This window comes from Colias croceus, chromosome 5 (assembly GCF_905220415.1).
Source record: "Colias croceus chromosome 5, ilColCroc2.1".
NCBI lineage: Eukaryota > Metazoa > Arthropoda > Insecta > Lepidoptera > Pieridae > Colias > Colias croceus.
In genome coordinates, this window is record NC_059541.1 from 2,780,466 (window position 1) to 2,995,966 (window position 215,501).

General features: G+C 33.5%; 11 protein-coding genes and 1 long non-coding RNA gene across 16 annotated transcripts; 6 read left to right on the top strand and 6 right to left on the bottom strand.

Annotated features, from left to right (window-relative positions):
- Nucleotides 1–90,340: 90,340 nt before the first annotated feature.
- LOC123691810 (low-density lipoprotein receptor-related protein 6) lies at nt 90,341–102,015 on the bottom strand. Its single transcript, XM_045636378.1, has 24 exons — nt 101,742–102,015; nt 101,443–101,669; nt 101,078–101,268; nt 100,537–100,827; nt 99,156–99,340; nt 98,735–98,964; nt 98,375–98,545; nt 97,867–98,100; nt 97,542–97,683; nt 96,968–97,132; nt 96,593–96,737; nt 96,054–96,181; nt 95,791–95,944; nt 95,348–95,622; nt 94,863–95,096; nt 94,529–94,667; nt 94,064–94,339; nt 93,664–93,846; nt 93,134–93,305; nt 92,755–92,957; nt 92,178–92,336; nt 91,532–91,643; nt 90,884–91,119; nt 90,341–90,584 (listed from the first exon to the last, which is right to left on the bottom strand). Exons 1-24 carry the CDS (start codon nt 101,830–101,832, stop codon nt 90,344–90,346), a joined length of 4,584 nt encoding a protein of 1,527 aa, XP_045492334.1. The 5' UTR covers nt 101,833–102,015; the 3' UTR covers nt 90,341–90,343.
- Nucleotides 102,016–102,248: 233 nt separating this feature from the next.
- On the top strand, nt 102,249–104,638 carry LOC123691988 (dolichyl-phosphate beta-glucosyltransferase). Its single transcript, XM_045636587.1, has 6 exons — nt 102,249–102,563; nt 102,709–102,883; nt 103,161–103,369; nt 103,560–103,774; nt 103,991–104,128; nt 104,384–104,638. The coding sequence occupies exons 1-6, from the start codon at nt 102,495–102,497 to the stop codon at nt 104,571–104,573; spliced, it is 996 nt and encodes a 331-aa protein (XP_045492543.1). The 5' UTR covers nt 102,249–102,494; the 3' UTR covers nt 104,574–104,638.
- Nucleotides 104,639–105,250: 612 nt separating this feature from the next.
- Nucleotides 105,251–107,802, bottom strand: LOC123691916 (programmed cell death protein 6). 3 transcript variants are annotated; one of them, XM_045636503.1, is made up of 6 exons: nt 107,637–107,802; nt 107,310–107,371; nt 107,110–107,216; nt 106,535–106,803; nt 106,328–106,423; nt 105,251–105,983 (listed from the first exon to the last, which is right to left on the bottom strand). In XM_045636503.1, exons 2-6 carry the CDS (start codon nt 107,363–107,365, stop codon nt 105,972–105,974), a joined length of 540 nt encoding a protein of 179 aa, XP_045492459.1. In that variant the 5' UTR covers nt 107,366–107,371; nt 107,637–107,802; the 3' UTR covers nt 105,251–105,971. The 3 variants fall into 3 exon arrangements, with proteins under 3 accessions (XP_045492459.1, XP_045492458.1, XP_045492460.1); XM_045636502.1 differs by having other exon boundaries at nt 107,629–107,801; XM_045636504.1 differs by having other exon boundaries at nt 105,251–106,423; nt 107,629–107,801.
- Nucleotides 107,803–112,520: 4,718 nt separating this feature from the next.
- LOC123691982 lies at nt 112,521–114,680 on the top strand. Its single transcript, XM_045636582.1, has 2 exons — nt 112,521–112,661; nt 112,969–114,680. The coding sequence occupies exons 1-2, from the start codon at nt 112,577–112,579 to the stop codon at nt 114,273–114,275; spliced, it is 1,392 nt and encodes a 463-aa protein (XP_045492538.1). The 5' UTR covers nt 112,521–112,576; the 3' UTR covers nt 114,276–114,680.
- Nucleotides 114,681–115,137: 457 nt separating this feature from the next.
- LOC123691684 (60S ribosomal protein L27a) lies at nt 115,138–116,877 on the bottom strand. Its single transcript, XM_045636206.1, has 5 exons — nt 116,764–116,877; nt 116,527–116,590; nt 116,324–116,421; nt 116,069–116,221; nt 115,138–115,296 (listed from the first exon to the last, which is right to left on the bottom strand). Exons 1-5 carry the CDS (start codon nt 116,764–116,766, stop codon nt 115,168–115,170), a joined length of 447 nt encoding a protein of 148 aa, XP_045492162.1. The 5' UTR covers nt 116,767–116,877; the 3' UTR covers nt 115,138–115,167.
- Nucleotides 116,878–117,397: 520 nt separating this feature from the next.
- Nucleotides 117,398–123,581, top strand: LOC123691804 (protein SPT2 homolog). 2 transcript variants are annotated; one of them, XM_045636365.1, is made up of 10 exons: nt 117,411–117,472; nt 117,551–117,610; nt 117,869–118,042; nt 118,198–118,420; nt 119,507–119,617; nt 119,844–120,131; nt 120,614–121,516; nt 121,903–122,020; nt 122,445–122,533; nt 123,023–123,581. In XM_045636365.1, the coding sequence occupies exons 2-10, from the start codon at nt 117,551–117,553 to the stop codon at nt 123,103–123,105; spliced, it is 2,049 nt and encodes a 682-aa protein (XP_045492321.1). In that variant the 5' UTR covers nt 117,411–117,472; the 3' UTR covers nt 123,106–123,581. The 2 variants fall into 2 exon arrangements, with proteins under 2 accessions (XP_045492320.1, XP_045492321.1); XM_045636364.1 differs by having other exon boundaries at nt 117,398–117,610.
- A 5,589-nt stretch (nt 123,582–129,170) lies between these two features.
- Nucleotides 129,171–132,767, top strand: LOC123691973 (7-methylguanosine phosphate-specific 5'-nucleotidase). Its single transcript, XM_045636572.1, has 6 exons — nt 129,171–129,344; nt 129,482–129,682; nt 129,919–130,078; nt 131,077–131,139; nt 131,235–131,364; nt 131,813–132,767. The coding sequence occupies exons 2-6, from the start codon at nt 129,484–129,486 to the stop codon at nt 132,146–132,148; spliced, it is 888 nt and encodes a 295-aa protein (XP_045492528.1). The 5' UTR covers nt 129,171–129,344; nt 129,482–129,483; the 3' UTR covers nt 132,149–132,767.
- Nucleotides 132,753–206,783, bottom strand: LOC123691976 (phospholipid-transporting ATPase VA). The gene is made up of 16 exons (XM_045636575.1): nt 205,570–206,783; nt 153,235–153,439; nt 151,906–152,727; nt 151,207–151,355; nt 150,206–150,350; nt 148,554–148,760; nt 147,707–147,929; nt 144,720–144,964; nt 144,224–144,427; nt 143,455–143,545; nt 142,999–143,150; nt 142,510–142,633; nt 140,743–141,005; nt 139,592–139,779; nt 136,944–137,081; nt 132,753–134,697 (listed from the first exon to the last, which is right to left on the bottom strand). Exons 1-16 carry the CDS (start codon nt 206,382–206,384, stop codon nt 134,640–134,642), a joined length of 4,029 nt encoding a protein of 1,342 aa, XP_045492531.1. The 5' UTR covers nt 206,385–206,783; the 3' UTR covers nt 132,753–134,639.
- On the top strand, nt 138,015–138,818 carry LOC123691977. The gene is made up of 2 exons (XR_006751465.1): nt 138,015–138,116; nt 138,668–138,818. It is a non-coding gene; the product is annotated as an uncharacterized LOC123691977 (long non-coding RNA).
- On the bottom strand, nt 176,150–178,193 carry LOC123691974. Of its 2 annotated transcripts, XM_045636573.1 has the most exons (4): nt 178,063–178,193; nt 177,650–177,715; nt 177,476–177,559; nt 176,150–177,139 (listed from the first exon to the last, which is right to left on the bottom strand). In XM_045636573.1, exons 1-4 carry the CDS (start codon nt 178,133–178,135, stop codon nt 176,934–176,936), a joined length of 429 nt encoding a protein of 142 aa, XP_045492529.1. In that variant the 5' UTR covers nt 178,136–178,193; the 3' UTR covers nt 176,150–176,933. The 2 variants fall into 2 exon arrangements, with proteins under 2 accessions (XP_045492529.1, XP_045492530.1); XM_045636574.1 differs by lacking the exon at nt 177,476–177,559 and having other exon boundaries at nt 178,063–178,177.
- A 730-nt stretch (nt 206,784–207,513) lies between the features above and the next one.
- Nucleotides 207,514–209,360, top strand: LOC123691663 (rab GDP dissociation inhibitor alpha). Its single transcript, XM_045636174.1, has one exon. The coding sequence runs from the start codon at nt 207,608–207,610 to the stop codon at nt 208,937–208,939; it is 1,332 nt and encodes a 443-aa protein (XP_045492130.1). The 5' UTR covers nt 207,514–207,607; the 3' UTR covers nt 208,940–209,360.
- An 88-nt stretch (nt 209,361–209,448) lies between these two features.
- On the bottom strand, nt 209,449–214,517 carry LOC123691662 (beta-alanine-activating enzyme). Its single transcript, XM_045636172.1, has 7 exons — nt 214,123–214,517; nt 213,207–214,039; nt 212,354–213,068; nt 212,019–212,177; nt 211,285–211,600; nt 210,273–210,536; nt 209,449–209,948 (listed from the first exon to the last, which is right to left on the bottom strand). The coding sequence occupies exons 1-7, from the start codon at nt 214,350–214,352 to the stop codon at nt 209,562–209,564; spliced, it is 2,904 nt and encodes a 967-aa protein (XP_045492128.1). The 5' UTR covers nt 214,353–214,517; the 3' UTR covers nt 209,449–209,561.
- Nucleotides 214,518–215,501: the final 984 nt, after the last annotated feature.

The window sequence follows — 215,501 nt, forward strand, 5'->3', positions numbered from 1 at the left end:
TTTTGTTCCAAATATTATAGTCATTTATTTATCTTAAAAGATTCCACAAGCGAATATTTTTCATAAAATATTTCTATGAAAAATGACAAAATACAGTTTTTAAAATCGGAGCAGCAACATCTACTCCATGCGTTTTTATCCTTAATGATTGTTAAAGCTTTGCTGTATCGTTAAAACGGCAATCGTAAATATTCACCTACACTACGTTAGTCAAAGCAAAATGATTCATAGTTTTCAACTTGTATCGGCTCTGTGAGACTGAAAACGTAATGGAGTTACCGTGCTACGAATATTTCAAAGGGTTTTCAATTTATTTTGAATAAAAAAACTGCATTTATCTTGAATTCAATGTACTTTGAAAAGAAAATATCTGTGAATCAGTGTGAATCGTTATGTACGTAGCTAAAAATATCTCTTAACATTTTACTTTTATGTTGACTTTTGTAAACATACCTTTCCAGTTAAAAGTTGGCACTATACAAAAAATCTCAAAATACGTACGAAATACAAAACACATTTCACATGGTCACAGTGTATAATTCAAAAATTTTAATATGTTAAACATCTTTTCGTATGAGTATAGTCAAACTAAACGAAATGATATTTCACAGTAATATTATTATGACCTCGCAATTTCAATATTTAAAAACATTCAATACATTTTAGAATTAACCAAGGTTACGCATCCAAGAAAACTCATACACATGTGCTATTTTTAACCATGTTAGAGGACAACCTTTAAATAGGGTTCAGCATAAAATAAGGATAAAAAGCTCATTTAAAGTTTAAACGATGTTTCTAACTCATAACATTCATCTAAATTTTTATTCATGAAATAAATAAGTAGCTATGAACATAACCGCCTTAAATCATTAAAATTACGAACATTCAGGCACATTTGAATGGGTTTCACTTATAGCGTACAGACCCAGTTATTGAAATCTCACTGAAAGAGTGCTTTGATCGCTACGAAAGGTTCCGCTGCTGTACAAACTGCAATTTGTATTATGTTCATTTTACTGGTCTGAGATCTAAACGATTATGCTTGCCTGGTACTTTGGCTCCCCTTGCGTTTGGCAACATTTCAGGTTTCAAATTAATTTTGATAGAAACACGCTGATATCTAATATCCTACAGTTAAGTTATATAACATTCTAAACGTATTTACTTATATTTATTTCTCAGTATAAGAAATATTATATGTAGATACTTCTTTTAAATAATAGATATACCTATGTTTTAATAAATATTCCTCTTTGAAAAATTCATAAAAGGAAATAATTTTGACATAATCATATTTAACTGAAATACATGCACCATACACATGAATTTAAACGACTCTCCACTCAATCCAGTAAAATCGGCATTGAACAGCGAATACATAAAGCATCATTTAAAAGTCAGATATTCGTATACGGGGCACGTAGCGCAAACCGAGGACCTTTTTTCCAAAATTATGATCTCCAGTTATGTCCGTATGGGTGAATTTTATCCCAGTTAGCTCGTGCTTCGAACGGCGATTCGTTTGCGGTTTAAATATTCAAGTCTGGTCGATGCTTAATGTACACCTCATTTGCATAATGTAATATTTTGCACGTAACTTCGATGAAATGTGGCCTGGCGTTTTTTTGATGACAGGGAATGCAAACAGGGAGAGAATTTTCGAACGTTGTCACGGCTTTCGGTGATATGGAAACAAAATATTTTAAGTCGTAATTATAACGATCTTTTATCACTTTTATTTCACTTGCTTCGTTAGTATATGTCTGCCATTGTAGTTGGTAATCTATTTTACTCGTACCCTGTTGTTGAAATTTTGCATACAAACGTAAATTCGTAAATATCAAGTGGCTAGGCAACTAAAACATTTGTACGTTTACAGTAGCTTATAGCGATAGTACCTTTATAAAGATTTTTCTATACATTTCTTATATTATATTGTGGCTCTACTAAATATAATATATATCTTATTCGATATGAAAGGAAATTATTTTAAGTTAAGTTAGAAAAAAAAGGCCTCAAAAGAAGCATTGAATAGTTATCTGATTTTCGCTAAATAGTTGTTTTCATAAAAAATATTTACATTTACTCTGGTTACTGAGGATTATTTTTTCGTGGTTGTCTGAAACAGTATGTTGAGGTAATGCTGATTCAAGAAAAATCTCTTTAGTTGTAAACAGGTAAAATAATATCAAATGAAAACTACCAAAAGACCTTAGCAAAACGATCTTTTCAGAGTGGTTCTTCATCACTAAAATATACTTATATTAGTCTTCTTCAAATCAACTTTTTATATTATTCCAAGATATAATATACGATTTATAGTGAATAAAGTACCTATTTGTTTAACAGTGGAGACACGGAAAATGTCCGTAAATTTTGAAGTGAAAATTCTTTAGGTGCGTTGGGAAAATTTCAAAGTCGTGTCATGGCAATACCGTCACGTCATGACGTAAGGCGACGATATTGGTGTCTTTGAATCTTGCCAATGAAGTTTCACTTCTGACACGGATGCTCGGCACATGCGCTTTTTTAAATTTATATTGTTGATCATGTTATTTTTTCATCACAATATTTTCATGTAAAATTCTGCACACTTATCTAGCCTTCAGCCCTCGAACACTTAAATAATTTTTCTTCACTATTCTCTGTTAAAAATATCATGTTGATAAAGAGAAACATTTTTTTAATATTCACACCTTTTATCGAGACGGTTCTACCATGATCACGACATAGTACATATAAAACAAAGTCGCTTTCTCTGTCCTATATCCCGTACATATACACGTATACATGTACCTATGCCTAAATCTTTAAACTACGTAACGGATTTTGATTCGGTTTTTTTTTGAATAGATAGAATAATTCTCGAGGAAGTGTCTAAAATAATCGAGATTTTTCTATCATGAAAATCTAATATAATTCAGTACGACAACGACGTCATGTACAACAGTAAACATACAACTAAATACCGTCAAATGGGTTTCATAGTTAATTGAGTTGAACATTGCAGTGGAATTTAAGTTATTTTCATTTGTAATGATCTTTATTAGCACGTTATCTAGGTAACAATAGTGTTAGCTTTACGCAATAATAATAATTAGTGTTTAAGTGTTAGGGATGCGAGAAATTTATATCGTTTTGGAAAGGAGATTGATGATAAAGTTACAATTATATTGCATTATTTATAATACATGCTTACTTTTGTGGTAAAGAGCAGTACATACTTTTACCACATACTAATATTTACATTTAAAGCGATGTAACGAGGAATGTTATCGACTGATTGTATTATTGACATAATCAAAATAAAAATCATTTGATTACTTAATATTACTGATTTATTAAAATTCTGTATCGTACAGATTACTGTAATATCTAAAAATATTTATAGAGATTGAAAAATAAATTTGAAGCTTTTGTTCAATCTAATTGGCAAATAAGATAAATAGATACGTAAAAAGATTGGTTTATATAGTTTCTAGATTAAAATTAGATCTGTTTGCAACCCTAAGATAATTAGTTCCACTAATAATAATTAATCGTTAATGCACCTTGTCGATAATAATGCTAACAGTTCTGTTAATTTGAGCACCATGACTAGTATACTGATGTGTTCATACAATAGCGTAAACATATATCAAAATAACAACATACACATTACATTTCATATTACATATTACTCCAACTTTTCATTAAAAAGCGCTCATCAGTAGAAGAATTATGGTTTAATAGGTTTCCGCCCGCGCGGTCAAAGAAAAACCCGCATAGTACCCGTACCCGTGGGATTTAAGGGATTGCGTCGTTTTCCCGGGATAGAAAGTAGCCTATGTCCTTTCTCGGGTATCAAAATATCTCCATACCAAATTTCATGAAAATTGGTTCAGTAGTTTAGGCGTGATTCAGTAACAGACAGACAGACAGGCAGACAGAGTTACTTTCGCATTTATAATATTAGTATGGATTATATTTCGGTATCTACAATATATAAGCCATCATCTTTAGGACTTTCTTCTGCACTCTTTTCTCATAATGAAACAAAAACATTAACTACACACACATGACACATACATGATACACACATGCACGTTACGTTCTAACGTGAAGTTGAAAGCAGAGCGGCCAAAATTCATTAAAAACGTAGCCAGGATTTTAGACGTCAGCATCCTGATTGGTTTTTAAGAGATTGACAACGTTGAAATCAAATACTTTTCCTAATCCTATTTTGTATTTAAAATTTTGCTATATTGCTTGATAAATTACACCGCTCCGCTATAAAAATATTCGCCAAATTATGCATTGCAACTAAGTTTGTTCTGAAAATTCTGACGCGCAGATTTTTATTATTATTCAGGACTCGTGAATTTTTGCTGAGGGCGTAAATATGAGGGGTGTCTTAAAAAGTGCATTTTATGCTAAATACTCTTTACATAGACCTTGCTGTTGCCAGCTCTTAAAATGCGGAGAGGTTTTTAACAGTATACATTATCTTGCGATACGTTACTATGAATTATTATTATGGGTCCCGGTACTTAGCTATACGTTAGGAAATATCCATTTTATTCTGTTATTTTTGTATTAAAGCAGCCGTAACTTTAAGTTACAAGAAAGCGCTGACTGCTACATGCACTCCATTTTTATTATTTACTAGCTTTTACTCGCAATTTACTCGCCATATTGGATTTATTATAACATCAAATGGATGAACGGTGGATAAAGAACTGTTTTCTTATTTTACCGTACTTACAGAAAACACCGTAAAACATGTTCTTTTTCTTTAAAAAACTAATCATGTTATACGCATACTTTTTACGGTGCAATCAATTTTTAATAATTGTATCTATTTACAATAATTATATTATTTTATTCAAAGCAGACTTTAAAAAGTTAACAATGATATAAAGATATTTAAAAGAATCACAGTGATCTATACCTAAGCAGAATGAAGTGTATTTTTAATGCGAGGCATTTTCAATAGGAGTCATAATAAAATCAATTTTCCGAGAAAATACATTCAGAATAACCTTCCATACATTTTAAGAATTTAGATAATGTAAAACGTTTCTTTCAATAAAAAGTACATTTGTGAGTAGTAACTACAGATTATTATTGCAACGGAAGATTTTTGTAAAATGTTACATTTTATTTCCAACTTTAGTCACAAATCCGAACGCGTAGCGGCTTACCGGTTTAATGCACACGTCACACAAGCGGCGAGTCCACCGCGATATAATACGATTTTCTATGGCAATAATCTTAATATATATAAATCTCGTGTCACAATGTTTGTCCTCAATGGACTCCTAAACCAATAACCGTTATACGTTAATTACCACTCCTAAAACAATTAACCGTTTATAATAAAATTCGCACACCATGTGCAGTCCGATCCAACTTGAGAGATAGGATAGTTTTTATGAAATAAAAACATAAACATGTAGGTACCACGGGCGAAGTCGGGGCGAACCGCTAGTTGTTTGATAGGTCATAAATTATAAAATATATCACACAAAATTAGAATCAAATTGATTTTTTTGACCTCAAGTTACCAACAAATTTAGCGAGGATAAATAGTGAATAAAATGAAGAGATACAAAATTAATATAGAGACGCTACATTTACTTGGGTGTATTTAAGTGGTATAAAAATATATATTTGTATGTGCATATAATATTATTATTTATTTTTTATGTGTAATACATTCAACATTTAAAATTATATTTCCGCGAACAAATCAAACTACGTTTATCTAAAATCCAAATGATATTATAGCATTAGCTCTGCCTTCTATTTGACGAAGATAATTTAACGTAACTGCGGAATACCGTAGCTAACGTGATATTACCAAAGGAATGTGGATAAAACAGAAGTATACTATCAAGAAATTATATTATATTGTGTAATTTCGTACTGAGATTGAAGATTATCTCTATATCCTAAGAGTATTACATCCTAAGTACTCTAATACGTACGTAATATATATTTTTTATTCAATAGCATTATTAGGTATATATTTTATCTGAGAATATATTTTTATTACATCTTTAATATGTAAACACATTTCAGATTAGGCTTCTTTTTAAGATAAGTATTATATTTTAATATAGGTATTATATTTTTGGAAATGGTTATGATAAGTTGGCTGTTGATAAATTTACTCCCAACCAATTTTGCCTAAATTGGTAAGCACATACAATTTAGTATAAAGTCTACTTGATTTAAATTATTAAATTAAATTCGGATCTCTACCATTACACACAGCTCAGGTATGAAATAGCCACACAATCCCAAAGAGATTACTGTTCAAATATTTGCCGTCCACCGACACTTGGCTAGTTCCGATACATAAAACATTCAGCCACAGCATATACCGATCCTGCACACCAAACAAGCCTCAAACTCATACATTTTAAATAAGAATTACCAACAAGTGAAGGAGACAGAGGAAGTTATCCAATGGCGTCTAACTATTACTCCGAGAAATGCCAATTTAAACTTGTAACGAGGTTTGCCGCAAGTGGCTGCGGAATAAAATTAAAAACTCCGGAGCAACGGATAGCAACTGGGTGCCTGTAACGGGCCTAACTTTCAGCTTGACTTTGTTAGGCCCGACGGCAATTTTCACCGCTTTTTTTGTAATTTGATCCCAGATATTTCACCGATACAACACCTCTGTATAATGCATTTTTGCCGTGTAATCATTTTCGCGCTGGAGGCGAACAAAGCTCATTACATGCGTTTTACATTTATTATTAAAGAGAATAAATTATTACGTAATGAAATGGTAATTTATTTCCTTTTTCCCGACAGAACTACGGACAAAAATATCCACATAATACCGAAAGCTATTGAAAAGCTATTCAAAAAATACGCCGTAATTAATGTTTAAGTGATATTAAAAGTTCCATTAATAATCTTCCTGGAAAACGTTCAAGTCGCTGTATAACATAATAACATACTGCGAAACACGACAAAAGCTTTCAAGAAAGATAAAATCAACCTGTCCAAAGCAGGATCCAGTTAACAATATTACTTTAACAACTGACATGATACTGAAAATTTTATAGCAACAATGAAGTTATATCAAATATCATTTAGCACGAGAGTCACGTAGGAGGGAATAAGAGTTAAAACTAGTGCAGTTGGAAACAAACAGAGATACGGCGTGTTACAGAACAGTCCAGATGCTAAGACAGCGGCTACGTGACGGGAATCTTATCGGCGATATGCTATTCAATATCGAAATATTAAATACGATACGTATATACGAGTCCGAGGGTCACTGACCTGGGCCATGCTGAACATACTACATACAATGTGTTCGATAATGTCTAGATTCTTGGCTCTAGAATGAATACGTGAAGATTATTTAGGTATATTTGTGGAGACTCCTACAAAAGTTTAAAGCAATTTTTATCGAAATTCAAATAAAGTTAGTTATGTTTAAAATTTACACAGTTGATTTTTTTTACGATGTCACAACTAAAGTTTATTCACAAAATTCATATCAGTTAATAATTATTACTGGCGCTACTATTCTGTCTAAAGCCAAATAGGCAACACACTTTATATAAACGAAGCTAGTGAAAGAAATAATTTCAACTACGGGTAAGTTTAAAAATATCAACCGTATACGAAATAACGAATGTAAACTTTCACACTATCACGCGACATCATACTAAGTCATAGCTGATGCTCCTTTTTTGTGTCCACTTCCATCCTTATTAGTAGGCAAAACTATATTTTTGCTTTTAAATAGCTTTTCTAGCTGCTTATCTAAGCTTGAAACAGGTGGATATTTTTAAAGTACGTATCATACTAAGAAAAGGTGACAAAGCAATCAATATCATTAAAATTAGATTAGCTGTTCTTGTTTTATAAATGGTGACACTAACACGGCATAACAAAATGGTTTAATACTTTTTTTTAACTATTTTTTTAACTTTGTCTTATTAATTTCACCGATAATGTAATAGTTTGAATTCTTTACGGCGCATTGTATTTCAAGACGCCGACTGTTCAACCAAGAGCATGTGCGAACCTAGATGCCTTCCGTACGTGTTCCGAATAAATACACTGACCCATAGTGTATGCGAACGGTTATTGATAGAATATATGTAATGGTTATAGATTGCCTGTAGCATTTATGGGATGATTTCTATTTAGGATTGCTATGTTCTATTTAGGCGCATACAAATTGGAAAAAATAGCTTAAGATTAGGGTAGATGGTAGAGGAATAAACGTGAGGTGGAAAAAAGAAATACAATATTTGATGACATGATCTACGAATCATGTCAATGCTGAGATCATAATTGACATGATTCGAAGATCTAGAAATATTAATGAATGCCATAGCAATGTGTAACTTTTATTGTGTAATATATATAGTATCCCATTTTAGATTATTGACCATGAACTCTATATCTATCGGTACCCTTTATTGTGTGCCTTCCTTCATTAGGCTTTATACACACCATGTAGGTTCGGGTAAATGTATGCAATTAAATCAAACGTTTTGAATAGATAGAAGTGTGTGTACAACCCTGTTAAATTTCACTTTACATTCAAGAAGTGTTTGCAGTTTGTTTAACCTAGAGGTGGCCTAACGGGGTGGCAAGAACCCGCCCTAGGCTTTGTAGGAGCCTCATATAACATTTTTTTTGGATGAAAACATAACATTGATCGTAAATTAAAGTTAAGACAATTCATAATACATTTGATGTGTATACTATGATGTGCTTAAATTTAATATAAAATAAGTTATGATTGTGTTCATGTTTCTTTTTTTTAATTAAATATTTTTAAGTACCCTAATATTCAAAACTAGCTGTGATTTTCGATTTCACTGTTCCGCTCCAGTTGGTCTTAGCGCGATGATATATAGCCTATAGCCTTTCTCGATAAATGGGCTATCTAATACCGAAAGAATTTTTCAAATCGGATCAGTAGTTCCTGAGATTAGCACGTTCAAACAAACATACTCTTCAGTTTTATAATATTAGTATAGATGTACTTTGTAAAACATCACAAAAAGGTCATCAACCGCCTCGTAATACGCTAACCACCTAGGGCCACTTTAATACCGCCGCTGCTTAAGATAAACAACTCAAGATACTCCGACTAATAAATGTCGATATCAAACAGTCCATTATCCGTCTCCATTATTCCTTACAATAATCTCCAAGGAAATTAACCGTTGCCGTGCCATATTTGAGCCATCACTGTTTAATTTACGTTCCACGGGAGGCATTTATTTTTAAGGACACTTGCCGGAATTAAAAGCTTTGCAAACAGCCGCTCTCTTAATCGTAGGATAAGGTAAAGGACAGTATAAGAAGCAAGCATGGTACTTCTATCTCCTATTTTACCTTGTTTTGCAATCACTAATGGATTCTTCTTTAAGGAAATAGAAATAGTATATAGACTTGACGGGTAAAAAGTAGTCAAAATCATAACATTTAAATGATATTTTTCCTGAGCGTTATGTGTTATGACTACACAAAATAGTACGTAATATGATATTACTAAACAAATTTTCAAGGAAAATACCCTTTACCTACCTACTATATATATTCGTATGTATACCATAAACTATTGTGCAACTAAACAGTTGATTGTGAGAATTCGTTGGCTTAGCGAAGACTGAAATATTTAAGAGCTAGAAACTGGCGGAGCCAAGTCACGCGCCGTTGGTCTAGTGATTTAAGAACGTCTAGACCAAGACATATTTCCTGCCTGACGACGTAGGCCAGGCTGTAACGATTCCTTTCTCGAATCATTTATTTTGTAAGATACACGACTTGCTAGTTCACTTTAAAGATTTTCACTTTAAATGTGTTAAAGGAAAACATGTTTGTGTTAATTACGAGGATAAAATAATTGCAGTTTTTCAAATTGAAGCGAAACGTTCTTCAAGAATGTTACCTTTTGTTATTTTATTTTTCAGTCTCATTGCGGCGGGCGTTGGGAGTATGAATTGCACATTTTTCTATTATCATTAGTTTACTTCTAGGAATTCATATATTAAAAAGCATAATAATTTGAAATTACTATAACTGAATATTGATTCTATCATATCAATTTGTTTATTTGGATCCTAAGGGCAATTGGTATGGCATGCTAAATAGTAATGCAATAGCCTTTACTGAAAAATACTTTCATTTTCATTCATGCCATTATATACTAAGCTACAAAAAACTTTTTTATACACCCCCACCCATAAGCATCCACTTTAGAGAATGTATTGCGGAGGATTTGAATAGGATTAAAGGATATGAACAAGAAAAAGTAGGTATATCTTCACCCCTCTTTGTAAGTTGCATAATAACATAATATTGTTATTTATTTATTTATTTAACCATTTATTGTACCACACCATTTAACATTACAGTATATAATATATAGTTGTACAGATTCGAGGTAAAGTACAAAAGGTGACCTTATCCCTCAAAAGCGATTTCTTCCAGGCCACCTAACGTAAAGGATAGATATATAATGCGCGGGTGGCTGAATATGTAAAAGAAAGAAAAAAAAATATTGTATGTAATATGTATAAAATATTGTTATTGTATTTCTTTAACGCTGACCTGGAATAAAGAGGTACCCCTTAACTCAAGTATGGCTCAATTGATGCCAAAATAATGCCGTTTAAAACCTTTCAATTTCAAACCAAAAAAATGAACACCACAAGACGACAATCGTTAAAAAAAATAGATAATTTCGATCCATTAAAATCTTCCCACGAAACTCAAACTCGAGTAAATAATGATTCTTATTCCTTAGCATTAAGGTCTATCGAATGTCAGCTTATCTAACGTTTCAGATCCATTAAGAGTAAAAGCATTATGAAGTGGACATTAAGTGAAAGAACACTGGTAAATGATTATTCAGTGCTTTATATTACATAAATATTGATCGCGCTCAGTAACGTTTTGGGAAGAAACAAGCGAGTGCGGTTTATATTTTATAATTGTATAAATAAGCATTTTTTATGTTCATACACGCACACCTATCCATACTAATATTATAAATGCGAAAGTAACTCTGTCTGTCTGTCTGTCTGTTACTCAATCACGCCTAAACTACTGAACCAATTTCCATGAAATTTGGTATGGAGATATTTTGATACCCGAGAAAGGACATAGGCTACTTTTTACCCCGGGAAAATGACGAATTCCCATTTTACCAAATTTTACCAAGATAGATAAGGCTTTTTCAGCGCGGATTTTTTCCGCAATTCTGTAACACATGGAAGCGGTGCGAATTATTTTCGCGCAACCTTTTCTGTAGTATGAAATTAGTATGAATATTATGTCCGCTCTGCAAAAAAAAACCGCGCGTTTTGATCAATCGTGCAACGACGCTATTGAGAAGATCCATTCATTTTAATACGCTTTTATTAGCTTCAGCTGTATGTTAGCATGTAACCGACTACTATAGACTCGATTTTGACCCATTTTAAATTTTTACACTTACTTATCAAGATTTCAACTGACAAAAATCGCAATTTAAATCGCAAGAATAAAATCCGCGCGGTGAAATATGCGGACACAGCCTAAGAAAGAAAACAATATTTTGACGGCTGTGATGGCATAGATTCTGTCAAAACCGTCAAAACACATTATAATCTTATAGTAGAGCCATTTTAATAGGCAACATTTGACAGTTCAACAAAATTCAACAACGTAACCTAGTAACGACGACATAGAATAACATGATATTTCGTTTTGTTAGAACTGCACATTTGCTTAACTTTTTTCAATTACGATTACATATTTATAATAATAATGACCGATACAAGTAATTTTAAGATTTCATTTTACTGATAAACCATTCTAAACATAATAAACAATTTCTGAATTGAAGAACTGACGTCGCTACAATTTTGTGTCAATAAACCTTTTTTCTTTTTAAATACCAGAGATGTTACTCTAAAAATCGAAATCTGACATCTAGAATCGAATGCATTGATTACTTGTGAATAAAAATCTTCATAAATTAATAAATTATTCGATTGACAAATGTTTCAAGTCCGTATCGATTAATTCACTTTAATCGATGTTTTTAAGCAAGTTACCTCTCTTCGAAGATAAAATTGATAGACGTCAAATGTTGCCTATTAAATTGGCTCGACTATAATGTGATTATAATTTTGATGTATAAACCTACCAAATAGAATAGTATCCAGTTCACATCACTTTATATGAGAAGCAGATACTTCAATTTAGGAGGTTTTACACAATTGTTTATTTCAATCAAACGTAAACAAAGTTTTGGCATGTATTAATCACAGAACATAATATATATTCTGGGTATTAATTTCTATGACATTTATTGTGAAAATAATATTTATTCTTGAAAGCATTTTTGGTGTAATCAGGTTAAGACCTGTAAAAAGAAGTATACGCTAATATGCCTGGAAAACGTAGATCTAATCTAGCGCGTAGTTCTAGCAGAGCTCGAGCTGCGAAAATAGCTAGAAGCCAAGAGTCCGAAGAACAGACCCAAACCCGTTTGGCTTTAGATACTGAGAGCCATAGGGCTCACAGAGCTTTTGAGACTGAAGAGCAGAGTCAAATACGACGTATTTTAGATGCTGAGCGCCATAGGGCTCATAGAGCTTTTGAGACTGAAGAGCAGATTCAAATACGACGTATTTTAGATGCTGAGCGCCATAGGGCTCATAGAGCTTCTCAGACTGAACTTCAGAGTGAAACGCGTAGATATTTAGATGCTGAGCGGCACACAACTCAAAGAGCCGCTGAAACTGAAGATGAAAGACAGGCACGAAGACTTTTAGACGCTGAGCGACATGCATCACTAATTGTGTCAGAGTCCCATGATGAATCACAAAGACGGCGTACTTTGAACGCTGAACGTCAGGCACAAAGAAGAACTGCTTTTACACGTAATACATGGGATGCATTTCAAGACGCAGCTTTTGATTATGACCCTATGATTGATTACATTAATCATCGATTAGTTCTCATTGGTCGGATAGATAAAAAGTGCACACATTGTGAAGCACTAAAATGGAAAGACGAAACTCCCGGCATGTGTTGTTCTGGTGGTAAAGTATCACTCCCATTACTTGGCGAGCCAGAAGAACCTCTAAAATCTTTTATTTTATGACAACAATGAATCACGGCGATTTTTGAGCCGTATATGAAAATATAATTCGTGTTTCCAAATGACATCTTTCGGAGTAGACAATGAAGTTGTTATGCCTGGATTTTCACCTACTTTTACAATTCAAGGACAGATTTATCACAGGATTGGCTCTCTATTGCCTACAAATGATCAATGTCTTATTATTATTATTGGATTTATTATTTAAAAAATAATCCACACGATTTTCTGATATTCCAATTAAACATATTTTTTTAAAGTACTTAAAATTATTAATACAAGAAATATTCATACGGAAGACATACAACTTTATTCACTTCACAAATAAATTTAAAAATTACATTACATAGTCTAGGAAATTATCATATTGAACATAAAATTTATTTAGAAAACATATTTATTTACATTACTTAAGCAATTTGTGCAATACGCTCGCTCTATGACTTACTTGACTTAATGTCCTGTGGCCCCTATGTGGGGCAGAGGGCGTCTACAGTGCGCCGCCATCGCGTTCTGTCTTGGGCTACGCTCTTCACCTCCTGCCACGTCAACCCGATCGCCTTAGCCTCCGCCGCCACCGAGCGTCGCCAGGATTGTCTCGGACGGCCACGCTTCCTTTTTCCTTGCGGAGTCCATTCCAGGGCTTGCCTAGGTACATGTGAAGTATTCCTTCTGAGGGTGTGGCCGATCCAAGTCCATTTTCGACGTAAGATTTGACGGGATATGGGAGTTTCATGGCAACGTTCCAACAGATTGTCGTTGGATATCTTGTCTGGCCAGTGGATTCGCAGTATTTGACGGAGGCATCGGTTGACGAAGACCTGGATTCTATGCGTGATATCTTTGGTCACCCTCCACGTTTCACTCCCATATAAAAGGACACTCTTAACGTTGGAGCGAAATATTCTAAATTTCACTCCACGCGTTAGTTTCTCAGATTGCCAAATGGGTCGCAGCTGCGCGAAGGTTGCCCTAGCTTTGGCGATTCTCGAAGTGATGTCCTCTTCGGTACCACCGGAATTAGACACAATACTGCCGAGGTATGTAAATTGCTGGACACGCTTTATTTGTTGTGGGCCTAAAGTCAGTGGTTGAGGATTTCTCCCCTCAGTGCGCATTTCCTGGGTCTTTAGGGTGTTAATTTTTAGTCCGCAAACGGCAGCTTCACGTTGAAGGTCATCAAGCTTGGACTGCATGTCAACGTGTTTGTGACTGAGCAGACACAGGTCATCAGCGTAGTCTAGGTCGTCCAATTGGTCGGTCAACCCCCACTCTATACCGCGTCGCTTACCTTCGTTGACTTTATGCATTATGCCATCTAGTACCACCAGGAAAAGCAAGGGGGATAGTAAACAACCCTGTCTCACACCTGCACTCACACCAATGTCATCCGAGATAAGTCCGTCATGTGTGACCTTACATACGTAACGCTTGTAGATAGCTCTCAGCAAGTTTATTATTTTATCTGGAACGCCTATTTCGGTGAGTCGGCACCAGATGCTGGACCATTTCACTGTGTCGAAAGCTTTTTCGAAGTCAACGAATGTGAGATAAATCTCACGTTGCCATTCTGATGCTTCCTCCAGTATGATTTCTTAAAGTGTTGATCTGGTCCGTACATGAGCGATGAGGGCGAAATCCAGCCTGTTCTCTTCGCAGGATAGGTTCTACAGCTTTTATCAATCTATTTAGTAATATCCTGGTAAGAACCTTAGATGGTGTAGAGAGCAAAGTGATACCCCTCCAATTGTTACATAGACTGAGGTCCCCTTTCTTCGGGACAGTAATCAGAAGACCCTTATTCCAATCCTCAGGCAGTTCTTCAGAAGCCCAAATTCTCTCCAGAAGAGGCATAAGCGCCTTGACAGAGACTTCAATGTCAGCCTTTAACATTTCCGCGCTTAGGAGATCGATTCCCGGGGCTTTGTTGTCCTTTAAGGAGAGAATAGCCTTTTTTACTTCTTCTTTCGACGGACTAGCCGTGTCAATATCCAGGAGCTGGGATGCCATAGTTGTACGTGGCGGGTCTTGACAACAATCGGTTGATGGGGAGTGGAATACATCCATGAAATGTTCTCGCCAGCGGGCAAGTTGGCCTTCAGAGGTTGTAATAAGTCGACCATCCTTATCACGCAGTGCCCTTTTTCTCGTGCCGTGTTTGCCAGAAAGAGTTTTCGTGGCACAGTATAGATCCCTCAGGTTTCCAGTGTCAGCGGCTAGTTGTGCTTGTTCGGCTATTCCATTCGCCCAGTTCCTTCTATCCCTTCGGGTACTGCGGTAGATGCTTCTCCGAAGTTGACGGTAATTGTCTCTGAGGGGGGCCCGTTCATTGTCATCGCATGATGCTAGGATTTTCAGGTGCAGTTCTCGCCGGGCGTCAATTAGGTCCCAGGTATCGCGAGAAATCCATTCATCACGCTTTCTTGTTCGATGACCTAAGATAGATGAGCTTGTTGCTTGGTATGCCGTCTTGATGTGGTTCCACGAATCGTCAATATTGTTTGCATCTATTGTAAGTCCAGAAAAGCGGTTGCGTAGTTCTAGTGCAAACTTGCGACGGACCTCAGGTTCCTTCAATTTGCTCACATCGTACCTCCGTCCGAGCTTACTAGCATTAGATGAACGTTTCACTGTGGCTACCTTTAGTCTAACTTTAGCTATCATCAGTAGGTGATCGCTGTCGATATCAGCACCACGTCTATTTCGGACGTCTAAGAGAGAGGAGCGCCATGTGCGGCTTATCGCGAGATGGTCGATTTGGTTTCGGGTCGTGCCGTCAGGGGATACCCAAGAGTATTTGTGGACATCTTTATGCGGAAAGAGGGTGCCACCTATAACAAGGTTATGGTTTTGGCAGAATTCGACAAATCTTTCCCCGTTGTCGTTTCGCGTACCAAGACCGTGTTTGCCCATGTGTTTTTCACAATTTAAGTTGTAGCTGCCCACTTTAGCATTCAGGTCACCCATTACGATTACTATGTCCTGCTTTCGTATATTTCTTAAGGTCTGCTGCTGTACGCTCGCTCTATACTACTGTAATATGTTATAGATACTCTAAGCAGTAACTTATCTTCTACTTATGATATTGTATTAACCTAATCTAACCTAACCTATGACTATCACACTTAATATGGCCCCATAACATCTCGGCACAATTCAAATATACGTACATAAAAGTACAGCTCAGGTTTTTTCATACTACTGTTAAAAAAAACTATCTAATGCTGACTAAGTCGCGGGTAAAAGCTAGTAATAAATAAGAAACGTTTTTATTTACATTTAAAATAGACATTATATTATCTGTTAAGATAAAATAAATATTCACCCAATATTATACACAACTTTAGTGTCAGAAAGAACATGTATTTTTTATATTCATATCTGCGTGCTATAAGTTGAGCCAATTTAATAGGCAACATTTGACGTCTATCAATTTTATCTTCGAAGAGAGGTAACCTGCTTAAAAACATCGATTAAAATGTATTAATCGATACGGATTTGAAACATTTGTCAATCGAATTTATTAATTTATGATGATTTTTATTCACAAGTAATCAATGCATTCGATTCTAGATGTCAGATTTCGATTTTTAGAGTAACGTCTCTAGTATTTAAAAAGAAAAAAGGTTTATTGACACAAAATTGTAGCGACGTCAGTTTTTCAATTCAGAAATTGTTTATTATGTTTAGGATGGTTTATCAGTCAAATGAAATCTTAAAATTACTTGTATCGGTCATTATTATTATAAATATGTAATCGTAATTGAAAAAAAGTTAAGCAAATGTGCAGTTCTAACAAAACGAAATATCATGTTATTCTATGTCGTCGTTACTAGGTTACGTTGTTGAATTGTGTTGAACTGTCAAATGTTGCCTATTAAAATGGCTCTACTATAGGCTATTTATTTTGCTGTCAACAGGTACAATAAATCATAGATTCAATCACAACTATTTACCAAATATTAAGATATTTTTTCGTATTTTTAATACATTTAACTTTTCATATACATGCCTAGAATAGCTAACTCTTCTTAGAAGATATCGACATCAAGCGCTTTCTGCGCTTCGCAGTTCTTCATCAACATCTGTAATTGATTGCGGATGCTTAAGCACAGCGCTTTTTGCTAACTATCTCACAGCTGTTTTCTTGCAAAAAATAACTAACCAAAATGAAAGATTTCTGATTATTTTCCACATAAAGATTTTCAACTGCGATTAGATATGAAACATTATAAATCCGACTCGTGCTTTATATTATACAGAACTTTTGTTGTAAAACTTATGAAATATCAAAGATATCTTTCAAAATTAGGTACTACTATAATAATTGAGTTAATATCACAAATAAATATACGTATGATACTTTAACAAGCTGAGGATATTGGCTGATAAAAAGCAAAAACACATTGTACTGTAAATGGATTGTCGTTTTTCGGACAAGCTCATTATTTTTATGTCACACGCGACAACCATATGTTTTTATGAATAAAATCAGTTCTCTATTTTATACCAAATGTATTTTCTGATTGTATCTTTTATTCTATTTATATCACACTTGTTTTTGCTGAACCAAATCTAGATTATACACAACATTATTTTTACTGGACACTAATTTGACATAAATTAATTATTATAAGTAAGAGAATTAATGTTATTAATTTAAAAGCTTCATTATAAGATACCTTTTACTACATTATAAGATACCTACCTACCTACATTATAAGATACCTTTGCAAACTTGTCAAGGTCTTTAAAATAATTAAATTGGACTTGGAAGCGTAAAGACTTCACGCAAACCGTCTTGAATGACAACTATTTGAAACTAGATGAAAATATCCATTTTATAAATAACGTCGCCACCCAACACCCGTTTCACCTGAATCTTCAGAAAGGCTCAATCCGACCGCTTCGCAGCCACAAACTATGCTTTCGTCCTAAAAAGACTTGCCTACTTTTCAAATATCCGGGTCGGCTATTGTTCCTTTGTCTCAAAAACGGACAACGCGCCGGACAAACTTAACTTTGCTGTCCAAGCTATCTCCATTGCTCATTTGACGAACTAAACCCTCTTATTGTGACTGTATTTTTAATTTGTCAACCTTCACAAAAGATCTGACTCTGGCTTCGTTGCCACTACCCTGTTGTTTGACCATCGCTTGTATTTTTAAGTAATTCTCTTAATGGCTCGGCTCTTTAATTATTTAGTGACAATATCCTTTCTTATTCTTTTACTTTTCAACTCGGCGCTTTTATAAATTGCCTTTTTGTTGCTTATCATATTAACTAAGTATCCAAAAATAAAAATGCACGACACGAGTTAGAAAAATAGCTCTCTTGGTAAAACGTTTTTAAATAAAATCGGATAAAATGCGTCGACATACTTCGTACAGTGGAAAGAGCAATTGACTCACTCGAGTTATCTTCACGTGAAAATCCGTGTGAAAAAGTGGAATATTTAAAGTATTGTATCGAGTTCCACATTATGTCTGGAGATCTTACGTCTGTTTTTTGTGCATTTTTATTTTTTAAGCTTAAGTTTTAGTTTGAAAATCTAATATTTTTTTATACTTAGTTAGAAATGAATAAATATTTCTTTCATTCCATGAAACCGAGCTATACAAAAGTACAGTATGTTTTTACATATTACCACAATGTATAAGACACTTTACTGTAATAATACTCATATATTGGACAAAATAAAAGAGAAATAACTATTAAGCTTATCGAAATATATCATTCCTGTAAAGACGTCACATTTTCATCGTCCATTGAAGGACATTTGAAAAGCGCACATAATACAGCATTTAGCAGAGACGAATAGGAACATTATCTAGGATTCCATTTCTCCAAGGACGTTTAAGTTGTGGGACACGTAAAGTGTCGCCATTTGTTCCCTTGTAAGTTGTGTTTATTCTTTTTTCCGGGCTCCTTTTCGGTTGGTTATGAAAAATGGAAGGATGGAGAGCGCTTGACATGGACCAGGCTTTTATGAAATATGTTTATAATAGTTTAGGAGTGTTTGCAGCGTATTGTGATTTTCCGCCCGTCCCATTGTGCTCCTCGAGGATTTTTTCTTCTATTATACGGCATAATGCAATAATATTTCTTGTGTGAAATTACCATTCTTTAATATTTTGAGTTAAACTTTGCAACGGCTCTCCTTTGAAGCGATTCTTTGTGAGGAATATTACTTTTATTATGAGCTCTTGCGTAAAAAATGGGGCGTCCTCTGTGACCATAGACCATCTTCAGAATGTGCGAACTGCTTTTAGATTTTCTTAGAGAAATATAGAACCATCAAATAGTAAAAATAGGAACGATTATGAATATCATAATTTGGAATGGTTTATAATTTTATTTTAATTAATCTCGAATGAATTTTATACATAATATAACTAATATTAATGAGAACGTACAAAATTTAAATAATAATACATTTTCCATTAAATATACTAGCACTATTTCTGATTGTAATTTTATCGTATTGATAGTAATGAAAAATATCTCGCATAACATATTATAATATCATTAATCATTATATTACATACCAATAAGCAATATGTAACATGATTATATACGTATGTGTATAAAAAAAGCTAGAGCAATATGAAAATATACTGCTTTCTTTTTTATTTTTAAATCCTGTGTTTAAAAAAGGTGTAGAGCCTTCTAATAACTAAATGAAACAAACAATCCATAAAAATTCTATATTTAAAATTACACTTGAATTGCCTTGAGGAGCTGAGGAGCAGATCCGATACTAAAACGATACGTAACCAGGCTCGAAATATAAAAGATTTAGTAATTGAATTCCTCACAATGGCGAGGAAAGAGAAATATATGTAGATTGCAGTACTTGAAGGAGATAACAGAGAGTAGTATACTAAGATTTTACACTTCGCCGATGGCTGCCAATCCCTCTAATATTATTATGGTAATGCGGCCAATTTCAATAAAAGCGTTCGTTCGGCGCCAAAGACATTTTCTTTTAGATAGGTATAAATCTGGTAGACATGTGACGGTTAAAAAGACATGGGTCTGAATTTGTAGCTCATATCTTTTCACGGCTTTTTCTTCATTTCAAATTTGGAAGAAATCGAATAACGATGTGCGAGACGGATTTCTTTTTCGCGAATATTTCGGCTTTGTTCCAAATCTGTTCATAAATTTGATGGAGTTCTTTATTCGGCGACGGTCAAAGCTCAATTTTGTTTTAATAAAACCTCGGGCCGGGATAAATCATCGTTTTCTTTAAACGTTTTATGTTTGCGTGTGACTTTATTGCCACGATTTATTCTTATTTACGTACCTATGCTTATGTGGAAACCCCAAAATATTGGAGAAACTGGTTTTGAGTTTATTTATTTCGATAAATGCTTAGTCTATTGCCTCGCTGTTTACAAATTGAAGCATAGTCATCAACAACTCTGTTGCTAATTTTAACTTCATTATACAGGACGAAATTTCGATCATGACGAACAATGAAAACGTATTTTCCGCCAACGATACCTATCTACATTGATGCATGATACGCCAAATAGTCCCGTGTACCAAATAAGTATCATTAAACTGTCACGAGTATAACGCAGGATTTTCACTATAACAAGTTTATTAACAACCTACTTAATAAAATATCATCATTTTAAATATTCGAAAGAAAATTTGGGCTTCCTGATTTTGTTGTTTGAAAATCAGGTTAATTTTTTAAGCTATTGCATAGCTTCTATCGCGGGCCTTGAGCGCGAGAAATTCCGTAACGAAAAAACCTCACGCTCCCCACTCCGACGGGAGGAGGTGTGTCTTGAAGGCATAGCATGCAATAGCTTTACCGCGGCAGTCCCCGAGTGCCACATGTTTTTTTTTTTTCCTTTTTTTACGCCTACTCACTCTATACCAAAATACAACACTGGACACCTATCATTCATCGTCCTTTAACATAAGTAAATAGCACAAAGCATCACATCTAAGGAATCACCACATAGGCAAACCTTTCGCATGAGTACTTCAATATTTGCATTTTACAATATCACAGTACGGCAAGTCTTGGCAATTCCTTATTGTTGTGTATCTTTTGTGCCCTGCATTACTCTTTGTACTGTGTCGCTGTATTTCATTGCTGCCATACAAAGGATAATAGAGTACTTTATGCCATTTTGTTACAACACTTGAAGCAAAAATGGCTCGAACTGTTTTTTATTTTCATTTTAATGTATTGTGTTTAATTAATATTCAAAGGAAGCTCTTTGGTTACACATATAGACAAATATTTTTATTTAAGAAATAATAATCCCAGTATCATTTCATCCAAATATAAAAAAGACTTGTGACTTGTAAACATTTAATATTATTTGATACTTTTATTATAAGCCTTAATAGTATTGATGGCACAATAACAGTCATTATAGTAAAATGTTTCCATACGACATGTCAACTTTGGCCTAGCGCAGTTGATTAATTACCATGTTTTAGTCGATGTCCCCACGGATATACTAAATTAATTGGTTTTCAGGTTTTAATATACACGCTAGTGGGACGCGTTTATTTTTATTTTATTTCATCGGAATACAATTTTATTTATAGATATCTATGGTGAAATACGTTGAAACATACATAAATCTATGTGAGTTTATTTAGGTATTCCATAACACTTACAATACTCATAATAATTGTTGTGAAAATGTACATTATAAATATGAACTTAAAACAACGTAATTGAAACTTATTTTACTTACAACTTAAAGGCCTTTGATTCGAACAAATTACACCTAACGTGTATTGACAAACAGACGATACATTAACAACATATAAATTAGATTCCGATCTACATTATGCATTCTAAGTATCAATATAATAAACAAGCGCCCACGAAAACTCTCAAAACTGAAACGCCTACTATATTAGCATAGCAATATTGCTCTAACGAGGCTGGGTGATATTAAAGTCGATTCCGTCGTTTATCACGGTAGCCGCATGTGGCAATAGACACGAGGAGTTGCCAACGTAGCCACCGACTAAATTAATGTATTAACGCTCATAGCCCGCACTACATTGACTGGACTATGTATTAAGACAGATATTATACACTTAACAATTAATCGGACCTGTGGTCGCGTAATTGTAAACGGGCAGGTTATTTTATGACTTGGGATAAAATATGCTAAGCTATATTGACTGGACTATGTATTTAGATAGATATTATATACACACTTAATGTGGTGTTATTTCATGATTTCGACATGAGAGACAATTTGTTAAACTGCATTGACTGGACTATTTAGGGTAAACTTGCATAATTCGTACCTGCGCTTAAATCGTACCTCGTCTATATCTCGGCTTGGGTAATAGTTACCAGCGCCTCTGGTGGCATAAAATGTCAATAATAGTCGGCCATATTGCCATGTGACAAATAAATACCTGTTACGTTGCTCCCGACTAAAATATTTATCAAGTAAGTTTTTTCTTACTTTTTGAGTAATTTTTTCGCACACTTCACAAGAACTGTCTTCCAAGTATACCGTTCATAAGTTGTTTAACTGTTTATTTTATATTTATGCGTATATTTGTGAATATATTTCACATAGTAAAGCCGGCTTGTTCGTTGACAGTTTTTTTTGCGGCAAATTTGAAATTCTTTTGATACTTGTGCCTATTTCGTACTCGCAGCAACTTCTTAAAACGTACCTGTACGAACGAACGAAAACACCTCAAAAAGGAAACAAGAAAAAGAAACAAGAACAAGATGAAAATGACAGTTGGTATTGCAAAATATGTCAAGAAGACGTTAAAGAAAACATGATTAAATGCGGTAATTGTGAAGTATGGGTACCTACCCATACTTCACAATTACCTACATGAGCTATGTGCAGGGACAACTAAAAAAACAAAATGTTATTACTGCGATGACTGTCAGGATTTGGCAAAGACCATCCGCTGTATTAATAAGAATTAATCTAGGTACATTAAAATTAAGAAAAAGAGGAGAAGATTATTAAGATTGTGATTTTTAAGACTGTAAACCAATGATAGGATCTCAAAGTACGATTTAAGAATATACTAGTACGATTTAAGATGAATGGTCTTAAATCGTACTTTTTTTAAGTTTTTGAAAATTGTTTATTTCTCAGAAGTTTATAAGATATATGTTATTTTTTGTTGAAATACTAATAGAACATTAGTGAAATTATAATTACTTAATATAAATAACTGTGTATCATTGTTCATTTCCAAAATTTTTGAGGTTCTCCTTAAGTGGTACGTATTAGGCAAGTTTCCCCTATACACACTACATGTGAGGTGTTATTTCTAGAAGATTTGATACCGTTTGATGACGACACGAGTGAAAATTTGTTGTAAAATTGGTATGAGTACTATTTTCACAAATAAAAATACATGTTTAAAATCTCCACTTCCATACTTCAGGTTATAACAAAATGATATTTATATTTTCCTCTAAACGAAACAGTTACTTTAATTTAACTCGCCTTACTTCGATTACATTCGTAGCCTAATAACCGTAGCGGATTTGCTTTCATAATAGCCTTCGTATAAACTATGCTGCTTATTTGAAATTCAGTTTATAATACTATTTGTATTTCGTATGGAGTTGGAATTATTAACTGCCTACGAGAAATGTACTAGTTAAGAAAGTATGAAAATTTTCGAGAATAAAACAGCATACGTACTTAGAGATTTATTGACTCTTAATACAGTACAATTTCAACAAAGAAGTTCAATTTAACAAATCCGTTATTTAATAGGATTTTGTTATTCGACCTTATATTTAGAATCAATTAAACTACTCAGTTTGATAGACAAGTTACTGAACAAATCACTTTAATTAACAAAAATTAGCACAATTTCAAATGTTCATCCGAACAAAACATTACTCTCCTTCCATTCACAATACAAGCCAAGATTTCCAGTGCATTACACAGCGGCCCCAATTCCCGATGCAGGCCAATCCGTCGTCGAAAATTCTAGATTGTTTTTTTGCGATTTGATCAATGTGAGTGTACCCGGTCTCCCCACCTGCCACCGACCCAGTTTCAGCCGCTATTGAAAACGAGAACAAAATTTATGATCCTTAATACGTATACATTTGACTCTTCTTTTTTAAATAGACTTGCATTCGGCACTACGCAAACGTATTGCTGGCCAGCGCTTTTCAAACTGTTATAAATCTCTTTAATGTAAGGAGTCGTGTTGTTGGAGTAGATTTTGTTTTTCAATTTTCTGTAACAACATGTCACATTTATTTGTTTATACAAACATTTATTTTAAAGAAATGTAACAATATAATATTTTTATGACATATATTATACTGCTGATTTCATAATTTTGTAATTTTAAACTTTGCATTATAACTTTTTTAAGTTATAAGTTTTGTCTGTAATTAAATGTACCTACTGTATCATTTTTGGGAATAAATGTTTCTATTCAATGCGGGTCTTTTACTCAGGTTTTTTTTTGATGATAACGACTATAATTATCATGTATTTGTATATATATCGTGACACAAAAGTAGTAGGGTGGGTATCTCTAATAATTTATGCGATTAATTTTAAAATTTATAGATACATCTGCGTCGTTTGTAGTATGTAATGAATTTATATTATAAATATAGGTACATAAAAGTGCGACGATAAAATATTACTAACAAAAATACAGCACTCATGGAATATGAAAAATGTATGTAATACTGGCAGTTTATAAATAATATGTCACAGAACATAACGCATACAAAAGTCCCATCTAGGTGTATTCCAGTCAATTCATCTTCCCCGCTATGCGAGGCCACCCGCAGCGCAAAAATCACAATTTGAAAAACACTGCACTACACTAATGGAAGCGTACATGTGTAATAGGCTTTTGAGTTTGCATTTTGCACTAGCTTAATAAGAGCTATTGGAAATTGTGCCTTACATTTAGATAAATAAGACTGAAGGTCACAAATTTTCATAAAACACTATATTTGAATGAAAAGTAGTGTTATAAAATAGTTATCAGGATTAAAAATGCTCTATGTCTTTATCAGTTTTCCCAAAGCAACTCAGGGCATTAACGAAGATTAATAATACATTAAATTAAAATTATTTTGTCTTATAGTATTTCTAAGGTATACAAAATATTGATGTAATTAAATTGAGTACAATTTTTTTGTACCTATTTATCAGCATACTTCAATGTTTTAAGATCTTATGAATAATTGAAAATGACTAGAGCGCAGTCTTTTCCAGTTACAAACAACAACTCTTTTATGTTAAAATTAAATACAAGAATATCATTATTACTATTTATTTATTTATTTGGAGATCTTACAGAAACAATTAAACCCGTGTAATATATAAATTAATGACATATATAATGGTAACATTAACAATTGTTTTCTCTACGTCTCACAGTGAACATAATAGTCTACTAAAATATCGTACTATAATATATTCATACAGCTCATGCTAAAAAAAAACATAATTGTTTATATTTTCATTTCATATAGCTTTTCAACTAAATAATTAATAATAATTAGCGAAAATATGTAAAACTAGCTGCTCCGCGCGGTTTCACCCCCGTGGATCCTTTCCTGTTGGTCGTAGCGTGATGATATATAGCCTATACCCTTCCTCGATAAATAGGCTATCAAACGCCGAAAGAATTTTTCAAATCGGACCAGTAGTTCCCGAGATTAGCGCGTTCAAACAAACAAACGAACTCTTCAGCTTTATAATATTAGTATAGATAAACGTTCAAAACATGTACATCTATAAACGAGCGTAATTATTGTCCTACGTGTGTAAGTATGATCGTATCTAAAAATTTGAAATATTGAAACTTTCCAGAAAAGAGGCTTCTCTTTGTTAAAGTTTGAAACTCTATGTCCCATATTTTGGTTTGATTGGTGGCGATGATTGCGAGGCTGATTGTTTCCTGAAAATATCGTTAAAATAATTTTTAATCTGTAGTTCTTTTCAATTTACGAAAAGATTTTAAATTAATGGATATTGTATTCAGGTACTAAAATAAATTACTATACGATACTTTTCTACCCAACGTACCTTCCATCCAGTTACCAAACTTGATATTACGTTAAAGCTATTTAAGCAACTTTTAATCATAAACTGAAAATAACTTTACTAAAAAATAGACTATCCCAGCGAAGTCTATCAAAAACTAATCAAGTGCGCCGAGGTGTGGTCGCGCGGTCTGCCTGCTCTTATAAAGTTCACTTACTGTATACGACATGGTCACGACACGATATCGCCACACGATACGACACGATCGTTTTATTAAAGGAATCATATATTTGCAATAGCTAGCGGAACTACAGCGCAACTGTTGTGGCTTTGTATTATACCATGGCATGGATATCAATTAATTTCGTAGGTACATTAAAATTTCATAGATTCAAATTTATGCACTTCATTATATTCAATGTTTTCCTAACTATTGTTTTTCAAATATTTTTTTGTTTTAATTATTATTACTAATAAGCGAGTACTTGGAATAAGCGACAATAAACAATTAAAGTTCACAACACAATCGGTGCACTTCTCTGAAATTTGCTAAACAACATTTAGTTTCAACCACCAAAATTTAAACATAAGATATTCTATATCTGTTGTTGTACGAGCCTTTTGCTAAACATTGTATGCTCGTAAATAATTTAATGAATATCGGAAGTAGTGAATAAAAACTTACTAGGCGAAGTTTTTAATGACCTCCCCTGGGCACGGCACGGTCACGACTCAAATTATTAATGTACGATCCTTCATCAAAATACCAAAACTGTAATGCATTGTAAAATGTAGAACGTTTAACATTACAAGACCTCCAATATGTGGCACGAATCATGTAATTTCTCAAATAATATTATATTTTAATTGTGGTTTTTATAACTTATCTGCGATATTTTGGTTGCAAGATTTATTTATTTGTGCTTTATTGCTCAGAATAAATTACAAATTGAGACTTAACCTAGGATACATTGTGATGAAGATGTTTTTTTAAGTACTTTTTCGATGAATTATTTCTTAGTAGGTATACGTAGGATATGTATACTAAGAAATTATACATCATTTGACTCCTGTAAATAAATATTACTTGTTAGTTGTTATTAAGTTATATAGTAATTACTTTGATGGGTATTAATCTAACCAATACAACCGTAGCTCGTTTCCTATATTAGACGGTAGGTCTCTACCGATCTCGAGTTCCAGCAAAATAGCATTCGGAAGTTCATTATTTGTATCGAATATAAATAACAGCTTTTAAACAAATTTAACGTCATATTTAATTCAATTGTGTACAACAAATGTCTCCATATTCCAACATCGAATTAAGATTACTCCAACCTTTTTGAAGCACACAAACTAAATAAAGAAACTAAACGCATCAAAGTTATAAGTCACGATGTTACTCCAGGCATTAAAGTTTCAAGCGAAGTTAATCTTATGAGGTGTACGTAAAATGCAACTAAACCTTAACACATGAACACTAATATTAGTAAAATATGTGATGTATGAGTTTAGTGCATAATTATGAAACATAACCGGTACCTCTTTATATTATGTTCTGTGACCGGTACGTTTTATTAGTGTCACAGATGCCCATGTAAATATACAGGGTGTCCCAAAAAGTAGTGATGAACGGAAGCTGGGAGGTAGAGGACCTAGAGGGCTATCCGAATCACCCCCATGTATGTTATGCGATTTTTCGTATTTTCGGAGTTATGACGTTTTTTTTTTCAATTTTTCACCTATCGCCGAGTACGATGATATTTTCACTCATGGTGACGTGAATTATTGCGCTAGATGCTTGATTTTTTTTGTGTGCTAAGCTGAAAGATAGGCTAATTCAGTATGGTAACATTTACTATCGTTAGATCTTCGAATGGAATAAAAAAAAGAATTAAATGCCAAGAAAGATAAAATTACCCAGTATGTTCACAGCTTCAAGGGCCCATAAAAAATAAAATCACATAAATAAAGGTTTCCGTTTGGCTTTTAAAAACTTGCTCTATCTATCAGGTAGCTACCCTAAAAATTTTCTTTCATTATTCAGAAGGCTTCAATCGAAAAATTGAAATCTTAATGTGGTAAGTACAAAAATTTTATCAACATGATGATCATTATAACCAAATTAAAACCAATAAATAGGTGTTTAATTACCAGAAATTTTTAAAATAACCCCGCTGTTGCTCAATGTAAGTTCGACATCACCGTAAAAAGTTGTCTTTTAAATGTCTGAATGCCCTTTTATCATTTTTAATGGTTTCTTCTGCTACTATGAATTTCCGGGTTATTTCGTCCAAAGCTTAGCACACAAAAAAAATCAAGCATCTAGCGCAATAATTCACGTCACCATGAGTGAAAATATCATCGTACTCGGCGATTGGTGAAAAATTGAAAAAAAACGTCATAACTCCGAAAATACGAAAAATCGCATAACATACATGGGGGTGATTCGGATAGCCCTCTAGGTCCTCTACCTCCCAGCTTCCGTTCATCACTACTTTTTGGGGCACCTGTTTAGATTTACGGCTCATTTGCTAGTACTAGTAGTGTCAGTAGGCTAACACCGGGCCTGCCTAACCGACACCATTTCAGCAGATCACAGGCAGAAAACCTAACTATAGTAATTAGTAATACATATTATATGAAATAAATCACATTTCAAATCCGTCTTACACAAGAAAGCAATATTACTAATTGTTTGCCTTAAACTTTATTCATGCCGTACTCCGTAAAATGCCATACGTTCTAACTCCTACTCCGTAATTAAAAATACGTATGGCACAAATACATGTGACTATTACTTTCGCATAATTTAAATAAAACTGCTTTAACTACTGCTAATTGCAACCCGCGTCTAATGTCGTACATTTTCTGCGAAGCCAGAACTAAAGTTCACGGAATCTTCAACATTTAATTAATGTAGACACTCATATACATAGGCTAAAAAACTACTAAACCGAAAATGCGACCGAAACTGACTCTTAAATTTCAAGACGTTGAGTTTATTTTTGCTCAGCAATGTTAAAAGGGGTAAGAAAAGTGAAGCAATTCATCAAATGGTAGTCACAATCACGGTTGGGTGACGAGACGGTTGTTGTGTTTTAGGGTTGCTTCCACTGTAGTTTTTATAAATCAATGCTATCATCTATTTCTTTTTGAAATTTGTAGCATATATTTTATTACTTAATACTATTTCTTCTACGAACCTCTATAATTAAGTTTGCTAATTGTTGCGAAGTAGGTTTATATAAATAGTGGATATATTTTTTTTTCTCATAGAGCTGTTCCTATTCCTCTCAAACACGTAATAACTCAGGCCCCGGAATCACAGACACAATAGAAAATCTATTGTGTCGTGGACCGATCGGGCCGCTGGGGGCTCAATGGGCTAAATTAAATCGCAGTTTTATGATTCTATGTTAACATTATTTAATTTATCCACCTAATTCGCTTGTTTACGAAGCTATTTCTCTGAAACTCTTGCGTTACGTAACTGGACGTCGGCCCTTACATTTCACGCTTTGTAAGATTCAGTAGGATTTCTACAATTTATTGAAAGCGGTCTCGTTAAGTGCAATGGATTGTGAATGCAAATGTCTGTCTAGTTGGACGCTGAGTGCATGGTCCAGGAACGTGAGACCGCATTTATCTGCGACTGGGGCTTGTTGTTTTTTAGAAAATACCCCTCGGAAATAATCTCTCCGTGATCCTACGCATTCTACTTCATATATAATATAAAAGAAAGTCGTGTTAGTTGCACCACTAACTAAAGATCGACGATACATATTTTAATGATTTAGGTACGGTTAGTTGGATTCGTTAATGGGATTAGAATAATAACTGAACAAACAAAAAATAACGAAATTTGTAAGAATCCTACTAATATTATAAATGCGAAAGTTTGTATGGATGTATGGATGTTTGTTACTCTTTCACGTAAAAACTACTGAACCGATTACAATGAAATTTAGCACACATATAGAGGGTAACTTGGATTAACACATAGGATAGTTTTTATCCCGGAAATCTCACGGAAACGGGAACTATGCGGGTTTTCCTTTGTAAACGCGGGCGAAGCCGCGGGCGGAAACTAGTATTTACGCTAGTAATTACGTTAAAATATAGGTATTATGTATATCTTTATAAATTTATATGTGTACCATGCTATCTTTTGTCCTTCATTTAACCACAGCTATAGAATAAATACTGTTCAATTACTCATTATCTCAACATCATCATTAATTGAACCAAAATAATGTTAAGGCTATTTGTTTCGCAATAATAGAATAGTTTTCATGGTTTTACTAATAGGTATATTTTAATTTCAACATTACCCATAAATTCGAATATTAATCTATCTCTATCTTCTTCACGCCCAAACTGCAAAACTGGTTTGGATGAAATTTGCTACACAGATAGTCTAAAACCTAAGAAATGACATGGGATAGGTTTTATCCGAGAAGTCCTACGGGGACGGGGACTAAGCGGGTTTTCCTTTGACTTCGTAGGCGGAGCCGTCGTCGTAAGCTAGTTACCATTAAACACGTTTTCACAAATAATAACACAAATAGTAAAAAGACACCCGAAATGTTCGTATAATTTCAATTTAAATTCGTAGAAGGCTTATTTTGCTTGAGATGCTGGTATAAAAGCAAGTGTTTACTGAACCAATTGAAGCAAATCGAAATACATTTACCAGAGCGCGTCTCGGAGATTTATTGCACTATCGAATAAAATATGTAGATTTTATAAACACTTATTCGAATTGCCTTGTTTAATAGCATTTAGCGGGGAATAAAATAAGGGATGTTACCGTACTGTTTAATCGAGTAATTACCTTTATGCAACCGTTTAATTCATTACTTTAAATGATGCATTATAATTAATAGTCATTGGGATATTATTAAGTATTGTAGTAATATCCTGCATGATTGCTCCATTGATATTAAAATTATTTAATGGCACTCTTGTAAATTTACTAGCTTACCAATAAACACGTTTTCACAAATAATAACACAAGAGCTAGCTTGACGTATACATACTTAACTACATATTTTATAATGCTCATGTACCTACTGATAATAATCAACTCAAAATTGCTGTCATGCTGCTCATCGGAATCCTTTGCCAAAATAAGCTTTCATACTCAATTATTGCCACATTATTTAACAAACAATAAACCTTATTTAAATAGAATTGCCATCATCATCGATAAAAGCTATTCGAAGCGAGACAATCGACCCAGCTCGTTACCACAATTATCACTAAGCAAGTTTGCGCTGTTTTCACTTTTTCCCGCGCAAAACAAATAAACGGACCGTTCTTTGAAGGAAACTTGTTTTTCTTTTAGCTCGGCTTTGTTCTGAATAATTTGCAAATAGGAAAGGGAGAATAATTTATGCGAAACCCCCGATCTATGAATAGAATAACTATTTTATGTTCCTGCGATTAAAAATAATTGGCTCGTTGTTTACTTTGCTTTGAATCAACGTTAAAAGTTTATCTTCATATTATTTAGTATCATAATATTATTGAAATGGAATAAGCCAGTTCACACAAATTATTTTTACTTACTATGTTTTAAACTTAAACGTAAAGTTTAAAATCTACTTTTGTCCTGAAAGTTTTATCTACACCCAATGACAATCCATTGAGATAGATATATTAATATCTTATATATGAATTTAAATACTATTCGACTCTTCTTATATTAATAAGAAGATTCGAATAGTATTTAAATTCAACCTGACTCCAAAAATATCTTCAGACCTATTCCTGCAACGTAATACATTTTTATTCCACACATTTCATACAAAAAGTTTGTTGCACGGAACTGGGTACCCGCAAATAGTCACAACACGGGATGAGATAACGTAATGAGGGTTGACAAATTAGAGCAAACTCCGTGACAAACAGTCAGAGTGCGGTCTTATTCTATTAAATTATTACGTTTGTACGCCTCGGCGGTTTTTTAATAAAAACTCGAGGAAACCTAATCATAAATTTCTTTGTTTTAACATAGTATAAAATTTAACAATTTAGAACATTTTAGGCTAGGTATTGTGCAAATATTTTGTTTTAAGTCCTAATTCTTCACTTTTTTTGTTTATTTTTATGTTTTCATTTGATTACTCCATCATTGATATTATCAATTTAGAAACTAAATTAATATTTTTAAACAAAATTATTATTTGGGTTTAATAAAATCGTTTAATGTGTACTTTACATAGATATAAAAGGCAACATTCTACATTTTATGTTTTACATCAGGCGCGTCATAAAGTTTTCTTTTCATCAGCTTATTACGGATATTATGGTATTATAGATTAATTTATTTAATTTTTATCTGTTACTTATTCGATTGGCATCAGAATAAGTACGTGAATCTTAATTTTCGTCTGGCTAATATTTAATTAAGAAAACAAGGCCTAGTCAACTATAATTGGATAATCTGTTTATATAAAAAATATTAGTTTTTAGTAAAATCCATGCCAAGGCTTTTTCTAATTAATAAAAAATTGATAAGGAAAAAACAAATATTAAATAATAATATCAACGTGAAATTATCATTTATTTTCTCACGTCACGTTCACATAAATCGTATGTTTAAAACTCCAAAATAACTAATAGACAGTGGATAGTATTATATTTTTCTTTTATTGTTCTTTTTAGCCCTTAATTACACTAAATGAATTCTTTGTCCAAAACTATAACACACATTTTTTAACGCAGCCTACTTTGACGCAGATGCGTTTTAAAATTTTGACTATATTTAAAAATGTTGCACGAATTGAAATTTCAAATTCCGAACGTGTACCGGAAGCAGGCTTCAAATCCAACAACAAAGCGCGTCTGAGGTTTCTCCATACGTATAGTTTCAACTTCCGCCGCGGGATGCGAAATAAAATAAAGCTAAGTTAGAAAACCTGTTTAATTTATCTGTGTACTTGAACAAAAATTACAAAAATACACTATTATTTCAATAATGTAATGTAAAACCATAAAGCATATTACAAATAACCTAGGCTTCAGTATAGATAGATAGATTTAATTAAACGTCACAACACGGGATCAGATAACGTAACGAGTATATTGACAAGTGTATCCAGACATAATAATATACGACCGGTTTCAGAATTGAGAAAAGATTTGATTAAAGTTTTAGAAAACTTTAATCAAATCACTCAACTTCAATCACTTTTGTCAGATACAAGAAAATATTTAAGGAGGTTTTATGTATGGTTTGTAACATTCTGTATTGTTTGTAACTTTCTGTGGTACCTATATTGAATCTTTATGAACTTGTTGTTAGTTCCACAATACTAAATTTGCACAATAAACTTTGATTGAAATAAAACAAAGAACAAATTAATCCATAATTATGAATGAAATGAATTAAACATCTTGAATCTTGAATACGATCAATGACTTATAATTTGTAAAACAACATTACTCCAATTAGTTCCTCCTCTACATAAATAAAACTCATTTTATAATAACGAGCATTACTTCATTGCTGGCTACTCTGAAAAATGTAAAACATTTATTTACCGTTCCTACAATCCTGGAGCGTGGAGCTCATTGCATTTCTAATCCCATGATTAAAAGATGTTCACGAGAAAATGTTAAAAATAACCTTTCTCTACACGTTCCTCGGTTACTCCATACATCTTGGATTACGGTTTAAGTCTACTCAGAGATTCGTAATTGTTACTTAATGCAATGAATTAAATGCTGAAATTTTTAAGTATGAAAATTTTTATGTATTCAGTAGAAAGTGTATAACGGATTTCAAATGAAAGAGAATTTTTTAGTTCAAAGCTTTATTCTTTCTTTATTTGAATTTTCTGTTTTTTTTTTCCTTGTGTATGTGTGTTAAATAAAGGAACTTGTATTGTATTGACATCGTTATATACTGCAATTTTATGTATCTACCACTATACTAATGGTACATAACATAATTTATTTTTTAAGCATTGTATTAAAATGTTAAACGAATAGCCTATTCTTACATTTCAAAATACTAAAAGCTAGGCTTCTTATTCAAATTGAAGTACATATCTGAAAAATACGCAGAGATGTTGATCGAAGAAAAACATAGTGTTCATACTTAACCTAATTTTTTATTTGGCTTCAACTTGTACAATATACAATATGCACTGTAAAGAACCAATATAAAAAGTAATAAGCTAAAAAGCGTGTGTGTTTTGTGTGAAACATACACACATCAACAAAGTCGAGGTATATTTTGCATTGAACAAATATCTGAAAATCTATGAAGATGTGAAGACTATAGTGATATTGTAAATGGAAGAATTATAGCTCATTTAAAGGTATTTAATAAAGAATTCAAACATGTTTCTTTTTTGTTTTCATTAAAATGTTAATTTTTCTCACCAATGTGGAAACTCCGATGATAAAGATCTTGATTTATTGATAGAAAACTTAAAATGTTATCTAAAACAGGCATTTTTTTTTTATATGGATTATTTAGCCTTTTAAACAATGTACATCTGACTTATTTAAAATACTTATTAGAAGTGGATTGATAACAAAAGTAGGTACTTCTATGAACCCTCACTGAAACGGATACAGCTTTACTGAAACGGAAATTCACTTCACTTAAGAACAGATAACTTGACTCATAATTGAGTACAATCAAGAGGTCCCTTGAGGGTTACGAGATTTTTGTAAAAGCTTAAATTTTACCCAAAAACAGTAAGTAAAAGAAAGACACACCAATCGCCTCAGAATTTTCAAGGTGCACTTTAGCTATTTTTTTACTGACGAATATTAATATTTAATACACATAATAAATCTGTAGTAGGATCAATTCTGTATATTGAAAATATTGAAAAAGTTACTGAATCGATACCAAACCTCTGATTAAAAAAATTTTTGTCTGTCTGTCTGTATGTTCAGGTATCACGTGAAAAGTAATGGTTCGGTTTCGATGAAACTTGGTATAATTATACCTAATTATCCTGGGCATAAAATGGAATACTTTTTATTCTGGAAAAATACGTAGAACAAAAATCTTAATTTTTCAGTTTTATAGACCGACATCCGCGCGGACGGAGTCGCGGGCGGAAGCTAGTATTTAATAATTTAAAAATATACAAAAACTATTTATTTAAATGGAACAGAATAATATTTAAAACAAATCTTCACTCTTTTTAATTGTATGATCGAATCAGCAGTCACTTTCTTTGTTTCTTGATTGTTCATTGTTAATGTTAAAAGTAAGACACAGCCGTCTTAATTAACAGGAACAAAGGTAATATATTTTAGATAAAAGATTCAACTTTCATAGAGATAAGGATTCTTTCATTAAAGAAAACTCAGCTTCTTTGATATCTCAAATACAAAATGAACTAATATTAAAAAGGTAAAGATAAAGTTTGCAGGCATCTCAGTAATTACTGAAATAAATTCCAAAATTCTTTCACCAGTACAAGACCGCTTTATTCCTGAGTAAAAAGCAATATATCTGTAAAATGTATATACATATCTGTTAAATGTATATACATTTAAAATCGATTATTATTATTGGAAATTACAATATTTTTTGTCACCGAGCAAAGTGAGCTCACGTGAGTAAGTATAGAATGAAAGTTATTGGCTTTTCATATTTTATCTGCCACCTTCTTACCGACTAAAACTATGTTCTATGAGGAAACAAATGGGTATACTATAACCCTGTAAATAACCCTGACGACTACCTAATTAGACTGAGGCAAATATTGTTTATTGTATATTGCAGGGAGCCGCTGGATGCAGGCCGCCGGTGACCGGTCGTACTGGAAATCCTTGAGGGAGGCCTTTGTCCAGCAGTGGACGTCCCACGGCTGAAACGACGACGACGACGACGAAATATTGTTTAAAATAAGTGCAGGAAATGAAATTTATATGATTTATGAGGTAGAGATTCTTAAACTACATCACTTCATTTTTTACTTTCCTATACTTCAAGTTTAACCCAAACAATTTAGCATAAGGGCGGTGAACGCATTAAACAGGCCCATTCAGATGGTAATTTGATTGTATCCAGTTTGCGCTTTCAAAAGAGTAAAATATTCTTTTAAAGGATCTGGGCCACGAGAGAATTATTAATGGCCAAAAAACTTTTTGTAAGTTTTACATCAAGTTAGGGAAAAATGCAAGGTAGCCTTGAGCGATTCGCGATAAAACACCAGCTGTAAATTACATATTGAAATTTTTATGTTTCAACGGTTCATTTAGTTATTTCCAGTTGCTTTATAATTGAATATTAAGGTATAATTAGTGATACGGGGTTGATGAATTAAAAGAAACATTATAATAATATGAATAAAAATCCATGTTTAAGTAATTCACGTTTTGTTCTCTTTTATTTCATTTTTGGTAGGTACATTTAGAAACAGGAACTTGTTTACGGATACAAAACTCGATTCATTCATTTGATATTCATACTTTGTTGATCTATACGTAGAATTAATTAGAAATATATCAATAGAGAGCTTGGAGTAAAAGATAATGGCAAATTTTCAAAACGTTCTCGATTGCATTCTAATAAATAAATCTTGTATTTGTATTTTCCACGTACTGAAACATACAGTAAAAATGTAAAAACATTTTGTAACAGAAAATATTTTGCAAGTCGTTCTTGATTCAGTCCGAAATTTATATTTTCAGTGCAGATAAAATAAAGCAAAGCAACCTCGTCTTCATAACCCGGTCAGCTGTAATAGGAGTTCATAAAATTACAGGAGCGTTTATGAAACTTGTTACGGCGTCCAATATTTGCATGAAAAATTCTCGCCTACAACGTTGTATGCGAATAAATAATAAAAGAGGGCCAAAGTTCCCCTTTTATTATGACCATCGATCATAATCGGGAGAAAGGCCTTTATAACACATATTGACGCGATTTTCGCAATTTCTTTGAAAAGAAAAAGGTTTTTGAAGATTTCTTAGCAACAAAATGTTGATGTCTTATAATAATTTGATGTGCAAAATACAGTATAATAAATGTAGGTGGGAAGTGGCAGGCAAATAAAGGGAACACTTTTGCAATATTTTCAACAACAGATTACCTATGTTCAACTTTCAAATTGATGTGGGCCTTTCAAAGTGTGGATAATGGATATCTTTTACGTATATTACTTTAATATTAACGAGAAGACAGGCAAATATACTTAGTATAGTAAGTTTTTTAATTAAGTTTTAAAAATATCATCATACAATACAATTTATTAAGTCGCGTTAGAGTAGGTGTGTAAAATTCTATGCTATTAAGTAGTCTGTGGTATTATGACTTAGTGTAAAACCACGTTCCACGCAATGAAAGCCACGAGCAAGGAAAAATGTGTTCGCTTTCTTATTTCCAAACAACATTAGTCATTGTTTTATTTTAATTAATGCAGATATATTAACAAATAACATTAATTTGAACATTTAAATGAACAAGTAGGATATACAGTACAGTTTGACAACGATCGTTCATTTAATTACACTCTCCAATAGTGTTATGATAACAAAAATAATTACTTGCTCAATTAACGCCTATTACAATGATATGCGTCGTTATTGAATTAATTACTGGTTTATTATTAACGTATATATTGAGCTTAATTTTCGCCATCGTTTATTAACCCGGTAGCGTGTTTTATAGCACACCCTATACGGTATGACTATAGTCTATACCCTTATAATATTATGTATCATAAAAACGTATCAAAACGTACTTAGTAAAAAATAATAAAAAATGTAAGCAAAAGAGCTAATTTTACTAACTTAACACGCTGTACAATATTAAGACAACACTTATTAATAAATCCTTTATCTATAACCAAGCATATTCAGAGTCTGCAGCCAAATAATTCAGTATTTCTTCAGTTGACATAATCTCCACACCTGAAGTTCAATCAATGGAAGTACACATCTCTCAGGGAATAATAAAATATGAATATTTTATATAGTAATCTCGATGGGGCGTCAGTCGCGGCGATGACACATATCCGCTGCAGTTCCCCGCATATGTCTTTTAAAGCAGTTATTACGGGACACAAGGCGTGAAAGAACAGCGGTTTGTATAGATCATTACCCAAAATATTAGGTATACATGATAGCTTTGGAAGCTTTAGAAGTCAGAGTTAGAATTACTCTTTGTTAATACAAAGAGTAATTCTAACTGTTATATTTATATCATATACTAGCTTACCGCCCGCGGCTTCGCCCGCTTTCTCTAAAACGATTTGAGATTTAAACTATCCTATCTCTCAAGTTGGATCGAACTGCACATGGTGTGCGAATTTTATTACAATCAATTTAGTGGTTTAGGAGTCCATTGAGGACAAACATTGTGACACGAGATTTATATATATTAAAGATTAGAATTTTAGCTTTATTGTAATGTTGCTTCAACAACTTAAACATATTTGTTATGATCGGAGTACCTTCGGAAAAAGAAAAAAGAAATACAACAATTTTAAGAAATAAATACATACTACATAAACACGTAGTCAACATGTACGATGTAAGAATGCCAAATCGTATAATTTTCATTGCATTTTCATATAAAGAATAATTCTATAGATGTGAAAGCTTAAGCGGAATATTGTACATTCTTGGTATATTCATATAATTTCAAATCTTTTATTCTGAAAATATGCTTAATTTGAGAAAGAATTCATATACGAATGCCTTTTAGTATTCCGAGTATTAGACGGATAAGTACAATCAGAATAAAGGGCACATTCTGGTATTTGCATATCTCATAAAATACATCAAGCAACGTTTTCAAATAGATAAGTAATATTTGCACAATATATTCCAGAGGAGCGCTAATATAAAATTCCATATTATCATATAAGTTGCGAAGACAAAATGTAATCAAATATATTCCCTCATATCTCATGAGTTGTGGATAAAAAGATTTGTATTCATGAAATATTGCTTCTAACTTGCGGCAAACGCGACGCTACTTCACTCTAATTTTGTATGCTCCGACCTTTCACCGCATTTATTTTTCTTGCCAGTCTAATTTTCTGTGTTGTCTCCTTCGTTTTGTAACCAAATTTAGCGAAATGAGGTCCGTGGTTCAAATTTTATTGGTATTCGGGATGGGTGCGTCGAGTTAGGCGTCTTTTAACTGGATGTCGCGGTTCTTTGATTCCGTCGTTGGCTGCTGAATACTAAGTTATATTGCTAATTCTTGTGTTGAACTTGAAATTTACTTTCAGTTTGTTTATCTACAAGATGTAGCAAAATGTAAAAATATTTAAAATTTTAAATTGATATTAGAATTGTGAAAAAAGTATGTTATCTTTCAATAACAAAACGGCTGTATGATTTTGATAAATTTAGGCATACACATAGATTAGCCAAGGTGCCTTTTGATACGCAATAGTACTTCAAGATTAAATAGTTCTTGATCATAGTACAAAGATCTAGCAACACGTTCTCAAAGCTGAGTATCGAAAACTAGTGTAAAATAACCTGTGAAAATGTTTAATATAATCCCAAAACGTTAACAAAATACCTGTAACGTGCACGTGAGACACGGTGGGGTGACGTTAATAAGGGTCAGCTTTTTTGCTGGGTTAACAATTTTCATTTTACTTACATATACAATGTCACGGGAAGGGATGTTGAATTTTAACGTCAACTCACCGTGTGACAAACTCTTTAGATATAATCTGTGAGAAAGTTTGTATGCGGTATATTTCGTATGTCATTTGATGATGGAAATATTGTTATAAAAATATTTAAAACAGGAATTGTATGTTGATTATGATCAAAATTTTGATAATGATGGCTGGGCAACTCTGTATGGATGGATAGATAGGCAACTATTTTTATAATATTTATTAAAATACTGTACGTAACAAAATTTTACCAAATTCTGTTTTATTATAGGTAATTCTAAAAGGTAATTTTAATAATTAGGCCTCGGGCTCGTAATATAATTGTTTAATTAAACTACCTTATTTCACATGATTAAGCCATTTTTAACCGGCTTCAAAAAAAAAGGAGGAGGTTATCAATTCGACTGTATATATATATTTTTTTTTGTATATTTGTTACGCGATTACTCCGGCAATTATAAACCGATTTGAATAATTCTTTTTATATTTGGTAGGTCATACGTCAGAGGTGGTCCCATTGTTACCAGGTCAGGATCTGATGATGGGATCCTGGGGAAATCGAGGGAATCCCTCAAATTTTGTAGGCATATACACTTTTTATCAGAAATTATGTTAATTTATGTAGATTTTTGCATCTAATGGTCACCATCTGATGTTGCTGAGCTGATGATGAATGGTAGGGGTATGGGATCTCTGTAACAAAATTGTGTAATACCATCGGATTTGAATGTGATTCTACTTTTTAGTTTAAATTTGTACATAATATAGGTATAGTCTTGTAGTTCAGGATACATCGCCCATTTTTGCAAGTGACTACTATTAAGCTGATTTTCCGTTTGTAGCTTTATTTTGATGAGACACCGAATAATTTCGTGTACGAAACTCTCGATTGTGGTAGCTAACAGAGATAACAAGGATAAAAATTTTTGATTTGATGGTTCTCAAATATTTATTACGCAATTTGTAGGACAATATGTCTGTTGAATTATATAAACATTAACTAAGTGAAAACAAAAAAATCAGCTTGTTAGTAATCATTTATGATGACCTCGTTATCGATACACTTTGGAAAGGGGGACTCTTTGAACCAACCATAGATTTTGTAGGACAAACATTTTTTCGAATAATTTAGGTAATTATCTTGAGATTGAACAAAAAAAAATTCAGTTAGTAATAAATATTTGAGAACCATCAAATCAAAAATTTTTATCCTTGTTATCTCTGTTAGCTACCACAATCGAGACTTTCGTACACGAATTTATTCGGTGTCTCATCAAAATAAAGCTACAAACGGAAAATTAGCTTGATAGTAGTCACTTGCAAAAATGGGCGATGTATCCTGAACTATTGAAGTCGGTTTTTGTTTTTTTTTCAAAAAATTTACTTCATATTATTATAAAAACGATAGAGTCGATGACGACTCAAAACAGTTGGGTTTATGCCCTAAATTCATATGGTTCGCCGTACATAGTTTTTCCCATAAAAAATCCACAAGCACTCACGCTGAAATGAGCATAACAATGGTCATAAGTCACGGCGAGGTGAGGCACAAAGAAAGGCAAACCATATTACATCATCATTACACTTGTCAGAGGCATTACATCATTATTATAGGACATCAGGAAGACAGATAGCGTGACTACCGCATGAATATTTCAGAAGGCGCATTAGGGCAGAAAAATAAATATAGTCAGCTTGACTGGACGCATTTGTATATAAATCGTGGTGCGCGCGTGTCCGGGGTACTAACGGGAAACCAGGGTTATTCATCAGTTAACCGTGTATCCATCTCTGCCGGAACTAACTGAATTTTTATTGGAATTCGTAGTCGAGTGACCATTGCGATGTTCCGCGGGATCCGCCTTTGATCTCTAGAGTGTGGGAAGTCTTCCTTAAACTGTGGGCTATTAATAATATAATTGATTATTATATGTAAACAGACTTAACAACTTTAAAATTCACAACGAAATTGCGCGGTAAATTGTGTGGCATGAACTAGGCGACTTAATTTGTTGTTTATATACGATGTTTATATACGAAATAGTTTTTGCTCTGTCCGTAAACAATGAGTTCTTTGAAATTATTTTACGTAGATATTAATATGGAAAACCAAAAGCAAAATCATATAGAGCTTAGAGTATCCATTTCTGTGAAACATGGAATTCTTTTTTCTGGATTCATTGTTGAAACTATTTCTATAATTTTAACAATAATTAAAAATGAAAACTCACATTCTTTTAAATATAATAATATGTTATAATTACGGATAAAATTTCCCTAGTAATTCGAAAAGTATAAATGTTAAAGACACATTAACATTTATACTTTTCGAATAATATAATTATTTTTGTACACACGGCACCTCTCAATTTATGTTTATAATATAACTGTGTATAATTTAAATTAATTACACAAAAGCCAGGAAGACGGGCGCCGTTTACAGCGAGGAATTGGCTTAGCAATTCAATGAGGCAATGTTTCCCAGTAACGGCGGATACCTTCGAGTGCACGCTACTATACCGAAACAATTTTACTGCAGATGTATTAAAAGATGCATAATATTGGGTCAAGATTGTTTTGCAAATTATACGGGTTATTTCAATGCAAGACTAAGGAACCGAAGTCAGAAGAGAGTAAATTATTATTGTTTCTGTAATATTATGATGATTCAAAAGCGCTTCTAAACGAAGTCTAGTTGAATAAATAAATGTTTGAGTTTGAGTTAAGAATATGTTTGGTAATTAGCACTATTCGCACTATTCACTATTTAGTAATCTGTGCTATTAGCTATAACCTTTACTAAACTAATTACAATTTTATTGCAAAATTTTCTCCTATCTCTACCATGATCCCTTTTATAATACCAACTGAATCTAGCAGCTGATACCTTAGTATAATTTAAGGTGATTGCCTATATACAGAGGGACAATTGCACAGTGATGTTAGATAAAACAAGAACAAAACAAATGATCAAACTAATATCTAGAAAATTTCAAGAATTCTTTATTAGATTAACTCGACTATATAAGAACGTAAGAAGTTATGTTAACTCGATAATCTGTTGTTCAATATGTCTATTAAATCCATTATAGATTCAGGGAAATAATATCAATAAATTTCGGATTTCATATCAATATTTATTCAGGTGAAATTGTACAATATTTTACGATTTCCATTAAAAATTTAAACTTGTCATCATTTATATTTACAACTGGGGAACACAGAAATATTTTCTCAATGTTTTATAACTTTATCATATGAAACTAACATGTTTTTTTTAAGTTTTAATTAAATTCGCAGAACCAAAACCTATCAAGTCCATAATTATTTAAATTGAAACCTACATATTATTGTATGCGTATTTTTTTCAACATATTATTTAAATTAAGATAATAGAAATGGTTACGTCATTTGTGAGTGAATTTTGTTAACTCTATACGAAGGAATACATAACACTGTTTTATCATTTCAGGCGGCATTTAATAGGAAACCTCCACATGTAGACAAGCATATCCACTTTAGGTTACTAACAAAAAGTTACAAGTGAAAATAAGTAACGCAATATCTTCCTAGTATAATTGAAGTTTATAAATAACCAGTTCAATCAATTCTCAGACGATATCACGGAAACCACATCACGTGTAAACGGTCGCAATTAATTAGTAACAGAACAAGAAATGCAGTGTCCCACCGTGAGAAGATCGTAGGTGTGCGCAATAAATTGGCCCCAACGATACGGGACGACCTAAATTTCCTTAAGTACGGTTAACGAGTTACCAACTAATAAGTCCGTTAGTGTCGTACCGACATATTGTGAAACTACGATATTTGCATTTATTTGTTCCAACTTGTTCGGGATTCCGTTTGTTATTAAAGTTTTAGCTTTGGGATTACGCTTGTTTTAGGCGTGTTTACCGGTTAATCTCGACTACTATTTATTATGATGTCGAAATTATTCCATTTTGATTTATTCGTTTTATAGTGTGTAGTAGAGTACTACATCATTATTATCATTTTTATTTTTAAATCAATTTTTATAAATTAACCTAAATATTATTATGATAGTTAATGATTTTAATATAACATACACATCTAAAGATAACACTGGTCAACAATGATTTTGTTGCCCTGGATGTGAAAGTGGTTTTGAATAATTTAATGCATATTATACATAAAACTATTAATGGTTTTGGTAGATTGGCTCTAGTTTTTTTTTAATCCTAATTTTCTTATAAGACTCTAAAACGCAGCATGAAATAGAAGGTATCTTTGTTTAACATCATTTATTTATTACAAAGTTTTACTTATTGTTTTGTTTTAGTATTTATTTAATTCTAATGGATATAAAAATAGAGAAAAATCATTAAGACTTGTGAAATAGTACAAGGAAATAGATTTTATAAGCTTTTCTTCTTAGTTAATTATAGGACAATAGTTTTGTTATGGACCATCAGTAATCTGCCATCATGTGACGATCCCATATACCCTGATACCTTTATTTCATAATTTTTACTTCTTTTTCGATGCGTTCTTCCTGTTTCTCACAGAAATTTCGCAGATTACCTGGATATCTATCCAGGAGACTGAAGGCAAAGTGTAGCTTTATGTTCGTATTTGCTCATAAAATAATGAAGTTTTTTAACAAGTGTTGTGCAATTTCTTTATAATTTGGTGTTTTAAATTTACCATAAATTAACCAATACTATATCTCTCCATAATTTACATTCAGCATCAGTTATAAAATTTTGTTGAATTCTCATCTTTTATCAATTTTCGACACGCCCGTCCTGTAGGGCCGTCGGGTATTCTTCTTATACTTCTAGATTCCCTCAAAGGCCTAAATTCTCATATTTATTAATTATTCCTAATGAATTTGCTTTGTATAATTGTATTAATAAAAACATCAAGGGAATTTCCTATACCTATCCACTTTGCTGACCAAGTGCTACTGGGTTTCTTCAACTCAATACAAACCGAACAATGTTGTTCATAAAAATGTATTTTCTACAGAAACCATTTATTATTCTCATATTCTTTCAGTCAGTTTTATAGAATAGGGTTATGTCTGAGCAAATAAATGTGCAGAAAACGTAATTCACCAAAAAATAAACACTTGTTAGTAACCCGTATTCTGAAGGGCCATAAGAAAATTTAATATATGAAAATCCAATTTAAAAAAAAACTAGAGCCAATTAAATAATTTTAATGATTACATTCGCAAACTGGATACTTGAAATATATAAATCTGTAGAAATATCCAGGGCAACAAAAAAAATTGTTTTTTTGTTGAGCTGTGTAATATAAGTACCCATCTTCCCTCTATATTTATAAACCAGTCCACGTCTGTAAACAAAAACAACTTTATCCATTACTTACAATTCAATTCACTTCCCAATCACATTTCCTTAAGGACAGAACACACTCCGTTCACCTTTCTTTGATCTTTTATTGACAATACAATAGCTATCGATATTAATAAAGAATATAACGTACTTCAGCAGATGGAAGTTCCATGTTCCATTACTGTAGTAGTCGATTTATTTATCGACAGCCAATAACGATTGAAGGCATTTCGAGTGTCAAATAAACTGCAATCATTTTACCAATCAGCGGGCGAAATTCCATGCGTCCGTCAAAGATTTATTCGCTTGATTGGACCGGCTATTTTCGATCCATTAATATAGTTCAAAAATTTATATATAAAATGTTGAATTGATTTCAAAGAAGCCGAGCGAATAATGAAAGAACAAATAATAATAATACAGTTTCTATACATGAGAAAGTAGAACTTGGTGTTAAGAATTTCAGATGAGAATATGTTATAGCGTTTTAATTTGTTGTTAATAATATGCACGATTTCTTTTACTGCTTCTAGTTTAGCAATTAATAAAACGATAAATTTATAAAAAACAAGTTTTAACAAGGTAGAGATTTTAAATTTTTTTTTTTTAATATTTTACTCGTAACTTATATCAAGATATCAAGACACTAGATTTATATAGGTATAGCAAAGAATAACGTAGATTATAATGTTTAAATTTATAAAGCAGGTAACGGATTAATATTAACAAATCCAAAGGGCAGCCAGAAGCTCAACAATTGTTGGCAGGGTCGAGATGAGCGGAGATTATATGCTAAACCCTGGATTTATCATAAATTAATAACGACTTTGTTGTGTAACATAAAACGCGGGCACGAGTAACATATTTAGTATATAAACAAATTAAAGATAAAGCAAATTTAACTAAATTATTTTAATAGTTATTATTTTATATGGTAAAGCTCATGTTATTTTAAAACTCCCTTTAGCACACTTAAGTTAGTAGATACATGATTTGATTCATTCAAGGAATAAAATTATATGAAATGGATTCCAGTCATAAAAGGGAGAATTTTTATTCCCTCTTCATAGAATAGTGTAGACATTATTCTTCTTATGTTACAAGCAGATATTGTTTGTCTTTGTCCGTATTCATTAGTTAATGAAATTGTTAAAGCTTTGGTAAGATGGTAATTTTGTTGTCTGAAGTTTAATATCGATGTATCAAATTCACCCGAGCCAAAATTAATCACATAGTGTAAATCTATCTATACTTATGTTGTACATTTGTAATGATCAACACTTTTTCAATGTGTTATAAAACACAAAATAATATTTATATTTGACCTATAGAGTAATTTATTAACACTTTGCTTAAAATCTACGGTATTAAATATTTAGAATTTCAGCTCGTACGCTTTCATTTTGATTAAAATTCATCATCAAACTAACATGAAACATGCCTGTAGTCATTAAATGTGATTAATAGTTAAATACTACGATGAAACATGTTAAGAAATTATTATATTACAAAATACAATAGGTATTAATTTATGAAATGAATGAATTTAAACTAATATGTTATAAAAAAACATGTGTTCACTGACACTCGTAAAATTTTTATTTCAAATTTCTACTAGACAAACGAGAACCTTTACAATGCTTATTTGCAGCAAGGAAATATTCATATATCCCTTTACCTATCAAATTAAAGTGTACGTATTAAATGTATTTTTCTGACTGAGCGATCTACAACAATTAAATGAAAATAGTATATCACAGGAACAAAAAGATAATCCAAATGAAAAGTTCGTAACAAGTATAGAGACGGTCACCCAGAGTCCGGCCACAATAAAACTTAAATTAAACAAACTCTTCTCTGCGGGATGCGGGCGCCCTTTGATCTCTACTCCTTTAATTTTACCCGCCACGTCACTCGATAAAAATCACAAAAGGGCACAATATGACGTGAAAGTTTACTATAAAAATCAACTTTTTTTTTGGACCAAAATATTAAAATAGCTTGAATAAAAAACTGTATTTTTGTAACACCTATGATTTATTATTAGTGCCTCAATTAATGGTAACAATACACACAATTGTATTATGTATATTACTAACTAGACTCATTTATGAATGTCATACTAATAATTAGAAATAACACTTACCACATATATAATCCTACAAGGTACTCTTGTAGTTTGAAACTGACTATCTGGACTGATTAAGAATCTATGCAGCATAATCACCTTAAAAAACTAACCCTCGAGATTTAATGAATAATATATTTCACACAATGAATAGGGAAGACCTTCCCAACTATAACATTTTTACAATCGGTGTTAACATTTTTCAATTCAAATCATTTTGATATAACGTAGAGTCGATACCTACTTATATCATCAATCACAAACATACATATGTTTGTATATTAAAAGTAAATAAACTAAATAAACATTAACCGATATCCAAATCTAAATTTAGTAAATCGCTTCAGCTGGCATATTTGCGTAAATATTTAAAATAGTATCACATTAATATGTGGGAGTCTAATCTTAAATTAGACATAAAATTGCTTTCGGGTCTAATTTCGCTAAGCTTAAGAATATATAAATCATATTTAGAATCTTAATCTTATTTAGAATCTTATTTTTTATTCTTTAAGACTTTAGATTAGATTACGAAAAAGAATTGAGCCCACGCCTTGATTAAAAATATACCTAAAAATTAATTTTGAATCTGGTTAAATGCTGAAACAATACAAAAAACAAATCCTCCCAATTTCATTAATACTTATTTCAATCTAAAGATCTATCCCGAAACATCTCTCTAAATATTCCCATCCGTTCCATGATGCACAAAAAGACGGAATAACTTTACAGCTACATTTTAAAGTAATGTAACAATATACGAGTACACTAAAAGTTCATATCATAAAAATGCACTAGATATAAAGTTGTGAATATTATCCTTTTTAATATGGCGGCGAGGAATCTTGACCTCCTTCTTAATATGTCGCCGTCATCTGGTTAAATCTGCTATTTGATTGAATGACTAGCGCGTTCATTAAATGACGTCATTCAATAGAATAACTAGGCTGAACGTTAATTTAACAAGCATCACTCAACGTTCAACTAGTTAGCAGATATGCCAAATGACGATCAGTCAAGACGTTCAACGTTACATTCAATAACTTGACGAGTTGTCCTTTAGTCATTCAATTAAATGTCACCATTCAATGAAGGCGCTAGTCATTCAATCAAATAGCAAATTCAACCAAATGACTGCGACATGTACAAGTTCACTTTGCTAGCCTAGTTTTTGCCCTTGTTAATTATTACTCCTTCATATTTACGACTTGATCCTAGCCCCACGAGTTCTTGCCACTTTCTTAGCGTATAAATATTAAATATTCATTTAAGCTCAATAGCAATGCCTTTGCTCTATTTCAGCTTATTTGAGCTGAATACTTTAAACATTTCCACATAAATATAATATATATGTAACGCAACGCAACTACGGACATTCGTTACTACATAAAGTGTCTAGTTCATATCCTAAACGTTCTTTAAGAAAACTTTCTCCAACAAAAGTCTAATCTAGTTGATAAAATATAAAAATTTGTACTCCCATGTCTTATTAACGCTCACGCCTCATATACACCCTCATTCAATTCAACTCTAAAACTCATCAGCTTTTCAGAAGCAAGGATATCACTTCATAAAGATCATTCGACACGCTGTACGCAAGAGATACCTTATAATACGAGACCCAGTGAAATCAACGTCGCGCAAAAAATAATAACCGACCTCCGGGCCACATGTCGACGTAATATCGACCGCTCGTAAAAAATAGGCAAAAAGGAACCGCAAAATAGTCACTATTACATTCGCCGGCAAATATTGGAAATATCCTAGTGTCTGAGAAGACGTGACGTTTTGATAGACGAAGTGCCGTCTGAGTGCAGTGACATTTGTTCCTGATGGCCTTCTTGTATCGCATGAGGAAAATATTTTAACATGGTGTTTTATTACTCGATGTATTGTTTAGCAATTTTGAAGTTTTGTGCTACAAGAGAGTGTTTTATATAAGTGATCGAGTAGCTGGCTTTTTATTAAGTAACTTAGTTGTTGTATTATTCCACACTCTCTATTATAAAAATCTGCATACTAGGATATTCATGTCAGGTAGAGCTTGGAAAAGGTGCATGAAAAAGACCAAGCCAAACATAAAATGTTCAAGACGCAAGAATAATTTTATAAACTTTCCTTAAAAAGTTGTAGATATTCAAATATCTCAGCGTCTACATAAAGACACAATATAAGGCGGAAACTTACCACTAGAAGAACGAGAGAGATTTTAAAAGTCTATAATCACAGTAGGACATTAAAAAGTAAAACGATTCTGACTTTAATGACTGTCAAAGTGTGAAACTAGCGGTAATGTGAACTGGGAAACCTCGAAATTCACTCGTAATTCACTACATTAGAATTTAAATGAATAAACGTTGCACAAGCTAAATAAAGATGGTTGTCGCACATAAAAGCCGATGTGTTACGCCGCATATAATAGAATGAGGATTCCTTAAATGTAAAACGTTCGCTGCCGCTCCGAGAGTCGTTCAAAACCCCTATAAAAATGTTAGTTCGCTTTTCATTACATTTTGAAACACGCCGCCATTTCCTATCCAAAGAAAAAGAGACTTCATACTTTGCGGATAGAGATGATTTTAGTTTGAAATGGCGTTGTATTTATTTCGCCAAATGTCCGATCTATCCGTTTTGAACAGCTCGTTCTCCATGTTTTACAGGATTTTGTTTCTCTAACCTATATTTCGACGATTATCTAAATAGCATTGGCTGGATATTTATTACGGATACAGTGGTTTTCATTGGGGGACAACCCATCATTTCAATTTACCAAAAGCTGGTCTAAATGTAAATAATGTTTGGGGTATAAGTTGCTTTGGTTATGTGCAGATGATAGAGTAATAAAAAAATTTTATGAACGTATGGTGATCGGTGTAATAAATTTGAATGCTATTATAGTCAATCTTTACTTATTTAATATTATCCTAATATATCGACATACACGATTCATTATAATTGAACGATTCTGATATGCAGAATTACCAAACATTCATAATTACCATAACATACATTTGCACACTTTCGTTCAATATACTTTTCTATTTACTTAATTTTAAGAATTGCAGAGGAAAGTAATACCGTAGATAATATAATACTATGTACCTAACCTAATACATCTTACTGGAATATCTAAATATAAAAAATTCAAAGAAAGCAGTCTAGACAAAAGCTGTGGTCGGGGAATGAAATGTGCATGCAATAAAAAGAGTATCGGTAACCAATAAATTGAATTCCTCCCACTCTTCATACACTATTTTTGTAACAAATAAATTTTTCCTCGACGGATTTATGGGACATATATCAAGGCTTAAGTCCATATAGCCTGGACACTGTGGCCTCGCCAAATCCAACCTTATCCGGTTTCCTAAATCAATTACAATCCTCAAATATGTTACATAAATACATATCTGTGATACGAAGCGGTTCACAGCACTATAAGTTTACCGCGCGACACTCTGTTATTTCCCCTGGTGGCCATATCACTGCAAGTTACCGCCAACTTAATATGAACTCTCCTGCCCGATGAAACACATCAAACTCAAAACAATTTCGCGACGGAAAGGTCGTTTCATGGGTCACGGCAAATTGGGCACAATATATATGATACAGGGGTCTTTTTGCCCTGAGGGTTGTAATTTGCACCTGTAGTCTGATATTATGTGAGAAATTTTGTCCTTAAAACTGAGATAATGAAAGATGCGGTGATTCGAAATTGTTTGTTTACTTTACCTCCCGTGCTTAAATCCGTTGTGACCTCTTTAGGGTTCCGTAGCTTTAACTAAAAACATCATTATATCTGCATTTAACGCAATTATCATACCAATTCGGTGAGATTTATCTATTTACCCAGTAGATGCATCATTATTTTTGTTTTATTGCATTTAATAACACTTAATTTTATTTTTATTGACACTATTGAAACAAACCATCCTTATTTACAAGTTAATACGTGACTGAAACAAATCTTTCAAATATTAATTTCACATGGTATAAAGTTCATATTCTTTCACCAATACGCTGGAATTGTAATAGCCTACGGTCTGTGGTTAAGCCCATTCAAGCTAATAATACTTTATTGAAATCTTCAAATCCCTTAGGACCAGACTGGTAACAAAACAGAAAAGAATTTAAACAAGAATGTAAGGCGTTGAATATAAGGTATTTTAGCAATAATTCCACGTATAAAATAAATTTAATAATAATACTTCTTATAACATAGCTTGTAAATATAAATGAATACAATTAACTAACGACTCAATAGTGAATAGACATACTCCCACAAATATTTTATAATAAAGCCATAGGTAAACAAAATTTTCCACACTGCGTACGTTCTACAATATAAAAGCCGTTTGAATTTTATTTATTTTATGAACGTTATAGTTGTAATTGTTAAGTATACGTATTGTAACTGAACCTTAGTGCTTTGAAGTGAATTACCTACAAGCTAAGCTGGGAAATAGGCTAGCGACAAGGCTCCATATCTGAAATTTACAAGAACGAATCCCATTTTCGTGTTTCAATTGAAACAACCCTTTGACGTATGACTACGTAAATATTGTATGTAAACACACTCGTTTTAACTGTATCAAAACTGCCTATGACATCATTTCATTGTACGGAAGTAAAAAGCCACGTGCGCACTTTGTTGGGATAGCAGCAAAGTGTCATCCCACCCACGCTCTGACTCAGTGTAAACACGGTGTGATCTCATCTCAACTTATATGGTGTATCGTTATAACTGTGCACAACACCGGAATTATGATGTACCTACTGTGTTGATATCTTATAGCGTCTTGCAGAACATTCTACATAAAACAAGTAATTAAAAATGTGAGAAGTCCGTATCAATAAGATAAGAATATGAAGAATTGTTAACTAAATTTTAATTGAAAGAATTGAATTGATAATTTCGCATAAAAAAAGAAGTTATCAAACGAAAAGCGCACCTTTATAAAACTAACTAATAACATATATCTTGAAAATTAAATTACTAAAAACGAATTTAATTAAAATCCACTTTTCGCTTTCAATTAAAAACTATCGTTGTTTTCATCCATATCGTTTGCGTGTTTTCAAGAAATAGTTGAAGTGATTTCTAAGAACGAAATTGCTTTGTAAATTGTAGCTTGATAGATGTAATTCCGGTTTTTATTTACTTAAATGAGTGTTTTAAAGCGGAACGGTTTACACGAAAATTTGAGAAATAATTTAACATTATTATAACACAAATGATTTTGCATAAAAATAAACATTGAATTCTAAAAGTGTGACGTTTAAAGCACTTTTACTGTTTATTTTACGTCATTTAGATTTTCGATTCATCAGTCAATTTGGCTCATATTGAATAATATTTTTTTCGTCTATTTAAATAAAACAACTAATCGAAAGTAATAATCTCGACACGTCCTGTTCCCACAGTTAGGAAGGAGGAAAAACCAGCGTTACAAGAATGCGTACATTATAAAAAATAATCTATACTAATATTATAAAGCTGAAGAGTTTGTTTGTTTGTTTGTTTGAACGCGCTAATCTCGGGAACTACTTCGGTCCGATTTGAAAAATTCTTTCGGTGTTAGATAGCCCATTCATCGAGGAAGGCTGTAGGCTATATATCATTACGCTACGACCAATAGGAGCGGAGCCACAGGGGTGAAACTGCGCGGAGCAGCTAGTAATTAATAAAAGCTCCTAATACAAATGACTACTGATATGTGAGAGCAAACTCGAATCTATGATTAGGTTTGATTTTTTTTTTTTTTAATTTAAAATACTGACTCCTTGCATTTAAACTGCATGACAAACTTGAATACTTGAATCCGTTAAAATTATAATATTAATATTTCGTTTACATATCTCTTTGACGAAACTTTTCGTAGCTCACACGGAACAATTAGAAAACCCTTGAAATTTTAGTAACTTCATCTGCATATTCTACAAATTGACTGCTTCGCCTCTCTCAGTAGCTTCCAAACTATCGCCGAACTAATTTACAGTTTGAAAAGTTCTCTATTGATCGTACTGTAGTGTGTAATGTGTGCTTAGGTGTAGAAGGGAATATAAAGCTGTTAGGAAGTCGATGCACGCAGCTGCATAATGAGTCGTGATCCTCTGAACCACGCAAGATGTTTAATAGTGTATTGGAACAAGTTTCATTCGTTCCATCATGAAATTCATGGGTAATTATCGGGTATTGAAACAATTTTCATTCGTTCGATTGCGTGATATCATGAAATTCAAGGGTAATTATCGGTTTCTGTATATCTTTCAATAACTCTGTCGAAATAAAAAATATTTAGGACTCTACCACTAAAATATGAAGAATTGAAAAAAGAGTCGAATTAATTAACTACGTTAAAACTAGAAATCTCAAAAAATATCATCTGTAACGATATCATCTGTTTTTCTTATTTCTTGCAAAGCTGCACTTAAATTCGTACGTAACCTTCACTCAATAACGCAGCAATGCCAAGCTTCCGCAGTCAACACTTGCTAGCAATGCAACTCCAAATACCAAGACCCTTCTCACCTCAACTCGAAATGCAGCTCGATTTTATTAGGCACATGCTTGGCATTATTTACGGAACCGTGATCTCAGCCAGCACCCAAAACGTATTTACCAAAACCGTATTCATATTAGATTTTCGATCTCGCAATGCCAGCCGGCCGTATCGAGAATGTCACCGATACATTCGATTCTTTATTCGAGTCTATTCGAGTACGCCGCACGCCGCGACACGGAAGGGTGTCAAATAAATACAGGTTGAAATATAACCTCCTGTCGTGTTCTGTGATCCTAGTATATACGTGCCATTCGAAGGATGAATTTTTATTTGTTTTTCGTGTTATTTGGTAATTTTTTTGCATGGAGCTTAGCGATGTTGTACAGACGCGACCCCGATAATGTTTTAAAACCGGGTGAGATATTTTAATTAAAAACGATCATAATACGCCTAACATCTGATAAACTCCGTGATTATTTGTATGAATAAAATTGAATTTAGGTATTAATATGGCAATTATAATTAAATGAACTATGCCCCCGGGTTTGTTTAATTAGAGCCGGAGCCGGAGTATTTGTTTTATTAATAACATTCATTGCCGCATTGCATGTTTAGATAAGGTTTGCATGTAAAGTATACCGAGGTTGAAATTACTTTGTAATAAAGTGTATGAAAAATTATTTTACTGACATTTTTTCACCTTTATAAAATAAACAAACCATTAGGATCTTCAGATACTAAGTATTGAATAAACACACCACAGAATAAATATGCAATTAGGGAGAGAAATTACTGATACAAATGGAATTGCAGAGGAATTGAAATATCGAAATTTATTTAAATTAACCACAGGAAAGCAGGAATGCGGGTTGCACATTTCGAACATTTATAAATAAAATAATATTTAATATAATTAATCATTTTACTTTCTAAGCTAATTTTAAATAATCACGCAAAGCCTTCTTTAGTTTTATAAGAACAGACTTTTTTTTAAGACATTCTTTATATGAGGTTAACAATTTGTTTACATAATATATTTTAGTTCTTCGTCTATATTTGATAATTCTTAAACCTTCTTTATGATTATATGCATAAAAGTGAATATTGAAGACGACAATCGGTTAAAATGATAACTGGTCATATTGATAAAAGAAAATTTTCATTAAATAAATATAAATATTCATTTTTGTAAATATTTCTACAAACCATAATTATTAAGCAATTAATATCCTCAATTCTATATATTTACAAGGCACTTGCGCGTGAGCATCACAGATGACCAATCAAAGCCAATCGATGATTCTCCATTTTGTCCTTACAAAATTGAATAACAAACATGAAAACATACTTATCAGTTTATTCGCAATACCAAGATTTATAAATAATTAAATAGCGTAATATTATCTCGCGATGTGGTTATCGAATACACATTGTACACATCTGTACTAATATATATATCTATACTAATATTATAAAGCTGAAGAGTTTGTTTGTTTGAACGTGCTAATCTCGGGAACTAATTTTCCGATTTGAAAAATTATTTCGGTGTTAGATAGCCCATTGATCGAGGAAGGCTATAGGCTATATATCATCTCACTAAGACCAACAGAAGCGGAGCACTGCGGGTAAAACCGCGGAGCACAGCTAGTATAATATAACTAAGTTTAGATATACTATATAATATATATACTAATTATCAGATAGTAGATATTTCATTATCAGGTATCACCGGCAGTGGCACATGCCCTTATTACGTTGGCTCTCGAGTAAAAGGGAATCAAGGCACAGTAACCTTGCTATCGAACTTTATACCCGTTCACACGACACTACGCTAAAGTAGGTCGGATTATTTATATGGACTTATTTTTAAAACTTTCGTTTACATAATAAAGTTCTACACGTATGAAATCGGCAATTAATTGTAGGCTATCCTAACTATAATGTATGTACCAAATTTCATACAGATCCGATCAGCTGTTTTGCCTGTAAGAATAACAAACATCCATACATTCTAATAAACTCTCGCACTTATTAATACTATAATATATATCAACTTAATAATAATAAAAAAGCGATGATAAGGATAGTATGTAAAATTATAGATTTTTTAATTAAATAAAATTAATATCAGAAGAGTTAAAATAAACTTTATGTTTATTTCTTTTCCCCAAACATAAATAAAAAAATACTCTAATAAACATAATGTATCCATAATAATATAAGCAAATTACGTTTTAAAATCGCAAATGTGACGCTTACCTTGAAACATGAAATTGCACTCGCGACATATTTGGTCATCTCGCACTTTCAAAATATATATTTGAGTATATTTTTGCACAAGATTCACAATTTTTACGCATATCATTTATTTACTTACAAAATATTTACTTTTACTTTTGATAAAAAAAAATATTTGTAGGAATAATTATTATAAATCACACATTTTTTATAATAATAATTTTCTATTTATACACGATAAGGCCGCATTTTATACAAAAAATTGGGAACTAATAACTTTAATAAGGTTTACTCTTTATTTTTGGGCAAAGAAGCAGTATAAAAATTAAAGTTGCTTTATTTTTTTAGATTTATAGAAAATTTTTATCAAATACCAACCAATTCCATATAGATACTATAAATAATAAGTATATCATATTATAACCTTGCGCGTTCGGGCCACGGTCAAATTCTCAATAAGGCCTTAATACATTTCGTGTATCTCTTGGATTAATCACGTATATTTTTAGACAAGTTTGATCCTTTTTTAATTTTAATGATGTTTCCTACATCACTTTATATAGAAGGTAGTTATCTACATAAGATTAATTCGCTTATTTTATTAAAATTTAATTCAAAATAAAATCCCATGAGAGTAAAAACTATTTAAACTTCATACAATATTCACTGAAATAACGTCTATATTTGGCTACCGTTCTAAAGTAAAATGCAAGTCTTGCATTCTTTGTTTAAAATATGCTCAGCAACTCCCGAATTGCGCCACTTAACTCTTGAATATATTACGTCTACATCATAAAATATAAATTGTTATCTTAAAATTCAACCAAGAAATCCACTTATAAAGTATAACAAACAAACAGTGCAGTTTACAGGTAATGATGTGCGCCAAGTTGCGCAATAAAAGCTTAGCAAGCGAGCGAAACTTCAAAAATAACAATATTCTATTAACTTGGGGTAACCCGTTTTTATAGTGTTTTGATTCAATTTAAACTTGCGAACACACTTTGCTATCATTTCCATAATATTTGGACATCTATATAAAACGTTTTGTGTAAGAACATTTTCTATGTACAATACATAATTCACATAGCATTATCCTGTTTATACGTGAACCTACGAACAAAGGACAACAATGGATTTATTCTCGTCTCAATATAATACAATCAATTTATTTTGCTAAATAAAATTAATAACTCCAATTTTATTAACATTATTTCCATAACAAAATAAGAAATCATATCAAAATTACCTCAACGTCGAGTCTAACAAGATAAATTTCTTTATGTTCCAGACCTCCTGCCTGTCTCGTCAACCGTGATGCCGTTGCCTTTCTACTCCGTTTATAATTACGAAAAGAAACTGCTAAGGGATAAACAAAAGAAACGACCCCAAGGGAAAATCTCGCTAGTCACTAAACAGCCGAAATAATAAGATATCTAATAGCCAACAATTACGCAGTTTGCTTTTTTCTCCTACGGGTAAATTAGAATGGAATTATCCGTGTTAATTGTCCGGGTAACGTGCTTGCACGACCGCACTGCCGTACACATTGCAAATTATCCCCTATTTTAAGTGCAATCAATGAACATTGTATTTAAATTTGTATTAAGGCTTAATCACAGATTTGAGGTTACTCTGTGCAAATTGCGCTGCTTGGATTGTTTCAAAATTGAGTCAGAATAGCAACTGTAAACAGTACTCCTGAAAATGTTTTATCAATTAACTACAACTGTAAACACATACACATAAACACTCTTATCATACATTCGTATCACATTCATGGTATTTTAATAATCAGAAAATGTATACGTTACTACGTTGTTACAATACTACGTTACATACACACTTGTGTAACTACGAACTAAAGGACATATTTTTTCTTTGAGACTTTCAATAATTGTTTAATTTATAAAATCTATTTTCTACTTAGAAAATTAATGTCCAGCTTGCTACTTTCTTTTGTTTTACATAAAATTAGGTGCCATTTATAATCCATATCGATATAATATACGTATATAGAGCCATAGCTCTTTTTTTGTATAGAGCAATTGTATTTTGATTATTTTTTATTTTTTTGTAAAGTTGTAACAGTTTCTGTATTAAATATTTTTATTTGTTAATTATAATAGTTTTATATTTTTTTATAGCTCGAAATAAATAAATCAAAATAAGGATGAAGTGTTATTATGTGTTTTATTTTCATCAAAACCTGCTTTAACTGGGAATACTTTCATGTATCTTCTATCTAGTATATAATTATTATTATTCTTACAAGAAACCCATCAGCATTCATCAGCGACCTACGCAATGAATTATAAATTATAATATTGACTCAATCATTATAATAACACTAGATGAATCATTTACATTATACTTATGACGCGTCCTCGCGACCCAATGTTGAGCTTTCGTTGCACTCTCGTTTCTTATTATTGTTACTTATCAGCAATTAAACAAAATCTATTTACTGGAGCAACATTATAACTCGAACAGTTGGCAAGTCCTAATGTTCATACACCGTCAAAACGCTGACTTTGCAAATAACGTATGGAGCAGGTCGATTTTAATTAAAACTGCTCGAAACTACGACTCGTACAAAATGCCACGTTTATACAGTATTTTAATATACGTTTGTGAATATTCAACTGTTGTATTTTCTTAGTTGAAAAAGATATTGCATAAAGCCCGCGGGTTTCGCAAGAAAAGATAATTGAAGTTTTTACAGTTACCGTTGCAGTTCACTCAATGGTGTTACTATATGTTAATATTTAACATTGAAAAAAATTTATAGAAATGAATTGTATGTGTATAATTTCTATTTTTTATGCAAATTGTATTACGGTCATGTATGCCATTGATAATCCGACCGCAGCAAAATTTAACTTTAAGTACTCGACTTCATTACAAATTATATTTTTTTTATTTAACTTTGTCAAAATGAAAATCCACATAACTGAATGAGTACAGAAAAGGGCTCGGTTACTTAGCAAATTGCACAGTACTCTTGATCTCTTGATTGCTTACTGAAATTTGCCTGAAGCTCCGCGACTTAAAACATAATTTGAGGATGGAGTTGTGGGAGTTGAGAAAATTTAATTATAATTTTATTATTTCTTTGTGCTAAGGAAGTTTTCAAAATAGACTACGTGCTACGACTACGTATTTTGCGCACCAATCAAAGTCGTGAAATTATTTTCGTATTTTGTACCTAAACTTGTTATAGTAACTGCTTACCTAATGCATAACAATATTCAGTCTACAATGCGACAAGTTGGGTCAAGCCCACAAAATATAATATTTGCAACATATATAAAATGTAAATGTACCTTACATAAGTCGAAATATCTTCCAATACAACATGTAAACCAAACAAAATCACATTATTTATAGCGTCCATTCACTGACATATTAATGATAGAGTCGCATCATTTTAAAATTAACATTCTTAATTAAAATAACTAATACGTTGGTTAAAGCGATATCTTAAATATAATATATTTGTAACACATTTTAAATATGAATGGTAATCGAATAAGTCAATATGTTAGTTAATTTGCAGCTGCGAGGGCGCCGTGAAAGCCCTTAAGCCATATTGAATGTGGAGTGAAATCCTCCCGACGTAGGTAATCTAAGAGGCACTTTACCTCGCATCTAAGCTGTATGTGCCTTAATGAACATATCCTATAATGCACGCAATATTAGCTTTTAAATCGTAATCATATTATTACGGCTAAACGACGCTTCGATAATGTAATGCCTTGGCTTTGCGTAGTCAAATTAGTTGCTCTCGTTAATTCAATTCGCATTAATATGACAGTAATTTCGAGACGTACCTATAAATTAATGTAATTGTGTTGAGTTTGTCATGTATATTATAAATACTATTTGGCTTTTTCTACTCAAATTTTCGCTGAAAATATATTCAGTTTTATATGTGCAAGTATTCAATTACCACGGATTCTTAAAAGCTTACAGCTAAACTTATACAGCAATTTTAATACTTCAACGAGATAGCTAAAATATTATATTCCTTAGTAACTTCACCAAAGAAGCCAGACCCCTTAAATTTTCATTCATCTCATCGCGGTCGTAAAAACTTAAAACATTATAGTGTTTTTCTTTTATTACCAAAACATCTGCACACTCGCGGATATAAAAATAACATCTGGCACTCAAAATTCCGTTAAATAAAAAAGTGCTTTAAGAAATTTCACGTAAAACGTTCACACGGGATCATCTAATGGCCGTGTCATGATGGAGTGTTATAAAAATAATGTATTAGTCGGATTAAGTTAAGCCAAAGATAGATCGGGCGGGACGTCGTCGGAAGGCGGGTAAGGAGTATATTTGTTGAATAAACGCGCCGTCAAAGGAGCGGTACGAACACACGGTGAATTAATAAAAGCGGTGTTTAGTGAAGAAATTGTAGGACATTGTTCATAAGCGTTTGCGGCTTGACGCTTGTTTATTTTGCCCGGGCTTTGTGTTACACCCGGCTTTATTGAGTTTTTATGCGTGGACAGCGTGAATTCTCAGTATTGGAAACATTTACGCATGAAGGCATTTGTCGACTGAAAAAATACGTATGTAGCAAGACAAAAATGCCCAATTGATTTTTTTTAGAAACAACATTGATTGTCATGAAATGGCATGAAACTCTGTACATAGAGGAGCAACGAGAGGAACTTTAAGAAAATAGTAGTTATCGGTTAGTCCAGCTTCGAATATGTGTATTATTGATCGAAAAATTAGCTGACGTTCCGCAAAGTAAATGAAAATTGACTGCTGATGAGTTCATTATCGCAAGGAACAACTGCAAGTAGTAGAAAAATTAGATTTGAATACTCAACACCTCAGCATATTTCAGGCACAAACAAGACGAAAATGATTAAAAAGAAAACAGCAACATCATTTTCCCGCGATAAAGTTTAAACAATGTTTTCACAAAATGAAGTGGTCTGAGTTTATCGGGAGCCGATTGCTCGAGACGCGATAATCAATCAAGTATTTGGTCAAGTCATGAATAAATCTAGGCGCGAAGAGTTTGTAAATCTCGCGAAGTATACAGCGGTGTTTGTGAAGGCTCCCGATACATATTTCACGCTGACAGCCTTTGTAATTTCACCCAACGTATAATAAGATATCATCTCATAGGAAGTGTAGTTTACATAGTTGAGCGTATGACGTAAAGAGCTTTAAACCTGGTGAAGGTATAAGAAATTTCATATATTTTGCAAATTACGATGAATATCAAAAGTTGAGATATGACGTGGATAATTTGATTCAAACAATTATCCTTCTTAAGACAATTTAGATAAGAAAAACTAAACAAGTGTTTTTAATTTATAGCCTAAGCCTAGCAGACAAAATATAATTAAGTAGTGTTAAACCAGTTTACCTACTAAATAAATATCAAGATTAAATATCCTATTAAAAAAAATAAAGAACCTGAATAATTAATTCTTAATTACAATATTAATTATTACCACAACAAAGTTAACAGTTAATTTATCAGTGTAATTAATATAGAATATTATTAATAATAAATGAGCTACGGGTATTTTAAAAGTTGTATATGTATTGGTAATTTAAACCAAGGCAATCTGGTTTATATTTGCAAATTGCAATGCACTTGTGTCGCTAACGATAAATACGTTATAAGTGATTTTCTGTTTACTTATGTATATAAACAAGCGATTGGATGCATTGTGTTGAACTAACCTTTCATTAAAGGTCAAAATGCTTTGATGTCTTTTACACCTGACATTCTAATTGGTAGAGGCAGCACACATTATGCAGGAAAAAATCTATTCCGAATAGAAGCTACATTGAGTCACACCCACTTCGAGTTATGATACAACTTTCAATAATAATGTCGCTCCTAACTGGATATTAAACAACTATAGCCACTAACAGATAGGTTTTTTTTACTTAGCGAATTTTGTGTAAATCTTGTTGCTGTTAGAATACATTAATATATTTTAACGTATAATAACATTCTATTAACGTTCACTTTTATACAAAAAGCCAACGATAAACAAAAGTAAACGTCCGGAATATTTTACTCGTGCGGGCTTCAAATGCATTTACTTGTAGGAACAATTCATTCTTATGTCTACGTTTCACCCAATTCGTTTGCTTAGCTTTTGCTTAGCATATCACGGAACAACCGCATTCCGACTGGGAGAATGTGAACATTGAACCTTCTTTCTTACTCTTAGAGTAGAGGATGGAAAACCACCTCTATGCTCACAGTCTATGGCTTATTATAGCTTATCTAGTTTACACGGTTAAGACGTTAGAAAGGCATTCAGCTCGGTTTACTTCCTGCTCATGTTTGCACCCCTGGTACTTGGCAAGCGAGCTCTCTTTGCGCACCGCGACTTTATCACATGGTTATTGTCTTTCGCACCTATGTGATATTTTGAGACCTGTATATTTCAATGTTCACTTTTCAAAGTGAGTTTATTGCTATTTGAAGCTTAATATTGTTCACTATCAGTTTAAGTTACCCTATGCAAAAAAAATTGAGTTCGTTATATACGACTCATCCAGTATGATGTTTTTTTTATAAAAATGTTACCATTTCTATGCTATATTCTAAGATGTTATTATATGATAAACATTTCTATTCTAAATGATAAATATTTTGAATTTCCTTCCCAAATAATACTACAATAATATGAAAACATCCAAAATGAACATTTAATTTAAAGTAACACCTCAATTGTGATCATTAACAGCCCACGCGACAAAACTTAAGCTCGCGTATAATGCAACAAATGTTTAAAACTTGTCATTCTCAGTAACACAATATAATTAAAACTTTGCATAAGCACCCCAAGAAACGCACAAGTAGGTAGGTATCTTATATCTACTCAATGTTCTGAAGACGCCCCGATATAGGTGTATCGAATATCGGAACTTCGCTAATTTATCATCTTAGATGTCTACGGATGTCTTTGAGTAAATTTTGTGGAGACTGCAAAGTTTTATCAGCGCCGAGCGCCCGTCGTTTGAAACTGTGACGAGTTATCGATACTTCTTGAAACTATGAAAAATTATAGCCCGGATTAGTTTAGCTAATACAGATTTATTTATGTCACAAGACGCCAGAGCAGAAATCTGATAAAGGCGAATCACGCGTATCGAATTAAAGTGATGTTTTGTGGTCTAGACAGGATCGGACATCACAGTAAAGTTTAACGATATGGGCCTGTCGTAATGGTCAGATGAAAGCGATTGTCATTTAATAATTTTAACTATAGCTTCTGATGTTATGATTGCTGTCGTATTATTGGCACCATCATCCGTGCCTTGCTAAAATAATTGAAACGCATTAAGATTTTTTTTCATCTCATGAAGTTTCAGTAGTAAAATACCGTTCAGTAGTAAATAATATAAAATTTTTAAATATTAAATTCAGTCATCGTTACCATCGACTATTATCTCCATAGATAACTCTTATTATCTCGTTACACTTTGGTGATCCATGAAACGGCGTGTAATTTTAGATGAATATTTTAGCAATTTCTTTAATATCAAATTAGGGAGCAGATGGTATATAAACAATATCTCGAGCAGATGGCTTGCGGCCCTATATTCAGATATCCAATAAAGAGGAGCTACATTTTTATGGCCCATTCAGAGGGTCGCCAACTTTGAATACCTCAACTTTAGCTTAATCTTTCACCGAGTATTGTAACGATAGCAAAACTTTTCTGATCTTTTATATTCGGGACGTTCGCGGACTTTGCAGTTTTTCTCAAAGTTTTTTACCTTTAAAATTATCAGCATAAATATCAGTCTAGATTGGCGAGACTGTTGATACTACTTTAAATATTTTATTTTATGTGATAGGTTTAATAAATAATTATATAGAATACTTAGGTTCTTAAATTGTTATATGCATAATATACTTGACTTGACAGAACTGCAAAGCGAGTATTGTTATGCAAATATTTCATTCCAATTTAATAACGCAATAATTGGTGGTTTCAAGATTCTTCCTTTTATTATACAAATTGTAAACTCCCGCTTACTTCCTTATACAATATAAATAGTCGTCTATTTAAATACGTCTTTTATTGAAATAGCCGTATAAAACATTTTGCGCGATTCCGCATTGTTCTCAATACATAAATCAGGGGATGGAGGGAATCGTCGGAATATAATGTGACTTAGTACTGCTTGATATTGATACTTTAGATTTACAAGTTAGATATGAATTTAACAGTATTTATTCTGTTTTATTGATTTGAATGTAGCTTCTCTTAAAGAAAAATATCCCAAGATTCATCCTCCTAGACTGATTCTGAAAACTTGTGTAAAAGTGAACACTGAAATCACGCTTCAGTTTTACTTTATACATAAGAGTTACATAGCCAATTTACACTCCATGCGAAAGGTAAGGTAAAATTGGATACCTCAGCGTAACTCTTCAAAAACATATAAGTACGACACTGATATATGTATCACGGTTCAGCATAATTTACACTAGACACTTTAAAACTCCCCAATTATTATTTTTTTTTACTTACTGTTTGTCTTATAATCTATATCTAATTTACTGTGAATGTGAACCTGCACAGGATATCTTTCAATCGTTTCAGAGAAACCTAGTTATATATTTGAATTGTTTCTTCTTTCACTATTTAAAATTATCTATCACGAGCGCTGTTTGTTATATCTTTCGAACAACTGACAAATTAAAAATCCTTAATATTTACGAAGAAAGGGCTCATTCTAATTGTATGTTTTGAATTATCCTCGTCTGTAATAATGCATCGCAGTATTGCTAAAACGTCCAATACGTAGTTAAATAACTCAGCAGTGAACGAAATATTAAACGCTTAAAACAAACATGATACACTTTATTAAGATATTTTTGCTGAGCAATATCGTAAAGTCCCTTGCAACCCGGCCACTAAAGGGTAAATTCACGCTCGAATGAACTGTACACTACACTACAAATGCCAGTGAAATGAATGTTTTCAGAGTATAACCTTAGTGAGGCCATTCTGTCTGGTGATTAAACATGTTACTAGGAGTTGAATGTGTGTACAAGTGCTGTATAATACGATGCGAAATAATTAGAACAGAAATTACTCATGTAATACCATTACGCAGATATTCTACATTTACTCCTTTTAATTATGTCGTTGAATTGTATGGGAGCATAATCATTAAGCGAAATTAAGTACAAGAAAGAAATACAAATTCTCGGCTCGCATTTAAGTCCCCGAGGAAAACGCTTTGAGGCTTAGTCATATTATATATTTACAGAAAATCTTTTAGCTACGATATAGTTATTAGTATTTACGAAATAATCTAAGTGAAATTAGGTATCCGAGTATAATTTTGCAACATTGTAAATTGTACATTATAAAAAGAAATATATAGGTATATCTTCGTATATAACATAGGGATTCGTCTATCAAGAATAGGGAAAAAATGAAAAACTACTGCATTACCCTATACCTACTTACTTATCAACAATTTTAACATGTTTTATACTTACAGCCCAAACGTTCAATAAATTTAAAGTCAAATTCTAACACGTGCGCGAAGCAGGAAAACAGTTATAACGACAGCTAGACGCACTTGTAAGCTCTTATGTATAAAGTAAAATTACAAAGGTTCTTAGGAGGGATGCCATTCAACACTAGATGGATTGTTCTTCAAGTCGCACCCTCTTCGTGATAAAAAAGAACAAGGGTCTTTGCGACGACACTGATTTTTTGTGCCGCGTTACATCGCTCGTGTAAACTGGTACGATTATGGGGACAAAAACTTATGTAATTCATGTACAATATACGGGGAATCTTCTTTTATATTGTTTTTTTATCAATATGTAATAATAAAGTAAAATAAATAAGGTGTTCTTGCCTTCATTTCTTAATGAATAAATGATTGTAAGTTGTATGTTCAATCGAATGAATTATTACATTCACTAGTTAACTTTTTTCATACTCTTTTTCAAAATGCCAATATGTCTATTTAAATTTGAGTAACTCAACCAAACATATCTCAAAATCGAATACAAACTAAATTTTCCACAAACAGAACTACAAAATCACATGATACACATGCCATGGCAACAGTTTTGCAATACAAGTAAAGTTCGGAACAGTTGTGATGCGAAACATTACACTCAAATCTCAGTAACCGGTTGTTTCCAATAAGTTAAGTTGTACGGTAAAGTTGAAAAACAATAACACAACCGATATATCACGGAGTGCGCTTATTGCGTCGCGTGTATTTGAAACTATCTGATGATACAAAATTTAAGATATGTTTGTGACCGCAAGTGCTGGTCGGAATCATTTTAGGACGTCAAATTTATTAAATTAAAGAAAAAGCTTATAGAAAAATAACTTCTAGATTCTCGCTAGAAAATCTATTAGAAGTGCTCTTCGTACATGAGTATAAAGTAATTTCCTTAGTCAAGATTTAATCTCTTTGTTAACTAAATGTCAGTTACATCTTATTTGTTCATAGTACATCAAATAATTAACATCAATCTCAAATTTTCATAAAGGATACGGTATACTTACACAAATATTGTACTGGTTATTATTAATGAATTCGTTGTTTATCCAATTCTTATCACGAGACTTTAGCCTTTCTGTCAACCCATTTTACAATCCATTGTAATTATTCAACTGACATACAGAATCGTAAGATGGTTTAATTTAATGTCTTCAATTACTTTAAAAGCTTATGATGAGTGGTAAATAAAATATATCCATCAACTTCTCAAAAACACCGCTCGTTAATCCTTTGGTAGATTGAAATTGATTAACATTGCGTCGGGTTCGAATATTTATTATTCTGAAAATATCCCTGTTAATAGATTGATCACCAAAGGAGATAGATTATTGTTGTTTTAATAAGCTTTGACGTTGGTACAACGTCTCGGGAGTGCCAGGAGGTTAAGGATGAAAAGGTACTCTATCAATGTCTGTATTTAACATCTACTTCATTTATCCATCGAACCTGAACGACCTTTGTGTTGATTGTTTGTAATATTAAAACAGTTGCTTATTGTTCATTAATTTATGAATGAATCTGAATATATAGAAGAAATCTCGTTTATTTCTAAAGCGTTTATATCAATGTAGTTATAATAATATTTTTTTACTATAATTCGTATTAACTTAAGCAAAGTCTCCATGTCATTACAAATACTATTAGATCCTTATTTTATATATTATAGCCCTCCTAAAATACCAAAGGCCATAACTTTACACATAATCCACAAAAAAGGACACCGACCTCAAAATAAACTCAATATTTGCATTACGTAGATTTCCATCCGATGCCATTACCTGATCCTGAAAGTGCTTCAAAAACCCGCTGAGAACACGAAGCTAAGCCAAATGCTTACCGACCTTCGATATTTCCAGTCCCACAGGACAGGCATATTCCCGATATTCAATAAAGCGAACTAACACGTTTAGCTTTCGGGATCGGACCTTTCACAGCAAAATCCCAAGCGCATTACTATATAGAACCTATAACTTGAATAACCATCCTGTTTCCAATGTTATGAAGCCAAAGGTCAACCACAATATTTAAATCAGAATCTCTGATATTTTTTATACAAAATATATTATGTAGAATGGCTGTAAAACAACAAAGTTATATTACCTATTGTATATTAGCTATATTATGTAGTAGTTTTATTTAGTCATAAAACATAAGTTCATGAAATATATTCCTTCCATAGAAGTAATTCCTTCTCACATTACGTTTAACTATCTTTGAAAAAATTGACGACCAAAAGCTAAAATACGTATGCTGTTAAAAGAGGAAGGAAAAGTAAAAAAAACATTTAGTGCCGGCTCGTCAACGATGTAGGTAAAATAATTGCTATTTCACTGCACCACTTCTCCTTGCTAGTGGGACTTACCCGGTCAAGATAACTCATACGACTATGCACGTTTTTGTTATTCATAACAGAAATATTGGTAAGAAATATCAACGCATTCCAACGCTAACAAAGGATTATGCATAAGAGAACAATTATATAACTTTAGCAGAGCTAATGAGAACTTTTCTTCTACTAGCTTTAATTGTTTCTGAACGTTCTTTTGAAGCGCATTTCTTCATAACAAAAGAAATTGCAAATGAAGGTACATTTTGTTTTCATTTACCTCATTTTATAACTCGTGCAAAGCAAAAATTTTACTAACAATAAAAGTATGAAACGCAGATTTTTACATTCCTTCTTACATATTTAGGATGTTGTTGCGGTGTTGAAAATGTTATAAATAAACTTTTCTGAACAAGGACGGTTCTCGCCTCTTCGTTATGCTCTGCAAAGATAAAAGAAATGTTACGAATAGCACTTGAAATTATTTTAATTAACGCTCTGTGAATTGTCGTGTTTCTATTTTTGTTTTGTGAAACAATTAATTTTAATAAAAATGCGACTGAAAATTTAATAAATCTATTAAAAAAATATTATTGAGTTACTTTGTTACAAGGTTAAATGAAAAAAAATCTGATACAAAAATAACGTTGTGGTATATGTAGACCTAGAAATATGGTCATGGTCAAATATCTAGAAACATTAAGAGTTATCACCTATCACTTGATTTTGTAGTTACGATAGAAAATTAAAAAAGAATTTTTTGGTGAGTGACAAGAGCAATATAAGCACAAAATTTTGTTCAAGAATTATATTACTATGCAAATGTCTAATTCATTCTACTAATCCATCTAGTTCAGGATCCATCACCCATTTTTGCAAGTGACTACTATCAAGCTGATTTTCCGTGAGTAGCTTTATTTTGATGAGACGCCCCATAATTTCGTGTACGAAACTCTCGATTGTGGTAGCTAACAGAGATAACAACTAATCGAACATTTTGATAGATTCTGAGTATAATCAATCTTAAATAGGTATACAAAATATAACTCTTAATATTACACAGAGCGCCACCATTTTTAGAAAACAAAAATTGTGCAAAAAAATCTTCAAAAGCACCTGATTTCTTCGTCTCTTTATCACAGCTGAATCAAAAGGGTCTTTGTGATTGCGAATTTAATTAAACATCCACGTGAAGTTCTATGAAAAGATATACAATTTATTATTTTTTCAGCCGTTAATTAACCTCCATTGCTGTTTTACTTACGAGATAGGCTAATTAATTATTCCTTAATTGGAATCCGCGGTACTAATATCTTTTAAATTCTCATCCACGAGCTGAAATAGGTTATTGAAACAGGCAATAGCTATACAGATAATTCATGCTCTCTTGCGTTTTTATAATATCTTGAAATTTTATTAACGGATAACGAAGAACTCAGATTCTCATTTTTTTTAAGTCGGTTAAAAATGAAATAAATATAGGTATTTTAGCAAACATTAAATTGAAATAATAATAATGCAATGTAACGAGTAGAAAGATAGCTCTTTAATTTATTCATATCTACATTAAAATATAATGTAACCATTAAAATCGTGGGCGATGAAATATATATTTCTGTAAGTTACTTTCATTAAAGTTATATTACCAAAATTTTATTATTAAATATAGATAGATAGATGGATAGATAGATGATACGTTTATTCATAGAACACAAACATACAATAAAAAGCAATTAAACAATACAATAAAAATAAAAAACGTACACAGAGTAAAAGAGTGCCATTAATGTGCACAGTGCTCTACGAACAGGCCTTGGCTCAGCATAATGTCAGAGTTAAAAACCCTGACGCTGATATACTAATATTACAGTATGTAACGTCATACGTTAAAAATAAACACAAACATTAAAATAACAATGTTGTATATCAAATTAAGGATTAGGAAGTAATAATTCAAAGCATTAGCCGACATTATTTCCCGACCTGTAATTACGATGCATTGCGCAGTACATAACTCCGCTTGGTGCAACAGGGCCTATGGGTCTAATGGTATTCCAATTACGAATAATTTACCAACAGATAACTATGTTGCCAGCCATGTTGCATTTTATCGATATGGTACATCACTAGAGCTTATATGACGAGATGCTGGCTTGCAAACATTCGTGATATCAAAATGTCAAGAAGCATAAACACAAAAAACGTGTGGCACTCGGGGACTGCTGCGGTAAAGCTATTGCATAGCATGCCTTCAAGCCACACCTCCGTGCCCGTCGGAGTGAGGAGCGTGAGGTATTTTTCGTTACGGAATTCCTGGATTCGGTCCCCGCGCTCAAGGCCCGCGATAGAAGCTATGCAATGCAATAGCTTAAAATTTCTTTATTTGAAATTGTGTTTGTTTAATTAATATCCTACCATATTATAATTTAGATAGGTATTATAATATTTGCAGCATTTGATCACATTATTTAGACAAAGATAATTATAATAATGTTTTAGTTTAAACAACATAACAGTATTTCTCTTGTTCAAACGTTCGTAAGCTCTATTAAATCTATTGAAATAATTATTTCATAATTCACAATGGCTCCTGTTTAAAGGTGCTAATTTGAATACTGTTAAGTCTATTCTCTATTGTTTGGGCTGGCTGTATACAATTATACCATTGCCAACATTTGATAAACTTCTACAATCTATTACCATTGAGCGTCATGGTTCTTTATTTAAATGACGCCATAAAGATATATCGGCCCGTAATATCGGAACATCTGTCGCTTAAGAAACTTTCGACACGACACTTTATGGGACGCGCTTTCCGATATTTAGTAGGAAAATTTGGATGTTGATCTCAACTTTTAATGTTTTGTTATAGCCATACTACAAAGTTCGTCAGAACCAAAAAATATATCTACAACTGCTTTTCGAAATTGCCATCGTTCATTTGTTTTGAATTTTGTGCTTTTGGTACATAATTATTCATTTCTTTACAACGAAAAAAATCATAATTCTTATAATACTAAAGTGCAAGTTTAACTTCGTAATACTGAAAAGCTTAATTCTCTTGAATTGAATAACGTATTATAAAAATTATGTTGGCAATTCTTGACGGAATTGAACAGCTTTTATCAGTACAATCAATTAATATTTTTCAATGATTTTAAGAGCCAGCGCGCACGAGCAACTTTGTCTCCGCAACTATTTTGTCTCTCCCATCAATTTGTATGGGGAGTTGCGTCGCTACGTGCGCGCACTTTCATACTAGCCCATGGGTGGGAGAGACAAAATAGTTGCGGAGACAAAATAGTTGCGGAGACAAAGTTGCTCGTGCGCGCTGGCTCTAAGCGTCATTAAAACTTCGAGCTTTAGTTAGCCACCTATATATTATCTACATTCAATTTGACTCCTCATTATAATTTCAGTGGTCTAGTGAATTCTTGTCATTCTGTACAAAATAATTTGCATTGGTTATACGCTTATTGTAATTGATCATTCAACCGAGATTTTCACGTTCTACTTACTTTATATTTCGCATTTTCGGATATATGTATTTATTATATTGCAAACTAAATATAAATTACATAACTGTTATTACGATGATTATCCACGTGAATTTTTTTAAAAGCGTGTTTGTTTTCATTTGTATTTAACATGAAAATGTCTTTTCAAAATCCAGGATTAGTGTTTAGAAAAATTATGAATTGGGAAAATCTGACACTTAAAAATAATATGAATCATTCATCTCATCTTGTATTAATTAAAAAACGTAACAAATTAAAACTCGAAAAATTTATACTAATTCCCAATCCTCCGCTATTGTATCTAAAAACAGATTTTGGATACTTAAAAATATATTCAAGTTTATATCGACATACATCAACACAATATTAGATATGAGCTTGAAATAAATTAGTAAACATGTAACGTTTCTCCATAACGCTACGGAACCCCAAAGCAATAAATAGAGGATAGCGGATAAGTCGTAATCCTCCGCGATTTAATAACATCGCGATAAATAAAAATAAAAGTCGGGATGAAATTAATAACACGGCTTAACTAGTGGCCAAGTTAGAAATGAGTTTTATCTTTTATTAGCGTGAGCCGGCGTATTGGCCGGCAAACTTTATGTATTAATGTAGGAGATTCGCGATGTCTTAGACACGGAGAAATGAGCTTTTTCTAAATATATATGCGCAGAGAGTATTAAGGCTAAAGAGTTTGCCTTTACTCGTTCAGTTTTTAAAAATTGGTTATTATGTTCTTATTAACCGACTTCAAAAAAGGAGGAGGTTATTTTAAATTCTGGTTTCAATTCTAATTTTAAATAAGGTTTTTTACTTCCAATATAATATCCACCTCCGGTGATTGTATTCAAGTATAAAGAGAGGTATGATAAGAAAAGCCACGTTACCGTTTTTACAGCGATTTTCTTAATGATACTAATATGTAAATAAAAAATAATAAAATCATTCTATGTAAAATGAATATTTCACCACGTTGTCACTAGAAAATAGTGATACGATCTATAATAAACCATGATATATAGCCTTATCAGAACTCCTGCCTTTAATAGGTAACCTTTATTCCTATTGAATTTAGAATAGGTAATTTTTCCCATCAAATATTCCGTTATAGGCCCTGTACTTCCGTATGAAAACATGTTATCAAAATCCAATCGGGTACAGCAGCATACATGAATAAAAGAGTTAAATAAATATCTAAACGTATCACAATATTGTATTGCGTCGCACAAGATTTCACGAAACAAATGATATTTATTTATTGAGCTTCCGACTATTATAAATCGTTACCTAATAATATATTGCCTCTTGATTAATAATACTGGCTGGCTATAAAAAAAAAAAACGAGGACACATTCTATTTTTAAATTTTGTGAAGTAGGTACGTTTCTACCCCTTAAACCGCCTTTGTATTCTTTTTTTAAACACCAAAGTTGTTATTGCATTTAATATTTTATTAAAAATATAATAAGGACCTTCCTCGTTATCAGTTAGGGTACTATGATGATGACTCTTAAGCGGTTATTGAATGGCGACCTTTCTGGACGAAGGACTGGATCGTTTCAGAATAAACGGTGCAGACTATTATATGTTCAAGATTTGGATTATTTTGGGTCAATCTCTGAATTTTATATGTAATGTTCTGTTTTATATAAAACACTAGATATGATTATAGTCATATACTACTAAATTTAACGCAGGATAAATCGGAAAAATAAAATTAATCTTTTTTTCAGAGCATTACGAAAAAATTACTATACCTACTTGATGTAATTTACATCATACAAACAATACAAACATACAAACAAATACCTATACCACATCCAAATGCACAACTAATCGAGTTTCTAACAATAATGCGACATGCTCTTATAGAAGAGATGTGAGTTTGTCAACACGACTTTCTTATAAAAGCAACGTTGATCAAATAAATGCTATTTTCAATTTCAAGCCACATTTAATTAATCCTTTTAATAATTTGATACAGATTTAGATTATTAATCCATGTGTCTGCTTTTGAAGCGTCAGTGATATGTATAAATATTTTGAAATGCTCTCATTTATATGTAATACTGTATTATTTTGTTTTGTTTATGTTATAATATATTATCACAGTAGTAGTGTAATAAGTCTGTTGGCTTTATAGATGTTTACGCTTACTTTGCTAGCTTTCTCATAAAATCTAAAGAATAGCTCAACCGACGTGAATAATTTATTTCAATGCTAGAATGGTAGGATTGAAAAATGAAGAATGAAGAAGATAGGTAGGTACGAACGTATATATTAAAAATACTTTTAAGAGTATACGAAATGATGATAATACATATGCACATTTTATTGAGGTTTCGTATACAGTATGCAGAATCTTGAGAATATAATGAGTTAGTTTTCATTAAGAGTCCTTTGAAGATATATAATTAAAACATTCATAATACAATAAGCCTAATAAAGTACACCTTAGCAATATGTCATAAAAAACGATGAAAACAAAGTAAACAGGAGCTCCAACCGCAAGCATCTTTCATCAATTTTCAGTAAATCCTTTGAAAATTTCATCTTAACATGCCCAATTTCGGAGCATCCTGTGTACATCCGACTAGAGGAGATATTAATTTGTCGTCATCCAAGTTCCATAAGCCTTGTATCGAGTGCGACATAATACTCCTAACCAGCGTGTCTCGTGGGACGTGAAAATAATACGTGCTACGGACTACCGTGATTAATGTATGTTACAACGTAAATGTGTACACGGGGACAATGTTTTCATGCTATAGAGCGTTGGGTTTGCATTTCTTCTTAAGTTGTCCGTGATTGTTTTAGTTAGATTGTTAGGTTTAATTCGTATAAAATTGAAATGGATCGTCGTTTAGATTTATATCAAAATTATGTTGGTATGTTGTGTCTTACTGACAACGTGGTACATAATAAGTTGCTGATTAAGCTGTTATAAGAAATGTCGGTTGTGATCTCTATAATTTTGTTGTGAAGTGCATTATATGCATATTACATATGCATAGATATTATATAGAAGTGCATACTCAAGAATATTGTAAAGACGTATAGGAATTTTGCATGCACAGAAATTTGTTACAAATAAAGCAGCTAAGATTAAAAATTAACGTCACGATGAGTATTATATAATATGAGATATTTTTTACTCTATAATATTATAGTAGAGATCACTACTTAGTGATAAGGCCGCTCAGTTAGTTGTTCTCTGTTTTTAGCTGTAAGTTATGCTAAGGATTTCCTGTTTGTACAACTAATAATAAATAAAGTGTTAAATAAATAAATAAATATAATATTTAAAAAAAAATCACAAGTAATTTAACCCAAAAGACATAAGAAATATTATTAATGCGTGAACAATTACAATTCCCAAAAAGTCGCCGAGCACGCAGTACGTATTTCAAGATCAAAGGACAAAATTATTACTGCTAATCCCATTACATTCTTAAACTCGGCAAATATCATCATCCAAATCACCGCTTGATCTCGTTAAGTTCGATTTGTGGGCTCGATTTATTTGGAATCCGGTTTAGGAATATCTTTGTAACAGATTTCACGATATTCGGTTAATGAATACCATTTAGATGGGCGTAGTGATTGCGAGGGACAATTCTGTTTATTTAACCTGAAACGGTTGTGTAACTGGAATTAAAACGGTCCAATGTGAACACGCTCGTCGAAAGTACTAGGAACTGTTATAGTGGAATTCATTTGCTTTAAGTTTCAACGAGTTCAACAAAGCGTTTGTTTCATATAATAGTTCGCTAACAGACAATCATTTTGTATTTGTTTTTATTTTTTGTATCAGCACATAGCTTCGATATAACATGATATTTATCTTATTTAAATGAATCTTAATCTACACTAATATTATCTACACAAATATTATAAAGAGGAAAAATTTGTTTGTTTGTTTGATTGTAATGAATAGGCTCATAAACTAGTGGACCGATTTTGATGAAATTTGGCACAGACAATCTTTGGACCCTGAGAAAGAACATAGGCTACTTTTTATTGCGAAATATGTACCACGGGCGAAGCCGGGGCGGACGGCTAGTTAATTATCTACGTTTTTCGTTTCACTTAAAATTTTAATAAACAAATTAGTAAATTATACTCAAACTAATAAAATAGAAAACTATGCAACTCTAATCCTTTTACAATGTACCGGTTAATATGGAACAATAAGATTTCGTGTGTGAAATATATTTACCTAAAATAAATTAAGGTTTCAACAATTTGCTACACAATCTCTACGCTTATTTCTTATTTATTTAAATCTAGCCATTATTTAAATCCCCACTGCGCGATCCCGGCATAAGGATCGTAATCATAGTCACAAGTTTCATCCAATAATGACATAAACTATAGGATATACGAAAATCGACACGCATTACGCGCGAGGAGAAATGGTTTATAGCGACATAAAACAACAACATATAGTTTTTCAGGTCTATCGCGCTTTTATATCTGTGGCTTGAACCCTCATTTATCATTGGATCAACTTGATCCCCGTGTATATTATTTTTATTCGTCCTCCGAGGGAAATAATGGCATACATTTAGCGTTGCGACCAAACACATTGCTCATGATCAGCGCGTATTATCCTTAATGATTAAAATTTATCTTTTAATCTTTTGTGTCAAAAGTAGAAGTGGAAAGAAGCTTTTTGACAAATGAAACATTTCCCTGTTGACGCATATAGATTATTTACTGAAGGTAGCCTAATAATATAAAGCATTTTAACAGCTCCATACCGGCCTTCGTTACCTTCACGAAACTCTATCTAAACTACGAGTGCCGTCGTAAAATAACTACAAAATATTAAATTAGTCGTAAACATGTAATAAAACCGACCTATACGGACGGCGCGGCGTACGTTCAACTAAATTGTCTTGAAATACATATTTTAAAGTTAAAATACGACCGAAATAATTTAATAATGTTCATCGCGAGAGTTTGCCATTATTTTGTTATTACTATTCATGTTAATTATATTTCAACAGGATGTATGCCAAACTTATTAAATATTTAATAATGATACCTTATCTTGTTCTATACGCGCATAATTTAACGTCTGTTAATTCTACATACAATAAGAAATCAATATTCTAAACAGTATTTACTGACTGAAATAAAATAAAGTATGTGTTTAGATCGCCTCCTACAAATATTTCCACATCCGACAAATCTTGTGTTTGTTAAAAATTTAATATTAGTTGTTGCGAACTAAAATCTCTAGAACTTCTGAAGCGTAAACGTACGAGTAAATTCCGTTCAAAGCTCGACATTTTGTCGTGCTCCAGGATTACCTTAGAGGAAAGCTTTGAGGATTATGGGCCTCAAATATACTCTGAGATTACACGCGACTCACCTGAGCTGAGATACGAGGGTCTTCGACCCCAAGAAATTGACTTAGCAGAAACAAACAATGCGCATCTGTAAGTCATCTAAAATGTCAGACAACAGGAGATCTTAATTATTTATGAAAACTCGTAAAGGACCCTTGGATCAAGTAATAAAGATGAAAGATTGTGTTCGCACGAAACAGTCGTAAAGAACGGTGTATATGATGGAATTATGATTACGATTTTTCGCTACATGTATTTATGGATTATATGATACACGTGCGCTTATAATTTTATTTGTTCAATAATAAAATAAACTGTCATCTGTTACATATAATAAGGACGCAAACTGCAAACCTCTATAATAAAAAGCTGGCAATAACATCGAAGAAAAAGTTCAATATATGAAGGGCTAAATCACTAGTCGGTATAGTTGGACGTAAATATAGCAAGAGGATGTCGGTAAATTGACAAGGGACCTGAATTAGTGGCCGGTATCTTATGGAAAGTGGACCCCAATAATTCTCGCCTTGAATTCACGAGTTCTCCAAGCGACGATTTGACAGATCATCAAAGATTATTGCGAAGATATGTCCACTGTCCAGTTGGACATTTTTGGATACATATTTTAATTGTATAGAGCTACGAGATACGAGCATACGAGTTTAATTTGTAATTGAGCTTTTATATAATATTATTTTATATGAAAAAAGACATACACGTTTTGAAGTTGGCTATTAATTAATACCAATCAAAAATGTACCAATTCGATAGCGATTGTAATTTAACGAATATAATCTCAAAAGCTTTCTACTTCTCCCCTTTATTTCGAATTTCATTCTTAATTATATTGTTACAAAAAATATACAACATCAAATATAAACGAAATTAAATCTAATAATTTCGATAAGTATAAAAGATCTAAGAAAGCACATCAAAAGTGAATCCGACAATTATTCTTATTCAAAATCACAACATAAAGACATACGATATAAGCGATGAAATATCTAGAGGAAAGTCTTTGAACGTATAAATTCGGAAGAGACCGACCGAACATAATATTTGTGCGATGAATAATATCGCAAGTATAAAGGCTCGTCAAATTATGTATCAACAACCATTTCTTTTACGATCAACCTCATTACCATTTGTTTGAAAAACTCGCTCGGCGATTCCTTCAGCTTAAATAATAAAGATTTAGAAATGATTGCACTTTTTGCGATTTATTTGTCTGGCTGATGTAAATGAATATTTTTATTGTGGTCTTAAATTTTCTCATTTACTGATGCACTATTTTATTACGATGTTTTAAGAACGTCTCTGCATACCATTTGTTTTAGTGATATTAGAAATACAAAAATGAAAAAAATATTTAATAACTGTTTTATATATTACCAATATAGTGAACGTTAAATCTGTTAGTTAATTTGGAAAATATATTTTTTCTTTTGGTGTAAACCTTTATAAATTGTGAAACCAAAGTCTAAGCTCTGCTCTTTAACGCTTTACTAAACTAATTCAAATTCAATAAAAAAAAACTAAAACAATAACATTAGAATCCGAAATAATGCGTCATTTTAGCGAGTTCATGAATATAATATAATAAACAGAATAAGGAGTGGATCAAATACCAGTTTTTTTAATTGATAAGCTTAGTTTCATTCATAAGGAAAACTGACACGCGGATAAATCCTGAAACATTGCAACCACATAACCCTGAAGAAGCCACAGCGTACACTACCAACATTTCAGAAAAACAATAACAGACGCACCGCAACTAATAAAATAAAACAAATGTATATTGAAAGCGCGTTATCAGCGCGCATTGCAACAAAAAACACATTTCGCACTCAATAAAAACCGCAAGACCATTATCATACTTATACATATTACCGTACAATGAATTTGGAAACATAAAGCTATAAAATGTGCGTCGTTACCATACCGTTTATGACTTTGAAACCCGACAACGCATCACTACGCCCAACTTTACTGTTCAACGGTAAACTTTTATACTCGGTAATTTATAACGGCTATTATTGCTATGCCTATGGTTATAACTTATATAATACGCTACGTGATAGCGTATTTGCTGAATAAACTGCGAATTAGCGGGTCTTAAATAACAATGACTTAGGTTTAATGCGTTCGAGCGTATGTTTTGGGAAATGTATTCCATAATTTTTATTTGTTGTAGCACTCAGCTTGTGGGGAGCGCGTAGCTTCGTAGAACTTAGTGTAGCGGCGACATCGATAAATTTCGAGGCTTAGAGCCAACGAATGACTCTAACTACCATGTTGGTTTGATGTTTGTCATTTTTTGCACTTTTTATATTAGTTTTGTATCCCAATCAATTTTTTTCTAACTATTCGCATTAAAAGAAATCCAACATAACTTTTCAACTCCATATCGAAAGTTCAGTTTTTTGTAAATGCAAATACTAATATGATCTATTTGCACCGTCCCTTACGTTCAAGTTATACTAAAAATAATTAAAGATTACTTTGTACGGGCCATTATTGTTTAATTATAGTCTTAAATACAAAAAAAAATACTAGTAATATCTTTCAAAACCTCGTTATACTATACTGCCATAGATATTTATAATATCAGATACAAATATATATTAACACAGTTAAATATATAGAGAATCCATACAACATAACCAAGAGAAATCTAGTAAAACAGAGCCCGCATCCCGACAAGTTTATCGAGCACATGAAGAAACCCCTATCTATTTCAACTAACTTGATATTATCACGTTATTTCAAATCAATTATTGTAAACCTAAATTGCCTATCTACTTCATTGATCGCTAGATTTTAGATAAAAGCGTATAATATTTAGAACTGGCTAAATTAAATTTCAACACACCATTATAGTGCTTAGAAGAAAAGAAAGTACAAAATTCCATCTTCTCATTAAAATTAATCACACCTCTGCCTGTATTTCTACTATGAAATAAAAGTATATATAGTATATTCTAACCATATTCTAACGTACCAAATTTAACGTCAATTTCGTTTATTTGTAATCTTTACGCATTTCTCACGTCTAGTCGATTACCAATTTATTATTTACTCACTGTTTCTATATGTTTAGGTCTTAGGTTAATATAACCTTCTCATATTTCCTACCAATGCGGTATTACTTTACTACTCATTTGTACCACGAAACAAAACTTTTTGGCTTATCTCTATTTCAATTCAACATACCTAATACAAACAATCCCCATTTAATCTTCAGTTCTACGGTTTACCACTAAGGATAAAATAGGTTAAGTAAGATTAGGAGTTATCTCTCCATCTACAAGATGAAAGATTAAACGAACCATATAATTCGGATATTTGATAAATAGAAGATTTGGCACAACTAATAATATGTAATTTTTCTTTAACCTACTTTTAACACTACAAAATTATTCTTCCGGTTTTTATTTTTGCAAAAAATTTATATTACAGATATCGAGTGCAAACATTTTTATCCCAAACATAAACACAATTTGAAACTGAAGCCTCAATCAAAACAATTGTGGATCTACCCTCTTTGTTTTGTTAAAAATGACCTATATACCTCTAGTAAAAATTCGATACTGCACAAAAGTAGGCAAGAATTAATTGCCTGTCAAGTAACATCTCCGATAAAAAGGAGACACAAAAATCTTGTAGAACATTCTATTACTCAATTACACGTTACGTCCTCCTTGTATTTTTACGATATTGTCAAATAGTCCCTTTGATTGTCCCGCCCGTGTCGCTATGTGATTACTTAATTCCACTCCAAGTGGGTCCGGACCCTCATAAAGATAACAGAATGAGTGGGCCTCCCTAATTTATAACTAGGAGCTCAACTCATGTGCCAAAAAGTATCCACCAGACGTAATAACGCGCGCTTGTTTTCATAATGACAACAATTTGGCCGTGATAACAATGAAATGGGTTAAGTAGAACGAACTTTGTTTAAACAATCATTTGAAAGCTTATATATTTCAGTTTTTCAGTTAGTCGTATTGAATTTATGTACACTGGACCGGTGCAACGCGCTATTTATAGAGGCTACATTTGTGTGTAAATGCAAACCTAGATGGCTTAATGTTTGAAGTTATTTAAGGATCCTAAGCATTAATTGAATCCAACTCGGAGACTACTACTCCTGAGAGTTCCCGAAATTACTTGTTATTTCTATTCAGAGGTGAAATCTAGCGTCCTCATTTTGCACTGTGTCTAACAAACATTGTAATATTAGGTTTCGACAAAACATTGTCTGCATCCTATAGATAAGACTATTTATTAATAGCGTCTGGACGGGTCTTAGGCTATAATAAATATCCTTACAATGTTTATTCATCTATCCGATGTAAAATTACCATGTAGCGATTGCATATAACCATCGCCGTACCAACCATCCTGTAAATACACTTTCACAATACGTATTACGTACCCATATCTTTTTAGTACTTTTATCCCAAGATGTTGTGTACCCGGGTTAACGGTGCGGAATTTTCAGAATTCTCATTCGTAGTCAATATAACCGTCGCCAGTTTGTAAGTTAAATCGAGCGATACCGATGAGTCGTCTCGTCACGTCCCTTATAAACTTTATCAACTTCATCTTGTCAATGTTTTATTTGCTGAATATTTTATTGCGACAAACTTTCTCCGTTTTTCACAATGGCCGTGTACCTACGCGGGCGAATGTGAGAGCTCGTATGTACGGTAATCCCAATTCCCATGTTCGTTTAATACATTGCTTTGAAAAAAACATTTAAACGTGGTTGAAATAAAAATTTTCGAGTAAATCATGTTGGGATTTTAATTCAGGGTTTTACTAGTATTTTATTTCTGAGGTAAAGTAAATCCATTTCAGAACAACATGGTTTGTAATTATTTATGTTTTTCGTTTTCTTGTTTGGATTTCTTTATTTATTTTTTAATAATTTGAGTCAACTGTTTAATATTTTGATATCAAGTAGCGCTACACTAATATACTTATACCTAAATAAAGGAAAAATCTCTAGTGCTGTCGCAATTTACAATAAGTTATAAACCTGACTATGATTAAAGGTGAAATTGTGTATATATATCTATATATATAAAAGAAAGTCGTGTTAGTTACTCCACTTATAACTCAAGAACGGCTGAACCGATTTAGCTGAAAATTGGCAGGGAGGTAGTTTAGAGCCAGGAGAAGGATATAAGATACTAAATACGTACCACGGGCGAAGCCGGGGCGGACCACTAGTTATGTCATATAAAATATACTTAATTAATCTATGGAAGTAGGTAATACAATTTGCTTTCATTTGTATCTAAATGACGCCATATATTTTGACGTCATATAGATTCTTCCACATCGCACCCTCTTAATTTCACTCTCCAATTAGCGAGTAGATGTCATCTTTCACGGCTCATTTGCGCGGATTAGTCTTGTCGCACCGGCGCCAGTTGTAACCGGTTATAGCCGGTTCCATCCGGTTATCTCTTCTGCTAGTTAGGGCTACCACTGCAAACTTCTATAAAAATATAAAAAAAAACAAGGATCCCCGTCCCTTCCCTCCCAAAAACAAGGATATTAACCAATATTAACAGAACATATCTAATAATAAGTGATTATTTAAAAATATCAACTATTTTCTCTGAACACCAAATTTCATCTTAACCTAATTGGGTTTATAACTGATGACCCTAACTGAATCGCGTCTTAGCTAACAGAGATACTCTTAATTAGGGAGTTCAGCACTTCATTCCGTTCTATGTGATAATACTTCAGATAATTTAGTTCTGAATTTAACTGTGCCGTTCAGCAAACGTCTCTTAAGTGTTTCAAAGTGTGAAGTTATGACGATGCTTAAAGCTTATGAGATATTAGTGTCACAGTACAGCGTATTTTTAATCTCAATATTCTTTTAGTTAAGTAATAATTTTCACGTGTGTATTTCAGTCAGCTCTAATTTTAATATGACGTTTTGCATTTCAGGTTGCCTTAATAGCCTAGTATATACATCGTAGTCAATTCAAAAGCACCTATCATAAAAGTTATTTTAAATTTAAGCTTACCTCGGAACCAAAGGTAAAAACCATACGTAGGTAGACACTGAATACAGACGCACAAAGCATTTACAATCTCTCTATTTAAATACGCATCAAGTAACAAACGAAATATGGTATAAAATGTATTCACATAGTTCCTCTCGTCTGTGTAACAAATGACAAACATAAAAACCCTCTATTTATGAGTACAATGTAATGTACGAGCAAATGCAAATACAACGTACAAAAATTGTTATTTTTATTCGCATAAAATCTGAAATCTAACGGCAACAACGCGACACATATTTCAAAATTTAATTTACATAATCATAAGAGAAAGAACGTTAAACCATGAATATGTTTGAACAATATCATACATAGATAATAATTTATAAAGCATTCGAAATAATATATTCCGAACGGTACACGTTATTCAATACGTGGATTCCCAGCAAAGTGTTTTATAATGGGGACATGATCAAATTAATCCTTGCCGCTATCCCGCACTCGGCTGAAACAATTTTTAATAGCCGCGCAGATATTTTGGTATAAATTAATGGGCCGCACTTTATATTAAATTACAGTGGCAGTAATTTGAAGTACGGAATCGCGTTTATGCAAATAGGGCAACTATTGTGCGGCTGATTTATTCGCGTTTGTAGACATCGCTTAAAACCCTCATAAAAACTGCAGACTACGGCGTGGGCAACATTTATGTCATAAAGGCCAGTAACAGATGCTTGCAGCTCCAAATATTGTGGCCATTTGCGCGATTCGGATAATATGTGTCGTCTATTATATGCCTTAATTAACACTAGCGCTATTCTGTTGTTCTATTTTATATAATACAAGCTAAAATACCCGAGATATTTTGAATAACCTGAAAAAATGTGTTTAGTGAGTGAATTTAAAATTCGCTTTTAATTAAATTTTAAACCGTTATTTTCTATCGACTTAGATGAGTTTATTTAGATAGTTTATTTATTTCTTATACATTACCATACAGTACCTTATGATTATGAGTAGTGCTTAGTGAATAAAAATGCAAGAGTGTAGAGTGAGAAAAAGGAGATCCTTTTCTTGAGTATTATAATTGAATACTTAAATATTCAACTTTTAAATGCATAAATGATAACCAAAATACTCATGACGTGTATGAAATAGTATACCGTATCGGACGGATTACCGTTTACGAGGCTTTGATTGCGTTTGTTTCTATTTTCGTAGCTTAGCTCGTAGCTTCGTAGCATCTTCTACGTTCAATGAAGATAGCGCCGATATGCTTTTCAATTATACCGATATAAATAGAATATATCTAGCAAGCGATATCGTTTTAATATTATTATGACTCCTTATTTCTTTGAATATTGAATAATAAGGTAAGAAATTACAAAAATCAAAAACCGGTTACCATCGTACTTTCCAAGTAATTTACTATTTAAAACTAACATATATCATACGACATATAAAATCCGAAAATTCCAATTTGAATTTCGCAACGAAAAATACTTAGTGAGAACAAAAAGTAAAAGGCCCGCGCAAAACATTTGAATGGTCATTGAGGTAACTCATTTGCGTAACAACAAACACTCGAGTCGGAAATAGCGTATTCAGGGTAAGAACTATTGAAAACTAGACCATTATTCTCGGTCCTATTTCATCACTTTATATGAGTTGAGCTTGTGTGTGGGTGCTCTAAGCTGCTGAATGGGTACATTGGAATAAATTAAATTAGTGAACCTGCAATCTACCTACATAATATTATACTATTAGATTCACAATAAAATCTAAAATCACACTATGGTCCAATAGAAGTCATGGATATAGGAGTAATTTTAAATTTCACTCAATATTATGTACTTCATGTATAAATTAATATTATAATATTTTAATGCAAAATGATTTCTAAAATATGTCAAGAAAATCCCAAAGAATTTTTAAACTAAAGTAATGTAATTTGTAACGCATTTCTACAGTCCTTGGATAAAATGACTTCACAATTCATTCAACGAATAATATCATTATTCTGGCGCAAAATTTAATTTATATTAGCTTGGCACTGGATTAGTTTCAATTTGAGCGTCCCACATAAATACTTTGATCTCGTTAGCGGCATCGCGTCTCTTTATTAAACCAGTACAATGGGAAAGATTGCAGTCCCTTTATTTTAAGCCAGTCTCTTTACCTGCTTTGTTGCTCTGACGGGAACATAACTAATAAAAATTAATGAAGTTTTTTTTCGACGGGTACATTAGCTTGATTGTTCGTGGGGTCACGTAGGAATTACTAATAATCCGAGGTACACTACGCTCTTGTTTCTCTAATTTGCTCTAATTTGCACAATTTTTAAAGAGTTCCTAAGCAGAGTCGTAGAGTAAATAACATATTTTTAATAGCAATAATTATAAATGGATAAATATTTCATTATCATCACTGCAATGAATAAATAATCAAAATCTGATATAATCTATTATAAGAATATTATGTTCTCAATAAAACTATTACATTTATCACCACCATATAGGCCAGATTATCAACGGAGAATAATCAGTTTAGAAATGTAAACAGCAAGCAACTCAAAACTCACAAATCAGAAACGCAAATCCGATGTATTCTGTGAGTGTTCTTAGGTTAATACGATTGCTCTCAGTCGCCTGGCTCCGAATGGCCGTTGCAAATTCGAAACAGGCCAGAATTGCGCGACAAGCCACCCGGAAAATTGTATCGCACAGGTTCACTGCTAATCTATGCATATTATGCTATACTCTTTGAATGTCAAATGATAAACTGTACAATACCATCTGGAGTAAGGCATAAGTTCTTTATGCAAATACGGGTTTTGCAATTCCATTTTCTATTTAGGTCATACGTGAAGGCTAATTTTTCATGATTTTTTTCGTCTATATGTAACGACAATTTTGTTATGCCTATATTATGTAATTTATTATGCAAAAGGATGATCAAAAAAAAATTTAATGCAATAAATTAGGTATAAAGTAATGATTCATCGCCTATCCAATCGACAATTTCATAAAATTATTTTTCAATCAACTGAAAATCATTTCATTAAGAATGTATGCAGAATAAAATTGTTCGCTCAATAACTTAATTGAATATTTGTGCAGCCAATAAATTTTTATGACATTATTCTTGAATACAATTTAGTAATACTGATCGAAATATGAAAATTTTATACAATCATAATAAATACCTGTTGTTTATATGCATATGTATTTAACTATGTACCTACCTGTACCTACCTACTTCGGCATTGAACATATTCATTATATATCATAATATTATTTAGGTTTTATCAGATTTTTTGAAAATTGATTGATTTGTTATGCTAAGTTTTCGCATATTCTAAAAAAAAGATTATTTAATAATTTTGATAACTTTCCCACTTTAAACAAATGAATGTTGATCGCAGACAGTACGTACCTATTTAAAAATATGTATAATTAAAGACATTATTAAGTAAATAAATTTTAAGACCGATCTATCGACCTTGCAAGATGCTCTACTAAAAGCAAACACGTTAACGGCCTGAAAGTAATTATGCAGCAAACAAATTGCACTCTAACTACACCATTGAATTACAGTTAATTGTTATTTATGGTAAGTGCACTATGGAATCGAAACAACACGATATTTGGAACTTGCCTCACATTAACATACGGCGTGGTTTCAATATCAATATTTACTATCAACTAATATTCATTCACATCATACTTGCGTAAATGCGTAACGTATATTGAAAGCGTATATTATGTAGGTATGTTAATGTTCGTTAATAACACGAGTAATCGATTCTTTCGAACCACATCACGTGTCTACGCTTTATTAAGATTCTCTCTTTTACGAAAAATTGTTTATTACTACAAAAACAGATGGATAGATTTCATGGTTTTCATTTACATATTTCCCGGTACGAGTTCGTGATAAATAATTATATACGAACTGCAGTATCAAAAAAAAGTTCGCTCATGAGGCAGTATCGAACCCGCCATTTTTTAAACTGCTTGGCCAGCTTTGATAACACCAATTTCTTTTTACTATGATTTTTTTTTAACTTTAATTACAAAATAAAATTAACTGCGTTAAAAACAACCGACTTCAAAAACGGAAAAGTAAAAAATAAAAAAGATTTGATATTATTAATTACTACATATTATTTAGATGTGCTATTTATTAAATAGGTTTGATGTCGGTGCACGGGCTTAATACTAAGTGCTTAGTGTTTGGCACCGACTTCAAACCTATTTAATAAATAGCACATCTAAATAATATGTAGTAATTAATAATATCAAATCTTTTTTATTTTTTACTTTTCCGTTTTTGAAGTCGGTTGTTTTTAACGCAGTTAATTTTATTTAATACTTTTTAGTGTAATTTTCAACACGAATCAAACGAGCCCAAACTCGATAAAGTTGAGTCAATATATTACTGAGTTCTTATGGCCACCTTCCGATTCCATCATCAAATCAGCTCTATGTCATGATAATGTTTCATCGCTATCCAATTTACACACTTATACAAAATTTCAGCTCAATCGGTTACCGGGAAGTGAATCAAAGTTACTTGCTACATTCCAATTAAGTCATCGAGTACAGACAAAAATGCTCATAAAATAAAAACTACTGGGCCTAGCCGAATAAAATTTTTATGGGACCAATTCGACACCATCCTGCATCGAACAAAAAAAGAATCACGTAAATCGGTTCAGAAACCTCGGAGTAATCGGTGTACATACATAAAAAAAAAAAAAAAAAAAAAATATACCGGCCGAATTGATAACCTCCTCCTTTTTTTTGAAGTCGGTTAATTATTATGATGCAAATATTGCATTTATATTCAAAATGGTATTTAGAATGAAAGTTTAGTATGGCAGCCATAGCAAACACAATGGATAGCTCCTTATAAACGAACTCGAAAAAAATTGAGATTTTTAATAGCAGAGGTATCTATAAGAAAGTCTTTACATAATATTTGATCACTGTTAGGATGATAATAGCATATCGGAAAATGAAACACAGAATAACAGGTACAAATTTTTATTAGAAAATTTTAAGTCAGTCAATTGTAAATACATATTAAAACACAATGGAAGAAAATATAGATATCGTACTTTTCCACAGTGTATAAAAATAAATGCAAGTAATGGCAAATGTTAATTTATCACGACTATCTAATATAATCTGCACTGGCAGGTAACTGTACAACTAAATCGATAAGAAACAAAAAATATTACAAAATGTTTTGGTGCATTTATTGTTGTTATAATTAACGTCTAAGTATTATGAAAGTTGTTCGTAGCATACCTAAAGGGTCGGTTAGTTAAATTGGTAGTGATTATCGTTTATATGCAATAACTATGATATGTGTATAATGTACTTTATAAAGGGACAATGTTCGATAGGGTGCTTTTATATTTTAACTACCTAAATAAAATTAAAGTTTTGTGCGACTTTAAATTTGTTTTCTATAGGGAGTGAATTAATCTATTAACTTCTTAATCCACTAGAAGTAACATTAAATCAATTCTCAATGCAATTTAGTTAAACATTTAAAATAATCAAATTACAACATGACAATATTTAGTGTTAAATTTTAATATTATAGTAAAGAACTCAATTTAGTAGTAATTTAAATAAACCTTATAGACAGTCAGGCCAGACATGTCAGTCATGACAAGCGCGACTGACGTACGCACTGATGGTCGGTGAAGCTCTGCAACCGGCCTAAAACAAACCTTATTGGAAAAGTATTTAATAAAAATATTTAGAGTGCAAAAAGTTGTACGTGCTTTTTATATTACAAATATTTTATATTCTGACTAGGAACAAAATTACAATCATTATCAGGGCTTAATATTCCTTTAACTTTAATTAAATTATTTTACATAAATTTTGATAATATTCAACCTCACGTAGATATGTATTGCTTTCGTTGTTGTACATATCTATAATCTATGATTTAAAATTTCAATTCGAATCACAACAATTATTATTATTTGAAGAACTTAGTAACAAAGCCGATTGTAGGAGATCTATTTATCTAGCACGCAAACAATAAAACAGTATTCTTAAACCAAACTAATATAAAACTATATCAAGGATTAATAGCTTATCAGTTTTGCCGCGTATTAACTCAATCTACATTCAACTGAAGGTAAAATATGAAATATTTAGACCAATTTTAGATTTCTAGTTTTATTTCAAAAAGTTACCTATTACAATTCACATTCGTTTATCAATAAATGAAACTGCTGTCATTGAAATGATTATTTCTCAAATGTAAGGAAAAAAGGAAATGATAATAACTAAATTAACCTAGTAATAAATCTTTTCAAATGAACAAAATAGGCTACCTTGGACCACTTTTATTTGGGTAAATCACGCATTATAGATGGTATTAGGCTTAGAGGATTAACAATTTTTACATAGAAATTTAGTTCAGTTTGTTTTGTTCTGAAAGTAGATTATTTAGAGCTGCCAAGAAAAAACAATTAATATCCCTTCCATATTTAGAGCTACCAATAAAAAAAAAACAATTACGATCTCTTCCTTTTCACCTTACTTCCTTGGTCCTTTCAAAATAATACCTTGCACTATAAATTTCAATACATTTTGATATTGCTACACTAAGAGCCAGTTTCACGACTTGCTGATATAGTTAGATAGACTCAAGAAGCTTATATCTAATACACTGGAGATTGCACTATGAACGTTGACTTGTCACGGGAAGGTATGACCTTGAATGACGCCTGGTTGTTCCTTCATCCCTTTCACACCAACTTGCCAAGTTAGGTGTGAAAGGGACAAAAACAACCAGGCGTCATTCAAGGTCATACCTGCCCGTGACAAGTCAACGTTCATAGTGCAATCTCCAGTGTATTAGATATAAGCTTCTTGGATAGACTACTCAACGCACGACGAATACATTATCTTACATTATTACTGACAGATAAGCTAAACAGAACATATCTAGAAGTCGTGAAACTGACCTTAAATCTCATGCTGCCAGGCCTAAATAATTTAGCACATCAAAATAATACTTTCCAAGAATACAAAAACATCACAAACCGTAAACATTCAAACAATATAATATTCATAATATAACATTTACTTGAAATAGGAAGCTCTTAATTGCTCATTAAATCTTATCTAATATTTACATACATATTTACAATATTTTACTAATGAGGCACGAACAGTTTAATAGCACCGTAGAATTAAGCTATTTTGTTAAAAATTTGTGCGCCCGTCATCCATGTTGGCAGATAATATTTTAAGTATTAATAATAGCTTTGAACACGACTTTGTTTATCGTAATTTTGTTTTATCTTTAAGTATGTAGCACGAATAACTCAAAATTGTTAAAACAATTACAAAAAAATCGAGTGAGGTCGATAATTCTGATGGCTTTTTTAATCACTGGTTTAAGATCTTATCTTTGCGTCAAGATTGTAGTAAAGAAGGTAAATAAAAGATGTAAGTTTCCTAAATTCTACTAGCTGCACAAATAAGAGAATGGTACGTGAATGGAATTCGTATAACTTGGTTATTAGGTCTACTATTGGGTCAGTACAGCAGCGGCGCGGGCGAGGGCGGGGGTGCTCGCGCGGCATGCTCGGGCTCGGACTCGCACGCGTCGGTGGAAGCGGGTGTGGGCGGCGGCGGGCGGTTGCTGGCGCGGTAGTGGCGGTAGGGGCGGCGCCGCGCACTGCTGGCCGTGGCCGGGCTCGGCGGCGGGTTGGCCGTGGGCCGCGGGTAGCGCCCGCACAGGCTGTCCGACGCGGAGAGAGAATTTGTGTTCGTCGCTCTGGAACGGGAGAAATTGTTTCAAGCTATGCATTTTATTTGTATAAAATAAACATGTATCATAAATAGAAATAAATTTCATCACAAAATTACATGATAGTGTAAACGTATACGCAAGCCTACCAATAAATGACTTTGTATGTAGACAAGTGTAAACCACGGTAGATAGTACAATAGTTTTTGCTGCATGTGCGCAAACATTCGTACACTGTAAGAATGTTAATTGTAACAAAATTTATTTCATTAATCAATTTGACTATAATACATATTATTATATCTAGCTTATTGGCTAGTACTCACTGTGACGGCGGCGGGGAAGGCGGTGCTAACGGCGTCAACGGGTCCAACGGATCTATCCTCGGCATATTATAATCGGGTGGTGGTTTCATCACTAGCGGGCGAGCTGGCGGGCGGCGGGCCGGTTGCGCTCTGCAGCGACGTAGTGCTGCACAAGCGCCTACTAGCGCTGCGCATGCGCCCGCCGCTGCACACCACACTGCTACGGCTGGCCAGGAACGGGAGCCGCCTGTTACCATCTGTGAAACATAGTATTATCATTAAGAATTCTTCACAATTTAAAATAGTCTTACATTCCAGTCAAATAAAGTCAAATAAAGGGAGAGCAAGAAGAAACAAATGCTTTATTGTATCTTTATTATATCGATACACGTCAATTATAAACATCAGCAATACATTTTTATTAAAATTAACCCATTGAGCTCCAAGCGGCCCGATCGGTCCAAGACACAATAGATTTTCTATTATGTCTGTGGTTCCGGGGCCTGAGTTATTAAAAACAAAAACAGAAGATGTGGAATTGGGTTATATGTATTTAATAATTGTACACAGCGTTATGCTACAAACAAATTTTTAAATTTTATTTAATCAGTATTTGTATTATAATAGTATGAGCAAAAACTGCAATAATAACGATCCAAGAATACTTACGGAATCTTTCTGTACGTATCCACAGGCGGAGGGCGTTTCATCAGATCCATCTTCACAATGCTGATGTCCGTCGCACAGCAAACGGGGAGCGAGGCATAGCCGATCGTCACATCTATAACAATTGTATCAATTAGTGTTTAATTAAAAATATCCAGTATGTCACTAATTTGTACGGTTGTGTGCGGTTGTGCATTGTACACTAAAGGGTTTTTTTATATTTTAATATTTAATAAAAGATATTTTACTAAATAGTTATTTCACATTGCAACTCTACGTGCATACAATTTTTAACACATCTCAACCGCAATATTATACCTTACTAGCTCCGCTCCGCGGTTTCACCCGCGTGGCTCCGCTCCTGTTTTTCTTAGCGTGATGATATATAGCCTTCCTCGATGAATGGTCTATCTAACACCGAAATAATTTTTCAAATCGGACTTTTCGACAATCGATTTTTTTTCCTGAGATTAGCGCGTTCAAACAAAAAAACTCTTCAGCTTTATAATATTAGTATAGATTCTAGACATGTAAGTCAAAATCGCAACTCACTCTACCACTATCGACATACCACTATATGACCATATTGGGCCATAGTCTATCAAAAACACCGTAATGCCTCATACATACGTAACGATTTATAACTCACCGGAAAGCATCGGGCAGCGGCTTGGCATGGCAGAACGCGCCAGTGTTGCAGGCGCCGAGCGCGGGCGCGCACGCCCCGTCCGCGCAGCGCAGCCCGCCGCCGCACGCGTCGCACGACCGCTCGTCCGACCCGTCCGGGCAGTCCGTCTGGCCGTCGCATCTGGGGACACAACGAGTTATTAAATATTTGCCAAACTTAACTTTTAAGAAAAGAAACAAAGCTATATGTAAATCGCGAAATAAGGACACAAATTAAACTTTTTTTTAAATAAATTATGACGTGAATTGAAAGGTACTGATAAATGGAATAAATAAGTAAATGGAAATTTAGTTTATGGAGGAGTTAACAGTGATGTAGGTTGAGGGAAGTAAATGTTCTGATTCAACAGTATTGTTTATCTTGTGTTCATAAATTTAATACATAACTCAGTGAATGTATTTCATTTTAAATAATTTATGTTTTTCAAGTTGTGAACCAAATAAATAAATAAAAACCATTCGCACAAACAATTATCATGTGTAGTATTAAATTATAAATATTGTAAACTTAGACTAGTCAATATCGATATTTAACTAACTTCCAATGCATCGGTATGCAGTGCGCGTGCGCGTCCTGCGGCGCGTCGCTGTCCGCGGCGCACAGCAGGTGTCCGGGCGCGCACGGCAGCGCGGCGGGTGTGCGCGCGCACCGCAGCCCGCACCCGCACGCGCCGCCCGCACCGCACGCGCCTGGTGCCGTGCCGCACGTGCCGCCGCCGAAGCACGGGTGCTCGCGGGACACCTAAACACAAAAAAAACATAATCACTAAAATAAATAGCATAAAAAGACACAGGCTACTTGGCGTATATCTTGTCACCATAAAAATCGTAATATATCGAGGAATGACAATACGTATGTGGAACAGGTGTGATGTTAACGTGCAATGCACGCGAGACTACACTTCATAAGGCGCTCACCCGCAGCACGGCGAGCGCGGCCAGCAGGCGCGCGAGGTGCTGCACGGGCGCGGCGGGCGCGTCGCGGCGGTGCAGCGGCAGCCGCATCGGGGCCCGCTCGCCGCCGCCCAGGTACAGCGCGCCGCTATATGCTGCCAGCGAGCCCACCCAGCCGCCTTGCCATACTATGCGCCTGGCAATATGCATTTCACAATATAACAAATTTGCCTTTTCATTAAAACTTTCACTTATAAAAATAATTTCACAAAAACCAGAAAAATAAATCCGCAAATATTCTAATCCGAAAAAGAGCGTGTGCACACGTGTCAGAAATATAACTTTTTTGTGACGGTATTGCCATGACGCGACCTTGAAATTTTACTCTCAATGCGCCTTAAGAAATTTCACTTCAAAAATTGCCTGATGATTCATACTTTCACGTATCATAATTAGCGAAAAACCAAAACCAGGAGATAAATCCGCAAAATTTTCTAATCCTACAAACTATATCACTTCACACTAACAAACTAGTCTCCTCTCCAAACACGAACCTGTTACTCGTATCGAGATCCACCGCATGTATCTGTCGAGCCACCGCCCAGTACACGGTGCCCGTGGTCTGGTCGAGCGTGAGCGCCGTCACGTTGGTGACGCGCGCCAGCTCTATTTGCGCGGTGCCGTCCACGCTCGACCGCATTATTGCGCCTAGTCCTGCGTCGCTCCATACTAGTAACCTGCGAAATAGTATTGAGATTTTTAATGAGAAAAATCTAAAATTTCAAAGCTTTTTAGACCAATAAAATAATCTATTAAATAAAATAATTGTGAAAGTAAAATAAAATAATACTTAATATAAGGGGGTAAATGTGCACTTTTTGTCTCTTAATTTCTAAAGATTATGTCCCTGTATTATAATAGCATAAAAATATTTTTTAATAAAATCCAACAAACCTTTTAGTCTGATGAAACGCCAAGTGCCTCGGCATCATTTTCTCTCCCCTCACTATGGTACCCGTAGTAGCATTATTCTCTATGGAAGTTGCATTTATCGAATCCGTGTCTAAACAGGTCCAATACAGTGCTCTTCCTAGAACATCTAAGACCATGTGGAATGGTCTAGAAAGGCCGGAAATTACGACAGAAGAGTCAGTGACAGCGGATGTGGTCGAATACGAGATGGGCACGCGGCGTATTGAGTGGCTTTCATCGTCCATCCAGTATAAATACCTAAAAATTTATAAATCATTATATTTTTTTTCGTACTTGCACACATTACAAATACATTGAACAATAATGTTACTAAACTTAAATGTTTTCATTACTATAATGGCAATGGATATATAGGTGAACAAGAACAAACTATTATAGAACGAATAATTTTTGTGAAATTCTTAACATCTGTGAAATATATATTACCTATCTACAGGATCATACTCAATCGCTTTGACACTCTTAAGGCCAGTAAGAGGTATAAAGGCATCGTTACACTCGCCGTTCGCGACTAAAATTCGACCAACTGCATTCTTCTGAGCGAATAGAAGAAACTCTTCTGGTTCTGCAAAATAATCGGTTTTTATTAACACAATACATAATAGATAGAAAACTTTTAAACCATTTTTCCCAAAACGACGAAAGGTCATCAATTATTCATAATGTTTTTTTGTTTGTTTTTAGGCATTTTATCCAGGTCCAATACGAAAAATGTATGATGCAAATAATTAAAAAACTTAATTTATGAAAAACAACTAACCAGAACACGAAATATTATCCCGATTGAGTCGATAATGCGCAGGGCAGGCACATCTATAGTCATTGTTGGGTAGCGGCAAGCACAAATGCGAACAACCCCCATTATCCACCCCACACTGGTTTGGGAGAGAATCCCGAGCTCTATGGTACACTTTGAGGTCTGATATATAGTCCAGTTGCGTGTGTATCGTTTTGCGATTTGAACCATCTGCTTTCTTCGCGACTTCTATGAGACCTAAACAAGAAATTATTTATTTGTTAATATAACACTGACAGTTGTATGTTTATATGAAATTATAACGAAGTATTAAAATTTTATGAAATGCACAAATGTATAAGAAGAAGTGAAGAAGAAGAAGTATTACAATTAGAAAAAAAAAGTTACACATGCAAATATAACCTTCTTATTTAAAATTAAGAAATATGTAATTGTAGCATGCTGTTAGAATCTTTAATAATATTTAAGTGAATTATCAATGAACTTACCAGTATTCCAATCACCCCAGAACACTCTGTCACAATACAATGCAAGTGCATAGGGCATAGATATATTATCAGCCAGCACTTTTCTCCCAGTACCATTCAAGAACGCATACTCTATGGTCGGTGGATCTAGCGCCGCCCAGTAGATGGCGCGCTTTTCAATGTCTATGGCTAGAGCGTGCACGCGGCCTACTTGCTCTATGAGCACGGTAGGGGAAGAACCGTCCATAGACGCTCGTTTTATTGTTTTCGAACCGAGCTCTGACCAGTACATATAACTGAAATTAAATTTAATCCATATTAATTTTAACAATTTGTCAAGATATAGTTGCAACATTATAACGTATAGACATTCCAGTCCACACTAAAATCTGTCCATAAAAATATGTTAGAGAAATCTGGTGAAAATGACACAGAAAAATAACTATTATACAATATGCACTCACCCTTTTCTTGGATCCAACACAATACTTTTGGGTTTCTTTAGACCTTGCCAAATGAGAGTACGCCTGCTGGAACCATCGAGTCTCGAAACTTCTATCCTCTGACCGGCCGTGTCCGTCCAGTATATATTTTGTCCTGACCAATCAATAGCTAGGCCTGAACAGAAAATAATAAATTTTAACTGTTAATAAGCTTTATTATATTTTTACTTAAAAATATTTAATAGTTTTACACACAAATAATAAAACAACATTATAAAACTGACCTTCAACTAAGCCCATCCATTCTAAAATCTTCTCCATATTAGATCCATTTATTGAACAGCGATTGATCGTCTTCGTCTTACTGTCAGACCAGTACAGCTTAGATCCAGAGACATGGACTGCTAATGCGCTATAAAATAATATTACGAAGTTTTTTACATCACAAATAAACTTTGTCTTGGGACATTGTAAGTAAAGTGACAATTTCTTTAAGCGTGTAAGTATGTATCGTGATGATGATCGCGAGTAATAATTTAGTACCCATAAAAGTAGACGACGAATTTCAGCCACATATCCTAGGTTATCATAAAAAAATACAGAATAAGATATTCATAAAGATTTTATTATTCGTTTTTTGTAGATATAAAATATTAATATAATAGGGACCGGCTAAGAAAGAGCACGAGTTAGAAGTTATAAAGAAACGGAACGGTCGGTAATCTCCCCCGCCTCGCCGCACATACCGCGCCCTAGGTATAATTACGGTTAGGTAGGTTACGGTCAAGCTATAATAAATAATGGCTCTGAAAAGAATACAAACCTGACTTCCTTCAGCTCTTTAATGGGTAACACTGCATCATTATTCTCATTCTCAACACTTATCAGCCCGATAATATTTTTCCGACTGTATACAAGGAAGGCTTCAGGTTCTATACAATTTTTTCTATCACTGCCTAGTTCAAGACCTGAAATATGTTTCGTGTTTAGTAAACGGAATAAGAACTAATAAGAATTAATATTAATTTCGATAAAAAGAGCGTAAACAACATAATTTTGAAAGTGTTATGACTTAATCACAAATAAAAATATACTTTTTTTTATTTATTTACTCATTTTTTGAACGGAGAAAATGTATTTAAATTTAAATTAATTTCACCAATTGAGTTATTAACAATTAATTAATTAAAAAACTCACCCAAAGGACAGCTACACACATAATCCTGTGGCCTGTTAAAGCAGAAATGTGAGCATCCGCCATTATTGTCCGCACATTTATTCCACCCCAGTGGGTCACCCAGTCGGAAAGCTTTCACGCCCATCATGTTAGCCATTTGCTCTACCACAGGTTGACGTTCGGATCCTGTGAAAAAATATAAACAAAAAAAATATTCAATGTTATTTTGTCAGGCTTTTGCATGTCTTACATTTTTTTTTTTTAATTAGTAATTAGTAAAAGTGAAGTCCCGTGTCCCCGTAGTGGGGTAAGGGGCAGATGCATTATGTATACATCTGTTTCACTGATCGATTTTCTTTAGGGACAAGTTGGTGTCCTTCTGTGTCCTACCAGACCGAGACATTTTTTTTTTCTTCGTCTCCACCGGGAATCAAACCCAGGACCCCTCGGTTCTACGCTCACGCGTCAACCACTGTACCAAGGAGGCGGTCACTAGTAGTAAGGACTACTAATACTTGTACTGACTGTAGTAATTAGTAAGGACTATTTAAGTGTTTGCAGATTTAATTTTATAACTGATTTTTATTTACTTTACCTGTGTCCTTATTAATCCGGTCCATTGTACGTCTTTGCATATCAGTCCAATATAGATGTTGTCCAAGCAGCGTCAGTCCAAAAATGTGTAAAATATCACTATTATGCAGTTCCCGCCTGTCAGTGCCGTCCATGTTACACACCTAAGAATCGTCAAAAGTGAACAACAATTATTATATTTCCATCAGAAAGTTTTTTCTGGCTTTTTTTTTCATGTTCCTCTTACATATCGTTTAAATAGAGTTATAAATAGCCTCTGTTGCACTCAACAAATTCGATCGGCCTACTATACATTTTATAACACATCAAATTCTAACAAAACTCACCTCAATCTTGTGTGTCCTTGCATCACCCCAGTATAGTTTATTGTTCTTTGTGTCGAGTGCTATCCCGTTGGGCCAGGTTAATTTCTCCGATATAAGAAGCACTCTGCCTGTGCCGTCTAAATTCGCCCGTTCAATTTTAGGTTTCTTTTCGTTCCAGTCAGACCAAAACATCCAGCCGGCGGTCGGATGTAATGCAATAGCCCGCGGATTGTAAAGTTCTTCATGAATTATCACCTAAGTAGAAAAGAAATAAAATCATGTGTAGTTCAATGTACTAGACAAAATACAATTCAATAAGATACATATGAAGATGTTATCCAATTAAAAATACACATATCTTTATAAACATTTGTATTTAATTCACATTTTTAACAAACAATGCAATATAACACGACAAAAAACTATTTTTATGAATATGATTATTTTATACCTATTTTATCGCACTTTTTCAATGAATATATATTATAAATATCAATATAAAAAGTTTCCAAAAAAGACATTAATATACCTTTTTTGCACTACCATCAAGTCTCGCTACAGTAATAGTATCAGAAACAGGATCAGTCCAATAAATGTTTCTTGCTAAAGGGTCGATTGCAATGCTATCTGGCACTCCACTGCTGTGTATCACTACAGATTGCTCACTACCATCTAAACGGGCTCTTGATATTGTTTTTGACTAGAAAATTGAAAAAAATGAATACAAAAATTATCTCTACATTGTTTTACAATTAAACAAGATATTCACAAATTTAAGTAAAGTTCTTATACCGAATAAGAAAAAGAAAAGTCTTTAATATTCAAATGTATGAAAAGTAACATTTGAAATTATCATCAATAATTAATTGTATATACGAAACTTCCTTACCAAACTGTCAGTCCAATAAATATATTCTGTTTTCGGATCAAAATCAACAGTGATTGCTCTTTTGAGATCTTTCAAAGGCATCGTGTATGGAGTAAAATCTGGAGAGTCTAGTGATATTTTGGAAATAATGGATCTTTGTGCAACAATTAACATGGATTGAGGTCCATTATAGCATGTTGTATTACTCCCATCTTTGAGTTTTACACCAGTAGGACATGCACATACATAACCTGAAAGTGCACAATTTATATTACACTAAATTCAACAATATTTCTTAATAATTTTCATAATTAAACTACAAAATCTACAATTATCTTAAACTTAAGCCATAATTCACCATGCTCGTCATATGCATGTTGGAAAATGTGTAAATTATAATTGAATATTTAATTCTTTGAAATGCTGAATAAAGTTTTAATACCTGGTGGATTAGGTGCTAAGAGGCACAAATGTGAACATCCCTGGTTATTGACTTTGCAGGGATAGTCATCACTGGGCACAATTTGCCTGCCCTCATCATATACTTTAATATCAACGGGTACTGAATCTGTTTTGACCAATTCCTTTATAGGTCCACTTGTATTTATATCCCATGTGTATATGGCCCTGTATTAAAAAGTATTTTTCATATTGTACAGGGTGTCCGCCGGCAGATTTTACACTTTAAATTGTGTTTACGGCGACTAATAATGCGGAAGGGTGGGGAGAGGGGTATCATTCGACGCACCAGAGTTGCGGATTATTTAGTAGCCATGAGTCAGTGGACAGGAGCACACCGCGCTTTTGCGGTTGAGGCGTATTTCGCGAACAATAATTCGACCAATGTGGCGAGGCGTCGTTTTTGTTCACGCTATGAAATCCGACGACTAAACGATGGGCCATCAATACAATTAATATGGTCATGGGTACAGAAGTTTAGAGGTTCTGGCTCACTTAAAAATGAGCCTCGGCCTGGACCTTCAACGTCTGTTACTACGCCTGAAAACGTAGAACACGTGAGAAGGGAAATTTTACGTAATCCGCGTAAGTCTATTCGGAAGATTGCCGAACGTTACTGCGCAATGCTAGACAACTTTTCTATACCGGAGCTGCATCGTCATGTTAGTTACAATAATAGGACCAATTTTCAGCAGGATGGGGCCACGGCACACACTGCTAGGGACTCAATAGCAAAAGTGAGAGAGCTTTTTCCCGGAAAATTAATAAGTCGCTTTGGCGACATAGCCTGGCCCCCTAGATCACCAGATCTGACACCTTGCGACTTTTTCCTATGGGGATATTTAAAGTCTCGCGTATACAGCAATTCACCATCAACAATACCGGCCCTCCAAAAAAATATACGACGCGAGGTTGCGGCGATCAATCCGGAACTTTGTAAGCGAGTTTTCGCCAACATGAAGGAAAGGTTACAAGAATGTTTGCAGCTAGAAGGACGCCATTTGAGTGGAGTGCTTTTAAAAAAATAAAATCCGCATTATTCTTCTGTAAGATAATTAATAAATGACTTTGATAGTATTCATGGTTCATTTTATTTTATTTTTTAAAGTGTAAAATCTGCCGGCGGACACCCTTTATTTGTACAAATGAACAGTTTTTCACATTGTGTCAGAACTCTGAATACAGTATAAAGTGAATGACTCATTATTTCATTACTTTAGAAATGTTTACTAGGTAACAGGAATTATTTTTAAACATTTTAAATTTAAATCATTAATGTTTTGAAATACTAAATTTCTGATTACATATAACATTTATTAATACAGTTCAATGATATAATATATATAGTCATACTAAAAACATACCATGTTTTCCAGTCAGTCCAATAAAGTTTTTCATTAAATAAAGTCAATGCATATGGGTAATTTAGACCGGTTTTCACTATCCTCTTCCTTTTACTTCCTTCAAAGTCAATGACATCAACAAATTGCAGTTTAGAGTCCACCCAGTATATTAAATTATTGTTATAGTCTATGGTTATACCATTTGGCCAGAATATATTGTCTTTAACAATAACTTTACGAGAGGCAGGATCACCGTTCATCCCTGCCCTTTCTATTTTGGGTATCTCACCCCAATCTGTCCAGAACATTAATCTGAAATATTAAACATAAAATAGACTTTACCTTATTTAAATCATACATATAATAATTATTGGAGAGGTCAAGAATTATAATACTTTAGGTCTCTTAGGATGAATGGACAACAATGTAATGGAAAAATTGTGAAATTGCCACAGATAATAAATTAAAAGACTAATACTGTAAATATATTAAGGAATTAAACTGAAAATAAAATTCGCTATCAATTATAATGATTATTAATGATATATGTATTTAAACTTACCCAGCTTTAGGAACAACAGCAATAGCTACTGCCAAGTCCACCTCTGACCAAAACAATACCTTTCTATACTTGTCATCAATACTTATTACTTCTATTCTATTAGTTTCTCCGTCAGTCCAATATAACTTATTTGTATACCAATCTATTGCAATACCTGTGGGGGTGATTAAACCCTCTGACACTATACGCATCTGCAAATATATTTAGAAATAGATAGATAAAGAAACATAGTTTTTCAAGAAGTAACATAAAAACAAACACTACAACCTTAATAAAATGTATCAACTAATAAAGGTACATAAAGAACATACAATAACTAATGCTACAGTTATTTAGTCATTAAAATTGATGTAAAAAATCGTTACCTTTTCTCCAGCGTAATAAGTCTCGTTGTATTGCATACATTGTATCAATTCCGCAGTCTGATCTGACCAACATATGAGGTCTTTTCTGTGCAAGAAATCAACAGCTGATCCCTGCTCTAAACCTTTTATGATAGGATTGGCTTTGCTCAATCTAGACACATTTCCCACTCTTATGTCAGCAGCGGTTGAATATAATAATACAGGATTAGTTGCAGAAGAGTAGTATCCTAGTAAAAAGAAATGATCATAAATGTCACATAAGTGAAGGCAATTTCTGACGAAAATAACGATGCACATACCTTTTAACTGCAAAAACATCAATAAAGTGAACACATGTATAAAATTTTGTATTATTTTGTCAGCCTGTACAATTCTTCGGCGTTTTGTCATAATGAAAACCAAACACGTCGCGTTACAGTATTCTTCATGAGCTTAATCTATCATAGAAACTAAGGCACTAACGGAAAGTGATAAATTGTTAAAACGATCATTTGTATGGTAAGTTATTTTAATTTATTAGTTTTTAGTAAACAAACAATTTTATTAAAAATTTCAATGCACTCGAATGAATTGAAAGATCAACAAAGAGAAACTATGAACTACAGAGGAAAGCCACAGCATATAACACTTGGTACAGATAATAAAATAGGACGAACCAAGAGAGTGAAACCACAGAGCAAGTGAAGTGAAACCACAAACAATAATTTATTATTGTGGTGTATTGTGTACCTATGCTACACGTCATCGTTAATTTTTTCAAATGTCAATTTTGACAAATCTTTTTTACACTCATCACTCATCAGCTTGTAACTTGTCAACAGAGAACAATTTTGCGGTTGCATCCTTTTTATTTATTTTAAAATAAACATACGACAATAAATGTATTTAATAGTTCATAATAATAGTATTCATAATCTTGTAGGTTTGCCATAAGATAAAAAATATAAAATTATAAAAAATAAGTTGATGTACGTCGGCAAAAATCATGTATTCATTTCGTAGGTAATAATCGAAATAACATAAATATTCTACTTTATTGTTAATGTAAAGCCATGGAGATTCCTGCGTTGTATGATTTCTGCATGTATGGGGCCATAATTGTGGTCGCCGGATTTGTCGGAGTAAGTTAGATTTATATTTACAGTTTTGTGTTTACGGATTCCTATTTTAATAATGACACGTCAGTTACTTAATTCCATATCAAATAATAATAATGATTTTATTGACGACATCCTTCAAATTAAATATAATTTTTCAAATTTACAGCTAGTTACACTACTACTAAATTTCACAGAACCATATCCTATTGTTGAGCGATTCAAGGAAGAGGAGACTTACAAAGATCCCAGAACTAAATCCAAAGATAAGTTTCCGACACTGGAAGATCCATCTGAAGTACATTTAAGTGTAATTGTTCCTGCTTACAACGAAGAAGAAAGATGTAAGATGCTTTGTATTGAATAACAATACTAACTATATTATGCATAGTTATAAATTTAGAAATAGTAGAAATACCTGAAATTTTATTTTGTTGTTCTGCCTTACTATTATCATTAAGGGGTATGAAAAATAGATGTTGGCTAATTCTCAGACCTACCTCATATGCACAGAAAATTTCATGAGAATCGGCCTAGCCGTTTTGAAGGAGTATGGTAACTAACATTGTGACATGGAAATTTTATATATTAGATTAATTTATATATTCTACGTTATTACAGTACCACCCATGCTTGAAGAGGCCTTTGAGTTCTTAGAAACCAGAAGACAAAATCAACCTGGGTATAAATATGAAATAATAGTTGTGAGTGATGGGAGTAAAGACAAGACAGTTAGTGTGACTCAAGAATATGTTGAGAAATATGGCTGTGACAAGATAAGATGCTTGGAACTGGTCAAAAATAGAGGAAAAGGTGGTGCAGTGAAATTGGTAAGTATAATATTATACCTATGACAATATTATAATATGAAGAAAAAATTATGTAATAACTATAAAACATAGGAGCATTACAGAAAACTAATGCTTTGTGCCTAAACTGAAACAATGGGTATTAATTTTTAATACATAAGTGTTACAACAAATTAAAAGGTAAAAGACATAAAAAGTGTTACAATTTTAGGGAATATTTAGCTGTAGAGGTGCAACAATATTATTTGCGGATGCAGATGGCGCATCTAAATTTGAAGATTTAACAAAACTTGAGAGTGCACTTAAAGAGATAAGTAAGTGTGATCCGCTCACACAACCAGAGTATGTCAGTATTGGCAAAGCTATTGTCATTGGCTCCAGGGCGCATTTAGAAAAAGAGTCATTAGCTAAAAGAAATATATTTAGGTAAGTAACAATTTTTGTAATGTATATTTCATTTAAAACAGTAAACTAATAAGTGTAGGTTAATAAAGCATTTTTTACATGATTTATGTTCAATAAATATTTAACTAAGGCCAAGAGTAAAATAAAAAATCCTTATTTTTCCTTCATACACTTCAAAAAAAGTCATAATGAGCCAAAATGAACACATGACCCAAAGTTGATTTTTCTTATTTGCAGGAATATCCTCATGTATGGCTTCCATTTCTTAGTGTGGTTGTTCACAGTGAAAGGTGTTAGAGACACTCAGTGTGGATTCAAACTATTTACAAGGAAAGCAGCTAGAACTTGCTTTGAAAGTCTTCATGTGAATAGATGGTAAAAATTTTTGAATTGAAAATGAATATGAATCTTCTTTATTCAACATGTGCTTTTGGATTTAAATTTACATACAAATTTTAGATAAAACACAGTATTTCTAATCTAATGTTATCTTATCTGAATATTAAATAGATAATCAAAAATTATGTACCCCACCTACATAGGTAAAGAATTTTAACTCTTTTACTAGGCTGGACTAGCTTAGATAATATAATAGACTAGCTAGATTAATAAATTGTCAATTTTTTACAGGGCATTTGATGTAGAATTACTCTACATAGCACAAAAATTGAACATTCCAATTGTAGAAATTCCAGTAAGATGGACTGAAATTGAAGGCTCCAAGGTTACACCAGTATTGTCATGGATACAAATGGGTGTTGACTTGGCTCTCATTTGGCTCAAGTACACAATTGGAGCTTGGAAAATTAAAAACGTATAATTTAAGCACAATATATCTTAACCATGTAAGCTGTATACTATATTTTAATAAATTGTATTGCTTAATTTTGTTTCTGATTGGGCATTCATTTGTCACATCTTTCATCTTTGGCTAATATTATACTACCCGCGGCTTCGTGAATACAGAATGAAACCCGTTATAGGAGTTTTTGAGTTTATTGCGAAAAAGCAGTTGTGGCGGAAAAGCATGTTTTATAAAATCACATAATGATGTTCATAGCTTTTATCATAATTTTCTACTATCCAAAATTTGGCCAGATGGTGTCTTTCTTTGAAGTACATAAATATGAAAATCGCAACACGAAGAGAGCCTATACACATAATTAACATACGGAATTACCGATTGTGCAAATTTTTTTTTTTTGTCATTAGGCTTTGAAATTTTCTAAGTGATGATTCTACACGTATCTGTAACCTAAATACAAAATATACATTCTATAGCATACTACCAAGTCACGCTCAGACCTCAGTTTCCACTTCCAGCCACACAAGATTTATAGAAATATTAATTGAGCTTACTGTGGGACTAGGTCGATTTGTGTAATATTGTCCTATAATATTTATTTATTTATTTAATAAAGAGTTCTGTGATAATAAGAGATCTTCAAAAGATTAATAAATAATAAGGTTATAGTTACAGGTAAATAAAAAACGAAATTTTATCATAGACATTTATTTTATCTATAATATAACATACATAAAAATATATTTCAAGTTACAAATAGAAATGTATAAAAATTTATGCTGAAAGACACAGATAATGAAACGAGGCAATAATGTTTACTACTTTACAATAACATTAAATGCAAAATATTATTTAAAAATTTGAACTCACAAGGTACTTTGAGCACAACAATTATATTTGGCCAATAGATAGATTTAGGGATATCACTTTATGTTTACAAAAGTAATCTAAAGACTTACAATTTAAATTGTGAATTTGAGATTAGTTTTACTTAAAACTAAATTAATTGTAAAGCTACAAGAAACAGACAAAGATCAAATTTTAAATAAAATTGCATCTTCAACCGATTACAGGCACTTGGAGTTGGGTGGGTTGGTAGGAACTAATGATTATTGAAATTTTATATTGGAATATTGGATGGAATGGATATAATAAAATAGCATGCACTTTAATAATAGATGTAAGATGATACTGTGTCTACATTTATAGAAAAAGCAATTAGAATTTCTATTTTTTGAAGATACAATTTTCTGTTACAAAATGCATGCACATATTGTATGCTAATTCAATAAGTGAATCAAGTTTTAGATGTAAAAAATATGACGTTGCCAAGATCCAACATAATTTATTTGTTCAAAAATAAAATTTGACTCACACCTCACTGGTGATTATTGAGCTTGACAACCCGAAGTTTTACGGCCAACACTGGACGGAAGAGACATGTACAAATTAATTTAGGTGATTAATTATACAAAACTTATTATTTTCTTTCCACAGCATATAATAAATAATACCCTTCTAACTTGCAAACATTAAAAAAGTACCAATGAATAACACCATATTATATACACATAAGCATCTCTAAATTCCTTGAGATTTTACTTTTATTTGTTTAGATTACATAAAAATTCTTAATTCTTAATAATATTTTTTGTGTACATACTTCTATAAAGTATTGTTTACATTGAATAGTATAAATTTGTTTTTGTTTCATAGTATAATAACTCAGTTCTAACAATTAAGTTTTCATTATGAATTTTTCTTTATACCTTCAAGCCAAACACCATTTTAAGAAATTGCTCATAATGTATTGTTATAACTCCATCTTGGTCAGTATCAAATTGCTGGAATGCTGAGGTTAATGTCTGAAATTGTAAATAATTTTGTGATTAAGGGTTCCAAAATCATACAAGGATTCAATAAATATCCAGTCTCAAAAAAATACAAGTCTTAAAATATATGAGGCATATACTTACATAAAGGGTAACACAGCACTGAATGAAATCATCAAAGAGAATAGTACCACGGCCAAATCTATCAAACTTCTGCACCATTATGTTCACAACATCATCTGAGAGTCTGTATCCAAATGCAGTCAGAGCATTCTTTAACTCTTGCCTATCAATATTGCCAGAATTGTCCCTGTCGAAGGATCTGAAACAATTCTGCCAGTCGCTAACATACTTCCACAGAGCTCCAAAATCTTCAAATGATATAACGCCTCTGTTTTGTTTATCAAACATTCCTAAAAAATAAAAAAGTTCACAAAAAAAATATAAAATAAAATTTCAATAGTAATCATTTATTAATTTTTTTTTTTTTTTTGTTTAATTTTATGCCAGTATTATTTTGGAAATTAAAGACTGATAGATTTTAATAGCGATGTATCCATTATACTAGACATCAGAATAGTATGTAATATAAATGAATCACATTTAAAATCCGTTAAAGTCTTGATTTCTAAAAGTTATCATTAAATTATCACAATTAAGTAAAAAAATAAACACATAAATTATGACATCATCTAGGTCAATGAATCATAATTACAAACCTATCATTAAACGGACAGTTTCTGGATTGAATGGATTCCAAGTACCATTAGAGAGAGCTTGTTGTAATTCATCAGCAGAAATGTATCCACTTCTGTCTTTATCCACCCTGAAAATAAAATTACATCATTATTAGTGTATTGCTGTTTAAGAAAACTGTTTTTTTTTTTTTATGAAACTTTTAATTTTTTTATAGTATTACCTTCTAAAAATGTCCCATAAGAATTCTCTACTTGGCATTGGAGATTGGAATGACATTGTTACCTGCAAGTTAAAGATAATTCAATTGTAAACAACATGAAAGAAACACAATTTTCCGTAACACCGTTTTTCGACACATAATAAAGAGTAAATTAATTTTTAACCAATATATTACGAACATATTAGAATATATTAGAACGAAGATTAAAACAAATATTTGATTATAACAATTGTTTATGAAGAAAAGTAGATTATTACATTAATTTATATTGTACAAGTAAAAGGAAAATTACTATCGAAAATCATATCGACAATAGTACCTTCTTACGTCTTTTTCTCGTAAAACTGTGGAATTTGCAACAAATGAAGTTTCAACTTCCAGTATTAACTTGTTGACTAGTTCTTGTTGTTTCAATTCAAGGGTTATTCCACAAACTTGAAATATGCTTGAAATTGTGATTTGTGAAATTTACACATTTATTGACACAATGTCGATGATGATTGATGACAATTGACATTACATTTGACATATAGAACGACAGGCACAGATAATTTGGCATATAGTGGCATATGGATGAGGCACTGGCGCGCACTGCCCACTGGAGACTGGAGTATGCGTGAAACAAGGCTTTCGAAAAATCTCACACAAAGAGTGTGTATGTATATATAATAAATCTCCCATTCATTAAACGGGATTAATGAATTTAGGAACGGCCCGTTATGCTGATGTTTTAATCTTGTTTTAATGGTATTGTGGAATTAAAAATAATGCTATTTACCATTTACCAATAATAATTTTAAAGATCGTCTAGACAAGTGTAGTTTCAAGTTTGTTTAACTATTATACCGCAGCCACACTATGTTCCTCGTCCTGCTCATCGCGCTGGCTGCCGTTATTCGCTGCAACATTGCCCTCTGGCCACACACTGCTCTACTCGTGCGATTAATCGCGTCGCTCTTCAGTTCGCACTCGTATTGCCGGTCCTTTGACTCGTGCGCAAAAGCCGACAAAATAGGGAGCAATGAGCAGGACGATGAGCTGCTCATCGTCCTCATGAGCACGACGAGTGGCATGACGAGTAACGTGGCCACACTATGTCTCTACCTACTTTCCTCGTTACTTCCCAAGTTACTTCCCATACCACTCGTCGAGTGTGTGTGGCCGCGGCATTAGGAATAATGAACAAAAATAAATTACTAGGTATTCAGTTAAGAAAACAAAATATAAGTTACCAGTGCAAACTTAGCACCCCATCTATGGAATTTTGGGTCGAAAATGACCTTGATCGTTAGGTCCCCGTTAGGTCCTTTAAGGTCCCACAATTTTTTCGTTAGGTCCCCTTTAGTTTTTTTAAAATAATTTTTTAAATTTTAGGTATAAAAAAATGCAACTTTAGCACCCCATCCATAGAATTTTGGGTCAAAAATGACCTTAATCGATAGGTCTCCGTTAGGTCCTATAAGGTCCCACAATTTTTTCGTTAGGTCCCCTTTAGTTTTTTTTTAATATTTTTTTTTTTAATTTTAGGTATAAAAAAGTTACACTTTAGCACCCCATCCATAGCAAAATTGGCAAATTTTATCAAAATCGTATTCTTTACCGTTAGGTCCGTATAGGCTCATCATTGAAATTGTTGAATTATTTATTTTATTACAATTATAAAATAATAAAAACCTGCGCATGCGCCTTAGAGCATTAAGGCATGCGCACATCATACATAAACAGTGCGAAATTTAAAATGGTATCGTTTCATTAATTAAATAAATCTATTGTTCTGAGAGTGCTTATTTATTAATATATACACCATAGATTGACAATACTTAATACACTAATAGTTATTTTAATTCTAGGTTTAAAAGTAGGTTTTACATAATACTTAGTACATTATTTTGATAAAACTCGTAGGGTTCAGCCTGCGTTTGCAATGTAAGCGGAAAACATGTATTTTTTTACGACATCACATTAGAAACCTCAAAAATAACAGTACTTCGCCACTATTTAATGGATGTTATTATACATATAAACCTTCCTCTTGAATCACTCTATCTATTAAAAAAACCGCATCAAAATCCGTTGCGTAGTTTCAAAGATTTAAGCGTACAAAGGTCAAAGTGACATAGGGACAGAGAAAGCGACTTTGTTTTATACTATGTAGTGATAGTGATAGAGTCCGGCTAACGAATGAAAAGGCGGCAAATTCAAAAAATCATCATATGGTAACTTAGGTTATAGTTGGAAATAAAGTTTTGATACTTTAATTTATTATTACGAGCTTTGTTTTTTTGAGAGATTAACAACATCTTCATCTATATAATATTATATATATGTAATCTGGTACAGTTATCTGATACAGATAAAAAAAGAACAGCTAGTGAAAGTAAGAAAAAACATAATAAAATACAATTAAATTTTGTTTAATCAATATAATCATATTAAATCTAAAAGCCGCGTTCAGCCGCGAATAAAGAATAAGAATCACTATCATTATCTCTGACATCATTAACTCTTCCATGTCTGCAGTTATTCCATCTTGTTTTTTTTTGTACTGCTCTTCAACATGAATAACCGTTTGGTCCTAGAATAAATCTCGTCGAGATACTGATTTTGTGTCTTTAAACATTTTGAACGGACAGATCGTTCAATTTTATATTGTTGCTTGAATAGTTTTTAACTGGATTACTGGTATCATCCATGCAAAATAATAATAATAATATTAAACAAATCATACCTACTTATAATAATGTGCAATGTAATCAAGATGAAAAGCATCAAAATATCAAGTCACACTTAACAATGCATTGAGATATTTCTCGTAAACACTCTTGTTTTTCCTTGAAAACTACATCTCTTTCAAATTGTTTCATTTTAAATTTATTAATCATAGTCTTAGTCTTAGATTACAAAATAAAAGACAGATGGAGCGTTGCCGAACTAAACCACAGAACACTATTACTCCTAGCGGAACTAAACCGAATGATTTATCGTCATTTTCAATAAAGCTATGTGTGCTGTCATTTCGCCGCTGCACTGTACGTAAACGGTGCGTAACGGTGTGCGTGTAATGTTACCGGATATTGAAAAATTTCCCAAATTTTTCCCCGACTACGGAAAAAAGAGGGTTATGTTTTTCGAATTTATATATGTATGTATAATATTTCTTTGACACGCCCTGCAGTATAAACCGTTGGACCGATTTTGAGATGTGAGGTTTCATTGCAATCATCTGAATTATTATGTTAGTGGCGGTAGTGACGTAGGCTATATAGATAAATTAGCAGTCAAGTTTTAATTTTTATTTTAATATAATTTCGGGTTTATGATATTTTTTTTTATAATAATGTAAAAATTCTTTTATTATATAAAGTAACTGCCTACTAAAGTTATATATGGACAAAATAATTATATTCAATTTTTAATTAAATAAATCACATAAAAAAAAGTTTCTATTATAATTACTTATATTATTTTTTATTTTTCAAAATATAATATGAATGCGAATAGCGGTAGTTTTTAGTCGAGAATACGGGACATTTTATTTTCATCATGGAGTTCACATAAATTAAATCGCTAGCGAAAACGACTATGACGTTTTTAAGCTTTATAAAAGTAACAAAATAATGTATTATGCTTATTAAAATAATCTAATAATGATCATGAACCTTTAGTGCACTATACAAATAATCACATTCACGATCGAAAAATCCAACAGCATTACCCTGAAGATCTTGTAACCATTTTACCGTTTTACCAATAAAAATGGCAAATTCATTTTCAAAATACTGGCAACATACGTTGAAGTTTTGTATTCCTTCATAACTGTAAAATTATTATTCGTATAAAGAAATAAATCAGCCAAATAATCTACAGAAAACCTGTGAAACGATGTTTCATCTTTTTTTTTGTTTTCGGGAACAAATTTTACAGCGTTTTATTATAACAAGACAGCATTTTTTTACTAAAATTGCAAACCCTTTTTGACGTATTCCATGACACTTTATGCGCTATAGCACTGGTGCATCGACGTATTTGTTTTTGATTTCGTATTTTCTTTGACAAGGGCGACGGGCGGTTGTCATGCTCCATCTGTACTTTATTTTGTAATCTAAGATCATAGTTTAAAGTTTTCGTCATGTTTTCAACTCAGTTTTCAAAAAATTTTTTTTTTTTAATTTTTTTTTTAGAAATCACTAAAATCCTAAGCTAAAATCGCAGAAAAAAAATCACTTTGAAAGCTTTGACACATCAACAACTCAGGTTTTAATGACAGATAACGGTCAAGGGTTGCCAAATAAATTTTCGAAATAAAAAGCCAGTTTCATCTTTCGAACCAGACGTGACTAGTATAGACACAAGATTTATTTATTGATTTAAATTTAATAAATGAAACGATACCAATTTAAATTTCGCATTGTTTATGTATGATGTGCGCATGCCTTAATGCTCTAAGGCGCATGCGCAGGTTTCAATTATTTTATAACTAGTGGTCCGCCCCGTTTTCGCCCGTGGTACATATTTAGTATCCTATATCCTTCTCCTGGCTCTAAACTACCTCCCTGCCAATTTTCAGCTAAATCGGTTCAGCCGTTCTTGAGTTATAAGTGGAGTAACTAACACGACTTTCTTTTATTTAATATATAGATTTTAATAACATAAATAATTTAACAATTTCAATGATGGGCCTCTACGGACCTAACGGTAAAGAATACGATTTTGATAAAATTCGCCAATTTTGCTATGGATGGGGTGCTAAAGTGTAACTTTTTTATACCTAAAATTAATAAAAAAAATATTTAAAAAAAAACTAAAGGGGACCTAACGAAAAAATTGTGGGACCTTATAGGACCTAACGGAGACCTATCGATTAAGGTCATTTTTGACCCAAAATTCTATGGATGGGGTGCTAAAGTTGCATTTTTTTATACCTAAAATTTAAAAAATTATTAAAAAAAAAAACTAAAGGGGACCTAACGAAAAAATTGTGGGACCTTAAAGGACCTAACGGGGACCTAACGATCAAGGTCATTTTCGACCCAAAATTCCATAGATGGGGTGCTAAGTTTGCACTGGTATATAAGTTCATACTTGAATTTTTTTACAAATATATTTTAATGATGAATTACATATATACTTATGTATTTTTTAAATAAATAATAATATTATAAATTTTATTACGCATAAAAGCTTTTGATTTGACATAACCAAAGCGTAAGTTCAAAGCCAAAACTTGTTCGGTAAAAAAAAAAATTGCATTTTTCTCTGATATTAAAATGGCGGATGTCCAAAGCAACGAGCGTAAACTAAAAGTTAATAAAAACGGCAAAGTTGTGAAAAAGCGCTCAAGAAATCCAGAAGGTAATTTAGTGCTTGCAGAGCCCAAATTTTTTGGTTGTATTATTTTAAATATAACTCACTACAAATGATTTGTATCGACTGTTATTAAGTCATGGAACTACTCGGATTATGACTCTTACTACTTTTTGATACGTAGATCTTATTTGAACCTGTTTTGTCGGTGTTTTTAAATATTATTTTTATTTCTCCTATGAATATTTTGATTTTTCTCAATAATAAAAATAACTTTTTTAACAATAAAAGAACGATATAAAAAATGTAAACAATTTATTTTTTTCATATTTAAAATTACTTATTTTTTTCTCAGAATGGCACAAGCAAAAACAGAAACGATTGAGAATTGCTGGATTGGAATATATCAATGCAAATGGAAAAATCGTTCCTCCAAAACAACCAGGTCCTGACTGTAATTGTCGTAGGAAATGTTTTCAAAAAGTACCGGAGGATGTACGTCTTAAGACATTTCAGGGATTTTACTCCATGAAAACTCACGATGAACAAAATGCTTACCTTTTTGGTTTAATGAGACAGGTTGATGTTAAAAGAAAAAGAGTGAAATCCAGCAGTCGTAGAACATGCACATTTGAATACTTTGTCCGTGTTAAAGGCAGGGAGACTCAAGTCTGTCAAACAGCATTTAAAAATATACATGCTATAACTGAGAGAAAGGTCAGAGTTCTTTGTAAGAAAATGGATGATGGTATTATGTTCCCTAGTGATAATAGAGGAAAGAATAGTCACAGACGATCAGGAGAGGTGCGTCTTCCATCAGGAGTAGTTGATCAAATAAAAAATCACATATACTCCATAGTTCATACACACAGATTAAAAGATTTCATAAGATTGGACAAGATAGCAGGTCTGGAAATCAATATTTCAAAAATGTGGAAGGATTACATCAAGACTTATGATCCTGACAACATTACAGCCACAATGCCTAAATCAAAGAGAAGCTCTGATATGGTACAGCCACAAAATGAACCTCCCCCACCACCAGCTCCTATGCCAGTGCCACAAGAATCTTTTGCTCCAATTGCTTATCCAGGCAGTGGTCATCTTATGAACATAGCAGAAAATTATTTTGAGAATCAATATCAAACAGCATTGACAACCTCATCTGCTGCAACAAATTTTTACCCTGCGCAAAGTGGTCAGCATCCACAAGGCATGGGCATCCTCCTACAATCAGTCAATAGGCCAGCGCAACCAACTACATTTATTTTACTTTCTGCTAAACCAGAACCCTCTCAGGATAATAAAATTGCTCTAACTACCATGCCATATAACGAACAAGGTCAAACCTTAGAAGTTTCTTTTGAAACAAGTAAATCTAAGAAACCCAAGAAGGAGAGAAAGAAAGGACCTATTGTTAAACAGTGGAGGTACAGTAACATATTTCATGATGAGATTAACGGGGCAGCTTTAGCAGCTATTAAAACTAGGTTGGGTATGTATTATGCAGAAAGTGATGCTGCCAGAAAAAAGGCAAAACAAGTAAGAGCACAAGAAACTGTTCAGACACAAACTGAACAAGCCCCAATTAAAACTGACCAGTCAGTGGTTCGGCCTCCACACCAACTCAGAGCTACGCACACATTGACTATATTTACCTAATAGTGCTTGAATTGTGAATAATAATTATTAATTATTGAGCATCTCATAACATTAATATTAAGCTTCAAAGTATTAAGAATACGTAGGAAATCAATAATCTCAATATTAGAAATTAGTGTTTAGGGAAAAATTCAAAATAAGCCTTTAAAATCTGTGCTATTTTAAAATAATTTATTGTAATTTTGTTTTTATTTATTATTGAATTTATGGAGAAAATATTTTAACAATTAAGATTAGTGCTAGAACTATAATAATTAACTAATATCTGGTATTGCTACTATTATTTACTATTATATTGGTAATGAAAAGCTTTTTACTGATTAACTTCATTTACAAGTTTTATATGTATATGAAGTACCTATGTAACTGTGTATTTTATTTGAAGTGATAATTATTATTTTACTATATTACGATTACATACATTATGTAATTAAATCTATTTAAATATATCATGACTTATTATTCAATGTATCAATCCATTTAGTATGTATTTAACTTGTTGATTGTTCCAAGAACATCAAAAAAAATTGTTTTTCTTAATTCTGTATTTAAACTGGAAACAGCATTTCTTTCCACTGAGTAATTAGTCAAAAGCTTTAGTTTTAATCCTAATTCAGTTAAACACGAGCGAAGCGGCGTAGCGTCAGCGAGCGAGGTCTATTTGCGCAAAATGGATTTGTCCCAATACACGTCACACAAAAAAAATATTTCAAGAATAAGTATTTTGGGATTTTTATTAATTTATAGGCACACATAAATTTAAAAAATATTCAATTATAGCTTATAAATCAGAAATTACTACAAAGGGACATCTGTAAAGATCATCCCTATTGTTTGGAGGTAAATAAATAAAAGAATAGAATAGATTTTATAAATTTATTGTAAACTTAAATTACGCGGAAAGCACACAGACTCCACCCACAGACTTGATCTTCTGTTCAGCTGTCTTCGAGAAGAATTTAGCTTTAACTATGACGGGCTGCTTTGGGAGTTTGCCTTTGCCGAGCAGTTTGTAGTAACCCTGAAAAGAGAAACATATTTAGGTTATTTTTTAATTTATAAATATTTTAGTGGGTGTCACAACTTCTGGATATCACCTGCAAGCAGCAAAACTGGCTGTTTTTTTATCAAGTTTTATGAATGTATTTATAGTGTATATTTTATGGATATTCGTACCATAGGAATCAAAATTTGTATTTATAGTACACTTAATAAATTAATATTCATTATTCAGGTGAAGAGGGGTTGAAATATAATAATTGAGGTTCATGTATTTTATAGAGGTGAATTCTCCTTTTATAGGTAATATAAAATACATGACAAAAATATCCTGATCCTGAGTTATCATTAGTAAAACCAAACATTAATATTATCTCGTATCTGATAATTACATTATTATTATTTTTATCTCAATATTCAAGAGTTAAGAAGCATATGTGTAACACTATGTTTTATGAAATAGCATACATACATTGTACAACTTTTGAAAAACAATTTCTAATACTATAAACTTTTAAAAGTGTATCAACAACTTTTTTCATAGCTGCAGTTTTTATAATATCTGTTCAGACACCATATAACACATATTGAAAAAAAAACATGTTAAAATCTATTCATTGAGATATGTATTTGAAAACTCATCAACAGTATCTGTTCATATCAATACCATCCAAGTAAAAGCAAATAATATTGCATGGTCATGCATACAAATGATATCTGATATTTCAGTAAAATTTTGAATTAAAATTTGTATGTTTTACAGAATCTTAACATTAAAGCATATCAATACTTACAGCCTTGACAATGTTGATGACTGGTACCTTGCCATCTGTGGCACTGGCGTACTTAAGCCTAGTCTGTTCTGAGACAAGAGTCCACAATTTGTCCAAATTTAATACAGGACAGAAGACCTTGTTTTTCCTCAAGTGGAAATTCCTCATACCAAGCTAAAACAGACATAAAACATGTGTTAAACACAAAATAACAATGTTTGTATACGGTAAAGTGTATTACATATAATGTTTAGTTATATGCAGAGGTAGTCTTACCTTGCCGAAGTATCCAGGGTGGTACTTATCCATGTTGATTCTGTGATGGTGCTCACCACCAGCATTACCGCGACCACCGGGATGCTTACGGTGCTTTCCTGTAACACAACAACACGTGATATTAAGTCTACAAGATAATATAAATATGTTTTCACGCTTTGTAGGTTATATGTTTTGATGCGGAGGATAGCATGGAAACTTACCGATACGACCATGTCCATGACTGACATGTCCTCTCAACTTCCTGGTCTTCTTTTTGGAGGTGGCCTGCACAGTAAGTAATAGATTAATAACATTTTCGTTTAAACTAATTTCATTGAGAAATATTTGTACGTGTAATACACTTATTAATTTCACAACACTAATTTAACAAATATTTAAGACAACTTTCAACGATTATCGAGAAAATTATTGATAATTCACTGACAATGAACACTAACCATATTTTCGGCTTTCGTGAAGGAATGGCAAAAGAAAGAGACCGAAACAAACTAGACGTCAATGTCAAATAACTTTTTTATGTTTTTCTCATTATTTACAGGGACAGGATACTTGTCTTATGAACTATGTTTCATTTGAGTCACTATAAGTTAGACTTATACCAATTAAAATGAGGCATATTATTCATATATAATTAATACGTTATTATGCGTAGATAATTTCCGAATCCATTGGTACAAGTGGTTCTAAAACACTCCTAATCTCCATTATCGGATTCAAGAACTAAATTGAATACACACTATTTATCACAAGCTTCTAATTTCTAAATCAGCTTCTAAATCTAGTGACTCAATTCGCTATAGTGTGCTAAGCTTATTATATTTTAAGATAATATTTTACTTTGTTTATCTTATCACAACGCGTTTATTGATATTATCACAACGCTTTAAATTTGACAGATTTTTTATTATTTCATTCTATTTACATTTTTTCAGTATTTTTTATATCTTGGATATTTTTAAAATTTTCAAAAGACGTTGGTATTACCATGTAATAGGATCGCAACTTTACAATATTATTTATCTATGTTTTTGCGACACTTTTCTGAGGTGACATAATAATAAATGAACTCATTAATCTGTGCTCAGTACGTTTCCAGAAAATGGTCGGGTTGATTGTCGAAGTCTGACACGTATTTCGCTAAAAATCGTAAATATTTTTCCAAAAACTTTATCATGTTTGCATTTTCATTGTGATATTCCATAAGCCACTGTTATAATATTCAAGATGGAGTTCCGTGAGACGTTACTAGCAGCCCAGCGTAATCAACAAGAAAAGTCATCTGTTGTGAGTTTATGATTATAATTTGCGACATAAAAGTACATACTTTTGTCCATGTTATTTTATACTTCATACAATTTTATTAACTTATACCATACTAAATTTCCACGATAATTTTGATTGAAGTGATAATGATATAGTAAATTTCTTGCGTTTTAGGAAAAATGTGATTAAAATAATGGGTTCATATTTCGATTTGTAATACATAGGTATTTTTTTTTTATAAAATTCCATCGACTGATATTATTTACATATTTGTTTTAGAGTAATTATTATTACAAAGCCAAGTTTGATCCTCCGAAAAAGGAACAAAAAGCAAAAGATAGACTTTCAGCAAATATACAAAGGTTTCTGGCAAAGAAAGATGAAGAAGAGAGACAAAAGAAATTGGAGGCACAGAGGAAGAGGGAGGAATTACTTGCTATGCGTGACCCCAAGGTGAAAACATTTCCATACTTAAAAATATTGTATGTATGATATAATATGTATTTGGATGACACATTTTCATTATTTTTAAATAAATTGATTTGTATTGAAAATATTATAATATTTTAATTGTATTTTAGTATAATTTATTATTATTATCATTATAGGCTCTTAGAAAGATACAAAAAACTTTGAAAGTAATAAAATCTGCCAACAAATCTGTAATCGCTGATGCCATAGACAGAGATAATACTGCCGTAACCAGAGAAGGGCCAGACCAACCTGATCAAGACGATTATGGCTACGAATCACAAGCTGCTGCTGCTATTTACGAGAAAATGATGCAAAAATACAGTAAATTGCCTGATGAACCAAAATTTCCTAGTACCAGTGAGTTGTGATGTTTATAATATTGATCTTATTTAACAAAATACATATTACACATATATGTATCTACGGTACAGTTAACATTATGTATTTTACTGGATTTCTGGTTAGTTTACTACAAATGTAGGTCATGCTTTTAATCTGGAGCATGCCAGGACAGGTTATTAGTTTTAATTGTTAAAAATCATTTTATCTACGACAATGTTTCTAAATACCTCAATTGTATATTTTAAATGTAGATATTTAAAAACATGTATTTGATGGTGTGCTTTTGTTTTTAACTTATGACTGCCTATGCCTTTTAAATTATTTGTGTATCATCCATACTAATATTATAAATGCGAAAGTAACTCTGTCTGTCTGTCTGTCTGTTACTCAATCACGCCTCAACTACTGAACCAATTTGCATGAAATTTGGTATAGAGATATTTTGATACCCGAGAAAGGACATAGGCTACTTTTTATCCCGGTAAATAGGATAGGTTTTATCCCCGCAATCCCATGGGAACGGGAACTATGCGGGTTTTTCTTTGACTGCGCGGGCGAAGCTGCAGGTGGAAAGCTAGTATGAAATAAATAAGTATGTATGTGTTTTTATTACATAGAAGAGATCTTATAGTAGAGTAAATATTTTAAGAGTATATCTTGAGTCCACATATTTATGTAGATATTTACATAATTTAATTGGCTTTGAGGATTAATATTGTCCTTAAACATGAAGTTCAAGCAGCTTAATCTGAATTAAAATCATACCAGAAGTATTTTTTCTACTTTGAGTCATTGGAAGCATAAATAATTAGAGATTTTTACTGAATTACCTGCATTGCTCCGCTCCTGTTGGTCTTAGCGTGATGATATATAGCCTATAGCCTTCCTCGATAAATGGGCTATCTAAAAAAGAAAGATTTTTTCAAATTGGACCAGTAGTTCTTGAGATTAGCACGTTCAAAGAAACAAACAAACTCTTCAGCTTTATAATATTAAGTATAGATTTACCATAGTAATACCTACATAAGTGATAAAAATAAATACTCATCAAAATTAACAATATTTGTACTTTATTCATGTGATATTAATAATTGTTTACAGGCAGTTCACATAATAAGGATTTGAATGGCACCAGAGAAAGGGTTAAGCATGCTTTGAAACATGAAGATGATCCTGTGCCTCACAAGAGGAGACGTCGCACAGAAAATGGAGGTAAGTTATATTATGATAAAGGAATTTTTTTATATATTATTTACATATTTATATTTGTGAAGTACATGGGCAAAAATGTTTTTAAATTAATTTATAATGAGCATTTATTGTATGTATAAATTAATATTATTTGTACTAAAAACATGTATTTTTGACTCAATTCAATAATTTATTTTCTTTTATTCTGCCGATTCATAAACCCGCCCGCCCTTTAACAACATTGCAGATCGGGAGTCAAGTCCGCCTCAAAAGTATGAACCAGAGAAAGATAAAAAGCCAGACAAGCCAAAAATCCGAAAGCCCGCGCCGCCGCCCATAGATTTCAATCAGCTTTTAAAGATTGCCGAGCAAAAGAAAAGTGAACCAATCGATATTGCTGCAAAGAAAGCTGTGGCTGAACCCGAACCAGACAGACTGATGACAAAGAAACAGAAGAGGGAATATGAAGAGGAAATGGCGAGACGGCAGCGCAGGCAAGAACGGATCGATGCTGAGAAAGCTGGGGGTCGGAAAGGTATGTGTATACTGAATACACTATGGTACTCATCATATTATACTGTGTACAATTTTGTATAATATACTCTGTGATAGCTGGAATCTAAATAAAAAATAAAATTTTAATGCTACAAATGTAGTCAACAATATTTATCATTAATTGAACTCACTGTTTATCTAAAAATAATTTAATTGACAAAACAGAAATAAATGAATTGAGTGTCAGTATTAGAACCACTACAGTATTTTTTAAAATAGAAATTCAATCAGATTTTATATGTTTTATATTTGTTATTCCTTCTTATTTTATTTCTACTAAAAAGACATTTCACTCACGAGTTGGCATTGGTCTTTTTTCATTACTTTGTCATAAGTGTTTTATGTTTATAGTTTTAAAAAATGTTTATGTTTTTATTTAGAATAGCTTTTATTGCTCAAATATCCATCTTATATTGCAAATTTTTTGAAATGGTAACATAGAAACATGAAATTTTATTTTAGTTTCAAAGGAGGAAAGGCCACCAGAAAAAGAATACAAATCAGAAACAACTGGTGGCTTTAAAAGGATACCAAAAATCGGTGAGAAATCGTCAACATTATCATCAAGTATCAAGAATGATTATCCAAAACATAACGACAGGGAGAAGGTTTCATCTGACCGGGAAAGATCCGAGAAAATGCAAAGAGAAAAAGATAGAGCTAGATCAGATCGAGACAAAATAGAAAGGGAAAAGGAAAGAATAGATAAAGAAAGATTGGACAAATTAAAGGCAGAGAGAGAACGAATTGACAGAGAAATGGAAAGACTTAATAAAGACAGAGAAAGGTTGGAGAAGACGAAAGCCAAGTTGGAGAGTGTTTCGTTAGACAAGGGAAAAGTAGAGAGATTAGACAAAACTAAACTAAGCAAAGAGATTGCCATGAAACAAGAAGCTAAGAAAAGTATAGACTTAAAGAGCCAAAACACATACAGGATAGACAAAAATTCGAATGAGAGAAAAGTACTGCCACAAAAGCCTGACGGTAAACTAACAAATGGCCACAATTCACAAAGTAAACCAGTGCCAAAACTTAGTAAAGAAAGCTTAGATAGGAATGGTATGAAGGAGAGAATGGCATTAGCGAAACAAAGAGCTTTAGATAGTAGCCCTAAGGTTAATGGTCAAGTGAGACCTGAAAATGGTAAGCGATTAGAGCCTGGCAAAAGTATACCTAAGAAGGTAGATGATAGAAGACCAATGCAAGGTGCTTCTAAACAACAAGGTGGACCGAGTAAGCCTGTGATATCTAATAGTTTTGATTTTGATAAGCATGTTAATTCATTGGGTAAAAACGGACATAAGAAACTACCACCCGGTGACAGGAGGAGGCCAAATCCGAATGATATAAGAAGAAAACAAAAATGTGAGTATGCTAATTTAATTCCATATTTAATCTTATTAAGAATGAAGAAATATAAGAACAATTCTCGTACTTCAAGGAATATAATAAAAAAAGAATTAACGAAATTGGTCCAGCCGTTCTCGAGTTTTGTTCGTACTAAAACATTTGGTGATTAATTATTATTATAATAGATAGAAAATACACTTAGTTCTATGGCCGAGTGAATGGACACAAATTTTTTTTTTATTAAACTATGTAGTTCATAGCTTCTCTCATTTATTACATTTTCTCAAATAAATTATCTACAACAAACAATTTTTATTTCACAACCATACACTTTTTTATCATAATAATAGACTTCATTCAAATGTAAAGTGTGTATAATAATATAACATAACATATTTCAGCTCGCATAGATTCAGATTCAGAGTACGATTCCGAGATGGACGACTTCATCGACGATGGCGACGAGAATCTCGATTATTCGTCTGCAATCAAAGAAATATTTGGCTACGATAAATCAAGGTAAGTATAAATGGATAACTTGTTGGTGAGAATATATTATACTAGCTTTCCGTTCGCGACTTCGCACGCGTTTTCAAAGAAAAACCCGCATGGTTTCCGTTCCCGTGGGTTTTCCGTGATAAAACCTATCCTGTGTGTTAATCCAAGTTACCCTCTATATATGTGCTGAATTTCATAGAATCGGTTCAGCGGTATTTGCGTGAAAGAATAACAAACATACATACATACACATAAATACATCCTCACAAATTTTCGCATTTATGATATTATGTAGGTAGTAGGATTGTATTGTTATCATCACTAGTTTATATGCCATTGTACTGTGTGTTCTTAATATTTAAAAACAAGTATTACAAAAACTCCAATGATAACTTTGAATTTTGAATATTACTTTCAGTACTTACAAAAACTGCAATTATTTCAGGTATCGAGACATGGACGATGATGACGACCCTACAATGGAGTCTAGTTTTGCGCGACAACAGCGCGAAGAATATATAAGCAAGAAAATTGGTGAGTTAATATGTATAATATAATATTGTATAATATTGCACACAAAATGCACAGGGACATTACATATAAATAATTTTAAAGAAATCAGATATAATTCTATGATATTCTTTTCATTTAGTTTTATATTAGTTCAGGATACATCGCCCATTTTTTGAGAACCATCAAATCAAAAATTTTTATCCTTGTTATCTCTGCCAAATATTTGAGAACCATCAAATCAAAAATTTTTATCCTTGTTATCTCTGTTAGCTACCACAATCGAGACTTTCGTACACGAAATTATTGGGCGTCTCATCAAAATAAAGCTACAAACGGAAAATTAGCTTGATAGTAGTCACTTGCAAAAATGGGCGATGTATCCTGAACTATATTATGTATAAAATTTTCGTGTCACATTGTGAGCTAGTTTTTCGCTTGGTCTGTTCTAGTCTAACAGTTAAACACACTTTTTAAATTATTATTCTTATAAGTCATAACTTTATTTTACAGGTATTATGGAGGACTTGGAAGACATGCGACTTGAAGCAATGGAGAAAAAGAAAAAAGGTAAAAGAAGGATATCTGATGATTGACGACCAAACTGCTTCCACGGATAACTTTGGACCAACCGAACTTTGTTGTGTTGTGTGTACACTGTACTGATTGTTGTGCTTAAATTGTATAATTTAATATGTGATTAAAAATTACTTGCTAAAAATTACTTATACTTTTGGGCAAATTTGTTAAACGTAACAAAATATTATAAATAATAGACAATATGATGTTCACTTGGTGATTATTATTTTAGCACAAAAACGGCTTGCGCTTGATTTGTATAAATGTGAAGTTTAAAAGAATTACAGTTTATTGATTTCTTTAAACGAAGTATTGTGTTGTATAAATGAGTACAGATCTCTAGTTTAACCATTAATATGAACTTTTTGTTTGTCTTACTGGATGAAATTAAACGGCAACACATAATTATTATGTCTTATTATTATGCGTTTTTTGACACTGTGTTACTATTTTTAGGATATACTTTAAAATATATTTAGATTAATTTAAGACAAAACAGGTGTTTTCATTTTCAATAAACTAACATAGATAATACAAATTAACTTACCTTATGTTGAAATATGTCAATGTATATATTATTATGTTGTAGCAATAACTATAAATAGTAATAAATAATATACCTACATCACGAATAACTATTTGTTTTGATAGCAATGCTTGCAGTTACGAAACTTTTTTCTGTTTATTTAGGATATGTAACTACTCACTGTCTCAGAATAATTAAATAAGCAATTGGTTGGAGATCATTTTTTTCTGTATACAATTAAATTGGGTTTATGTATATGGAGTATCTTTATTTATTGAAAAACTAAATTTGTTTTTGATTTGTTTATCTATCGATGTCTTGAAAAGAATATTTAATTAATTTTATATGGATTAATAAATAAATATAATGTTGCTGAATGTAAGATGAATTATGTAAAAAAGAACAAAAAAATAAATTTATATGCAGGCATACTTGTGTTTTTTTCTTGAATAATAATCACAGATAATAATTTATCAACAATAATATCTGTGCCTCCAGTGAATAAGGGAATAACTCAAAAACAGCACTTTTCAGGAGAGACAAAAAACTATATATCAACACTAAATCTTTGTAACTTCAAATTTTTAAGCTTGTATGGGTAAGATATGATGTTAGACTTTAGTTTTACATATAAACAGATATTGTAACAACCCCATAAATATACTTTTTTCGTGTTTTTTTGTAGTTGTGGCCTTATGAACGAGTACTTCATGGAATAACTCAATGTATTCACATAATTTTTTTTTTGCTCTTTGCAATATAACGACTTATGCCCTAATGCACTATGTTCATAGTCACATAACACGACTTATATTATTGCCAGTTTTGGTTTTATAGAAATAATGCGACTTATCATGCTTGAAATTTGTGTACTTTATGACTCAATTGAGGCCTTTTAGTGGAACAACCATGCATGTAGCTTGAAAAACGAATGAAATCAACGGATTTTTTATCGTTATTAGATATAATAAAAACAAAACAACTTTTAGGTGTTCATGCATTTAACCTTAGAAGTCCAATCTACGTAAATTTGATGTACACCGCGGCGAAATATCTTTGTCTTTTCTATATTTACCATCGAATCACTTCGAAATCCAGAAACAACTCATTAGCCGTCGAGACCTAGCAGTACATAGTTGGCTCTTCCCGGTAAATTCCGCCATTTTGTAGTAAAGAGGATGTTGTACGTCATTTTGACGTATAATTGGGCTTTTCGTAACTTTTACGATTGTTTAAAAAAAAATAAGTATTTTGTGATTTATTTGAATATTTTTTTTCCAAGTCACGTTTTACATGATATAGTATTATATACTATATATTGAGTATAAAATAGGATCCAGAAAACTTTAACACTAGGACGAAAAACCTTCAATTTTAGTAAATTATGACTGTTGTCCTCCGCTGGATTTGGACTCCAAGAAAGAGGATTGGGTGGCTGAGATGTTGTCTGGTGGTTATAAACGAATATGTCATGGTGGTTATACATTGAGGATACAAGCACTATAAAGAGATAAGAGAAGCTAGAAAACCATATTCCTGTATGTTCAGTTACCTTACAGGGAAAGTTATAGGTGGTCTGTGGCGATATTTTACGGCATGATATGAAATTTTAACAATTTCTATATCTTATAATATCAAAATAATATAGATAAATAAAGAAAAAACAATGAGCCGCAGAGATTTTATGAAAAAATTAAGCACAGATTTGAAGGTGCCTTGGATGCAAATACGACTTGAAGAGACTACGTGACAATATCCCAATTTTTTTAAAATATGTGGTACCAGAGTATCCATAATATGTTAACGATTATGCAGGACCAAAATAGTATCGATATTGCGGATTTTTTCCTATAAAAAAGGCAAATTACAGTGGCTAAAACGCTATATGAGAGAGAACACAATATTCATAATTGTCAAGACTGGTTATAATTTTTTTTTCTATGCGTCTATAATTATAGTATTATTGGTTAGATTAAATTAAAAAAAACTAAGTAGTTATTTTTTATAAAACTTACCCAATTATAACTAAGAAGAAAATATAAGTTTAACATTTTTGTTGGCTTTTTTAGAAAATTCAATTATCGTTCTGTATTTATATAAACAAAGAGTATAATATCATTAAATGCACTTAATGTGTTAATTAAAACTGTATTCTTATCTATTGCAAAAAATAGTTAATTTCCATAGAAATATTATTAGTATCCCAAGTTGACTGATAAATACCTTTTTTTTTAATATAAAGATTTATTGTTGCATATTTATTGAAAAAAACGATTGAAAAATATTATAAAGCAAAAAGAAATAGTGTCTGTTGTTTCCGTGCAGTATTCAAATAGACCAATAGCAACACGGCATTAATGCGAAACTGTCTCATTTCGTCACTTGAACCAATGACACTAAGAGTTGTTCCTTTATGCTCATGTTAGAAAAATGACACAAATGCGTTTATATACTAAAATAGTGTTAGCACGGATGGAACAAAATGAGTTATGTCTTTATTCAAAAAGTATAACTACACATACGTCCTTGTGTTCGTGGGTTATTTTGACTCGAGACGAATAGTTCCTTTGCGATTGCCTAAAATGATGGATAAGGTAACTTATACCATTAATCACACCCTACTTATACCGTTTGGGTCATTCGAAAAAATGGGTTAGGATGCAGCTAGAGATATGTCCTTTTGGTATGTTGTGTATTTTGACGAGCTGAATCCAATGGTGCAATAAAAACCAAAGGGAATAACTCGTCTTACTCCCTTATTCACTGGAGGCACAGATATAATAATAAGTATTAACACAGTATGGTCGATTAAGGAAAGCTGTCATGTTCACAGTACTCACACTTATGTAATTTTACTATACAGTATGTTCAAAAATAAATGCGATTCTAGTGTACCAGCTAGACTCGAATTGTAAAATGGGTGCGTTCTAGATAATATGAAAGCTCTCATTTAAAAGTAACTCAATCGATGAACTTAATTACTTATTCTCATACCTAATCAGTTTTATAGTATTATAGTATTGATAATCATTCAATTATCAAATAATAATTAAATTTAATAAATAATATTCAAAATAACGATATAAACATTACAAATAACACATGCGCTCACTCCCAATACCTAATAAGCGAAACCTTAGCACGTAAGTGTATTGTTCAGCTATGTATGAAAATTTTAACTTACTGGGTTTACATTTAGTTTACAAAACTTATTAAAATTGTTACATAATTTAACCTAGGCAAAGAAAAAAAAATTCTAATCCGCGTGCCGCGAAGTACCTAGTTATCTCGTCGAATATAGTTAGTAGTATACCTAACGTCTTTGTTTAAATTACATCACCCTGTATTTATAAACAATTGCAAAATAAAAACAATAATTGTCCCCTTCACTCTTAGATCAAGAGCCCACGCGGACCAGACTTTCCTTTCTTTAGGAAAGTTGAAAGTTTCTCTGTATATGTCTCCGATACAGATAAGAACGACTAGCGATTATCAAGTCTGGGTTGTGGTTACTTTGGCAGGAAACGGGTAGTAAAGGTGTATAAAATTGTACCTAACTTTCATTATAGTTTTAAAGCTAAATATATATGTTTCTTGGAGACGTATAAAAAGATGTTAACTCAAGAGCCGGACAGTTTTCATGGTTCTTACATCTTGCCAGACACATTTAAAAAATAACTAACATATCATCAAATTAACGTACTACCTAAAAGTGTATCAAATATGAAATAACCCACTAAAAACATTAGTTTACTATAATTAATGACTTAAAAATAATAGTATAATATAAGTAATAAAGTTATTACTTATCTTTTACGGGGACTTATGTTGATGGAATTTCACGTATCTCGATGACACAATAACAAAATCATCGAGATACTCGATAAGCTTTCAGGATACCGAGATAAACCTCCCCTATGAAAATCTGACGCGCTCGAGTATTTCAAAAGGACTTTTTTTTTCTGCATTTTCAAAAATTCATCGTAACTTATCGTCATGCCGTAATTGTCGCCGTTTGCCGTTTTTTTAAGGGGAGCTTTCTTGGGGCCTAATTAACACCCCTTCCGAAAATCTGACGAGCTCGAGTAAATTTTTTTTTTTGTGCATTTTTGACGAATTTATATGCCTAGCCCCACCACGCAAACCGGCAGATTAGTATACCGTTGTTATCAGAGGCACTTGGGGCATACGTAGTATGAATATCTGACGCGCTCGAGAATGCCCAAGTAACTTTTTTTTTACATTTTTGAAAATCCGTACACGCCAAACCCACCGCTAAAATGGTTTTTACCATAGAAGCTTTTCTTTTCGAAATTATTTTCTCTTTCGATTTTGATAAGTCTCGACGACGCCGTTGAATTACGCCATTTAGCTACCTCGCCTCCCTATCTATAATATTGTTGCGTATTTAATAAATATTTTCCGAATATAAATAATGTATTGCATTGTGAAAAATTGCAGAAGTTTTTGGACACCAAATTGGGGCATAAAATTTCACAGGCAAGTGTATATTTACGCTATTTGCAATATTCCTCAATACTCATGCATTTACCTGTTTAGAATCATTTTAATGGCAAAAATCGTCAAATTATTAATCATCATTTTAGTATGCAATCATGTTATATAAGTTATTTTCCTAATAATTTCATCATTTTTCAACAAGTTTTCAAAAAACAAATTTAACAAGTAAGGTAGCCATGATGACGAGTTTTTATGGATAGTGAAGAGAATATATTGTAATAACAATAATATTATGATGAAAATTTAGAACACCATTTTAAAGATTGTTACTAGTAATCTTTTTTAACTTACCTCATATTTTTTTTGTTTTACGTATTTCAGCTTTCCAAAAAGTAAAATAAAAAGAAATATAATATGTACCCATCAAGGGTAAAATTACTGAGGATTACGACCCAGAAAAAAATACCTTTTAAAAAAAAAACTTTGTAAAGTTAGCTGAAATTTGTGCATGGCTGCTATAAACAGTTTTTCTTTGATGATTTTGGCTTGAAATTGACCCATCGAAGCAACGCGTTTAAAAAGAAGATCTGAGTAGCTTACAATTTGGTAAACAGCATCTGATGCAAAACACAACTTTCCTCTATTTACAAAGGATGTTAATGCTATATATCGGTTCATATCCAGGCTTTGTAGTCAAAAGTTATTTAAATATCATTCTATACCAATTAAAATAATTGTATGTACCTATAAAGTATGACCAGTAATATTATAATATAAATACTGTTAAAAATATATGTCGTTATTATTTATAGACCATGATTTTTAGTTTTTTCTATTTCGAAAAATCCTGAATATACAAACCAGTGTGGTCACCCACAGAAAGAGACAAAAAACAACACTGACGTCATTCAAGATTATATTTTCTTGTGACAAGTTAATGGTCATAGTCATAGCCTTCTACAGGAGATACAGAAGGCTATGTCATAGTGCAATCTCCAGTGTATAGTTCCATGTTCCACACATGTTATTTCTCCAATGTCTATACTTGTCTGTGGTCCTTTCTACGTAGCCGTCGTTTCGTCTGTCATAGACGTTCATACTTCAGGGATATTTTCCTTTCTTCAGTTGTCAAAATTTATCGAAGTTCGAACAATAAAATCAGAATCAGAATATTGTTCATCGGGGTTAAAATTAACTCTACAAAAGTTTTTAGAATCAAACGTGAAGCATACGTAGCATATTTTTGTAAAAAAATATACAGACAATTAGGTAAGTGCATAAAAATTATTCATTGTATACTTAGAATTTAGATTCTTCATTTTATACAGGCAACAAGTTGTTCGTATTATAATAAATTTTAAGTTTTTCACATAGGTACATTTATTAAATGAAAAGTTTATTTATAGCCATGAAATTACTGTCGAGTTTAAGTGAAATACCTGAGCTAACGAAGCCTCACGTTCATATCAAGGACAAGGATGTTTTATTAGAGAAAATAAATAATTTAATAGCAGATGGCAACAAGAAACTACAGATTGTTACTGATTTTGACCACACTTTAACTAGACATCATATGGATACTGGAAGAATTGTTCTCACCAGCTTTGGTAAGTTTTTACTTTACATAAAATACGCGTTTTGGATACACAGTAAGTATTTGGTTAATACATTTAACCCATTATAATTGTTTCCACTGCAGGAAGATAGTATCATAAATATTAACAGATGATTACTTTGATTGGACTTGTAAGGGTTGAGAATATTATGTTTGTAATAATTTAAATCACTATTAGCATAGCAAATTGTTTCATGGTCATAAATAATAGGTATATTGTTACTATAGGTATGTTAAGAGAATGTCCATCAGTACCACAATATTATCGAGATGAAGATAATAGACTCTCTAATATTTATAAACCAATAGAAGTCGATTCAGAAATGGGTATTGAGGAAAAGACAAAACACATGATTGATTGGTATATTGCAGCTCATAAACTTTTAGTGTAAGTAAAAACTTCTATAATATAAATATTTATAGACACATTAACATTATGTGTAATAGGCATGACGACAGTATCCATAAATGATCGTATTAGTGTTTTTAAGGGAAAATGTATAATAAATAAATTCAATATAGTGACTTAAAAATCTTAAAAGCACTAAGATTAATGAGATTATCAATAAAATAAAACATTGAAATTCTACAGTTGGCCATTTTGACTAAAACACGCGTGACGTCACGCTTAAGTAAACAACTCACGTCAGATGTATTTTGTTGTTATGAATATGTTGAGAATACGCATTTTTATTTATTTTCTGAAACAATAGAATGTGTATGCGTATGCTTTATCGACTCAGAACAGAAATATAATTGCGAATTCACGAATACGTGGTTTCGGGGTTCTCCGCGCCAACTTTATACAATCTTTTCTTATTATTTTCTCGCTTGAAATAATTACTAACACATTTTTGAGCATTATTTTAATGTGGATTCACACTGCAATACTGCACACCACTTATAAACTTTGAAATTCGTTTCTATAACACATATTAAATATATATTTTTTTAATTTTCTTCGCAATGCATACAAATAATTACGTATTTACTAAAGAGTGACGTCACGCTTACGCCATGACACCTGCGAGCTGTTTTGGCACAGTTGATAAATATTTTTTGAAAAATGGCTTTTATCTTCGTTAAATTTAAGTATATTACCGAAATATAGGGTTTTTCTTGTATAGTAAACGTATACACATATTATGGAAGAGGATTTCAAAATCTTTCGTCATGCCTATTTAAAAATATATTTGTATGTAGATATTATATATATCTATCTATCTGTATTTCTTAATTAGCTTTTCATATTGTTTAAAATAGTATATATTTGTGTTGTTAATTATATAACAAGACTTAAATGTATGCCTATTATCATGAAGTTGTTAGTTCCCTACTTAATTTTATGTGTCTTCTAATAATAATGTCTTCATGTTTATGTTTCAGAGGTATGAAATTACCTAAGCAAGAATTATTAGAAATCAGCAAAAAAATGGTGGAATGCTTCAGGTACCTATATAACAAAAAAAAAAAATGCTCAGATTAAATCTCATAATCACTATTTATTATAATCTGTTGTAGTTAAACAAGTTTATTTTTTACAGAATTGGTGTTAAAGATTTAATAATGTGGAGTGATAAACATCAAGTCCCTGTGTTGGTGTTTTCTGCTGGTCTCGGTGAATGTGTTGTGGCCGCTCTGGAAGCTGCTAATTTTCTGTTACCAAATGTCAAGGTACTTAGACCATGATAATTATGATTGTGTATTTTATAAAGACATTAGTGGTTAGCAATAATTGTTTATACAGTATAATACTGGTTAAATGGAAATAAGATAGATAAGAATGTGTTTGTTTATCATTTGTCTATGTTAACCATTACTGTTTTCTGATAAGTAATTAATTGATGTGGGTAAGCACTACTAATACTGTTTTTTGATAAATATTTTATAGATGTGAGTAACCACTAACACTGATAATAATACCGGTATTACATGTGCATTAATATATTCACCAATATTGCATTAACTTTTCAATGTCTTATTGAATATTATAATATAGAGGTAGAGGTACTAAAGTATTTTAATTTAGTTTCTTAACTTACATTTTTTGTCAACTACTCTCAAGTTGTGTCATAATTAAATCCAACCGTGATGACAAAATTGAAAGTGTGTTTTGTTCAAGGTGATCTCAAACTTTTTGGCTATTGATAAGAATGATACAATAGTCGGAATCAAGGGTGAAGTTATTCACACATACAATAAAAACGAGGCAGTGATAAAGAATACAGAGTATTATGAGATGGTGAAAGAACGCAACAATGTGGTGCTGCTGGGCGATAACATTGGTGACGCGGGGATGGCGGAGGGGATGGACCACTGCGATGTCATCATCAAGGTGGGATTCCTCGGCCGAAACGTTGACGCCAACCTAAACAACTATATGAACAAGTTTGACATTGTTCTTGTCAACGACCATACCATGGATGTTGCCAATGCCATATGTAAATTGATGCTATAACACTTCCCATTTTATATGAACTTTGAAATAAAAAAATTAAAAATGGAGCCTATCAATATTGCAAGATGCCTATTGCATTATTGTGTAATATAAATATTATGAACTTGTACTCATACTCAGATTGTTTTAGTCCAATGGACTGTGTGCTTATTTTTGTAATTCGTTAAACAATTTATTGTTATGTTATGAGCAGATTCTGCTTTGTTATATTTTTTGTTTGAACATACTTATGTATATTTTGTTTTATACTGTTATAGATAGTTAACATGAAATTAAATTTTCTTATTAATATACTTTATATACCAATATAGATAACATAGATTAAATATTTCATTTCTAGATTTAACTCTGTACAAGCCAAATATTGACATTACTAAAAATGCATTTCTACACATGCATATCAAGTATTTATAGTTACTTTTACATAACAAATGTACAAAGATAGTATTTGTCGACAAAGCTTCAGTGATATTATATTAGTCCTCAATGAGTAGATATTGTAAATCGACAGTATTCTCGAAGCTTGTTCAGGTAAATGCTACAGTAGGTAAACAAATTTTCAGTTTTTATGTGACATTTTTGTGATATGGTTGAAATAAAACAATTTTTAAAAATTAAATATTTTGTTATTATTTAAAAACAACACATTTGAATATTAATGTATTTTCTAGTCATCACTGTGCTCTTCTGTGCTGTCTAATATCAGGTGATACATAGATTCCGACATTGGTTCTGTACACTGCAAGAGCTGCATATGAGATGTTACAAACAAACGCTCAAAGCATACTTGTTATATGTAAATTAATAAATGGAAGATAATTTTAGAAGACTAACTTAAATAACAAATGCTGGATAAATACTAACATTCGTTGACAAGACTAGTTAGGTATAATTTAAAAATACTGCTAAATAATCCGAATACTACGCGCCGGTAACTAGAATACAATATTTTTTAATTTATTATATGTATATCAAACTTTACGTAAAATACCTGTGCAAATAACAGGTGTATGCAACATTATCATCAGTTATTCGAACAAAGTCCTAGGCATCGCGTGTATCAAAAACGAAATAAATAAAGCAAAAACATAATATTTGTAAATAAAGATTCGGTTTAATTTCTTAGTTTCACAATGTGGTTATCAAGTGTAAACATTCGCGAATACTCGTGTTTATGGCAAGAAATTAGAATCGCCCTCGGGCATTCTGTAATCAGCAAACTCATCAAATGACTGGAAAATACATACTTCAGCATTTACCCTATTCGTTTAATTTAACTCAACAAATTAAAAGCTTTAAATAAACAACAGTCTTAGAACATACAAGTTATTTACACAAATATTTATTAAATATAAAAAATATCCTACTGTACATATAACAATCATTGTCAATGTAGAAATATATAATTTGTATGTATTTACAATAACTAGAAACAGTATTAAAAATAGTCAAATCTTTAGGAAATATCTAGTCGTAGGCAGAGGCTTGGGAGTGAGACATGCAGTAATTATGTATTCAAAGGCACTTTTATTACGTGTTGTTTTGAAAACGATAACACTAACGGTACAATTAGATTGTACTAAAAAGGTTCAAACTACACGCAGACTAATGATGTACTGATATGTAGCGTACATATAATTTACTATTAGCTTTTAATTAATTCAACAAAAAATTAAATATCAATTTAGATGCATTGGTTTGTTAATCACTTGTTTATGTTGATTTAAAATTTAAATGAAATATGACTCATTAAGATAGTATAAAGTTATTTACTGCTGACTACGTAAACGCTGATACAGAAATACATTAAAAATGAAACAAAAATATTTAAGATCGCAGGGCATAATAATACTTGGTTAAGTTCATTTTAATGTCGATTAAATTGATAATGATATATATAAAATAGTAATTAGTGCATGTTTCACGTCCAAGTAAAGGGTGGCCCAGACGCGTGCAGTCTATGAGAAAGCAAGGCTTTAAGGCGACAACACACGAGGGAAGCCGACAACACTTCCTTACAAAAATACACCATCTATCAGCATTCATAATATCACTCGCGTTACATTTCCTCCGAACACCTAAAACCGGGCTTACAACCGGTCTCGCGTCCGCCGAGATCGAACATTGGCATGAGATTACTTTTGGCCGACGCCATGTTGGCAAGCAAAAACTGGAATTCAATTTCGATTCCGCCTTGCGGCGAAGTAAGTACATTAGTCGAGTCGAAGTTGATAAAACTAAATACAATATTGCAAATCCTAATCGGATGCCCACCGAACGTCGGTTTAACTTTTACAAAGTGTATATATTTTATGAAATCATCGTTGAATTTTTTCCGTCCTCTGAGACGTGACGACTTGGTCCCGCGTTAGTATAAAAGCACGTAAAGTCTATACAATAATTCTATCGACAGATCACAGCCTAGGTTTGAATGTCCCGCGCGGGCGAGTCGCGTGTAAGTAAATCTGTAACAAACGCTCAAGTTTCACCGTCACGTTATCGCCGCCACTTCCGATTGGCTCTTCTGAAGGCCGTCTTCATCTGTTGGTCTGTGGGCGAAACGACGATATTAGCTGGTTTATTTATATTAAATATTAAAAGTGTTTAGGAGAGATTAGTTTGTGTTATAGCATACCTATAACGTAGTCGTAGTGTGGGTATCACTTGAAGTGAGAGCCTTCATCTGATTTCACGCTACATATGGTTTTAAATTTCATAGGTTGTTTAAGTGCGTGCGTTCGAGCAAATGTGTGTATATGTGAACGTGTGTACGAGCAAATGTGTATGTTTGCGTGCGTGCGAACAAATGTGTAGGTGTGTGCGCGCGCGAGCATCTGTGTATTCGTGCGTGCCTTCAGGCTAGTGTGTACTTGTGCGTGCCTTCAAGCTAGTGTGCATGTGAGTTTTTTTTGTGTTTTGATTTTCAATGTTAGCCAGAAGGGCTACTACATTTTAATGTGGACGCGTGGGTGAACTGAAGGTTCACCCTGGTAGCAACATGCGCAAAGGCGTCCCCCCTTGACGGGGATCTCGAACCTCGGCTTGGGCAGTCGCTTGAGTGGAGGAGGCCAGAAGGGCCCAAGTCGGACGGGTGTGTGCATGCGTGCGAGTGCAAGTGTATATGTGCACACAAGTATATGTGTCCGTGTTTGCGTGCGTGTACCTGTAGACGTGCGCGGAGGCGGTGGGCGTGTGGTAGTGCGCGGCGTAGGGCAGCCGCGAGCGCGCCCGGCGCCGCGCCGCCACCGCGCGCCGCACCGCGCCCGGCCGCCACGAGTTGGCACTACGTGTGTGTGTACCTGTAGACGTGCGCGGAGGCGGTGGGCGTGTGGTAGTGCGCGGCGTAGGGCAGCCGCGAGCGCGCCCGGCGCCGCGCCGCCACCGCGCGCCGCACCGCGCCCGGCCGCCACGAGTTGGCACTACGTGTGTGTGTACCTGTAGACGTGCGCGGAGGCGGTGGGCGTGTGGTAGTGCGCGGCGTAGGGCAGCCGCGAGCGCGCCCGGCGCCGCGCCGCCACCGCGCGCCGCACCGCGCCCGGCCGCCACGAGTTGGCACTACGTGTGTGTGTACCTGTAGACGTGCGCGGAGGCGGTGGGCGTGTGGTAGTGCGCGGCGTAGGGCAGCCGCGAGCGCGCCCGGCGCCGCGCCGCCACCGCGCGCCGCACCGCGCCCGGCCGCCACGAGTTGGCACTACGTGTGTGTGTACCTGTAGACGTGCGCGGAGGCGGTGGGCGTGTGGTAGTGCGCGGCGTAGGGCAGCCGCGAGCGCGCCCGGCGCCGCGCCGCCACCGCGCGCCGCACCGCGCCCGGCCGCCACGAGTTGGCACTACGTGTGTGTGTACCTGTAGACGTGCGCGGAGGCGGTGGGCGTGTGGTAGTGCGCGGCGTAGGGCAGCCGCGAGCGCGCCCGGCGCCGCGCCGCCACCGCGCGCCGCACCGCGCCCGGCCGCCACGAGTTGGCACTACGTGTGTGTGTACCTGTAGACGTGCGCGGAGGCGGTGGGCGTGTGGTAGTGCGCGGCGTAGGGCAGCCGCGAGCGCGCCCGGCGCCGCGCCGCCACCGCGCGCCGCACCGCGCCCGGCCGCCACGAGTTGGCACTACGTGTGTGTGTACCTGTAGACGTGCGCGGAGGCGGTGGGCGTGTGGTAGTGCGCGGCGTAGGGCAGCCGCGAGCGCGCCCGGCGCCGCGCCGCCACCGCGCGCCGCACCGCGCCCGGCCGCCACGAGTTGGCACTACGTGTGTGTGTACCTGTAGACGTGCGCGGAGGCGGTGGGCGTGTGGTAGTGCGCGGCGTAGGGCAGCCGCGAGCGCGCCCGGCGCCGCGCCGCCACCGCGCGCCGCACCGCGCCCGGCCGCCACGAGTTGGCACTACGTGTGTGTGTACCTGTAGACGTGCGCGGAGGCGGTGGGCGTGTGGTAGTGCGCGGCGTAGGGCAGCCGCGAGCGCGCCCGGCGCCGCGCCGCCACCGCGCGCCGCACCGCGCCCGGCCGCCACGAGTTGGCACTACGTGTGTGTGTACCTGTAGACGTGCGCGGAGGCGGTGGGCGTGTGGTAGTGCGCGGCGTAGGGCAGCCGCGAGCGCGCCCGGCGCCGCGCCGCCACCGCGCGCCGCACCGCGCCCGGCCGCCACGAGTTGGCACTACGTGTGTGTGTACCTGTAGACGTGCGCGGAGGCGGTGGGCGTGTGGTAGTGCGCGGCGTAGGGCAGCCGCGAGCGCGCCCGGCGCCGCGCCGCCACCGCGCGCCGCACCGCGCCCGGCCGCCACGAGTTGGCACTACGTGTGTGTGTACCTGTAGACGTGCGCGGAGGCGGTGGGCGTGTGGTAGTGCGCGGCGTAGGGCAGCCGCGAGCGCGCCCGGCGCCGCGCCGCCACCGCGCGCCGCACCGCGCCCGGCCGCCACGAGTTGCGCACCGCAGCCACCGCCAGCCTGCAACGCAACACGTTATTTATGTTACAGTCAAACCCCTGAACCAGTCAATAACATTATTGACCGGTAAAATTAGTCAATAAGGTTATTGACTAAGTGCGTCGATATTAACCGACGCGTCGGTTAATATCCTTATTGATTTTATCTGACAAAATCAGTTAATAAGGTTATTGACCGACACCCTCAGTCAATAACCTTATTGACTGATTGACTGAGCAGACATTCAGTCAATATAGGTTTTAACCAACGTACTGAATAGATTTTAACACTTAAATCTTTCTGTAATGGGCAAGTAAAACAATAGCGAGTCGGTTCTGGCGTGAGGGTCGCAGTTGAAACCTAACCTAACATACTGAGTCGAATTTGACACTTAAACCTTTCTGTAAGTAAAACAAGTAAAACTCACGGTGTCGGTCAATAACCTTATTAACTGATTTTGTCAGATAAAATCAGTCAATAAGGATATTAACCGACGCATTTAGTCAATAATCTTATTGACTAATTTTACCGGTCAATAAGTTTATTGACTGGTGTAGGGTTTTGACTGTAACATATACACATCGATAAAACATTTTACTTATAATATTATAGAAAATCTTAATATTACATACTTAAAATTTTCAAATGAACCTGAAAATGTGCAGAATACATATCGTCAGACATAAAGTAATATATTTGTAAGTTTTATTTAAAACTATATTCAACAAGAAAAGAAGTACATAAAATAACAACACAACAGTTTCAGTCGTTAGCATTAGTATTCTTTTTAGTATTTGTATAAACATTTATAGTTGTAGCCCTTAGAGCATTAAACCAACCGGAGTGGCCATTGGCAGGCGTTCCCCGCTCGCCAAAGGTTTGAGTACGCGTTACATACCTGTTATATAAAACTAGTTGACGCGCGCCCAACGCCATTTTGCTAATGTCAGTGTACGTGAAAAAACCGGAGCGAAATATGCCAAATTGAAGTGAATTTACGTGTAAGAAGTGGTCAGAAACGTGGAATGTAATTAAGGATAATGTTACTTTTCATCTGTAAGTACTTTTACATCAAAATATTGTGAAATATTGCAGCAAATTTGCAAAATACTGAAATATATTGTCAATGTAAAAGTGTTGCCACATAATGGTACTACATCCACTTTTGGGTAAATTTTAAAATACGTAGACTGTTTTAATATTTAATTATAACTTTTATCACCGTTCATATTTGTTATTATAGAGTAATAAAATTTAGCCAAAGAAACCATAAATAACGTGAAGTATAATTTGTATAAACTTTATGAATTAATGATAAATACCGTTTGCAAATTCATTTATTGTTTATCTCCAACACATGTTTTTCTTTAATATTTTATAGTATACTAAGTTTAAGTTTGTATTTTATTAATTATAATGCAATTACTTACGTTCGTAACATGTACGTAAAAAGGCATTTTTAATTCGTTATTCTGGTATCACTGCATAAAAATTAGGGATGGGACGGTAAAAGAATAATATCGATATAAATATTATCCAGCCGTGGGCGTCTTATGGCTGATGATGATAAATTTTATCAGTTTGTTTCATTCTCATTTTTTTTTCAGATTTCTAAAAGCTGCTGTGATTCGGGATGTTTGGATTCGATCTCCGAATGCGAATCATGTTTCATGGACTCCTAAACGGACTAGCACTAACTAGTGTTTCTGCGTTAAAATAAATGTAAATATTTGTAAATAAATGATGTAAATGAACGACGAAGCTGTCTTTTTGTTCACTATTTCTTGTTTTATATGTAAATTGTGACATTCACAAAAAAATGGTATTAGGCTAAACTTTATGGGACGTCGAGTTGAGAGGCGTAAATTTTTTTGTGGTTAGCTGTTGTCCTACGGAACCTAAATCTAAAATTTGCAATTGACGGAAACTTTTAGTTTTTGAGATATGAATTTTTGAAAACTAGAAAATTACTATAGAGGTTATACTACATCTTTATTTTTGTTACGCATATTCATTGTTTTGAAAGTGTCAAATCGACGTCACGACGACCTCTCAACTTGTTATTCGTTATGAATACTTAGATGTCACAAATCACAAATATTTAATTTATCATTAAAATTAAAATTCTAAATTCATTGAGCATAAAGTATCGATAAGTATTATAATTATTATCGACTTAAATTATCGACGCGTTTTCGCACTATCGATGTTTACATTGACGTTGAATACAGACACGGTGTCTATGTGTGTGTTTGTACCAAGGTTTGTACTTGTATGTGTATAGTCATGCTGGTGTTTGATTATTTTGTCGTGTGCGTGTTGTAGCGACGTAATCTCAAAATGCGTTTGTGTTAACACTATTTAAATGTGTTTACTCGTTCCCCCCGCAGGAAATGACAGACTTTTTGACTATGAAAGAATTGCGCGTGTCGTCTCCGGTTGGTTTAATGCTCTAAGTTGTAGCCCATACCGCATTGGGTGAATCCTGCAAAAGGTAATCGATATCAATAAATATAATATAAGCTAGTGACCTGGGCGCGAGCGCGGCCACGGTAGTGAGCACGACGACGAGCCAGTACAGCGGGTCGGCCAGCGCGTGCTGCAGCACACGGAACGTGGACGGCAGGTTGAAGCACGACACGCACACCGCCTGGTACACCAGCGTCAGCGCGAAGAACGAGCCCAGCGACCCGCCCAGCGCCACCACTTGGATCACCGTCTGCCGACACCATACGTTAAAACATTTGCTTCAAATATTACATTTTAGCATACATATTATATCGACCTTGTCCTAGGATAAACACCTCCGTGCCTGTCGGAGTGGGGAGCGTGAGGTTTTTTCGTTACGGAATTTCTGGATTCGGTCCCCGCGCTCAAGGCCCGCGATAGAAGCTATGCAATAGCTTAAAAATAATACCATGTGTGCCGAGCACACGTGTTAGAAGTGAAACTTCTTTGGCAAGATTCAAAGATACCAAAATCGTCACCTATTCCATGACGTAACGGTATGTCTATGACGCGACCTTGAAATTTTACTCTCAACACGCCTTAAGAAGTTTCACTCCAAAAATGGCATATTATTCACCTAAAAAACGTATGTAACGGTTACTGAATAAATGCTTTTTTATTTATAAATTTTGTGTCACTTCTACCAGTTATACGGGTACGGTTGCGCTCAATACTAACACCAAAAGCAGTGAAACAAGGATTGTTTTTGTCTTTTTAAATTTGTTTCACAAGGCGACTTTTTAGAGACATTTGTTAATTTATATTTACATTTACATCCTAAATAAATAAATATCTTATTTAATTTTGTGCTTGTGACCACTAATAAAACACGTGCATCGCGTGTAAATCTTTATAATTTTTTCACTTAAATAATCAAATCTATGTCCACACCAAAACTTACGACTGTAAAATAGAATAGCTGCGTGAAATAAAATGATGTTATAAAAAGAAAGTCAACATGTTTTCACTAAAAACTTGAAGTTTATTCAAAGTTTTAATACTCTTTACGAAATTTTAATACTCTATAAAGTCTAAAAAATTATTTAAGTATATGATAACTAAAATTTGTTAAATTAACTTGTCACATAATTCTGTATTATAATTTAAACGAACGAAGAACGCGACTCAAAAACCGCACCAAATTTTTTCAATTAGGTAAAATTGCCCAACTCACCCAGCTCCTCGTCTCAATAGCGACATACATCAACATGACAACTAGACAAGCAGTCATGTTACAGTCCCCAAAGGCCCATATATCCACGTCCGTGTCCCAGTACGAAGCGGCCGCGACGAAGAAGATCACCACACTGATGTATAGCGACTCGACTAGCACGAGCCAGTACGAGTGCGCGCGGTAGGCCAGTCCGCGACGGGACGCGCTGTATAGTCCCGGGCGTTCGGTTAGGAGAGCGGCTGGCGCTACACGGTCGTAGGCACCTGGGGGATGATAATAATAATTTATAGCCAGTTCAACTTTTACACGTAAAGGCTATACAGGGTTACTTGTAAAACACCGGCAACCTCGCAGGACAAGATAGCTAACATGATAAGCAACAACATTTGTTCTACGACTTTTGATAATTTGTTAAATTTTATTTTCATACAAAAATAATTATTCATTTAATTTTCCGTTTCAAAATTATAAACTCTACGCCTCCCAAAAATTACGACAACAAGAAGCGAACGAGAGGGGGAAGGGGGCGTCGCGTCGTCCATCCGATAATGAATGGAACATAGACTTACAAATGTTAGGAGAGTACAATAAAAGTTTAAAAAATCATTTAAAAATAATTTATTGCGTTATGCCAAAAGTCGTAGAACAAATGTTGTTACTTATGATATTAGCTATCTGGTTCTGCGAGGTTGCTGGTGTTTTACAAGTAACCCTGTATATTTTATAGAAAGTTCAACTTTTACACGTAAAGGTTATATATTTTATAGCCAGTTCAACTTTTACACGTAATGGCTATATATTTTATAGCCAGTTCAACTTTTACACGTAATGGCTATATATTTTATAGCCAGTTCAACTTTTACACGTAATGGCTATATATTTTATAGAAAGTTCAACTTTTACACGTAAAGGCTATATATTTTATAGCCAGTTCAACTTTTACACGTAAAGGCTATTTTATAGCCAGTTCAACTTTTACACGTAATGGCTATATATTTTATAGAAAGTTCAACTTTTACACGTAAAGGCTATATATTTTATAGCCAGTTCAACTTTTACACGTAATGGCTATATATTTTATAGAAAGTTCAACTTTTACACGTAAAGGCTATATATTTTATAGCCAGTTCAACTTTTACACGTAATGGCTATATATTTTATAGCCAGTTCAACTTTTACACGTAATGGCTAAATATTTTATAGAAAGTTCAACTTTTACACGTAAAGGCTATATATTTTATAGCCAGTTCAACTTTTACACGTAATGGCTATATATTTTATAGCCAGTTCAACTTTTACACGTAAAGGCTATATATTTTATAGCCAGTTCAACTTTTACACATTTAAGGCTAATATTTTATAGCCAGTTCAACTTTTACACGTAAAGGCTATATATATAGGCTACTAGCGCCATCGGTTTAGGAGATGGCCGAATGCCACGCGGTGTTTTGTAGCCAGGTAGGTTATTTATAACATTGGTTACGCAGGCTGTTCGAAAAATAGGACAACAAACTAAAAGTAGAAGACGATAATACTATAATAGCAAATTTAAAACGAAATCTCGATTTTGTTTTATAAATTTCGATTTGGAAGGACTGAGAAAGTTGTTTAAGGTAAAACTGATCAGTGAAACAAGTATGAAATGAATGTCCCCTATGAGGCAATAGATCTGAATACAAAAGGATTAAAAAATGCTGCAATTGCGCAATTAAAAAGTTAGCCCAAACTTATCCAAAATGTGATAGCTTGAATTCGATTGAAACTTACCAATAACAATAGGAGGAACTGCAGTGAACATAAGATTATATGCCATTAAATGCAACTGGTCGATCATCACAGATGATGAAAAACCGCAGAAAAACTGGTACCAGAAGATTAGGAACACAAATGTCTGCAAACAGAATAAAGTTTCGAGTAAATTATAGGAATTCATGACGAATTTTGTTAAATATGGCTTTGAATTTTGTGTTAATAAATTGTATTTGTGTTAAAAAAAATACTAAGTTACAAGGTAACGTGTATTAAATACAAATAAGTTATTAGATTGGCTGAAGAGTTTGTTTGTTTGTTTAATCTCAAGAACTACCGGTCCGATTTGAAAAATTCTTTTGGTGTTAAATAGCCCATTTATCAAGGAAGGTTATAGGTGTTTTATAACGTGTTTTCTTTGGGTTATATATAATTGTCGAGTGTACTATATATTGTAAGGTACTGAACTGTAAGGTAGATAGTAGTAGTAAAAAAGCCCAAACTCACGGCATTCTTAAGGAAGAAGTAGAGTATCATCCTGGCGAGTCTATCATAGCACCAATGTCCGTGCACGAGCAGCAGCCGCTCGATGAACTTGAACCGGGATAGCGCGAAGTCCGACGCCATCACCGCCTGCTTGCCTTCCTGGCCCGAGAGACCTGGAATATTTGCATTATTAATTAGTACGATAAAAAGAACAAGTATGTATCTATTCTGTATAAAGACATATTGAAAATTATAACGTCTCATTTCGGTTCACAAAAACATAGTACGAAAGAAAAAAATCATCAGTGGTCTAATTTATACATATATGTAGAGACTAGAGTTGTCGAAAATCCTTTATTTTACTAGAAATAAAGTCGAGATATAAGTACCTCTATAGTCTATACTATCCAGGTTTTATTCGAAAAAATTAGCATAGACTTAAAATTGATCTCATTGTTTAATGGAACTATGCCTTACCAATGCCAACATCAGCCGTTTGGATCATGGACACGTCATTTGCTCCATCACCTATGGCAAGCGTCGTCACTCCCAGCTCTTCTTTAACTGCCTGTAATTAATTTGTTTATAAATATAAGTTTTAAAGAATGGTATAAGAAACACATCAGTGTCTTAAAAATTTTATATAATAGCAGTGGAAATTTCCTATTTACACAGATGAAGCTTACGTTGTCGCGTGAATCCAGCGTATTGTCATTTCTTTAATTTGAGTGAAATATATGCATTCGAAGCTCGTTCAAAAGTGCCAGAAGTGAAGAGTTGCTTCTCTGATCAAATCTGATAAAAGCATGTTTTTGCAAATTGTCTGTTTTACGTGAAAATAAGGGACTAAACAGCAGTAGTCTCTAAAAAGGGGTAGAGCACACCTTATTTTTACTTTGTGCAAAATGACTGCTTTGATTGAAAGGAAGAGAGTATACAAAGCTAAAACCATTGTAAATAAAAAAAATGAGCTGTCACGGTATGCCGGGCAGATGTGAAACATCGACATAATTTTGCAATAGAAATTTGAAGATATTCCATCATACAGGTTTATTAACCCTGTATAGCGTGGCGATGCGCCGCGGTACGGCAGAAATCGGTATTACGTGCGCCTTTAGATGTTTCACATCATCAAAAGATGTATTCATGCACCACCGGTCCAGGATGTACATGGTACAGGATGTACGCGGTCCAGGATGTACGCGATACAGGATGTGCGTGGTCCAGGATGTACGTGTGCACGCACCTTGACGATGTACGCCTTCTGAAGCGGCGTGGCGCGGCAGCACAGCACGGCGGAGCAGCGGCGCGCGAGCGACAGGAACGGCGCCACGAGCCCCGAGCGCCGGTCCAGGATGTACGTGAGCGTGCGCCCGTCCACCACCAGCGCGCGACCGCCGCCCTCTACACCACCTTCTAGGTAACTCTTGATTGTGGACTCTGCGTGCTCCTGCGCATTACAATATAACTTATTACATAGATAACGTATGATATAAAAAACGCTATCTACGTTACAATATGGCCACGCTATTATATTTAAATTCAATCGATCGGAAGATAGTTTCTGTCAAACAGTTGTTTCAAATAAAAACAAAACTTAAATCATACCTGGCACAAGTTTATAATAAAAATTAAACGAACGTGATAATAATATTTATATATATATTTTTTTAATATAATTAACCCAAGAAGAACATATATGTAAAGTGTCAACAACCCATCCAACAATATCCCAAACCGACCTTATCCCTGGACATCAGGTGCAGCAGTCTATCGCTCTGCGAGAACAGCGCGGCCGAGTACGCAATATTGATGGCGGTCTCCGGTTTATCCCCGGTGAGCACCCACACGACGATGCCGGCGTCGAGCAGCGCGCGCACGGTGCGCGGCACGTGCTCCTGCAGCCGGTCCTCCACGCCCGTCGCGCCGACCAGGCTGAGCGCGCTTTCGAGCCGCGCCAGAGACTCCCGGATACGCTTCTCCCGTCCTGGAAGTAATTACCCATGAGTATATGGGCAAGGATAACGGTACGACTGGTCAGTGCCGAGACTGCCGACCAGGCAAAGCGCGCTTTCGAAACGCGCGAGAGATTCTCGAATGCGTTTCTCTCGACCTAAATGGAGTAAACTTGTGAATTTATGGGAAACGATACAAATACGCAACAAGTACGCTAACAAACCGCGCGAGCGCTTCGGAATACGTTTTCCCCTAACTTGACACAGTGAGAAATGATATGATTTATTTTGTTCTCTTATTTGTATTTTTTTGTGTCCCAATTTTTAGTCAAATAAATGTATTTTCCTTCTTTCTTTGAATTCGTAACTTATGTGTCAGTGCCGACCAGGCTAAGTGCGCTCTCGAGACGCGCAAGCGATTCGCGGATACGCTTCTGCCTACCTGGATGGTACAATAATCCGTAAATATATGATATGAATACGTAACACATGTGTTATTTTTGTTAAATCTTTAATAAATTCTTAAAATCTTTTTATTAAATATTTTGAAGTAATTTCTGTAATGTATCCTTTTATGGAAAAATTAATGAATTCCTATAACATTAGTAACGATAATATCGCCCCAATATAGGTATTAATTTCTATTGCCCTATAGCCCTTCAATTTGTATTGAAGCAATATTTTACACATTTATGTTGTCTATAAAATTACCTACTATGTAGTTTCAACACGCCATATCCAATAGTTGAAGCAAACGCTATGACTAAATGTTTGTATTTGTAGTTTCTCATAAACGAAGTTATAGCCTTTTGTTATGAAATATAATATTTTAAATAACACATTATTTAATAAAGTTTAACTGTGGTCATACTATAACAATAAAATAAACACGGTTCATAAAATATTATATAAATTTAATTTATCGCATCCGAGACGGCTGTTACGTATACCAAATCCAATTAGAGTGAACAATACGATCGCACAAGTACACGTGCATTCCAAGTAATATACGATTAGGTATAGGAGAACTAACAACGCATTAATTGTTTTTAACATATGTATTCCAACTACGATTTATGCAGTTGGCTATTGTTCAATTATAAATTTGATTAGTCAGTTGATGTGTTAATTAGCTCTGTGAAGGTCTAGGTCTAGAGTAACGGCTTATTTAAAAATTGTAGCTTATTACTTCACAAATATTTGCACTTCGTCAATAAAGACACGATGTTTATTTTGAATATTTCCTCATGTTTTGTCATGCAGCAAAGTTGTATAGAAACACGAATTATTCAACACACGGAAAACACATTTTTGCACGCGCGATCATATAGATGACGCGCCTACATGCGGAGACACATGCGAACCTACGCGTGGGTGTGGGCGATACACGTAAGGCTTGATATACCGAGTTCGAGTTTTGGAAGAATGTGTGGCTTTGGATGATATGAAAAAGTGGCGGTGAATTCACAAAATACAACTATGTGCGTGAAAGCGAATAAAAATACACCAAGGTACTAAGATACACAATTACGTGCGTGAAAGCGAATAAAAATACACCTACTATGATTCAGATTTAAAATACCACAAATCCACGCGAAGGTGTGTTAACATGAAAATGCATTCCCACGCTACATTTCACGAACCAGGACATGGTAATAATCTCTTGTAAAATCTATGACTCTATCAGCGGTATCCACGCTACTATATAAGCTTCTTGCACGCTACCCCGCAAGATGCTCCTTCAACTACTTTCTACGCGCTATTCCTTGACCCACTCCCCCTAATTAATATACCGCGACACTGCCATCCCTGTTCATCAGCTCTAGGGTTCTCTATTAAGAGGGGTTAGGTGGTCAGCGAAAATTCAGCTATTCGCGCCTTAGGTGAGGGGTGAGGGGGTCCGCGTTTTGTATGGAATCAACGTGCTCGAAACTAAAAATCGTAAGCGCCATTCACATTTTTATCAAAAAGGAAAGAAAATATTTAATATTTTCTTAATCTAAAACAGTCACGAAATCGAGAAGGTAAATAGTAAATACCTATGTATTTATGATTTTATAAAATACGGTTGTAATGAGCATTTATAGGATTTTTTTTTATCGAGCAAAATTTTTCCAATTGTGTTTTGGAAACAGTCATCCCATCACACATACGTTCTGTAATACATATTAGAAATTTCCGTGCGAAAAAATTTCAATATTTTATATTATAGCTCATAGATAACAGTCCATTTTGCCGTTTCCACCTACTAAGGGCCCTTAACTACTTGGCATCGACACTGACCTTCCCCGATCTCACAGGCGCGGTACCCCCCCAACGGCTCTCTACTTGGCATCGACACTGACCTTCCCAAATCTCACAGGCGCGGTACCCCCCCAACGGCTCTCTACTTGGCATCGACACTGACCTTCCCCAATCTCACAGGCGCGGTACCCCCCCAACGGCTCTCTACTTGGCATCGACACTGACCTTCCCCAATCTCACAAGCGCGGTATCCCCCAACGGCTCTCTACTTGGCATCGACACTGACCTTCCCCAATCTCACAAGCGCGGTATCCCCCAACGGCTCTCTACTTGGCATCGACACTGACCTTCCCCAATCTCACAAGCGCGGTATCCCCCAACGGCTCTCTACTTTGCATCGACACTGACCTTCCCCAATCTCACAAGCGCGGTATCCCCCAACGGCTCTCTACTTTGCATCGACACTGACCTTCCCCAATCTCACAAGCGCGGTATCCCCCAACGGCTCTCTACTTTGCATCGACACTGACCTTCCGCAATCTCACAGGCGCGGTTGTGTCCCGCGAGCCACTCCTCCCACAGCGCGGGTTGCATGGTGCGCTTGGCCATGACGAGCGTGCGCAGGCCGGCGCGCGAGTACTCCGACAGCAGCGCGCGCGTGCGCTCGTACGCGCCCGCCTCCGCAGAGCCCGCGCGCATCGGGGCCAGCGCGCCCAGCACCGTGCTGTCCGCGCCCTTCACGTACACCACCACCTGCGCGACCATACACAACATTAAAGAAAGAAAAAAATGTGTGTGTGTACTAGTGTACACACGTAAGAAGTGAAACTTTTTTATGACCTTATTTTTCAAAAAATAATTTGCTATATACAACTTTACAGAAATAACTATGTACGTCGAATCACGTGTGGTAGGGATAAGAAAAAGATGGCGCGTAACGGAAAAATGTCACGCGTAACGAAAAAAATTTTAGGTACTTACACTAAATTTTTTTTCAAACCCCGTTAAAGAAGTTTCATTTCAAAAAGATATATTGACTAACTTAAAAACAATACAATAATATATCTGGCACCCATGCTATCGGGCTTTAACACATGACCAATTCTGATATTCACTACAACAATCGATAACTTGTATGTATTTGTAGGTACGTATCTCGCATGATATGGTCATTAAGTTGGAAAAATAAATTCATAAAATCTCCAAAAAATAACTCATTTCTATGTGAAATGGAAACGAAGCAGGCGTAAGGCCTTTTTGTTATAAATCTATATATATATATATATATATAATCCATAACTTGAACGATATATTTTTCAAATTAATATGTATTTTTAACAAAACTCCTCTACTTTTACTCGTTTATTAATCAATTACCTGTCCCGTTGGAGTCCGCATAGCAACCGACATGCACTTCCTATTGGAGTCGAACTGTTGTACTCTTAGAACCTTCAGCTTGGTCAACTCGCCCCTCACACCGAGTTCCACCTCATCAGGCGCTCGGCCTCTGAGCTCGTAGCCGTAGGCCAAGGCCGCCTCGGCCAGGGCTAGCTCGTCAGGACTTTCTGCTTCGAAACGTGCCAACTGAAAGCGAATAATCGTGTTAAATGTGGGGGAAAATAGAACAATGTGTGCGAAACATAAATTTATTAATATATTTTGCTTACATACAGAAAATGATTACTAGCAACGCTCCGCAGTTTCACGTGCGGACAGGCAAAACCTTTCATCCACTATTTCAATACTGGGGTTTGATCTTGAGCTAATTTAATTCAAAATCGGTACTATGCGTAACGGGTACCAGGAAAAAAGTATAGATATCAACACGATAGGAACAAACATGGGTTGTTTTTAGGATATCAATTATTATAAAATATTTATAATGTTGTTGATATTATATTTTCCTTATGTTTTATTCTATTACGGGATCCCGTTTTGTTAAAAGTTTAATTTAAAAGATACCGGATAATGCCATCTGAAACTTATCTTCCTCAAGATTCAAGGATTATGCTATAAATAGATAACAAATAATCTTCGAATCTGAATGGCAATGACAGATATACCTAATTTCAAACCAAAAATATTCAGGTCTTATACATAAAACCAATGTTTTTCTTACACTTTGCTATGCAAATCTCATGAAATACAAATCTATTATCAGTCCTTTATTCGCAAACGCTTTGAACGTGATTGATTTGTTCAGCAGTTTCATTGAAATAGACCATTGTCAATAAACAAATGCCAATAAGAATCAAACGTGAATTGAGATCGTTTTAACACGTTGTAGTTACTATAATTATTGTAATATTAATAAACCTTGAAATATCCTTTTATGATTTACATTACATCATTGTGTGGCTGATTTGTCTATTGATTTACAAGAATATGCGCTATTTTGTTCCAATAATAAAAAGGTTTTATGTGAACAATTAGTTCATTCTAGTGTTTTTATAGAAACACAATGTGAATGGTAAAGTTTAATTGCCTGTGATTTAAACTTTTTCGAACAAATTGATGGTCTGTTGCTGATGATAATTCAAATACCATACCTTAATTTACTGAGCAAATTGTAGTAGGTACTTTAAAGTGTGCAATTTGCAAAAACCGGTCTATGAATGTTAGTTTGACCCAGTTTTGCTAAAGTTTAATTATTTCATTCAATGTATGATGATAGCACACATTACATCGATAATGATATAATTAAAAGTTATAAAGTTGCACAGGAAGTTTAAATGAAAGGAAAATTTGTTGGATGCTTAATCCTGTTCTCAAATGTATATCCGTTCTTTTAGCCGACTTTCCAAGAACGACGGAAGTTTTCATCTTATAGCGAATTTGTTTTTATTTTTATTTTTGAAGTGAAACTTCTTTAGGTGCGTTGAGAGTAAAATTTCAAGATCGCGTCATGGCAAAACCGTTACGTCATGGAGTAAGGCGACGATTATGATATCTTTTAATCTTGTCAAAGAAGTTTCACTTCTGACACGTGTGTTCGGCACACACGCTCTTTTATTTTTCTTTTTACTCACTTGTACTTCCGCAGATGTACTCGGCTCACTAGAATTATCATCTCTACTTCCAAATGGCAATTTCGGTAGTCGAATACGTAAGGGCGATGTCGTCGACGGCGGCGGCGACGGCGTCGTCGATCTGGATTCAGTCAACCGAGCGTATCTGAAAATGTACTCTATTATAAACGACGAAGGGTTGGAAATCCTGTATTGTAGTGCTATGACCAATGGTTTATGTTATAGCAATAAAGAACTAAATGTTTTAATGTGGTAAAACGTCACGTATTGTTTAGGTCATGTGAGTAGTACTTTGATGATGACAAGGGTTTTAACCAAGAGTATTGTGTCCTTACTACGAATTTTGTGCTAACACTATGTTATAGTTGCGGGTGTGAGTTATAAAATTTAATTTTAATGTTGTAGAACTTCTGCTATTTCTATTAACTTGTTATCGGTGAAGATTTATAGTAAGGACACTGATTATAATATATTATCTATTTTGTCAATTTCGCTGAATCGGTCTGAAGATTATGATCTTGGTTATAGCCCTGTAAATAAATTATAAATTTTTTATCAGTTTACAGCATTAAACCGCAAAGCTATTAAGTATCACGAGGAAATTATAAAGAAAAGATTTTACCTTTTGCTAACTTGTAACGGGAACTGTAAAATAAGTTCCTGTACCATATCCAGTTAATAGGATTCATTTTGAAGTTTTTACGATGTATTTAATAAAACTAGCCAATTTCGGACAAAAATAATTCAATATAAAACACACGAAGCAAGATGAAATGTATTCGAATGTGAATAGAAATAAACGTTTCTAATTATACACCTTAGCAAAGCTCTGGAGATACTACCACATACTTGAATTGTTATGCTCCTACTCGCACCAGTTTGGTTTCAGGTTGACATGCGTAAACATTTAAACCGATTAGAATATTTAAAGAGCACATTGTATTGCACAAGTCTATTTCAAAGTAACATTTAAAGAGGAAAGAATATGAATCAGTACGAACTTATCGTTAGATCGTAGGGTTCCGTTTGCTCTGGAGGTCTTCTGGGCTCGAAATTGATCGCTCGTGGTGGAATTACTTAAGGAATCAACGTGAGGTTGGCTGACCACCACGGTGTTACACACGGCAAGAATCAGTAGGAACTCGCGGACCTGAAATTGTTGCGTAATTATGAGTGATGATATTTCGCAAAAACCATAGCCGAGAAGCAATTATGTTGTAATCTTTTATTCGACAATCTGGCGACGTTGTGAATAAACTGATAACATGATAACTGCTATCGGACAATTTTAAAAAGTATTTATAGGTCCCATTAGATACGCTATCTATTTATCGAAACAAGGAAATTGCTTTCCAAATTATAAGAAAACTAGGTTTCCGCCCGCGGCTTCGCTCGCGCAGTAAAGAATAACCCGCAAAGTTCCTGTTCCCGTAGGATTTCCGGGATTGAGTCATTTTCCTGGGATAAAAATTAGCCTATGTCCTTTCTCGGGTATCAAAATATCTCTATAACAAATTCCATGCAAATTGGTTCAGTAGTTAAGGCGTGATTGAGTAACAGACAGACAGACAGAGTTACTTTCGCATTTATAATATTAGTATGGATTTAATTTAAAAATTATATGAAATACATTTTTATGACCAGGATTTTAACTTAACGATGAGATAAATTTACGTCAGTCAATTCAAAATGAGACTTACTTTTTGTGTATGTTGGCCGTCATTGCTATCGAGTAAATGTTGAAGCATTCTTCTATTGGGTGATACTTTGGTAATAGGTGTGACTATAGGGGGGAGCTCCTCCGAAGGCTCGGCATCAGGACCAGGCGGATGATCATAATCCACTCCCCCCACTGTACATCGCCGAAATACCATTTTGTTTTCCGTCAACGTGCCAGTTTTGTCACTGAACAAATAACTAATCTGACCCAATTCTTCAGTGATATTTAACGCTCTACATTCCGTTCGCGTATTCGTTACCGAGTCGTACATCTCGACGTCCTGATGTATGTGATACACTTGCAATAGTTTCGTCATTTCTATTGTAACATATAGAGAGACCGGTATCATGACCTGTAGTACTATTATGTACGTCCAGAATATTAACAGGCCCTCGTGTGTCGGTTTATCTGCATAGGGAATGAACGGCGTAAACTTATTAAGATATGGGTAGTAGTGGTCGAACCATACTTTGCATCCGACGGCGCCAGCGCAGCAAAGAAACAACAGTACTAAGACGCACCAAATCACGTCTGTGTTCATCTTTCTTTCTAATTTGGAACATTTGTATCTCGGCCCACCATTGTTGAGCATAGCCTTTGTTTCATGTCCCGCATAGACGACTATTCCTTCGACGTAATCTGTGTTTTTAATAGTGCAATCTCGTAAAAGTAGATTGTCTGAATTTAAAGGAACTCTTCTTCCGTTCGGATGTGATATTGTGCCAGTAAATCTGTATATTTTCGTTGACGGTCTCTCCACCTCCACCGTGCTTTTGAATTTTAATGGATTGAACTCGAGTTGCTGTAAGAAACATTTTGGGTATTTAATTTTTACGCTCGGAGAAAGCATTCCCACGGATTTTCACCGCGGTAATTATGGTAACAGTCAAATATTATTTTCAAGTTCCGTGCCGATCAAATTATGCAAACGTCGTTTACGGCGACAGCATGAAAATCGAGGTTAAATGTAGATTGAGTTAACAGTTCGCTGGTTATCTAGTTGATGTACTATATATTGAACAATGGTACAATGGGTAATCTAAACTTTACATTAATTTTGATACAGATCAAAAAGCGTCTATAATTCGAGGACAAAGGTTAATTTATAATTAAGATATTTTATAGGTACATGTTGACTTAATCTTCATTAGACTACAATAACCTAAAGACCTATATATTCGATAACATAAATATAATATATTATGGTCTGCTCAAAAGAATTAAAACATCTGACTTGAGGAAAGAACTGCCAAAAGATATACTTTGTACTACAAAAGATGTTAATTAGCTCAATATAATTAAACGCTACCTTTTCTTTAAAGCCTGGAGCGACGATTCTCTGCTTTAAATTTGTCTCTCCATCCAGATTGCATGTATCGAGATAGCAGATGCCAAGAGGGTTCGACGACTGCAGCAGCACCATGTCCGCCGGCACCGCTTCGTTGTTCGACAAGTGCACGAGGTCCCCGACTCGCACATCCTTCCATTTCATTCGCACGTACCTTTCCATTGATCTGCGGACAAGGGATAGATATACTTAATTAAAAATCTGGCTCTATTTATCAATTATAATGGCAAGAAATGTTAGTAAGCCGATTAGGAAGGATGCCCTTCTAAAGCTATTCTGAGTAAACACTGTCAAGTGTCAAGGTTTCGAATTTTCTATTAATCTGCGTTATTTTAACGTTTGTTTTTATTGTCTCGTAAAGTAAATTTGTATTACAAGGAAAATATTTACAAAAATTAAAATATAAACAAGAGCCAAATTCTGATACAATTTGTAAGTAAGTCAGTATATGTATATTTATTAAAGTGAAACTTTTATTACATCGTCTCAAACTTTTTGGTCTGTGTAGCGCATGTCGCGTGACGTACGATTATTATCGTACAAATACGATAATTATCGTAAGTTTCATTTTTACCGTGGTTTCATAAAACCACACAACATTTTTTTAAATAATAGGCTTTTCCTCGCTGACAGGTAATTCATTACAAATCGGAAACTTGATAAATATGAAGACAATTTAATCGATCGAGCTTCAATAAATGTTAACAACTTGTTGTTTAACAAATTATTAATAATAATTAATAAATACATAATACGAAACGGTTTTAAATAATCGAAGATAAGCAGCTGAAAACATTTGTGTTTAAGGGGATTTCCTATCGTTGATATTTCTAGGCTAAATATTCGCCTAACAATATAATGAATAAATTAAACAAAACTTAAATATGTATGTTTTATATAATGAAACATACGCCTACGTTTCATTCACAAAGCAACTCAAAGCTTTATGCCAAAAATATCAGCAATATTTTTGAGTAATTCAATACATCGGCGTTTTCCGATATTATGTCGCCTCCGCAAAAAGAAGTATTTACGACATTAAATTCGCAGAGAGGTTCGTGTTTTGAATAGCTTTATTAAAGGGCTATTCGCGGGGAATTCTCCACTGAACGTCGATGATGTTATCGCGTGGGCGAGGCGTCGCGTCGCTCCACAATACCGCACAATACTACCGAAGCAACAGGTACTCTTTGATAACAAACGCCATGTTTTGTAGATAATTTCCATGTTCCATATAAACGATCAATGACTGATTCATTGAATCTGGAAAATTTATTATGGAATATGTATTTGTAAGCAGTTTCTCAGTGGAGTTCGTAAAGATTTATCTTAATAAGGTATTCGCTAGAATCTAGAGTCGATATAGTACCTTGAGAATTATCTTAAAAAGATATCTAGACTTTACCATTCTGACAATTAACTCATTAAAAATAATTAGTTTTATTTTTAAGACGAGTAATAGAAAAAAAAAATGACGTAACTAAAATCACTTTAAATAAGCGACGTCACTGCAGCGCCGAAATCAATGAAATTCATATCAGTAGTTCAGTACTGATAAGAAGATATAGACTTATCGTTCAACATTAAAATATCTAAAGAGATTGAAAACGCTTAACTAAATTATAATACTCCTGTAATGTACCGTGATTTATTATGCCTAATTCAGTGCGCGTGATTCTTTTGATGTGGAATACGACGTAATGTAACTTTGACAAAGAGGTGGATTTCAATGAGGTCAATAATAATATACATTTATTTCCCACCAGTATATAGGTGGGTATTTAAATATGAAATTAGTAAAGTAGCTAGTATCGACGTATAATATTTTGGGAATTGGAATTGAACTGTATTTCGATTTTAGTAAAATAACAATGCTAATAACTAATTAGAGCCTTGAAACGATTTAATTATTCAGTATAAATGAATATTTATAATGTTGATTACATTTTATATAACACCCATTATTTGATCAAACAAAACGTAGTTGTTGTTTGCGCTACTCATACAGAACATAAAAGTTGACAAATGTTAGTTTAAAAATTTGATGCGCTATCGACAAAGTTGAAAAGGAAAGTGAGTTGAACGCAATCGTAGTTTGTTTACATGTTGCTTGGGAAATGTAGTAAAAAGTAAATACACGCGACTTTCATTAATGTCTCTATTGTGTTCACAAATTAATAGAGTTCAACTCAATCAACAATGGCTATTTACTAATAAAAACGTTATTGTATAGCCCGAGGCGTAGTGAAAATAAATTTACTGAAATACCTGAATGGATTCATGCAAACCTAATTTACTTTTCTTATTCAACTATATTGGCATTGTAAAATAGAAACCGAATTCCGATAGCTTTCTACTTTAAAATCGAAATATGTAATTAATTATCGCGATAATTTACTGATTGAAATGTTTGGTGACTTTAATTTTTGTGGAATGTGCATTTAATTATGCTGTTTCTGTTAGCATCATATTATCATTTCAAATTTAATTTAACCAGCGTACATCTTAAGTTAGATATCTTCGCAACATCTTCTAGGAAGATCAGTGTTTATGATATTTATAATCGATAAATTGAAAAAAATACAACTAAAATCTTTGATATTACCTACACATGATTAATTACATGAAACCATTACGATATTACGTTGCAGATTTTAAGCCGAGCCGAGTAATACCTACGCTCAGTACTTCATTTTTAGTACTTCGTTTCATTAATTATCACAATGTTTTATTCTCATATCTTTTAAATTATAAGTTTATTTTGTCGAAATGGTAGTTAATTAATTTGATGCATGATTAATAATTTGGATATAAATTAAAGATATTGGATACCGATTACAAATTGACAAAAAACGAGAGCAATTATAAGGTTTTTTTTAGTAATTAATCGGTGGATATAATTTATAAAAAAATTTACACGAACATCATGTGTGAACAACCTATTGAGGATAATAATAGTTATTAAAAATAATATAGAATAAATTATAGGTAGTAAAAAATCGAACACAAAAAACGAGTAATCGTGTCTGGGTAATTCAAACATGTTTAATATGCAGATACATTAATATTTCACAGTTTTAAATTAAGATATCTAATAGCAGCATGATATTACAGCTTACATACGATTAATACAGAAACCAAATAACATTTATACAATCAGGAAAAACCTTTTATTTGAGGCGAACAACATCAATGACTTTTAAAATAGGTATTCTAGGACTTCTAAAACCTAGGTATATAGTGTAGATATTACGTCTTTAATGCTTATGGTTTAATGGCACGTATCATCTGCAAGATAAGATAGGAGTCTAACTACAAGTTTATGCGACGTGTACATATTTTAATTACTAACGTACTAACGTTACTAACGTAACTTAAAGTATCAAAACAACAAAAATTTAATTAAAACAAAAGACATTTCCTGACTATGTATAACACAGGTATTTTTCGTAATTTTTAAATTTTACAAGCCAAAATATACAATAAATATATTGTTTCCAAGGACATCTTTTTCTCGTTAAAGAAAAGTATAAATAACTACAGGGTTAGTTTTCAATGACCAGCACAGAACAGTAAGAACATAATAGAAGTGCTATAATGTCATCATTAGTATGAAAACCAGTGTCGCCAAACCCACACATTTAAACCGATAGTTATACAGTACACTACAAGTAAACTATGCCTTTGATTGGACAGCTTAATTTGAGTAAAAACTGACATAGGTTATAAATTCAGCATTTCAATATGTACCCTAACGAACCAAGTTACGGTTTATTTTAGTATAACATCCCTAGGGTATATTAGCTGTTTTGTTTCTCTTTGCTCAGAAATTCCAAATTCGAAAACATTCAGCTATTCCACAACAGATGGCGTTGGTTTTCAATACATATAACTTTGAACCTCTACACATAAAGATAAGGTTGAAATTTGTGTCACTCTAAATTAATGACATTAACTTGACATTAACCTGATGCTATGCTCTAAGGGATGTCAGCCCTGTTATCGATAATTCACAAATAAATATATTTTTGTGCATTTTTTTTTTCTTTCTATTATATGAGTATAGGATAATGTGTCACATTTTGGAGTATGTTTATTACTACTAAGTACGTCTTTTCATATTATTATATTTAAATAAAAAACGGAATAGAATAGTATAAATCTATATTTACAAAACAAACAGAAAATATGCATTATTTTAAATCTTGGAACTGCCGTAGGTTTGATGTATCGGTGGCCTTTGTTAGACTGCTTATTGCTGTTCGGCATCCAGTTAACTCGTCACGTTGCATTTATTATCCATTTCTCTTTTAAATTAGGCTCTTTCGAAAATCTATAAATAAATAGGACAAATGAAAGCTAAGGAAAAATAGAATAAAATTTAATATTTAAAATGTTTGTCTTTTCTAAAGTATCGATACTGTCGATATGCGCCACATGCATCACTAATCCGACATTCGTTTGTTTATTTCAATAATATTCCAGAAAGTCTTGTTTGCTGTTCAATCTATATTAGTACTTATTTCTTATGGATTAAGGTTCATTTTGACTTAATATTTTTATAAATTTTTGACAAATTACGACAAGCGAAGTTGTAACATAAAATATATTTAAAATAAATTAAAATAAGACTTACCGATGGTATGAAATGCCTCGATTGCTGATATTATTACGTCTGCTATCATTTTTCCACTCTAATACCGAACAACACGCTCTAAATAATGAATAAATATGGAAATAAGGTTTGACAGTTGACAACCGACTCGAATATTTTTCTGCGCACAACTGAGAGCGAGTTAGGTGATCTTACCTTACTAGTGACACGTGGGCCACGCCCACATCGCACTTCTATTATGTTCTAACACAGAACAGTAGAACATAATAGAAGTGCGATGTGGGCGTGGCCCACGTGTCACTAATAAGGTAAGATCACCTAACTCGCTCTCAGTTGTGCGCAGAAAAATATTCGAGTCGGTTGTCAGCTGTCAAACCTTATTTCCATATTTATTCATTATTTAGAGCGTGTTGTTCGGTATTAGAGCTAGCGCGCACGAGCAACTTTGTCTCCGCAACTATTTTGTCTCCGCAACTATTTTGTCTCTCCAGCCATGGGCTAGTATGAAAGTGCGCGTACGTAGCGACGCAACTCCCGGGAGACTTTTTTGTCCGCGGGTTCGGAGACAAGCCCGCGACGCAACTGTCGCCCTATCTATTGGTTTCAATGCAAGTGCGCGCACGGCGACAAAAATGTTGCCTGTCGGCGGCCGCCGGCCAGTTGCCGCGTAACCGGCGAAGCGATAATACGTATTTATGTCAACGTATTTATTCTCGTACACAGTAGTTTTAACCGACTTCAAAAAAAAGAAGGAGGTTATCAATTCGGCCGGTATATTATTTTTTTATGTATGTACACCGATTACTCCGAGGTTTCTGAACCGATTTACGTGACTCTTTTTTTGTTTGATGCAGAATGGTGTGGGATTGGTCTCATAAAATTTATTCGGATAAGCCCAGTAGTTTTTATTTTGTGAGCATTTTTGTCTGATCTCGATGACTTAATTGAAATGTAGCAAGTAACTTTGATTCATTTCGAGAAATTTTGTATACGTATGTAAATTGGATAGCGATGAAACATTATCATGACATAGAGCTGATTTGACGATGGAATCGGAAGGTGGCCATAGGAACTTAGTAATATATTGACTCAACTTTATCGAGTTTGGGCTCGTTTGATTCGTGTTGAAAAATACACTAAAAAGTATTAAATAAAAATAACTTCGTTAAAAACAACAAGAAAACAACCGACTTCAAAAACGGAAAAGTAAAAAATAAAAAAGATTGATATTATTAATTACTACATATTATTTAGATGTGTTATTTACTAAAAAGGTTTGATGTCGATGCACGGGCTTAATACTAAGTGCTCAGTGCTTGGCACCGACTTCAAACCTATTTAATAAATTAATAATATTGTTTTTAATTAATTTATTTTTATTATTAGTAGTTTTCTGTCTATAGTAGAGCCATTTTAATAGGCAACATTGACAGTTCAACAAAATTCAGCAACGTAATCTAGTAACGACGCCATAGAAAAATCTCATATTTGTATCTTGATGAGCGATACCAGGTCGTAAAATTCTGCACAGTTCATCAAAACTTTCTATACTCATTCTGAAGTAGCGAAAAAATTTTTTTGGAAATGTTCTCAATTTTAAAAACATTGTATGGAATTTCCCCAATGTCAGTCTCTCACTCCATAATGGGTGCACCCAATATTGCCTTTTTCGCTGCCGTCTTCGGTTTCTAAGGACAAGAGCACAGACCACAACCGTCTCTTCGAAATCCATGTTGATAAATGCAGAAAATTTTAAAGAAAAAGTTGCGTTGCTGTCGCTTTCGTGTGCGCATCGTTCAAAACTTTGCGAGGAGACAACGACAGAGACAAAATAGTTGCCGGGCAACTAAGTTGCTCGTGCGCGCCCGCTCTTAGAGTGGAAAAATGATAGCAGACGAAATAATATCAGCAATCGAGGCATTTCATACCATCGGTAAGTCTTATTTTAATTTATTTTAAATATATTTTATGTTACAACTTCGCTTGTCGTAATTTGTCAAAAATTTATAAAAATATTAAGTCAAAATGAACCTTAAGCCATAAGAAATAAGTACTAATATAGATTGAACAGCAAACAAGACTTTCTGGAATATTATTGCAATAAACAAACGAATGTCGGATTAGTGATGCATGTGGCGCATATCGACAGTATCGATACTTTAGAAAAGACAAACATTATAAATATTAAATTTTATTCTATTTTCCTTAGCTTTCATTTGTCCTATTTATTTATAGATTTTCGAAAGAGCCTAATTTAAAAGAGAAATGGATAATAAATGCAACGTGACGAGTTAACCGAATGCCGGATAACAGCAATAAGCAGTCTAACAAAGGCCACCGATACATAAAACCTACGGCAGTTCCAAGATTTAAAATAATGCATATTTTCTGTTTGTTTTGTAAATATAGATTTATACTATTCTATTCCGTTTTTTATTTAAATATAATAATATGAAAAGACGTACTTAGTAGTAATAAACATACTCCAAAATGTGACACATTATCCTATACTCATATAATAGAAAGAAAAAAAAATGCACAAAAATATATTTATTTGTGAATTATCGATAACAAGGCTGACATCCCTTAGAGCATAGCATCAGGTTAATGTCAAGTTAATGTCATTAATTTAGAGTGACACAAATTTCAACCTTATCTTTATGTGTTGAGGTTCAAAGTTATATGTATTGAAAACCAACGCCCTCTGTTGTGGAATAGCTGAATGTTTTCGAATTTGGAATTTCTGAGCAAAGAGCTACAAAACAGCTAATATACCTAGGGATGTTATACTAAAATAAACCGTAACTTGGTTCGTTAGGGTACATATTGAAATGCTGAATTTATAACCTAAGTCAGTTTTTACTCAAATTAAGCTGTCCAATCAAAGGCATAGTTTACTTGTAGTGTACTGTATAACTATCGGTTTAAATGTGTGGGTTTGGCGACACTGGTTTTCATACTAATTATGACATTATAGCACTTCTATTATGTTCTTACTGTTCTGTGTGTTCTAATGTTCTGTGATGACCAGCCAAAATTTAAAATTAAGATCTAGATATTAAACCAAAGGTGCATTTGAAATATTATTGTCAAATAAAATAAAATAAAATAATAGCATTCATTTGAAAATGTCTTAAAAATTTCCTAAATCGTAAACACGCGATAATCTCAATGCACTTTGTGTGCATGCGCGCATCGCCAAATTTATGTGAGTGCAAAACTTCTACCTATCTAGGTTGTTGAACTGAATTGTGCTTTTGTAATGTCCACACGTTCGCTTTTTAATGGCGGACAAGAATGAAATCTAAATTAAAAAAAAAACCGTTTTTTTTTTCATTAGATCGAAAATGTTATCGATTCTGAACCATTTCTGAAAATTTGGCCGGTCATTGAAAACTAACCCTGTATAACATAAAATATAAGTATTTTCAACCAAGTTATTTGTCACGTCTTACATAATAACGTTCCATTGTCCGACCTGAAAAATGCAACAATGCCATTCATCCGTTGTTACATAGATAAACTAAGAATATATTTCTAAAACTTGAAGCATAATGGCAGTGCCTCTATTATAATCTAGGTCGTTTACATTATAAAGCATCTGGAATGCGAGACTAGTTCGCAAAAACAGGAACGCTACACGATGTCATCCATCATTTTGTTAGGACATGTGTGAAGGTACCCGGCACCCGCTGTCCCATTTGCGCGCCTATTAGTTTCAATGCCAATGTTACCGCTGAGTCTTGACATACTTATCAATATTAAATGTTACTAGTTCCTACTCTAATCTGCATTTATAGAATGGTTATATTCGGACGCTAATCTTAGATCAAGGTACGGCAATGTCATTGTCGGACCTACAGGTAACGCGTAGGTGCGTGTTGAACACCTAACATCTTGATAACATTTTAGTGTCAAAATAATATTCAGAAATCGGACGTAAAAAATTCTTATTTTTTTTCTGATATCAAGTTGCCGTTATCGTTCCTATTTCTATTCTGTTACTAGGAATTCAGTAAAAGGCTGCTTAAAATTAACCTCAACACAGAAATTCCTATAACATGCATCGGCGGCGCGGGCGGTGTCACATACGTAAACAGCTGAATGAGTCCAACTTTCTCTTCTGGCCATTCGTTATTAGTCAAATGGCGATGCGTCTAAATCATTTGCACGGTTAGTGTGCCAGTTAGTTACATCAGCGGATCTTGGGCGAGCAATGTGAAGGTCAGAACATTCACTCTCGACCTTACAGACGGCCACTGAGTTGTGCTAAGGCATTATCATAAGAAATGGATAATCTTATAAAATATATAATCCGAGTAATCGCCTTACACTAAATCTATACATTGCAAAGGTATGCAGTATTACGTTTTCGATATGGATAAATACGGTGAAGCCGTGAAGGCCGGTACATTCACCGGCTAACATTATTACTTAGGTGGACAATAACATTAGCTGTCATACAGCTTGATCTATGATTTATAAGCTCATCAGCTCGAGATTGCTGTAGACCTCGATCTGGAATCTTATATAGTTTAGGCTTTGTGGTTATACATAAAATTTACAGTTATATTATTTAATGTGCGACCATGGCATTTTAAAACAAATCTTTGAAATTATGACAATGAAATAAGATTATTCGATTCCATATAACATTACTGTTTTATGAATGCGTATTGTGAAGTAGAGCAAAACTATAAAGGTCTCATATGAGTCATAGAAATAGAAATGCACATTGTCCGGTAATGTTTTAGTAATTACTAAAGTGTGTCGTGATACGTGAGTGCATTTCAAAGGACTGTCATCTCTTGTTACTATTATCACAGAATACATAATAGTAGCTAAACGCTACTATTATCATAAGTTAAATAAAACTACACATACGGTAATCGATTTATCAATTCATATTGGCCAAGGAAAGTAAATAATATTAATGTATAACAAAATACTACTGCAATTCAGAAACGCAAAACAACTCAGTTATGTTTATAAACTACAAAGATGATTAACTTTAACTTGTTTACGTCTATTGCATTGTTGTAAATCTCTTTGATGTTGAGTTGAATCACCTCTATACTACATTTTAGGCTCTTAACTCGTACCATCAAAAAATCCTGTTTTAGTACTAGCCTATCTCGGCATTATACGCGCAGACAAAATAATAATAAACTCATTAAAAATTTATTTACGTCCCTCTAATGGCTTATATACAATGTATTGAACAAACAGTAACGTGTTTTCAGCGTGAGAAATACTCACGATTCCAATTGGAGTCAGTGACATGAATTTAGAATCGAAGGGCTTCAATATAATTTATGATAATGGCAAATTCATACATTTACACGCATTAGTCATTCATTTCTTTAAAAATTTAAACTCTATCTAACGAAAATAACTTTGATGGATTTTGAACGTGTGTATAAAAATTCGACCCCGGCTTTTTAAACCCTTTAGTATTGAACTATTGAAGTACGTATGAATTTGTTAGCAAGGGAAGTCCTCCTGTTATACACCGTGCTGTGTTTTCTCGGTGGTCTTTATAAGAATTGAAGCTTTAATAAGCCGTTCGTATCCTGCTGTTCATCCTGTAATAAAAACTCCTTGTTCCATAGAAGAAATCCGGTGGTGAGATATTTTATAAAAAGATTTTTCTTCAGTATTTATTCTACTGTAGTAATATTTCCAGCATACAAAACAGAATAGCGTAAACATAACAATATTTGAGATAATCTCCGCTGAATGTTAGATTCGACTTTAACATAGACGTAAACATTAATTCCTAAATGTTTAGGTACTGTTTACAATCTTAGGTACATCAATATAACAATTTTGGCCACGTCGTCAAGCATAAATACATATCATGTTATGATTCATCTACTACATACTATGCTACCTATTTATATGTCACATTGCAAATAGTAAGAGAATTTCTAACCGATTGAGATTGTTTGATATAAAGTACCTACATAATTGAATTATCTAGTCTACAAATCTGTTATATCAAGGCGGAGTTCCACTTATAAGTGAAGGAATATCGACGTCACACGCCTAATGGGAATTCCCGCTTGGCAAATATATGGACAGGAAAAGTCAGATAAGCTATAATATAACGGGTCAAAATGTACCTTTCATATTTCGTCATTCTTTTATGTGTAATAATTATTTTTAATAATGATATGTATTGCAAACAAAGCGATACTATTGTTGATGCAATAATAGAGTGCTGATTGAGAGATAATAATTAAAAAAAATATTTTGTTTTGCAATGCATATTTAAAATGTTTTTGTCAAATTATTGTACCTATACAATGCACCAATATTGAAGATAAGTTAAAATAATGTATTTGTACAATTTTAAAGTCGTACTTCTGATTAAGTATCATCCTTATTTTTAACCGACTTCTTTTCTAATTTGTCCAGTTTTCCTTAAACATAAACGACATAGATCTTTAAGTTATAACCCTTGACACAGCCCAGTTCAAGGACTCCCTATCCTAAATGCAAAGTTGAGGTTAAACAACTTTACACAAAACTAAACCTCATAATTACATGGTTAAAGTCTATTTTCCATTTCGTCGTAAAACTAGTACTAAACTTGACGGATTTGCATACTCATACAATATTGTAATCTACGGTATTTTCGTCCAATGCTAATACTAGGTAATTTATCACCGTCTTTGCATATATTAATTAAATATGTTGTTTAATATGATAATACCGTATAGTATATTCCCTGATATAATATACTCATAACTGAATATTATTATACGGCTACGAATTATAATGTAATTACTGGCGATTACAACCCAATTACATACTATGTTTGCAGATTATGAAGTTCGTTAACACTGCGAGCATTTCTTACTTTCATGAAATATTAATAATCCGTACAATTAAAGTTTTAGCAATGCAAACCGGAACTTTACTCGATACAATTTGCAGTTTTTATCACGTTTGCGACCTTGCCTCGCCGCTACGGAGTTGTACCTACATAGTCACTTCCTGGTTACACCCGACCTAGACTCATTTAAATTAGGCATTTATAATTAATTAGTACAGGAATGTGTTTTCTTTTTTCTTATCTTGATATATGAACAGTAGATAGTTTGAACTTGAAAATGTACTTTGTATCTACGCCTTTTTCTAGTGTTATACAAAATTTTAAAATATAAAGTATTCTACTTTTTTCTGTCTTTCCACTAACGTTTGCACAGACATACTTTTAAAAGTAGGTTAATTCGTATTGAAATAAACTATGACCCAAATATCTGTAAGTAAATATGAACTATTAAATAGCGATTGATTATTAATCGACTGCCAACAGTATTCTCAAAACGTACAAAATGACCGACATACAATTTTGTCAGCATCAAACCTAATTGTTTTTAAACGACTTCGTATCAGATTTTAAAAGACAATTTATATTGACTTGTGATCCAAGTACTTGAATCGAAGACATATCGTGGCAAAAACTTGACTGATTTGTTCAAAAAATAAAATTAAACTAATTGGGCGTTTTTCCATTACCCGGCCCGGCACCGGCACCGGCGCCGGCGCCGGCGCCGTGCCGTTGCCGGGGAAGCAAGAATGTATGAAAATGTATGGCTCGCTTTTTCACTTACCGGCGCCGGCGCCGGCACGGCATTGAGTCCTGCCGGCGCCCGCGCCGTCGCCGTCGCCGGGGTAGCAAGCTTCCCACTTGTGCCGGCCGGCAAAATTGCATATGTATTGCATATTTATTTGAATTGTAGCAGTGTGAGTGTGTAACTGCGCGGGGCGGGTAGGAGGGAGCGGAGCGGAGGGACCGGGCGTAAACCGGCATCGACACCGGCGCAATGGAAAAACGAAGTCCCGGTGCCGGTACCGGTCCCCGACCATGCCGTTGCCGTGCCGGTGCCGGGCCGGGTAATGGAAAAACGCCCATTAATATTACAGATTACAATTTAATTTGTGCCAATACACAAGATAAATCTCGCTTAATAATAATATTAGTTACGTACTATTTCTTTATTTTTTTGTTGTGACCATAGTTGTGAGTGACTATAATTTCATTACACTACGAAAATGTAACTTAATATGCCACACTTTCTATGGGCGTGTCGACAAAACTCTTTATTTATTATTTATTTACAAAAAGGCGAAATACTAGAAACAGATTGCATTTATAGCGAATCGACTAGTCATTGTTTGATTTGTTTTATTTATATCAAGTTCGATTTGCACGAATGACCTTCATTCTACGTGTTATATTATTATTTAAAAAACAAAGCTAAGCTTGGCAGCGTTGTGGAAAAATTTGTTTACCCAATATTAACAAAATTTACGAAATTTTTCTGGATTAGGTATAAATATAACTTATCTGAATTTATTACAAATATATATAAATATATAAATATAACTTATCTGAATTTATTACAAAGTTTTATCTTAAATACCACAAAACATTAAAATGTACGAAAAATGTTATGCCATACATTTTTTAAACGTTTTACTGGTTACAACTTAAAATTACACCTTTATACTTAAATGATACAATCACACATTTCAAAAGACAAAACATTCACATAATCGTAGTTAAAGAACACTGGAAATTTTAAGGAACAAGATAATTTCAACTCAGAAAATCATCTTCCAGTTTGTTTCAAATTATAAATATACGGAGATGCAAATTGGACGCTAATAGATCTGTTGTTGACTGAGGTGTGTCCGACCTTAGCATGTGGCCCCACCTACGGCAGGCGGAAATAAAACAATAATTACTTAGATAGTTATCGAGGCTTAGTGAAATTCTGGGAAACTTTTGCAAAATTTATCATGAGCCAGAAATATTTTGCACAAAATTTCTACATAATTTCGCAATTATAAAAGATCTCAATTCAATAGATTTATGCATTAACTCAAGTAAGTACTATCAAAATATAAGGTACAAAACATACTTACAATACTCACTACAAAATCGTTGAATTTGATTTAAAGTATGTAAATACTGCAGTACTCCCATGAATACTATGAACTCTTAACAATATTTACCTTTAACTTTCACCAATTAATGTCCAGTATTATGTTTAAAGATCTTTCTATAAACGTAGAATAGAAAGTGAAACGCGACATGCAATGCATATTATAGATATATATTTTTATATACCACCCATTAAACAATAAGTACATATATTAATAATTCTAAGTTAGATATCGAATGATTATTTTAGATTAGCACTAAGTAACAAGCATAGCATAAGGGAATTTGTAAAATGCATTGTAATTTTAAACTATGTTATTTTCAAGGTGTAAATCTAAAAGAATTTAGATTAACATCTTGGAAACAAGCAAACGATGATCACAGCATCGTATGAATAATGAATGCGAGAAAAATTAGCAGTTTTTCACTTCCCGCATAATAGACACATGTCTACATAGTACATATGTAGTGAACCACAGATACTTAATCTAAGTACCTACCTATTGAAAAATCATATTTTGAATCATTATAATCCTATTGTTACACAGTACATCCATTTTGGACATTTTAACATTGAACTACAACAAAGCCTGGACGATTTAGACGTGATAATTTATTCATTCAACCGGTAATTAATGAATAGACACGGAATCGTATAAATCATTATAATGAACCATTTACTGCTATGATTGATCGCGATAAGAACAAAACATTCTTTAAAATACATGCAGTAAACGTATAAACATTACAGGTATTTATGATAAAGTAAACCCTCTTTGTTGACATTGAACTTGCAATAGTTACATTTTTTTAAAATGTGAATTGTGTGAATGTAATATGTGCGACTTAATTATTTGGTCTGTTAAACCCTATTTAAATGTCAATTGTTAGAAGGCTACACAGTTACCCACAGTAAGTTATAACTGTATATAAATCATTTTATAATTATGAAAATTTTAGCCCTACATAGTTAATTTACCATGAACGTTCTGAGTATATCGACAAACGGTTCAAATTTAACTTCTTCATATCTCTAGTTTTCTTACTATAGACACTGGTATAGGGTTATTACAACTTACGTAGGTATCATATTTTCTTGGCACGTGACCACATTCGTAAGGCTGCCTCCTATGAGCATTAGCGGATAAACTCCGTATTTATATTTACTTTTCTTATTAGCAATAAATACCGTACAATAATAATTATTAAATTTAAACTATTATTTGCTATATTAGAATTATTCTAATACAGCAAATAATAGGTTTAACGGCTCTACGTATCTTAAGTTAAAAAGTTAACATAGTTCAGCATATTATGATGTTTTAAATTGTTATAAATTATAAGGAATTCACTAAAAAAAAGAGACGATGGAAAATAACTCTTTGTTATTTACGTTGCCAAAGCGAATAAGCTCTTCGTAATATGTATTTCGAATTACGTGTAGTGGGCAAAGCATTCATGTTCGTGACGAATCAACTCAATTTTGGCAATATGTACAAGATAATTATGAGTCGCGTTGTACCGTTATCTATTCGCTTTCTTTTCGGACTCGCAAAAGGGCTGTCAATAGAAAGTTACGGCATAAAGTTATACAAATATAGAATGTAGTTTCGATTATTCATGAACCATTGATGAGGCTTTTGCATTTTAGATAAATATTTAAGTATGGTTTCTTATTTTCATAAATTAAATATGCTTATTGCTTCATGATGATGCAAACAAACTTGAGAACGAATTCTTACGCGTGAAATTATCCTTTCAAGACACGCTAATACAATGACGATTTCAAATGACAACCCAGTGCTAATATGCATATTTTCACACGTATACAACAACTTTTCACGTATGGATAGAAGTTATAAAGCCTTAAGTAATATGCATGATGAAATTATAATAAAAAGCGCAAATAATTTTAATAAAAGTTTTGATTATACATAATGAACAAAAAGTTGACAACCCTATCTCGAACCGGTGAAACTCGCGATATACGCAATGACTCGAAGATGTTCGGATCGCGATCGTAACAGCATGACGTCTTGCGGATAAACGAAAATTTAGCTGAATGATCTTACAAATTCGCATTCCATTGAACGCTCGATAAGGATCCTTATCGTGACGTCGCATCTAAAATGAATCCCACCAAAAACATAAATGTAAAAATTGGAGCCGAGTTCAATCGTTGACTTAATTTGCCAAAAAAAGAAATGAGATCTAAATGTGTGCCAAGTTCTGCAGACAGTCCAGAAATTTATTTACAAAGATGTATTAAGTTCTTAGGTTGACTGAAAACTCAATTGTTTTATTTTCCCTTAGAGAACAATGTTTATTCCAAAAAATATCTTTTTTAATTTGAATAATATAATTATTTTCACAAAGCAAACAACTAATGACCTATTGAACCCCATAATTTGATGAGGCTAGTTTCTAGAACCTCACAAAATATAAACAGTATGTAAAACTAGCCTCATCAAATTATGGGGTTCAATAGGTCATTAGTTGTTTGCTTTGTGAAAATAATTATATTATTCAAATTAAAAAAGATATTTTTTGGAATAAACATTGTTCTCTAAGGGAAAATAAAACAATTGAGTTTTCAGTCAACCTAAGAACTTAATACATCTTTGTAAATAAATTTCTGGACTGTCTGCAGAACTTGGCACACATTTAGATCTCATTTCTTTTTTTGGCAAATTAAGTCAACGATTGAACTCGGCTCCAATTTTTACATTTATGTTTTTGGTGGGATATCATTACTTTTTGTACAGAAAATTACTCTGCAAATTTGATTTACTTTATAAATATAATACTTTTTATATACGATTTTTTTTTTCTTGCGGTTTCTCTGTATGGTTTGTTTAGTATTATTTTCTATATTTTCTTGTATGTTATGAATGTCAGCGCACATTGCCCCGTCATTATCTGCAATTTTTTAAACTCGTTTTCTATTTAAAAGATTACATGATTTTCTAAACATCCAGCGTGAATTTGTACACACACTATTACCAAGATGCAAAGATCGTTGTAGAAGAATCGTCGCCTTACTCCATGAAGTTACGGTATTGCCATGACGCGGTCTTGAAATTTTACTCTAAACGCGCCTAAAGATGTTTCACTCATATTAATATTACGCAAATTAAATCATTTCGACCTTCGACGAAGCCTTCTTCCATTACACCATTTATGGTAATTATTTTTGCATGCTTGTATTGGCTAAACATGTTTGTGCTTTATTAATATAATTGTATCACCATTGAATACCATGTTTAAAGCAAAATAAAGATTTTATTTATTTATTTATTTATTTACACTGAAATTAAAACTAAACTAAACACTCATAAATAAAGAATAAATAAATGTGAATATGTAAAATAATATATTATTTTTAACTGTATGAGCAATAAAGGCAATATTTTTATTACAATTTTCTTTTATTTTACGTTTAATAACAGTTTTGAATAAAGAAATCATGCAATCGAAGTAATCCGCCCTAGCGATACTAGCGCGAGTGAGTGTGAACTGTGATGGCAGAGGCGCTTCGAATCTACAGATGTTTCGTCCTAAAATATGTAAACTTCAATAATCTATATCTCAGTCATTTATTGATGGATTTCAAAATTTTTTTCGGCCACTGATTAGTTTTGATCTATTTTTTAAGACTAGTAAGGTGAATATACTATTTTCTTTTTTTTTAAACTTTTCCATTTTTCCATACAAACAAAATTTATGTCATTGAAAAAAAAATTAAATACAAATAAATTCAGTATTTTCTGATTTTTTCTTTTGTACACTCACTATTACCTAGTTGATTACAAAATTTGAACTTTCTAGGTCATCTGGAAGTGGGTTAGGTTTTGTATATGTCTATAAGTCAGTCAGTCTTAAAAATTGCGATTTTTGGATATTAATATCTACGCAACTGTTTAATCTGTATTTATGAAATTTGAGGTTCTTGTTTATCTTGAGGTCATCTTGATATGTACCAAATTTGGTTTATATAACTTAAATAGTTTTCGAGTTATAAGGGGGTGAAAAGTGGCTCGAAATGGTTCGTGTAAATATACACACGGCTGCTGCTCGCCAGTTCTCTTCGCTTGAACTCGGCTTGACACGCTGCCGCGTGTCTAGATCGTGGACGTTAGTGGAACGCAATTTTTTGTCTCCCTGTCTTTTCATGATTGCAGATCTTTGGACCACGAAGTGAAATTTGATATGAAAAATTCTTAAAGTTGTGTCAAGTATTGTGTACATTATTTATTTAAATGTTATCCCATTTCATAATTATTAATTAATTAAAGAATTTGTTCTTCAAATTCTACAAACTGTAGGTCAACCGGTTTATGGCTATTCAATCAGCCACGGTACAACTTAAGAGATAGACGAAGACCTTGTTAGAGCGCATTTACATATATGCATTATGACATTTAAAGCTCACTTCCACACTTGCTCTAAAAACAACAATAAATAAACAACCAATCAACCCACATCATAAACAATGAATGTACGGTAGTTATTCCCCCAATGAGAATTTGGGATTTGAGTAAAACTAAATAGATATTATATAAATTTATATATTAAACTTGATGTTTCATACTTTTGTCATGTGTAATGTATCATTGTTATCAGTTAGGATTGCAACACAGCACTGACTCATGCTTTCGACTAACGTGTTAAAATAATGTATGGATAATAAAATTAAATTTATCACATTCTATTCGTAATTGACCGACGTTTAATTCTTTTCAGTAATCCCCTTGAACAATGCCAAAAATTGATTCTGTTTAATTTTTAAATCATATATGCTAAGTATAGTGCGAAAATATATTCGTTGATTTATTTGTTTACACTACTTTGCGCTTCTTTACAGATGCAACAGAATGACGTACAATAACAATTTACCATCGAAACTATACATACAGAAATACGTGCTAGAGAGTATTAGTGTGGTATATATGTTACAGTCAAAACCCTGAACCAGTCAATAACGTTATTGACCGGTAAAATCAGTTAATAAGGATATTGACTAAGGGCGTCGGTTAATATCCTTATTAACTGATTTTATCTGATTAAACCAGTTAATAACGTTATTGACTAAGGGCATCAGTCAATATCCTTATTAACTGATTTTAAGTCGAGACATCTAGTCAATATAGGTTTTAACCGACGTGCCCAGTCAAAACTCATAAAAAGTTAAGGACGTTAGTGAAATTATACTAGAAAATCATTTAAAAAGGTTCATAAAACTTTTTAAACTTTTTTATATTCAAGAGTTTTATGTTTTATTAATTAATTCGGGGTATTGTTTGTAAACTGCAACCGCGCGAGAATACGTGCCCCAAAATATTTTTGAAGATGGCAATTGTGTTTTAATAACAACTAGGTTTCCGCCCGCAGCTTCGCCCGCGCAGTCAAAGAAAAACCGCATAGTTCCCGTTCCCGTGGGATTTCCGGGATTGCGTTAGTTTCTAATTTGACGGAGTGACCTGCAGGTGTACTTCGAAGACTGCTACTGGATCTAATAGACGAGTAGAGCTAGGAATGCCGAGTTTGGACTCGTTTTGTTAGTTATGTCGAGACCTTACCTCCGGACTTGATGGAATGATCTGCAGGGGTACTTCGAAGACTGCTACTGGAACTATTATACGAGTAGAGCTATGTGTGCCGAGTTTGGGCTCGTTTTGTTAGTTACGTTGAGACCTTACCTCCGGAATTGATGGAATGACCTGCAGGTGTACTTCGAAGACTGCTACTGGAACTATTATACGAGTAGAGCTAGGTGTGCCGAGTTTGGGCTCGTTTTGTTAGTTATGTTGAGACCTTACCTCCGGACTTGATGGAGTGACCTGCAGGTGTACTTCGAAGACTGCTACTGGAACTAATAGACGAGTAGAGCTAGGTGTGCCGAGTTTAGGATCGTTTTGTTAGTTACGTTGAGACCTTACCTCCTGACTTGACGGAGTGACCTGCAGGTGTACTTCGAAGACTGCTACTGGATCTAATAGACGAGTAGAGCTAGGAATGCCGAGTTTGGACTCGTTTTGTTAGTTATGTCGAGACCTTACCTCCGGACTTGATGGAGTGACCTGCAGGTGTACTTCGAAGACTGCTACTGGAACTATTATACGAGTAGAGCTAGGTGTGCCGAGTTTGGGCTCGTTTTGTTAGTTATGTTGAGACCTTACCTCCGGACTTGATGGAGTGACCTGCAGGTGTACTTCGAAGACTGCTACTGGAACTAATAGACGAGTAGAGCTAGGTGTGCCGAGTTTGGGCTCGTTTTGTTAGTTATGTTGAGACCTTACCTCCGGACTTGATGGAGTGACCTGCAGGTGTACTTCGAAGACTGCTACTGGAACTAATAGACGAGTAGAGCTAGGTGTGCCGAGTTTGGGCTCGTTTTGTTAGTTATGTTGAGACCTTACCTCCGGACTTGATGGAGTGACCTGCAGGTGTACTTCGAAGACTGCTACTGGAACTAATAGACGAGTAGAGCTAGGTGTGCCGAGTTTGGGCTCGTTTTGTTAGTTATGTCGAGACCTTACCTCCGGACTTGATGGAGTGACCTGCAGGTGTACTTCGAAGACTGCTACTGGAACTATTATACAAGTAGAGCTAGTACGTTTTGTTAGTACCTGCTGGTCACTCCATCAAGTCCGGAGGTAAGGTCTCAATATAACTAACAAAACGTGCCCAAACTCGGCACACATAGCTCTACTCGTCTATTAGTTCCAGTAGCAGTCTTCGAAGTACACCTGCAAGTCACTCCATCAAGTCAGAAGGTAAGGTCTCAACGTAACTAACAAAACAAGCCCAAACTCGGCACACCTAGCTCTACTCGTCTATTAGTTCCAGTAGCAGTCTTCGAAGTACACCTGCAGGTCACTCCATCAAGTCCGGAGGTAAGGTCTCGACATAACTAACAAAACGAGCCCAAACTCGGCACACCTAGCTCTACTCGTCTATTAGTTCCAGTAGCAGTCTTCGAAGTACACCTGCAGGTCACCCCATCAAGTCCGGAGGTAAGGTCTCGACATAACTAACAAAACGAGTCCAAACTCGGCATTCCTAGCTCTACTCGTCTATTAGATCCAGTAGCAGTCTTCGAAGTACACCTGCAGGTCACTCCGTCAAATCAGAAACTAACGCAATCCCGGAAATCCCACGGGAACGGGAACTATGCGGTTTTTCTTTGACTGCGCGGGCGAAGCTGCGGGCGGAAACCTAGCTGTTGTTATTAACCCATTGAGCCCTGAGCGGCCCGATCGGACCACGACACAAAAGATTTTCTATTGTGTCTGTGATTCCGGGGGCTGAGTTATTAAAACACAATTGCCATCTTCAAAAATATTTTGGGGCACGTATTCTCGCGCGGTTGCAGTTTACAAACAATACCCCGAATTAATTAATAAAACATAAAACTCTTAAATATAAAAAAGTTTAAAAAGTTTTATGAACCTTTTTAAATGATTTTCTAGTATAATTTCACTAACGTCCTTAACTTTTTATGAGTTTTGACTGGGCACGTCGGTTAAAACCTATATTGACTAGATGTCTCGACTTAAAATCAGTTAATAAGGATATTGACCGATGCCCTTAGTCAATAACGTTATTAACTGGTTTAATCAGATAAAATCAGTTAATAAGGATATTAACCGACGCCCTTAGTCAATATCCTTATTAACTGATTTTACCGGTCAATAACGTTATTGACTGGTTCAGGGTTTTGACTGTAACATATATAACGAGAGCTAGTTTTTATTCGGATATCACCCAAAAGCTGCGGCTGTAGCCAGTTATAAAATGAAGATCTATTTGGCTCGTTTAACTTTTATTGAAATTCAGATGCTGTTTGGCACAAAAATGGGATAGGCTTTGCTCCCAAAGTCTCCTCTAGATTCTAGAATATAGAGAACTTTGCTCATTCGAAGAACTGCACACGGAATAGCAAATCAAAACAAATCTTTAAAAAGTAAAATGGAATAGGATTGGCTATAAATTCGGACATAAAACTAAAATGTATTTCCTTTCAACGCAAAAGAATTCCTGGGTTCAGACGAAAGGTAAATAAATGTACGTGCGGCTGTTAGCGTCTCCAACCTTGCAGTTTAATCGGATTATTTAAAGAAAACTTATTCAATTTTATCCGGAGGCGCATTAGGTACTATAATCTAATGCATAGTGTACGAAAAATCATAAAGCATTTTAACCTGATATGCTCAAAAAAATTGTTTTGTATAGATCATAATATTGATTTGCGAAAACGCAATTCCTTTAGATATAACTGCAATAAGTTGGCAATAACACAAACTATGATAGTGAATTATTCATTCTATGTAATGTTGATAATTGCATAATGCGAGGGGAATGATCTTAATATGAATTCAAGCCAACCTCTTTTTATCAAATTAAAAGCCAACAAGCGATAAGGTCGACATAAATGATTATACTTGTTTTATTTCAAATCTATAAACGGATGCATATTTCCATATTTTATTAGGATTTAGGACCTGGCCGTGGGTAGTCTGTTTTCAATAAAAACACAATCGTTATCTAATGTATCATGACGATTCCGTTCGTAGGTTATAACTATATTTGTTTAATCCATTTAGCTGTTACATCAGATACTAAATCACATTACGCTATATACTGTTACAAAATATTTAATTAGCAACGCACATGTACCTACACAGAGACAGATAACATTACGCCTAAGTAGGCACAGAGATTTAAGTCTGAGTATCCGTGACGTTTGGCAATTGGAAATTGGCAAGAGACCGCTCAGGACCGGGGAAGGTAGAGAGTTCTCGTCTCGGAGGCCAAGACCCACTTCGGGTTTTCAGCGCCACAGGAGTGAGTAAGTAAGTAAGTATCAGTCACATAGCGTGCCTTGGGGGCCCTGTATCGAAATTTTAAGGGTCTCACAAAAACTTTTTTACAATAATCTGAAATACACATTTCTTGTACACAAATACGTTGTGAAACGTAAAACTCTGAAATAAATTAAAACCTTTTGCTTATATGTAGGACGTAGTTAAGCAGAAAGGACTCAATCCACAATAAATGACTTTGGAGATAATTGCGTTTGAAGTTTCTGATGTAATTTCTCTAACATTAAGTTACATTTTACAGTTTTTTTTCTCGTTATTATCAAGAAGATATTATGTATTATTTAATGGTTCATCAATATAGTAATATATTTTGATTATATGTTGAGATATTAAGTAAAGTGTGGGTTGAGTCCTTACAATTAAACTTAAGTTTACAAAGACAGGTATTTTTTCTAACTTTCTCAGAAAGGACTCAAAACTAACCATCGACTAGAAAATAAGTTATAAAACAAAAAAAACAAGTGTTTTTGTCAAGAAGTTACATATTTATTGACCTCAATCATAAAACTAACGGAATCAGGTATAAACGCCATAAATATGAATAAAATATAGAAAGAACAGCAAAATAATCAGCGTGTATATCAATTTCTGTCATCATCTAAGTTAAAATCAAGAGTTGGCCCGTATCCATCAACATCTTCGTTGATAGAGCTACTTCCCTTAAGGGTATTATATAACTCGTGACAGTATTGAGGTATTAAATTAAAAACTATTTTGATATTCCTATTTTGTCCCCCGCAACAATCGCTACATAAAACTAAATTCTCCACGCCATCCCTCAGATCATTCTTAATAAAATTAATAAGGCACGAGCCTACTTCTTGTAACATACACAACAACAACAGTAACGGGATAAGCAGCTTCAGCTTCGGGGTGAAAAGCTTGAGGATCAGAACTTTGACACGTTTTAATTATTTCACCAACCGTTATGTCGTTATGAACAGCATTTGTAACAATGGGTGGGTTTTCATTGTGTATTATTTGTGTGGTTCTGTCAGATCTAGTTGGATTATCGTGTACTATAGCAACATGATTTTCAAAGAAACCCTCTGTTATAGTTTCATTCTCCGACCTGTCACTCTCGGGGATTGCGATACCTTTTTTTTGCTTTACATATGAGTGCGATGCATCAGTTTCTGCTCCACTGTCAGGTACATAATCAGAGTCTGTATCGTCGTCATAGTCTTAGTCTTCTTTAAGGTCATTTACTAATTCCATTACTTTGGCGTCTTTTTGCGAACTCATCATACTCATGCCTAACTGTAAAGAAATCTTCGTATAGGGTTTCCAACAGCTCTAATGTACTCGGTGACATTGGCGGCATTGGTGAATTATTGTTTTCAGCTTCTTTCCGTGTAGTAAGAGCAGTAAGCGGAGAATATACTAGGGCAGCTGGAGATTCAACACCTGGCAAGAACAATCAAAATAGATCATTAGAGTCATAGCAGTCATTGGTATCTTAGTCAGCTTATTTTCTTGCGTGTTTGAATAAAGAAGAATACAAAATAGAAGTCACTATTTCTGACTTACATGTCGTAACTGCTTTGCTTTGGCTACGCAAAAAGCCATGTTACGACTTACATGTCGTAACATGGCTTTTTGCGTAGTCAGAAGCGGAGTCAGTGGAGAGTATGCAAGCGCAGCTGGAGATTCCACATCTAGTTGCATAAGAATTTAATTAATATTCCCCATAAATTATTTCAATTTACAATAACATTCTATGTAGGGAAGTGATATACTCACCTGATCCCACAATTTCATTAGCTTTAATTACCGCCAGACTCATTGAAGGGCACAAAGGATTACTTACATCTTGAAATTCGTCATCTGAAGATATTAAAATAGAAAAGACCATTGATATCTGTATTAATTTAGGCCTCTAATTCATTTCTTGGACAATTTATTTCATTTACCTACCTTGGCAATTTATGTCTTTGGACGAATCAGCTTCAAGTTCTGACGGAGCCCCAGATATATTTCCATCTACAAATTGAGAATTATCATAGTAGAAGTATTAAATTAGTAAATAGGATTATTAGTACTCCAAGGGTTATTAGTGCGCATAAGCTTAGTAGGTGCAATTTTATTATATTATCAGAATAAAAATAATGTAATAAAACCAAAACGAAAGCAAAAACAAAATAAGAGTGTTTAGTACAGCAAAATTCCACAAGCATTGAATCCTGCCCTGCCCGCCTTGCTCAATCATGCTTTATTGATTGCAAAATAATAAAAAAGTGACAAGGAATCTTATGTAGCCTTATACGACAAAGCAAAATTAATTATTTGAGGTTAGAAATAAACCTGGTGAAAAAGAAATATGTACTTACCATCTGGTAACTCAGATTTATCGGTAACCTTATGTTCCAAGGCATTCAACAAAATTCGATCAATTCGGCGCATCTTAATTCACATTTTTTGTTTCGTACATAAACGAAATAAAAATAACACACGCGTCACGTCACACAGGCAGATTTCGAGAAACTGGCAGAGTTGCCAAAATTTTGCAATATTTAGTAGACAATATTTGTTTTCAAACTTGTTACAATATTTAAGCCTGGTGCCTTATTAAAAAAAAAGTAATTTGAAACCTTCCAACTAAAATAGAAATTGATGAAATATTACTTAAACCAAAACAATAAAATAACACAAATATTTTAAGTTGTTTCAATTAATTTAAATGTAAATTTTTGTTACCTACATTTATTTCTTACAAAGGACTCATTCTGCTTGAGCCGTCGATGGTAAGTGCGCAGTTGATCAAAAACTGTTTTTCTAAAATATCTTAAGTGTTTTGAGTCGTTTCTGGCAAACAAAAAAATATATATTATATCAGTAAACTTATATCACAGAAACGACCCAACCTGTTTGAATCGTTTCAGGTATTTGATAAAATGTTATTTCCAATCAAAATTAATTCTTAAGAAGGATCCAAACTGTTTGAGATTATTCTGGTTTATCGACTTTAAGAACATACTCACAGAAAGGTCATTACTCAGAAACAATTCAAGTGGTCTGAGTTAGTTCAGCAAATACGTTTTGTATGCTCTTCATACTGTGGGTTGAGTTGGCATAGTCAGAAAAACTAGTTTACATTAACATTAAAAAAATAGGGATTTTACTAAATGATAGATTCTACTCTCAGGAGTATGATGGCATATATAACTCAATTTTGGCCAAAGTGTGGATTGAGTCCTTTCTGCTTAACTACGTCCTTTATAAACATGAAAGTGAGTTTGTTTGTTTTTCTTCCACGTAGCAACAGACCGATTTTTTGGTATGATTGTTGTCTGGTTTTATTATAATCTACGAATAACAAAAGTAAAATAACAACCAGTTCGTTCAATAAAGTGCATACAAAAGTATTTAAAAAGCGGAGCGTTGTACAACAAGACAAAATGTTTCCGTTTCCGGAATAAAAATGTCCTTTATTCGCGATCAAAAGCGAGGTTTTTACAAGTGCGATAACACTGGAGGTTAAAAATATAACCAAAAAATCCCGGCTTTTTTTACTATAACTTTAAAAAAAATTAAACTAAATAGCAATATTGAGTTTGATTGTAGCCTTACAAAGCAAGATATTTCGATTCTCATTCCATAGGCTTCGAGATGCCGTATAAACGACAAACGTAGGTATCATAAAAACAATGCATTCCCGCTCATAAATAGATGTCCCGTTAATATCTATAAAACAGGTGGTATGGACAATCTAGTTACATCAGCGGTCACTGTGCTATAATCTTGGGTTACCTAGTCCCGTTGTGCTATTGTCGTGACTCGGTACAGATCACAACTGCCCGTAACCAGAGGGGTGAGTACCGCACTCAACATTTATACGATAAGTACTAATTAAGTAGTACTTACTTCATAGCACTTTATTAAAAGGAAAGAATATCGTGGGTGATTTACATTATGTACTGATAGTCAGGCCATATTTCCTTATATGGCCTTTTACGTATGTATCGTTACAAGAGAAATGAATCATCAGATTGCGTAAGGGATAACGTCTAACTGTAACATACCTTTTATTTATGTAGGTACCTACTTACTACCTTTTTATAGTGGGGAAATCTAAAGTACTTACTACCTCCTACTTAAATAATTATACATAATTAATGATAATATGCATGTACAGAAAACTTTAAGTAAGTAAATCTACTAATATCTTATCGATATAAGGTATTGATTATATTATAACTATTTAGTTACTTATGAGACTTTTCGGAAATGTAGTTAAAGATTTTTAGAAATACATTTGTCATTGTATTATAAGACCGTAAGTTTATAATCTGTACGATTTAAGAGATCCAAGATAACAACGTCTTTAATCGTCATTAATTAGTGTTGATTATTATCTACCTAGATAGTATTCAGGGTTGCCTGTTGCGCTTAAAGAAACTCATACAACCTTCACAATGTTCCGGAACTCGGAACTAGTTTCCACACGAATAAATTTAAGCGACTTACACCGCTACATTTCCTATTATTTAATTCAAATATATCGAAAATGATTTCAAATTTTTAAGTATGTGGGTTTTCTCCGGATGGCCATAGACATGTGAAATTTTTCAACTCTGTAAAAACAAAATATACGTGACCAAAAAGCAGATTCTCATTAAAAAAAGCAGAAATTCCTTACTTGCTTCCTTACCTAACATTATTTCATTTATGCAATTACGTGCACAATACGAGAATATAAAAGCCTTTCTGTGTTTGTCGTGGCACCCGTAAAACAATGCACTTTCCTCATTTAGCTCGCGAAGAAAATGTTAGTTTCATTTTAATCTTATGTACAATGAATTAAAATAATGTTCTTTATATCCGACAGTGGGAAATGGGAATGTTAGCGAATTGAATAATGCACTTCAGAGAGAATGTGGCTGGAGTGACGCCAGAAGTGTTTTCATACAAATGCAATTGCATTGCATAGAAAATTTTCTACATTCACTGTATTTTTAAAAATACTGGAATACTAAAGGCCCTCCTTAAGTAGTCGTTGAGATGATGACATTTGTATGTTTATAAAAGAGCTTTATGTTTGGCACAGGAAAAGCGACCATTGCGATATTGTACGAGATAAATATTCTTTTTCATTCGTAGGATATGGATAAGGAAAAAACTGGGTTGATACATGTATGAATTTTTATTCTAACATTGTATTATAAGTATATTATGATCCCACCAAAAACATTTTCATGTAAAATGTTGCCAAGACGAGCCCATATGACTCGCACTGTCAAAAAGTTATCAGATCTCATGTAGAGCCAAGCTTCTAACACTACACGCCCTAACTCTACAAGGCCTAACTTCACAAACTCTACACCTTAGTCAAAATATGTGGCTTGGCCATTTCGCTACATTCACATCGGCGTAAGGTGAAAAATTAATTCACTGTTCATTACTTTTGTGTTATACAATAGTTCTTGTAGTAACGAACGGCCAAGCCACATATTTTGACCAATATCCAAACCCAAGTTATGAGGGTTCAAAAAAACGTCGAAGCACTTCGAGAAAAGGTAGGTAGTGCCCGTGCGCTTCGCTTGTTCGCTTGGCTCGTCTTGGCGGGGGCACTACCGTGCCCCCAGATTAGGCACACCTTATATGTAGGTACATTCATGAAACGATATTGATCGTTAATTTCCTCTTTATAATTACTGTTTCAAACTATAAAAACAGCAGTTAATATTATAGTGTAATTTAGAAATGACTATAAATTAATGATGTAGCACTAGCTTTTTAAATTTAATCCGATTCACATTTTCATTATTAAATTAATACTCATTATGAACAAACGAAAACAGAAATGACAAAGTATATGTATAGCAACCGATATACGATAGAAAACGGATCGAATTTCTCCAAACAATGCATTAGGTATAATATTATTATCTAGGTAAGTTTCTATCTGTGTATATGTCGCAGTCAAATTGTATTATTTCGCCGTCTACAAACGCTTGGCATTTTTTAATGTCGGGAATTCGTAATCAGAAGTTTTTGGTTTGGATAAGGGGGTGGGTTAAGTTAGGTTTGTGTTTTTTAACTACACATAAATAGGAGCCCCACGAAGTGGGGCACCGTCGTCTCACGTCCGTCTTTTTGTAGAATTTTGGAAAAAGTAAATCATCATTTTACAAAATGCCGAGTTTTTGTAAACGGCGAAATAATACAATTTGCCTGCGACATATACATGGTACTTTATATAGTTGAAGTTACTTAATCAATGTGCTGACAGAACCCTACATTCTTGATAAACACATAAGTAGAAGTAATATAAAGCTCATGTTTTATTTAGTTATTAAAAAAATGTGCCAGGTATAATAATTTGCAATCTAATATAAAAAGAACTGTCTACAATATTTTCTTATCAATTTATTAACAAACACAACTGATTTGTCCCGTCTGTGACATTTGTAAATAAAGAATAGCTTATATAACGTGTATTCCTTAACAAGCCAACTAGCAGTCAATAAAACTTATTAATATCCTTCGCAAAGAATTGTGCATATTAAAAATTCTAACAGCTCATTGGTGGAGCAATTTTGACAATTTACAACAACTGAAATGTATTGGTTTCAACAATCATGAAACAATGTTGCATAATTGCTTCAAATTGGAGACGATAAAGAGTCAATGTCGCTTCCAAACGTGCGGGCGCTTTAATGAAATTGAACATTTTGTACATGTATTTGGCACCTTACAAAAACACAACCTTCCTACAATTTTAAAAGAACACAGATGAAACAATTGACACAATACCGATACATGTTTTCTAGTATTCTAAAAACTTATGATACGGTAGCAACTTAAATTATGTTGAAAGGTTCAAGTGAATATAGGTTAAGGACGTATTTACAAATTGACGCGCATCAATTTTAGGTATTGAGTCTTACTACTACACGTGCACGGCTCACACACACATCGAAATGCGCGAAGCGGCGAAATTATGAGTAAACTGACACGACTTGATAATTGAGCTTATTTTTATTGCTATGTTTTTTTTAACTTTACTTTGATTTGTAAAGTTTGTAACGTTGAATGGTCACAAAAGTAGATACCATTTATCTAATTTCATTGGACAGTGATTGTTTGGTAAACAAGTACTTGCCAAAGTGTACTTCGAAGACTGGTACTAGAACTCATAGACGAGTGGAGCTAGGTGTGCCGAGTTTGGGCTCGTTTTGTTAAAAAAATTATACTGCGTCCGTATAACAGGTATACCTGTTATCTATGGACGCAGTATAATTTTTTTTTAATTGTACCGATTTCGTACAAAATCAATATCTCAGGATCCTTAGGATCACAAAACAGGAAACTGTTACCAAAATTTAAAAAAGTCAACGCCATTTTGATTTTTTTTGTTATTGTACCGATTTCGTTCCAAATCGATATCTGAGGATCTCTAGGATCGCAAAACAGGAAACTGTTACAAAAATTTGAAAAAGTCAACGCCATTTTGAAATTTTCTGTTATTGTACCGATTTCATTCAAAATCGATATCTGAGGCTCCCTGGGATCGCAAAACAGGAAACTGGTACCAAAATTTTAAAAAGTCAGCGCCATTTTGAAATTCTTTGTTATTGTACCGATTTCGTTCAAAATCGATATCTGAGGATCCTTAGGATCACAAAACAGGAAACTGTTACCAAAATTGAAAAAAAGTCAACGCCATTTTGAAATTTTCTGTTATTGTACCGATTTCGTTCAAAATCGATATCTGAGGCTCCCTGGGATCGCAAAACAGGAAACTGTTACAAAAATTTGAAAAAGTCAACGCCATTTTGAAATTTTCTGTTATTGTACCGATTTCGTTCAAAATCGATATCTGAGGCTCCCTGGGATCGCAAAACAGGAAACTGGTACCAAAATTTTAAAAAGTCAGCGCCATTTTGAAATTCTTTGTTATTGTACCGATTTCGTTCAAAATCGATATCTGAGGATCCTTAGGATCACAAAACAGGAAACTGTTACCAAAATTGAAAAAAAGTCAACGCCATTTTGAAATTTTCTGTTATTGTACCGATTTCGTTCAAAATAGATATCTGAGGCTCCCTGGGATCGCAAAACAGGAAACTGGTACCAAAATTTTAAAAAGTCAGCGCCATTTTGAAATTCTTTGTTATTGTACCGATTTCGTTCAAAATCGATATCTGAGGATCCTTAGGATCACAAAACAGGAAACTGTTACCTAAATTGAAAAAAAAAACAACGTCATTTTGAAATTTTCTGTTATTGTACCGATTTCGTTCAAAATCGATATCTGAGACTCCCTGGGATCACAAAACAGGAAAATGGTACCGAAATTTAAAAAATTCGGCGCCATTTTGAAATTCTTTGTTAATTGACAGATTTCGTTCAAAATCGATACCTGAGGATCCTTAGGATCAAACTCAGCTCTGCTGGTTACGCTGGCAGAAAGATTCGACAGTTAACTGACATAGAAACTGCAAGAATTGTATATTTTGCTTCTTTACCAGCTGAATTTATTAAATTTTGGTACCAGTTTCCTATTTTGCGATCGTAGATCCTCAGATATCGATTTTGAAGGAAATCGGTACAACAAAGAATTTCAAAATGGCGCTAATTTTTTAAAATTTTGGTACCAGTTTCCGGTTTTGTGATCCTAGAGATCTTTAGATATCGATTTTGAACGAAATCAGTACAATAACAAAAATTTCAAAATGGCGTTGACTTTTTTTATTTTAGTAACAGTTTCCTGTTTTGTGATCCTAAGGATCCTCAGATATCGATTTTGAACGATATCGGTACAATAACAAAAAAATCAAAATGGCGTTGACTTTTTTAAATTTCGGTACCATTTTCCTGTTTTGTGATCCTAAGGAGCCTCAGATATCGATTTTGAACGAAATCGGTACAATAACAGAAATTTTCAAAATGGCGTTGACTTTTTTTCAATTTTGGTAACAGTTTCCTGTTTTGTGATCCTAAGGATCCTCAGATATCGATTTTGAACGAAATCGGTACAATAACAAAGAATTTCAAAATGGCGCTGACTTTTTAAAATTTTGGTACCAGTTTCCTGTTTTGCGATCCCAGGGAGTCTCAGATATCGATTTTGAGCGAAATCGGTACAATAACAACGAATTTCAAAATGGCGCTGGCTTTTTAAAATATTGGTACCAGTTACCTGTTTTGCGATCCTAGGGATCCTTAGATATTGATTTTGAACGAAATCGGTACAATAACAAAGAATTTCAAAATGGCGCTGACTTTTAAAAATTTTGGTACCAGTTTCCTGTTTTGCGATCCCAGGGAGCCTCAGATATCGATTTTGAACGAAATCGGTACAATATCAAAGAATTTCAAAATGGCGCTGACTTTTTAAAATTTTGGTACCAGTTTCCTGTTTTGCGATCCCAGGGAGCCTCAGATATCGATTTTGAACGAAATCGGTACAATAACAGAAAATTTCAAAATGGCGTTGACTTTTTTTCAATTTTGGTAACAGTTTCCTGTTTTGTGATCCTAAGGATCCTCAGATATCGATTTTGAACGAAATCGGTACAATAACAAAGAATTTCAAAATGGCGCTGACTTTTTAAAATTTTGGTACCAGTTTCCTGTTTTGCGATCCCAGGGAGCCTCAGATATCGATTTTGAACGAAATCGGTACAATAACAGAAAATTTCAAAATGGCGTTGACTTTTTCAAATTTTTGTAAGTAACAGTTTCCTGTTTTGTGATCCCAGGGATCCTCAGATATCGATTTTGAACGAAATCGGTCAATTAACAAAGAATTTCAAAATGGCGCCGAATTTGGGTTAAATTTAAAAATGATGCAGGCGAAGCTGCCGGCAAACCTGTAGTATTTTTATAAGTCGACACTTTAAAACATATTTTGTAAATGCACCTGCAGGTCACTCCATCAAGTCCGGAGGTAAGGTCTCAACATAACTAACAAAATGAGCCCAAACTCGGCACACCTAGCTCTAACCATCTTTTAGTTCCAGTAGCAGTCTTCGAAGTACACCTGCAGGTCACTCCATCAAGTCCGGAGGTAAGGTCTCAACATAACTAACAAAACGAGCCCAAACTCGGCATACCTAGCTCTACTCGTCTATTAGTTCCAGTAGCAGTCTTCGAACTTTCGAAGTACACATGCAGGTCACTCCATCAAGTCAGAAACTAAATATGAAATTTATAATCCCATAAGTATGAAAAACTATAAATAAAATCTTTCCTTGGTGTGCCTTGGTTGTCGGTGCAGAATGCGTCAATGATCAAGTTTATTAGGTCAAATATTTTGTATACGTACAGCGATCTTTTCGTAAACGAGGAGCTGCTTACAAGCGTCACAGTGTCTACTCACAACGGCGTCCGAGCGCCGACTAAATTACTAAAATATTTCATTACAAATTTTTGTGCAATAAATCAAGATAGTGACAAATAAAATAACCCTTATTTCAATGCAATAAGTATCACGCGTTACAGCTAAATATGTGAAAAAATAAGATTTGATTTTAATTTTTTTCTCAGCCTATTTGTAACATTTTGATTTAGTGATTTAGTACCTTTTTGAGATAGACATGTCTACTTACTTAAAATATTTTTTAATAAATTAATTTGTTTTATTAAATACAAGAAAAATGTTCGTTTATTCAGCACGATATTGTCAATTTTGTGTGAAGAGGCAACGGAAATTATTTTTTTCAATATTATAAACCAAAATTTTAGACTTAAAAATTAGTACCATTTAAAGATTAAGGAGTAATCTATTTATGGTAATTATTAGTTAAATTTGGTTTTGTACTATTTCGCCGCAAAATGCACCGAAAAACTGCTTATTTTAGTCAGATTCGTAAACGCGTCCTTAACAAACAGATGGCATTCAAAAGGGGTAGGAGGATTATTTAACAATTTTTTAATCATCCGCAACATATTTTAATGAATCTAAATCTAGCGTCGTATTGGTATGCTCGCTGTAGTGTGCAAAACGTCAGGTTTAACTACACATAAATAGGAGCCCCACGTTTTAACACATAAATAAATCGCGTTTTAAATTTGGTGTGCAGTTGGAAATATTTTTAAATATTTAATGCTTAGACACGTTTTAAATAATTTTACGTAACAGAATTTAAATCGTGTTACCATCTATTTAAAATTAACTAGCTACAATTAAAATGTAGCACACGAACCATCCAAACGAGTATCTAATAAATAACGTCAATAATTTAATTCCATGTTTATTTAATGATTCCTCGAAAAAAATGTGATATTCATATACATTTAAACAAACGATCACAATGAATTCAATATAACGTTACAGTGAAACGAATACCTACGTTGTTTTGTTTCAAATCACGATTGACCTAACAACACACAAAGGAGAACAGGAACAGTTTGCTTACAATAAAACGCTCATTCAATTAATTCTCTCGACGTTTATAGATTGAACAGATTGCTTGTTTCACTTTGCGACTATTCGCGGATCTTAAGTGAATGCTTCGAGATCGATCAAGGTCTCTCACGTGCATTCGACCTGATGCGCTTATATTGATCTGCAATAACTTATAAGATGCATCTCAACTAATAGTATAATGATGAAATATTTTTTGTTCGTTCCGATCAACTTAAACTTTGGCACTACAATTTGAATCGACCGATTTGAAAAATTCCATTATCATCAGAAATCTACATTTTTACCGAGTATTTTGTATTTTTTTTATCTTAGGTCAAACCAGGGCAAGTGGCTAACCACAAATATCTTTTTTATTGGAATTAAAATAAAATTTCAAACAAAACGTAAAGGTATTTGAAAAACGGAATAAACATTAAACAATAAGCTTAAGGATTTATTTACCCAATTATTACGTTTATTTAACCTTGAATAATTTCTTTAATTTTCTTGAAGCTTCTATCAAACGTCTGTTTTCCATCTCCATGATGTGTAAATACAAACCCGATGTTGATGTGTTTGTACTCAAAATCTAAATGCTTCAAATGTGGAGCGGCTAATTTTAGTTAGACCATACACGCAATTTTAATAACAATGAGCAGTTTGAAATAAATAGCAACAACTGTTATACATAGGTATATTGGATGTGTAGAATAAATTCTTTATCCACAGTAACTTATATCTAAATAATAATAGTATAAATAAAGTTAAGTATAACTTACCTAACTATGGTCTTGGAGAAAAATTGCAGTTAAATGTTTAACGTGAATAGCTTAACAGATAATTCTAAGTTATATTTATACTTAGAAGCACTTAAATCTTCCACACCACACCAGGGATTATTATCTATAATAATAATTAATCGATACTAAATTCATCACATCGCATCCCCATTTTCTACCGTTGAGTAACCAGCGTTCAATATGCAACCACTATTATAATAGAACTGACAGTTTAGAAATTGCTTGCAGCTAAAGAAGATGAATAATTTAGCATTTTTCCTACGTGAATTAATGGTAAAAAGGATAATTCAGTGAAAAATGACTATACATATACAAATACACGATAGGGGATTATATTAACGAATTTAGTTATATGAGCATTTAAATTTTAGATAACGCGAAATGAAATAACTATATTATTTTTGAATTTAAAATAAAAATATTCAATAATTAGTGGCCAATGGCCTTTATACGAAGGATACAATGAGCACGTAAAGTGATTAACAGAAGCGAGGCAATTAGTTATAATTATCGGTCGATGCAAACAAATTAGCAAAGCACTTCTGTAAAGAGAAGGTTATTTATTAGTTAATGAGGAAGTGTATGTGCTCAGCCAATAAATATGTTTACAGAAGACATCCAGAACATTCCAAGTTTTGTTAAAGATTAATTGCATTTAGGTTATAACTATGTTGGTACAAGGTTTGTAGAATTTTAAATGAGTTCCATAAATGAAACATTAAAGTGTGTAAACTCGACTAGACTACTAAAGTACAGACCATAATTTAATTTGTCTAACAGCTTAGCCTGTCGTGTGGCTGGCGTTGATTTATAACTAGGGCGTCTCGACGGTCACGCGGTCTTCATCTGGAAAAGCTTTAAAATAAACTTCTACACAACGACTTAAAATATCGAAAGTATTTAGTTCGAGAAAGTTACGTGTGACGTGTGAAAATATTTGTAAATATTGTAACGTAACCGTTCTCTGCGATTGTTCGAAGCCCGAAGGGATATTGGCGGAGTGCCATAATGAGCGACATTATTAAGTAACGTGTCGCTAAGCCGCTGTTTGTGATAAATCGACTCCGTATGCGAGTGCGTCTCAAGTCTCAACGTACCACTGACCTGGAAATCATTTTCATTTTGATATAAGACTAGCTGCGCTTCGCGGTTTCACCCGCGTGGCTCCGATCCTGTTGGTCTTAGCGTAATGATATATAGCCTATATATAGCCTTCCTCGATAAATGGGCTATCTCACACCGAAATACTTTTTCAAATGGGACCTAGTTCTTGACACGCGTTCAAACAATCAAACTCTTCAGCTTTACAATATTAGTATAGATTAAATTTTGATATAAGATTAAATCACGATTGATAGTTTGTTTATAAACAACGCTTGCGTACTACAGTGTTAAAACCCTAATCATTCAATTGATTCGATTAATGTTGAATGTGTGTCACCTCTATTATTCTTTGAACAGTCAAAAACAATATTAGATTGATTACAGATAATAGAGATAGCGACGAAAATAATGAACATAATAAAGCTTACATAGTTTCCGTTTTAACGCATCAATATAACGATTTCTTATCGAAATCAATATCGTCGACTATCGGTGTTTTTGATAAGGCACGCATACTTATGAGCTAAGTTTGCACAAGTGGTCCAATAAATTGTATACAGCTGCCACATGACGCATACAAGAAATACATACAATTATACGGAAACAATAGTGTACATCCTTATATATATATATAAAATTCCCGTGTCACAATGTTAACGTTACCATACTCCTCCAAAACGGCTGGACCGATTCTCTGCAGTGCATGAAATTTTCTGTGCATATCGGGTAAGTCTGAGAATCGGCCAACATCAATTTTTCATATGTATTCATTTCCAATAAATTATTTTAAAAACGAAAACAGTTAAACATTATTTGTTAAGGCATCTTAAATTTTGCTCCTTGATGATTCATTTTCAGTATTATTTATTTTATCTTTTTATTCAACGTTATTACATAATACAGTAGCACCTCGTTAAGTCGAACCTCGATAAGTCAAAAACCTCCAAATCTCGAAAAAATGTTTTGTTCCCTTCCCTTCAAACCCGAAAACCTCCGTTACTTGAAATCTTTACCCTCTGTTAGTCGAAATTATCACCGAGTCCCTTCAAGCCATTTTGGTACATATTTTCACTCTATAACTCGAAAAATTAAATTTTACCTCTGTATCTCGAACATAGCAACGTTTTATTTTACAACCTTTATATTTGTAATTTATTACCTCTATTGTTCGAACAAAAATAAGTTACCGACTTTAACAACTTGCCGACGCGTTAGAAAAAAATTTTAGGAGTAGGTATACGATAGTAAATTTATCCATCAGAAGAAGAATAATTTACTGCACTTTATAGATTAGACAATGCTGGAGAACAACCAAATTATCTAAAGCAAAAAAAATACTGACTTTTTTAATGCCATATTTTTAATTTTAAACTGATTTGAAATAATGTTGATTTGTAATAAATAAAAACATGTTTGTCACCTCTGCAAGTTGAATTTTAATGTACTTTACCTCTGTAACTCAAAATTTATAAGAATAAATCTCAAACTCTTTATGTCGAATCAAAATCCGCCTAAGTCGAAATCCTCCATAAGTTGAAAACTCTATAACTCGAATTTTTTGGCGTCTCCCTTGATGTTCGACTTATAGAGGTGCTACTGTAATCATACAATTCGCACGATATGTAGGTACTGCTGCATTTAATTAAATTGAATTATTATAATAATTAAAAGACCAGACCTTCCCGTAACCATGACTATTATAAAACGCGAGTTTAACGACTTACTGATAATTCATAAAATTTTAATAACAGAATAAAACATCATGTTGATCATGTAGCGGCCACAGGTATAATTAATGTATAATATAGAATATAGATAAACGTCATACAATGTTTTATAAACAACTAGCGGTCCGCCCCGGCTTCGCCCGTGGTACATTTTTACGTTTTCTCTCCATAAGAACCATCCTCGTACTTCAAGAAATGTAATAAAAAAAGAATTAAAGAAATCGGTTCAGTTGTTCTCGAGTTATGCGCTTACCAACACATTTTGCGATTCATTTTTATAGTATAGAAATAAATAATAACACAGATCTCAGATATTGTTATTTTTAACTGAAACTTGAAATATCTTCAATAATATGGTGGTTTAGGAAAAGAACATTCGGCAGGTAAGTCAGATAATCTATAACGTTAATTTAATATCTCTGTAATGCATTCTCATACGCGTTATGTTGCCATAATTTGGGACGTGCCGCAACTGACCTAGAACGGTCGAATCGTAATTCTACTAATGAATAATCATTTATACTTTTATTGTGGTCAGTACCACAAGTTTAAAGTTAAGATTACAATCAACGATATTTATTTAAACCTAACTTTGATTCATATGTTACATTTACATTAGGAAAATTATAGACGGGGCGGTAGCATGTAACAAAGTATTTATTAGCCTTGCATTAGTAGTTTTGAAATGTATAAAATAGACGAACAAAGGTTATAAAAGTATTATCGTGTCTAGTCTCCGCTCTTTTATGGTCGACAAGAAGCTACCCCATAATCATGAGACCATTTTGTGAAAGCACAAAGGGTTCATGCACTTGATGTCGTTCACACGCCACCAATATCGGTTTCTTATCTATTGTACTCATTTATGTTACAGACAATATCATTGAATGATGAACTCATAAAAAAATATAGCTGTAAAAATATTAATAATCAATTCTGATTTTACAATAGTTAGTTACTTATTAAACATGGAATGTACATTTGTTTCGAATCAGTTACTTAATATGAATAATGCTTTCCATTGTTTTCAACTGTGTTGTCAGATTTATCATAATGAAGAAATCAATTATAACACAAACATGTATTCAATACGAATAATCATTTTTAAGTGTTACAAATTTCTGTAATAATATTTGAATAATAGAATATAAATATTTATGGAGCAGTTTCGATGTTTCATAAATACAGTTTGCATTCATATCCACGCAAATACTCGAAACTAAAATTAGGAATGCGTAATGAAGAACATTTAAAAACAGTATGGAAGCTTTTTTTGTTTAATTCTAAGCTAAATTTAACCAATGTTTTGACAAATTACCCATTTGCGACTCCGCCGAATGGATTTTTCATTATATTAAAATAAACATATATTTCACAGAAATATTAGTTGGTATTACCAATATTAATGCTTATTAAATAACAATTATTAATTAATACTTTGTTTTAAATCATCATTTTGGACTTGATAGCAACATCAACACGTAATACCTAAGCTGACTCAGTAAGGCCAGGCTCACCATCGGAAATATCCGTTCGTAAAAGCCTGGTCGTTAAATAGAGTATCAATCGAGGTATATACTGAAATGACGTAAGTTAGTTTGGTACTATCCATATGAAGAATTTCAATGTATAGTTACTAAGTACCATATAATTTTACAGCGTATTCTACTGAATATGCTGTAAAATCCCAAGTGTTTGCCCACAATAAAGGAAGAAATAACTTTCATATATTATGTACTATATATGCACTCTATGAAACAAGTGCAATTTTTGATGTTCATTGTAAATTTACATTAATTATATCTATGTATAATTGTATAGTTAGTGACAACCACGCGTGGTTACGTGGCTGTAAAATTTGTTCAGATTAGGCGGTCACCGAACAATTGTTCCAGATTTTCGAGGCTGTAATCTAATTTCTAATGCCTGATAAATTATTATGATACGTAGTTGTTGTTCCAAATACAATCTATTTTTATATTACAGTAGCCACCCATGTCAAACCTGAATACGTTTGTATACTTAGGTAATAGGTTATATTACTATTCTTAAAAACAAATATTTCCACTTGTGCCAGCAACAACTTGAGTCATTTAAAAGTAAGAATTCTCAAATTATTTTCCTATCTACCAAAATTCGTTGCAGAAATGCTCAAGAGCGTTTTTGTATTTGCGAAACCTTGTTGAACCGCCTGCAATCGCACCTAGATAAATATTACAGAAGACCTCCAACCGAAAGCATTGCTCAAATAGCGTTACGTCTTCAGATACTCTCGTAAACTTTTACATAATTCTCTTATAACAGAATATTCAATATAAAATAAACAATGTTTGATAAGAAAGACAAATTGTGAATGTAAATAATAAAATTAACTGCGTTAAAAACAACCGACTTCAAAAACGGAAAAGTAAAAAATAAAATAGATTTGATATTATAAATTACTACATATTATTTAGATGTGCTATTTATTAAATAGGTTTGATGTCGGTGCACGGGCTTAATACTAAGTGCTTAGTGTTTGGCACCGACTTCAAACCTATTTAATAAATAGCACATCTAAATAATATTATGTAGTAATTAATAATATCAAATCTATTTTATTTTTTACTTTTCCGTTTTTGAAGTCGGTTGTTTTTAACGCAGTTAATTTTATTTAATACTTTTTAGTGTAATTTTCAACACGAATCAAACGAGCCCAAACTCGATAAAGTTGAGTCAATATATTACTGAGTTCCTATGGCCACCTTCCGATTCCATCATCAAATCAGCTCTATGTCATGATAATGTTTCATCGCTATCCAATTTACATACGTATACAAAATTTCAGCTCAATCGGTTACCGGGAAGTGAATCAAAGTTACTTGCTACATTCCAATTAAGTCATCGAGTACAGACAAAAATGCTCATAAAATAAAAACTACTGGGCCTAGCCGAATAAAATTTTTATGGGACCAATTCGACACCATCCCGCATCGAACAAAAAAAGAATCACGTAAATCGGTTCAGAAACCTCGGAGTAATCGGTGTACATACATAAAAAAAAAAAAAAAAAAAAAAAAAATATACCGGCCGAATTGATAACCTCCTCCTTTTTTTTGAAGTCGGTTAAAAATGATTTAATCCAGCCTCGTGAGCGAATCTTTTCTATTCTTGAAAAATGTATATATGTATGATTTCATGCATACTTATTTGTATGTAGATAGATATTCTAGAAAATGATACAGTTTTACGTTCAACAGTACACATTATACACCATATACGTATGTGAGTTTGAACATAAAACGCTGATGATTTTACTGCCTTCACACCGCTTATGCTCATAATAAACGTTTTATTTGTTCTTTGTTAATCTACAAAAATGCTATCTTTTGATAGCAACATTTATTTATACAGTATAGGAAAATGTTTCCTGTATTATTTAATCGTTATAAATAAGTATATGTTTTTGTAAACGCGCTTAACTATTCTAATTTCGTAAATCAAATTATCTAATGCAGCGATTCCCAACATGGTACCTAACATGGTAAGGTGGCGCTAGGCGTCCGCCTTTGGAAAAGGTTGATCTAATGTAAACTAAGTTTGAATCATTTCAGTGCTCTTAAACTTTTGATATCCAAATTACTTTTACAACATGTTGACTTTGTAGTAAATTCGTATCCCCACGGTTATTATAAAGTATTAAATTAGCGTCACATTTTAAAAGAAAGTCGTAAAGATGTAATAAAACGAATCATGCAATGCGCTTTTTTAACCGACTTCAAAAAAAAAAGGAGGAGGTTATCAATTCGGCCGGTATATTTTTTTTTTTTTTTATGTATGTACACCGATTACTCCGAGGTTTCTGAACCGATTTACGTGATTCTTTTTTTGTTCGATGCGGGATGGTGTCGAATTGGTCCCATAAAAATTTTATTCGGATAGGCCCAGTAGTTTTTATTTTATGAGCATTTTTGTCTGTAGGTATTTGTAAATTTTGCAAGTGCAAGTTTGAAGTCGGTTGTTTTTAACGCAGTTATCACTTGTTAAACAGTAATTACAGTAAAAATCGTTTATGAATCGGAAGTGTTTGCATGTCGACCTTATGACAGTCGTGACTATGTAACCTTATTGAATGTCCGGTTATCGTTCACGGTTATACTATTTACTATTTATTCTCTCTGCCAATTAAATGTTTAAAGCAACTCGCCTTTAATTATACGCTTAATCAATATTGTAATGACTATTACGTTCAATCTTTTGTTTACTTTTGGAATTATTTAATCGAGGAATTGATTGTTTCAGAAATAAACTAAATTTCATCCACGAAAACATTCAAGTATATTAACTTGTTGAACTTTGCATTTGTAGCGTGGTGTAAGGCGTAACTTATAAAGTTATGGCAGCATAGGCAAATGTAAACTTATAGATATCAGATAGTAAATAACCTAATACCGAATAAAAGCATATTACATAAAAAAGTATATAATGCGAACAATGATAAACTAAATTATTTTTATATAAGTACCCAGAGTGTTATATATAGTTTCACACATTTTTTACATACAATATTTAACCTTCCACCTGATTGTATCGTTTTGTAGTCAGTTTGTTGGGACCTTGACCAATGACCTATTTACCGGGTGGTTTGTGGCTTACAGACTACACACCCTTTCTAAAATATTCATGTGAACCGAAATCACGCGATAATGGCTTTGTGAATGAATGACGCTGTAATTACAATCATATGTTGTAAATTCATGGAAACACTCAGCGCCATTAAGGGTAAACAATAGAATTTTATAGTGAAATGGACAAGGCCTCAGAAGAATATCGGATATTGCCTTTATATAATTTCTTTCGCATTAGTAAAAGCATTTTAACCATACTGATTTCGTATTACATAAATATATTGGAATTAATTTACTAATTACTTTATTCTTAAAGTTATGCAATCATTAAAAATATGTGAATTAATTCCAGCTCTTTACGTTGTTTTTTGCTCCAGGTGATTAGAATATATTTAATTTATATATTGAATACTGAATGTGTATTATTCTAGAATCACTTATTAACAAATGACTTTGAATACGCTATTAGGGACATTTAAAACGGAGTATTAATTATACGTTAATGTTTCCAACCCGTTAAGATAAGACGTATAATTTTGACGAAAGCAATTATCGCGACTGGTTTTTCAACAGCGCGCTGTTATTTACAGTAAAAATGCATAAAACATTAATAACAAATATATTATTAAGTAGGTTCCGAAGAACTAATGAAGCGCCAGCGGATTTCCCACATGCTGGCACGTCTCATCTTTCTCAAAATTTATATTATTCAGCGAAAAGCTCTCATAACTAGTTAGTTAGGAACATGAATTTATTTGTCTGCTATTATAAATAATACTGAAGTAGATTAATACACGTTTGTTACATATTATGACGGTATCTAAGGAAATACACGCATATTCTTAATTTCAAGGAAGCGCCCAGCTATTGTGTGTAGTGCATTGTACCACGCGACCTTCACACGAAACTCGAACCAATCAATCGAAACGAACACGATCGTGGAAATGTGTTTTTGACACGGTTCCTGTCTGTTTACGAAGCAGTTTTGGAAGTTTGGCAATATACGATAAGCATATTGCGTACTTTGCTTTCTAGGTAACTGAGATGACCGTGAAACAGTGATTTCAGCAACAATTCTCATCAAAATCTTACACAACCAGTCTCTAATCTCTCGATGGAGAGACTATTTTCAGTGCGAAAACGCATTCAATAGAAAGCATTTTATATAATATGCTTTCCATAAACTGAAAGCAGCGAGATAACGAAAATAGTCCGTTCAATAAATTCCCGCCGATCTAAATTCGTGGGAGAGTGTTGCATAAGTCCTACACTGGAGTATGGACTATGTAATCTAATATTGAAGAGTATACATCGAACACCTGCTTTATAAATAATAAATATCAATTTATTTAATGTTTGCTTGACTTCCGTGTAGGTATCTACAGTAAATATCAAAAGGTTGTTAATCAAAGAAAGGTTAGAAAATTAATAACGAATGACTGTGTTCCGTAAACACACTCGTACATAATATACATACTTACCACTGAATTATATCCATAAAATAACTAGTTATTTTTTATTTATGTACTTTTTTCAATTAAATTTGTACTTACTACCTACTTGGTGTAATTTGTACATATTATGTAGAAGACAAATGTTAAATACATATTTGTAAATAATATACAATTTGACTATTTCAAGTCTCATCTCACTCATCGAGATAAATGTTTGAATTACAGAGCTTTAAAAGCCCTACCAAGTGACACTCGAGAGATTATTGATTATAGATTGTACTAAAGATAGATTAGAAGGTCGATATCGCAACAGGCATTCCTACATTAAACTTATTATAGATTACATTAAAATACTAATAACAGGAAAAATAAATTAGATCAATTTATTATAATAATTACCGATTATTATTATTAATGGTTTCCGAGCCCGCGAGGTAGTATGTACGTAATTGAATAAAAAATATGTAACGATTCGAAAGTGCGTTTAAAAGTTTATTTGAATAACTGATCCAGAACGCGATTTTAATTTTTAATTAACTTTCTCAAAAAGGCGAAGGTTTTCATTTCGACCCGTATTTTTAGTAGGTAATATTTCTTGTAAATTCATCGTCATTCACGTCCAATTTTGCGGTTGTTTACTGTTTGCGTCTCGTTTTAATTTTAAAGTTGTCAAATGAGGTCGTTCTGGCGACTGTAAATTCTAGTAACCTTTGTACAAATATTATTATATTCGTGAGAAAATCTATGTTACGTGCCGCGTGAGAATTCAGTTTGCGTGTCACCGTCCTTATATTTGTATGATAAATTACAGTCCCGAGTGGTTTAAGTGAGCTGAATCAACTCGACGACAAACAAACTGAAAAATTGATGACATGGAGCTACTCCACGCGATGAATTGCACTTCGTAGACTATAGTTAATGGGTACACCTACATGCATACGTATTTTATCGAGTATGGTTACACATTCTATCTATAGTGTAGACTGTAGAGATGCATTGAAAAGAAGTAGGTAAACTTTTATTCGTGAATTCCGTATTAATTTGAAACTTGATGAAGGTATGTATGTATTGTGTTACAAAGAATTTTAATCAGAACATGTATGTATCTTAGTTAGGTGATTTTCAAAGGTTATTTATAGTAAGTATTATATCAAATTAGTTATAGGTACGTAATGTAAAAAAATGGTTAATCGTTAATCGTTACATTACGATGTGTAGAATATAAAACGCACGAACACTTTCGCGACTGTAACAACAAAAACGGTGCAATTAAGCGCAGAACACATAAAGTGAACTAATTAGGCCATAACACACATTAGCTCATTACGCTTTAGTGGAAGGGTATGGCATATAAAAACCATAGTAATCCTACACTTGAGTGTTTTCCTAGGCAGTGAAGCCTGACGTAACCTATTAACCAGCCCGCAAGTAGCTACTGCAATGCGATTTCATTAAAACATTGGAAAATTATTAGGAGTACTTTTGGCAACTGGCACCTCTTTATGAATTCATTTCATAAAGTCTTTAGCTGAATTTAGAGGGTATTTTATATTCGACCATTAGTTATTCGACATTTGTTCAGCTTATATTTCATTTGATAAGTTATTGATTACCTAGTTAGTAGGTACCTAATTACCTATATTTGATACATTATTAGTATTATCTACATTTTAATTTAATTGCCATAATAACAAGGATAAGTTATTATTTTCCTCATTTCCTGTGACGATATCACGCCAATGAGGTAAGTGATGGAAGTTATTTTTTGAAGGAAAATGAACGTTTTTGGTAAATTTCAGAAAAAAATAACACTTCATCTGAGTGGAGAAAACCATTGAGCAAACACTATTGTATTTGTATATTTGTAATTTGTACTTGCTTTGAGATAATATTGAAACTTGCGAATTTGATAAAAAATAATTAGAAAACATCCCCCGTACTCCGCAGTAACTACCTAGTCCGTTTGCAGAATAAATGTATATTGAGTACAGAGGCGGCTCGTGACAAAATTTTATGGGTGTTCAATTGAAATAAAACACTGAAAATACATGGTGTAAATCAGTACAATTTAACGCGAGGTATTTCAACGCGAGGCAAGATTGGAGGTGAGGTGTGCGGGGCCGTTCGCGTGACACGCGCTCCTCGCGCTCCTCGCGTCGTTTGTTTTTCGTAACGTTAGCGCTATGCCACAGTGTAAAATACTTATATCAAAAGTAAATTGTGATCAATTTTTATTATGTAAGCAATGTAAAAGTGTTTGTGTCAGATTGTAAATATAAAAGTAAATAAAGAAATCATTTACAACTTTATAAACTGAGATAAGTAGGTACTAGGAATTTATTAATTAGCACAACATAATTATGGAAGTACTTGGTGTAACTAATAAATATTACTTGCTGCTACCAGTAGAAGCTTAGAGTATTATATTAGAATAGTATAGAGCGCGTGTATTACAATATAACTACAATACTACAACAATCTACAAAAATGGTCTGATATTATTTCTTCGTAAAATTATAAAAAAAAAGTTTTATTGAAAAATATAAATATCGCTAATTTCTGAACATTTTCACTCATAACATTTTTATTTATAGTTCTATGACAAAAAGTTACTGGACCAAAATTGTAGAAAATTTAATTTGCAACAAATAATGTTGACAATTTTTTTTTATCAGATTAATAGTTTAAGAGATATATCATAAAAACCATATTAAGCGCTATTTTTAAGATGGCGGCCGTGGGACAAGGGTGGCGACCCCACAAACTTGGTGATAGCTTCACACTAACCCCCCCTACACATCAAAAAAATAAAATGCGTCCTCCTAAAAAACGCAACCCCAAATGTAACTTTTCAATGAACTATAATAACAATGATTATGAACTAACTATTATCATCTATTATACAGTAAAAGTTCCTTATTCGCGCTTCCTTTATTCGCGTTTTCACTATTCGGGAATTAAAAAAATGCGACCCAATTTCTATATTCGCGACTAAAAATTTTTTTATTCGCGGATTTAATAAGTACATACATAATAATAAAATTATTCCAATAGGTATCTAACACAATATCCTTGTCAAATGGACTAATAAGAAAGTAAAATAGATCTTATTACAAGTTAGCCTAAAGTACATAATATTATGTTGTTAATTAATGATATCGCCGAGGCCTTTGACCCAAGCCGCCTTTGTCGCAAGCCGCCTTTGCCGCGATTGATGTTTTTGAGAATGTAAATAAACAGAATGGAAGCAACCTTTTTACTCAATAAATAAAGTATATTTTTAAATGTAGTTCCGTTTATAGTAAAAGCCGCTTTGCGTGTTTTATAGGTTTCGTCTTTCACATTCGTTACAAAAATAATTGTGATCGAGTAACGTCTACTGCACTCTTCCTAGTTTATAAATTTATAATGTCAACTAAAAAAAATGAGACACGAAAAAAATCTCAATCGTCACCTAGGAACGTATAACGTAGAACCTATAATCCCATATAATAATTACCATTCCGTATTCACGGTTTCTGTATTCGAGGCATATATTTTATGGAACATATACCCCGCCAATAAGGAACTTTTACTGTAGTGATTAATAATTATTATTAGTCAATAATCATTATTATTTGACTATTATCAATTATTTTTTAACAAATAATCATTATTGTTTTTTTCCTTAAAATAAACAACTGTAATTAATAATTATACCCCAAAATTATGCAAATAATACACCAATTACGTAATAATAATCCATACTAATATTATAAATGCGAACGTAACTCTGTCTGTCTGTCTGTTACTCAATCACGCCTAAACTACTGAACCAATTTGCATGAAATTTGGTATAGAGATATTTTGATACCCGAGAAAAGGCATAGGCTACCTTTTATTGCGAAATATGTACCACGGGCGAAGCCGGGGCGGACCACTAGTATTATATATATAAAACAAATTATTATAAACTAAACTCTTATTTCACAGTAACGCAGCTTTTATCGTTTTGAAATAAAAGCATACGAGGTGAAACTTTATGACCAACTGATATTTTTATTCTGTGGCATCAAGTAACTACGTTTTTATCATATTACTCAATTTACATACTAGTTCTCTTTTCCTGTCCTTTTTTGTGATACTGACACTGCTTTCTTCCGAATTTTGTTTGTTTTGTTACCCATTTTCAATAATTTATCTTTACTCAAAACTTAAAATCGAGCGGAGATAATTTGACACAGGTCCTACGTTAGCAAGCGCCTGATCAGGACTGGCGGGGTAGCGGGCAGCGCGGTTTGTAAAGAAAACGCTGGGCAACGTTAAGTTCTGAGATATAATATGTATTTAATAATTACAGGGCTTCAGTAGAAAACCAAAATTTAGCACGTTTTCTGCAGTACATCAAAATACATATCCTTATATAAAAATTATTTCCAAAATCAGAAATTTCATTAATAAATAATTCGTTTTCGATCTTTATTTTAGCCTATTTTTATGATTTTATATGATCGAACAAAATACACGTGGTTGTGTAACAAATTAGCACACTTTTTAGGAAATATCTTGAAGTGTATTGATTATTTTTTCTAGAAGCGTCATATAATTGCAAATACATGAAAAATTTGATCTTGCAAACCAATTTTACTCCGCTTCGCTGAAAGGACTCCCCTTAATTAAAAAATTACTTATGTAAAGGAAATGCATACGTTTTTCTTTTTGGTGTGCAATAATATCTATAACTTGACACAATCTATTAACCTTCGTAAAATATGTCTGTTTTCATCGACACGGTCATTGAACTCGCGTATTGCCTTTCGGTACGCGGAAATTCGGAAATTCGGTACTTCGGTGCCGCGTTCTAATGCTTTACGAATGTCTTGAAAATTCCCGAATATACATTCGCGCGCGTGCAGTCAAGTTGACTAGAGTGTTTGTTTATATAGGCAACGTCGCGCGAAATCGCTGTCTTGTGTACGGGCGCGCGGTAAAAACGAACCGGCAACGTTTGCGGGAGCGGCGCGGGCGCTCCGAATTTTGCTATTTTTTCATAGAAAATCTTCTGTTTCACGCGCAGGACTCTGACAAAACTATTTCTTTCACTCCTATTGGATTTCGTATTAGAAAATGTACTAAATATTTTTTCATTGGAGCGCAATCGTGAGCGCTCCGCTACGCGCGTTTTATAATACAGTATTATACCTACAGGTGTATGGAATGATGGAATGATGGATATATTCATTGGTATTGCCAGTAGTTTTTTACGATTACGATTGATTTTAAATAGTAATAATTAATATCAAAAGAAATCGCTCGCGAAATAAGAAGACTGAATTCCAACAAGGCTCCTGGTTTTGATTTGATCACTCCAAAACATCTAAAAAACTTACCTCGCAAGTGCATAACATTTCTTGCTTCCCTATTCAATGCGATACTCAGATTGTCATATTTTCCGAAGATATGGAAAATCTCGGAAATCATCATGATCCACAAACCTGGAAAATCTCCCCATGAGGCTGCTTCGTACCGTCCCATAAGTCTGACACCGGTTCTCTCGAAACTATGGGAGAAGATATTCGTAGTACGCTTGATGGAGCATATGGACAACTGTGATCTTGTTCCTAGACATCAATTTGGATTTCGAAAGCAGCACTCCACCATAGAGCAGATGCACCGGGTTCACCAAGAGATCCGACGCTGCTTTGAAATGAACCAATACTGCTCGGCGGTTTTTCTGGATGTCCAACAAGCGTTCGACAGAGTGTGGCACAAGGGCTTACTGTGCAAAGTGAAAGATAAACTACCTCATTCTCTTTTTCTTATCATCCAGTCCTACCTCGAAGGGAGACTCTTTCGAGTGAAACAGAGGGATGATAGATCCTCACTTCGCCAAATACATGCCGGCGTTCCACAAGGCTCTGTTCTCGGCCCTGTTCTATACAAAATATTTACTGCGGACCTACCAGTAGCTAGTGACGTAACCGTTGCAACTTATGCTGATGATGTAGCCTACCTTGCTAGAGATGATATCCCAATAGCAGCAAGTGATAAGCTTCAACGCTTACTGGATGTAACCTGTGAATGGATGAGGAAGTGGCGCATCCGTACAAGTGCTCAGAAGTCACACCACATTACATTCACCTTAAGGAGAGGCAACTGCCCCCCAGTCAAATTTGGTGATGATGTGCTGACGGATAGCGAACATGTTAAATACTTGGGCTTCAACCTAGACCGAAGACTCACCTGGGCCACCCACATCAAAAAGAAACGAGACGAAATAAATTTTAAGTTTCGCAACCTGCAGTGGCTTATGGGAAGAAACTCTGTCCTGTCTGTGGACAATAAGCTATTAATCTACAACACCGTTTTAAAACCTATCTGGACCTATGGTGTCCCATTGTGGGGAACTGCCAGTAAAAGTAACATTATGTGCATTCAACGTATCCAGAATCACATACTGCGTACCATCGCAAGCGCCCCCTGGTTTACCAGAAATGTGGAGATCCATGAATATCTGAATGTACCGACCGTTCAAGCTGAAATTGACAAATTTAAAAATAGATATGCCGACCGCCTGTCGCGTCACCCCAATCCCCTTGCCCATGAACTTGTAAAACCTTCCCCCATGACCAAAAGGCTGAAAAGGAAGGATGTTTTCTAGAAGACAGACGAGACGCTGGTCTCGTCGTCTACATAATCTCACGCAGGCACCACATCTGCTTATAGTCTTGCGACTGATTGCAGATTAAACGGCAAAAAAAAAAAAAATAATTAATATTAATAATGAAATTAAGGAGTATGATTTTATTATAATTATTTATGGGAGTTCACTGCACCAGCGCTCCTTAGGGCGAGCCGCCTCTGATTGAGTACAATGATTGAGTATTGCCGAAGAAATGTATATATTCTCCAACGCACACCAACGTCATTTTAAACCGCCATGCCATAGTCATTTTATATTTATTTCTCATAGCTTACTTTTAAAACAGGCGTACCTAGTCATAAAGAGTAATGTACGTGAAAGAAATCTACCCGGATCTGGAGCAGTGAAAGTTTGTTAGCGTCGCATTCGTGTTACATGGATCTACCTATAAACCTCAAAGTTATGCAAATTATTACGTTTTACTTTATTTAGATCTTATCTTCATTAAACCGTAGGTACTAAGGAAAACTCTTGACATAAACGTAATGAATTTACGTCCGTATGTAGGTATGACGAAATATTCGCATAAAATCGATTTATTGCGTAGTGTTTTATTTACGAACAGGTAATTCTTATTATACCTTAAAAGAAAAACTATTTAGCAAGGAAAGTATTGTTTATGAATAAATTAAAAATAAAGCTTAGATATTCGTAAGACGCATCATAAAATCACACGAAATGTAAACAAATTCGCAGCCTGCGTTGGTCAAAACTTAATTTGGCTAAACTGTACATTATAGGGCGTAGAGTTGAGAGTCGTAATTTTTTTTATGGTTAGCTATTGTCCTATGGAACCTAAATCTGAAATTTCACACCAAGGAAACTTTTAGTTTTTGAGTTACGAATTTTTGAAAATCGTAAAATTACTATAGAAAGTTACTCCATCTTGTTTTTGTTACGCATATTTATTGTTTTGTCAATGTCAACCTGACACACAGTACCTGCTTAGTGTGATTCATTTCAAGTACAATAGTAATTAATTTTGTTTAACTTTTTACGAAAAAAAAAACGCTCCGAACTCGAAACAAGTTAGGTTAGGTTATGTTAGACTTTTTTTAAACAATCGAGCGGAGCGAGAGCAGCGAGCGGAGCGACTCGAATTGTTTTACGCCAAATTTGACATTGACAAAATAATAAATATGCGTAACAAAAACAAGATGGAGTAACTTTCTATAGTAATGTTCCGATTTTCAAAAATTCGTAACTCAAAAACTAAAAGTTTCCTTAGTGTGAAATTTCAGATTTGGGTTCCATAGGACAATAGCTAACCACAAAAAAAATGTCAACTCTCAACTCCACGCCCTATAATGTACAGTTTTACCCTTAATTTAGAACATTTGCGGAAAACGTGGCATTTAAAGAATCCTTGGAATTTCCATATTAGTCCACCCACTGCTTACTAAAATAACATTGATGTAAAGCACTTTACAGCATGTTTATGCCAATAGTTAATTAATCTTTATGATTTAAGGCATTTAGTCATTGTCCTCTATAACAGCCACACAAAATGATGATTGTTTAAGTATTCACAAAAGACCATAGGTAAGTAACAAAGGTGTATGTACACATTAGGTCATATATGTACATAGGTGTGTGTACACTGGCCGAACTCATTAAATGCGTTAACCTTACGGCCTGTTTCACGTGGGATCGTTATTGTCGTACTTGACGTCATTTAGGCTCAGCTAGTGTCATTGTTTTTGTACCATTAAAAATGGTCATTTTATGACTACGGCAAATAAAATAGTTAGGCACTTATTGAAAAGTTGGTGTATATGAATAGGTATTTATTTTAATGTACTTTTGCAATAAAAATTATACTTTGTTTCAAATTAATTTGAGTGACCTTACGTTCTTTATCAAATCTAAAGCAATCATTTTCATTGACCAACCATATTATTATTTTTATTGTCGCCTCCACATAACATAGAAGTTTATGAGTGCTTATAATAATGATTGGATTATTTATAAATGTTTATGTATTGTAAATATAACTGAAACAATTAAATACTTTTCATTTGACATAACTTCTAATAACATATTTTAAAGACAAAATAGTAATTCTGAAAATCTGTATCGCTATAAATAACTATAACTATTTACTCACTTTTTGTAGACTCGACAGAAAGAGTTGTTTATCCGTTTATCGGACATGTGTCTCCTGCGATCTTCGAAAAGGTCCTTAATAGCAGTCACTGTTAACACAAACAACACTGGTAGCATAGCCACTTCTTTGCCAAATGTGTTTATAGCAGGCACCCAGTTCAGTAGCACTATAAATATAAAATACACGTTCGCAATCCTATGGAACTGTTCAAACAAATTCTTAGGTAAAAAAGACAGCAATGTGTATTTGGTAGTCCTGATTTTGTTATTGCATCTATGACCATTGGGATGGTCTTTAGGTGGTGTTTTATCAGGGACCAAATGATTTGGTATGACAATGAGGTGCCTATTGTCAATGGCAGGTTGCTGTCTCCGCATGAGCCAGAAAACCGCGCGTCGCCATGGCGCCACGACTGAGGCGCGCCGTAAGGTGTAGATAGAGTCCGATCGGGAAGCCTGGCGCGAGTGATGGCCTCTGACGGAAGTGATCCGGGGCTGCGCACTCGCTGGAGCCGCATCTCGATGGCCCGGCGGCAATATGAACTCGGTCCTACTGCCAGTTCTACTGTGGCCCGGCCCAGACGCAGCGCGTGGACCTTCGCCGATTTGTCCGTGAGACAGCGCTCGTTGATGACCACGCATAGCCGACTTGAGCGGTGGCCTAGATGCCGCAGGATTGCCTGCCAGCATCGGAGTCCCTCCATGACTAATGGATCTCGAATGTCCTTTCACTTTAGGAAAAAGATACGTTTGCTCAGGTACCCCCGGCAAACTTGGTACAGTCGAAGGTGTCTCTCCACTCCCTTCTGTTGACATCTTTACTCATCTGCGAATCGGATAAACAACTTTTCCCTTTCATTTAAAAGAAGAAAGATATCCGTCAACTCGGCACTGTTTTCCCACATCAGATTTTTAAAAATTGTATCGTAAACTTTGAAGCATATGGTTTGAAATCACCTGTTCACAGTTATACACATCACTAATGTTCTTTTCTTGGAAAAATAATAAATTCAACATCTAATTTTGAAAACAACACGAAGAAGCGCATATTTTTATTTACTTTTATTTTATTTAAATGTATCACAGTAATATTTGATCGCCACGAAGAGAAAACAGTCGTTACGAAATGAAGACAGCAACTCAAAACAAGCAAAGTTGACCGACCGACTGACACTGACAATTTCTTTCCTTGAATGAGTGACTAGTGAGCAGTCAGCAGACCACAGAACAGTCGACAGCAGCATTGATGACGTTGATCCCTTTTAGTGATGTCTGTAGGTAGTATCGATATAAGCTCTATCGAACATTAATATTTTGAGTGATAAAAGTTTGTTCCATAATATTTCACGAATCACGAATAGTATAACAGGCAACTGATTTTAAAAATTATCTAAAAACTATTTAAAATACATTATATTATGATGATATTTAAAACAATATGCTTCAAAGTTTATAGAACCAACACAAAGTAATAAAAACTAATTGTATAAGAATTTAATATTAATTTTTAACGGCCCAACATGTGAAAATATATTGAACGCGATGGGCACTCTTTCTTCTGTGAAACTTATTTTGTTTAGTCAAATTTATAAAAACGCATTCCTAAAATAAAATCTGTAAACGACTGCTATAGAGACTGCCAACACTTTATCGAATTTTACTTAATTACCACATCACTACCATGAATAATATGACACTTGAACCACAACAGAATCAACAGAATATAATATTTTAACACAGATATACATAATGTAAATTCTTGTCTTTAATTATTTTATAAACATGATTATAAGTAAATGCATTAAGTTAATATAAACAAGAGTATACAATTATAATTATTTATAAATTAGAAAACTAGGTAGTACATTTCTAGAATATCTCTACAATTTAATTCATTATGTTGGCACTATGGTTTGTAGACGTCATCACCGGTCGACATATTACCTTGATTTTCTAAAACTTCCGACATTTTGACATTTGTCCCGGTTGCTTGCCTATTGTATTTTCGATTCGTGAAAATATAATAATTTATTCCAATCATGGATGAAGAATACGATGCGATTGTGCTCGGCACAGGACTTAAAGAATGTATCATTAGTGGAATGCTTTCTGTGTCGGGAAAGAAGGTTCTACACATTGATCGTAACAAGTATTACGGAGGAGAGTCTGCGTCAATTACCCCGTTAGAAGAATTATTCTCTAAGTTCAATGCTCCGGCTCCGGATGAGACATACGGCAGAGGTCGCGATTGGAATGTGGACTTGATTCCCAAATTTTTGATGGCCAATGGCTTGCTTGTCAAACTTCTTATCCATACGGGCGTCACCCGGTATCTGGAATTCAAGTCAATTGAAGGCAGTTACGTATACAAGGGTGGTAAGATCTCCAAGGTGCCAGTTGACCAAAAAGAAGCACTCGCATCGGATCTTATGGGTATGTTTGAGAAGAGGCGTTTCCGCAACTTCTTGATCTACGTTCAAGACTTCCAAGAAGATGATCCCAAGACTTGGAAGGATTTCGATCCAACTACCGCTAATATGCAAGCTCTTTATGACAAATTTGGTCTCGACCGTAACACTCAAGATTTCACTGGACACGCTCTGGCTCTTTATCTGGATGACAACTATCTTCAGCAACCAGCTAGTCAAACCATACGTCGTATCAAACTGTATTCCGATTCACTCGCACGGTACGGTAAGTCTCCTTACTTGTACCCCATGTATGGCCTAGGTGAGTTGCCACAAGGATTTGCTCGTCTGTCTGCTATCTATGGAGGCACTTACATGTTGGATAAGCCTATTGACGAGATTGTGCTCGGAGAGGGAGGAAGGGTTGTTGGTGTCCGCTCCGGTAATGAGGTAGCCAAGTGTAAGCAGGTTTACTGCGATCCCAGCTATGTCCCTGATAGAGTCCGCAAGAAGGGCCAGGTGATCCGATGCATTTGCTTGTTGGATCATCCTATCAACAACACCAAGGATGCTCTATCAACCCAGATCATTATTCCACAAAAGCAGGTGGGCAGGAATTCTGACATTTATGTATCTGTGGTGTCCTACACACACCAAGTCGCTGCCAAAGGCTGGTTCGTAGCTATGGTGTCTACAACAGTGGAGACCAATGACCCTGAGTCTGAGATCAAACCTGGTATTGACCTATTGGGTCCCATCAGACAGAAGTTTGTATCAGTAACCGACTACTATGAACCAACTGATGATGGAAGCCAGAGCCAAATCTTCATATCGGAATCTTATGATGCTACCACTCACTTTGAGACCACTTGTTTAGATGTTCTTAAAATCTACAAGAGGGGAACAGGTGAAGATTTTGATTTCTCCAAAGTTAAGGTGGAATTGGGAGAGGAAGATCAATAAGTTTGTCGTATATAATAATCTATGTATATTATTGCTTGTTAATTTGAAATTTGTTACTAAACTGGCTCTATATTGTTCCATAGGGATTTTTGGGTATGTCTTTAAGAGATATTATGTGTATTTAGATGCGCATTATACTTCTCAGTGCTCCAGTCAATGATTTTATTATTTCTTATAAATATTTGCATAATACATATAAGATTTGTTATTTATAGGAATTATCCTTTTTTAAAGATGCTTTTATATAATTTAAGATACAAGGCTAAAGTTAATCTGCACAAGCAGTTTCTGTGCAAATATTTGCATTCCATTATTGGTACATTGTAACTTGTATCCATATCATACCTTGTCAACTAATGAATGCTCACTGTACATCTTAATGTTCTGTGTATGATCATGAATAAAATTACATTATTATGTATCAATATGGTTTTCTTTTTTCCTTGCACCCAATTTACAATTTAAAGAACTTACATTTATTTATAGAATAAGCATAAAAAGACTCAAAATATTTTTTGTAACATTTTATTAAAACAGTTTTTAACATTTTGTCTTATAGATTTACTAATATTTATAATAAATATATTACTACAATTTTGAGCTAGTTTAGTTTCCAGTCATCTTACAGATTCAGTACATATTTTATGGCAAACAAATGGTCATTTCTGCAGCCGATGTATATGTAGTCACCATACACAGCTGGAGTAGAGAATGTTTCATTTGGCAAATGATACTCTGCTACTATCATTCCTGAATCTGCATCTAAAATACACAGTATTCCATTGTTTGATGCTGTTAAAATTAATTTATCACTCAAACTGCATGGTGTTGAATACACAGGTGAAGTTAGTTCAGCTTTCCAATTTAGACTTGGTTGAAAGTTCTTTATATTTATGTTGTAAACTTTGTTGTCGTGACATCCAAATATCATCTGCCACTTAAGTTTGTCCATTTCCCGGACACAAATAGAAGAGAAAATATTTCCTTTGGCCCCTTGATATTTCCATATCTGAAAGAACATATCAAATCAGCTAAACAATATGGATTTATATGTGTAATTCTTTTGCGGATACCCATCTATAGGGTTTTATTTATTATCACTATACTAAAATTGATCAAAACTGGGCCAGCTGTTTTAGAGTAAAAATTGAACATACAAGTACCTACTTTTGAGAAGTTAAATTTATTTTGCAACTTCTAGACTTGTCTTTTTTCACCCAGTTGTGTATATTATGTGTGATTCTATATCCAAAACAAAATGAGAAAAGTAACCATAATAGGCTTAAATTGTATAAATAGATTGCATGCCACTAAATAGTCACGCGAGTTATACCTTAATCCCTTTCTCGACAGTCCGGCAGTGAATTTCACCGTTCACCTCAGCAAAAACTACATATTTGTCATTATCATAGAGGACAGGTGTAGCAAATACTGGGCTACTGAGCGTTCCGCGCCACACTATTGTCTTTGTTTCCGTGTGTATGCTTGCACATACACCTGAAAGTGTTCCGAGGAGAACGAATTCCTTTTTGGCAAGCACTAGATCCGCGGATATAGCTTGATCAGTTATATTCACTACTTCGTTTATTTTTCCATTCTGAAACGAAAGAAAATTTGATTTAAATAATTTTAAGGTATTAAAAAAGTGTTGACCGCCTCCTTGGTACAGTGGTTGACGCGCGAGCGTAGTACCGATGGGTCCTGGGTTCGATTCCTGGTGGGGACGAAGAAAAAAAAAATATCTCGGTCTGGTAGGACACAGAAGGCTGATCACCTACTTGTCCCTAAAGAAAATCTATCAGTGAAACATATGTATAATGCATTTGCCCCTTACCCCACTAGGGGACATGGGACTTCACAACGAAAAATTCAACATAAATAATAATCATACAAAATTTGTATCTACTAAGTACCTACAATTGAAATTGCAAAGATCACTCTGTTCATAAGACCTTGTTTTTTATGCTTAGTCAGACTTGAATGATTTTCAAACTAGTTTCCTGTGGTCATAAAATAAAAACTGAAACTAAACCTTATGACCTAGAAAATAAGGTTTATGTTTACCGTCTAGGTATAGATAGTACTCTAGGTTCTAACCAAGAGATTACAAATTAGAGGCGATTTAATCCTTTATAATAATTAAAGCGTACCTTTATAAGATATTTTATATAAGTAGGTAGGTATTAACCTGCTGTTTTGTAACAAATACCTAACTCTAGCCAAATTGTCTCTTTTGTTTTTGTAGTTTTGGCATGCAAATCTACTTGTTAATATTATCCTCTAAGTAAGAAATTGTTTCACTATAAATTAACTTAAAATTCGTATAGAAAAAGCAACATACTAACCAAAACATCAATACATCGTACGTTCCCATCATAGGACGCGATATACAGCTCGCCTCTACAGCACGTGGCCTTGCTTTTAATCATACAGCCGATGTTAATTCTCCACAATTCCTTGCAACTCTCTAGCATGAAGCATACGATAGTACCATCATAAGTACCGACTACACCACAAGGAGCGGTTAAAGGAGCCTCACTGGTACAGTATACAGCGGCTTCGACCCTTGATTTCACTTTAATCAGCCCTTGCATCAAGCCACTGATTGCGTCGATTACGACTATTTTGCCGGAGTGGCTGCCCACTGACACATAGAGCTTGCTAACAATGCAAAAAAAAAAATTATAAAAATAATTTGCAATAATAGAATGGAAGTATAGCTATGGTTAATGTTGTAGGGAAGCTAAGTAGCGTAATATAGATATTTTGTAAATTTCTACAGAACAAAATAATCAAATGGGAAATTAGGGAAGGTAATACACCCTTATAGAAGGTCTTCGTTAAAAAAAATAAAAGACGTGTGGCACTCGGGGACTGCCGCGGGAAAGCTATTGCATAGCATGCCTTCAAGACACACCTCCGAGCCCGTTGGAGTGGGGAGCGTGAGGTTTTTTCGTTACGGAATTTCTCGATTCGGTTCCCGCGCTCAAGGCCCGCGATAGAAGCTATGCAATAGCTTAAAAGTTGCATTTGTATACTGTAATTCTGTATTGTATGATTAAAAATAAAAATAACTTACTATCCATGTTGATAGAGAGATGGCGACGCATCTACACATTTCCCAGTGTCATAAGACCACGCAACCACAAAATCTATTGGGTTAGAGCTGCTTGGAACCTCTGTTGCCTTCTTAATAGATTGAGTTGTCGATAAAAAGCTTTCCGTATTTGATCGAGGCCTTAAACAAATAATGAAGAAATAAATACTTAGAAAATAATATGTACATACAATTAGGAATACAGTATAGTAATAAAAGCTCTTGATTTATAAAGCGTGATTCTCGATCTGTTTCAATATTATTTTAGAAGATTATTAATTTAGATATCAATAAGGTTTACCCATCTAATAGTTTACCTTTTTAATCTCTTTTTTGGTTTAATTTCCATGCCTAATTCTTTTACAGCTAGTTGCATTATATCTTCAATTGTACTTTTTCGTGAAAGAAGATGGGGCAAAATTAATTTACCAAATTGTGGACATGTTAAACATAATTTATTGCACATAGATATAGCGAGAAATGAAGTTCCACCCAGGGAGAAATAATCTTTGTCCTTTATTTCTTCATATGTAAAGTTTCTATTCAAAATGAATTTTAGTTCTTTTAAAAATAATAGTTTCAGGGAGCTCACTGATTGAGGTAGCGGTAGGATTTTCTCAAACATCTGTGCTAATATTTGTCTTGATATTTTGCCATGTGGATTAGTAGGTAAATTGTCAACTCGTATTATCTTATCAGGCCAGTGTTTATCGTCTAGTTTGCATTTAAGAAAATCAGATAGCTCTTGGCTACTCAAGGTTTCTGATGAAAAATAAACAACAAGAAGTAATGGTTTTGGCAACCACACACATGAACAAGTTTTGACTCTTGGACATTGCATTATGGTGGATTCAATGAGTTGTAAGTTGACTTTATGGCCAAATCGTTTAATGGTGTCATCTCTTCGACCCCTATAGTAAATGGTACCATTTCGAATTTCCCCCATATCACCAGTATCTATGAATTTTAAAGAGTTTTCTTCATCTACTCCTTTGGTTTTATTTAAAATCACACATTTTCTGGTTTTACTCACTGAAAGAGATGAAATAGGAATATTATTGTTATTTATGTTGTATTCAGCAATTAATTCTCATAATAAATATCAAAATAGTTATTAATAATTTTAATATAGTTTTATCAAGTGTATAAAATATAAACATCTCAACTTACTTAAAATTATTTTCCCTGTGCTTTTATTTTGCTTTTGTGGTTCAACAACAATGTTAGTTTCTGACAGAGAATTGCCAAGAGGCACCTCCTTGTCATTCTGTATTTTGGTTAGATCTAACTCGGCCACACACGCCCAACAGGACATCTCCGTGACACCGTAAAGAGCAAAGATCTTTGTTTTACTGTTGGCATGTTTCAATTCTTTCAACCTCTTTATTCCATTCAGAGGCTCACCACCCAGTGCCAATATTTTTAAAGTGGACTGTACGGACAAAATTTTGTTCCTTATATCAGCATTTGAAAACTGGAAAAACTTTGATGGTGTTGTTTGCCAGAATGTTATAGAATTGTCTGGATTTTCAGGGAATAATATGTCTGTTTTTTCCGGAGCTATCATAAGTGAAGCTCCATTCATACATGCAAGAAGGATTTCTATCATTGATGGATCAAATGTGAGCGGTGTGGAGAAGTAAATAATGTCCCGTTGTTCTATATCAAACAGTTTAGTCAAATCATCCACATTAGGCTGTATGCATTTTATAGGCACTTGTATATGCTTTGGGTCCCCTGTGCTACCAGATGTCATGGCAATAAATGAATATTCTGGCCCATATTGCGAATTATTAAGATTATTGGCTTGCAAATTATAAATATGTATAATTAAATTGAAAACTGTTATTGTTTTCTCTGGCCTCTTGTTAAATATTTCTGTAGAGGAAAGATCATCTGCATTTTTAATGGATATAATAAAGTTGAATTTTATTTCAGATATAATTGGTTCCAGGTCTTGCGAGGGATCAAGAAACATGAATGTTGTACAACATTTGTGTGCACTGAAATTAGATAAAAAAATATTATTTCTAGCACGAATAAAAGAATACAATTTTATAACCATTTATAGTAGGTAGGTACTCACGCAGCTATAATACAAGGGACAATAATATTCCTCTCTGTTATTAATCCAATAATTCCTTTATTGCAATTGAGTTGTTGTAAGTTTTGTGATATGTATTCGCAAACGCCGTATAGCTCGGAATACGTATAATTTTTATAGAGCCCATTATTGTAATGCCTTATAGCGATATTTGAAGGATAATTTGCACATGTATTTACGAAAACGTCGTAATATCCTCGCTTGAACTTCATTTATGTATCAAATAATTCACAGATTTTAGTAATATCATTTGTACATACATTTAATTTATCAAATATTTACTGTTTAAGGCATTATAGATCATTGGTTTCCAAATTGCTAGAAAAAAATGGTTTTGTTTTGTTTTGAAATTATTATTTGTTTTCAAACCCGAAATCACAAAATGTCAATTGTCAACTGTCAAATTTCCATAAAGCATTATTGTCTCTGTTTACGGGTGCATATTCATTTAGTCTATTTTCCTTTTGAAAATATAAGGAAAATATTGCTAAACCGTGGCTAAACCAATTACAGTTACTCTCACATGTATTTTTTAATCATTTCTTCAGTAAAAACACAATCTTTACAATTCTTAAATAAAATATCAGCTGAGATTAAATTCATTGAAACAATTTGAACGTTCAAAAACAATTTGAACAAAATCGTAACGATGGGCATTTTGTGGGCATTTTATTCACATAATCCTATTTTTCAGATCATTACCTATTATATTTTTCAGATGATCATAGCTGGCAGCTATTAAAAAAAAGAAAGTCTTAATTTTGAATTTTAATTATAGGTATTCGTTTTTGCGCTGTTCTATAAAATTGATATATAGTAAAATAACGTGTTAACACGTTATTTAAAATTACGGTTATATACGAATAGTTGGTTGGTGTAAACGTTGTGTAAGTTTTTGTATAAATTTTACTATAAAAGTGGGATATTGTAGTTTTAGTTACAAATAGAAAAATAACTAAAAATAATTTCTAAAACTTTATTTTTGTATTAGTTTCTCATAATCTTACTTTAGAACTACCTATGTTTGATTAGAGTTTATTGATTTTTGTATTTAACCCTTGAAACATTTATATTTTTGGTTTTATGGCATTCAAATGCTTTATAAATATAAATTTATAAAGAATAGAAAAAATTCGATCACGAGGCGGGACTCGAACCCGCATCCTTTCGCGATCCTCTCGTGATCGAATTTTTTCTATTCTTTATAAATTTATATTTATAAAGCATTTGAATGCCATAAAACCAAAAATATAAATTCAACAAAAAAGGTCGTGTTCCATCGTTACAATATTGTATTCACTGAAAAGTGCTTCATATTGGTTGAAATGGTTGTTAATCATCTCAATAGATGGCGCACGGTG

What these genes read in the sequence shown, in the direction of transcription:
- LOC123691810 (XM_045636378.1), bottom strand. Translation starts at nt 101,832, where the DNA reads ATGACAAAACGCCGAAGAATTGTACAGGCTGACAAAATAATACAAAAT. An exon ending in TTTATTGGACTGACAGTTTG is followed by an intron (nt 98,546 to 98,734) that starts GTAAGGAAGTTT and finishes TCAATTTTCTAG; the next exon opens with TCAAAAACAATATCAAGAGC. An exon ending in CAAGGACACACAAGATTGAG is followed by an intron (nt 97,684 to 97,866) that starts GTGAGTTTTGTT and finishes GACGATTCTTAG; the next exon opens with GTGTGTAACATGGACGGCAC.
- LOC123691988 (XM_045636587.1), top strand. Translation starts at nt 102,495, where the DNA reads ATGGAGATTCCTGCGTTGTATGATTTCTGCATGTATGGGGCCATAATT. An exon ending in TGGTCGCCGGATTTGTCGGA is followed by an intron (nt 102,564 to 102,708) that starts GTAAGTTAGATT and finishes TCAAATTTACAG; the next exon opens with CTAGTTACACTACTACTAAA. An exon ending in AAGGTGGTGCAGTGAAATTG is followed by an intron (nt 103,370 to 103,559) that starts GTAAGTATAATA and finishes TTACAATTTTAG; the next exon opens with GGAATATTTAGCTGTAGAGG.
- LOC123691916 (XM_045636503.1), bottom strand. Translation starts at nt 107,365, where the DNA reads ATGTCATTCCAATCTCCAATGCCAAGTAGAGAATTCTTATGGGACATT. An exon ending in TTATGGGACATTTTTAGAAG is followed by an intron (nt 107,217 to 107,309) that starts GTAATACTATAA and finishes TTTTATTTTCAG; the next exon opens with GGTGGATAAAGACAGAAGTG. An exon ending in AACTGTCCGTTTAATGATAG is followed by an intron (nt 106,804 to 107,109) that starts GTTTGTAATTAT and finishes TTTATTTTTTAG; the next exon opens with GAATGTTTGATAAACAAAAC.
- LOC123691982 (XM_045636582.1), top strand. Translation starts at nt 112,577, where the DNA reads ATGGCGGATGTCCAAAGCAACGAGCGTAAACTAAAAGTTAATAAAAAC. An exon ending in GCGCTCAAGAAATCCAGAAG is followed by an intron (nt 112,662 to 112,968) that starts GTAATTTAGTGC and finishes TTTTTTTCTCAG; the next exon opens with AATGGCACAAGCAAAAACAG.
- LOC123691684 (XM_045636206.1), bottom strand. An exon ending in TCATGGACATGGTCGTATCG is followed by an intron (nt 116,422 to 116,526) that starts GTAAGTTTCCAT and finishes GTTGTGTTACAG; the next exon opens with GAAAGCACCGTAAGCATCCC. An exon ending in TCATCAACATTGTCAAGGCT is followed by an intron (nt 115,297 to 116,068) that starts GTAAGTATTGAT and finishes TTCTCTTTTCAG; the next exon opens with GGTTACTACAAACTGCTCGG.
- LOC123691804 (XM_045636364.1), top strand. Translation starts at nt 117,551, where the DNA reads ATGGAGTTCCGTGAGACGTTACTAGCAGCCCAGCGTAATCAACAAGAA. An exon ending in TTGCTATGCGTGACCCCAAG is followed by an intron (nt 118,043 to 118,197) that starts GTGAAAACATTT and finishes TTATCATTATAG; the next exon opens with GCTCTTAGAAAGATACAAAA. An exon ending in GAAAGCTGGGGGTCGGAAAG is followed by an intron (nt 120,132 to 120,613) that starts GTATGTGTATAC and finishes ATTTTATTTTAG; the next exon opens with TTTCAAAGGAGGAAAGGCCA.
- LOC123691973 (XM_045636572.1), top strand. Translation starts at nt 129,484, where the DNA reads ATGAAATTACTGTCGAGTTTAAGTGAAATACCTGAGCTAACGAAGCCT. An exon ending in GCAGCTCATAAACTTTTAGT is followed by an intron (nt 130,079 to 131,076) that starts GTAAGTAAAAAC and finishes TTTATGTTTCAG; the next exon opens with AGGTATGAAATTACCTAAGC. An exon ending in TTCTGTTACCAAATGTCAAG is followed by an intron (nt 131,365 to 131,812) that starts GTACTTAGACCA and finishes GTTTTGTTCAAG; the next exon opens with GTGATCTCAAACTTTTTGGC.
- LOC123691974 (XM_045636573.1), bottom strand. Translation starts at nt 178,135, where the DNA reads ATGCGCCGAATTGATCGAATTTTGTTGAATGCCTTGGAACATAAGGTT. An exon ending in TAAATCTGAGTTACCAGATG is followed by an intron (nt 177,716 to 178,062) that starts GTAAGTACATAT and finishes CTCAATTTGTAG; the next exon opens with ATGGAAATATATCTGGGGCT. An exon ending in TAATGAAATTGTGGGATCAG is followed by an intron (nt 177,140 to 177,475) that starts GTGAGTATATCA and finishes TGTTCTTGCCAG; the next exon opens with GTGTTGAATCTCCAGCTGCC.
- LOC123691976 (XM_045636575.1), bottom strand. Translation starts at nt 206,384, where the DNA reads ATGTCAACAGAAGGGAGTGGAGAGACACCTTCGACTGTACCAAGTTTG. An exon ending in CTCCAGGCTTTAAAGAAAAG is followed by an intron (nt 152,728 to 153,234) that starts GTAGCGTTTAAT and finishes TGTTTCTTACAG; the next exon opens with CAACTCGAGTTCAATCCATT. An exon ending in GTACATCTGCGGAAGTACAA is followed by an intron (nt 148,761 to 150,205) that starts GTGAGTAAAAAG and finishes ATTCGCTTTCAG; the next exon opens with TTGGCACGTTTCGAAGCAGA.
- LOC123691663 (XM_045636174.1), top strand. Translation starts at nt 207,608, where the DNA reads ATGGATGAAGAATACGATGCGATTGTGCTCGGCACAGGACTTAAAGAA.
- LOC123691662 (XM_045636172.1), bottom strand. Translation starts at nt 214,352, where the DNA reads ATGAAGTTCAAGCGAGGATATTACGACGTTTTCGTAAATACATGTGCA. An exon ending in CCAAAAAAGAGATTAAAAAG is followed by an intron (nt 212,178 to 212,353) that starts GTAAACTATTAG and finishes TATTTGTTTAAG; the next exon opens with GCCTCGATCAAATACGGAAA. An exon ending in TACGATGTATTGATGTTTTG is followed by an intron (nt 210,537 to 211,284) that starts GTTAGTATGTTG and finishes CTTTCGTTTCAG; the next exon opens with AATGGAAAAATAAACGAAGT.